This window comes from Ictalurus furcatus, chromosome 4 (assembly GCF_023375685.1).
Source record: "Ictalurus furcatus strain D&B chromosome 4, Billie_1.0, whole genome shotgun sequence".
NCBI classification, from domain to species: Eukaryota; Metazoa; Chordata; class Actinopteri; order Siluriformes; family Ictaluridae; genus Ictalurus; species Ictalurus furcatus.
In genome coordinates, this window is record NC_071258.1 from 5,670,204 (window position 1) to 5,917,500 (window position 247,297).

At 37.9% G+C, this 247,297-nt stretch overlaps 1 protein-coding gene across 5 annotated transcripts; it reads left to right on the forward strand.

Annotated features, from left to right (window-relative positions):
* The first annotated feature begins 58,748 nt into the window (after positions 1-58,748).
* Positions 58,749-240,673, forward strand: si:cabz01090165.1 (uncharacterized protein LOC100333421 homolog). Of its 5 annotated transcripts, none has more exons than XR_008385684.1 (5): positions 58,749-58,959; positions 147,607-147,762; positions 219,659-221,029; positions 228,205-228,878; positions 239,854-240,673. XR_008385684.1 is itself a non-coding variant. In XM_053622634.1 (4 exons), the coding sequence occupies exons 3-4, from the start codon at positions 219,669-219,671 to the stop codon at positions 228,755-228,757; spliced, it is 1,914 nt and encodes a 637-aa protein (XP_053478609.1). In that variant the 5' UTR covers positions 58,749-58,959; positions 147,607-147,762; positions 219,659-219,668; the 3' UTR covers positions 228,758-229,647. The 5 variants fall into 5 exon arrangements, 3 of the variants coding, with proteins under 3 accessions (XP_053478609.1, XP_053478611.1, XP_053478610.1); XR_008385685.1 differs by lacking the exon at positions 239,854-240,673 and adding an exon at positions 233,531-233,618; XM_053622634.1 differs by lacking the exon at positions 239,854-240,673 and having other exon boundaries at positions 228,205-229,647.
* Positions 240,674-247,297: the final 6,624 nt, after the last annotated feature.

Sequence of the window (247,297 nt, forward strand, 5' to 3'; positions counted from 1 at the left end):
AAGAATAGCATAAAACTTAGACACATGCATATATTTAACACTGCAGAAGTTTTGTTCTGTTAGACCTTTCAGATCTTCATCTGTCACTGCATAAAATATTGTAATCAATTACAATCAGATGAATCAGCCTCTTCTCTGTACCTGTCTGTGCCTTTACAGGGCACAGGCTCCCATCTCGAACAGTGCCCTGCAATTTCCATAATACTAAAAGGAATTATGTTTGACTGTGCCTTAAAAAATGCAATCAACGACGAAGGAACATTCTATTTTAACATCAGCGTGGATGTCTCTATTCCTCTGTCTCACTCCATCTCACCTTTGTGCTACTTCACACTCTTTATTCTCAAAATGTGTCCATTTCAGATTGCTTCATCCCTCCACATTCCGAGATACGAGCATGATTTCATAGTAGCGGACACGGGACAAATATGACCCCCATATGCTTCTTTGTAAAATGGATTCCAACAAGCTATTCCATGCCAAAGTTCTGTCTTTGTATAAAAATAATAGTGTGTCTTGTGTGTGCAGATCTTTATCTTCAGTATTTCTGCCAGCGGTCTGATTAGAGTCTCCGTTGGGCTCCGTATGACTGCTTTGATCATATATAATTCTATACACACGTGTGTGTTTGTGTCTGTGTCTGTGTGTGTGTGTGAGAGAGAGAGAGAGAGAGAGAGAGAGAGAGAGAGAGAGAGAGTGAGTGAGTGAGTGAGTGTGTGTGAGTGAGTGAGTGTTGTGGCTTCAAGGTGAGTCCATTTAGAGCTATTTTTGTTTGCAGACATCACAGCCCATTATAATAGTATTTGTTAGTATTCATACTACCGCAAAGCATCCTGGGACATAAATAATAACCTGAATGTCCGTATATTATGTCTGTGTGTGCAGCTCCCTTCTCCGAAGGGTGCCTAAACTTTTGTAACGAGAAAGAACATGACAAGAAAGTCACTGGTTACACACGGAGAACACACAGATATTTAAAAGCAACTCTAAGACAGCTGTAAAGTAATTATAAAATGCAATTGTGTGTAAACCTTTTAAGGTGTAATTTTATAACAGCACTAATAAGAGCATGGTGGCACATGCAGCTTTGAAACGTGTCACTGGACAAGACAGAATATGGGTATAACTTACCAAAGCAAGAGTGAATTATGACAAACACTGTCACAATATTGGCATCTTCCCTGCTTGTTCCCTCTTTGCATCACCGTTCCCATGGAGACAAACGATGTGTACTTGTCTGTTTTGTTTTCTGATCTAGTCCTGTCATTGGTGTGTTATCTGACTGTGTTCACCTGTTCTGTGTTTGGTTCTGATTAGCCTGTCTATTTATACCCTGTTGTGTCAATGCACTAGTGAAGTCTTACCCTCCACCTTACTTTCAGACTACAGTAGCTAGCAAAAAGTCTCTCATATAATTTATAGTTTGAGTGGCCAACAATCTCTGCTACTTCCTTCCAAGCTGTATTTTGCTTTGTAATGTTGCTATACACAATTAATGACAGAATAAGATAAAACCGCAGTTATATATTTTTCGTCCATTTTTGGTGGGGTGGGTGGGGGTTTGAAATAAGCCTTGTAAGACTACAAGTGTCACAGGATTGGTTAGAGGAATTGTTTGGATTTGTCACTTTTGTCACTTTACCATTCTATACATAATTTGATAATGGTAATGGTAACAATGATAAATGGATTTGACGCTATGGATATGATTATGGAGTTTACCATAATAAAGCACATAAAGTGTTTACAGACTAACATCCTACCTCTCACTGCATGCTACACACAAACCATGTAAACATAGGGCTCTGCATTTATTATCAGCTGAAAATGGTGTTTTCAGTCCACTGTATGCTGTAAATCTAAAATGAGCACGTGTCCTTTCTAATCCCATCCTCACACTTTCTTAGTATTTGTACTCAATATGTGACATACTTAAAAAAATTAAAAAAAAAAAAAAAACCAATCAGCGCACAACCTCACCCTGGAACATACAATTACACACATCATTCAAATCGTGACTATTTCTTTTTTTTTTTTTTACCTTGACCTTTACGTATGTCTTGGTGGTGCTGTAAATTCTATTTACTTTCCATTAGCATTACTGTTGCTCATGGAGCTGCTATAATTCAATAACCATGGTAAAAGCAATAAACAATCTTTTCTTTCGCTTTCTATCTATTTATCTCTCCACCAACTCCCTCCATTTCTCATTCTTCTCGATGGAACATAGTCAACAGGCCTACAGTTGTGAGGCAAGACAAACTTTCACAGAATGTTATATTTAAATAACAGCAGATAATATTATTCGGTGAATAATATCACTGGGATACTGAAGTGTTGTACGTAAGGACTGCTACTGAAATCTTAAAGACTATCCTATACAGTATTAAGGGTTTGGCTAAATGTGTGCCACAGTTGTGTGTTTAACTACGTGATTCGCAATTTGCTTTTGTGATTAAAATTGCAATCCTAATCTCGATTTTTACATTAAGATGTTCCTGAAGGCTTTATTTACTGAATTAGACATGTTAAATTAAGAAACTGGTTTTACTAAGAGTTATCAACATAAAGCATGTTTATTCCATAAACAAGTGTGGCAACATGACCCACACAAATGAATGACTGCAGCTACACAACTGCTACTTCTTAAAGTTGTATTTAAACTCCTCAGCATTTAGAGAGGATTCTCCATGCTGCATATCTCTCACTTGGCTCACCACACAGTGCTGTACGTCCTATTGGCTATAATGATTATCTAAAGTTGTAAGCCTGCAACAGCCTCATCCATCAAAACCTTATCACTGGCATGACAATATTAGAAACAGTATGATATAATTATTGCCACTGGCTCCTGCTGGAAAAGCTGAATACACACATTTGTTGTTGTTCTAGGAAATGGTAAGTGAAATCTGTTGAGTAGTGCCTACTAGAAAAAAAAAATCCTGCTCTGAATCAGTTTTTGACTAAAGGTCACACAGTGTTTGGATATATATACTGTATAAGGTCAGCATTTAAGGTGCTTTAATACCTGTTACACAAAGTTGCCTACAAGGCACCGATTCAACAAGAACAAATCATTTGGGAGGGTTTCAAGAATTCCTTGCTGAGAGAAATCCACAAAATGCAGCACTTGAACAATACCAAGCATGATTGGAAGTACATTTGGAATTGTGTGTTGTGGTCAGGTGAGATCAAAATCAAACATTTCTGGCTGGCTGCAAAAGCTAAACAAACATCCACTGGAATATATAGTGGTCATGATTGATATCATCATTAAAATCTACTGAGTGCCAGGATATTTAGGGCCAAAACCTGCCCACTTCTGGCAGAAGTTTAAGACTTGGTTGTTGATGGATCTTTCAACAAGACAATTACAGCATATCCATGTCAATGAAAAAAAATAATAAAAGAAGGTTGCGGAAATACAAAATCAACGGCAGGTTTTAACCCTATTAGAAACTTGTGCATTCACAGGCAAAAACCTGTCCACAATCTGTGCCTCCAACCTCATTACACCTTACAGGGAGTGCTAATATCAGCTAATAATATACACTAAATGGCCAAAAGTATGTGCACACCTGACATGACAGCCTCGTTGAACTTCCCATTCCAAAAATTAATTTGGTCCCCCTTTGGTGATTTCTGCTGATTCAGCCACAAGAGCATTACTGATGTTGGACAAGGAGTTCCAATTCCTCCCTTAGGTGTTCAGTAGGGTTGAAGTCAGGGCTTGGTGCAGGACACTTGAGTTCGTCCACACCAACTTTGGCAAACCATGTCTACATGGGGCTCACTTTGTATACACGGGTATTGTCATGGAATAGGTTTGGGCCCCTTAGTTCCAGAGAAGCGAAATTGTAATGCTACAGCATACAAAAACATTCTATACAATTGTATGCTTCCAACTTTGTGGCCACAGTTTGGGGAAGGCTCACATATGGCTATTATGGTCAGGTGTCCACAAAACTAATGAAAATAAGCAAATAAATTTTGTTTATTTTTATTAAATAAATCAATACACTAACCCTATAATGGGTAAGTTCAAAATATCACTCAAGCATATTATTAATTTTGTATTTATTATGGTTAAATTGTTGAAGGGTGCCAATAATTTCAGAGCTAACTGTAAGTTCTGGAATATGACAAGATTTTGAGACAGAGTCAGAAAAATATGGGAACTAGTAATCTGTTTAGTAAACTGAAAAAGAAAATGAATGAAACACTGTATATGTGCAGAGGCAACATAGGGAATAAAAAAAGCTATTCTCTCTCTCTCTCTCTCTCTCTCTCTCTCTAACACTCACTTTATAATCCTCCAATTGCATCATTACACATTTGGATTAGACCAGTGGTCTAGAACTAAATTCCCCAGGAAATGAGGTCTTCTGAACATGATGGCAGTACATTCTTGGAAAATAATAAAATTCTGTGACCCCTTATGACAACTTATTCCATTTCCTTAGTCTTTCATCCGTACTATGAACACCTGTTTAATGCTCACTCTTGTGTGTTTATTCTCCTCTTGCAAAATGAATTCATCTGGGCATTTGGGAAGAATTTAACCCACTTTCCAGATGGTGTGGATGGTATACGACAGGGAAGTCTCAATGTCCTCATGACATGGACTGTATTTCTAATGCATGTTAAATGAAAAGTCAGATTTCATCTCTCAATCTGGATGGAGTAATTTACAAAAGTGACTCGTATGATAACTGTAGAACTGTAATAATGCATTAATATATATATATATATATATATATCAGCATCTCCTTACAATTTAAGCAACATTAAATGGCACATGACATTGCAGCAGTAGTGCACATTGTTTAGATATGCTAGTAATGATTTACTTAAGTGTTCATACAGTCTTATTTCAATGGACATCGTCTCCATCAGACTACTTTTGAAAATTTCAGAATAACACCTGAGCTAGGTGATTGAATGATTGATTGATTGATTGATTGATTGACATGCAATTGTGTTATGACATTTATGTTAAATAGATATCAATAACTTTATAATTATGTTGTTGTAGTAATGCCATACGTTTCCCAGTTGGATGGTTATGAGTTCAAATGCCAGCACCACCAAGCTGTCACTGCTGGGTCCTTGAGCAAGGCCCTTGCTCAGTTGTATAAATGAGATAAATGTAAGTTGTTCTGGATGAGGGCATCTGCCAAATGCCATAAATGTAAATGTTAAGTTAGTAAGTACTTATAGGTGCAGTATTATTTTATTCCTTACTTGTGCAAATAACCCCAAAGATATCTAGAACATGATTTTTAAAAAAAAACAAAAAAAAACCCAATAAATTAAGCTGTTGCCTGAGGCAAAGTGTATTAAGTTGCTGAGAAAATCCGTTTGGAACCCTGACTTGTGGTCCAGAATGTTACCATACTGTAGATTCTGAGGGTGGAGCTTTGTGAAATTGGGTGGGAATCATTCAAATGTCAAACCCACCTAACTGGAAGAGACCTAATCTTACCAAATGCACCTTTAAGCATTAATTAAGAAACCGTGTTGTAAAGTGTTACCAAATAAACTAACGTGTTTTTGCTTTTAGTTATTTTAAAGGTTTGACTTTCCACTTGTTCTCAAAAAAAATTCTACAAACAAATATGAAATCCACGTTCGGACATGCGGAACAGATATTCATGGACTACCCGAAACTGTAATATCCCCCTGTGTCTCTGCAATGCATCTTTGATATCTGAAAGGAGAAACGAATAATTTAAGAGGACGTTCCTTTAGAGGAAATATTGTGAGGGAATAACCCTTGCTCTGCCTCAGCGTGTGTGTTTGATAGAAGATTATTGTGAAGTGGCCATGAACAAGACCTTCCTGAGTGCATAGCAGTATACTCTGTTTTAGCTTATGAAGGTAAGTCATTTTGTGATATTGTCTGGTTTTGTAGGCAGCCTCTACAGGAAGAGTTTCAGCAGGATGCTAGCTGTTGTGATCTGAATCTGGGCTTTTATTCCATCTTTATCTATGAGTCTGAATGCTGCTTTTGTATGGTTGTTCCACTGGATTATAAAACACTCACTGACATTGAAGCTCACGATTTCTTCTGAGGCCACGTATTCAAAAGTCATGCAGGTTGTCAATTTCCTTTTCAATATTGCTTCTATATACACTTTATTAGGAAAATCTGAACATACCTGCACATACAGTATCTCACAAAAGTGAGTACACCCCTCACATTTTTGTAAATATTTGATTATATCTTTTAATGTGACAACACTGAAGAAATAGCACTTTGCTACAATGTAGTGAGTGTACAGCTTGTATAACAGTGTAAATTTGCTGTCACCTAAAAATAACTCAACACACAGCCATTAATGTCTAAACCGCTGGCAACAAAAGTGAGTACACCCCTAAGTGAAAATGTCCAAATCAGCCAATAACGAATCTGAATTATGTGTGCACAGGCTCACATAAACTACACCATTGAAGGTTGGAAAATGACTTTATAGCTAGAATAAAACTATGTGTTTAAAAAAAAGCAAAAAAAAAAAAAAAAAAAAAAGCAGGACAGTGACATTAAAGGACATGGAGGCAAAAAACATCAGCAGGATTTTCCAGGTGCAGCAATTTAAATATTTATTTTAATCACCCCAAATTGATAACTGCATACATTGATCCTATTTTTATCAAATCTTTTTTATGAAAACAGATTGCAGTGTACAGAGTATACACCTTAACCAGAGAATAGTCTATAGAATAGCAGACTTGTACTTCCAGGTTCAATCTGTTCATGCTGAAATGTAGTGAAGTGGCGTTTTTTTTTTTCCACAGCTGGGCTCATTAAAGACCCAATGAAATAAAAATTTAAGTTTTGTGGGTTTTAGTATGCATTCAAAACTTACAGTCTCTCTCGCTACCACCAATACAGATCAGCACATTTAATGACATTCTGAACTTCTCGTGAGATTTTCTGTTCAATCAAATGCTCTATAGAATCTGAAGTGCCCTGCCCCCAACATTATACATGTTCATGGTACTAACTGTCAATTGAGGTAAGTTAAATGCTATTGGCATGGGGAGGGGCCACTCGTTATGTCCCACCCTGACTTCCTGTTTCAGTGGAAATTACATCAACACATCAAATAACGCTGCACTTTTCTGCATTTTAAGAAAGACAATAGTAAAATGAAAAGCTTCCATGTTTTCCTATTTTCATTTAAAAAATTAAATATACACAAACCAGCTTTTTTTTATTTCCTGGTATACTGTATGCTGGTCAGCACTTGGAAAATCACAAACACTGCTTGCCAACATCATCCAGAGGGCAACCAGGTCAAAAGTTTTGCTGTGTTTTATGTTTTTTTTTTCTCTCCCTGACATCCCTGAGCAGGGAAGGAAATCATTTGGAACAGCGGATGATAAAATTAGGATCTCTGCCAGTGATGAATCCAAGCAGAACTAATTCAAATTTGTTACATTTAACGTTGAGGGTGTTTTATGTGCATCATCAAATGCATGAGGAAATTGGCTAAATGAATGTCAGAGAATTCACACAATATGGCAGACAGATATGGCCACAGTAAATCCAATCTCTCTCTCTCTCTCACGCCATCTTTCTACAAGTGTAATGTTTTTATCTTCCTGCTAGGTATAAATTCCCCATGCACACTCATGTTCTCTCATGTGCTAATTAGCTAATGAAAAGTCTCATAGCTGATCTATATATGTACAGTATATTATCAGCCTTTATTATAATATAAAAATAATTATCTAGTAAAAGAAGTGAAGTTCCATTTTCTATTTTAATCATGTATATGTTGAATAAACATACAAATGGTTACAAATCACCAGTGCTAATTTAATTCCAGGGCATTAGATCAGGGCTTATGGTGTTTGATTACCAGTGTGCCAGTGAGGCAGGTTTGATGATAATATGGGAAATTAATTTTGTATCAGAGTGCTGAATCATGATTTCTGTCCAGTACTCTGTGCAGGGAACTTCACTGTGTAATTGTAAATCATTATGAAGTAATCCATGCAAATAATAAGGTTGTTTTTTGTTGTTGTTGTTTTTAATTGTTAAACTCTCTAGGACCCAATTGTAGGTTTAGAAGTCTCTCCATCTTGTAGCTAGATACCCGATTTTAATTTCTACGAGAGAGCTGTTGAATTCTCAAATCTGTTTGGTGAGAAAGTGTCGATTCATTTTCTATCACAGTAGCTCGGACCATAGTGTTGGCTGTAAATCAAATCACAGGTTTACATCATAAAGGGATTTTCCTGTTCATAGTCTCACAAAGATGAAAAACGCCTTAGTTGCTTTAGCAAACAATTCTGTTTGTTGTTTCCCATATTTGCTTAGATTTTGTGTTAAAAAGTCATAAAACAGTGAACGTTTCATATTGTAGATAGCCCACATTGACAATGATGCTTCTACTGACAAGTGACATTTTTGTTGCTGTAGGTCTACATAACTAGCTATGTCGTCTGGCTAGTTAACTGTAAACAAATATATAGATATACAGACCCCATAACATCCTTAATTTCAGAAGATCATCATGACTACCTTATTTTGAGGTGATAGCTTCTCTGTCACTTTCCAGTCAGTACTCTCTTGCTCGCTTGTGATTGGCTGATGCACCCATACCCAACCTGTCATGTATCAGAGAAGGAACTCTGAACTACAGTTCCCAGCAGCCACTGTATTTTAGTCAATGACCACCTGCATCTGAATCACGTTTCTGTTAATGAGCACTCATGTATATAACCACTGTTTGCACTGCATTCCTTCTCTTTACATTTGTCTCTGTAGCCGTGTTTTTGTTCTTTGGTCTATGTTTAGCCACAGTGTTTTGCCTCTATGTCATCGTGTCATTTTGTAGTTGTTTTGTTCTTTATTAAACTTTAAATTCTGCATTTGCATCCGTCTCAACCTCCAATCATGACACAACCAATCAGAATTGTTTCTCGTGTATGCAGTGAGTGAATTTTTCAGGCTTGTGTATGTAGTGAGGGAGCTTTGGTGGTCCAATCAGTGCAATTTCAAACACAAGAAAATTTCTCGGATTGATTTGTGTTGTTGCTCATGATTACCCATGCAGCTTCTACTACTGCTAATATTAAACAGTGTATTATAATAAATTGTAATAGACTGGTGACTTTTTCTATTCCTAGCCTTTTTAGATTTGATAGTTACATCCAAAAATGGCATTTTCCTCATCATAGAACCATTCCATGAGCAGATATGAATGTCAGATAATTGTTCATTTTACAGGCTGCTACACTCTCAAAGTATCAGAATGCTGATAAGGAAAGACATGCTCAGCTTCATCATGTAAATGTCATTGTTTTTTAATGAAAATATTACCATATAATTCAGAAAAAAACTGTCAGGCAAAAAGAGATATTATATCTTAAATTCAGTTGTAATCAAAATTATTCAACTCCCATTTCAAATCAGGTTTATTGTCAAAATGTAAAGACTTTCAGCTGTTTGTGATGAACAAATCAAACAAAAGCAACTGAAATAGTTAAACACAATGAATGTTTCAAGTGATTTCCCCAAATTCAACTGAAAATACAACTTATAATGACTTCTCCAGTCTCCAAATTATTCAACCCCTTCAAAGCAAGCATCTTTAGTACTTAGTAGAGCACCTTTTTGCTGTTATGACCTGCTGCAAACAAGATGCATAGCCATACACCAACTTCTGGCAGCATTCCTGAGGAATCTTAGCCCATTCCTCATGAGCAATGGCCTCCACTTCAGTAATATTCTTGGGTTTCTGTGCTGCAACCGCCTTCTTCAAATCCCACCAGAGGTTTTTCATGGGGTTCAAGTCAGGTGACTGTGATGGCCCTGTAGTTTCTTCTAGGAATTGTTCTGCAACCAAGCTTTGGTGGAATTTGAGGTATGCTTGGGATCATTGTCCTGTTGGTAGGTTCAATGGTGCCCAAGCTTCCTCACAGATGGTATGACGTTTTCTCCTAGGATTTCTTGATACATCAATGAATACATCTTGCCTTCCACACGCTGCAGGTTTCCAGTGCCAGAGGATGCAAAGCAGCCCCAGAGCATCACTGAGCCACCACCATTCTTGACTGTAGACAGAGTGTTCTTTCTTCATTCTTCTTCCTCCAGACATACGTGCTGAAAAGTTCCATTTTTTTTCATCGCTCCACAGAACAGAATCCCCAAACTTCTGTGGCTTATTTACAGATGTGGCCATTGAAAATGCACTTCAAAGGAAAAGGTATCCTATGATTTCATGCGGTATCACACAGAATCACATCCTTTTTGCAGGCATCAGAAATACATGAGGAGTAGGGAAGTCATGTTTCATTTGAATAAACATGGCTTGCTGGCCTGCAGATCTGTGAACCTCTCTCTCAGTTAGATTTTAAGAAAAAATATTATGTTTCTCATCAAAACTTATGATAAACCTAATTTAAACAAAACTACAAGAGTAAGCGGCTACAGCATATGCACTATAATAGAGGAGCAGGAATTTGCAGGGTTTAGTACGCTAGCAACTGGGGTTCGATCCTCAGCTCAGTTGAGTTCGTTTATTTAATGAGCTTTTTTTTTCCACGGTAGAAAGTTCCTCAAAGTAATGTTGAATGAATTCCACCTTCTCCTTTCTTGCCAATGGAAACTTTTGTTACTTAATATGTAAAGAGAACTCACTTCAGTACTCGCATGATGAGGCAGCTTTCTGTGTGCGCGTTTCAAGTGTGTGCACATAGAAAACCCCCTGGTCAGGCAGGGAGACATTCATTAATTACTTTTTATCTTAATTTTATGCTGACATCCCACCCTGCAAAAACTCATTTCAGGGAGGTAGCTCCCCCTCCCCTGAAACCCCATCTCACCCATATATATATATATATATATATATATATATATATATATATATATATATATATATAAAATATATTGCTGGCAGTATCAGTGCTAATAGCTAAATGTTAAATGTGACATTAAAACGTGTACTTAATATGTACTATATATATATATATATATATATATATATATATATATATATATATATATATATATATATATATATATATATATATAATATAATGTCGCTTTTAAATGTAAATGTTTGCTGATGGTTGTGTCAGAGTCCCGCTAATACACCTACTTCTGCTTCATGTACTGTTCCTACACAGCAAAAATTATACCCATGTGTAATTTACTGTTACATCAGAAATAATTTTCACAAACAGAAAGTCTGAACCATTTCACCCTTCTCTTAGCCTGAAATTGGGTGAACATGCATAACATGCTATTGGGCTCAATATGAAAACATGCTTGAAAGTTTGTGAATTTTCTATATTTCTGTATAAATATGACCTAAAACATCATCCGATTGTCACACAAGTCTTCAAAGTAAATAAAGAGAACCTAATTAAACAAATGAGACAAACTTTCTTGGCCATTCCAAAACATTCAATTTATCCTTCCTTAATCATTCTTTAGTAGAATGACTTGTGTGCTAAGGGTTGTTATCTTGCTGCATGACCCACATTCTATTGAGAGTCAGTTTACGGACAGCTCTCCTGACATTTTATTTTAGAATTCACTGGTATAATTCAGACTTCATTGTTTCTTCAGCGATGGCAAGCCATCCTGGCCCAGACGCAGCAAAAACAGGCCCAAACCATGATACTATCACCATCATGTTTCACAGATGGGATAAGGTTCTTATGCTGGAATGCTGTGTTTTCCTTTCTCCAAACATAATGCTTCTCATTTAAACCAAAAATTTCCATTTTGTTCTCATCTGTCCACAAAATGTTTTTACAATAGCCTTCTGGTTTGTCCATGTGATCTTTAGCAAACTGCAGACAGGCAGCAATGTTTTTTTTGGGATAGCATTGGCTTTCTCCATGCAATGCTGCCATGCACACCATTGTTGTTCAGTGTTCTCCTAATGTTGGACTCATGAACATTAACATTAGACAATTTTAGTTGCATAGAAGTTACCCTGGGTCCCTTTGTGACCTCGCTGATTATTACATGTCTTGCTCATGGAGTGATCTTTGTTGGTCGAGCAGTCCTAGGGAAGGTAATACTGGTATTGAATTTCCTCTATTTTTGCCTAATCTGTCTGACTGTGGAAGAGTCCAAACTCTTTAGAGATGGTTTTGAGAACTTTTCCAGCCTGATGAGCATCAATAACTCCTTACTTCATGCCACTTGACACATGATACACTTCCATAAACATGTGTTGTGAAGCTCAAACTTTGATAGATCCCCTTCATTAAATAAAACAGGGCGCTCACTCACACCCGATTGTCAACCCATTGATTGAAAATCTGACTCTAAATCCACTTTCAAATTAACTGCTAAACCTAGAGGTTCACATACTTTTGCCACTCAAATATATGTAATATTGGGTTGTTTTCTTTAATAAACGTGTTTTAGGTCACATTTATACAGATATATAGAAAATTCTAAAGGGTTCACAAACTTTCAAGCATCACGGTATATTATTGCACCTAAACGAATAGAAATGGATACAATATATTATTCATAACAATTAAAAAATGGGTGAGATTCAGATACATGGTTAGGGCTAAAAAAACAAAACAAAACAAAAAAAAAACAAAGGAATGTGTTTGTACATTAGTTTAAGGGGAATGTAGAGAGTTCTGAGAAATCCTGAACTAAAATTGTATGCATTCATCAACCTTAGCAGATATGTCAAGTGCTTTTTTGCTACAGGACTTCTACATACAGAATCATATATCACTTTGATCCCAAATTGAGACAGAGGCATTTTTGGACACCTTTGTGAACTGATGGCAGTTGAATTTGATGCTGTGTGAGTGAGGAGGCAGCTATGTTTCTCAGCGTGACTCACTCATGGGCGTGAGCACAGAGGGGTTGCCGCCTCAGGGCCGATGTCAGCACAGGAAAGCAGTAGAAAATCCCCTGGTGTTTCCTCAAACTCAGCACTGAAAGAGTATCTACTTCCCCAGGGAACTGACTGCTCACTCATCACTGTCAGATATCCTGTGTGTAGCTCACGGCATGAGCTTTCTTTTCTCCATTTAAGACCTATACTGGTGACAGCAGCTGGGATTATGTAATCTACTATCCCAACCTCAGGCGATTTCTAGGATGTTTTACAAGCAAAGTTTTTTTTTGAGATTGTATCTTAGTTTCAGTGTACTGGTCAGCTTAAAATATTTTGTTTATGACTTCATCCATCCATTTTCTTTACCATAAACAGGGTCACGGGGAGCCTGCAGTCTATCCCAGGGGACTCGGGGCATGAGGCAAGAGGCAGGGGACAACCCTTCGCAGAGCACAATCACACACCCATTCACAGATGCCAAGCTGCCTACAAGGCGTGTCCCAGAAGCATGGAGAGAACATGCAAACTCTGCACACACAAGGCGGATGTGGGAATTGAACCTCCAACCCCAAGGTGTGAGGCAATCATGCTAACCGCTAAGCCACTAACCACTGAGTCCCATTGATGATATATTTACAAATATAGATGTAAAGTAGAGATAATTGAAAAGATAATGAGTTCTAAATGGATACAAATAGGAAGCTTTATTTTTTTTCCCACTGGGTAGCCGTTGGGACTGGAATCCCCTCGAAACACAACAATGAATTTGTGTGAGAAGGAGGTTTTTACTTTCATACTCTCAGGTTTGGAGTTTAACATGATGTGAATACAAGGCATATCTGTCTGTCATCAGTGGTTTGCTACAGCAGCCTGACCTAAACACTGCCTTATTGAGCTTGCAAATAAATCCTTATTTGCCCCATATTTCTGTACAAACTGGCACAACATAATTCAACAAAAGAAATATGATTTTATTTATAGAGCTGCTACCCCATAAAGTAGATACAGACAACATGCTGTGCACTGGGCAGCATGTCTCTCCTGAGGTCTCCACAATATAACCATTTAGTTCATTTTAAAACTGTTAACTTGTAAGTTCCTAGTTTTTTGTTTGAAATGAACATTCTTTATTGCAATTAAAAGAAAATCTTCCTGGAAAATCATACAGGCATTATAATGAAATGCTGCTTAAAGGACACCATTTTGACTTGCAGAAGTACCACGTCCAGCTTTTCTGATCTTTCTGGAATGGCCGGCTTGTGTTTTCATCTATAATTATTCAGCTCGCTGATATAGGAAAGACATCATCGTTCTGTAAGATAGTTCCCAAGCTTACTCAGTCATATTATTGTGAACGCAAATAATGTGGCTGAGTTTGAGGAACTGTGGAAGTTTGGAACTGTGTCCGGTCTAGATCATGCCCACTTACAGTTTAAATCTGAATACAGATACAAATATTTTGAGTACTAAATATTTGTTTTTGTTACCTTAATATAAAGTAAATGTAAAAAATAAAAAAAAAATTGTAAACAAAGGCAGAGTGTCCATCACAACAAAATATGTGCATGTTTGAGATCCATCTATCCATTTTCCACACAGCTTATCCTACACAGGCTCGGAGTGGAGCCTGGAGCCTATCCCAGGAAACTTGGGGCACAAGTTTTTTTTTTTTTGTTTGTTTGTTTGTTTGTTTTTTAATATGCTATTTTATAACTATTTTCTAGATATGGCAACCCTAAACATGTCAATATTATTGAAATTCATTCGGATTGCTGTAATTGTTACTGTCTTGATTATTGTAGATACTTTTTGCATTTGAAAATAGTGTTAATGTTAATGCTGTAAAAAAAAAGAAAAAAAAAAAAAAAAGGCTACAGCTGTAACTCCGTCTGCTTAAACCTTTAAGCATTTGTACAATTTTATACAGTTTGGTTAATGTCAATTCTTACAGATTCACAACAGAAAGACTACTGTATGTTGGAGCCATGTAACCTGATCTACTGATCATCTTCATTCCATTATTAAATGTGATTAAGACAAATTGTCTAATTGCAGTCATCCCAAGATCATCAGAGTATTATGGTGATTATTAGCTTGATTAACTTGACTGATATATTCAGAAGTAATTAAAAGGAGAATTTTGTTGTTCGTGTAAAACATGATGTGTCACGCAGTGTTATCGATGTGGTACATTGGTATTAACTGCATTTTTGCACAGTAACTTTCAAATGGCAGACCAAAGCTAGTGCAGGAAGAAATCCACAGTTTATTAATTCCTCCTAGAGCGGATTAAGACATACTGATCTGCCAGTGCTAATTGTGTTGCTTGAAGTATAATTAATCCAAAAAGACAGTGTTAGCCCATGACAGCAGTACATGTCCTACATTTATTCTGCTTTTCAGATGATGCAAAAGAGGATAAAGTTACTCAAGCCCCATCTTGAGGGCCTTGAAGCCTGTAAATTCCCAACTCTGGTGGAGATTTTAAGGTGAACAGTTCAGGGTTCAGTCAGAGTTATCCTCTTCTAATTATTAGCACAGGGAGGCTAACCATGCACAAGTAATCTATGTCAAAATGTATACCCTAATACAAGCACAGTTACAGACATGTAGAAAACACGTACGATTTTAAATAGACAATTATAGTTCCTGAAATCAATCTCTTCCTAATGTATTTTATACATTGCAAGCACATTAGTTCCCTTCAATTCATTACTGCAGTAGAAAACTGAAAAGTAAACTTATTAATTATTACTTACATCCTGTTCATAAATTTGACCTCATTTGCTGCTTTCAAAGGAATGCTTTGTAAGACTTTTTTAAGAGTAGTAATGAATAGCCAGGAAATGCAACAGGCCATTAGACATCAGACCTCTTTGTTCATTTTACAAGACTTTGTGATGATAATTGACATGGTCCAGTCTTAAAAAGTTATTTGCATGGTTAGAATATTCCAATCTATTCTTCTATACTTAGGAAATAATTATTGCTATAATTAACTATCATCAAACAGCAGTCCGTGCAGTACAGAGCAGTGTTGAGGAAGTACTACTATTTTGGAATTGTAACTTGCTTTGGTCTTGCTACAGCTTGCTATAACTTTGGTCAATGTACATAACCTCTGGCTAATCCTGCATCCCCACGGTGACGACATCTCATTCAAATGTCCGCTCTATCAACTTTCAATGGTACTATAGGCGACTTCCATTGTGACCATGAGTAGCATGTAATCAGGGTTTGATTCCAGAGAGGGAGCTTGAGAAATGGCTACCATATCAAAGGAAGGCAGCTTACCCATACCTGGCACAGGGAGGTAGTAATGACAAATAATTATACAGGTCTCCTCCATGACCCTGTAATCAGAATGAGGTCTTAAGCCCATTTAAGACCCAGTGGAGGGTAAGTCTAGTGCCAGTAGGCCATGGAAATTCCAGCTACAATAGCATATATTAAAGTTGATACAGCCAGAGTGGGTCCACCATGAGGAGAGCCATAACCTGGCCCAGACCCTGCCTCGCCAAACCTCCTGGATGCTTTGGGCTGCAAGGTGGTGCAATGTGCAGTGTTGCCATCTCACAGTTCATAGATCCCTGGTTCACATTATCTTCCCAGGTTCATGTGGGTTTTCAATGTTTTCCTCCTACCTCCCAAAAACATGCCAGTAGATGGACTAGCTACAATGAATTTTCCATAGCTGTGAATGTGTGTGTGTGTGTATGCATGCATGGTGCCCTGCAATGGACAGGCATCCCATCCAGGGTGTATTCCCACCTCTTTCCCAGTATTCCTGGGAAAGGCTCCGGATCCACCGTGACCCTGACCGGTACCTGAAGAAGAAAAAGCTTATTTTTGTCCAACAACTCATGTGTTGGATATTCTCAGGTGTTCTTACTTAAACCCTATTATCCTACACAGGGTCACAAGGAGTCTGGAGCCTATCCTATGAGACTCAGGGCACAAGGTGGGGGACACCCTGGATGGGGTGCCAACATAATCGCACACAGACTCACACACACATTCACGCACTATGGACAAATTCGAGATGCCAATCAGCCTACAACACATGTCTTTGGACTGGTGGAGAAAACAAGAGTACCTGGAGGAAATTCCGCACATGTGAAACTACAGTACTACCTTCTGTTTACAGGTTATTTTTGCTCCCCAGCTTTTGTACACACAGGGAAGCTGTTTTATTTGTGCCACAAGCAATTAAATGGCTAAACAAAACTACTCACAAACTTAAGTAAGTACTCAGCATATTTATATCTCCCCCTGCAGTATTGCTTATTGACTAGGGAGGCCTACCTTGATGATTTATTTAATTGCACTGTAATTGAGGTTCTACCATGAGCAGAGATGAAATCAATGTTCATTTGGCTAATGAGTTATATGTTTGATATCTGTACTGTGACACCTAAAGTGATTTTTTTTTTTTCCAGAAAATGTTCTATTAGGACAGTACATTTTCTAATTAGCTGTGTATTTTTGGCTTTAAATGATCAAACTCAGGTACCTTGAGAATAAACAGTTATATTAAGATTTGTTATTTCATTTAACCTTAGTTCAATTAAACAGTTTTCTTTCCCCAAATGTAATTGATGAGTCACATGTTTGCTGTTTTAGAATTGCATCTTTGGTTTTCTACTAATGCTGCAAAGCTAATTTAGCTAACAAATAGCTAACAGGGCAGCTGTGGCTCAGTTGGTAGAGTGGGTTGCCCACGAATTGTAGGGTTGGCGGTTTGATTCCCAGCCCACATGATTCCGCACGCCGAAGTGTCCTTGGACAAGACACTGAACCCCAAGTTGCTCCCAATGGCAAGTTAGCGCCTTGCATGGCAGCTCTGCTACCACTGGTGTGTGAGTGTGTGTGTGAATGGGTGAAAGAGACACAGTGTAAAGCGCTTTGGATAAAAGCGCTATATAAGTGTACCATTTAAGTATGGGAAGCCCCTTTTTTCCGCCAAGTAAACTGCATGCCTAACATTAAATACCTCAGAGTGTGTCAAGTTGTTAGGTAAGCATAGTCACTTATGTGGTTTGTACATCATATGAAAATATGTGGATGATATGTGACGCTAGCTGTGATGTACTAGGCAGTTTGGTGACATTATTATTGTGAGTCACATAACTAAAAGAGTACTAGTAGCCACCTTGAAGCATGAATGTCTTTAATTTTCAGCAAATAGTAGTATCAGCCAAGGGCCAATGGGAGTGTAAGTCTTTTGTAATGTTTACATTAACTGCATGCCAATAATATAACTGAAACCAAAATTTTGAAAGTGGAAATGCATGTTAATAGTGATTTGAATAATAATTTGGTTTGATAAACGAGGCAGTGTTGCTGCCTTATTTGTCTGAATGGGTTTTGTCTGGGTTCTCTGGTTTTCTCCCAAAAACATGCTGTTGGTTAAATTGGCTGACCTTGGTGTGAATGAGTGTATGAATGTGTGTGTGTGTGTGTGTGTGTGTGTGTGTGTGTGTGTGTGTGTGTGTGTGTTTGCATTATGTCCTGCAGTGAACTAGCTGCCAGTCCAAGGTTTATTCCTGGGATAGACCAGGATAGAGCACTTACTGAACATCTATAAGTAAAAGAATGACATTTTACAACTAAAAATGCTATTACTCAACCAAATAATCTATTTTAGTGAGTGTGTAAACATGTAACATTTACATGATGAATGATGCACTTGGCTGCTTAAGCTTTGCTTTTATTATTATTATTATTATTATTATTATTATTATTATTATTATTATTATTATTTATCTATTATTACTTTTTTATTTATTTCTGTGTACTGCTTATATTGTGTACAGAGCTTTGAGAAGGTGTTTTTAAAGGCACTCTATAAAATCAAGTTTATTATTATTATTATTATTATTAATTTTATTATTGCTATCATGCCAGCTACATTAACCTCTAGGCTCCATTGCAAAACTAAAGAATCAAACTTCAGACACCAAACACATTTTTTGCAGAAGCACAATTTAGGTGAGAGGAGAACTGTGTGAAATCTCTCATTTTTTTTATTTACTGTTGTCAGTAATGACATAGTGTCTTGCATGAAGATGTGATGGATGCTGTTTCCATAGCTGAACTTGTTGGGTTTCTCATCTTCATTGATAGACCATTACATTTCTACTGTAGAAGTTTCTGGATGGTGAGACTTGTCCTAGTTTCTGAGAGCGTCCCATGGAACAATATCTTCTAAACTTCTTCAAAGTGTTTCAAAATAGAGAATGTGAAGATTTTCCACGAGCTAATTGTCAAAACACAAGGGAAATCCATAGAATGGTCAAACACTGTGCAGAAAAGTAATCAAGACAAATAAATAGCAATCAGGGGAATCATTGCTCAGTACTTATATTACTTAAATGAGTGGCAAAACTTTGCAATGAGTAACATGAAAAACATGTGCTTATGCAGTGAGCAATCCAGGAAATGAGCAAGTGACTAGAATTCTGGGGACACTGTGGGCAGGGTTACTGCCCTGCGCTGTTGTTGCACTAACAAATACAAATCGCTTACTCATTCTGTAATATTTGGAATATATTACCTCAAAGACTATCTAAGGTAAGACATACACTGAGATGCATTTATTTACGCTTACGGCATTTGGTATTATGACACCCTTATCCAGAGAGACTTATCTCATTTTATAAAACTGAGCAGTTGAAGGTTAAGGGCCTTGTTCAAGGGCCCAGCAATGGTAGCATGGTGGTGCTGGGGTTTGAACTCATGACCTTACAATCAGAAGTCCAATGTCTTAATTAAGCGCTATTCTTTTAGACACTAGTGTGTTAGAGTCATTTAAAGACAAATTGGCTCATACTCCCACACATGAAGCTTCAGAGACAGCTCAGACACTGGTGAATATGTTGTTATTAAAAATGAAATAATATATATCATAGTTATTGCAAAGCTTGAACAGGCTTCTTCAATAGGTAACTAAAATAGCATTTGAGGAGCTGATGTAATGATTAATTAATCACTAATTAGCTAGTAGTTCTAGATATGTAAGACTCAGATTTTATTACTTACCTTATGGTGTACTACCAAAGCATTAATTTATTAATACTTACTGAGTAATTATCCAGTATTCATTAGTATTCAGTAATATGGTAGTGACTTAGGTGTTAATATAGTGATACTCGGTCATTCGTGCTTGCAGTATTGTAAAGTGTTACCCAAAAGGCCTGCAGGATATGCAGAACAAAACAAATAAAAGAGGCTAAATGTGTAGAGAGACATGCTAATTTAAGGAGAAGGGAATATTCCCCCTGCATCCAACCACTTGATGTTGGTGTCTGATAACGCACCCTGATGAATCGTTCAATATAGGTCACAGACACAGCTGCATATGTTCCATAAATTTTCCTTTTTCTATTAGTCTGTCAAAGTTCATCTTGGCTTTATTCATAAGGGAAATCTCTCTTATTTTATTATAGACGAATAAAATCTTCTAAAGGCTCAAATGCATGTGATTATATAGAATGAAGGATTTTTTTTCTCTTTTTTTTGTTTTCAGCTAATACTCATGTATTTAATCTGATTTGGAATATACAGTAACTTTCATGAAGATGTATATAAAAAGCTACATTCTAAATTGTTCAGAATAGTAATGGAACTAGTAGTGAGGAATGGCAGAGTCCTCAGTGGTAATATCAACAGTCAAGGTTTTTCTTAATTAAAGACTCGCTGTGACCAAATTACAGACTTACTTTCCATTTTCTCCATCCATCAAATCAATTTTCCACCTGCTATTCCATTTACGATTGGATTTACAGATGTTTATAGGAACAAACATTTCATCTCCAAGGCACCCATGCAATCATCGTTGTGAGTCTTGGTGAATTGGATTCATTTTGCTTTGCTTTCTTTGTTCGTTGTACTTTGAGCTATTTTTTCTTGCTTCTCTGTATGATGTTCAAAAACCTCCAGTTGGTCCAACACTGCTCGACTCACCAAAAGAGCACAAACATATCATTACCTCCCAAAATGGAATTTCAAAATTCACTATTTATTTATTTATTTATTTTTAAAATGGCTTTTAGCCTCTGTTTTTATTTATTTATTCCATTCACTATGGGATAGTGTAAAGGGGTGGAAAATATTTGAGTTAATTGTACGTTGTTACTACTTAGTTTCACTTGGTATTATTCAAATTCAAGACTTGTACACGTATCTAATTACATTTCCAGGACAAAATGTACGTTTTACTCCTTGCATTTTTATTTACACTTTCAAAGTGCTCATTTCAAAGGACAAAGGTCTCTTATTCTCTCATCCAGTCAGTGGCTATATATCAATCAAAAAGGCTCAGTTTCACATCCAATCAAGGTCATTGTTGGAGAAAAAACCTATCACGAACCGTGTCTATTCGTCATCTGCAGTGGCCTTCTCATGTTAGTGCTATAGAAGATGGCATGTGCTATAGAAGACAGAGTACAGTATAGAAGATGGCATATGTGTTTGAAGATGGATAAGCTACTGGACTGCAGTGTGAACCCCTGGCCTCACCTCACTAAATGTTTCAATATGCTGGATTAAGGAAAGATTAATAGAATGAGGCATCTTGAGGTAAATTTTGATAATTTGCTAACATTAACTAGCTATATTTAACCTTACTAGCCTGTTTTCTTTGCTAATGCCAGGTTAGACTGGCATTGATTCCACTAGCTAACAAATGTTAGATAGACAACAAGTCAAATTCTTGCTAATTAACCAAATATTGGTTACTTACATGATTCTTTTAGTTCTGATTAGTTTGATTAGATAAAAAACAACATTCAGTACATAAAAAATAAAAATAAAAATTATCCAGCTCATAACTTATACAAAAATGTCCAGAAACTGTTTGGTCTCCAAAGCTTATAAATGAAACTATTAACAAAGATTTTTGCTTTTGGTCATTTATAATGTATTTGCATAGTGAATAATCTTGGCTTTGCTGTTTTCATATGGATATACAACTCATTAAGGGTTTTTCGGGAACTCTCTAAAGGGTTCTTTGCTGCCATCTCGAACAGGCAGATATGATTTTTATTCTGTGCAATTGCTTGGTGAAAGCTCTCACCACTGCTCATCTTTTTGGAACAGAAATGGGTTGGTCCTGTTCTCCTTTTGTCATAAGAAAATAAAATAAGCTGCTTTTATTCCTATCCAATATATCAGTCCTACATCACACCCTCTATGTTTGATCAAGGACAGCCATTTTCCAAACACTGCAAAAGAAATGCCAGCTCGATATCTGCTCATGCCGTTGATTTAAGCAAGACAGATCTGCATCCATCGCATTTGGTTGCATTTACTTAATTGATTTCTTTTGTGATCATATTTGGACAACTGAAATAACCCAACAGAAAGGAATTCGGAAGTTATTTTGGTATAGTCTCTCGTGTGTTTGTGATCCTCACCAGTCTTAACAAACCCTTTTAAGTTCTGTAATCCCACAGACACTGACACAGTTTGGAACTGAATTGAATCTTTTTGCATCATCTTTCACTAAGCTGAGGCTGGTCATGATGTTAGATGGGAGGAAAAAATCGAATCTATTATCTATCAATGGCTTGATTGCATCTATCAATGGCTCATTGATGGCATAATAAGAATGATGCAAACCTTGCACACATTGTTAAAGGCAGCTGCACTGATTTTTTTCTAATTTTTTGAAGTCCATAATGCCTGACCGGGTTCATTTCCTCAGAAATGGAAAGTGTATGTCTAGTCCTTCTACTTTTAGCTCCTCTTCTAAATGCATCTTTGGCGGGGGAGAGAGTAAATACTCCACCTCATTCACGTTGATCGTCAATATTTCACATGTGCCTTCACAGTCATTGCTGATTACATGTTACTGATGTGTCAGTGATGTGGGCTGAATGATATCAGCCCAAATGGAGATCAAATCTAGGGGGCATTTCACACTGTGTAATCACCTGACATGATTGTCACAAAAGGCTGCATGAATCTACAGTCTGGCCTAGAAAGAAATCAGGCCCAGCCTCACTTCTTTATACAATTCGATCTATTTCTCTCACACTGGTGGGTGCTGTTCTGCTTGGTTCCACTCAAGTCCAAAATAATCAGCCTTACGACGTTTAGTAATAGCGAATAGATGATGTAGATAGCAAAAATGTCTTCTAATATTGATATATGAGAAGGTAGGAGTCAATCTTCAGACCAAGACAGTCCAAGCTGCTTGAATGGCATCCAACAGCAGCAGGAATTGATGCCATATAAAGCAGGGAGGAAGTGTGAAAGGCTAAACTGCACAAGTCATTTGATAAGTGGTAAAGAGGGGCAGTGGTAGCACAGCGTTTAAGATGTTGGACTCTTGATTGGAAGTTCAAAAAGCCCTTGAGCAAGGCCCTTAACCCTCAACTGCTCAGTTGTATGTAACTTGCTCTGGATAAGTGCATCAGTCAAATGCCATAAATGTAAATGTAAAAGAAAAAGAAAAAAGTATATAAAAAAAAGAAAACAGGCCTCTTTCCTGAAACCATGAGCCATGCTATCTTTGTCAATTTATCCCCACTACAGTTGTAATTAGTATAAACATCCAATACATTATAAACTGCATGGCCAAAAGTATATTGACACCTGACCATCATGACCAGTTGTGCTTGTTAAACATCCCATTCCAGATTTAGTTCTCTCTTTGCTGTTATAATACCCTCCACTCTTCTGGGAAGGCTTTCCAGTAGAATTTAAAACGTGCCTGTGGGGATTTGCCAAGTAAGACACAAGAGCATTAGTGAGGTCAGGCACTGATGTCGGGCAAGGAGGCCTTGGGTGCAGTGGGCAATCAAGTTCATCCCAAAGGTGTTCAGTGAGGTTGAGGTCAGGGCTCTGTGCAGGCCACTTGAGTTCTTTCACACCAAACATCTCACACCATTTCTTCATTGTGATTTTTGGAATGTGTGCAAAGGTTGTAGTATAAATTTGTAAAGCAAGAAATGAACCATAAAATCTAAAATCACACTCTTCTTAACAGTTGACAAAGACCTGTAATTTTTACACTTTTAAATCACACCATTGCTCTCAAAATGGCTTGATTCTGCTATTAGTTTTAATAATTTGAAAAATATATTTTTCAGCATGATTCCAATAATTGAACTAAGACAGTTTGAGCTAAAGAGTGCAAATGGGTTAAACAGTGTTTAAAAGGTCAGGTATCTTCTGAGGACCCAATGTAGGTATGGCCTAATCTAGAAGGGTATATTCTATTTATGTATCAATTTTTTTATTTAAATATGAATCCTACCAATATGCCCATGGAAACCATAGAAAACACTAGAAAAAAAAATACTGGTAGAAATGCCAGTAATATCAGCATGGTCTGTGAATTCTGCCTTTGACAGCATCTGAATCTCAGCTACATCACTTGAGAGATGGCTGTTAGACTAGTTTTATGTTTTTGTTTGTTTGTTTGTTTCAACCAGTATTTCAAATGAATTTATTTATTTGTACGAAAAAAAAAAAATAGTTCCTTAATTTAATAGTTTTATAGTTTAATAATTATATGAAAATAAAAACCTCCCATTAGAGTGACTTTTTTGTTGCACTGTGCAGGATCCCAGTCCCAAATGTGCACCTCTAGTCTCAGGCAGATGCCATGTGAACTTTTCTGGTGAGCTTTCTTAAAAAAATAATAAAATTGTGCAGCTCCTATTTGTGTCCGTATTTGTATCTGTTTAGAACACATTATCTGTTCATTCTAAATAATGCATTTGTTATAATAAATTTTGGAGCTGTGAGAATGTTCCCTCCTCCTCCAAATATTACTGCAATTATTACGGGACCCAACAGCAGAGCAGGCGTGCTAATGATTCCATTCGGATGCTGAGCAGGACAGCAGTGTGCTGAGCTCCAAATGAGGACCACTCCATTTGGCTGAGCTCACTGTGTGAAGTCGTAACAGTGACTCACTTCTGTCTCTTAATAGCCGTTCTCTCTTTATGCTTCCACCTTCTGACATCCTTCTTGGAATGATGAAATCAGGTCTTCAAGTACATCTATACAAAGGACCGTATTCATCAATGATGATTTATGTTGGCAACTTAACTTCAAAGGTTATCTCAATATGTATGTAAGGAAAGCTCTGCTTATTCAGAGTCGCATTAAATAGGTGCTTTGAATTTCACATTAGAAGAAATTCTGACTGAAGAAATTATTTTGGAAAAAAAAAAAAACATGGCAATTCCCTTTGAGGTTGCCAGGTTTTTTTGTTATCTTTTTTTTTTTTTCAGGATGATAAGGCTCTCTGATAAAACAAACCTGGAATAAAGTTAAAAATAAATAAATCAAAGGATAGAAAATGCAAACCCATACACCCAACCACACACACACACACACACACACACACACACATATATATATATATGTATATATATATATATATATATATATATATATATATATATATATATATATATATATATATATCAATATGATGTGGCATAAAAGCACAAGAAAATAAAATACAGTTCAACAAAGCTTAATACAATTCAAATAAACATCTAATAGTAGCTTGATATATTTTGAGGCTGATTGTCATGAAAACACCTAGTCATAATAAATATGTCTATTTTAGATTACTGCAAATTTGTCTTAATTTAACACACACACACACACACACACACACACACATGCATATACAGACAGGTGCATCTCACAAAATGACAATATCGTGGAAAAGTTTTTTTTTCTTTCCATAATCTAATCGAAAAAGCGTAACTTTCATATATTATATTTTAATATTGAAGATTACGGCTCATGGAAATCAAAAATCCAGTATCTCAAAATATTACAATAAAGAATTTATAATGCAGAAATGTCGACCTGAGAAGAGGTCTAATCAGCTAATTTACTCAAAACACCTGCAAAGCCTTCCTGAGCCTTTAATCTCTCAGTCTGGTTCAGTACACACAACTACAATCATGGGGAAGATGAAAGTAAATTTTGCATTTCAATTGGAAATCAAGGTTCCAGAGTCTGGAGGAAGAGTGGAGAGGAACAGAATCCAAGTTGCTTGAAGTCCAGTGTGAAGTCCAGTGGTCCTGGGAAAACCCCTCACATGGTGAAATTTTGTCATTTTCTACTATATTTGAAACTCAAGATCTCCTGAACAATTTTTTTTTTCTTTTGGATGCATCTCAACCAGAAGAAAAATTCTAGCATTTTACAGATTACAGATTACCCCATAATGCAATAAGTAAGAAAATTGCATTTACAGTTTTCATTCTGACCGCAGAGCATCAAAGATATTTTGACAGATGGTATCTTATTTCAAACCAAATTCTGAACCCAATTATTATTTTTTTAATTTTGTTTTGCCAGAACTCACCCATAGCAACATCTGATGGGTTTTCCCAGACTGTCATACACTTGTCAATGGACTAATAAGAGTATGTGTTCAAGAAGACAGGAAGCAGGGACTGTTGGAAAACAAGAATTAGGAGTAAACAGTATGCCTTTGTGACAGAACTGTCCCCGAACACATGGCTTCTAAAGCCTGGAAACAACAGCAGTCACCTTATGCTAGTATAAAAATCCAATTATCTTCAATCATTATAATTCCAAAGCATTTTGCACTAGATCAGGTTGGCATATTGATTGTGATGAGCATAGCATCTGAGCATAGCATATTTCTTGTAAAGCCACTGTTCTCAGTATTTGTGGTCATATTCTAATAGAAGCTCATTAGAGATGTTTTTTACTGATCATTTACATTGATGGGTGTGGTCACGTTAGAAGCTGATCGTCTAAGAATGTGTATGGAAATGAACCCATGTGATCTTGTGTAAAATTTGTGAATGTGGGCGATTTGGTTCAGTCTGCTCAATGAGCTCTAATCTTGCCTCCGGTATCACAAGCGAAACTTTCAGCATTTGCAAGCATGCAAAACTGCTCTAGAAGGGCTAGTATGGTTTTATTAACAAGGTTGAGTATGGCTATTTGACTGAACTGGTAAATGACCAACCACAGACTTTTGAGAGAGGGTCCTTTTTTCTCAGTTTCTGCCATAGGTAGTTAGGGAAGTATCCTTGTATTTTCTTGGTTGTTTTCCTTTTAGGTAAGCTAGCTACCTAACAAAACAATCATTTTGTTCATTATTTTGGCTTTTGGCTCATCCTGAAGGTGCTTTGGTTCTTTGTATACTTGTATGTATAGAATTGTGTTACAATATACCACAACTTTTTAACACAAATCTGGTTGTGTTATTCCTGGCTTCCTAGTGTTAAAGGTCAATTTCATTTGAATCGTGAGCTGGTTACGCTTTGTGGTCTAACCTAGACTGGGCCGTAACATAATAAACATGGCCAGCACTATATGCAGTTAATTACAAGCTTTTTTATTTATTCATTTATTTATTTTTTTTTTACATCCTGTTGGCAAACCATTGGACCTGTGTCTTGTTGTGACCCCATTTATTATTAAGATTGTTTGAAGAGCAAATAACCTGAACATTTCTGGTGTGCATGTGCTTCTTGTTTGGTTGGTGGGATTAACCTGATATGAAATCTATCATCTTATCACACTGTGTAAATTTGCAAACTGTGCAAAGCAGGAAAATTTGTGTATTATTTCACTACCTGCATTTGTCTCATTTGGGAACTGTATGTGTGTCCAAACAGAAGTGCAGAAGTGACTTTAGAACTACACGCTGTGCAGAAGAGGAGGCTGACTGTGACATTCAGGTAATTGTACACTGAAAAGAACCTGAGGCAAAATGTGGAGTGTGGTGCAAAGATTTCATTTCAGCATGGGGCACTAAACTGTTTTTTATTCCTTCCAACAAATACATAATAATGTGACTTGGCAAGCAATGCACGTGAAAAATAGTTTCAGACTAATGTATTTTTGTTTTGTGAAAATTCTCTCATTTGAAAAATGCTGCCACTGTAGCTGTCAATGCTTTAGCCATGCTTGTCCCAAAAATTGCAGTGTTAAACAGCACCAAAGTTTGTAATTACTAGCAGCTTTGATAAATCTAAATAGATCATTCATTAGAGCAATATCAGCCCACTGTTTTGTATTTCTTCTGGGAAATGTTCCATTATATGACAGTCACAGTAACTACATATGCCCACACTGTCTCGAACTGTTCCATATTTTTTTGGACACCTTGAGAATAAATTACTTTGACACCCATAGCTATCCAAGGAACTATCATAACAAGTCCAGGACAAAGCTGTGGAAAAAAATTAATTAGGGATTGGTTATAAAAAAAAAAAATCTCATACCACTGAGCAAGCTGAAATTGATTATTTAAAAAATGGGAAAAGTTTTCAGTTTCAAGTTTTATTGTCATGTGCATAGAGTGCTGTAAGCATCTTTATACGATGAAATTCTTGTTCTAGAGTTGCACACTCCTATAAATACGCAGTGCAAATAAATGATAAATAAACTAATACATAAGATAACATGTACAAACAAATATTGAACACACAATACTGCAAGAAGATGCAAAATTATAAATGTACTCTAATAGTAAAAATAATAAAACATTCTGAATTGTATTCAGTCAAACAGTGACAGTATTGCACATACAAGGACATATCACAAATTTCAGCATATTAATGTATGAAATATTTGAAATGACTAATGATAGACTGGTGAATGAGAGATGTAATGTTGTTGATATGATATAATGAAGTGCAGTTTGGTAGTGGAGAGAGTTGGCATGAAGACAGTCAATATTCTCGGTTGTTAAGAATCCTAAAGGCCTGCGGGAAAAAGCTGTTTTGAGGCAAGTGCTGTTTGCTTGATGCTGCGGAAGTGTTTGCCAGAGGGGAGAGGAGAGAACAGATCATGAGCTGGTTGCAACGCATCCAAGCTGATGGACTGAGCCCTTGTCTGGCATCTGGTGGTGAAGATGTGCCGGAAGAAGTGATGGAAGCTCAGTACAGATGACTGAAGTCTCGCATAGTCGGTTTGCCAAACCACACCGTGACAAGAGTAGTGATGTTCATTCCAAAGCCTTTAAGTCTTCTCAGAAAGAACAGAAGTTTTTTGTGCTTTTCTGATGCTACTGCCAGTATTCAAGGACCAGGAAAGTGAGTTTGAGGGGATGTTTACATGGCAACCATGTACTAAAAATGGAAAAGGTTTTTCCTTTGCGTTTTTGAGAAGTTTCCCGTACAGATGACAACGTTGTCAAAACAATCCTGTTTACGTGGATCCATGAAAACAGCTAAAAAAGCTGTATTATGTTTTCAGTTGAAAATGTTGTTGTGCAAACAGCCCCTGAGAGCTTCACACTCAGGAATTAGAAGCTGTTAAGGATTTCCATGGTTGTGTAGGATCTCAGAAACAACCAGGCAGAGGAGATGGTAACAGGAAGAGATAAAAATGAGCCACATTCCACATAGACAGCCCTCGACCATTCAATCCATAAGTCAAAGACTGTCACAGGATGGGACCCAGCTAATGCAGCTAATGTGGTTTCAGATAAGTGCCATTTTAAAGTAATACTAACGGCCTTTGTTAGAGGGGCCATCTGGCCAGGAATTTGCAACAAAGCCATAATTCCACCCCATATGATTCCACAAGCAGATTAACTACAAGCCTTCTTAATACTAAGGTAAACAAAGCACCAACCAAATGGCCGACCAAAGCTGACTCATCATAACCTTTTGTTAACCTTCACGGAGTAGAACAGAGAGAAGAGGAAGAAGGAAGGGAACCCCTGATTGTGAAATTTAACAGGCCTCTTTTGTCTCCACACCAAACCACAGAACAGAGGACAGAGACAGTTCATTTCTGTTGCATGAAGACTGCTTTAATGTATCATGCTTTTATACATGGCTTATAAATCAAAATTTTAGTTATCATGCTGTAGTACGTCTGTATTCATGCCACATACCTCGCAAATTGTTTTGTATTATCTGTAAACTGGCATTGTCCATGTCTATAATCCTAAACTGTAATCATGATTTATTAAAGTATATATCTACTAGCAAGTTAACTTTTAGACTCTGTAAACCACATTACTCACATATGTAATCCAAAATGTTGCTATTAGGCTTTTATTATCTTGTATGTAGGCCAATATAGCTGGCAGGTTAGTCATTATATCCAAATATGTCATGTTTGGTATGTGTGTTAGTGGTAACATTTCCAGAATGCTAGCGAACTACAGATTTGAATAACTCACTATATAATTCCATTTATAAAGGTAAGGACCAAATTAACACCAAGTTAGAGTAAGCACGGATCCAAGAGGTATTATGCAAATCAGTTGGAGGGGAAGACTGAACTATCCACCAGTCATTTCGAAAAGACCACCTCTGGTTGGTCGGAACCCTTTGAGGGCTGTACTAGCCAGAAGGGGATAAAATCCAATGACACCAAAGACAGTTCTCAGATTCACTAAAGAACGATGACATCAAACAGAGGGACAGAGAGCCTCCAGAGCCAGAAAGTTCTCCCCAATCGACATCATTGGGGAGACCACATCTGTTCGAAGCCCCAGCCTGGAGCCACCGCCATCTCTTCAAACCTCCCGCCTACCAGACTACGTTCCATTCATCATTCCGATTGGTCTTCCGAGATGCCACTCAAACACCAACCAGACCACTGATGAATAACCATTGAAGGATTCCCCTTCAACACCATGATGTAATGAGGAAATCCCTTCATCCCTTCAACCATCCAAAAGCCAAGCGCAATACCCCAGAATCTAGCTAAACTGGTGCATGTAATAAGTTTAAAGCCTTTCTAAAAGAAGCGAAGGTAAATTTGATAAGTTGGTTTGTTCAGGTCATGGTCTCTGGTTTCCTCCCCGGTCCAAAGACTTGTGTTGTAGGTTGATTGGCATTTCCATATCGTCCATGGTGTAAGAATATGTGTGATTGTACCCTGGTATTGATTTGTTCCCTGCCTTGTGCTCAGAGCTCCCTGGGATAGACTCCAGGCTCCCCGTGACCCTGTGTAGGATAAGCAGTATGGAAAAATGGATGTATGAATCATTTTCATGTGAGAATAAGTGTCTGTTTTTTCCTGAAGGCCACAATGAGCTCTTTGGTCTTGGTGAGAGTCATGGTGCGATTCTTGTTTATGCACCAAACAGACTGATGAGTCCAATCATCAAATGCATTTTAAGTTTATTTGGCCACACAGTTGTGGTTAAACAGGGCTAAGACAGCATTCCTGTGGAATTTCCATTCTCAGAATCACTTTTGTCCAGTACTCAGTGGAATTGCACAAGCCTAAACTATTTAGCACCCTGACCAGTTTAGAAGGCAGAGCAGTGATTAATGTTGAGATATAGTTCATGAAGTGAGAGAAGATTTCAACCATTGCATCCTACAAAATATGTTACCAAAATAGACAACAAACCTAAGCATACTGCCAAAGCTACAATGAAGTGGTTCAAAACTAAGAAAGGTGTTAAAATGGCCCAGTCAAAGCCCAGACCTCAATCTGTTTGAGAATCTGTGGAATTGATGTTCCCCAATGGTCTCCATCCAATCTGACATAGGCTGAGTAATTTTGCCAAGAAAAATGGCCAAAAAATATCAGCATCTACTCTAGATGTGCAAAACAAAGAGACATATGCCAGATGACTTGCAGCTGTAATTGCAGCCAAAGGTGGTTCTACTTTCAAATGTTAGATATATTATGTAAATCAAATGCTAAAAATTCCAATTAAATGCACTTCAATTCCTGGTTTTAATGCTACAAAATGTGAAAGTTCAAGGCAAATACAACGCATTGTAACCTGCAATCTCCTGCTTCATGTGTGACAACAGACAGATGTCAGACCGACATAAATCCTTTCCTGTTCACACCACTCCATAGTTTACCAAGAAAAATGATTATGACTGACATTATTATGACTGTGGCCTCTTAAGATATATTCCCCCACTCAGAACAGGAACACAAAATAAAGCTGGCTATTACACCAGAACTTTAGCTTAAACATTCAGCTGACAATACATAACATTTATGCGCATGGATGAAAAGCCAGCGACCTTTTTATAATCGGCCATTTTGACTTCCTCGCCCCATAGTTCTTCTCTTATTATTCGGCACACTGGACACTGTAGCTGGGGTGGAAAAATGTCATGGTATTTATAGCGGCAGAAATGACTGACAGTGCCGAGTAGAACAGCCTTATATAGCTGTCATGGCTTTGCTGTATTTAAAGAATTTCTTGACATTTACAGCTGTGCTGTGGCCTCAAAGCAGAGAGGACACATCTTTCTTCATCTTCTCCATCCATTATATCTTTTTATTTTTCTTTCTGGTGTTTTCTAAAGATGTTCTTTCACTTGTGCACTTTTCTGTTTTCTCTATCGCTCTCTCTCTCTCTTCTCATTCCCTATCTCCTCATTCATAAGAAAATCCCTCCTTATATCATAATTCCCTGTTTCTCTCTCGCTCATTATCTTTCTTTTGCTCTCTTCTTCTACTTTCATGCTCTCTCTGGAATAGGTAAACTTCTCAATGACTTGGTGTTCAAAGAGCTGCATTAACGTACAGCAACACAGAGACAGTTAATGTGGTGAATCCGTTACGTGAGCTAAATTGAATGTGATGTGGGCCTTTATCAAGAGGAATAGGGCTTCCAGACGGGAAAGTGCTGCCATGACAGCAAGGACAGTCTTAAAAGTGGAGGTGTAATGAGAAATGTGAGTGTCCTGATATGCCTCAGTACACACTGCAAGTGCAATCACCAAACTTTATAGTGTATCACCAGGCTGGTGTGGATTTGTAGGGAAAAGAAAATATTCTCAGGGAAGCACAAAGTAGACAGGCAGCCAAAAAAGTTTTCATGAGGAAGAGAAAAACTCGAACTGTTTGAATTTAATAAGACAACAACCAGAATATATTCCTGGTGGTTAGATTAAAAAGAAAGAAGACATTGGAAATGGGAAAGAGCATTGAAGCACTTATGTTGTAGCTGTTCTACATAATGAGCTCTTTGCAGACAGCCATGTTCTATTCCCTTAAGGGCAAAGTAATGCTCAATAAATCAGATTTAAAAGTCTTACCTTTTAAATGTTTGGGGGATACCTTCACACATGTTCTAGCACATTCCCTCCTGCCCTCCAACCCAGGTTGCCCCATATATTTTATTTTGATTGAGGTAACTTAGCACTTTAGATTTGTGTTACTCTGATGTTCTGAGTTCGGTTCAGATGAGCTTTAAATTTCTCTCTCCCCCAACCTTACTTTGTGATTTAATACCACATAAATATGATTCCATACATCCTGCAGCTGAGATCATCTTACTCCCTGATGCAGCACTTCTGTCTGCTGAGTTTATGTATGGTGGCCTGGGAAAACCCTTCACATTTGAAATAAAACGTTATAGCATGTAGCAAAAAGGGGAAAATAGAGAAAAGTGCATTTAAAGACATTCCGACCACATTGCAGGGCCATCAGACACTTTGTCAGCTGTAATCTGATTACAAATTTAACTGGCTTATGTCATTCGTATGTCTGTTTCACTGACTATGTTTACTTGGACAGCAGTAATCTAATTATTGACCTTATTCTGAGTAAGACAATATTGTGATTTAGGTGTTTGCATGAGTCACTTTTAGAATATTCCTTTCATGTTCCCGTTTTACATGTTATAGAACATAGTTCGGTTAACGTCACACGTCATTATGTCACCGCGCCACGCTGTCCGACGTCCCTCCAGAATTTCACGTATCAACATACAGTTCGTCTTCGTTATGGAACCGCATACAGTTTTGGGTGTTTTTATTTTTAATTTTACGAACGCTTCAAGTGCGGTTAATTATCTGTCATGCTGTATGTGCAAATAGACGACTGCTTGAAGCCGTGGGCTGCGTCCCAAACCACGTACTTACCTACTATATAGTGGCTGAGATACATGTATTTTGCCTAATATATATGTATGTGTGTGTATATATATGTATATGTGTGTATTTCACCTACTATATAGCAGGTAAGTATACGGTTTCGGAAGCAGCCATGCTCTCTTGTTTGCCGTCAAACGGTTGAGCACTGCCGTGTGTGATTGTGTCCCGTCGCAAAATGCGGTGAAAACTCTCACATGACATTACTCGTGTGATTAAGGTGTGTACATGTCTGTAATACACCTCGATAATGCAACTAAAATAGGAATACTCCACACGTCTTAATTCCATTTGTGTTTACTTCAAGTATGACTTTAATCTGATTAGGGTAATTAAGAGATTGCTGTTTACATGGTAGTTTCTTAATCAGAGTATTGTCTTAATCGGGTTAATATCGGATTATTATTGTCCATATAAACGTACTGACTGTGGCATGTCTATCCAACAACTTGATCAAAGTGTGATGTTCACAAGGAAAGCACATTTATCTAATGTTTTCAAATTCTTTATTACGTGGGTTGTATTAATCAAAACTGGAATATATTTTAAACTGGATCTTTGCATGTTTCCAGGCAGACATAAAACTAGTTCTTACAATCTCTGTAGTGTTTGCACATACCTGACGATTGCCAAATATATATATATATATATATATATATAAAGATTATGCATCAAACCCTTCCCACGGGTCTTTGAGCAAATGTTTTTTGCCTTTTGGGTTCATTTAATTACTGTTCGTGCAATGTCAGACCAAATAAAAAACAAACCAATAGTTCCGATTTCACTACCATCCCTAGTTCTGGATGGGTTTGGCATCAACAGGATTCAAATTTACAGTTTCTCAATGATGGTGTGATTGTATAGATCATTAAGGATCCTTCATCACAATATTAATATTGACTGTACTTCAAGTTGTTTTTTTCATTATTTTTTTTTTTTACATTTATTTCTATATTGTACATTACAATGCACATGTACCCAAAAAAGGCTTATATTGTTCAAATCCAGCCAACAATGTGTTTGTGCATGCATGTAAACACAATTCTACTCTAAATCAATAAATATGGCACCACAGTATGAAGCCGAACAGACAGTTACAACATATGTATGGGGAGCTTGTGATTTAATGCAACAGAGGCAAAAATTAATATCTAATGTTTGATAAGTAGCTCACTCTATTGAATACCTAAAAATGTTATGTTAAATTAATTAAACAAGACAAAAAAAACATCATTATTCAAATCTGATTGATCTTACAGCTGCTATTATTATTATTATTAGTAGTAGTAGTAGTAGTAGTATTGCAACCTGACAAAGACTTTGATCTCAAAAAAATCCATAAGTATGAATTTAGCTACTTTGCCTTTGTGAGCTTTTGTTTTCATCTCCAACCAGCTGTGTGCCCAATCCCTTTCAGGATCAGTGGAAAATGTGGGGATACAGGGATCAGATGTCTTTGTTTAGACACAATGCCTTTGTCCAGCAACATTCAGCCTCCTCCCAGCCTACCAATTGAGACCCAGCAAATTGTGTAGTGATTAGAAGGAAAGATGTGGTCCATGGAAGAGACAGAGGCAGACGAGTGGGCAGTGTAGCGAGGGACGGGGTGGGACAGAGGAGTGTGGCTCTATCAGACCTGCACAGGCTCTTTGATGAGTCATATGGTGAATACATAAAAGACAAAACAGCAAAGCCAGACTGAGCACATGGCTATTATCATACACGAAGAGTGTTCTCAAGTAGCGGCCTGGAGACAATGGACATCATTGCTTCTAATGCGGTCCTCAGAGAGGAGAGACAAAGCTACATTTCTGCATGCATTTAAGAAACATAGTGTGGGCATACAAGTGTTTTAGTGGTTCTTTTCCAGTTTTCAAGCTCAAAAAAGGACACAAAAGCTTATGATTACACCCGAATAGAGCAGTGTGCATATATGTACATGTAGTTCTGCAATTTAGTGTTGCTGTCTTAATTAATTTGGTTAAAATGTTTTATTTGGTTTGAATGAAACAGTTAGCTAATGGAAAACACAACGTTTCTGTTATCCATACTCACTATATGGAAGAGCAACTGATCTTTACAAACCTAAAACACATGACTTAAAAATATCAATCATGAATGGTGGTGCTATCTGTCTTTCAATGAGTTTGTTCTCATGTGTGTGCAATAGTTATACGTCTAAGATGAGGCCCAGTACTAAAAGACTCAGCCATAATAGTAACACCAAGTTACTAATAGGTAGTATAAATTCTGAGCCCTCCCAAATATTGTCACTAGGAATCACTGACAAAGGCCATGCCTTAATTAGTGGGACTGAGTCCATATTGATTACTGGATAATAAATAGTGACATCAGTGCAACAATTGTAATTTGTAAGCCTTTGAATGTGTAAACGCCACCATTAACACAAAATCCACCATCAGCACCAAAACACTCATGGAAATAACCAGCCTGATGTTAAGGGCATCACTTCAAATGAAAAGCTTCCTCCATCTTGTGAACCTATCCACCCCTTCCACTTCCAATGTTACTGATATGATCCATGAAGAACACATTTATACTCATTTAAGGTTGATCTCTCAAGGGTCAGTATACTAGGTTCTCACTGAAACGTGATACAATCAACAATTACCACTCCAAGGAGCTCAAGGCTTCTCTAATCAGCAGAAGAGGTGCTGCTCCTTCTTGGTGAACTGTGGAATGTAATTACAGCTGAAGGCAACAGGAGTAAAAGACAACACAGCTGCCACGCTAACCTGCTAATGAATGACCATAATTGCCCCAGTGGCCCGTTGAAACAGGTGAGCGGCAACGCTTTGAGTAATGAGGTGAGGAAGACTTGGAGAAAGGAACATGGGCATGAAACATGTGCTGCTGGCCATCTCTATATGAACAAAGCCTCTGGGGAAGCTTTTTCTGTGAGTCCCTAACAACATAATTGGCAGCGCATTAGTGCTATTCATTAGTTTTGTTCTGTTAATGCAGGCATCAGAGACAAAAGATTGGCAACACTTGATGGAATCTGGTTTTGGTGAAGGCATGCATCAAGCATTACAGTGCAGCCTGCCTAGTTACCTTAATTGAGCCTGTCAACAGAACTGGTATGCTAAAAAGAAAAAAAAAATCTATAAAAATAGACCAATGACACAATCAAAAATTCCTCTGGTTGGCAACTTCCTTTCTCGAGAATTACCCCATACGCCATCAGCAGGCCGCTTTCACACTTCACCAAATGGTATGTCTTCCAAACAAATGTTGCATGATTTTTTTGTTGTTGTTGTTGATTTTTTTTTTTCACGGTAGTCAAATTTCCTGTCTTCACTCTCACGTCTTTGCAGCAGATCTCACCACAAATTCTGTTCAGAAGTGACAACATGTCATGTAAATTAATACAGAAATGATACAGCTTTGACAACAATCTGCTGCACTGATCATTTGCTGATCAGAAGACATGCATTGAGTTGAAGTGAACAAGACAGTTGCTGTAGCAAGTTCTAAATCATTTAATGGAGATTTCCAAATTATGCTGGCGTAATATCTTCTTCGACTGACAACTGTCTTGTTTCAGCCTTGTCCTTGGTTATTTAATGTCATTTAATAAGATGAATGATTCACTTTTTAAACTAGTAAACAGAGCATCTCTTCTCCAAAGATATTAGTGATGCATCATAGCTCACTTCTGGATAATGGCAATTGTACCTTTTACCTTTTTATGTTTTTAAAATAAAATATTCAACTTTATTACTTGTATTTTTGATCACTGTTTACAGAGTAAAAAAAAACAAAAAAAAAAAACAGTATGTGCAGAGAATTAAATACTTTAGTTTCCATACCCAATCAAATTAAAGCACTTTCCTGACAAAAGACTACACTTTAGGTTCCAAATGCTAGTAAGCTGCAGCAATGTCTTCAACGGATGAGCATCCCTGTCCCAATTCATCTTCAGTTTTAAATGCTTCAAAGGAAACATAATGATAATGATCAGCAAATGATTCAAGCCAAACTCCTGTGGAGATATCACCATTTCACAGCTCAACATCCAACCTTTGGAAACATGTACCGGTAAACAATTAGCTAGATGAGTGAAAGAGACTGGCAAATCTAGCAAATTCCATTTGGCTAAGTTAGCCAGCTGGCTAACATTACCTTTCTTAAAGAGTTGTTTGTGGAGGTAGTGTTCACTTCAGCATAGCTCACTTGGTTAGCTAACATAAGAACAGAATCGAAAATAGAACATATTCAGATTAGTTGAGTCAATTGCAGACCTACAAATTGCAAATTAACTACAACTTATTAACTCTTATGAGTCATTTTCATGATCACTACTTTTACATTTAATCAAATAAATAATTACTAAAGGAGCAGTATCTTTAAGTCAGTATGTTTTGTACTCTTTCCGCTGCTGTGGATTATATGCAATATTTGCAAATATATGATATATATATATATATTAGTGTGGAAACTGCAATCATCATATTCAGTGACACAATTTGTCATAGTGTGAGAGCTGTAAATGTTTGTACCAACACCAGTTCTCCCAGTTTGACTCTAATTAGTATATGTTTTTGGAGTCTTTGCTGTGCTGAGTCAGACGCTGTATATTGAGCTTGTTCGAAGAAAGAAAAAAAAAAACTATATACACTACAGCTTTCTGTTAACTCAATTCTGAGCTTGGGAAACACTCTACAAGCTCTAAATATTCTGGTTCTTATTAGCCTTAAAGATCATACTTTATACCCACACTCACATGTAGAGTAGGTGTTGTTTTAAAAAGTTACCTACACAGACTCCCAGGCTTGTGAAAGATGCTGTGATAAATGGCATTCAAAGGGGTCATTCAGAATAAGTGTTCATTCATGACAACTTTTCACAAAATGACAGGAACTTTGCCATCTGTTCTTTTTTTACAATACAATATGGATGACGAGGATCTCTACAAAACATTGCAGAACCTTAAAGTAAAACCAAATAAAGAAAAATGTCTGGAAGGTGGTAAAATATGCTGAAAGCAAGCCAATGTAGGCAGCGCAACTCTTGGCAAGACTAAATCATTATGTTTTTGTGCCAACTTTGAATAGGAAATAAATTTGTGCAAGGAGTTGTAAATGTTTACTTTTGAGATTGTTCAAAAGCTCTTTGGTTTAAATTAGGCACTTTAACCAGTGAAGATGAGGAAAGGAAAACAAGAAAACAATCTGTAAAAAGAATAGAGTCAAGTTAATGAGAAGGAAAAGAATTCTCCTGTGGTCAAAGAGTTCAGCTGATAACACAAAGCCTTTATTATACATTTCCTTACCCCATTATGAATCCCCCCTTTTTTTTTTTTAAATATACTACTCTGACAGACTGTTAAAACAGAAACAAAGCAGACATACAGCAGGAAAGCAGTGCTGCATAAAATAGTAATAGTTAATTAAAAGTAAAGAAAACATTTTGGGTCATAATGGAAGTTGGAAACTGAAGTTCTGCTTGTATTTAAAAACTATCTGATATTGTAAGTATCAAAAATAGACATTGTAAATAATGAAGACGCAAGGTGGTTTGCTACGCTTTCCACTAGCATGTGGCACTCTCATTGACGCGATCTGGGTTCGAGTCCTGGTCAGGGAACCAACCCCACTCTCAGTGCTGGTCCCAAGCCCAGAAAATGGGGAAAGTTACATCAAGAAGGGCATCTGGTGTAAAACTTGTGACGGAATCAATATGCAGTAAGGGTGCTTTGCTGTGGCAACCCTGAAACAGGAGCAGCTGAAAGGGGGGAAAAAATAACAACATAAAAACTTTTGTTTTTCAACTTTTTTTTTTTTTCTTCTGCAATTCATGTTACCAACAAGCTTGTATTGTATTAAATATTCATTATTCATTATATTGGTAATCCTGTCAGAGTCCATATCAGTCCATTGGCCGTGGAGGCTTCGTGGTTAGCATGTTTGCCTCACACCTCCAGGGTCGGGGGTTCGATTCTCACCGCGGCTCTGTGTGTGCAGAGTTTGCATGTTCTCCCCGTGCTGCGGGGGTTTCCTCTGGGTACTCTGGTTTCCTCCCCCAGTCCAAAGACATGCATGGTAGGCAGATTGGCATGTCCAAAGTGTCTGTAGTGTATGAATGGGTGTGTGCATGGAAGGAGCCTCCCCTGGCGCATCCTGGGCAATGTTCAGTATCATACTGCTGAGCGGCTAATCCTTCCACCATGATGGTTCCACTATGAAGTGGAACCTCAACATGAAAAGAAGAATAAGGGATTTCCTTTTTTTTTTTTTGGTCAAACAATTTGGGGTAAACAATTAGATCTACTACATAGTTACTAAATCACCCCATGTGTTGGGGCATTTAGTCATTCTTTTATTTGTCCTTCTATTTACTGCACAAGTCAACAGTTCTGGAAAGATCTTCAGAGTAAAATGTTATTTGCAACTTTAAAGGGTTTTCCTATGACATCAGGTTGAAAAACCCTTTTAGGTTCTAATAGGAGTGTAGTGGCAATTTAGTCTAGACATTTTGTCTACCTGCATGTTTTTTGGACAGTGGGCGGAAACCAGAGAACCTGGAGGAAACCCACATGAACATTATCGTCACAAAATAAACAACTTTACCTAATATTAGCGCTAAAATGTAGTGTCCATGCAGCATGACTTGTTCAAAACATACTAACACACTGTACATAACTAATGTATTTCACTGAGGATGGAGCTAGTTCATGAATGAGTGCAACAATGTGTTCCTGCTTGTTTGATTTTGCCTAAATTAAAATTCTTGTAAGAAACTAAGGGACCTTGTTGACCTTGTGCTTTGTAAATGTTAAAGTAAATAATGGTGTATGGGAGTAAAACTTGCCTTTGGCTTTTCAAAATCTCATGAAGTTAAAGGTGAAAAAGTTAGTAAAGTAGAAACATCATTAAACTATACTTAAGTATGGTAACATTCCTGCAGAGCATTCCAGTTGTCACTACACAAGTGCATCCTAGACAGTTTTTACATGAAAAAACATTTTGACAAACTATTGGACATATGGGAAATTGTGTTATTTTAACACTCATCTGAAAATGCATAGCCAGCATTAAGCTGCTGCTGTGTTAGCAGAGCTTGAATATTTACAGCGAGCATCTTTTTCTCTCTCTGTATGTGTGTGTGTGTGTGTGTGTGTGTGTGTGTGTGTGTATGTGTGAGAGAGAGAGACAATAATAATGAAGAAAGGCTTAAAACATTGTGAATCAAACTCGTCTCATTTGCATCTCCATGGGTCCTGCCATAAAATTACTCTACATATCCTTAACATCCACTTTATTAAGAACACCTGCATATCCATGCAGTTTTCCAATCAGCCAATCACACGGCAGCAGCGCAAAAGCATATAACCATGCAGATACAGGCCAAGAGCTTCTGTTAATGTTCACATCAAACACCAGAATGGGGAAAAGTGTGAGCTTGGTGAATTTGACCATGGCAGATGAGCCGGTAAGAGTATTTCAGAAATTAGTCATGGGATTTTCACACACAAGTGTCTAGAGGTTACACAGAATGGTGTGAAAACCAAAGAAAAAAAAATCCATTGAGCAGCAGTTGTGCAGGTGGCAATACAGTGTGGATGAAAAAGGTTGGACAGGAATTCGAACTGTAAGGAAGGCTGTGGTAAATCGAATAATCACTCTTTAAAAACATGGTGAGCAGAAAAGCTTCTCAGAATGTACAAACGGAGTGTAGGATTTATATGGAACTATCATTGTAACCAGCAGATGAACAAATTAGATTTTGGAATTGATCCAATCAGGATCAAGGTCACAACAAGGTCAAATGTAGAAAATAGCTTCCTTCCTGTTTAAAATATATTTTAAGTATATTTCAGACATACAAATTTGTAACAAACAGTACTAGACTTCTTGGTGGTAGAGACATCCCCATCTATGTTGTTGGCATTAAGATCTTCTTGTTATTTATTAATGAATGACATCCATTTATCCATTATCAAATTATCCTCCCTTTAAGAGTGTGCTCCTAATCTCAGCTCGTTACCTGTATAAAAGACACCTGGGAGCCAGAAATCTTTCTGATTGAGAGGGGGTCAAATACTTATTTCCCTCATTAAAATGCAAATCAATTTATAACATTTTTGACATGCGTTTTTCTGGATTTTTTTGTTGTTATTCTGTCTCTCACTGTTCAAATAAACCTACCATTAAAATTATAGACTGATCATTTCTTTGTCAGTGGGCAAACGTACAAAATCAGCAGGGGATCAAATACTTTTTTCCCTCACTGTATATATATATTCAAAATGAGGTGGCTGCTTAAAGATATCCTCTTTTGCAGAATCTGAGCACTGCCTTACTCATAGAAAAAAACACTCACGTTCACCATCAGTGTCTCACCTGTTGCCGAGTCTTGCCAACCTAATTAATGTGAGATTCAATTAAGAAGGGTTTGATCATGTGTGGCCAATCTGCCAGTCAGCATTGCTGTGCTTACCCGTGACTCCTGTGTCCCAATTTATTTTGAAGTCATCACGTCAAGATGGTTGATGACTGCAGAATACTCCAGCTGCAACCAGATTCTTGCTTAACTGAGACCCAAAACAGCTGTGACTGTCGACCGTAAGGTCTGTCAATGGAAACTTTTTGCCTTCTTTTCACTGTAGTATTTGTAGACACAAACATAACCAATTAAAATTCATAACCACATTTTAATAATGTGTTTTCAGCAGAAAAGCCAGGACATAATCCAGAGGAAATGTACTGGAATTTTCAATCAATCTTTACTGTTTTTCCCCATTCCATAAAGCGAGCTTAAGCAGTGCTTAATGGAAACTACAGCCTTAAACGACTTCACCAAATGGAAAGCTGATGACTCTGTAAGTAATCCCTAGAGACACAATAATGTAACTAAGGCGCATTTTCCAGGGCGCTGGGGAAATCGTAAAAAACAAGGGCAAATGCTTAGTGGAAATGATTAGTCTATCTGGTCAGCTTTGCAGGGTGGACTCATTTTTCCCAGTTCTGTAGTAATTTCAGCTAGTCCCCAAGGCTCAGCTAAAGGAAGGTGTAATTAACCCATCAAGGGGGAGCATTGTGGATCAATCACAGAGATAGATGTTTTAATGATTTCCTTGCACGAGCACGTCGAGACAAAGGTGGGTACGCTCTTATTAATGAACTCACACTCATATGAAAGAGTACCTTGAATCACGAAACAAGTGAAGGAGAATTAAAAATTTTTTTTTTTAACCGTTAATTGCGGCCTTCAACTAATGAGGTGCCATTTCAGAGCTATTTTTTAGTTTCCACGGTGGGAACTCAGAGTCAATGACGTGACACTTTCTTCTCCTGCACTTTTGAAATTACTAGTACAGAGAATCAACGTACAAAGAAAAGTGCTCAACTTTTGCAGCATGAGAAACTATCCATGAACATCCAAGTAGATGATGATGTGTAATATTCATTAAGCCCCCTGTGCTTCCCTAAAGTCTCCAACACTATCAAATTCTGCTCTAAACCTGAAATTGAATGTAATTGATTCACGGCACTCTGAAACTTGAATACAGCCCACAGGTACAATCGTTTTTTGGATTGGAATGTTCCAGTGGTCGGCATTTGCAAGAGCAGCTCTGCAGATGCCAGTGAAACATCTGCTGCAGTTTGCAGTAAAGCAACAACTAAAGGTGTTGAATTACACAAAGAGCAATTAAGCCACTGTGAAGAAATCAAAAGAGAGAGAGAAAAAAAAATTCAATAAACAATAACGGGCCATTGCTACTGATTGACTGTGTTGTTGTTTTTTTCTCCTTTAATCTTTCGTATTTGTGTTTAATATGTGGGATGGATAAACACATTCTTATTCAGACTATAATTAAAAAGTTTCCAGTATAATTGGTGATACATATAGAGCTTGTTTAATGACATTATCTTATCATGCATAACACTGGCCTGAAGCAAGCAGTTCTAATAATAAGTTAATTATACGAAACACATCAATGAAAGCAATTATTTAACAAAAGCAAGGCTCATTTTACATACTGTAGTGACCAGACTCAGTCACATCGTTCTTTAATAAAACAATGGTAATGTGCATTTATGCTAGTTTTTATTATGAATACCGATCTGCCAGATCACAATAACGCTATCTAACACACATGGACACACACAACCCATACGACTAAAGCCGTTTTTTAAACTGTACGACTACAGAGGTATTTTGAGGTGATTATTTCTCACAGTGTATGACATGATTTCAATAAAATCTTGGCTGAACTCCATAACAGACTGTGTTGCGATTACTGTAAATGTAATTTTGCTGTCCATTAACATGTTTTGTTTACGTTTTGCCATTGCTGCTAATGTATTTGTTAGTGGTAATGGTGAAATGAGTCCTGTCCTGTGGTTTGAATCATCCTATGCTGTCCTCTTATCGGTTGCTTTTAGATAAACATCATAGCAGCTATCACACGCTGAGCTTTTACACAAATGTTTGTGGCATTGCCAGAGTTTATTTTGATCAAATAATGAGTGGCTTAGTGGTTAACATGTTTGCTTTGCACCTCCCTGGTTGGGGGTTCAATTAGACCCAAAATGTGTTCTGAGAAACACAGAGTGATTGTATTAAGAAAACCTACTTGATATTTCAACACATTTAATAACACAATAACCCCAGATTTTAAAGCTAATACAATGCAGGTAATACTGAAAACAATGCCCCCCTCCATCATGATCAAAACTATATCAAAGCTCCTCTGATATGCAAATTGAGTTTAAAGGCCACGTGCCCCCACCATTACTTTAGCTCTGTTACAATATTGTATTTATTTTAATGCTAACGTGTTAGAGATATAGTGACTGGTGTAACTCTAACAGTTGTGGAATTAAATTTGGACCATGTTTGACAGCGTTGCAATTTTTGAGGACCAACGTGCTGAGAAAGAGAGAGCAAGGAAGATTTAGATAAGACGACAGAAGGATCATCCAGCTCTTCTTCTCATCCTTTCCTGTAATCCTCACAGTGCTCTCACTTTTTTATCTCCACTTAAGAAGCTCCCCTTGGCCAGGCCTGTCCAATCATCTCTGTGAATCCTCCCAGGTCAGGTCTTCTGCAAGGTTGGCATCAACCTTTTAATATGTTCTACTTGGATCAAATAAAAGTGGACTTGGAGTGGAAATGATTGCGGGCACACCAAAGTGGATTATTTCCCTATAACAACAAGTTCCGACATGTGTTATTCCATTCCAACCACAGAGATTTCCCAACGATTGTAATATTAATTTATTAATGAACAAAACATCACCTTTTTTAACAATTTATAGTTACATTTTACATTATGGAAAATCCCTAAGACAGGCTAGTTCCTATATTTTATGTAATTTAATAAAAGCCCATCTGAATGAGCTGTTTACTGGCTCTGTGTTTATATATATATATATATATATATATATATATATATATATATATATATATATATATATATAAAAGTGCTGTAGTGCCGTATTCTAGGCCGTGTTCTAAAATCAAGGCTGTGTCACCAGTCAAATACTATGGCTTTGAAAGTAGGAAGTGACATTTCAAAAGAGCAAAATACAGCACAGTGTGAGTTAAAGTTAAAGAGTTACAGCAGTCTTCATACAGCTATTCTATTGTACAGTGTGCCATCAATTCACGTTTAATCATAACATGTCAGGTGAAAATTAAAACAGCCAAGGACTTGAATAGCATTCATGAATACCGCTGTTAGGTTTATATGTGATGTTAGGAGAGTCGAGGAAACTTTAACCAGAGACATGCTGATGAGGATGCAAACATGGCAAGCTGTGAGGAGTCACCCCTAAACTCAGTAGTGAACAGAACAGCTCAGTACGATAGCATTAATCTGATGGGTGTGATTTCACGATTTGGGGACTATTTAGCCCTTCTAACTGTAAATTAAACTTTATTTTTTAGAATTTCAGAAATATTTTCTGTAACCAAACTCAGGCATCAATATCTCATCACGTCTTTGTTGGCAATGACTGCAATTCGATCTTAAAGTCCCCCTTGTAATGCGTAGCATTATTTGATGTGTTGATGAAATTTCCACAGAAACAGGAAGTCAGGGTAGGACATATCATGTGGCTCCTCCCCCTTTTTAAATATCCGATAGCGTTTAGCTTACCTCACAGCTAGGAAACCTACAACTGTTGTGGGCAGGACAATTAAGATTCTAGAGAGCATTTGATTAGATAAAACATCTGATGAGAAGCTGAAATGCAGAATGATGTCATCAAAATTATTGATCTGTACTGTACTGGTGACGGTACATTTTGAATGCATATTTCTTCTAAATGCGAGTTTTGTCATTGTTTTGGAACACACTAGCTTATAGATAACCTTAAGGCTAACATATTCATACTAAAAGCCACAAAACCTCAATTTTGATTTCATGGGTTAAATGATGATTAAATGAGCAACAGGGTTGAGATTTTTTTTATCATATAATTAGCAAATAGACAAAATATGCTTAACTAACATCCATCCTAGTGGCACATTGATATTAAAGCAATTAAAACTGATTTTAAATGACTTTCAGTCTTAAATTTGTCTAATGTGATTGTACTTTCAGTGACTGTGATACTCAATATTACATTATGATTGAAAATCAAATAACTCTTTTCACATGATCTTCAGGACATTTGGATAATGCCACTTCCTGGTTATACTGTATATTTCTTAACCAGGTTTGGGGAGTAACGGAATACATGTAACGGCGTTACGTATTCAGGATACAAAAAACTAGTAACTGTAATATGTTATGGTTACAACAAAAAACAAAGTAATCAGATTACAGTTTAAATAAAATAAATAAATAAAAAAAACAATGGGAATACTATCAGGATTATATTTTTTGTTTCATTTAAAATCAAAGAAATTAATCTTTTGACATAACACTATATAGACAGCTGCTTGATTATAGTTTTGGTTCTCTCTCGCCAGTCGTGACTCACATGAGTAAACTCCTGGTGCATGCGCAAATACATGTTGCACTAAGTTCATTTGGTAGAAATTAACACAAATTGTTCTGTAGAAATTCTAAATTTGAGAAAATGTCCAGGATTTGGCTTTAGTTTCATTATGATGCGCTTATGGTCTAATACTGCATCGTGTGTGTGCATATTTGCATTGCTTTAACCCCTCTCTGTAATTCCCACCTTCTTGCACACCAATTGGTCAATTATAAAAGTCTTGAAGCAACTATTGGCCAAAGTCCAGCCTCTCACCAATTAGCTTATTCTCAGCGAACGCGCAAAGGTGAAGCGTTGCTGTGTACTGCGTCAAACAGTTGCTTGACAATAGCAGCAAATAACAGCTGTTCTGAGTCGAAACAATGCCCATGGCCATATAAGGTCATTTCATGTTATCACATTGCTTCGTATTACATGGCCATTCAAATGTGTAAATGATGGCAGAAGGTAGACTTGTGGTATCTAATATTTTATCTTATTCCATGGACAAAATGCTAATCGTGTGTCTTTTTCAGTGTATTAAAATCTGCCTTCATAGTAACACTGTTTTAAATGCTCTTAAGACATGAAAAAAAAAAAAAAAAAGTGTCCTCTTTCTGGTAACCCAGAATATGGCAGCCCTAACTTTTGTGATGTAATGTTACCCGCATCAGGGACAGTGATCTTTTATTTATTTATTTATTTGTTTCTTTGTTTTCTTAAAACAAATCTAAATGTTGAGCAAGGTTTAAAGCTCTACAATAAATTCTAAATAAGTATTTTTGATCATATTGTTTTTCTCTTGACTTTATTTACATATGTGACCTTGAAGTAATCCAAAAATAATCAGATTACATTCCTTTCATATTGTGATACTTGGATTACGTTACTGATGACATTTTTTATGAAGTAATTTTTAATTGTAATGGAATACATTTTTTAAAGTAACCCTCCCAACCCTGGTCATAACCTGTAATAGAAGCATCATATTAAAGGATGTTTCAAGCATAAGATGTTGGTAAGATTTTTGAAGTATTTTAATGATTATATTTCAAAATGAAATGTATTTATAATGGGATAGGACAGGCAAAAAAGCTGCAAGTGCTTTAGATTCTAGAGGTTTTATTAAGGTTTTAAATTATTTATCCGAGACGTGTGTACAGTTTAGCTATGCTTAAAATATATTTTACCTGAAGGTTACGGTTCCTGAAAACATACTTTGTACATGCTTTAATATAAAAGCTGCCTCTGAGCTTTTATTAGACATAACCTCCGATACACATACAACGTTTGTTTTGAATGAACACTTACAAGGTTTATATGAAGCAGGACACAATTTAAAACTGTAAGATTGAAATCAATGCTGTAAGGGTCAGAGGTGAAGCTAGAAATCCAGATTAAATCTGATTAAATCTTACACCGGGTCTCTCACCCCAATAGTCATATAATTCAGAGCCTTCCACATCCCCCTTCCTTTCAAAGCACCCCAGTAAAAGTTAATTCAACACCATAGGTGATAAGCAGCCCTGGGGATTTAGTCGTGTATCGACCAGTTGAACCTTGAGCTCCCTACAAAAATCCATTTATCCGACAAACATTTTTACTTCAAAATACAGCCCTGCATTCAACATCCAATCTCAGGTGCATTAAACAAAGCCAATCCTACTCTTCCCACAGTGAGGCACGGAAAACACTCAGAGCAGCACCTGTTACCTGGCATGTTTGTTTGCCCTGTGCTTAGTGAGAGAGAGACAGAAAATACCATTAATATGATTAGGTTATATTTGAACACTGAAGCAGAGCGCAGTTGATTTAAGTTTACCTCACCTGCTTTGAGGATTCCCTGAAGGCAGAAAAGTGCTGACAGTTTTGGCAGGGAAATAGACCAATAAAGTCCAGCATAATGTGGGAAATTTATTGCGCAGAGCTGAGGCCCTTATATATGAGCTCGGATTTGGATGCTAGTTATATTAGCAGTGCTTTTGGTCAAAGCAGCTATTACAGGGCTATTTAATGCATGATCAAAGTGGTTATTAAGCAGAATAAAAGAGGACAGTTCATTGACCATTTCACAGTGAGGGTATTTTCAAACTCTGGCATGACCTGCTGTGCTTTTGGAGTGGCAGTGAATCCTGGTATTGAGGAAAGACAGAAGATATCATAGAATTGTTCACTGATTTATAAGAACCTGTGTGTTTTCAGGATAAGCACATGGAATGCTTTTATTCCATATTTAGCAGAGGACATACAGTATCTAATAATATAGCCTGTTATAGCCTGTTCATTCAGGCCCCATAGTGGCATAGATGCTGTCATCTACAATCTGACTACTGTGACAATATCAACAAAGAGCATGTCATCTTTCAAAGTAATAAACAGTCTTACTGCAAATATGAGCTTTTCCTGTCTCTCTTTTGTGGAGCACTAAATAACTGAACAGACCTTTCCCCTGAAGCCTTTTTTTTACGGCCTGCCAGAACTTCAAATGTCCAACCATCCACCCATCTTCTATACCGCTTATCCTTTTCAGGGTCACGGGGAACCTGGAACCTATCCCAGGGAGCATGGGGCACAAGGCGGGGTACACCCTGGACAGGGTGCCAATCCATCGCAGGGCACAATCACATACACACTCACACACACACCCATTCATACACTACGGACACTTTAGACATGCCAATCAGCCTACCATGCATGTCTTTGGACTGGGGAGGAAACCGGAGTACCCGGAGGAAACCCTGGAGGTGTGAGGCGAACGTGATAACCATTAAGCTACCGTGAGCCCAACTTCAGATGTTACGTGACCAAAATTTTTTTTTTTTAATATTTTTTTTTTGCAAAACAATTATTATTTTAAGATTTTTTCCCCCCCAAAATTAGTCAAACCAAAAAATTTTACCATCAAATTTGTTACCATGTTTTCCAACAAGGCAACAATAAGATACAGCTGATGAGTAGAAACAACAGTTATATCATAGTGTATTTCCATCCATCCATTTTCCATACTGCTAAACCAACACAGGGTCACAGGGGCTCCTGGAGCCTATCCCAGGGAATTCAATGGGCTTGAGGAGGTGCCAACCCATCATAGGACACAATCACACACACATTCACACACCACGGTCAAATTGGAAATGCCAACTCACCTACAATGCATGTCATTGGACTGGGAGAGGAAACTGGAGTACCCGGAGGAAACCCCCAAAGCATGTGGAGAACATTCAAGCTCCACACACACACTGGGTAGAGGCGGGATTCGAACCCCCAACCCCAGAGGTGTGAGGCAGTTGTGCCACCAAGCCACCATGCCCCTCAAAGTGTATTTATTTATTTATTTATTAAAATTGAACATTTTAATCTATTATCTATTGTGCAGCATGTCTGTCCTTTAATTTAAATGAGGAGTCAATTGTGTGCAGTGTGTAAATTATTTTGGTACAGTAAAGCTTAAACTGAATTAGTAAAAAGAAACCCGGCAAATTGCCCCATTATTACAGGGCAGCTGTGCTGTCTGAAATTTAAACAAATTTAGAATTTTGAACAAATTCAAACATTACAATGTAACCATTCATCATCGAATCTGTGTTATCATACCTTTTGAGATTTCTACTCTAATTGCACTCTAAATGCCTTTTGCACTCTCGGCTTGTGGGAATGCAGCTTGGCATTTCTAACCGCACTCACTGTGGAAGACCGCCTCCAGTACTGAGGCTTAATGCAGCAGTTAAATATGTATTTACAATAATGCTTCCGTAGGTGTGTCCTCCAGCCAGAGATGGACCAAGAGGAAAACTGGCACTTGCAACATCTGTAGCAGCACCTCCTCAGTCTTTGGCTGTCTCATTTAAAGTGAGTGCCAGGCTGTTGGCCCCATTAACTCCCTGCTCGTCTTCCCATCTGTCAATCCACAAAGTCACCTGGCACAAATATTCGGAATTCCAGCGACACCTGCACTCGTTCGGCTTGGAATCGGACTGACGCTAACCTCCATTTAACCTCTAGGAAAGCTCTTATCTCAGTACCCCACCTAGTCAAAACAAAGTATCCTTCTGCAGTCCAGTTTTGTTATTCCTCCCTCTGCGTGTTCATCCTGACGCTGCATTTTGTTTAAAGAGCATCAGCCATTATGTCCAGTTTTCAGTGCGCATATACTCTCTGAAGACTCAGATTCCTGTTCTTGAGCTTTTCTGCTGTTGTAGACCATTTCCCTCAAGGTTCAGCTGAATCGCATCTCAGAATTCACAACACATTGATAATGCTTATAAACAGTGGCTATCTGAGTTAGCATAACCTTCCTGTCAGCTCAAACCATTCCCCTCTCATCATCAACTCCTGCAGAACTGCAGCTAATTACACGTTTTTTGTTTGTTTGTTTGTTTTGTTTTTCACACAATTCTTTGTAAACTGTAGAGACTGTTACTTGTGAAAATGTGTCAGCAGTTTCTGAAATACTCAAAATATCCTGCCTGGCCATGGTCAAAGTCAAAGAGATTACTTTTTCCCCCTCATTCTGATGTGAACAATAATTGAAGCTATTGACCTTCTGTTGCTGCCACATTGTTGGCTGATTTGATAATTGCATGAATGTGCAGGTGTACATGTGTTTCTATTAAAGTATTTTTATTTTTATTTTAAATTAAAGCAAATTAACCTACTCTATAGCCACCAAAGTCCCTTGCTTATACAGCTGATAGAGGACTTTTCCTATATTTAATATCCTATTCCTCTGTAAACTTTCTGTACTACACTGCAGTTTTTATTATCTCAACATATCATATCATAACTAGTGAAGTTCATAATCAGCAAATACAAGGCATTTTGATTATTGCATTATTAGTAGTAGTATTTCATTTTATATGCTGCACAACAAACATTACTACTACTATTATTATTATTATTATTATTATTATTATTATTAATAATAATAATAATAATAATAATAATAATAATAATAATAATAATAATAATAATCTGTTAACATGCACCCATGGTATGAACTTATCAAAGTAACCATGGGTCAGACAAATGTATTGTTCTTTTAATTGCAGTGTATCAAAATGAATAATCTCCAAAATTCTACATAATTTAGCAAACAAATATTGAAAAATGCATTAGACTTGGTGCAGTACTTTCTCCATTGCTCTCCACCCGTGCTTCCTCTTTAGCATGCTGCGAAGAGAAAGATTAGCCAGCTGTATCTCTGTACGTTCTAATTAACCATCTTTATCTTTTTTGCATATTTACACTAAAACAGCATTTTTATTATATTAATAATGGCATAATTTAAGAAGGGATAGGGTTTGACATCAATAGGGCATGCATATAGTGTAGGTTTATGTACACTTGTTAGCATGCTGATGTGATGAGGAGAAAAACGGAACCCCCAACCATCTTGTTTTGTTTTTTTCCTTTCAACAACGCAGATAACCTTCTGTGCTTCTGTATTTGGACTGAATATTGGATTGCTGATGACATTTTGGGCCAGCGGGTTAGATGTCCTGCTGTTCTGACATGTTGAGATAGTGACTAAGTGAAGCTACAAAGTTTGCAGAGATAAAAAAAAAAAAAAATGTTTATAAATGCATAGAATGACTTTCCCTCTAGGAGTTCTTAGAAATATTCCAGTCCAGAAGTATCATATTTCAAAGAAGAAAATGGCAGTATTGTAAAAGGTGTGCTTGAACACACAAAATGTCCTGGGAATTGGTGATGCTAATAAAATAAAAGTGTGCTGCTTGAATTACGATATTCTAAATTGCGTGGTTAACCTTTTCCTTATCACACAGAGAAAAAGAGTCTTATTTTATTTGAACTTATTGGTCTAGCACATTGCTGCCCTCTTACATCAACATGAGTTTTAACAGCTTGTGAGAAAACCTTGATAGTATTTTTTCAATTTCAGACTCTAAATATAAGTTCCTGTTTGTTCTTAAATTTCCATGTAGTTTCTTGAACTCATCTTCTACTGTATGTTCAAATCTGAAGAATACATACCAAGAATGGTAAAAATACACAGAAACCTTTTTTTTTTTCTAACCAAAAAAAATTGGTTGGAGTCTTGAGAATGAGAATGAAATTTAAAAAAACGATAATTCTTTGAGACAACAAAGCCAAGCTAGACTAGATGATTCATTGCAGAAAGTTCTTTTATTTTAACCATGATCGGATATAGTCATAAAATATTCGTTCATAAGACAAAAAAAGTAGCGTGTCATGTGACTGAAAAGCCAGAAAGCACAAACACGTTTCTTCCATGCTGTGAAATGTACTGACTGTTACAGAGTGCTGACACCTGAGAGTCCTTCCATAAATGTACATAAAACATTTCTCCTAACAGAAAGTTTCACCACTTCAATGATTACACATTTCTTTATTTCTTAAACACAAAATCCATTTATTATTTGCGTTAGATTATGGAGGAGTAGTTTGCCATACAAGGTAACTATAGGAACAATAACATTAGAACTAGTGTGTTAATATTAAAGGAGTCATATCATGATTTTTTTTTTATGTTTTCCTTTTGTTTGCATGTGTAATGTATCTGTTTGTGCATGTAAAAGATCTGCACAAATATCAAAGTGGGGTAATTCCCACTTCCTGTGCTTCTGAATCAGAGCCTGTAAGTGTTTGATCATTTTATGAAGTATCTGCTATTGAATATTCAAATGCGGAGTTTTGTGCTGTGACCTCTGCTAACGTGCTAGCTAAAGTTTGCTAAGTTCCCTCAAATGTTTCTTTTTATGTTGGTGGTCTGACAGAGCTGTTGCTTGTAGCTGCTGTTGTGATTGCAGCTTGAAACGGTTTACATCAATCGAATCACAAGAATCCTGGCTTTCCATAGATACATGTACACACAGACGCTGGCTATATAGCATAGTTTTGCACTAACAACGGCAGGCCAGAGGAATTTACATCGTATCTGAAAGATAAGAGAGCTACAAAATAAAAACTTACCACTTATCACTGTCAAACGTTCTGCTCAAGTCGTGTTTGAAAAGTTGGTTCCGCTTGATCATGATTTTTGAACATTAAAGCATGTTAACATATTTTATTACACCCAATAAACAAAATAATTAACATTTAAAAACATTTTAAAAAATCATGATATGAGCCCTTGAACATATTATTTATGTTACAGCCAAAACTATCATCAGAGCTGTGCTGTAATAGAAGATTAATTAAAACCTCTGATTAATTGAAAGCTGCAAACAATAAAGAGAAGTAAACAGAACAACTCTTTTCCAATTCAAGAATGCTTTTCATTCATATGTTCTTACAGAATTACACTTACACTGTAACATGAGATGATCATTCTTGGCACTGAGAACCAAAACATTATGGTACTGTCAAGGGGTGGGATATATTTCGGCAGCAAGTCAGTTCTCAGAGTTGCTCTGTTGGACAAGTTGGACAAAAATTTACAAGTGTAAGGATCTAGGCGCCTTTGACCAGAGCTGAATTGAGATGGCTAGATGACTGGGTCAGAGCATCTCCAAAACAGTAGGTCTTGTGAGGTGTTCTCGGTATGCAGTGGTTAGAACCTACCAAAAGTGGTCCAAAGAAGGACAACCGGTGAACTGGTGACAGGATCATAGGTGCCCAAGACTCATTTACGCGTGTGGGGAGCTAGACCATCTGGTCTGATCCCACAGAACAGCTACTGTAGCACACATTGCTGAAAAAATTATTGTTGGCTATGAAATAAAGCTGTCAGTACACACAGTGCATCCCAGCTTGCTGCATGTGAGGTTGCATAGCTGCAAACAGGTCAAGGTGTCCATGGTGACCCCTGTTCACTGCTAAAAGTGCTTACAATGGGCACATCAGATCTGAACCGTAGAGCAATGGAAGATGGTTGCTTGGTCCGATGAATTGTTTTATTTATTTATTTTGTTACATCATGTGGATGACTGTGTGTGTGTGTGTGTGTGTGTGTGTGTGTGTGTGTGTGTGTGTGTGAAGCTTACCTGGAGGTGAGATGCACTATGGGAAGAAGGCAAGTTGGCAGAGGCAGTGTGATGCACTGGGCAATGTTCTGCTGGGAAATATTCGGTCCTGGCATTCATGTGAATGTTACTTTGACACGTACCACCTACCTAAACATTGTTGCAGACCAAACACACCTCTTCATGGCAACTGTGAATAAATTCCCTAATGGGAGTGGCCTCTTTCAGGAGGATACTGCGCCTTGCAACACTGCTAAAATTGTTCAGGAATGGTTTGAGGAACACAACAAATCGTTCAAGGTGTTGACTTGGCCTCCAAGTTTCCCAGATATCAATCCAGTAGAGCATCTGTGGGCTGCACTGCCAAATCAAATCCAATCCATGGAGGCCCCACCTTGCAGGACTTAAAGGATCTGCTGCTAACATGTTGGTGCCAGATACCACAGCAATCCTTCAGAGCTCTTATGGAGTCCTTGCCCCAAAGGGTCAGAGCTGTTTTAGGGGCACAATATTAGGCAGGTGGTTTTAATGCTATGGTTGATCGGTGTATGTTGTTATACATAGTGTGAGACTATTTTGGTCACTATCTGTAGCTCCTCAGCCTTAATCCTTACTTTCTATTAATGAGCCACTGTCTTCCAATGTCTTACATGATTTTCTGGTTATATCCAGCATTTATGTAGAATATTCAAATCAGGAAAAGATCAGGAAAATGAAAGCTTGTCACCTGTGTATAAAATGCCTGTGCATATCAGTGAACTCAGGCAAAGTGTAAATGTATCTTTCTGTTAGTAATGGGGTTCAGTGCAACACAAATCCCAGGAGAGCACATCTTTCACTTACTGTTCTGCTGTGTTAACAAAGGATTCCACATAAGAAACTTGGTTCCCTCCTGTGACTCCCTGGTGTATTTGTGAAAGTTCTACAGAATACTGCTGGTGAGAGGAGCATTCTAAATTATTTCTTTCCTGGATTGCTTTCTGCCAAAGAAAAAAAAAAAAATCAAGATAGACTGGCATGTTGAAGTGTCTAGGTCACCAGATATTAGATAGAAAGATTATTAATTTTATTATTGTTATTTTTGTTGTTGTTGTTGTTGTTGTTGTTGTTTTCTGTATAGACCCCTGCACTTTCCCCATTTCATATATGTATAGTAATACACTTAGTAACCCTTAGCAATAAATATAGATAGATACAGTAGACAGACAGACAGACAGACTAGCTAGCTAGCAGTCTGTCTACAGTCTATCTATAGCTAGCTAGCTACCTAGATAGATAGATAGACAGATAGATGTAAATGGGGAATCTTATTTTGAAACTGTATGTTGTACTTTTCTACACTCTAAAAAATGCTGGGTTATTTTTTTTCTACCCAAATGCTGGGTTGAGCCTTTTGGGTCATTTAATTGGGCTATTTTCTGAGTCGTGGGTAGTTTTTGGGTAGATTTGTGTAACCCAACCTCTGGCTTAGTGGCTGGGTCATTTTCACTGACAGTTGAATTAATGCACCCCTTCCCCACCCCGATGCATCAGCCCAGCTCCTTGGGTCAAATCAATTCAGCACGCACTGTTTGAATTCACCTCAGGTTGAGGTAGCGGTTTTAAATTATTGTCCAATCATGCTGCGGACTGCGGTACCGACGTCATCATCCAAATCTTAACTCGCATCAGAGTGAATGTTCATTGCAGAGTGAATGTTCATTGCTTTGACCTTTAGTTGTGACTGCAGAGTCAGAGTCCTGAGGCAAGGAAACCAAATGACCACAGGTAAGTTAGCATTCATCACTATTTAGTGTTAATGCTGATGAAAATGCCCATCTGAGTTTGTGATATTTAGGCAGGGAGCTCTTGAAAACGTACTTATTGGAAAACAGTAACTCAGCAAGTTATAATTAACTTTACCTATTGCGACGGCTTTAAAAGTGAATATCATGTACTGCTTCCTCAGTGTTGGCGTTACGCTACTAGCGTCACGTATTTATGTCGGCTGTGAAATCTGGACTGAGGTTATTCTATAAATCTCTGGGTCTGCATCTTATCTGAGGCTCCGAGTTATAGCTAGCTAGCTGGACGCCGTCACCAGTAGGGATGAGTAATGGTATCCTAGACACCCCTGAGGTAATAACATTACTTTAGCATACAGCTTGTGGTAAAGTTATATTCCCATCACCTTTTTGAAAGTTAACGATAACGTACCATTACAGCTATTCACCATGATGTAATATAGAGTGTGGGTTAATGTTAACTACATTTAGCAAGTGTTTTGGACAAGGCAAGCTGTAGTAATTAGCATTAGGAGGATGGGTTAGGTTAGGTTAGCATTAGGTTAGGGCCATGTTTCTTCATGTATTCGGTGAATGTTAATGCTGGTTAACAGGTGCACACAGTCAGGGGTTACCTTCACAAGGTTAACAGGACAAAAAGAGAGGTTGGGGGTTACAGTAGGTTGAAATGATTTCCCCGTTCTCTGTAATGTTGGTTGACTTAATTAGGTTGTGCAAAAAATTGGTAGTGAGGTGCTAAAGGCTGGAAAATAAATATTATCTAGTTAGCTAGATTTTCCTGGTGAGTCTACAGCACCATTTTGTTCATTAGGAGAGTGGAGGTCACATTTCCAAAATGACACAATTTGGGATTCTGTAACGCAATTTCTCAGTTAAAGCCCAAAGTCATTTATCCATATTTTGTAGCTAACAACTAACCAACACTCTTCTTGCTCTTTTATAGCTTTTCAAATGGAAGGGAGTGGGACTCCTGTCTTCCCAGATGGCAGGGTTAGGGTTAGTGTTAGATTTGTAAGATGCATCAACTCCAATTCTTACATCTGTTAAATGTTTTAATGATTTTAATAAATGTGACCTTTTAGCTATATGTAGTGATGTTTAATGCATGTGAATCAAAGGTGGTATCGGCTGTGCATTGTGATTCTGTCACATGATGCGTTGCGGTGACATCGTATGACGCTTCTTGGCCCAAATCTGTGGAAAATCTGCTGTAATTTTGCAAGCTCCTGTGAATACTGCAGAGTTAGCTTCATTTTGTGTTCATTTCTGCGATCGCAAAAATTGCTAAATACTGGAGGCACTGATAGATACCATGCTGTAGTGTCTCTCAGTGCCAAGAATGCAAACAATGGACTTGCTTATTGTGAAAAATGATCTTTCCATGTTACAATGTGAGTGCAAATGAATAAGAACATGTGAATAAATTTCCACTTGAAGGTGCCAACCTCCTCCCTGTCCACGAGTGGAAAGATGCTGTCCAGTGATGTCCAGAGGCTGTCCAGTGATGTCCAGAGGCTGTCCAGTGATGTCCAGAGGTGGAACTAAAAATTGTGCATAGTAACAGCAGGTCAGTAATTATATTCCTACAGAATGACATAGTTATTGACAATGTCATCTATAAGTTTAATGAAATGTCTCACTTGGGGATGAAAATCAGAATGCAGGTCACGTTTTAAATCAGGGATCTATTCAGTTCACGTACTATATTTGCACTAATTTAAATTCAAGAACACCACCTCTTTCAGCGCACATGCACCCCCTTTGTGCCCTCTGTCTTCCCCTCATCTATCTATCTATCTATCTATCTATCTGTCTATCTATCTAGTGCAGCTATTCCATATAAAACTCGCAGTAGGATCTCTCTCTCTCTCTCTCTCTCTCTCTCTCTCTCTCTCTCACACACACACACACACACACACACACACACACACACACACACACACACCGGCGTCGGGAGGAGAAGCGTGACCAACTCAGATTTTAGTGGCAGGACAGCTTCTTTCTAGCCAGCTCTACTCGCTTATCGTATCCTCCAGGTTTCGGACCAGATCTGATTCGGAGACTCTCGGATCCCATCTGTTCGTTTTCAGAAAAGAAAGAAAGAAAGAACAGAAAAGAAAAAAAAAAACACAAAACAAAACAATAACCTCCCGTCCACCTTGTATGCGTCTGTTCCTCGCCTCTATCCCGTCTCCGCCCTTCTCCCTTTGGCGTGCACGGATGCCTTTACAGCGGACTACATCGCTTAGGAGGCGTTATCCGTTCCCAGAGGTTTGATGAATGTAGATGTGGATATTTTGCCAAGGACATCGGGGCAGCGTTACACGAGCCGAGCGCGGGCGCAATGACTCGGAGCCCGTCTCCACTTCGGGAAAACACTCCTCGCTTTGGGCTTCTTCTATAAGCAGCTTGGGTTTTATGCGTGTCTGTATGTTTGCGGATGTGTGTATGTCTGAGTGTGTGTGTGTGTGTGTGGATGTAAGTGCTGGACTTGGTGCAAATAAATGAAAACCGGTGTTCCTCGAAGCTCATCTTTGGTGTGTTGGACGGAGTCGAAGTTAAGCGCAAGAGCTCCGAAACCAAGAGAAACGGTCAATAAGGTAAAATCCAAGACTTCCTTTACTCCTTCTTTTCTGTGAGACGCGGGTTATTTCACTTGATCAGTATCCATAGGAATGAGAGTGCATGTGGATTTTTTTTTTGGCGGCTTGTTGTATCCACATCTATATATAGAACCTAAATGAATACATCAAACACCTCATCCCATCTGTGATTTGCTGGTATTTATGTTCTATTTATGACCCCCTAGCCATGGTTAATGATATCTGATAACGACTGTACTACTGTTTTATCTAATATATTCCTGTTTCCTGTCCTCAGTCCTGTGTAGTATGTACTGTATACTAAGTTAATAGGCTTCAGCACCATGGACAGCGTCCTTTTCGACACAGTTAGATTTACCAACATGCTCCTTGAAGCACGATCCTGGACCTCCTAGGTTCTCATTCATGTATTCCCCCAGAGCATTAAGTAACACTGCTGATATTGGCAGTGCGCTAATACATTTTGGTGGTTGTGGGCATTTATAAGCGATACAAACAGAGACCCCTTTAGTGTTCAAATACACTGTGTGCATCTTTGCCAGCTTTGCTCAGTGCCATACTTCACTTGTAAAACAATTCTGCACCGACATGAAACATGGTTAGCAGAGATGACATTTGGAAGGTCATATCTGGCAGAAAAGTGACAGACTTTACACGTGTGATGTGTTGCAAAGGATCACCAATTAGTTCCACTGCCAGGAGCCTGACAGCTCTGTGACTGAGACACTCAGTGCTGCTGAGCTTCCCTGCCAAATATTGACTGATTCTACATAAAGATAAATCATCAGTTTATATTTGTTAGAGCACAGTATGAACTGCACCAAGCACCAATGATCTGGTCATTTCTTTGGTGTATGGTCTCGATTTTAAGTGAAGAGATGTATGTGCCACACCCAGTGGATTTTGCTCGTTGTCAGATGGCCGGTGTGTGATTATATGTCTCTGTATGTGGTGTCAGGCTTAAAGTAGAAAGTATTTTCAGGATTTTTGGTTGAAAAAAAAAAAAAAAAGATTTTGTGAAGACATTATCCTCTTTTTGGCACCCCAGGCAGTATTTGGCTTCATTCTCTCTCTACTTCTCACATGAAAGTGAGGGCCTCTCACTGCTCTGTCTCTCTCTTTCCCTCTCTCTCCCTCACTCTCTGTCTCATACACACACTCATGCACACACGCACACACACACACACACACACACACACACACACACACACACAGAGCATGTCATGTCCCTCAGCCTGGCTTGTCCCGTCTGTCAGCACACTGGGAATTTGAAAGCGAGAGTCTATTATAGAGAATATTGTGACCCTGAGGCACAACAGTCTTCAGAATTCTTTAGAGTTGCCTGTCTATGTAACCACACCAAGGCCTTGGATTGTTAAGAGTCAGTAATGTGGGTATATGCATCTCTATGCATTCACGTTTGGGCGATAGACAAACGGAAGATGGGAAAATGGTGTTAATCACACCATTTTCAAGATGTACAAGATAATGTATTGACGGAACCAGCTCTTATGAGAAATTTGTATGAATTTGTATGAAATCATAAAATAAAATTTGACAGCTAAGACCAGTTTGGATTTATACTCCTTAAAAAAAAAAGTCAAATCTGGAACCACTAAAATCATTTAGGGATCTAAGAACCATTAACTAGCATAAGGGTTCCCTTGAAGAAGCCTTTTGTAAAAATGTATCCTGCAATGCTCAGTGTTGATCAGGGGTTGAAGCTTCTAGTTGAAATGGTTCTAGTTGAGACCAATTGGAAGCTTTTGTCATTGGAATACATCTGGTGGATCAGATCAGTTCACAAATGCGATATGATTGAAAATAAAATAACAGACGGTTAAAGGTTTTGATCAAGTGACCAGTGGTTATAGAGATACCACCCACTTCCACATGCCATGCAGTAATGAATAAAGCTACCACCTTCATCATTATGTTTCATCATTATGTTTATCACACTCTAACACTATTCTAGGAAGCTGATTAAGTTTTGTTTGTTAGATTTCCCTGCATGGGGAAGAAATGTTCAAAATATGCTGCTGTTTTTTTTTTTTCTTTAGTTTCTTAAATTTAAAAGAAAAATTCTTCACCAATTCACCCTGTTTCAATTCCTGAAGGGTTTGCTTACACAGGAATACATTTGAAGTAATACTCTTCAAACAGAATTATGCAAGTCAGGTTTCAGATTGTTTAATGTTCTAAGAAAAGAATCCTTTACCACTTAAAAGGCTTTTAAAAAACACAATAAATGAAATAATAATTAACAACAACAACAACAACAACAACAACAACAACAATAATAATAATAATAATAATAATAATAATAATAATTATTATTATTATTATTATTATTATTATTATTATTGTTGTTATTATTATTATTATTGTTATGCATACATAAAATAGAGTTAAGTAATGCACTTTTAAAACACTATGTTTACACTTTTTTAACTATTAATTTTAAAATGCAAGAGGTGATCTGGTCAACCTGTGGTCAGTCCTGCCAATATGTGTCCAGTGACATCTCTTCTACTGGAAATTTGAGCTTAACCACTTATTATCTGTACATATACTGCAATGTTTCAAATACTTTTGGTGCACCCGTATTCCCAAGAGTGTTAAAAATAATTGATCCCTTTTTGAAACATTATATTTTACTAACAAATTAGCAGTATTAAGGACATATTGTAATCATAATGTTTACAGCCATCACTGCTAATGCTAACCTGACAAGATATATATATATATATATATATATATATATATATATATATATATATATATATATATATGCAATCTTCATAGCTAACAATTAAAAATTTATTTTGTTTTTTATTTAGTACTGCCCTGAATAAACTATTTCACCTAACAGATGTTTACATATAGTCCGCAAGACACAATAATATCTGTTTACATATGCTTGATTATTAATATTGTGTGTCGTTACCTGGATGATTAATGACTGTTTTTATGTTCTGTGATAGTTGTTCATGAGTCTTTTGTTTGTCCTGAACAGTTAAACTGCCCATTGTTCTTCAGAAAAATCCTCCAGGTCCTGCACATTCTTTGCTTTTCCAGCATCTTCTTCATATTTGAGCCCTATCCAACAGTGGCTATATGATGTTAAGATCCAACTTTTCACACTGAAGACAGCTGAAGGACTCGTACACAACTATTAAAAAAGGTGCAAATGTTCACTGATGCTCAAGAAGGCAACACGATACATTAAGAGCCAGGGGGGTGTAAACTTTTGAACAGGATGATTGCTGTAAATTGTTATTATTTTGTCCTCTGGAAAACGCTTAAATAAGGCCAATACTAAATGAAAAAAAAAATCTTTAAACAAAATAATAACAATCATAATAACAAGCATCAGTGAATGTTTGCATCTTTTGTAATAGTCGTGTTCGAGTCCCTCAGTCGTCCTCAGTGTGAAAAGACGGATCTCTACATCATACACTGTTGGAAAAGGGTCAGATATTCAGAAAATGCTGGAAAAGCAAAGAATGTGCAGGACCTGGAGGATTTTTCTGAAGAACAGTGAGCAGTTTAACTGCTCAGGACAGACAAGGGACTCATGAACAACTCTCACAAAACATAAACACTGATCATCACTGATCATCCAGGTAGCAACACACAGTATTATGAATCAAGGGTATGTACACATTTGACCTAGTTCATGTGTGTAAATGAATTTATTATTGTGTCTTGTGGACTATATGTAAATATCTGTTATTTTATTCTGTTATGCTTATTCAGGGCAGTACTAATTAAAAACAAAATGTCATTTTAATGATCCCTCGTATTATTATTATTATTATTATTATTATTATTATTATTATTATTTAAATATTAACATTTGCAGATTCTGCAAGGGGTATGTGAATTTATGAGCACAACTATATGTGCTACATGGATACCAGAGAATTTCCCATTTTGACACTGGACCTGAAGTACTGCTCTTGGTAAGAATGTATCATTAAACAATGACTGGTTTAAAAAGAACTGGTTTAAGAATCAGCAGCTGTGATGCACTACATGTCCACTTGGGTATTTTTTTGTGCCTACATGCCTCCACACAGCCTCTTTATGCTCACCATTGGTAGACATTTCTGTGTCAGTTATTCAGATTTGGTTATAACAAATCAAAGTCTTTCTCTTCATGAAGTCCTGGCCTGATGGGTAAATCACACCTGGATTCTGTTCATTGTCACTGAGATTGTCTCAGTCACTAACTCAGAGTTTACAAATTACTACACAGTACTTGTGAAAATAAGAACCAAAAGGCTCAACTCAGCATTTGGAGAGAAAAAAATAACCCAAATAAACATTAGTCTTAAAAAAAAAAGTTAAACAGAGCACCTTATTGCCTTTGCCTCTAGTAGAAAGGCATTTAAGAACCATTTACTATCCAGACACCCCTTGTCCTTTTTTTCTATACATGTATGTCCTTTAATATTTCATTTTATGAATTTTATTAATAAATTCATGTTAGTTCTTTTTTTCTTTCTCAGATTCCTGTTCTTGGCTGACAGGAGTAAAACCCAATGTGGCCTTATGCCCTTGTAACCCATATATCTAAAATTTTGACGCGATTCATCTTCAAAGACCTACCTCTTCTGTGAACACTTAATTGACCCCTAACTAGTTCCCATTAAAATACTAATACATGAAATTAATTCATAAATAAATACATAACAAAATCTGTACTTACACCTGCTCTTACACCTCTATTCTGTTCAAAAACACCTCTATTCTGTGCATCTTGTGTGGTAGTACTTAAATTGTTCTCTGCTTGATATATCGCTATGCTTGAATTTGCTCATTTGTAAGTCAGTTTTGATAAAAGCATCTGCTAAATGAATTAAAGTAACTGTAAATGTAAATCATGTGCTTCCTGATGTGCTTTTCAGCTTACTGTGTTTAAAAAGAGTGGTTCTTGGAGTTACTGTAGCCTTCCTGTTAGCTCGAACCAATCTGCCCATTGTGCTCTGACTTCACTCACCAACAAGGTGTTTCAGTCTGCAGAACTGCCACTTAGTGTTTTTTCCCCCCAGCATCATATGGTGCAAACTCTACAGACTGTTGCGTGTGAAGATCCCAGGAAATGATCAGTTTCTGAAATACTCAGACCAGCCTGTCTGCCGTGGTCATGGTTCTAATGTTTGTTGTAAACATTGACTGAAGGTCTTCACGTGTATATGCATCATTTTATGCATTGTAGCACTGCCACATGATTGAATAGTTGCATGAATGTAGTCGGTTATTGTATAGAACATAAGAATAAGGCTTGCATGTAGTACAATTTTGGGGACACTGGTATATTAAACTCATGCATGTCTCACAACACAACATTTAAAAGGGTAAAGACATGCCCTAAACTTTCTAGACTACGTATTCACATTCCTAATATCTTCATTTTCTCCTCTTTAGGGCTCCATTTAACTCACCTTCTTTCCACGCCTCCTGCTCAGTGCACCTGCCTATTGCCTAATGCTCTCCGCTGTAGACTCTCCCTTCTCTCTGCTCTTTCTTCACTCCTTCCCCGTCGTTCTTGTTCTTATTTACAGCTTTCCTCTCATTTCCCTTTGCGCTCTGATCTCCAAACAATCAACTATGTAAACGCGAGTCCTCACTACGGCAGCTCTTCATGCTGGGCCTGATTTGGCACATGCAGAATTTAAATGGCTAGTGGCTAATGGCCATGGTTGAACTCACACTGATCCTAATGGCAGAGGGTCAAAGGCATGGTGCCGTTAAGAGTGGCAGGCTCTGAAAAACTCTTTAGCTAAAAGCAGGCCAATTATCTCAACTGCTGTTGTGTGAATGGTAAGGAGGATTGTTTGTTGGCAAGGCATTATAAAAGGCCTACATCAAATATGAGACATAACTGCAGCTTTGTAAGCAATTGTGTGTTTAATACCATCATGTTTTGGCTGTGTTTTCAAGCACTTCTAGGAAAGAAAGAAAAAAGTGCAGATAAATATATGGTTTACTTAAATGACTGTGAGGTTGATGAATATGTAATGCAAATGTTGATTTATATAGAAATTAGGGATAAACGCAAAGGTTGCATGCTATGTATAAGAATTGTTTTACAAAATGGTGGGAATCAATGTGAGTACTTGCTCTGGAAGGATTTTGTACAGGATGTGGTATGATATGCCTTCTTGTGATGTGATTTGGCATTTATAACCTTACATGTAGACCAGCAGTGATGCACCAAAGTGGCCAGAACAGAAGGGCTGATGATTTGCAGTGACAGGAGATGACACAACCATAGGCGATTCAAAGTGGGCAAGGCAGACGATGCAGAAACTGAAACATTATGCAAATCAGAAGCAAAGCGATATGGCAAGTACCAGTAGGAGCTAGGCACAGTGGTACAGTTCATTTTTTACACCAAATGTGAAATATTATCTGCAAGCTATTTTTGCTTGTGGTGCAGCAGGTAGCTTCACTGGCTGCAAGGTTCTCAGTTCAATCCTGAGCTTAGGTTCCTCTCAGTGCATGTTTTTCCAATGTTCCTGTTGGTTTCCTTTATGTTCTCTGGTTTCCTCTCCCCTCCAAAAATATGCTGGTAGGTGGATTGGCTCACTAAATTGCCTCTAGGTGTGAATGTATGTGTGCATGGTGCCTGTAATGAACTGCGATTCCCTTTAGAGTGTATTCCCACCTATTACCCAGTGTTCCTGGGACTGGCTCCAGATCCAATGCAACCCTGGCCAGAATAAAGAGTTTCCTGAAGATGAATTTTTGTTTGCTGCAGCTCCTAAATCAGCCGTGCTAGCAATGGGATTGAAGTGTTTGATTTGCCCAAGCACAACGGCAGCAGTGATTTCATTGTAAATAGACTGCGGGAATCTAGCTAGCTGTGTAGTTTACATTTAAAGCTCGATGAATGCAGTTTGCAGCATTTTGCATGGGTTTTACTTCATTGTTTGTCCAACTCCCAAATGTCTCCTTAAGTACATGCACTACATAGGATATGGTGTAATGACTAGGCTAATGAATAGCCTATGTAGTGAAACGTATCCACAACAGGGGGACCCTTTAAAGTCTAAGTAGCTTAGAGTAAATAGAATAATACATAATAATATACAAAATAATACAAGTCTATTAATTAAGGAAGTACTAAGGGTTAAATTGCTCACATACACCAGGGATGAAAGCAATAAATCAACAAGATATAGATGTAGAGGATGAATTATTAAAACAGTCATATCCAGAGCTGTTTACTGTACACTATTAAATGATTATTATAATAGATGTTATTCCTATAGTGCTTTTATACATCCCAAAGACATAGAGAAAGTGTAGGTTAATAGCCAGCAGAAAAACAGCAAATATTATAGCAAGGTTATAATAATAATAATAATAATAATAATAATAATAATAATAATTTCATAGATTTATATAGCACTTTTCTAGGCACTCAAAGCACTTTACATTGTGTGGGGAAAAAATCTCCTCAACCACCTCCAGTGTGTAGCATCCACGTGGATGATACGACGGAAGCCACAGTGCCCCAGAACGCCCAACACACACCAGCTACTGGTGGAGAGGAGAGGAGAGGAGAGGAGAGCATGTAGCCAATTCAGGAATGGAGATTATTAGGGGGCAATGATAGAGAAGGGTCAATGGGGGAATTTCAGGATTTTTGATGACCACAGAGAGTAAGGATCTCGGTTTAACGTCTCATCCGAAAGATGGTGCTGTTTTTATATTATAGTGTCCCCGTCACTATACTGGGGCATTAGGCCCCCCACAAAGACTACAAGGTGAGCGCCCCCTGCTGGCCTCCCAAATACCACTTGGGAAAGGTAGTTAAAATGCCTGAGAAATACATACAGTGGTACTTGAAAGTTTGTGAATTAGATTTTTTTTCTATATGTTCTGTAGATTTTCAAGTTCTAAAAGTAGATAAAGATAACTGAATTAAACAATTTAGGAAAAAAAAAATATTATATGTCGTCATTTATTTATTGAGGAAAATGATCCAATATTACATATCTGTGAATGGCAAAAGTATTTGAATCTTTGCTTTCAGTATCTGGTGTGACCCCCTTGTGCAGCAGTAACTAAAACTAAACATTTCTGGTAACTGGTGATCAGTCCTGCACATCGGCTTGGAGGAATTTTAGCCCGTTCTTCTGTACAGAACAGTTTTAACTCTGGGATGTTGGTGGGTTTCCTCACATGAACTGCTTGCTTCAGGTCCTTCCACAACGTTTCTATTGGATTAAGGTTAGGACATTGACTTGAGATTCTTTAAATAAAACTGGGCATGCACTCACACCTTATTGTCATTCCAATGATTGAAAACCCCTGACTCTGATATCACCTTCAAATTAACTGCTAACTGATATGTAATATTGGATAATTTTCCTCAATACATAAAGTATAATATTAACCAAGTATAATATTTTTCTCCCATTTGTTTAATTGGGTTCTCATCATCTACTTTGAGGACTTGTATGAGTTTTAGGTCATATTTATGCAGAAATATAGAAAATGCTAAGGCTGCACAAACTTTCAAGCACCACTGTAGGTGTTTTGAAGATGGCAAGATGTAAATAAGGCAGTTGGAGATGGTAAGCTGGCAAAGGAAGGCATTTCCAGAGTTGAGTAGAGAGGAAGGAAGTGTGCAAGTGAGTAATCCATTTATAGAAGATCTGAGGGATTATTAATGAATCATGTATCATGTACTGATTAAATCAACATGCCTTTAATCTTGTAATTTATTACAATTCACATGGCTCAATTTGCATGAAAAATAACAAAGCTCAGAGTTAATATAAGGTTTAAATTTTGGCACCCACATCAGAATAGTTGTTGCCCTCAAAAGATGGATTATACTGGAATTTTGTGGAATCAAGCACAACAGAACCAATACTGAGCATTAGAAAAATGCACAGAATGGTATGAATAAGCAAGGCTGGGTTTGACTTCCTTCTAGCCCCGATTGTTGATTCATGCAGCCTATAAGTGACAGTCTTGTATGGTGAAACACCCGTTAGATTTGATCTACATTTGGACTGATATTTTTCAGCCTGTTTTGTTGACACATATATAGCACATCATCAGTAGTGATTTAGAATATGTGAACAAAGAGGATTGTTTATTCCAACATCTTTTTCCCCCAAAAAACCTTTGTAGGAGAAATGAATCATAGAAAGCTTGAGCATTCATTGTCCAATCAAAGTGCAATTTAAAAAAAAAAAAAATAAATAATAATAAAAAAAAAACAGATGACAGAATTATCAGATGTTTAGTTTGAATTAAATGGTTACAGCTTTTCTGTTTAAAGTGTTTGGTACTCAGAGGAAACATGGCATGAATCCAGCTGGGCTTTATTGCCTTGAACCATTAAAAAAATAAATTTGCTTTTAAATGTGCAATCTGCTTTTAAATGTGTGTAATATTTTGCCCCACATTTTTCTTATTATGCTGTAGATGAGAGCTTGTGACACAATGCATTGCTCAACCCTAATAGTTTTCTGGTCAAAATATTGATAGATATTAGATTTCAGCCTCCCATCTAATATCATGATGAGCTGTCACTGTTAACATTTCTTACCAAATGAGCCCTGATCGTACTTCTTGGCCATGTAACTCAATTAAATTTAATCTACTGGAAAGGTACAAGACACCCCTGGGAGAATTCTTGATACTGTAATTCACTATTTGCAAACTTTCCTCTTTGTGGTGAATGTAAATGTTGACTTTTATAAAATCATTAAATACACTAGCAATACCTCTGTCTCAAAGTAAAAAAGTTCTGTAGATATGAGAATTTTGCGACTCAGGGAGGCAATTTAATCAAGTTTTCACACTTGACTTCACAGTAGCGATTGTATATTTGTGAAAAAGTTTAACTTCAACAGAAGCGATGAACTTCTAAAAACAAACAAACAAACAAACAAACAAAAAGAAAAACAAAGTGAAGTCTTATTATTGAGTGTAGACTGGATTTTTGCTTAAGAGAGATGTTTTAGGTGTTCAGGAGAGTAGCTGAGTCTACTATGGCTCGGTGACAGACAGGTCTATTTGGAGAGACAGTGCATCAATCCCCTCGTGCCACTCTGTAGTCCATCATGGTGACATCTGGTATCTGCTTGGAGGTAGTCATGCATAAATACGTGCTGTCGTTTCACATTTGCAGTTTTTCCGTGTCTGGGATTCTTTATCTCTGTTTGGCGGGTATCACAAGGTCCAATAACTTGATGCAAATTTACAAATCCATTTTCATCAAGCCAAATGTTTATTGAATGGTCACTGTTCCATTTCACAGACACCACTTTCTGAAATCAACAGAATGCAATCACCTACTGCGTCTTCGCTTCTAAGCCAACTCTGATACGAGTTTAGGAATATGGAGTGATGTTAGTTGATTCGTTTGATGTTTCCATAAACGGCAGATTGTTTTTGATTGGGTTTCTGAGTTCGCGTTGGCTTGGTTATTACTGAGACCTAGTATACTGGTTAATAACTTAATAGATGAAGTAGCGTAGCCAAGTAGTTTAATATTGTTCAATAATAAACAGTGGAAATGATTGTAAACCTGTAGTCTATCATCATACATAAGTAATTGTGTGTGTGTAGTTGGGCTTAGCGGTTAGCATGTTTGCAATGCACCTCCGAGTTGGGGGTTCAAATCACACCTCTGTCCTCCCTGTGCTTTCTAGGGGTTTGCTCTGGGTACTCCTGTTTCCTCCACCAGTCCAAAGTCATGTGGTGTAGGCTGATTGGCATTTCCAAATTATCTGTAGTGTGTGAATGTGTGTGCAGTTGTGCCCTTTTCTCTCCCTTTAAGTTAATAATACTGAAAAATGCCAACCTGCAAACTGCCAACATTGTAAAAAAGCACTGACATTGGAGACTCCTTCCATAAATTCTAAATAAACCTCCTCTAAATAGAAAGCTTCACCTTATCAACTATTCTATACATTCTTTCTTTGTTAAATAATGCTTTTTAATCTGTTATTATTAGGATTAGAAAGGTTCCTGCAAACGAATTGTTACTATAGAAACTACAGTATAATGTATTCATATTAATGAGTACATGAATATAAACCTGCGATTTGAATTACAGCCAGCACTACTGTCAGATCTACTGTAAAGAAAATTAATCAACACCTTTTAACCAATCGATTTTATGAATTCGGTGCTGTGCTATTAAACTCAATGAAATTCTCATCCGCTTTGTTGACTTCACTTCCTGCCTCAGCATGTCTGATGCCTAGAATCACTCACTGCTAAACACAATTTTTTTTTGTTTCTCCTGCCCTTCAACTATGACCTACACACTGCAGGAAACCTGTGCTAGTGGACCTTCTGCCAAAGAGCACTGTCAATCCCTCTCCCACCATCACTTTGTCATTTTTCACATCCTTCTGTCATTTCTCTCGCCCACTCATGTCCCCTTATTTTTGTCTCTGGAGTGTTGGCAGATCCTCTCTCACACATGACTCAAATACCACTCGTATTACTACTCGATGAGCATTGAACATGCTCATGTTTCTGTACAATAGGTAAAAAATAAAATTTATATGAGCAAGATGCACACACTGACAACGCGATTGTGAGTGAAACAATTAGTTCCGTGACAGTTACTAGAAAAAAGATAATACGTTGATGAACAGCACATCTTCATTTATGTTTTTTTACATCATCATTCACTAAAGCGTAATATTTTTTTTTTTTATCTCATTTGATCTGAAATAGAGGCTGAAGTGGAAGAAAATAAGGCACAATATATTCACTTATACAAATGTATAATTACCTGCCATGATTTAACATTAACAATGGTTTTATAGATGCTTTTATACTGTACTTCCTTTTTGGTTGAGAAAGACAACATGAATTTGCTTCTTGGTTTGCAACAGTTATTTTCACATATGGCCTAAGAGTTAAGGTCTAATGTCCAACGTTCGCCTCACACCTCCAGGGTTGGGGGTTCAATTCCCACCATGGCCCTGTGTGTGCGGAGTTTGCATGTTCTCCGTGTGCTGCAGGGGTTTCCTCAGGTACTCCGGTTTCCTCCCCCAGTCCAAAGACATGCACGGTAGGCTGATTGGCATGTTCAAAGTGTCCGTAGTGTATGAATGGGTGTATGAATGTGTATGTGATTGTGCCCTGCGATGGATTGGCACCCTGTACAGGGTGTACCCCGCCTTGTGCCCGATGCTTCCTGGGATAGGCTCCAGGTTTCCCCGTGACCCTGAAAAGGATAAGCGGTATAGAAGATGGATGGATGGACAAAACATTCACTTCTTTCAAATGGTAACACATGCACAAACTTAACACTCTATCCACCCATCCATTTTCTGTAACGCTTATCGCTTAACGCACAGGGTCGTGGGAGAGCCTGGAGCCTATGCCAGTGAACTCGTGGCACAAGGTGGGGGACACCCTGGACGGGGTGGCAACCCACTGCGGGGCACAATCACACACACATTCACACACAAAAGACAATTTGGAAATGCCAATCAGCCTACAAAACATGTCTTTTGATTGAGGGGAGGAAACCGGAGTACTCAGAAAAAAAGACACCAGGTCTCTCTGATGGAGTCTGAACCTTACTGTGGTAGATCAAGTATCAAGTATGTATTTGCCCACACAGTATTTGTGAATATAAATAATACTTTTTAGCTGTTTATAGTTACTGTAGAATATACATAGTTATTGTAGAATGTACATGAGACAAGTTTTCCTGTTATCACTTATGCTACAGTAGCTATACACAGCTATTCTGTCGCCAGCCTCTCTTTTTTTCTCTGTCTTGAAGATAATAATATTCATTTTTTACAAATGTAGCTTGTCAGATAACTGAAAAACCTCAAAGTACAAAGTCCTCTGTCCTAAAGCCTTTCCCAGCAACAGAAGACTTAAAGGAACAGCTTTACCTTAAAGCGCTGACACTGACTGAAGTCTTCTTTCATAAATGTTAAATGTCCTTTTACAGAAAACTTCACCAGAGCAGCATCTACATAGTTTTCGTTGTTAAATCACATTTTTAATCCACTTACACTATATGTCCAAAGGTTTGTGGACACCTAACCATCACACTCATATGTGGGCCTTTCCCAAAACTGTTCCCCAAAACTAGTCCAAACTAGTCCTGTTCCAGCATCTCCTTGTACACAAAGTGAGATCCATAAAGACATGGCTCCTGTGGCTGAATGGAGAAATCCCCAGAGCTACACTCCTAAATCTAATGGAAAGCTTTCTCAGAAGAGTGGAGATTATTCTAACAGCAAAGGGGGGCTGTGTGATGGTCAGGTGTCCACAAACTTTTGGCCATATTGTGCATCTTTATGCATTTAATTATGTGGAGAGTCAAGCATACAAGTCCCTGTGAATAAATTGTGATTACAGAAACAATAATATAATAGAACAAGCACTTAACTCTAAACATGTGAGTTGAATTAGAAAAAAATTATCAACACCTTCTGACCAATCAGATTAGACAATTCAGCAGTGCTCTGGTATAATTGACAGTCATTCATTTATAAAGTTGTGTCTAAATGTTCAAAAGCATAAGATAATGCATGTGAATTTTTACTTATAGATCAGCTTGGAGATGCTTACTGTGTCATGAATATTTATTTATTTATTTATTTATTTATTTATTTGCCCTTGCCTGTTATTGGTAAATGTGTGATGTGTGTTAGAAAAGATCTACAACATCTCTAATCTATGCTACAGAATGTACATCAGTGCAAATAAGCTCTATCATTCATAGATTAAAATAGCATTGTTTATCCCAATTAATTAATTGCTAATTGTTAAATCTGTGCAATATGGCAGGAAGATGGTTTTCTGGTGCAGGTTAAAAGGTTAATAATGCTGAACAACCTGGTCATGTTCCAGTCACCACCTGTCCCGAGGTCAAATACCCACAATGCTCTGCAGCTTCAAAATGGCCACATGGTTGTATTGCCTTTTTTTCATATTGCCACCATTTTGTTGAGTCACAACCTGGCCAGACAGCCTGTTCAAGAAAATCATTAGCACAAAGAAAATAGATAAAAGCTTATAAGAATGATCCAGTTATAGGCTGCAATTTGGGAACATTCACTGTGTCAGTGGCATTTTCTATTCTTTTTTACAATAATCCGTACATACTAAACAATTTTAATGCATTTTGAACAGCTTGTGATGCATGTAATAGCAACTGTAATTATATTACACTCTCTCAGATTGTGACTACTGCATATTTACAAGTTTTAACATTGTGCATTAAGCTGGATTGGCTTATGTAGCCATTTCTCTGTGGTTTAATGCAGTTAAAGCCGGACATTTTTATCAGTAATGAGCGCTCTGGCCTAAGTGGATTGTTCTTTTTAATCCTAATGTCACCACTGCGCTACAAGGTTGACTTCACAAACCGGATTGACTCAGCTGATCTCTGAAAATCCTGCGGAACTACACAGCCGTCTTCAGCATGTTAGCTGGAGCTGACATTAATATAGTATAATATTAATGCACATTACCTAAGACAAGGATAGTGAAGAGAAACATTTCACAGACCTCTGCACACTTGAACACACCCTTTAATAAGCTTTCCTGACCAGTGTGATCATTACTGCTGTAAGGCACAGATCCAAGTTTTCGCTGCACTACGAAGACCCGGATAATGTTCTGGATGAGGTGGGTTAGAATATGGAATATCAATAAAAGGGAAAATTCAAAACTGTGAAGAACAATGGGTCTTTCGTGCAGGAGCTGTACAGATTACACAGGTGGCTTCAACATTTGCTGATGCATAGTTTAAAAAAAAAAAATCAGAGCAGTAAAAATTTCCAAGGAGTAAATCCGCTGATTTGCTTTATTGCAATGTGGCAGCAGAAGCTAATGGCATTCTCTATTGTCTAGCAACTTCTACACAGCAACATTACTAGTGTCGAATTTATATCTGCTCTGAGAAGTGTTAAATTAATGGTTGAATGTCCTTTCACCATGAAATAATGCAGTACTGAAACAATTCTTAGTGCTGAATTAACACATACTGTGCTTAATTATCTCTTACCATGTACAAATAACATTAAAATCGTACAGTGCTGAATTACTTTTACTGTGATATAGCACCTTCTGTGTTGAATTAATGCTTACAGTAAATCAGTGGGATGTCCAGGTCTTTTAAACATTTGGGGCCATATTCAGAGTTGGCGATTTAAGTTTATAATTGAGAAGCAAGCATTAAAATAAAAATCTAAACAAAGTCTACATATATTGCATGAATAGTCCTAGTTGTAAGTATCACATTAATTACTGCAAATATGGTTTAATTTGACAATATGAATTACATTCTCATTGTTTGGTAGCTTATAAATTTAACTTGATCAAGCACATCCTGTTTTTTTTTTTTTTTAATTGAAAAACTTTATTTTTTTTTAAATATTGCGTGTTAAGAGTGAATTGTGCATGCAGCTTGGATTTAATACCATTTCATGGTCAAGCTAATATTGTGCAAGCTTAAGTCCAAGGTCACAAAATGGCAGCTCCACATCATGCCAGCCATGTGGCCATGACTCTGCGGAAAATGTACACCTACAGTGCTGGATTATGTTGAATAAATACTATATCTACAGCAGTGATTTACCTATTGATCTGGTGTGTTCAATTAACACCAAGTGTTGCATTAACAGAGGCAACAACATCTCCAGTTTAGTGGTAGCTTTTACGATTTTTGAGCACTCGCAAGAGCCATATGGGAGACACAATAAAACTACGATTTCCTGCATTATCAGCTAAAGTTGGGAAATTAAAATACTCCCAGCCAATAAACCCATTCACTGAAAGAGAATGGATGTTGGAGGTGAAAGACATGGTTACGTTTGCTCTATGCAATTTATGTTAACATACAGTAGATGGCCATTTAGGTCAGTATTGAACATGAAGTCAGGACAGTGGCATCTTTGGTTGGTTAAAAAAACAATGAATGAGGCAGTAATTAAGTATTGTAGCGGTCGCACTGAACTTTTGTCTTGCTATTGTCTTCTTGTTCCTTGGCAAACATTTTGGGGGAAAAGTAGCTTGTGAGCATTTTGCATTTCTTTATCAAAAGGCAGGTCCTTTAATAATAAATATGCAGACTGGATGTGTCATCATAGCTTTCTATGTAATTGAGCTTTTTTAGTCAATAGAATTTTTTAATCATTTATAAAATGAAGTTAACACAAAGCCAGCCCATCCAAGAGCATACATCTATTTCTTTTCTCTGCTTGCCAGAATTTATTTGTGAGCACCGTTGGCATGTCTGCTTTAATTCTTAATCTAAAACTTGTTGTACCTGCTGTAATCTAAAACTGTTGTTCCTGCTGTAACTTTTACTGTTGAATTAACACCTACAGCGTTTTTACATTTTCACTCATTTCAATGTCCAGATTAACACAAATGAAAACTCTAAGAAATACTAAATTAAACTTTGTGTATTGGATTAATGCTGTCCGGACAAAGGAGGTTCTCTCTCTTTTTTTTTTTCCTCTCCCACTTTTCACCATAAATTCGTCCTTTCATCGCTCTTCATTCGTTTGTTAGTTCCACAGTACTCGCTGCCAGGCAGCTTGAGATAGCTCCAAATTTTATAACCCTCTGATTCATGCTCCAACACTAAATCAAGTGGAAGCCTGGACTTCCAAAAAAAAAAAAAAACAAAAAAAAAAAAACCAAAAACAAGATGCCCCAGTTATTTGAGCCTTCATAAAAGTTCTGCTGCTTTTATCATCATTAAAAAGAGTAGCCCAAACTTTATCCCATATCCTTTCCATATAAAATTGGTTTTAATCTAGTAGCTTCATAATACAGTTATTAAACCTCTAATGCACCATGTAGGAAATTATTATTGGTTTCATTATCTTCCATATCAATTTACACATTCGGCTAATAACTGTGAATAACCCTCCGAATGCCTGCCCAGCTTAATATGCACAGAGTAATTATGAATGACTTTTTGCTAGTCCCCAGGTCTAATGAAAAGTTGCACTCTAAATGGACTAAAGGCTTAATTTTGCATTCTTTCTATTAGGGCTGAAGAGAGTTATTTTACACGTCACCGGGAACACTGGGCAGTGAACAGAGCCAGGTAGCCCTTGTGTTTGTGCCAGGGAAAGAGAGAGAGAGAGATCTGTGTTGTGGGCCAGTGTCTCATTGCTCTCTGTAATTCAGCTCTTGATGTATTCCCTGTGAAAGGGCCCTCATGAATTTTTCATCCAGGATGCAGTGGTGCATGCTGGGGGTTGATGTCAGTGCGAGTGCTGATGTGACTCGGCTAAGCAAGCTTTATATGTTAATCACTGCGATTGATCGACACACTGAATCACGGTCACTAAAATTTCAGAAAACTGCAGACTTGAGACTCTTTCTGTATGCTTTCTCCAATTGTACATTCGATCTAAGTGTTAACATGCTGCTGATTTCCTACTGCACGATCATAAATATTGCATATAATTGGCTTCATGCCAGATCTCAGGACTCTCACTTGCACAGTCATCAGTCTCTCTTCAAATCCTTTCTATTCTTTATCGCTTCAAACACATTTAGAGGCATAAAGACACACATACACTCACTCACTCTCTCACATCCTTCATCAATCAGGTGTATGATGATAGGCACTGAGCTGTTAGCATGGTGAGCCCGGAGAGATTGAAGGCATGCTTGTGTCACTGCAATGATTAGATCACTATGGGGGTTTGACACAATCACCCTTACACTTGGCAAATACAAACACAGCCTTGAGCCTTTTGTGACAGGGAAACCATCACACAATAAGCACAACAAATTATACAATTTTACACCACAGCACTGTTGAATTCTTGTGTCTGATTGGTCAAAAGGTTAATTTTCTATAACAGTAGCTCTGTCAGCTGCAAAAATGTTCTATCATGTTAATATTTATATAGTAACAACTAAAACAGGGACTTCTGTGGTGGATGATAAACATATACAGATTTTAATGTGTGCAATTGTTGATATGGTAAAGTTTTCTGAGGGTTTATGTTTTAAATTACTTTTTGTAAGGAGTCTCTATTGTCACTGCTTTATAACAGTCAGGGGTAAACCTGTTCCTTTAAGATTTCTGACATGGGACCATCTGTAGTTGTTTGTAGTTGTTGGATAATAGGGGAGAGCTGATTGGTGGGTGGGAATTGGAAGGTGACCAAATTGGGGAGAAATTGAGGAAGACTGTTCCAATGGCTTTACAAATGATGATTATTATGGCACTTTGTGTAATGAAAAATGAGGCAAAGGCAATTTCATGTAAGGGTGTACACTTGTGTAGGGGCTATTCCACAAATTATGGTTCCTGTGTCTTGAGTCAACACCCAGACATTATCATCAAAGGCAAATCAATATTTGGTCCTATCCCAGGACTACAGGGTGTGAGGCAGGGACACGCCCTGGATGTGAGGATGCCAGCCGATTGCATGGCACCATGCAGACAAAATTCACACCTAGAGGTAATTTAGAGTGGCAATTCTACCTACAAGCATTTGTTGTGAGGTGAAACCAAAGAATCCAGATGAAACCCACACAGACAGGGGAAAGAACATGGGAAATGCCACACAGGCAGTAGCCAGAGCTATGAGGTGGAAAAACTATTGGCTGTGCCACTGTGCCGTCATGCTTTAGACATATTTCCAGTAAATACACACACACACACACACATATATATATATATATATATATATATATATATATATATATATATATATATATATTACTGTGCAAAAGTTTTAGGCACCCTATTTTTTTTTGTACAAACTTTGTTATAGATTTTTTTATTTTATGACTTCTACATTATCAAGTCAGTACAAAAGATATTTTAGATTCCCAAACATTAGTTTTCTAGCACAAAACTAAATGTTACAGGAAAATGTTTGTATGTCATTAAAGAAAGCAGCATTTTACTTAAGAGACCACTTTTCAGATAAAAAAAAAAAAAAAAATGAAGGCTGTGGCTGGTTCTGCAAGATGCTCAATAAAACTTACCAGTTAGTTTCTTTATAAAACTGCACAAATTGTACTGGAGACTAATACTTTTTTTTTTTTTTGGTCAGACCACATATTGACTTAGTTTCATTTACTGCTGTTTACGGTATTTTTTTTTTTAATGTAACATTTAATTTCATTACTTTGAAGGCATCTTTTCTCTACAGCATTTCTTTGCATGTGCCTAAAACACAGTATTCCTGTTTTGATATACAGTTGCACAGTACTGTATATCAAAACTGAAATAGTCTACAGAGGCATATGTGTAATAACAACAGTTACATTTACAGCTAGCATCAGTATTCTAGTCAGCTTTCTTCATAAAACACCTCAGCAATCAATGTGATGAGGGTTTGAATCACTAATGGCACAGGTTGTTTGTGTGTTAAGGATTAGGAAAGGGAATTAAATGAGTTTACACAGGGGAACAGATGTTCCTCTGAAGGCTATTTGACATTTTTTTTACTATCTGTATTTAGTTTCCTTTATATTAACCACATAATACAAGCTACTTTACCAACTTTACCAATCAGCAATGTTTTATAAAACAATCATATAACCAAAATTGGTGTAATCCTCACCAGCATGAACCAGCATGGCAGAATGATTTTTTTTTAAAGTACAACATCTGGAAACCAGTCAGGTTTACATTGCCCTTCTTGCTATTCACCGCTAAATATTCACTGCTAAATATTCATAGGAAACTATGAAACTGGGCAAATCTGATTATCTGTCTAAATGACATCAGTCAAAGTTTATGTGTTTGAATTGATCTTCTCCGAAAAGGAATTTCGCAGTGACTGCCCCATAAATGGTGATGTACCTTTCCCTCAGATAATACCTCTTTAATTTAACACACCTTTGTTCTGTGATTTTAAATACGATAAAAAGGAAGGCGTGCTAAAATACTTTTTGCTTCAATTCAGACAAGAGATCTGACAAACACGAAATCTCATCCACTACAGCCATAAACCTTTTTGAAAAGAACTGACCATTCTCCATTTGATCCAGACTTCTGAGGATTTGTGCATCCTCACGCCTCTCTCCATTTAGCTGAGGTCTCCTCTGTCCATTTTTCAACACGTGGAAATCAATTTCAATGTTCCCTGAGATGAACAACAATGAGTCCTCCTTGTCACATTTCACCCAGCTTTTCTCTTTCACGTTATAGGCAAGAGATAGGGGACCTCAAATTAGACAGCGAGAGAAACAAAGATTTTGTAAGTGGAAATCTTTCACCAGGGATTCAATGCGTGTTTTAGAGACTATTTTTATTCATTTATTATTCATTCATTCATCTTCAGTGAGCACTTTATTCTGGTCTGGACCCCCTGGATCCACTGTGTGTGTGTGTGTATATATATATATATATATATATATATATATATATATATATATATATATATATATATATATATATATATATATATATATGTACACACACACACACACACACACACACATACACCAGTACTGTGAATGCATGTGTATTTCATTAATATTTAAACAAACATCAGTTAACTGTTAACTTCCTCTGGTACTTTGTTCAAATTAGGGTTACTTATGATTCATTAATGCTGATGTTCATGATTTGTTAATGGTAGCTAATGCAGTAAATAAAGTTATTTAAAGGAACCTTAACATAAAGTGCCACCCAAATAGCATTCCAAGTAACAATTACTCATTTATTTATTTATTTATTTATTTATTTATTTGTCTACCATTATATGGTCAGTAGGCATTTATGTGTATAATGATGATGTCACAGGCCTTTATTCAGGGTTTTTCTCGAGGCATTTGTGAAGATCCTTTACTAGCATGTCATATACTGTACCTCACACAAACCGTATAAACAGCTATTTAAATGGTACATGTGCAAATAAGGACCAGAGTTAAACCTGTTAATTGTAAAATTTATGAGATTTTTTTTTATTATTATTAGATTTTTTTAAGAACCTTAGGAAAATTCAAAAGTAATGACTGTAAAGAAGCACTGTTAGATTTAATACATTTGGGACATTTGTTAAAAAAAAAAAAAAAAAAAAAAAAAAAGAAAACACTTTGATTTTCTTGAACAGTAACTTACTATCTTTTTTTCAGTGAGATGTGCTTTATGTTCCTGCTCCTGGAGAATTGTGGGAAGGAGCTATTCTTCTTTATTTATTTATACATTATTGATTTGCTCAAAACTTTTCCCTGAAACACTTTCCTTACTTTAATGCCTATGCAATATGCATGTGTGCGTGTTTGAACTGAGAAAGTTCATTACACTAAAGCCGGCACTGTTAAAATTCTCCTGTAGTTCACAAAATGAAAATTAACTGCAGGCTTTATGATCACACCTGACTCTGCAGCATATACAGACCCAAGGGCCTCAGAATATTGTGTTATTAGTATATTAGTATTATAAGATTGTGTCTGGGTGAAAAGCAGATTTTTGTGGCTTAAAGGTGTTAAAAGTGGTTTAAACCTGATGTCGGGTATACAAAATCTTATCATGCTGTGGCTAATTCACCAATTTTAACAGATAAGTGAAAAGAGAGCAGTAAGGTCTTAAGGTACAGTATACCTCATTGAACTTAGATTAAAATTAGACTTTGTAGCAATGTTTAAAAAACATATATGACAAGATCATTGAACTTGATATGTTTTATATTTTCATATAATGAAAATGTTTTAATGATTTAAAATAACATCAATAGGTTTAATTTTTTTTCTAAAACAAAATGGAGGCTGCGACCTCCAAGTGGAACAAGGGTCTAGTGTTTCACCCAAGTTCCTTTATCAGTGATTTTAGTACATCTCTGAGGTATTCATCCATCCATCTTCTATACCACTTATCCTTCCTTCAGGGTCACGGGGAAACCTGGAGCCTATCCCGGGGAGCATCGAGCACAAGGCGGGGTACACCCTGGACAGGGTGCCTCTCTGAGGTATTAATAGTACATTATGCAAGCTTAAATTTATTAAATATTCTTTAGCTAGATCTCTAAGGGGACCCTTGAAGATTTTATCTTGAACTCTACGACTGAGTGCGGAATCTGAAAGGATTCCAAAGAACTCTTTACCCCCACTTCAAAGGCTCTTTTTTTTTTAATCTCATTTACAGTCCTCTTTGAAAGTATTGGAACAGCAAGGCCAATTCTATTGTTTTAGCTATACATGGAAGACATTTGGGTTTGAAATCAAAAATAATATGAGATGACAGATCAGAATTTCAGCTTTCTTTTCCTTATATTTACTTAGAGCATGGTACCTTTTGTTTGAACCCACCCATTTTTTTCAAGTGATCAAATATATTGGAACATGTAACTGATAGGTGTCACTGATAGGTGTCTGCCACCAAAGATGCCAGGTTTTAAGAGCCAGCTGAAGAACGCATAGGAATTTGATTCAAATGGACTAAACACTGCATATCTGAGAAAAATAAAGTTTCCATCTAGCCTTTGCTATGGGTTCTTCAGCTGGTCTCCTTGAAAAAGTAGAACTTATCTAGAAACCTAAGAAGTCTTAACGACCCCCCCCCAAAAAAAAAACACTATGAAGAAACTTTATTAAGAGTCAAATTCAAGTAAGCACAGGTAAATCGGCCACCTGTTATTCCAGGAACAATATTGGTTGGCTGTAACAGAATCTTCTAGTATTGTGTTTGTATTCCATTTATTGACCTAGGTCAATGGTCACCAACCCGGTTCCTGGACATCTACCTTCCTGCAGGTTTCATCTTCATCCAAAGTCTAACACACCTGTTTTAGTTGATCAAGAACTTCTTAAGGCAATGATTAGATGGTCAGGTGGGCACGATTATGGTTGGAGCTATATGATCTATTGTTTTAAAATTTGACCAGCAAACATTCAGGGATGAAGGTTATGTACTAAAATATGTATAAGGTCACAATATTATTGCTGGTATGTTTTTTTCCAACATACCAGATTTGAATTATTTACATTATGTACAATCCTTCTATTGTATTGTGCTACACTGAGTGAGATTGTTCATTGCAAACATACTGTAGACTATCTCAGTCTGCTGATGATGCATTGTTCATGCTCAAGTTTTGAAATTTGTTTCTTTCTGATGCTAAATGAGCCATTCACTCCGATTATTGAGACACTCAGTGATAGTGCAGCCTGAGAGACTTTTTCGTCCTCATTTCTTTTTTTGACATTTCAAAACAATACAAGTGCTGTCAGACAGACAGACACACACACACACACACACACACACACACGTCACACTCATCAATGTCAGAGAGATTGCAGAAACCGTCAGAGCTTGAACACAGTAAACGCTCCGAGCTGATTTGAATGCATTTGGAAATAACGGAGGCCTGATGTGAGAGATTATGAGAACTCAAACACAAATGATGGCTTCTGCAAACTGATCTAAGCTACTTGTGCATGGTACCTGAAGTGTGAATGTCTGTTCTAATAATAGCTTCATACCAATCAGATACAGCTCTCTCTCTCTCTCTTTGGTGATAGTATGGTCATTACTTCATTACTGCAGATAGATTTTCTGCCCATCTAAAGTTCCCTTTCAAAGGGAACTCACCGTTGCTTGAGCTTCACGTGGAGGGAAGCGCCCTCGCACGTGACCTGCATCTGAAGCTTGTGTAACATCGTGTCTATTTATAGGCCTACTGTGATCAGGTGGCGTGGCAATTAAGCACATCATGTGATAGAAAATGGCACCCCTGACCCAGGCCATCAGCCTCATTATCTTGAGTGAGCATGTCAGTCGTTTGTGTGAACATTTGCAAAAGATTCTTCACTTCCTCTCTAACTTTTCAAAAAGAAAGAAAAACTCTTTACTTTTCTTTTCCTTTAAAAAAGAAAAAGAGAAAAGTATGAGTGAGAGAGAATTCAGGAAGTGTGTCATGACTTGCTCCTGTTTCATCCCGGGGGTGGGGGGGACACACTCTCTGTGTGAAGTGTCTGGAGGTGGAGCATCCCTCGAGAGGTCTGACAATCAGGCAGCTCCGATCTTGGCTCACTCTCTTCTTGGCCGAAGGGAGTTCGGTTTCAGAGCCTCGCAGAAGGTCCTGGTGATCTCGTATAGATCTGGAAGAGGGGCTGGAGATATAGCACTGCTCTATCTCTTGTTCTGTTTTCCAGGTCTGGCTCTCTGCCGGATTTTGGAACTCACATAGTGACTCCTCCTTCCATTACGGAAAGCCAAAACACCCTCTCTGACTCTGAGGAGCCAGAAGGGTGTGCCATTGCACCAAAAACAGAGAGCAGCTCTCAAGCATATAAAGAGCTGCTTGATGTAATTACTATGGCAGTTGAAAAACTTAATCTAGATTGGCCTGGGGAAAAGGAAATGGCTCCTAGTAGGCTAGTCAAGCACTTTCTCCTCAATGAATATAACTCTCCCTCACACCACAGAAAACTCCCCTTTTTTCCAGAAGTGCATGATGAAACATCGTGCTTCTTGGGAAAACTATACACTAGCCGTATTTATAACCCCGCGATGTCGGATTATTTGGCCATTGTGGGGAATGAACAGCATGGCTATTTATCTATGCCAAAGGTGGAGGAGGAGCTTGCAAGCTACTTCTCTCCACTGATGGCAGGTAATTTAGGAGGGTCCAGCTTTGCCATCCAAGCCATGTAAGGCCATGTAGCGGGTCTTGCTTGCGGGTCATTGCACCGTGGAGATCCAGGGGGACCGGGGTGCTAATAGGCCTGATCTGAGAAGTATCATAAAGGTCAACCAGAGAAAGAAGGAGCGGGCCTGATGGGCCACAGAGAGACCTATCAGGGGACATGAGGTTGTTAGGGCAGTTAGCCCCCTGTATTACTGTAGGCCCTCCCCTAGCCAAGGCCATCCCAAGTTTTCAGTCTTCTCTGGTCAGAGAGCTGTCACAGGGCAATGAAAATCTACATGGCAACTACTGCCAAATGTGTCTCCATGGGTTCTGTTCATCATAGAAAAGGGTTACTGGTCCAATTCAGACCTTGTCCCCCCCGGTGCAGAGGTGTGCTCACCACAGTAGTCAGCAAAGAGCAGAGCCTGATGTTAGAGCAGGAAGTAAGATCCCTCTTGGACAGAGGGGCCATAGAACATGTACCGCATTCCCTGAAGAAGGGAGGTTATTACAGCCATTATTTCCTGGTCTGCAAAAAAGACGGGAGTATGAAACCAATTTTAGATATACAGGTTCAAGATGCTGACGCTCAAATTTATCGTTACACATATTTAGTTCGAGGACTGGTTTGTGACAATAGATCTAAAAGACATATATATCCACATAGAAATATCGCCCAGTCACAGGAAGCTCCTGAAGTTCACGTTTGGAGGCAACATGTACCAATATCAGGTTCTTCCCTTCACAGCTAGATTTATCTCCTCACACCTTCACAAAGTGCATGGTTGCTGCTCTGGCTCCATGTACTTAAGTACATGGATGACTGGTTAATTCTAGTATGATCCAGGGAACTAGTGATTCAACACTGAGATGTTGTTCTCGCCCACATGAGGAGTTTGGGGCTCAAGTCGAACCTCAAGAAAAGTATGCTTTCTCCTGTGCAGCGGTCAACTTTTCTAGGGGTAATATGGGATTCTACTACAATGAGGGTAGTTCTATCCCCAACACGCATTGGGTCAGTCCTATCAACATTAAGCAAGATAAAGCTTGGTCTGGGCATCCCCTCCAGTCTCTACAAGAGACTCTGGTGGCTGAAAAGTCAGGGGTTTCAACCGAGGACAAAAACCCTGGGAGTAATCAGTGGCATAAGACGATGCCTATGTGCTCTGAGAATTTTCTATTTTCTGTGATAATGAGTATCTCATTATCACAAGACAGTAATGACAGACACCTCCCTCATGGACTGGGGCATGGTCTTAGATGGTTGTCCAACTCATGGTCTCTGGAGTGGCCTTCATCTGGAGTGGCATATAAATTGCCTAGAAATGCGAGCCATATTTCTAGCACTGAAATTCTTTCTTCTTCAATTTAGAGGTCACCATCTGTTAGTTGTGACGGACAATACAGCAGTGGGCTCAAATATCAACCACCAGGGAGGGTTATGTTCAAGCTCCCTGTTCAGGCAGGCGCAACTAATTCTCCTCTGGGCAGAAGGAAAGTTTTTGTCAGTGAGAGCAATGTACAATCCAGGCAACCGGAATGTGGGGGTAAACAACCTCTCAAGGCAGGGGCTGAGGCCCGGGGATTGGAGGCTCCATCCACAAGTGGTAGAGTCCATATGGTGGAGGTTCGGCCAAGCAGAAGCGGATCTCTTCACCTCCAAGGAGACAACACACTGCCTGCTGTGGTTTGCCCTCACTCCTCCCGCACCATTGGTGCTAGACGCCATGGTGCACATGTGGCCGAAGTCACGTCTGTATGCTTTTCCCCAGATTGCTCTGCTCCCACAAGTTCTAGCGAGAGTTCGCCAAGACCGTCTACATCTGCTGCTAGTAGCACCTTATTGGCCAGCTCAAATATGGTTCTCAGAGATAATATCCCTGCTAGATGACACTCCTTGGGAGATTCCCCTTCACAAGGATCTACTGTCTCAAGCCGGAGGGCTGATTTATCACCCTCGGCCAGAACTGATGGTCTGGCCCCTGAGGGGCACAAGCTCATAGATTCTGGTCTCTCAACTGGGGTTGTAGAGACCATGCTGAATGCTAGAGCACCATCCATAAGGAAATTGTATGCGCTCAAGTGGTGACTTTTGTCTCATAGTGTGAGGAACATCAGCTAGACCCAGTAAACTGCACAATAGCTACAGTCCTGGAGTTCTTACAAGGCCGTTTCTAAGCAGGGTTGGCGCCTTCTCCAATCAGGGTCTGTGTGGCTGCCATTTTGGCCAGCCATGCACCTATTGATGGAGCCTCTGTGGGGCACCATCCTCTAACATCAAGGTTTATGCATGGTATCAGGTGGCTGAGGTTCATCTGCAGACCACACATACCTTCCTGGGACCTTTCTGTGGTCCTGGAAGGTCTGTCAGGTGCCCCATTTGAGCCCTTAGAGTCAGCCTCAGACAAGCTTCTGACTCTAAAGGTAGTTCTTCTGTTGGCCCCGATATCTCTCAAGCGAGTAGGAGGTCTACAAGCTCTCTCTGTTGCCCCTTCTTACCTTGATTGTGCCCCCGGCTTAGCCAAGGCCTTCCTATAGCCTAGGCTGGTTTATATTCCTAAAGTGCCTATGTCTGCTGCCCAGCCGGTAATGATGCAGGCCTTCTGCCCTCCTCCGCGACCAAGAGAAATTACACCTACTGTGTCCAGTAAGGGCTCTCTGTACTTGTGTCCCCTTTTCCGGCCAATGGAATAAGTTGGTGTAGTTTCTGGTCTGCTTTGGCGGCAACAGTAGCGGTGATGCTGTGTCAAAGCAGCACATCTCTCATTGGATAGTGGAAGCAATCTCTATCGCTTATGAGGTGTGTGGTCTCGCTACACCTCTGGGCATAAAGGCTCATTCCATTAGGGGGTCACCTTCTCGAAGGTTTTGTCTGCACACATACATTCAATGTTACAGCCTGGCTATACACTCCATCCCGGGCTCGAGTGTCTTGCAGTGACCCTGGGGCTCAGATCTTTTGAACATCTTTTGCCATTCCCTCAGTATGACAGAGTGGGTATTTTCATTCCCACAGCATGAAGCTCATGCAATGCTGAGTTCCCTTAGAAAGGGAACGTCTGGGTTATTCACGTAACCCCCCATGTAATGCTGTTCCCTGAGAAGGGAATGAGACATTACGTAGCTTTGTCATACTGGGGTGTGCCTGTGAATTGCTTCTTCGCTTCAGATAATAGATGCTGATAGCGTGGTTCACAGGTGTCATTTTATATCACGCGACACACTTACTTGCCACGTCACCTGATCACGGCGGGCATATAAATAGGCATGATGTTTCAAGCGTGAGGGCATTTTTCCACAGGGTGAAGCACACGCAATGTCTCATTCCCTTCTCAGGGAACAGGGTTACATACCCATGCATTTTTTTTCACCCAAGTCATTCTTCTCACAGCTCACAAGGCCTGATGATGCTCTGTGTGCCTCTGACAACAGTCTGGAGGACTCCAGCTCAGAGAGGTAGATATAATTTAAGACATCCTGACATCTGAGATGTGGCTGAGATAAAATCAGCACGGCATTAATCTGATTCTCTATCAGATGAAGATTTGCTCTGGGGTAGCAAAGAGCACTCATGTCTCCAGCAATGCATTTTCCATGTTTCTGTGCATGTTAGTGGAAGTCAAGTCTCTACTAAATGGAAAGATACAACTAGTGCTACTCTGGACCTTTCTTTTGCTGTAAAACATGCTTGCTCTGAGCTGGCTCATGACTGGCATGGAAGCTGGAAAATGCTAAATCAATCAAATATATCAACAAAGCAAAAAACATCACAGAACAGAAAATCGAACTAGCACACAGGAATGTTGGAATTCAAACAGCAAGCGAACAAGCAAGCATAAATAAAGCTAGTAAGCACGCAAACAAACAAACAAACAAATAAAAATACAATTAAAGCAAATGTTACTAAAATAAAAAACACAACAAATGAAATTTTGAAATATTAAAGAAATATTAAATGCAAGAACGAATAAATAAATAAGTAAATAAAGAACTTATAATAGCAAATAAAACAAACAAATAAATAAATACATAAATAAATAAGCAAGCAAGCAGTGGTTAAAAATAAAATAAAACAAATAAACAAACAAAACAAACAAACAAACAAAAAAAAACACAACCAAATCAAAATAGCCCAGAGGACTTTTTGCAATATATATATATAAAAAAATAATAAACAATCTACAGTATCAATAAAATAAAATCAAAGAAACAAAAAATAAAATGTGAAACTACATTAACAGTAGATATACAGATAGATAGATAGATAGATAGATAGATAGATAGATAGATAGATAGATAGATAACAACAAAAAACAGAGCAAATAAAAAAAATAAAAACAACAACATCCATAAAAGCACATCAATAACAGAAAAGACAAAAACACAACACCAAGTCTGGAAACATAACCGTATCAAAAAGACAACAGGAATTTCAATACACAGCAAAAATGCAACAGCAATTTCCCAAAACACAACAAACCCAAAACACAAGTGCATATTAACAACGCAGCAGTAAATCTGAAACCACAGCCACAGTATGAGTAGTCAAATCAGACAAGGCAGTTAGTGAATGAACCTCGGAAACATGTCACTGATTAGCTACAGCCGTGCATCAGTCTGAGCGAGTGTGGAAAACACAAATACACAAATAGCATTCTGTTAATGATGGCAATCGATTCAGCACTTCTCATTAAGGTGTGGTATATATTGTGTGGTCTTGTTCTTTTGTAAACTCGAAAAATACAAAGTAAACAAAACCATCAATAAATAATTCATCGCATTTCTGTGCAATCGATTTTGCCCAGTCAAAGTGTGTATCAGCACACACACACTAACATAGCCATGTTCTCTCTTGATCAGCGCAGTATGAAAAACATGGTTAGTTGTTGTTTGTTATTGAAAATTTCTCTCACCTATTTTATTCTGAATATTTCATACTTGGGGAAAGGTGCGTGAGTGCTTGTTTTTGGAGGCCGCTCACAATATATGAAAATGTGCATAATGTGTACATACTGTAGCTTTAAGAAATGTTTTCTTGGTTTGAGGGCAGACAAATATTTCTAGAAGAGTCTGTGAGCAATTGGGGGGGGGGGGGGCATATTCTTGAATATGAATTTCTTTTCTGTATTAATTTTTCATTTGGATGAGACTTATTTATTTTTGGCACACAAGGGCTTTGTATCAGACATGTGATGAAAGAGTATGGCATTATGACCAGTGTTTCTCAGAAAGTGTAATTTTCTCAACAAGTGTCAAGACAAATAACATGTTCACAGTGGTGCTTGAAAGTTTGTGAACCCTTTAGAATTTTTCTACATTTCTGCATAAATATGACCTAAATAAGATTTTCACACAAATCCTAAAAGTAGATAAAGAGATTCCAATTAAACAAAAATATTATACTTGGTCATCTAATTATTGAGGAAAATGATCTAAAGTAGAGTTGGGAAATCACTGTGGTATAACAGGAATAAAACACTTCAGGCTGCTGTTGTAGGAAAATCAGCGATAGTTAATGACAGTTTTCCTATAACAGCACACCCTGTCAGGTTCTATTCCTTACATTTGACATTTAACACTGTGCATTAGGTAAAATTAGTCTTTGGTTCAGGATTAGGTCACTAACAATTAAGTGGGTTTGACATTTGAATGATTCCCAGCCATGTTAATGATGCTCCACCCCAGGATCTTAAGTGGCCAGTATAGTGTCTATAAAATGACTGACACACATCCAAACACAAACAAGCATTCCAGGCCCGAAGCCAATTATTCAAAAGTTTTATTCAGCAACTAAATAGATTGTTGCTATGGCCATTTCTTAACATATTGCTTTTTTAATCATCTTCCAGGTTATTTGTACAAGTAAGGAGTTAAAAATAAATCGACTACTGCACCTTACATTAATCATACAGGTCCACCACTAACCAGGAGCTTCCTCAGTCTTCTCCCGAAGTGTCTGAGAAAATCCATTCTCCCTGAAATGTCAACAATTTCAATCACAGCAGAAGACCTATGAAACCTAATGTGTCCTTTTCCTCTAGTGTGAGTTGTTTAAAGTAAAGCCTACTCCGTGTTCTTTGTCTCTTTGAACATAGCCGAGGCGCAAGAATCCCAATACTGTGGATCAATACTGAAGGATACACTCTAAACCTCATCACGTGCAAGAAGGGTTTCTTAGGTAGTCTTAAGCAATGACCTTGAGAGAATATTGAGGTTTTGCAGAAGCCGATGTTTGCACAACATTGCCTGTTTATTACCTTGTGTGGCTTTAAAATGGTGAAAGACATTTCATATTGAAGGTTGACATTCTTAGTGGAATGTAGCAGAAAGCACATACACATATTCTCTGTCAGAAATAAGGGTTTCATTGTTAGTGTTCTGTTCATCAGTAGATCAAATAGCGTAGGGTTTTGGTTGATGTCTTTATAAAAAATTTACAATTAAAGGTCTATCAACATTGGTAACCGCACCTGCAAATGGCAGCTTGAATTTGACTTGAATTTGGCTCACGTTTCGTTAATACTTTTCTCTGACAGCATCATTAATCAAGTTGACTGAAGGCGACATTTCTCTAATCAAACCGTACCAATGCCCCTCAGTGCCCTCTGAGAGTTTCAGCTCAGGATGTACAGTGCATTTAAGTAGGCCAACGTTTCCACCTGCAAAGCCAGATTCCTCCAAAACAGCTGGCTGAAAATAACAGTAAGGGACATGCGATAGCAAAGCATACGCAGAGCAAGAAGCCCTGTGTTTCTGCAATACTTTTCTAGCAAGCAAGCAAAACATTTGCATTAAGGTTTCCTTAACTAACATACATACGTTTTCCATAATGCTTATCCTACACTGGAGCCAGGGAACTCAGGGCAGGGTGCCAACCCATTGCAGGGCACAATCGCACACACATTCACACACTATGGATAATTTGGAAATACCAGTCAGCCTACAATGCATGTCTTTGGACTGGAGGAGGAAACCGGAGTATCCAGAAGAATATCCAAGCTCCGAACACACAGGGCAAAGGTGGGATTCGAATCCCCAGCCCCGGAGGTGCAAGGCAAACATGCTAACCGCTATGTCACCATGTTCCTTAACTAACATTATATACAGCAGTATATAAAGGATAACATGACAGACTGTGCTGTTATATGAAAAAACACAGACATCCAGGACTCATTCCATAAATCATACATAAACTTCTCTGAACAGAAAGCTTCACCAAATTACACCATATTTTCTTTGTTAAACAACATATTTTATAATCTATTTGTTGTTAGCCTTTGATTACAGTGGAGTATTTGCCATACAAGTCCCTGTGTATAAGCTGCTACTATAGAAAAATGACATGTTATTACTAGTGCATTAATATAAACCTGCTTATATTACAGCCAGAACTACTGTCAGATTTGTGCTGTTATAGAAAAATAATGCACCTTCTGATGAGACTTCAACCATGCTGTGGTATGAAAGAATATTAACATATGATAAACTAACGAAAGTCTTCAGTTAGCATTACAATGTGCTTGGTAGCAAGTTAGCACTGTGTATACTGTATGTAAATTAAAACTGTTATTTCTGAGCTAACTGAGTCTGCATTACTAATTCCAGTTTCACTGCTATGTCTCCTATTGCTAGGTTAGTGTTGCTTGTAGGATTTCTTTACTCATTTCACCTATACTTATGTGGGATTTTGCATATTAAAGCGCTACTGTGTCCAATGTTAGCACTACAACACTCATTTGTCATAGTGCCATATGCTTTGTGACCATTGTGACAGATGAATGCAAATGTAACGGGGAACTTTTATAAGCTACTCATGTTGGGTGACAGTCAAAAGGTCCCAAGTTTGCTGTTGGTAGTCAACCAGGAAATCAACAAACAGGAATGATGCTCTTGGAAACCACCCTACTGCCCGAAACAAAAGGAGGTAGAAATCACCAACACCTACCCGTAGCTGGAAGTTATAAGCTCTCTAGCTAAACTGGTTAATGATACCAACTCCACGAAAGGGAATAAACGACATGTTTAAAAAATTAAGTTTGTATAAAAATACATTTTCCTTTGACTCTTTTATACTCACAAGAGATTACTCTCTCTCAACACTGAGGGGAATGCCAGCTCCTGTCTTTCAATCTATTGTCTGAAGTTGTGTGCCTGAAGTATCCAATATACCCATGTTAGTATATGATGTATATTCCAATCTGACTCGTCTGATACAGCACTGAATGCGAATTCCTATTATAGGATTATCAGGGTGACTCCCAGCATCTCAAGAACACTGTTATACAGTATTTTATATCCTCTGACCTACACTTTGGCTCCCAATTGGTGCAACAGAAAAGCATTTGCTGTCTCACTGGGAGATCACAAGTTCAAATCCTGACTAAGTCACAGCCATCCATGGTTGGGAGCCTAGGGAGCAACATTGGCCATGTTTTCAGGGTGGGAAACATGGCATACCCTCTCATCCCTGTCAATCACAGTGACACTAGCTAATCATGGGTAAGCTCATGTATGTAGCCGTTGTGTGATAGGGGAGAACTCGCTGGTGGTAGGGTATTGGCATGTGAATTGACATTTCCCAAATTATGGGGAAAATTGTACTTTTATTAAAGCTTAATGTAAAGTGCTACCAATAATGATATATTATGGCATATAACGATATGCTAGTGCAGGAAACATGATACACCGTGGACACTCTATATGCTACAACACTGAAAAAATCAATGGAAGCAACGTCTGCAATACTGAAAGGATCAATAATTTGTCAACGGTTTGTATTAACAACGCAGTAATGTAAATGCAGAAAAGAATGCTTGCGCAGCTTTTATAAGTGTGTAGCTCGTTCTGCGAAGCAATCCATAATTGAATGCGTGGCAAAAAGCACCATGCAGTTTAGGAAAAAGGGACTGTAAGACACTCACTCACACACACACACACACACACAGAGCAGTGTTACATTTACATCTATTAAAATGACATGCCATTTTATTTAAAGGGACTCAGAATTGAGGCTTAATCTTTTCCAAGCGCAAAGCTAAGCAGTGTGAGGGTTAAGAGTCTTGCTCTGGGATTTGAACTCACCAGCTTTCAGACACTACTCAGTGTTGTATTAATGTTTTTCTTTGTTCTCGAACATCACCAAGTTAGACCTGGTATTCCTCTCAAATGCTAATGAATTCAACCTTTGGGAGAATTTGCATTTTTACTGTTTTGGAAATCTATGTAATGTGTGTGTGTGGCTGTGTCTCTGTGTGTGTGTGTGCATGTTTTTATACCTTGGTGGGAACACAAGGATAGGAATATCGACAGTTTTAACATCTGAAACATTTGCCTGATCCCCACAGGCATGAGACAATCTACTTTGTCTTTCAAAACTGTTCTTAAAAACTTTTTTTTTTTTTTTTTTTTTTTAAATGAATACATACATAAATAAAATATCTAAACTCTTAACCTTCAACTGCTTGGTTCAATTTCTACTTGGTTCAATTTCAACTGCTTGGTTCAATTTCTACAATTTCAAACTACTCGCTTCAATTTCTCAACTATAAGTGGCTTTGAATAAAAGCACTGACCAAATGAGCAATATGTAAATAAAAATGAGCTGCATTAACAATTACGTCAGTGGAGGGTAGTTCAGATTTGCTCTAAATTTCTCTAAACTCTATCTAGAAACTTCCAAAGGATTCAAAGTACTCTTTGATTATCCCTGTAGGACCGCTTAACTGTGTTACTCAACTGCAAAAAGATCACTACAAAATACTCAATATAGTTCAGTTTATCTAATATTTGAGTCATATTTGTCTAATCTATTCGTGTCTAATATTTACACTATGTTATTAAACCTATTTCAAGACATTTTACTCATTCCTTTAAAATATTTTGTTATACTGGCAGATTATTTTTGCTTCGTTCATTCATTCATTACCTCATTCATTCAACCTTTTTATCCTGTACAGGGTCATTCTGAATCTAGAGCCATACTACCCACTGCACCACCATACCACTATTTTGCCTTTTTTTTTCCATACGCAAACAAATAAATGCTAGAAATATACAAAATCTGGCACATGAGCAAGATCGTTTCAAACTTGATATGAGAGAAATCTTAATCTTAATCATTTTAAATGTGTTTTATTTGTAAGCTCACAGTAAGTAATGTTTTTGAATATAATTAATTATGATATTTGTACTTGCTAAGTGTCACTAATGCTTTGCGAGTCAGGGTGGAACACAGACAGACAGGAGGCTGATGTGGGGGAGAAAGTGCTCTTTAATTCTTAGTCACGGTGGTAGGAGTGGTGTGGGGAGAAGTTGTAGCCTTCCTGGCAATGGCAGCAGTGTCGGGGTGGTGCTCAGGGGCGCAGTAGAGGTGTGTGGGTGCCTTTGGGTAGCGCGAGGAGGCTGGTTTTCTTCGTCGTCGTCAGCTTCTGGGGCAGACTGAGAGAGAGACGAGATCAGTCACACACATAAGAGCAAACACACTCACCTTCCCGCGTCCGCAATGTCCTTTTATACTCTATCGGGGTCTCCTAACTGGCGAGGAGCTGCTGCCGCAATTATCTCCTGCCAACCGTGTGTGCATTGGCAGCCCCGCCCCGTAGCCATGTGCGCTCTGTTTGTTTACAACCTGTGTGCCCCTTCAGCGCGTTGCCAGCAGTCGTGTGAGGCGTGTCATGTCTCCGAGGTGCACGTGCTGCCATCCTGTAATCACACCAAAACCAATTTCCACAGTGTATATGTAGAATCTTACAACAGAGCACTTAGTCTTCAGACAATGCTCCAAGGTTAACTGTTAACCATCAGAAGAAGACCAGAAGAGCCCCTTTCTTTTTAAGTGCAGTGAAAAAATCCTGTAGACACACATACACTAAACCAGTAAAATATATTACACAAGTAGTGGCATTTTTATGCTCCTCTTCTCAACACATATATAACATTTTTAGATCCATACATAAATGGAAATGGTGCTTGTCCTCCTTCTTAGGATTGTGCAATTGTCCATTATTTGACTGTGATAATGTCATTTTTATTGTGTAACTAGTATACATCCTGTACTTTGAATTAGTATCACATGAAATCCCCACTACTATGGTGTGAAAAGGAACGATATACAAGGCCTAGTGGCAGCTCATTAAAAGCAGTCTGACTAAAACTGCAGAACTTGGCTGAGATTTTTAATACCTCCAGCAGCTTTAATGCAGTGACAGTCTAAATAGAATGATGAGAGAGAGAGAGAGAGAGAGAGAGAGAGAGAGAGAGAGAGAGAGAGAGATGGACTCAATAAAATGCAGTAGTGTCAGATATTTGCACAAGTTGCTGAGTTCTACTTTCAGAAGTGAGTAATGCTCAGGAGATTAATCAAAATGAAAAGTTTCTTTAATTCGCTCTGTAATTTTCTTTAGCTCTACCCTCAGTGCTCATGAAAGTACAGATTAGAATCAAGACAATCAAAATAGAGTTCTAAAGTTTAATAAACTTTTTTTTTTTTAAAGTGACAGAAGAAACCCTGGTAGATATAAGACCATAAAACAATTTAAGATCTTCCATTTTCTAATGAGCTTAGTAATAGCTAATGACTCGATATGTTTATTTACATTCCTGACTTCAGTGTTACAAGTATTCCTACATGTATTATGTGTTAACACATAATTAATGAACAATACAACCCCTGACCAAATACCAATGCTAGTTACTACCCACTACAGCTAACTTGCAATAGCTTCCATGCTGCAATGACATAATGCCACTCTGTGAATGATATTATCATCAACCAGTAATAGTTTGACAGAATGATAGGATGATGGTCTATTTGCACGACCTCACAAGCCTAACAGACACTGCTGAAATTGTGCAGGAGTTATAATAAGCCCAATACGCCTGTATACAAGCATATATACAGCAGTTGTGCCCATATAGAGATTTCATAGCGCTCAAAAAGAGCTTAGGAGACCAGTTCCAAACTTTAACTCTAGTTATGCTGATTGGTCATAATATCGTAACTGATTTTGTTGCTGTCCCGTAAATCTAAAGTGTGAAAATGTATTGTAGATTTAACAAACATTTGGTATGTAAACTCAATGCACTGCTGCTGATCAGCTGAGGCTAGAACAGTTTTCTACAATATGGATTATGTAGACCAAAGATCAATGTTCCCTGCTATAACTACATCATCTCGTCGTTAAACAAATCAAGATGAAAATAAAGACACTTTATTGCTCACTCTTCTGAAAAAAACATTTTTTTCTAAAAGATCAAGAGAAGAAACTTTCTTCAAGTTACATCTAAGAGATATACATAGCTTGCTAGATGTATTTTCCTACCTAGAACATTACCAGTTAATAATACTAGTTATAATGCAGTGCTGTTGAATTCTTGAATATGGTTGTTCAGAGTTTTCTATAACAGCAGTTCTGACAATATTCTCAGGTGTAAATCATAGGTTTATATTAACATGCACGTTGTAATCCCTTGTTGTTTCAATAGTAACAACTCATTCACAGGGACTTGTATGACGGACACACTACATAATGGAATAATACTAATAATAAACAGATGTAAAAACGTGTTCTTATTTAACAAAAATTTGTATAATCACTGATCTGGTGAAGCTTCATCATGGATTATGTTCACCCCATTCCTTTGGGTTCTACGGTTTCTTCCTACCTTAAAAAATATATATATAATAAATAAACAATAGGTGGATTAGCTAACATACTGTATATTATGTATGTGTATTTATGAATGTGTGTGTGCATGGTGCTCTGTGATTTACATTTACATGTATTAATTTGGCAGATGCTTTTATCCAAAGCGACTTACAAATGAGAAAATACAAGCAAAATGTGATGGGCTGGTGACCCATGCATGGTGGGTTTCAGCCTCATTCACGGGACAGGCTCTGGAACCACCACAATCCTGACCAAAATAAAGCCATTACTAAAGAGGAATGAATTTCATGGGGTATTTAAATTGTAATTGAATGATAATATGTGGTACCAGTTTCATAACAGAACAATATACCCAAAGAAAGATATATTTTCTTATTTCTCCTCACCCTGAACTGGTGGATTCTTGTTTGGCAACTCCATTTCTCCTCTAACACTCCATTTTATCATGGCAAGCTTGAACAGAGCGAGCAAGCTCAAAGGTCAAAGCTTGATTAATTAAATCAAAATAATAACAAGAAAAACAGCAAGCAATTGAGTCAAACATCATTAATCAAACAGCCATAATGCTTGTCCAAATTTTGAGGAGTTCTAAGTTCCTCAAATTAATTTTGCACAAATTACATCTCTGTAGTCATGTCCCAAACACAGTCAATAATATTCTAGCTGTAACCCAGGAAGAAACAAATAATGGTAAAACACAAACATGGAAATAAATATGCATATCCATCCTTCCATTTTCTGTACCTTAGCTTACACAGGGTCACAGGGAGCCTGGAGCCTATCCCAGGGGACTCGATGCACAAGGTGCGGGACACCCTGGATGGGGTGCCAACCTATCACAAGGCACAATCACACACACACACATTCATACACTACGGACAATTTGGAAATGCAAATCAGCCTACAACACATGTCTTTGGACTTGGCGGAGGAAACCAGAGTTTCATATATATTTCTGCATCTCCAGGGTTGGGGGTTTGAATCCCACTTCTGCCCTGTGTACGCAGTTGCATGTTCTCCCCGTGCTTTGGGGGTTTCCTTCAGTCAAAAGTTTAGAAACACACGTTCTTGGAGCTATGGGAATTATACTGTGATAAAAAATCCAAAATAAATCAAAATAATTTCATATTTTAGCATCTTCAAAGTAGACACGCTTTTTGCCTTGGATTTTCAGAAATGTATTCTTGGCATTTTCTCAACCGATTTCTTGAGGAATCTCCCTGAGATGCTTTATAAACAGTATTAAAGGCGTTCCCACCTACACTGGACACTTAACGGCTGCTTTCCAGAATATCTCGTTCCAAGACAGCGATTTAAAAAAATATATTTTTTATAAATAAAATTTTAGTTTTCTAATGACAGAAATTAATATGTTGGCACGATTACATTTTTGCCTACAACTTCATTTGTCTACGATTTCAAACATTTAATCATACACATTCAGATCAAAAGGTTTTTAAGATCGGGGGAAACTTTTTTTTTTTTTTTTTTTTTTACCAGAAGTGTATGTACATATAGTCTCTCCTGAAAGCCATGCCAAATAACTGCATACAATGAAGCTGCAGTGTTCAGCGATCTCCATTACAAACACATAGAAAGCTTTACCACTGACGGAGAGCAAAGCCGAAGTGCTCCTGCAGTGATGGCGGTAGGGATGTCAAAACCTGCTGGTTTTGTTAGTGCAAAACAATCTTTTTCACCCCGGTCTCCATCCAGCTGAGTGTTGTGTTTTTAAAGATGATGTTTTCATGTGACTACACCCCACACAGAGCCTGATCCATTCCATTCAGAATAATGCAGAGTATTTCTCCACTGGCAAAATGGACATTCTATATAGTTGCACTAATATACATCCTGAAGAGGATTAATAAATAGAATTGGGAAGGAACCAAAAGAGGGAGGGTGTTTTATATAGACCTTTCACAAATTGCTTAATGTCTGTTGTGGAATCTGTTAAATAAGCCCACATTTGAATTTTTAAAGTTTAAAGTGCTATTTTTCTGCATTTTTTTTTTGCCAAAAATCGATGCATCTCTATTAAATAGAGTTCACTGATGTTAAATACTGTATATAGTTGTCTAAAAAAATAGCTAAATCAAACACATACTAGTAGATTTTATTTTATATTAATGAACTCAAACAAAACATTCTCTTCTTACCTTGACAGAAAGTTGGGCTGCAACTTTCATGCAGGAAAATCAAGTGAGATGAGAGCACCAACCAAAACATTACTCAAGTGTGATTAGGAGAGGAGGCAGGCTTCCAGGGAATCAGTTAATTTTGGAGAGTTCCAACACCTACTCAACTTTTAATCATTCCAGATTTATATGTTGATTGGCTTGTCCTGTTGGCTCTCTGCTATTTCTTTATGGAAGGGCTACATAACAGCATACACCAATGTTAAAGTGAAGTGCTCCTATGGAAAATGCGTGAAGGTTGGCATGTCTGTGAAACTCTCTAAATAAAAATAAATAAAAAAAAACTCTTTGAGTGAAGTATCAGTATTCCGCTTTGCATTGTAAATCTACCCCACACGTCTTCTGGTCTCTAAGGTGCAACCTACACCAGTAATTATCTTCCCACTAATTAATAATTACCATACATATCCCTGTGCTGATGAGTAGCCTTCTACAATGTGCAGACACAAACCTGCAATTCTGCAGTGTACGTGCCTCTCAGGTGAACTGGCTTTCAACCTTTATGCAACATTGATTTAAATAAACAGAAATCGAGGCAATCAAAGATCACTGAAGTATTAAATACTAAACCAAGTAATGGGGGGACTGAAATGTACCAGACCTGTGCTGAAATCAGTTTGTCAGTTCTGATGGATGCTCATATTCTTGTCTAGGTTATACTATAGGGAAGATGAAATTGTAATTTATTTTGGTGTATAATTACCAGGCTTGGCACTGGCTTTTGCCCTGTTTCTAATTTTCATCACTGTTACCCATTCCATTTGTGTGATAATGCATGATTCAGAATTTACGAAGGGTCATTTCTCTTTCCGTGTTGCAGATCGAGGGGCCAGATAAAGCCTCAGAATCCCATTCTTCGTTCTCTGCATACCCCTCCTTCATGCCATTTCAGCTCCCTGCCTTGGTTATTGCCTGCGCCCATCATCTCAAATACCTCCACTCTACAATGTAGGAATGAGACTGCTCAGGCGAGCGCTGCTCGCTTTGTGAAGAATTAGGAACCATTAGGCTGTGGCTCAGATGTGGTGGGGATTAAAAAGGCGTTGCGCCACACATGAGGCATTGAGCCATAAATTGCAGCAATTCAGACGAAGAGTAGGGGTGCCTAGGCTTTGTTGCTAAACCAGTGACAGGCCAGACTATTGCTCACTTGACAAATATTTCTGTGGGGAAATGGTATTTGACAATTGGAAAGTCTTCAGGATTGCGGGATGCTTTCAGCTGTAATGGGAGTTAATGAGATTGGCCAAGGCTATATGTGCATCGGGCAAAGACCAGCACTTGTGCTGTTTTACTTCTACACTTCGCTTAAGAATCCCCTTTGTCCCTGAGTGTCTACAGTGTCACAGATAAGCATGACAACTATAATGACGACGTGATGGCAATGAAAGCAGGCAGCTCACACATGCTTAATTAATGGAAAGAAAGAAGAGATAATTAGGCACATTGAGTGTGAAGGATTGGGCAAGGAGATTTCCATTCACCGGAGAAGTCTAAGCAGCTCAGGTGTTTATTTGCAGGTTATTAATCTTTTCCTTTATGCTCATATTTAGGGTGAAACATGAAAGTGTTTTTCAAAGTTAGAATGATTAGTTGTTGCTAAGTTGAAAGATTGGAATTGTGAGGATTTAATTATATTACGCATCAGTTTTATGGGCTATTGTGCTTGTTCTGTTCTGCTCTGCTTGAGTCGTAAATAAGTAAAACGAGGTTGTTTCCGATGGTGTGTATTTTCAGCTTCATTTTTTAAGCTTCATTTGCTCTTATCATTATTGAAATCTACAAGCATATGGGATTTTCCTCTGACTCATTATTGTATCTGATGAATAAGGCATGTATCATGTAGCATTACAAAAAATAATGGTGCAATGGAATTCCATATTGAGTTGTTTGGGTTTCCCAATAGTATTTCTACATTCCTACTGACGGAACTGTAACAACCAAGATTTTTCTACCAATATTACTAAAATTAATGCTCTTACTGATTTTTGACAAATCTTCTAGTTAGTATTAAGAATTCTAGTTATGTTAATTAATTAATTTATTTATTTATTTATTTATTCTTGAGTAACTGGTTTATCCTGGTCAGTGTCTTGGGTCAGTCCCGGGAACACTGAGAGTAAGGCAGGAATACCATGCACACACATATTCACACAGTTGTTTTCACCAAAGGGCAATTTACTAGCTAATCCACCTACTGGCATGTTTTTAGAAGGTGGGAGGTATGAGGAAACTGGATAACCTTGAGAAAACCCACACACTACTGTGCTGCCCAGACATGCTAATGTTACAATAAAAGAAGTACTGAAGCCATGTTGGATCATGCACCATTTGGAACTGTGCTTCCTGTCAAGAACCATTATAGATAAGCACTACCCGTCTTTCTTAAGTCTCTCAGTCTATTATATATATTTTAAACTACTGCTTTCAGACACCGTTTTTTTCCGATTAGACATGATCTCAGTACTCTTCAGAGCTGTTTCCATATGAGTGCCTCCCACTCTTTCACTGTCCGTATGCATCATCCCTGCAGAGCTTTGTCCTTCACCTACTGAAACTGCTTATCCACGAAGGGCCTGCGAGTCTTCCGATGGCTGTTATTTAAGGAATTAATGAGCTAAATATCTCTAGTGACCTTTTCACGTGGACAACCAGTGTATACGAATGCATAAAAATTCATCATTCTAGGCATTGCATATAGACTTTAGGGTGTGGTGCAGATTTTCTCTTCCAATTAGAAGTAAAATTCACTGCTTTTTTAGGTGAACTGTGCATCTTTTAAAGCTGATTAGATTTCAGTGCTGGTAGTATTTAAATCTGCTTTCAGGGAGTATATTGGGTGGTCCTTATTTTAGAACTTCAGAACTCTCCTGGTATGATGAACAGGCCTGCGGCTTTACTGAGATTATTTCGTTAGACTCCAGGATCAATTTTCCAACTGAAAGAATGACTCTGTGCAGATTTTGATATTTGTGGAGCTTGGTGCAGACTTCAGAAGGGAAACAAGCCTTGAAAGCTTTTATTTCAAGCTCTGGATGCCTCATGAACAAACCAAACAAATGTTTCCCATCAGGTTTGCTTACTGTTGAGCGACTGGTGTTTGCTGTTGTTATTTTACTATTTAGAACTTTTCGTTTTTCATTTTGTTCTCGCACTTTGTTAACAGATGGGTGGATATGTACCTTTGCTTCATTATGGCATGAAGGACTATATTTGGTGTGTAATAAACTCCCCAGAATCCTATTAACACAAGGACATTATTTACTGCAAGCAATCAAGGTGATAACTTTGAGGCGGACTGTAGTGTTTTATGTTCCCTGTTACTAAAGGACTCCATTACTTTTTTATTACTGACAATTTATGAACATCCCATAATGTTCCAGAATTGAGTTAATAATATGTCTCTCAATCAATAATAATAGTACTTGTTGTCCAGTGGCGTCAGAACAAGTACTCAGATTTAAAAAAACAACAACAACAACAAAAAAAACGCTTGGAATTCATTTCTTAATGGTGATTAGTGGCACTGCCAATTTATGTGTCTTAATGGAAGCTTTAAGATGAAAAGTGCTTCAGTATCTGTTTATTACATGCAAATGTCCGGAACCATCCTTAATTACTAAAAGCTTCAGGCGCGTCAGACGCCAATCATTTTACATTACACTTATACATTGTATTCATTTGGCAGATGCTTTATTCAGCGTGACTTACAAGTGAGATGGGATATGATCACAATTCATAGATATGCAGTTGAGAGCAGCTGAAATCTTAAACTCCCAGGACCCATCTGCAGGTCAAGTTGCATTCACCCCTCTTGTAGCTACATTCTTTTCCTATTATTTTCACTCTAGTTAGTGAATAAAAAGCAGATCATTTAAAGGGCATTAAAGGAATATATAAGTGCGACGTCAAATTGACACGTCCCACACATCCAAGACATTCGTTGTCTAAAATGTGGAATGGTATAACCAAATATCTAGTACAATACAAACTTCTGAGGAAAAGTCTAAGCAATGACATGGAAGGAATTTAACCCTACCTCTTTGGTACTTAATGAAGCCAAGATAACAGTCCTGATAACAATAGTCATCCACATAATGTTCAGCATTCAGCTTCTCATTACTGTTTTATTATTTTTTATTGAGTACACCAAATCCTGTAACACAGCAAGTCTGAGTAGCATTACTGAAGAACTCCAGATATAATTTAACTGTTGGCGTAAGTGGAAAAAGGTTTTTGGACAGTGTGGTGATGCAGTGGGTAGCATTGCCGCCTCACAGATCCAGCCTGTGTATTGCATGCTGTCCCATTGTCTGCATCTGTTTCTTCTGAGTTCTATGGATTCTTTCCACCTCCCAGAAACATGCCAGGTGGATTGGCTATGCTGAAATTGCAGATAGGTGTGAATGTGAAAGTGAACGTGTGTGTGCATGGTGTCCTGTAATGAACTAGCATACCATCCAAGGTGTATTCCTTACGGCCTGTGTTCCCAGGATATGTTCTGGATCTACTGCAACAATAACAAGGATAAAACAGTTACGGACGATGAATGAATGAACAAATGAATGAATGTTTGAATAGAAACATTTGAAAAGTTGTCCTTTTGCACAACTATTTATTTAAGGGTCTTGTTTACTGGCCCAAAGGTAGCTCTCTGGAGTTCCTGGGATTTCTGTACACAATATTTTACTCACTACTTCAGAATTTTAACTGCTGTACCACCAATGCCCATTTATCAATCTAATTCACTGTTTAATTGCCTGAAGACAAAATTCAGTACCTTGCATCAGTGATGAAATGGTGGCACTACAGAGCAAGTCTGCATTTTAACCAGACTACCAAATAGCCGTATTTGTCCTCAGCGAGCTTTGCTTAGCATCAGATGGCAAGACTATTTGACTGTAATCAATTTACGACCCTGCCTCAGAGTAGCCTCCAGCAGAGAGGCCAAGGGAGTGTTGCTGTTTAAGACTTGATGCCGCAGGATGCCTGCTGCCAGCTCAATTATGTATCATCCAATTAAAATCTGGGGCTCCTTAGCACCCTGCCAGGCTCATAGCACGTCTTTACACGGCCTGGTTGTTGTAAGGCTTGACACTGGGACAATCATTTTGAGAATTCTTTACATCAGATGGTGTGACAGTGCTTTTCCATTCACCCTTTATCAACAATTATCTGGTCAGGACTGTTATAACAACACTGTTTATCACTTTCCACCTGCTTGTTTCGTAAAGGTCATTGTTGACTCCATTTGAATGTATGGGGCATGGCTTGATGATCTTCTTAATGCTTTAACTAAATAAAAGAAAGAAATAAATGCATTGTCTCTGGGGAAGACAGTAAAGTGGACAGGATGGCATGTTTCATTTTGCTGCAGTGTGCTCTTTGAGAGAGAGCGTTCCCAGTGGTGACATCCTTATTGGTTTCATCCTTATTGGGAAGCAACATTATATCTTTTTTCTCCTTCTTTCCAATTTCGTCTTGTTCTACTTTCAAATCAGTGCTCGTACGTTTCCAGTGCTCATAGCAGACGTAGCAAAGTACGATCAACATATGGATTGTATTCATTTGATCTTCTAGTTAGTATTTGATATAGTTAGTTTGTCACAGACAGCTTTATTGATCATGTATATTCTACTGCTGCAAGTTCCCCCAGCCTCACCATTTAGTAGTCTTCAATGACTGAGCATATGTTAATTGATAAATTAGTTTAATATAAGGATGGACTTTGAATGCATTAAATTCTTCATGTTAGGATAAATTCAGATGCTTGTGCATGGCTGTGGAAGCACATCCACACTGGGGCATCCTTACCCCCTTAATGAGTAATTCTGTTTGTTTGGTTGGTTGGACAATCATTTTGTAGTGGGATAGAAAACGTTAAAACCTCTGAGGCTTGTTGAATAAATGGGTTGCTATTAGACTATTGATATCCTCGCTGGCTCTTTTAATCAAATGACTTTGACATTGATGGGAGCAGTAAAGGCAGAGCTTTTAGAAGAGAAATCACCTTGCACACATCAATATGATACTGGGGTGAATGTTAATTGTTTATTCTCATCCCGATAAAAGTGTCCTTAATCTTGATAAAGTGTCTCAGCCTTTTCTTTTGTTGCAAAGCTGGAATCCTGAGCAAAACTGCACATTCTCCATTTAATGATTTTACTGAATCTTTATTTGTCACATATACACTACAGCACAGTGAAATTCTTTTTTTCCTCACATATCCCAGCATTTTAGGAGGTTGGGGTCAGAGTGCAGGGTCAGCCATGATACGGCACCCCTGGAGCAGAGAGGGTTAAGGGCCTTGCTCAAGGGTCCAACACTACCTTCCGATCAGTAGCCCAACCTCTTAACCACTGAGCTACCACTGCCCAAAAAATGCACAATCATCAGGTTATTCTGTTTGAAAGCATACCTATTGTAATGCTGGAATTTACAACACAAGAGAATGCAGACAGACTTTTCAACTAGAGAAGCAAAAAAAGAATAAAAATTTCACTCAATCACTAAACACAAGAGTCCATTTATTTTATTCGGTGCTGATCGCCAAGCATCATAGCACATAGCCGGTAACTCACAGTAATGGGGCATTTAATGTCAGCTTTTTATTCTCTCCTTCAGCAACTCTTTTTCCTGCAAAGTAATGATCATGCAGGCAGCGAATCCAGGCTGGTAAAGGATAGAAACTACTGCCGGAATAGATGGACTGCTTGGCAGGTTGACCAAGACCAGACAAATGGCAGTTCAGCAATTTGGTGAGCAAGGGAGAAAAGACAGGGCTTGCTAAATGTAGAGATGCTCATAATTCACTCTGCCTGCTTCTCTAGTCCCTCATGTAGAGAAGGATGAGGCCATGAGTGTGGATGTAGAAATTTTGGTGGTATAACATTATGCATTATCTGCAACCATCAAGACAACTGAAACATTGAGGCCTTCTGTGCCTGTTGTATCTCCAACCACACTGACATGCCTGTAAGGGGATATGTCATAACACAACACTCCTCAAATCATGATCCCTCATTCGTTTGCACTGAATGATGTAAAACATGTCTAGTGTTTAGATAGTTTGCTTAGGGTGATAAAATCAACTGTTTAAAAGGATTTGGCTGAGACTTTTGAATAATTTTGTGTTACATAACAATTCACAAATGTTAAACTTTCACCCAAAAGACAAGAAAACAAGTAGCACATCTGATCTGTTTGCCTCTGACTTGTATCATATGACTGCACTTATATCTGCTTCTCTACCTAATAGCCTTTTTTTTTGTGGCAGCACAACTTGTCCAACTGAATTTAGTAACAGTCTGTTCTTAATAGTATAGATAGACTATTAATAAATGTTATCTTTAAACCTTATTTTAAGATCAAGCCTCTCACTTAACCGACCAATAACTTGACTCATCCTTGTATGACTTACTCATGCTTCATTGGAAACTCAACACAAATACCCACAGTGAAGCATGGTGGTGGCAGCATCATATTGTGCATTATGCATTTCATTTGCATGTACTGAGAAAATTGGTCAGAGTTTCGGGAAGTCAAATACAAGGCAATCTTAGAAGAAATCCTGTTCTAGACTGCAAGAGACTTGAGACTGGGGTGAAGGTTCATCTTCTAAATGGAACAAAAACCCTAAGCATACTGCCAAAGACACACTAGAGTGGTTCAACAACAAGACCTTTTGTTTTTTTTTTAGTTTTTTTTTTTTTTTTAAATTTGTTACAATGGCTCAGTCAAAACCCAGACCTCAATCCAATTGAGAATTTGTGGCGAGACTTGAAAATTGCTGTTCACTTGTCTCCATCGGGATCCAGATGTGCAAAGCTCATAGAGACATATCCCAGAAAACTGTAATTGCAGCCAAAGGTGGCTCTACTAAGTATTTACCCAAGGGAAAAATACTGTGAATACTTATACAACCAACAAATGTCTACTTTTTTGTTTTAGTTACTCTTTGTGTCACAAAAAAAGAATGTACCGTACCTTTAAATGTTAGTGAGTGAATACTTATGCAAGGCAAAGTGTAACTTTTAATCTGTTTCAAACTTGCCTTTTTTTAGTCACATATTTTCAACATTCATTGACAGAAGTTTCCAACTGCCCTTTGAGTTCTCTTATAGGAGTCTTGAGTCAACATGTTTTCTATTCATTGCTTAGTACATGGAAATGTATCAACACTTATGTATACATTATAAGGCTGGACAATAGTGTTGAAGTTGGAAAAGATGCAGTATTCCTTTAACATGACCCTCATTCCTATTTCTGATCGTGATTATTATTTATGAAATCACAGCATGTGCATTTGTCTTTGGGATTAAGGGAATGCTGACAAGCAGACACAGGTTGTTTGAAGCTCATGCTGAAATGTAATAATCTCTCCTGCATCATTCAATGGCCCAATTCACTGTCAGATTAAGGCTAAACCAGTGACATTAGGCTGTTTCTTCATATCAGTTATTCTTCATATTAGTACAAGAGATCTGATATCTCAACTCTTATTTAGAGGGCTTTCTTTCTTTCCATGTTTTTATTATGTTCAACGTTGGTTCGGCATGGTAGAATGGTATAATGATTCCTCTTACATGGTAGAATGTAACTATCCCACATACCACTAAACAGGTTATTGTAGAGTCAGCTAAGAAGAGAGCTACTGTAAAGAGAAATTTTCTAAAATGCCTGTCTGAAGAAAAAAAAAAAAGCCTTAAATTTATCGTATGGTGATAGAGTGGAGGTTTATTATTTAATAAGTCTCTTTGGACCATGTTCCCATAATGCTGCCTCAGAAACATAATGTGAGTAATGCCATTATAAGCACTTTGGGTTATTTTCAGCCAAGCTGAAACTGTCTTACATTTAACTTTTGCATAGTATAGACTAAGAAAACTAAGACATATTGCATGTGGTGTTTTTCGACATTTGTTTGCTTATTTAGTTTAATACTAGAGCTATGTGGCTAAAGTTGCTAACAAGTTAGGGGAGCCCATTGTGTTGTTGGAAGTGTATGTCTAGACTGTCACCTCCCACCAAAAACAATACTTGGCTCAGCAATTATATTTGTGCATAGCAGTTCAATAAAAGAACAGAATAAATCTTGTACAAGTCCATACAGTTTAAGTTCTTTTGAAATACTAATGGCCACTTTTGTGTGATCAACTGTTTTTTTTTGTTTTGTTTTTTTAAAAAAAGCTATTTGACAGATATAATGTGATGTTCAACTGATTTGCTTGCCTTTATAGATATCGTACAATCATTTTAGCTCCATAGAGTTATTATTGCACCTTGTGGTCAAAAATGAGTACCGCAACAAGTACTAATAGAGAATCACTGGGGAAGTAATCACGCTGCCCCATGCTTGCTCTAAGAACAGTTTCAATACAGCAAGCAGGACAATTAATAACAGGGTTTCCAGGGGCTACTTAATATTCAGCAGTCTCTAGATCTTGCAAACCTTGCTGTATATTAAGTAATCCGAAATAAACCGAATGCATTCTGAAAAAAAGGCAAAGTGTAAGTGTAGATGGTCTGTTTATGATATACAGAACCATTTCTGTTGTAATATACAGTATATTGCAAACTGTCTATTACAAGGTTACTCTAAAAATTCACCAGGCAGTAGCCAATGCATAAGTCAAATATGATAGCCTCTTGACTCGAGTTTGTCTATGTTGATATTAATGTCATTCTGCCCCACAACATTGAAATCTATGGTCATGAATCACTACTATATATATATATATATATATATATATATATATATATATATATATATATATTACATAGAGGCATTTTGGATCATATATATATATATATATATATATATATATATATATATATATATATATATATATATATATATATATATATGATCCAAAATGCCTCTATGTAAAATATAAGATGGCTGCTGTGACTGTTTTAGCTATTTGATGTTTTATTGTGTGTGTCATAAAGTGTTAGAAGCCACTTGTTCTTAGACTGACACAGTTTGATGATTTATACATGCGCTTTGTACAATATTATGTAGGTAGCTATAAACTCCCATTATTCATTGTAAATATTATATATATTTTTGGCTAAGCTTTTTCTTTAACTACTGAGCTACTGAGAACTGCCCCAGGTCATTGTTTAGTTTTACTAGGTCTAAAGCATTGGACTTTGTTTGAGACAGTTAAATCAGTAAGAAATAAAGATATACAAGGACAACATGTCTTTGCATTGTTCATTGCATGTAGAATAGCAAAAATGTGTTGTCTGTTTCAGTGGTGGTTGTCTCTAGGGCATCTTTTTGATGGGTGCATCAGCCCAGCCCAGCACATTTCTCGCTTCTCTTTCTTTATTGAGTCTCTGCTCTATCCCCCTAATACATCTCCCTTCCTCCCTCAGTCTCTCTCGTCACTCCCTCCTCCTCCTCTTGTTTGTCAGGAGATCCATTTATAGATCTTCCTCGCACCTCTTCACAGTTATCCACCATGCATGAGGGAGAAGTCTCAGTACTCTCCTGTTAGACACCATCGTTTTCCATCAAAGCATGAATAATCTGAAACAATTGCCTCACCAAGGTACACTCCAGGCTTGAAATTGTCTCTCAATTGTTTTAGAGAACAAAGCTGCGAATGTGAACAAAAAGCCAAACAAAAGCTCTTCATGTACTTCACAGACAACACTGTATTCTCTGCCAAAAGTTTAATGGGTAGTTGACACATATGCAGATGAGGAATTCGGTGCCGTGAGCACTTTAAACAAATTTCACCTTTTCTTTTTTTTTTTTGCTTTTTGTGGAATAAGAATGTTCATAAACATTTAGCTTAGACAGTGCACTTCCTTGTCTGAATAAATGTTGGGAATTGTGTATTGTCTTTGCCTTTGGCTTGAAATTTGTTTTGTCAACTGTGAATCCTTGCTTCTGATTTAATGTTCTATTATTATTATTATTATTATTATTATTATTATTATTATGTTGTTTTGTTAATGTATTTATTAACTTATTTATTTATTTTCATTTCACCACAATATATCAAACGTTTAAGAAACCAGCAGAAGCTGGTGGAATTTCTTCTACACAACTTGTACTAAAAATGAGTCATTTTCAGGGATTGCCCAAAACAAGCCAGACAGATGGCAAGTTTAAATCTAAGAAACAATCTATAAACAAGTGCACATATACTGTAGCGCCATTTTACCACCGTATTCACTTTCAATACTATTACAGTTACAGGAGTTCAGCAGTTCTTCATGCAATAATGTAGTGATTAATAACTTATGGTGCACTATAGGTGCTTATTCAGCAGTATACAGTGTACAATGTGATGAAACCAAAGACGGGAACTGATCATCTATACAGTGTTATCCCATTATGTAACATCTCATTCCATTCCATGCACCATGATTGAGGACAAGTCGACGGAAGGCCTGCCAAAGAGTAGGATTAACTCATCTTGTCTTGTGGTTTATTCAGTTTCTATTGTGTGACAATAGGGGTGAGTCAAAGGACACATCATGCTTATCAACTGATATGATTTTGTGTGTTTAATTAAACTTAATGAAATTATGTATTGACTTTTTGATTGCAAGCTGTGGGGCACTAATTAGATCCGAATCACCAAGAATTAGTTAAACCTTTGAAGACATCCTGTTTCACATGCTCTTCTCTTAAAGATAACAATCTATGCTTAGCTACTTTAATCAGGCTTGAAGCAAATGCTGGCGATAGTTAAGGGGATACTCATACTTAGTTAGGCCATATTAGGCTTTATAATAATGAGACAAAAATTCAAATGAGCATTGTCCCTGTGCCCCTTGTACTAGGGATCTACACTGATCAGCCATAACATTAAAACTATTGACAGTTGAGGGGGTATAACTGTTTAGTGCAACAAATATCTGTACCTGTATTCAAATTAACCCCCGAAGTGGGCATGGTCTAAATGAAAAGGTTTTTATTATTATTATTATTATTATTATTATTATTATTTACATTAACCCTATTGCAATACCCTCCAAAAACACAGGAAAACACTAAAAACCCCAAAGGTAGAAACGTCAGCATGATCTATAAATTCTTGCTCTGACAGTTCCTCAACCCCAGCTACATCACTCGAGTTTATAATTAGTCCTAATTAGATATGATTTTTCTTCATATCCCATTTGCACAGTTATGATATTTATTTGTAAATACCCACAATATTTATCATATAATACAAATTTAGTTGGTTCTATTTGCTAATATATATATATATATATATATATATATATATATATATATATATATAAAAGTAAACCACTATGACCCAGACCAGGCAGCTACTAAGGATAATTATGTGAACACTGTAAATGTATTGCACCGTGTCCGTTTGTCTTTGTCCTGCGAGCTTCATACTGTACCTGACCACTTGCTCACACCCACATGAAAGTGAAAACTTCCATCATCACCAGCTGAATATCTTTTGAAACAATGGAGTTTGTCCATCTAGTACAGACTTGTAGAGTCAAAGCTAAGGAGCATTCAAGATATTCAGATGGCTTGTGGTAGCCCAACAACTTACTAAAATTATTGGTTATTTTTTTCCCTTTAATTTGTCACCTGTCTCTATCAGATCCTTTATTTTCATAAGGATTTTGATGCTACTCAAGAATTTCCCACCTAACTGTGTGCCTAACGATTAGTTTGAAGCAGAATGCAAGAACATAACAAACATGTCACAGTATATTTAGACCCCTAAAATAGACTGTATTAGATTTAATGTCTTTTCGTTATAATAAGGCTATTTTTTCTTCCAGGAAAATGAATCAATACTCTCTCACAGATACTCTCTGTGAGGTCCTGTGTTTCAAGTCTCATGCACAAAATGCTTTTTTTGTTAAACCACTATCCTGAGGTAAATTACCAAATAATGATTGACTCTTCAAATCATAACAACACCACATGTACCAATCAAGATGGATGCTATCAAGCTGTGAAGAAGGTATTTTAGGAATCAGGAGAAATTCCAGTAATCTAGGAAATTAAATGAAGCCTATTTTAGGGAAAAAAAAGTCATTAAGCAGGCAACACCAAAATGTTAAGCTCAAACAAGAGTATGACTCACATCTTGGTTTTATTGTACTGAGACCTACTTGTTTGCCAGTTTCTTGTAGTCCAGTGCTCCAGAGTGGTCTGGAATGCACCCTTTTCTTCCACCCAACATGCACCATTCTCAGCTAAGCAAATGATGCATTTGTTCTTCAGCAGCTTCATCTGCAACAAGCAAACAGAGATGCTTAATTATGAAACAGCCAGTATTGAATAATTTGTTCACCTGCACCGCAATTTGCAATCAAGAAACTAAGATCTCGCACGAAGATGATGAGGTAATTAGATAGATAGATAGATAGATAGATAGATAGATAGATGAATATTGTACACATCATTTATGTGAAGTCGTAAGAAATGTTGCGATGATTAGATATTTCAGTGGATCTAAATGAAATCAAAGTGAATCGAAATCCAGCCACAGTGTCCTCATTTTGCTTTCATTTATATGAATGTTTCATGAGATCAGGTTTTCCCAAGCTTTGATTTCTTCTCCCAAGGAATCTTCTACTTATTTCATGTACGTATGTTTTAGAGCCTTTTCTTCTTTTGATGGAAGGCCTAAATCTCTCTTTGATCTTTATAAATAAACTTGGCTTGAATTACTGAATGTAATCTCTTCCATGGTATTTTGTATCTGTTTAGTACAGAAACTGTCCTTTTACCAAAAACTACTTCACAGAAGAGAGGAAATGGGGAAAATAGAGGTGCCCTTGTTCAAATCCTTGCGTTTTTCATTAGATCATTAGTCAGATAAATTACATTTTCAGTCTACCCCCCTTACTTCATTTTCAGTGCTTCTTCTTTTTTCTCCTCTTCTTCTCTAAGAATACATTAAGGCTTTATGACTGCTAAGAGTCTATGTTGCACACCGTGGCATTCATGTACATTTTCTCTGTATAATTATACCTGACCTGATTCAACTAAACGTAACGTCGTCTGAATATGCCATAAGTTTTCATTCCAAAAATATATAGAAAATGTGGGAAATAGTGATGATCCTGATCAAATAAATGTTTTCTTTTTTTGTAATTGATTGATTGTTTAATTGATTTTCCAACCAACCAAATTGTTTTTATTTACACCTTTCAGGATTTATATATATATATATATATATATATATATATATATATATATATATATATATGTGTGTGTGTGTGTGTGTGTGTGTGTGTATGTATGTGTGTGTGTGTGTGTGTGTGTGTGTGCTACTAAAATCCTGTTCTTGAATGCACTACTGCACAGAAGCTGGCGGTTCCTTTGCTCATTCAAATCTGCAAATCTTTTATGAGGTCAGGTTTATCTAACCCAGCATTTAACTGCCATTCCTCTTCTCTTTACTTCCTTAATCTATATTTTCAGGAGTTTTAAAGGAACGTGGTTGCTATGTGCCTATAAAGATCATTAGCACATGCTTTCAGCTTTGGATAATAAATTAACTTGGCCTGACCAGACAAAATGTAATTATGAATTTTTATGACATTTTCAGGATATTTCTGTCTACTACTAAAAACATGCCCATTTCTTGTGGAAATAGAAACATCGGATAGCAAGTAGAGGAAATTTGTGTTGCACTTCGGTGAATAATCATAGGTTCTAAAAACGTGACTAATGCTGTGGTGATTAACAAATCAATTATCAATTGCTAAAAAAAAAAAAAAAAAGACAGGGAGCATATCTGTTGCACCATAATAGCTAAATAATAAAGGATGCTTGCAGATGTACAGCACATATAAAATTTTGTTTTGTTATTGATGTCTGCGATGAAATGGCATTCCATCTGGGGTGCAATCCCACCTCACACTTATATATATTATATAATAATAATAATAATAATAATAATAATAATAATAATAATAATAATTATTATTATTATTATTATTATTATTATTATTATTATTATGTTGGTGTATCAATACCTATGACGTGTTTCTGTCACACATGACCAGTACATTAATTTTATTTATAAAAGTACAACAAAATCTAAGAAATGCAAAGAAAGACATAAATTACCGTTCAATTGCTAACTTTAGAGTGAGTTCCACTGTCCTCACACACTCCATATGGAATGCAATGCTGATTAAGTGGGATAACTCACCTTCTTTTTCATTTTTTTCTCTTTTTCTTCAATATCAAAAGAGATGGACAACCTGTTGTTTTGTTTTGCAGTTTCCGCTGCCAGAACAGTTTTCTTTTTTTTCCTCAAACCTTGCACAAACACACCCGATTCAGCTAATTGCAGTGCAGATGAGCATCTGCTTAATAAAATTAGCTATGTTGGATTAGAGTTAGATCCAATATGTGCAGGTTGATGGCTCTCCAATTGAAGGGATTTTGCAAGCCTAATTTAAAGGATGAAATATTGTTAGCGGGACTTTAATGCTACTTAAACAGGCTAAAGGACTTTATAAGACCCTCACTTCACTTATGTCTGTCTTGGCTCAGCTTAAATTGGTATAAATAATTCCACCTCTAAAGTTCAGCTCTTCCAAACATCTAAGTTTCTTGCGCAATCAATGTTGAACTCTTGGCCTTTTTTTGCCGAAAGGAAAAACAAAACCTTTACATTAACCGCACTCTCTGACACTGACAACGTTGTGTAATGTTAGCCATTACATAGATACATACAGTTAATCACAGTGTATGTGATTGAATGGATTTGTGGTAATAGTAATGGGATAATCATTTTAAGTTGTATCCATCTTTCTGAAAAATATCTAAATTGTGATCTTAAAAGCATGTTTTGTACTTGCTTGGAAAATGTGATATTCTTGGCCGTCATTTTTTGCTGCACTCACTGCATGCATAAAAGTACTGGTACCACTTGTCCTTTCTGTATTTTTTCATTAAAAAAAGCCATAAAACAATTATTATGTACTAATGTAATAAACACTAACATTTACTACTAACTGGCATTTATTTATTTGTTTGTTTGATTGATTGTCAGTTTGTTACTTATTGTCAGGTAGTTATTCTTTTGAAGTACTCAATATGTTTTTACTATTCTTCTGGTACTACTACTACTACTACTACTACTTGTACTACTAGTACTACTACTACTACCACTACTACTACGAATACTACTACTACTACCACTACTACCACCACTACTACTACTACCACTACTACCACTACCACTACTACCACAACTACTACTACAACTACTACTACCACTACTACTACTACTACTACCACTACTACTACTACTACTACTACTAATACCACTACTACTACTACTTCCACTACTACTACTACTAATACCACTACTACCACTACTACCACTACTAATACCACTACTACTACTACTTCCACCACTACTACTACTACTACCACTACTACCACTACTACCACTACCACTACTACTACTACTAATACCACTACTACTACTACTACTACTACTACTACTACTACCACTACCACTACTACCACTACTACTACTATTACTAATACCACTACTACCACTACTACTACTACCACTACTACCACTACTAATACTACTACTACTACTACTACTACCACTACCACTACTACCACTACTACTACTACTACTACTACTACTACTTCCACTACTACTACTACTAATACCACTACTACTACTACTACTACTACTACCACTACTACTACTACTACTACTAATACCACTACTACCACTACTACTACTACCACCACTACTACTACTACTACTACCACTACTACTACTACTACCACTACTGCCACTACTACTACTACTACTAATAATAATAATAATAATAATAATAATTATTATTATTATTATTATTATTATTATTATTATTATTATAAAAATAAATGAATTCAACCATATTTTCCATATTGTTTTATTTTATAGCAAAGGTTCAATACGTCCATACCTATTGAAAATATAAGCTCACATTAAAGCATTATCCATTTTTTTCTCAAAAATGTGTCAGTGTTCCTTTGCTTCACTCAAACCAAAGAAATTGTAAGACATAATCTTGCATTTTGTGCCTTGTACTCGGTCGCACACACACGCACGTCTTTTTAGCTTATTTATTTATTTTGCCACATACTGTATGTAAATCACACAACAGTGCAGTAATATAAAGAAACGCTACTGTAATATCCTTACCTTGATTATTTTAGCTACTGTATTAATGGATGTTATTGACTGTCTCAAAACAAGCAAGGAATATTATATTAGTCACAGAAGATATATGCACAAGATGTGCAGTGCATGATTTTGGAGAAAACACACCATGTTGTCGCTAATTGGAAGATTTTTATCCAGTGTCACTAGTGTCATGTGGAGCGTAGTCAAGCTGTAGTTTTGTTGTGTGTTTTTTTCAGCATTTTTAAAATAAGATTAGAGGGAGCAATTACAGACATAGCTGAACAAATATTAACTCAACTCTCTGGCATGCCTTTTTTTTCACTCATATAATCATACAGCAAAGGTCTCACTCAGCAATGTACTGTACATCTTTCTGGAGATTTGCCTGTCATAGCACAATGATTGTGTTCCCTGGCATGCTATTTTATGCCTCTGCCAACGCATTCTGAATAATAATTCAGGGCAGTAAATTAATGAACTGATCATTGTAATGCAGGTAAAATTATGCATTCTTTCTCATTTTAAATAGCCCTGGTCTGTGGGAATCCATAAAGCCTGTTGGAATATATCACATACTACAGGTTGGGAGGCTATTAATTTTTACTTGTCGAGAAGTAATTCAAAAAAGTAGTCAACTAGTTATTTTTTAAATGGTTAAAGCAAAAAACTAATAGCAAAGAAGGCATTAAAAACACATCGATTAACAGCCATACACAGTACTACAGATTACATTTCCAGCTTCCGTGCGGTTTTAATACTACATTGTTAATGGCAAAATTAAATAATTCAGTGCAGAAAATGTGCAATATAATAAATCTGTCTGTCACATTACTCTTATGGATGTATCAGTTCTTAAACTGCTCTCTTCTGAATGATCTGGCAGCAGAGTGATTGAATTTAGAGCTGAGAGGGCGCAGCATGGAAGATCATGTCCATCAGCAGAGCTCTCCTTATGCTTAATTCACTGATCAGCCTTCCTTGGACAGAAGACGCTGTCTACAGCATATCATCTGGATTTTTCCAGGCTGATAATGGCCACAGTAGGTTTTGAAAAGGATTGGCTTTTGTGAGCTAGTATGTGTTACTTCCCTCCCCTGTCATTCAGAACAACATTAGTCAATCATGGGCATCTGTGAGCTCATGTACAGTATGTGGAAGAGGGTAAACAGCAGTATGTGTTATGTTGCAGGAGTAGCTCACCAAAAGATGCATTTAGCTGGCTTCATGTGGCTTAACCCTCCCTGTTTATTAACCATTGTACGATACGGGCGAGCTGGTTTTTAGATTTGTAGATGACAAATTGGGGGAAACCAAAAACAACAAAAGCAAAAAAAAACAACAACAACAAAAAACAGATTATTATTTGGCTTTGACCTTTGTAATACCTTAAAGGTCATTTCTTCAGAACCAGCAGGAGATTCTGAGGACTTTGATCGAGTATCTTTCATTTCTCTTGCTTTCACACACCATTATTTTCCCTACAACTCACATTTTATGGTTTTCATTCTGAGCTGAAAACCTCAAAATTGAATCATGGATGAATAGGAAATTTGGAGGTTTGCGTTAGTTCTTTTTTTAATAAGGATCCATTTATTTCTGTAAGTGTATTTCATTTATGTTTCAAACATAGACCTTAATGCTACATTAAAAGGAATTTGTGCTAGCTGCCATCATTCTGTGCCACTTATAACACCAACAGTCTTCATAACCACATAGGTGCTGTAACACAGTAACACAATCATGACAATAAGTTAATTGTCAGAACAGATAATACATATATGTTGATTACTGTAACCTATCACGACAATAACTGACTTCGCCATTATAGTGTGCTTGAGAAAGACAAGCAAAATACTCCCCCAATACTACTTTAAAATAATGACTTTGGGAATGAAACCAGTGCAAAAATAGACTATATTTGCATGCGTTATTTTCCCCAACCCTCAGTGGTGCTGATCTTAACACTAGGGTGCTGAGGTGAGAAGGGAATTTTAGGGAACATAATGGAATTGATCTCATATAGTGAATCACCAGGGAGAAAATGCAAGATAGCTATATGATATTAACATAGAGGTAATGGTTTCTCTATTGAGGATTCAGGGTGAGTTGCATGAAAAGACACCAAGCTATAAAGTTTAAGTGCAAAAAAAAAAAAAAATCAATGTTGGACATTAAGGAGACTCAGTAATGCCTTCAAAAGCCTGATCAAATAGTCTGATCATATACTGCTGTTATATTCCTAACCCTATATACGGTATCTTGGCTTGAATTACTCTATACTGCAGATCTAGACTTTGTTTTCTTCTTCTAAATCCTACTAAAAATTCTGTTCTGGTTAACATAGTTACATCCACTTCAGAATTACCGGAGTAATAACAACAGCCCTGCTTGGTCACAAGCAATAAGGTTAGGTTATACCCAATGCAAAGAGCTCAGTGCGTTCCACACTCTATGGCATTTAAACATTAATGAGAAATAGTGTATTCACCCATAGTTAGGGCAGCGTAAAAGATATTTACAGATGTGAATATTGCATTTGGCATACATTACTTTAAGTACAGCACTTTCTGCAGAAGAGATAAATGAGATCAGTGGAGTTTGAAGATCTACTGGTTTAATGATATTCTATCATTTGTAAACAAAACTACTTACTGATTAGACCATGTCATCAAATCAGTCAGTGGAATAATAAAACCTCTGGAGATGCACTGTGTAAAAAGACAGGAATTTTTACCCAGTAATCCAGAGTTCATTTAAATGTGCACATACAGTGCCCTCCAATAGTATTGGCACCCTTGGAAAACATGAGCAAAGAAGGCTGTGAAAAATTGTCGTTATTGTTTAACCTTTTGATCTTTTTATTAATAAAAGTCACAAAAAAAAAAAATACTCTACTCTCATGGATATCAAACAACTGCAAATACAACACAGGTTTATTATTTTACATGATTTAGTGCACCTGGGTGACTAGAAACAGGAAATTGTTCACCCATGACTTCCTGTTTCACAGGGGTATAAATGTCAGGTAACATTTCGGTCAAATTCCCTTAGTCATTCATAACAATGGGTAAGGAATATAAGGAATATAGCTGTGTTTTGCCTTCACATCACATTATTTCTGATTATGTGTTGAGGTGAAGTTTTTTTTTAAACCTTTTCCCGCCCACTACTGAAGGAATTCTTACCAGTCCTGTCTGTTCTTGCAGTTATTTTTTGTTGTACTTTAAAGCAAAATCGATTCAGTTGAAAGCAGAATATTCCAGCTACCAGAGTCCAACCCAGACTTGTTTTTGGACGCTACTGATGCAGGAGTTGATCATTTGAGTCCAACATATGGTTCATTATCAGCCTGGAAAAACCTCCTAGAGGCTGCTGTCGACATAACATCCCATCCAAGGAAGGCCACTCACTGAGCTATAAAGCTGTTGATGGACATGAGCTTCCTCAGTGCAACTCGCAGTTCCAGAATTAATGATTTCAGATGAAAGATGTACATCCATTAGCAGGGCATCCACATGAGTGAATTTTAAGAATTAGTACATCTTTCAATAGTGCAATATGATCATATGATTTATTTTGCACATTTACTGCTCCGATGACTAATGATGACAAATTGACTACTTTTTGAATTGCTGGTTGACTAATAGGGCTAATTGCTGGTTTGCCTCGCACATGGGGATTCCTGTCTCCGCCCTTTGTGCTTGGAGTTTGTATGCTCTCCACGTACTTCGTTTGTTTCCTCTGGTTACTCCTGTTTCCTCCCCCTGTCTAAAGGCATGCATGGTAGGTTGATTGGCATCTCTGAATTGTCTGTAGTGTGTGTGAATGGGTGTGTGAGTGTGTGTGTGCGATTGTGCCCGGTGTTGGCACCCTGTCCAGGGTGTCGACCCTGTGAAGGATAACAGGTTTAGAAATTGGATTGATGGATGGATAGTTGTCTAATAAAATGTAATTGTACCTACCATCCATACCCATTTACATGAAGCTTTATAGTCCAGAATCTACAGTGGACAGCACACTTCATCCATGTTTCATCTCACTCTACATAGCCAATAATGACAAAACTGGCTATAAACACATGAAAAACTGGCATGCCAAATGACCTATTGTTTCTCCAGCAGCTTTCTTCATAATCAAAAAGAAGCTCTCAGATTTGCTTAATTAATTTATTTTTTTTTGTGGGGGGGGGGGATATCATAATGCCTTTTTGCTGCTAATCTCATTTTCCCCTGCAACACTATATCTGGCCACTTAACTCTGCCATGAGTCGGCCATGTTTTTCTGAGCAGTAAAGGTGTTGGTTGTGTAAAGGGTCATTCAGGGCATGTCTATGAGAGATTGACTGACAGAAGGAGTCCAGCATACACCTTTTGCTTGGCATGCTTTCATTGTTCCAACAATTTAAAATGTGATGGTGGCACACCGGGTATTGTTCCTGCCTCACAGCTCCAGAATATCTCAGCTTGGGTTCCTGACTGTGGGGAGATTTGCCATGTCAATGTAGGTTTCTTCCAGGTTCTCCAGTTTCCTCACACCTCCCAAATACACGCTGGTAGTCGAACTGGGTATGCTAAAATTGTCCGTAGGTGTGAATGAGTGTGTGTGGATGTGTGTGCCCTACAATGTACTGTAGTGGCATCTCATTCAGGTGTATTCTCACCTCAGAAATCAGCATTCCCAGGAGAGGTTCTGGATCCGCCATGACCCTGACAATGATAAAACAATAAATGAAAAACAAAAAAAAGTTTCAATTTGGAGAATATAGTGCATTACTTTTGCTTAAAATCGAAACCTTTTAGTTTACTGTTTTCAGAGGTATATGAGCACAGATGGATATTTTATCTCTATAAGGTAATGAGAAAAGTTGCACTTTCGCTATACTACCACTTTATAAGAAACCACAGTTCTATTTCTCCAACTGAAGCAGTACGATATTAAAAAGCATAATGAGAAACTGTAGATTTGTGTGTTGAGTTACAGCAGTGAAGGTAATAGCAGACAGAAACCTGGTCATTTCCCAAAAACAAGATGGTAAGACTCAGATACTGTCATTGGAACTTTGCAGAATGTATTTATCCCTGAGCTGATGCAGCTCGCTTTGGGAAGAATGTGTCAGCTGAATGATATACCGTAATAATAAAGAAAAATCTAGCTGATTGCCTGCAGGAAGAGATTTGTGTCTGCTGTGCCTAATGGAAGACAGGTAACGGCCATTTTGTTTTATTACAACCACATTGCTTTGCTGTGTGTGGCCCATAACATTAGTAGGGGGAAGCTAAAACAGCAGACTGGCATCTCATGAGTCATCTACACCTGACTGTGTTGTTATTTTGCTAAACCCAATGCATTTCCAGAAGCTACTGAAAAGCAGCGATATGTTATGAAATTAATTGCACTTGATGGAATTCACGAGTGTTATGCACGCATTGGGTGGCTATAAAATATGCAGGCGCTTAGGAAGGCAATTTTAAAGCATGCTCTACAGTAGTTCCTGGCATATACTGTAATTATACCTGCTGACTTTAATGCAAATTGTGTAGCAGTTGGTTTTGTGCAAATATCTACTCATTTATGTGTGTAGTTATAAATCAGCAGTATTCTGCATAGGAGGATGTGGTGAGGTGTATTCACATCGCAATATGCTGTGGTCCCCAGAGATATCTGGCTGGCTCTGGCTGCCTCCACATTGCTGTTTTTAGAGTCACTCCAATTTACAGCTTTTACACTGGCCAAGAGAAAGCTGCACACGCACAAACACTCACCACAGTCTTGCTCTGTTTGACCTTACTTTTTTTGTGTAGCTGCCATCCCTTGCTGAATATTTTATCAAGATTAATCTCAAATTTGGTGCCTCAGATTGCCTGAAATCAATCTTATTATTGATAACTGCTCAGTGTCAATTAAATCATGCATTATTAATGCTCAGATTACACAGTGGGTTATAAATTCTGGTAGGATAGCCTGTCTAATACAAAATGTGTCACTGGATACTGGAAAATCGAGCCTGTGACAATGTGTCAACCCTTTCTGTATGCCTGCACAATTTGGTAGACTTGTATCTTTGTTTAAAATGTGATAATCCTGTGTTTTTGTGCAATAAACAGACTAGTGGGGACCTTCTATAGCATACAAGCAACTGGAGAAAGTTGGCATGATGTGCACAATGTATGTCAAAACAATATAACATGCTAACTGGAATGTCACCACAGATTACTTTTCGATTAGTTACTTTACGTTCTTTCTATATTCTTCTATTTTTTTCTGGCTTAGACTATTAAATATAAATTTTCTTGAACATAATGATTTGTATGTAGATTGGTTGGCTAGGGGTGAAACTAGTAAATTAGTTCTGATGCAACCAGTTGCCATCTAAAGTCACATAATTAGTTAATTGTAGTCAACCTGTGTGCGATTATAGCGTAAAATGAATTTAATAGAAATTCACTCTTATTGGAAGGCCTCAAAGTCTGAGATAAAGTTCCAGAGAAGTTTCAATCAAGAGACTCAGCACCCATGTGGAAAAATGGTCTGTGGTCTGATGAGACGAAAATGTAACATTATGCCTTGACACAAATCAGTAAATTTCATGTAAACTCAATACTGCTCATCATACTTTGAACACAAATCCCACAGTGAAGCATGGTGGTGGTATTATCATATAATCATCATCATCATCATCATCATCATCATCATAAAATTGCCCTTGGAATTTTCTCTGATTAAATGAGGAAAAGTTCAATAGACGTTACTACTTATGTACATCTGGTAACACAGAGTGGCCTACAAACATGTCTGCAGAGGACTACAACACCGAGCCATCACAAACTATTACGTTCACCTTCATTCAGTGTGCAGCCTTTTGATTATATGCTACAGTGTTTATGGTTGCAACCAAGTTTCTGGTTCATGTCCTTGTCTCTTGCCCACATATTGTTTGTTTGTACATCACCCAACTTCTGCATGTTTATTGACCTTGACATTTTAGATTGATTTGCCTTTGAAAAAATAAAGAAAATTACCTATTCAAGATATTCAACATTTGCTTCCTTTGTTTTAAATATTTCCAAGTTCTAAAACCATTGGTTTATTTCTAATTTTAAAATGTTTCATTTATTGTATTATTATTTTTTTTTTTTAATAAAAGAAACTCCCAGATTTTCAATGTGGTCTCAGACTTTTGGACCACACTGTATGACAATGTTTCTCCTAAAATTCCTGAGGAGAAACAGAATGAAAAAAAAATAAATAAAAAGGGATGTAGTTTTTTTTTGTTTTGTTTTTTTCTGAGATTGAAGCAGTCAGAACAGAGAGGCCACTCTTGGCATCTGCAGCATTTGAACAGTCTAACCACAATGCAATTACGGCACCATCTGGGAAGTTGTAAAAACACATTGTTGTTTTACAGTAAACACAAAAAATATAATAAAAATAACATGAGTAAAACTGAATTCTCCAAATACAGCTTGAATTGTTAAAAAATGTATTCCAAATAAATCGGTATTGGTCTAATGGATTAAAATTTACTCACATAAAACATTAATTATTTAATGTGGATAATAATCATACTCAAATATCTTTGTACCCATATCTACGTATACAGTTCAAATAAAAATACTTAGCAGCTAATTGTCTCAATTTGGATTTAAAGGTGGATGCAAATGCAGAACCTCAGTGAAACATTTAATAAAATATCCATCAAAGCACAACCCAAGACGTACATGGCTCAAAGATGAGCATAACATGATACATGGAGACAGAACAAAGCACTGGTGAACGTGACTATATATACACACACCAATGCTAATGAGCTAAACATGAAACGGGTGAATGAGACATGCGACATGGTGCAGTGGCTGATGGGAAATGTAGTTTCTAGTCCTTTTCCGATATTACACGACACTAATGCACACCTCTTAAAGTATACTTATAAATACTAGCATATATAAAGTGCACTAAGGTATTGTTCTACTAGTTCTTAGACTAGTATATTAAAATACACTCGTGTAATTCTCTTCCAATAGACATGACGGTGTATAAAATATACTCCAAATGTACATTAGTACGCTTGTAGTAACTTGACACATAATTATCTTGGAAGATCTGAGAACAGTGTGTGACTCTGTATGTAAAATTACCTGGGTCTTTTTTCTCAGGAGCAAAATCTGAAAGGCAGGAGACTTACGCAGACGTCTCGCTTGTCTTTCAATGTGGTCTCATTGCTGTCTGGGAGAAACTATGGAGATAATAAGATATCTCTTTTTCTAATTAAGTTTTTTTTTTTGTTTTTTGTTTTTTTTACTATGGGTTTGTTGGTAGCCAGTTTTAAAATAGTTACATAACTTTACCTCTGATAGAGATTTGTGCAAAACAGAAAAATATTTCAGTTCAGTTTATAGGAAAACTATGTGTATAGTAAAAATAAAAACCAAATTTCAAAATGTCAAGATGTGAAGGGTTTTCTCAGGCCACCACACAAAGAAAAGGATACTCATCTCTGTAATGGTGATGTGATAACTGTTACAGACTTAGATGAGCAATCTACATAGTGCTTTGGCATACCTCATGGGCTGAAATAGATATATAAAGGCCTATTTTAGATAATAACCTGCCAAAAGTCACTGCTGCATGCTGATGCTTTTCTTTCACGTCTGTCAAATTTGAACTGTAATCATGCAATTTATTCTCATTCAAGTGACATTTTGAAGAGAGTTGAACTTTTACTCTACTTTGCTGCCTTATTTGCTCTGCACAAGTTCTTTTTTACATTGACAACTATTATACCAGTGCTGATAGTTCATGGATTGCATAAGTTTAGCCGTTCAGATTAAACACGAATTAAAGGCTTGAGGGGAAAAACTGGAGGTGTAGCTATTTTATGACAGCTCCTAATGTTTATTCATACGTGGTTAATGTAACACAAAAATCAGCGCAACTAATTATATATGTGTCAAATAACTATTTTGCACAGTAATTGCTCTGTAATGGTGTTCATAAAAGGTCAACGAAGACATCATTAGGATTCTTCTAAAGTTAACCGCCCCACACATCAAATGAACCCTTCCCTTAGTTTAATCACGTTTAGTGGCTACCAGATGCTGTGGTGAGAACCGGTATTAACCATCCATCCATCCATCCATCTTCTATACCGCTTACTCCTTTTCAGGGTCACAGGGAAACCTGGAGCCTATCCCAGGGAGCATCGGGCACAAGGCAGCATATACCCTGGACAGGGTGCCAATCCATCGCAGGGCACACAAACACATACACACATTCACACACCCATTCATACACTACGGACACTTTGGACATGCCAATCAGCCTACCATGCATGTCTTTGGACTGGGGGAGGAAACCGGAGTACCTGGAGGAAACCCCCGCAGCACAGGGAGAACATGCAAACTCCGCACACACAGGGCCACGGTGAGAATCGAACCCCCGACCCTGGAGGTGTGATGTGAACGTGCTAACCATTAAGCCACCGTGCGTCCTGGTATTAACCAATCAGGTTTAAAAAAATAAATAAATAAATCAGAGGTGACAAGAAGAGAAAAAGAAAGGTAGATCTGGTTTAATGAGGTACTATACAAGTTTTACCTACTATCATAAAGATATCTTATTCACTACACATTTTCATTATCAATATGGCAAGATGGCTGATGGTTGGGGGGTACAGTGGCTTAGTGGTTTGCATGTTTTCCTTGCACCTCTGGGCTTGGGGGTTCGAATCCCATTTCCCGCAGAGTTTACATGTTGTTCCCTTGCTTTGGGGGTTTCCTCCAGGTATTCTGGTTTCCTCCTGCAGTACAACGACAGGCTGATTGGCATGTCCAAATTGTCTGTAGTGTGTGAATGTGTGTGAGATTTTGAATGTGTGCATTGCACTGGGTTGGCCTTGTGCCCCAAATCTCCTGGGATAGGCTCCAGTCTCCCCTGCAACCCTGTGGAGGATATGCGGTATGGAAAATGAATGGATGGATGCACTGTAAAACCGGATAAGTTCATTGAACTAAAAAAAATTGAGGAAACTAATTACCTCAAAATTTTTAAGTTGATAAAACAATTTCTTTAAGCCAAATACACTTAAATATAACAAGTTATTTTTTGTTATATTTAAGTGTATTTGGCTTAAAGAAATTGATTTATCAACTTAAAAATTTTGAGGTAATTAGTTAGCTCAAATTTTTTGAGTTAAATGAACTTATCCGGTTTTACAGTGTGGTTGATGGTAGATCATGCCTTCAATAATTGAATGGCAAATTCTGAATAACACTGCCACCTGAGTTACATTGTTAATCGTAAGGATGGTGATGTATCATGGCTTATCTGGCACTCTGACTCCAACTTCCTAAGAAGCTGGGATATGTGAAGAGAAGCATTTTGCCGTACTGTAATGTATATGTGACAAAGGATTTCTTATTTTGCCTATTCCCCAATCACAATCACCCCCTCCATTTTAAAGATGTTAGATATGATATGATTTTTACTGAAATGATTTCCAGCCATGTTGACATATGCTGTATTAATGTTGCTTCAATGATACCTTCCCACACAATGGCTGGCCGGAGTGTTCTGTTCCAAATACATTGCATTTGGCCGCTAGATTAAATACTCATACACTGGAGACACTTCTGAATTGATTTAACAGTGTTTTGCTGATAATGCACTAAATAATATATTATTAAAAGTGTGTTTATGGGATAAAAGTCTTAAACAGATTTGCTATGGAATGTTTTCATGCCTCGTGTCCCTGACTTAAAGGATATTTGTACTACTCTAAAATGATGGCAGACACCTGGACTGGGGTTTTGGCTATTTTCCTAATAGCAGGTGTTGAAGGTAATTCTCGCAGTGGTAGTGTGTGCTAACTTTAGCAGTGACACATCGGTAAACACCACAGCAATACCTAAAAATAATACCAGCTGAAATTAGGAATTTAGCTTTAAAGCAGTGTTACCAACTTATGGGAAAGTAGCTATTGCATGCTCAACAAAAAAAGAAAAATCACTAGATGACATCATGGGCTACTTTGCATATACATTGAATCATCATTATCATTTGCCTATCAACATGAACATTACACAAAGGCAGGTTTTCTGAAGACTCTTAATTGATTTATTATATGAAGAAGAAGTATTTGCTTATGGCACCACAAACTATGAATAGATTTACAAAATAAGTACCATAATTAAGGAATACAGACAAAATTAGTAAGAAGTCAGGAAATAAATGGTTATGTTGAAAATATTTTAACATGAAGGACAAAAAAGAATGTAGGTGATTATTGATTGGTTGTAGGGAATATCATGCAATGAAGAGATGATGCAAAGTATTGCATTAGCCTTTAAACTAGCAAGGAGCTAGGAGTAAATAAATTAGCCAAGTTAGCAACAAATCATTTAGCCGTTATCGAGTAATTCTTTTAATCACTTGAAACAGTTTTAATCAAAGACAGAAAATTCAGTTAACTTGCTTTGTGCCTACATAAAATCACCTCAGTTTGAGATGTAAGAACACATTTTTTTGTTTTTTTGTTTTTTTTGTTTTTTTCTTTCAGTTAAGTGCTCAGCAAATGTTTGTAATAGTGCTTGAGGTAGGCAAGAACACACTTAAAAATCAAACATGTGGTTCAGCTAATGTTATTTATACACCAGCAATTATGCTAACAAGCAAAATCTGTCAGATACCTACAATGCTAGTTAGTTAATTAGTTAGTTAAATCCCTATACCACAGTACCACTGAATTCTTGATTCTAATTGGTCAGAAGTGTTTCTAATAGAAGATCTGACAATAATGATGGCTGTATTACACTTCTTTGATGTGCTCTTTCTAATGCATTATTGTTTCTATAGTAGAAACTTACACAGGAGGACACTCATGTGCATCCATTTTAAAAACATGTTTATTTGGCATTTTTGGAAGGAGTCTCCAGTGTCAGTCTGAGGTAATCTTTTTTATTCATCATGTTTTATGAATGAATTAATTTTAGTGTAATGGCATACTGTAAATCCTTACCAAGGTCATGTCACTATAACGTCACTGTAACTGTTGGGATGGGGGGGGGGACTATTTTCAATTAAATCCTTCATACTTTCACATCATATGAAATGGTTAAGAATCTACAAAGAGTGATTAGGATAATGTTGTTGTATGCATGTAACAGCAAAGATGCTAACAAAACTAATTCTCTCAGTTAACTGTAATACCGGCTTGGGAAAGATCAAATTGGCATGTTTTATTTTAACATTAAAACATATATGCTTTGCAAGCATATGGTTGTGGTGTTGCTTGAAGCTACCATGGCTTAGGAAATAATTATTTTTAGTAAGTGATATGTAAAAATTTAGGTTCCACAGGTATAGCTAGTGTTTTACAGAGGCTATACTGCATTCTGTTTTCTGTTATGCCATTTTGAACTGTACATTAAAAAAAAAAAAAAAAAAAAACTTTTCAAATAATGGTAGGTTGAGTGGCAAACTGGGAATAGTGAAGCAGAGTGGGGAAAAAAATAGCTAAAAAAAATATAAAATGCCTCCAGCATCAGAAGCACCCAGCCCCCATCTTTCTTCACCTGGCATTGTCATGATTGTCTGATGAGAGGCCTTTCTGCATGTGTGTGTGTGTGTGTGTGTGTGTGTGTGTGTGTGTGTGTGTGTGTGTGCGCGCATGCGTGTGTCTGGATTTGAGAGTCATAATTCAAAACAATCCAGCTGAGATGAAAGCTGGTATAGAGGGATCCTCAGGGGGCGAGAGGCGCCTGAAGCAAAGGTCTCCTCTCAGGGTGTGAGGACATTCTTAGGCTGATTGCTGGCAGAGGATTCTGGGTGAGGGTCAGTTTCTCCTCTTATCAGTCTGTGGCAGTTGTGGTGAGAATGTCTTTGCTAGTGACTTTATCATTTCACAATATCTGTAATGTAGTGAGGACTCTCACATTTTCATACACTATGCAATTTGCAGCATATCAAGTACCCTTGCTTGCAATCTGATTGCTCTTCAGATTCAAGATGATTTGTTTGATAATGCATCGCTGGTTTGTGGCTTGAAGATCCTCTGATCATTGTGTAAAATTGTTAAGAAAGATCTCGCAATTGTAGACTACAATGGATTATATATCATATTTTATATATTACAACTAAATAAATTAATTAATATAAAACAATGTAGTGTACACTTAAAAAAACTAAACTAGGAGCAAAAATACGGACAAAATGAAAGTGACATTTTATACACAAAAGAGAAAAATATAGATAAATCTCTTAAAAACATAATAGCACACGTTATCGTATACCCAGATGGCATCCACACATATTTGCTGACAAAAAAAGCTTAATTTATAAAAGGGACAGCATACACAGTGCACGTTATTTTATACACAGAGGACAAAAAAGGACAGCTAAATCCCTTAAAGTTATAGACCATATAGACAGTGGCTTAGTTGTTAGCATGTTTGTCTCTGACCTCCAGGGTTGGAGGTCTCCACTGTGTGCACAGAGTTTGCATGTTCTCCCCGTGCTACGGGGGTTTCCTCCAGATTCTCTGGTTTCCTCCCCAGTCCAAAGAAATGCACTGTAGGCTGATTGTCATTTCCAAATTGTCCATAGTGTGTGTGTGTGTATGTGTGTGTGATTGTGAGGACTGATGAGTTGGCACCCCATCCAGGGTGTACCCTGCGTTCTGCCCTGAATTCCCTGGGATAGGCTCCAGGCTCCTCCACGACCCTGTGTAGGATAAGAGGTAAGGAAATGGATTGATGGATGGATAAAGCACAAATACAACTAAAAGCTTTTAACGCATAGTATGCATAGTACACATAGAGGTCAAGAAAAATAAATAATTAAAGTCTATAGTGTATCCTCAGATTCCTGTTATTGGTGGATAGGAGTGGAACCAGATGTGGTCGTCTAGTGTTGTAGTCCATACACCACCAGAGTCATGCATTCTGGGATCCTTTTTTGCTCACCATGGTTATAAAGAGTGGTTATTTGATAACATAGCCTTCCTGTTAGCTAAAACCAATGTACCCCTTCTTTTCTGACTTATCTCATTAACAAGATGATTCCACCTACAGTATTGACAATTACTGGATTTGATTTTTGTTTGTTTTTGTTTATCGCATCATTCTGTGTAAACTCGAAACCAGTCCATCTGCCACTGAGATCACATAACAGTGTTTACCCTTCTGATTGTTCTGATCAGTTTGATGTGAACTGAAGCTCTTCACATGTACCTGCGTAATTTTATGCAATGGTCTGCCACCACATGATTGACTGACAGATAATTGCATGAATGGGAAGATGTACAGGTGTCCATAAAGCACATACTGTATAATTTTGTACATGAACAGAAATTCAGAGCACTATTTTTTATAGGCTGATAAAAAAAAAGATACAGTCCTTAGAGGTGTAGCCTATTCACATGCACAATATACACAGTGTTTGTTATTTTATACAACGTCAACTAGAAAGATAGCTATTATTTAAATAACACAGTACACATTGTTTTTTTGTTTGTTTGTATGTTTGTTTTTAATACAGAAAGATACTGTTAATACAGAAAAATACTGTTTCTTAAAGGGACTGTCTATAAAGTACAAATTTTGTTTCTTTTTTTATTGAGCTTAATTTAAATGGGATAGTGCACATTTGACTTGTTTTGTATGTGGATGAGATCTACATTTCTTAAAGTAATTGTTCATATTTCATTTCAGCAGAACTAAGGCAGAAAGTAAAAATATATATATATTTTGTATAGGGAAATTAATAAAAGATACAGACACATTTTTTAAAGGGGTGGTTTGTTCAGTGCACATAGTTTATATTTTATACAAGGACCACTGAAGAGACAGCTATATTTAAATGGATACTAGTCTACAATATTTTGTCAATCGAGGGGGGAAAAAACAGCTATATTTCTTAAAGGGATTCTTTTATATGGATGACAAAAGAGGTTAACATCTAAAATTGATAGTAGACATTAGTTTACACAGGGAAGTCGAACAGACAGATACAGTAAATCTATGACATTTTTAAAAGACAGATATATTTCTTAAAGTGGTAGTCTATGTAGTGCATATAGTTTACACTGTTTTATATGAGGACAACTAAAAAGGACAACCTTGAAGGAACAGTCCACAAAGATCATGTAGTACACATTATTATTTGCAAATTGATGCCCAGCAATAGTTTATACAGGAACTGAAATACATCCAACAGCTTAAACTACAAAAAAAAGCTAATCTATCTTTCAGGTGTTTTGTGCACGCCTAATTTAAACGGTGTGTTTACCACTGGAAATAGACATGTTGTGATAGAAAGGAGAGGTGCAGTTTTTCCTCTGTGAAAAGAAAGCTGTATATAAACCTGAGGCAACAATTGGAGACCTTCGAAACAAGAATCACATCTCTAGCGAACAAAAGTCTTGAGTAAAACATTGTGTTTGTGATAAAACTGAGGGTATTACATCTCCTATGAGTAAAGTAAAATAACAACAACAACAAAAAAGCATCCATCATCAGAGGAAATGGAACATTGGGATGTATTGCGTAGCGAAATGAGAATTTGCTTATTGTGAAATGATCTGGAGATGATTATATACGTTATACAGTGTTGGGAGGGTTACTTAAAAATGCATTCCATTCCAGTTACAAATGACTTCATAAAAAATGGAATCAGTAATATAATCCAAGTATAACAATATGAAAGTAATGTTATCTGGATTACTCCAAGACCACATATGTAAATAAAGTCAAGAGAAAAGCAATATGATCTAAAATACTTTTATTTAGAGCTTATTTTAGAGCTTAAAACATGTTCAATGTTTGGATTTGTTTTAATAAAAAGAAATAAAAGATCATTGTCCCTGATGTGGGTAACATTACATCACAAAAACTAGGGTGACCATATTCTGGTTTTCCAAAAAGAAGACAAGATATTTTTTTTTTTTTTTTAAGCATTCAAAACAGTGTTACTATGAATGCAGATTTTAATACACCCTGCCGATGTTTTAATTTTTTTTCCTACATTCTTTTGAATGTCCACGGAATAAAATAAAATATCAGATGCCACAAGTGTACCTTCTGCCATCATTCACACATTTGAATGATCACGTAATATGAAGCAATGTGATAACATGGAATTAAAAATGACCTTATATGGCCATGGACATTGTTTCGACTCAGAACAGCTGTTATTTGCTGCTACTGTCAAGCAACTGTTTGACGCCGTACACAACAACGCTTCACCTTCACATGGTCGCTGAGAATAAGCTAATGGTTGAGAGGGAGGAATTTGGCCAGTAGTTGACGCAAGACTTTTATAATTGACTAATTGGTGTGTGAGAAGGCAGGTATTACAGAGAGGGGTTAAAGCAATGCAAGTATGCACACACATGATACAGTATTAGACCATAAGCACATCATAATGAAACTAAAGCCGAATCCAAGTCATTTTCTCAAATTTAGAAAAAGAGGACATGTCCAGGAAAAAGAGGACGTATTGTCACCCTAACAAAAGTATTTCAGAGAACAATTTGTGTTAATTTCTACAAAATGTATTTGCGCATGCACCAGGAGGTTATTCATGTGAGCCCTGACTGGCAAGAGAGAACCAGACCTATAATCAATCAACTGTCTATATTGTGTTATGTCAAAAGGTTAATTTCTTTGCTTTTAAATGAAAAAATAATCCTGATAGTATTCCCATGTTTTACCAAATGTATCTGTAATCTGATTACTTTGTTTTTTGACGTAACTGTAACGGATTACAGTTTAAATTTTTTTGTATCCTGAATATGTAACGCCGTTACATGTACTCTGTTACTCCCCAAGCCTGACTTTATATCATATGTGTTCTGGGCTTGTTTGTCTTCTAGATCTTCATTAGAAAGCTTAATATCTTAACCACAACTTTGCTTGCCAAATAAAATAAAAATGTTCTGTTGGCACCAACTTTCAGAACAATTTATCCATGGTTTTAAAGGAAGCAGAGAAAACTATGCCTCTATGAATATGTACAGTTAGTCTCTATCTCGATCTCTCTCTCTCTCTCTCTCTCTCTCTCTCTCTGTCTCTCCCTCTTAATGAGATAGGAGAAATGAAACCTCAGTCTGCTAAGTAACGGCGCCATTTGAAATCATTATCAGCTCGACTCTCCTACTTCTATTGGACTAGAATGTATCCGTCAGACCTGAGGCCCATTGAAATATAATCATCCCTAACAGGCCATCACTGATAAAAAACTCTTTTCATCTTTACTCCTCTGGTGGAAAACGCTCAGATGGGGCTCAGCAACTCTGCTCTATTAAGACGAGACAATTAACTAAAGACGTTTTGACCCTAATTCCATTAACAGCTCTTCTTCTTTTGCAGCACGGTAATATTTCTTTGTGATATTTGCCGAATGCAGCCCATGTCTAGCCAGACTGAATACATCCTGGAGCTCTCTTGCGGGAAGTGGGCAGATGTACTCGAACGAGCGTTCTGCGTAGGAGTGGAGTTTAATTGGACAAGCTACTCTCCATTGAGCCACTGTACTAAATGTGACTTTGAGTACTACTGACAGAGTGAGAGAGACAAAGACAGGGAGACAGAGAGAAAGAGGCAGACTGTTAAGAGTTTGAAGTTAAAACAGTAACAGACTTCCCAATCATAAGAGAAACTGTTTGGGCTATATAGGTTTGTTGATTTCAGCTGGTTCAGTGCAATATGCCTTTTTTTTATTTAATACAATAAGATGAAATATTGACACTTCATTTCATAAGATTTTCTGTGTGTCTTAGATTAAAGAATAATAAATCACATTCTATTATGAAATTCTTTGTTCACTTGAATGGGGAAGGCTCTCACACTTATAACCACTTCTGCAACTTACATTTTTATAAGATAAAGATTTGTTTGTTTGTTTACTTGTTTTTGCATTTATCATATATATATATATATATATATATATATATATATATATATATATATATATATATATATATATATATATAACTTTATATATAAAACAAGCACATTGGGGATTTTTATATTTTATATATAGTCTGATATTTTATACATGCAGGAAAAAATACATAAAAATTTCTTAAAGCAATAATCGCCATGGCAGCAGATAAAACAGTAACATTTTACAAAAGGGATACCACAACTAATATACCTACAGTCATAACGTTAAAACCACCTGCCTAATATTGCGAAGGTCCCCCTTGTGCCACCAAAACAGTTCTGACCCGTCGAGGCATAGACTCCACAAGACCTCTGAAGGTGTGCTGTGGTATCTGGCACCAATACTTAGCAGCAGATACTTTGAGTCCTGTAAGTTGTGAGGTGGGGCCTCCATGGGGCCTCCCACGGATGGTCGATCGTATTGAGATCTGGGCAATTTGGAGGCCAAGTCAACTCCTTGTACTTTCTTTGAAATTTCTCAAACCATTCATGAAATATTTTTGCAGTGTGGCAGGGTGTATTATCCTGCTGAAAGAGGCTACTGCCATTAGTGAATAATGTTGCCATGAAGGGGTGTACTTGCAACAGTGTTTAGGTAGGTGGTACGTTACAAAGTAACATGAATGCCAGGACTCAAGGTTTCCCAGCAGAGCATTGCCCAGAGCACCACACTGTCTCCGTCAGCTTTCCTTCTTACCATAGTGCATCATGGTGCCATCTCTTCCCCAGAAAAGCAACACACACGCACCCTGCTGTCTACATGATGTAAAAGAAAATGTGATTCATCAGACCAGGCCACCTTCTTCCATTGCTCCATGGTCCAGTTCTGATGCCCACATGTTTATTGTTGTCACTTTCAGGAGTGGACAAGGGTCAGCATGGCCACTCTGACCGGTTCGCAGCTTCACACCCCCGTACGCAGCAAGCTGCAATGCACTGTGTTCTGACACCTTTCTATCATAGCCAGCATTAACTGTTTCAACAAATTGTGCTACTTATGTGGGATTGGACCAGACGGGCTAGCCTTCACACCCCATGTGCATCCTTGGGTGCCCATGACCAGTTGTCCTTCCTTGGACACCTTTTGGTAGGTACTAACCGCAGCATACTGGAACACCCCACATGACCTGCAATTTTGGAGATGCTCTGACCCAGTTGTGTAGCCACCACAAAGTGGCTCACATTCTTATGCTTGCCCATTTTTCCTGCTTCCCACACATCAACTTTGAGAACTGACTGTTCACTTGCTGCCTAATATATCCCACCCCTTGACATGTAACGACATTGTAACGAGATAATCAATGTTATTCACCTCCCCTGTCACTGGTTTAAATGTCTTAAAGGGATTGTCAAAGATACTACACATTATTTTATACATGGAGGACAAAAGAATGCTACATGGTTTATGTAACAGAAGCATTTTTGAGAATTTGCATTGTTCATATTGAGCTGTAAACAAAATATACATTATATTTAATGCCATAAAAGGATGCATGATTTTTATTTTATAACATCTTAATCTGCATGTTTTAGATGTACTCCTATGCCTGTTTTCCATAAAAGACCATTTAGTGTATTTTTTTCTTCTTCTGTTTTCCACTCAAATAGGAAAAGACCTTGAAATTGTAAGCATTTCTGAATGACAAGTCCGAATGCCTGTGTTTTTCACTCATCATAAATGAAATGAGTTAGGCGAACAAAAATGTTAAAATCATGTAGCAATGATGTGCATGACAACATAATGTGAAAATGAGTCCGTCTCTTATCAGGAGCAGAAGTGTGCGCTGATGTGCGTCACTGGGAGGTGTTCTCCTTCCTGTCTTCTCACTTTATGATGGATTAATTGGACTGTAAACACTCACTTCAGATACTTTCCCAGTATAAGAAGATAGCAGACGCCATGTGCATGCCCACACACACACACACACATACATAGCCCAGTGCTAAAAATAGTATGTATCGACAAGCCTCATTTCAACCAAGAGCTGCTGCATTGTCTTGTGCCACAACAGACCTGATGGCAAGAGAGTCAAGCTACGCTCCTCATTTTCTTGCTGTCCCTTATTAAACCTTCTCACCTTCTCTACCTATCCCAGCTTCCTACCTCGCTGTGTGCCGGGGCCACTCAGAAAACAATGTCATCAGATAAAGCACTGGTGTGTGGAGTAAAGAGCTCTCTAGACTCGGTGGTCTGTACACACACCACGCCTGTGTGCTTTTGTAAAGGACACCTAGGCTAATTGGCTGCAGTCAGGGTGATCACAAGGCCTGATTAAAAATGTGACTCCAGGCACTACACCTGGCTCATGCACCAGGCCTTGCTTACATCACATCGTCCCTTACACGCTCAGCTGCCTCGTCTTGCCTCAGCAACAAAGAGATTTGTATTTTCCAGAATGTTGCCTGCACATTAAAGGGTTGGCTGAGTTACCTGACCAATATGAATTCATAAAATGGCTTTGAGAGCACTTTCTATTCAGTGCAACAGGGTAGGATGCTCGTGATACAGACAACCTGAAATCACACCTAACCTTTTACTTTACTTTGTGAATTCAATGATTCTGCTCATCCTATGCACAGATCATTTGCTAAACTCTTCCTGTCTTTTAAAGATAAATATATATTGATATAAGATTTCAATATTTGGCACCTACTGTACATCAGATTATTTGCTGTACACAAATATGTTTAAGCAGAATATTTTGTACTTTTGTGGGACTAACAGCACCACCAATGGTTGTGAGAAAAATACACAGAATGGTATAAAGAATCAAGGCTGGCGCTGATTTCTTTCTAGCCCAGACTGTAGATTCAGTGACAGTACTGTAGTGTCTTACAGGTGATTATACGGAGTGAAACAAACCCTAGATTATGTCCATAACACATGATTAAGGAGGCACATAGACTAAACACACCTTGTCTAATCAAAGTATATCCATACTTTCATCCATTTTCTGTACCGTTACTGTTTCTGTTATGTTACACAGGATCATGGGGGTGCCTGGAGTCTGTTCCAGAGAACTCGGGGAACAAGGCAGGGGACAACCTAGATGGGGGGCCAATCCATCACAAGGCACAATTGCACACACACTCATACAAACACTACAATACATGTCTTTGGACTAGGGGAGGAAAAATGAGTAAGAAATCAAGAAATCAGACCCTACCTCACCGAACAGGCTACACAGCTACTAGTCCAGGCTCTTGTCATCTCAAAACTGGACTACTGCAACGCACTACTCTCGGGACTCCCAGCCAGCTCTATCAAACCCCTTCAGATGATTCAGAATGCAGCAGCAGTCTCGTCTTCAACCAGCCCAAAAGAACCCATGTCACACTCCTCTTCAGCTCCCTCCACTGGCTTCCTGTAGCCCCCCGTATCAAATTCAAGGCCTTGATGCTCACGTACAAGACCTTGTCTGGAACAGCACTCCCCTACCTCAACACTCACCTGAAGGCTTACGTTCCCTCACTCAATCTGCGATCGAATATTAGGTTAGCGACCGAATATTAGTAATGCCTGCTCAGCATGGCTGAAGGTCCCTTTCCAGGACCTTCAAACTAACCGTCCCTCAGTGATGGAATGATCTTACAACCTCAGTCCGGATCTTACAACCTCAATCCAAAATCTGTCCCTATTTTCAAAAAAACAGCTAAAGACCTGCCTCTTCCATGAGCACTTAACTAACCCCTAAAATGCCAACCCCACATTATTTTTAAAAAAACAACAACAAAAAAACCTTTACTCTGGCTCTTACAACTCTACTCTGCGCACTTTTCTTCTCTAGAATTCAATAATAAATATTGCATGGTAGCACTACTTGTATTGTTCTCCGCTTGATACATCGCTTTGCTTGTATTTCCTCATTTGTAAGTCGCTTTGGATAAAAACGTGTGCTAAATGAATAAATGTCAATGTAAGTGAGTACCCGGTGGAAACCTCCAAAGCGCGGGACGCTCTATACACACAGGGTGAAGGCAAGATTCGAACCCCCAAACCTGGAGTTGTGAGGCAAACATGCTAACCACTAAGTCACTGTGCCCCCCAATCAAAGTACAAATTATACAAAAGGACATATGACAGAACTGTAAGTTTAGTGTTTGTCTATTTAACATGTTTAGTATTTGCAGGAAACACAACATGCACCCAGTAGAACATTATGGACTTGAAACACTAAAGAAATTTGAAATCATGAATGAAGCTGTCTATATGCTGTTGAGCATATGTACAAGTTTGCCTCACATAATTCTTGGAATGTTGTGATGTAATACATAACCCAACTGCAATAGTTTCATTGTCAAGCTATTAATAAATATTATAGTTTTTCCTTATATGACTATCCATATTATTATGTATTTGTTTATGAGGGAAAGTGCATGTAGGGTACGTTTAAAGCTTTATTCTAAAATCCAAATCAAGGCCCAACTATTGCCCAATTATGTACTTTAAATCATTTTTAATGGTACACTACACTATATGGCCAAAAGTTGGTCCCCCATTCCAAAGCTGGTCCTCCCTTTACTACTATAAGAGCGTCCACTCTTCCGGGAAAGCTTTCCACTAGATTTTGCAGTGTGGCTATGGGAAATTGTACTCCTTCAGCCTCAAGGGAATAACGGAGGTCAGACACTGATATCGGGCAAGAAGGCTTGATGAACAGTCTGCAGTCCAATTCTTCCCAAAGGTGTTGAGTGGATTTGAGGTCAGGGTTCGGTGCAGGTAATTGTACAACCCCAGTTCCAAAAAAGTTGGGACGCTGTGTAAAATGTAAATAAAAACAGAATGCAATGATTTGCAAATCTCATAAACCCATACGTTATTCACAATAGAACATAGAAAACATGTAAAATGTTTAAACTCAGAAAATGTACCATTTTAAGTAAAAAGGTCATTTTGAATTTCTTGGCCGCACCACGTCTTAAAACAGTTGGGACGAGGAAAACAAAAATGCTGTAAAAGTAAGTGTTACTAAAAAGAAACAGCTGGAGGAACATATTGTAAATAATAGTGTATATTCATAACCTCAGGTAAAATATACAAGTGAAAAGACCCAAAGGTTGAAGGTACCCCAGGGATAAGGAAAGGTACAATTTAGTACATTTGCTTTCTTCGAGTAAATAATATCATGTCGTATTTCACCTACCTCAGCTATCAGTAGTGCTATCGTTTAGTAATCCAATTCTAGCATTAGCTTCTATTTTTCTATCTGAATATCCTGTCTCATTTGGAAATACATTATATTGCAGAACGCATTATCATTTCCATTTTATTATGTCTTGAATATTTAGCATTAATTCACCACTACACTAAATTATTTACCTTCACACTGTACATCATATTGTCCCAAATGTATTTTGTAACCTAAATTTTGTAGTGCTCTAAACCATAAACAGAATTGTGTGTTATGGGTATTATGTCCTCCCCAGGGTACATTATTAGGATACTACCTTATTTGGATTTCATGAGCACACTGGATATCCTCCATTATGCTCTTAAACAGGGCTACAAAATGGTAAAATGTCCAAAATAGTGCACTATATAATGGGCAGTGTGCAATTTTGCAAATAGCTTTCATTCTTCTTTTTTTTTCTATTTTGGCTCCTGTCTGAATCCTTATAGGATTATTCCTAAGTGTTTTCACTTGGGCCTAGTTTTCCTCTTATTTCCTGAATGTATTTATGCTCTGCTTACTTTGTTACACTGTACAAAGTCTTGATATTGCTCTAGAATGCAGTTTCAGTGTTTTCTCCTGCTGGTTTGCATCTGTTATCTACTTGCAACCTATTTTCCCATTTCTACCATTTGGATATCTACAGTTGTCAATATTATGAGTCATTTACTGTGTTTATTATGCTTTTATCTGAGAGCAAACAAGCAATATCCCAAAGCTTTCCCTCTCTTACTTCTTTATCTGGCCCACATACCACTGTGAAATGACAGAAAAATCCAGATCTGAATCTGGCTGTCAGAAAACAGTCACAACTCAACCTTGATGAGACCATATCCCACAAGGCTAGAATCTAGGTGACATTTGGTCTAGAAATTGAAATGTAATACAGGCATTGGTTGCATTTGGACCATTTTTACATCTCTATGGATATGTGGGTCCCCCCATGTGGGATATTTTTAGCCCATCACACTTTTCTTTTGCCATAACTAACCCCTATGTGTCTAAACTGAACCCTTTTAGCCATGAATTCTCTGCTATTTGTCAGTAAATTTATCCTATGCCATGCATCTAATATGGGCCAATTTCACATGTGGCACTGGAACAGATATATATATATATATATATATATATATATATATATATATATATATATATATATATATATATATATATATATATATATATATATCTGATATATGGTAACACAATTGGATCAGAAGTCCCATGACTTTCACATCAATTCACCTCAATGATCATAATCATTTTGGTAGCATTTGATCTAAAAAAAAAAAAACAAAAAAAAACACAAAACAAAAAGAAAGGTGAGAATTGTGTCACAAGCCTGATTCTCCTCTCTTCCCCCCCATGATACCACAGAAAGTCAAAAAAATCTTGGCACCCTCCTGCCTCTTCGCCTTCATAATGATTACTTCAAATTAACATCACAAACACTGTTACTGCTAGTGTTACCTCTATTTTGTTTGTTTAGTTCTGAATGGTTGTATCATGTTGAATCAGATTAGCGTTAGATCACAGCCAATCTAAAAAGATGCAATAATGTAGGGATGTAACCCAATGCTACTATCTGCATCTGTTTAGTGCTCCAAATATTCACATGTGCATTTGTATTTGTATTGAAAGCTGAAATGGGTGTGGCCTAAACCAGAGAGTTTTTATAGTTGATTCTATTCTCTCAAAAGCAAACAAAGTAATCTAAACCACTGCAACCCTGACCAGGCAGTTAATATGGATGAATCAATGATCGCTGTCAATGTTAATGAACATGGCCTTTTGTTATCCTGCAAGTTTCATATCTGACTGCTTTAAGATTGTGGAAGAAAAATAGTGCCCTTCCTTTATTTTTATGTTTAGAACACATTATCTGTTTATTCTGAATTTAAAAAAATCCTGTTCATATTCTGACACTTCCCTGCAATAATGTGAACAAATCTATTTTTTTTTTTTTAAATTTTAAATAAATGATTTGAACAGTAAATCACTATTACAAGACTGTGATTACCTAATCAGTTAGAAAAAACAAACAAACAAACATAAAAACAGGCTTCTGTCACGCTGGACTACAGAACCCACAAGCCAGTGCACATCACATGCTCACTACACACACCATGCCACATGACCACGAGCATCACGTGAATCACGTTGTTGTCTAATTAGCACAGGTGTTTAAGTCACGTATTGTATAGCGCTCCTTGGCTGTGTCGCATACTGTGACAGTACCTACTGCTCGGCTGTATGTACAGTATGTACTGATCAGTATAAATGGTAAGCATGAATACAATCCAGATGTACTACGCAGCACAGATTCTGACAGCTCTTCCACATCAGTCCTTTTGCATTATAGAATAATGCAGTATCCACAGTGTCCAGTGGTTCCATACTGCAGAATTAAGGTGGAAGCAGTAGGTCTACTGCATGCTGCTTTTCACCTGCTCTGTAGTAGGGTAGTAGGGATATTCGGACACAGTTCTTGTCTGTCTTTGTGTCCTTGTGTCATTCTCACATTCAGTGTTTGCCTCACTGTTTCTCATTCATGTTTCATGGTCTTTGTGCTTCTTTTATCTCACCGCAAATAAACATTTTATTGCACTTGCATCCGCATCCCATCTACAGTTCCTGACAGCTTGCTCTTTGACTGACTCTTTGAGCTGGCGATTCATGTTAACTGACTCCTGACACTTAACATAAAAATGATGAGAATTTTACCTTTGTTGAAATGAAGAGAATGTCTAGAAAGAATGTCTAGATAAAACGATCTGTCATTATTATGTGATCGTTTTCTACTGAAAGGGGTTTGGGTGATATTCTGAACCTTTCAAATAATCTCATTTTGTATTAAGTTATTCCATTTATACTAAATGGAGTTTAAACAATTGTGCTTTTGTCATATACTAAATTATAACCCTCTCTCTTGTCGTGTCTGCATATACATGAGGAAGATCCCACTCTCCATTTATGAGTGAATGAGAGGATTTGAAAGGTGTGCAGGCCATTTCAGAAATGCTCTGTCCTCAGTTGGAGGAATGATTGCTACTCATGCTGGCCTCTGGGCCTCACCTGCTCATCAGCTTTATAATTCTGATAAAATTGCTTTGTGGACAGAAAGGGCTCAAAATGGATGGCCGTATACTTTTGGCTACAAAGCCTGAAATAGGGATTAGATGTGTTTTGTGCTCCTGTCTCTCCGTTCTCTCGCTGCTCAGCTGGTCTTTTTGATAGCTTTTAAAAGGGGACATTGGGGGCATGACTTGTTTCAGCTGTCGGAGGAACACATACTGTTTTTTTTGTCTTCCCTCTCTCATCTGTCTCAGGGTTGCTTTCTTTATCTGTCTGCTTTCGTCGCTTTGCATATTTGTCTCTTTTTGAGGTCCTGCTGTAACTTTGTTTTATTTCCTGGATCTCTGTCTTACTTTGGCCCGCTTTGTCTTTTGTCCATCTGTCTCTCTCTCTCTTTCTCTCTCTCTCTCTCTCTCTCTCTCTCTCTCTCTCACACTCTCTTTTTTGTTTCTTTACCTCTTTATCAAAGTCAGATCAGTAGGAGAGATGACGGATGAGGATACATGTGCCATGTTCAAGGACATGCTAGTTCTCAGGTTCAGACGGATCACGCTATTTTATCCTCTCTTCGTCATTCGAGCCCATATTTTACATTTCTTTCTTGTATCTTTTCACATATCTTTTCACATATACTTGCTCACATAATTTAGTTACGAAAGAGCCTCGGGTTGGTTACATCTCCCACCACTTAGATCCAACAAAGCTCTGCAGTGTCTCAGATGGACTGGCTGAAAGCCTGCCCTGGGTATAAGGGTACTTAAGCCTTGAGACACTGTTTCATCTTTTTTTTTTTTTTTCTAGGAAAGCTCTTGAAATAAAGGGGGAAAAATCCCACTGCAATCAATAAAAGCTCAGATGTATAAGATAATATGCACAGGCAGGAAGAAAGACAGAATGTCTTGAGGCAAAATATGATTTTTCCAGCAATTTTTTAAATAGATGTTTTCACTCCCTTGCTTCACATGTGCTTTGCAACATAAGGGTGGCATTTGAGTGACTGGTGAAAAATGCATGTCATGGAGCTTGTTCTTCTTTTGCAGGTGATGATTACTGGACTAGAGTCTGGGCTGGTCCGATTTATCCCGATTTCTTTTCTTTGTCGCTGCAGTTTGCAAGGAACAAATTGATTTGTGCATTGTTATTGATCCTTTTTTTTATTCCAAGAAGAACCATTTTCAGTCTTCTCTCACTGTCTTTCTTTTCTAGTTTCTCAGTTCGAAGCTGCAGTATCTGGGGTTAAGTAGGTTTGTGAGCGCACCTTTATTAGCAAGTCATCCTTGACTCATTGCTAATTCCCTTGCTACTTCACCAAGTATGGCTTTTCATGTCAATCAAACAGGAAAATGAGCCATAATGAGTGTCTCAACCACACTGTGGCTCCAGTACTCTTTGTACTAGCCTTACAGTGACCTCGTTAGCAACAATGAGACAGTTATAAATAAACTCGACTTTACAAATGATAATGCATTGCATATATGATTTTTTTTTTTATTTATCTGGAATTGTATTCCAGTGCTTATTAATTATAGTCCTACAAGGCAACAGGACTATTGCACTTATTCTGTTTTTCTTACTCTAGAAAAACTTTTACACTGGAGTGCAGCAGAGCAGAAAAAGACATTTTTTGGTGTATAGCTTTGAGAGGACTGTGACTGCAACTCACTTCTTTATTTGATATATTTACTTGAAGTGTTGAAACATCTTGCTTCTGTTTTTCATTGCAACAGTAAAAGCAAACGTGATAAATCCAATCTGGTCCAGACGTCTGTGTTTACTGCAGCAAATACAATAAATGATCAAATACCATTACTTGTGGAAAGACTAAAACATCTGTGTTGATTTTTATTTTTACGTAAGCGAGGTTTCAGCATCTGTCAGTAAAAGTTTGTGTTTAAATGCAGCAGGGACTATAACCCATAACCCCTAGAGGACCATATTATCATCATAATATCTAGTTATTTAGTAAGCAATACAACACGACAGGGTGTGTTGTTATATATGCTGTAAATAATCAACAACAAGATTGAAGTTCATTAACAATGTCAAAGTTATATATATATATATATATATATATATATATATATATATATATATATATATATATATATGAATATTTTCCAATAACAATGTATCCCCAATTGTTTAATTCCTCTTATACCACAGCAATTAGCCATTGATTATTTTTAATTATTATTATTATAGTTTTTCTCAGTCACTTTGGTACATGTAATTTCTCATTCTTCTGAACTAATTGCCAATGCTTTGGTACATTCATGCAATTGATTATGCACAACTGTCAGCTGTTTCCTACATTATCAATTGCTCTTATGTCATGTTGATCAGAACATCAAAATATATTATACTGGTTCTCTGTTGAATAGTCTTACCCCCCCAACATCTATGCATTTGTTCATTGCATAAGTCATTACATGCAAAATGTTTGAACTAGTTATCATAATATGTCAAGTATATTTTCATACCATAGCAAAAATGTTCATATGGATTGTGGTCCAAAGCCATCTTCATGGTTTTAAGTGGTACCGTCCATAGTAATCACAATGATCTTCAGGCTATCCATGTGAGGCCATCCTCAGCAGAAGCGAGTGATTTCAAGTTTAGTGTTATTCATTTATTCCAAGGACTGGCATCTCATCAAGGGTGTGTTCCTGTTTGTGTCCGACATTCTGACCAGGATAAAGCAGTTACTGAAAATTTTATTCCATATTAATTGTGTACAATTAATATGGGTACTTTTTTCTTTCTTTCTTTCTTTCTTTCTTTCTTTTTTTTTGAAGTGGTTAATATCAAATTATGCCATTAATAAAATCTGCTTGGTAGTAGATTAAGATTTTGGGGATTTTGTGCCTACCACAGATCTCAAACTGTAATACAAAGACAGCCTAAAAGACGAAAGATCTAAAGAGCTACTGTAGGTAAAAGATACAATGAATACAAATAAACAAGGACAATGTGGTTGTATTTCACTTCATTTTATCCAAATTAAGTAATTAGAAAAGGTACTAAGGCGTTATATAGGACTTATACTAAGTCTAAAGCCTAAATAAATAAATAAATAAATAAATAAAGTCACAGGTCACATGATAGTTCATAATTTGAACATAGGGAGCAATACATCGGTTGTTAAATCATTATTGCATTGTCTACATGGTGCACTTGCTGTATATAGGGAATAGGAAGGTAAAGACAAAGTTTCTGAAAACTAGATCATTGCATATGAGCTCAGTTGAACAACTTTTTCCATTTTCTGTTGCTCCTGGTCACATGATGCTTTTGAAGACACTTTTTGCTCTTGCACATATTAGCAAGCCTATCCTTCTGTCTGTTTCTATATGACAGCTGATAACCATGAAGAAATTCAGAAACAGGCTGAATCACCACAATAAGACTAGGCAGTGTGATTGTTTTGAATAGTAGTGATCACTGATGCTGAAAGTGCCTCATCTTGTCTTTCCTTATGTGTGAATCTTTCGGTCGCCTGGGTTGCCAGATTGATCTGATTTAGACAGGGTTCTCGCTTTTATCGGAGTGGAAAGATTTTATGTGGAAAGCTCTCTCAGCATCACGCCTGAGAAGATAAGAATCGAGAGAGAGAGAGAGAGAGAGAGAGAGAGAGAGAGAGAGAGAGAGAGAGAGGGAGAGTGTGTGTGTGTGTGTGTGTGTGTATTTGTTTGTTCATGCAGTCATGCAAACAGAACTTCTTTTTTATTCCTTGTGTGTTGGCTCACAGCTCACTGGCTGTGTCTCATGAAACAGTGACATTTTCTCAGATGTGATTCATTTGCACTCTCAAAATAAGGAGAGGAGAAAAGAGAAGGGAAAAGTGGGATAAAAGGTGAGTCACATGCTCTATAAATCACAAATCAGTTAGCAGCATTATCCATGGCCTTAGTGCATGTATGTGCACGTACATGAGGGTGCCTTTGAGTGTGTGTGTGTGTGTGTGTGTGTGTGTGTGTGTGAGAGAGAGAGAGAGAGAGAGAGAGAGAGAGAAGGTAAATAACGGTAAAACTGGGAGAGGCAGCCTGGGAATTATTTTAAATATATATATATATATATATATATATATATATATATATATATATATATATATATATATATATATATTAGTTTATTATTATACATTTATATGTAATCTATTATATATTAAATCAAATGCAAATTAAGAAAAGGAAAAAAAAGCACAATGGGGTGGTGTGATGTTGCCCAATAGTTGATTATTTTCCTGTAACAGCACATCCCAAAGTGCTTTATTCCCATTATACTGCAGCGATTTCAAACTAATTTTACTTCATAACCATTTATAATCATTTAATGTTGTGGAACATCCAGAATACGGGTTATTTCCTGTTATCATTTAGATTATAGCAGCTATAAACGTCGTTCTCTCACCAGCCACTCTTTGTTTCTCTCTCCTGGAGTGAATAAGATGAAAAACACAGCCGTTTCTGAGAAACCAGAAACACAAAGTCCACTGTCCTGAAGACTTTGCCATGATGGAAAACGTTGTTCCAAAGCACTGACCCTGGAGACTCCTTCCAGTAATGTTAAATAAATGTATCCTAGAAGAAAGCTTAAATGATTTTAGTTTTCTTAATTACTTAACTTCTTAATTCACGCCTTCAGGATAGAGAATCAACAGCGCTGTTTTATAAATGATTATATAGTAAGTGTTTTTAGACAGTCTGTGTGTTGACGTCTTTTAGTGGAACTGGAATGGCATCTTTAAATGCATTTTTTCCTCCTTTTTACCATTTGGGCTAAATTCAGGAACTTTTCATGTGGTTGGGATGTGTGAAAAGGAAAACGTATCTCAGTCAACGAAAGCATGTCGTTTTCATAAATATATGTTAGATGAAATCAGCATGTCAGGTGTTATGACTATTTGATGCAGGCGAAAACTCTTTTCAGTTTCTTTTCATACTCAAATTCATCAGTCATACGTGAAATACACTTGCGCCAACTTGCAACGTCACAGCTCCCTGCTGAAAAAAATAAATAAAAAATCTCACCATAAACATGTTTGAGTGGGTTTCTCCATTTCCCGTTCAAATTGTAATGGAGATAAAATGAGCTCTAGCAGGAAATGAGCTTTCGATTGTGTGCGGCTTCCATATGCGAGGAGAGTTCCGTCTTCCTCAGTGCTTAAAGTGCTAAAAACGCAATTTGCATCAAGTTCAAATGCATCATAACACTCCAGCATTGCTGATTTGTCAGTGTGAGACTCCTACTGTAATGAGAGCTTCTTTCAGAGCAAGTCGTTCATTTCAGCTTCAATGTTTCAAAAGAAGTCTGATGGTTTCGGTATACAAAAAAAAAGAGGTTATTGATCCCACTATGCTCCATTCAGGTGCACATTTTTATCTGTTAGACATGTACTTACTGTATGTAAGTACAAATTTATTCAAGTGCCTTCCTTTTAATGCATATTGGAAGTCTTTTGTCGGTTTCCCAGGTTGGGTGACGGCAGATTTGCAACTGTTTCACAGTTTGCCTTTAAACGCATCATATATAGGTATATATTAGGCACACCCTAGTGAATGGTGCATGCTTTCCTTTTTCTCCGGTATGGCTATCATTCATCGCACACCCTGCTGATAAATAAAAAACAATCCACATTTTTCTGCTTCGATTCCTTGCGGCGCTGAAAAGTGGAGCGCACTTCCCTTAGTCAGTGTTTTTAGCTTGATTAGAATCAATTGCTCTCCGGTGGGTAAATAAACATGAGGTACCCCCATTCAAATGTCTGAACAATCACTTTATCTTAATATGCATTTTATTCTACCTCTGCATTGATCTATCTCACTCTCTCGCACTCTCTCGCAGGTTGGTGTATGAATGATTGAGTGCGAGCAGATGACTGAGGTGCTGAGGGATCAGGAGCACTAGAGTGGAGGCAGCCCCAGCTGTCCTGTGTGGAAGAAAGAGGGAGGACTGAAAGAAAAGGTGCAGCAGGGCCGTCTGCCCCCCTGCATCGCACAGGTGCGTCTGATTTCAGGTGTCATCTTGTGGGCTTGCACTGCTGGCATGTGAGTCACTGAATGAGCTCTGTCTTTTTAACTTTCTAGACAATGCAGACTTAACATTTTTAATTTGTTCTGTGTGTGGTAGAGTCACCTGTTTGGACTTTTCCACATGTAGTACCATGGGATTTTATTATCGCACGTGATGTTTTTCACAATTTGTTTAATTTCATGTTAAGTTTTCTATATGTATGTCATTAGTTTTTATTTTTCACATGTAGGATATTTGGTTTTATTTGTCAGATATAATCTAAAACACATTAACATGATGTCACATGCATTTACTTAAACTGTCCAATGTCAAGGCATAGTATGATGAAATGCACATTCACATGTGTTTTTTTTTTTTTTTTTTTTTTAATTGTGGTCACATATAGTATTAGGCACATAATGATAATGATTCTTTACTGATCACATATACTTTACAGCACAGTGAATTTTTTTTCTTCGCATACCCCAGCATGTTAGGAAATACAGCACCCCTGGAGCAGAGAGGGTTAAGAGCCTTGCTCAAGGGCCCAACAGTGGCAATTTGGCAGTGCTGGGATTTGATCTCATGACCTTCCAAGAGAAGTCCAACATCTTAACCACTAAGCTACCACTGTCGTTAAACAATACATGCAAGCCAATGAAAATAAAGACACTGGATCTACTTGACTGAATTAAACATAAATCCCAAACTAAAATGGGCCAAAAATTACTCAACATTTATTGGGTTATGGGGCACTCAGGGTTCTATGCATTGCTTCATGCGTAGTGGGGTGGGGATTGGGGCCTTGCTTTGGTTCCTGAACATCTGTCCCTAAATACAATGAATTAGTGAACTGCACCACAGACATGTATGAACTGTTAATGAATATCTAAATCCCTTAGCAAGAAAATATCAATATTTCACACTTTTCTGATGTTGTGAAATGGCAGAATCAGATTAGTTCTGCTCTCAGAGGAGGCTTTGTTATCTAAGTATTCAGCTTTACAGGAAAGATGACATCTCTGTCAATATTTGTGGCACCTTTTTCCATTCTACGTACAATTACTGGCAGTAGCCCATCTGTTTCAATGCACAGTTTGTCAACCTCTACACCATCAATCAAAAGAAATGCACCACTATACGACCACAAGTGACCAGATGTTGCTTACCATTCAGTGATTCTCAGCATAGCACCGACAATAACATGATATTGTCATGATGATGTGTGTGACACTTTGACAAATGTATCAGGCAGGGCAGAATTGTTGGGTATCTAATCAAATGACAGACAAATGTAGTGCCAAGGTAGATAAATATTCAAATTTACACTCCAGCCTATGCACACTATAATTATTATTAGTATAATATGCTCGCATAAGAATGATTGCATAGATAAGTGAGCTATAGTCTCTAACTCCACACATCCAAGGATGCTGTGTCTATTAAAGCAGCCAGTAAGTGTAGACTGCTCTTAAAACTCCCTTGCTGATTTTACCAAGAGATGGCAGAAACGTAATGATTAAAAAGCAGTTTTGTCTGAATATGATGCTTATTTTCCTCCTTGTTTTTTTTTTTTTTTTTTTTAATCACTGTCTGCTTCTGCATTTTTTCTGAAAAAAACTCACTGCATTTTCATCCATTATAACATTATCGTTGCACTGCAGGCAAAACTCCTACTTGGGATTGCTTCTCAAAGAGAGTAGGAGTTTGCGTGAGTGTGAGACAGTGACACAGTGGGGAGCCTTGTGACCTTTTGATACCTCTCCATTTCTTTAGCGGCTCCCATCGATCCAGCAGTCATGGAGGGAAGTGAAAACTAAGGCACCTGGGGAGGCAGTGTCCCTAGGCTTGTACACATATCATGGACCACCATTCTTCCTCATGGAAGTGAGAATGGAAGTGCAAAAGTGCCTCTGTGCAGAGTTCCTGTGAGGAACTGCTCTTTTTTGAATCATAGTTTATCTTAGAGAGCAAGTTAGATGGCACTTACAACAGGAAAAACAGACAAAGAAATTGAAGTATATATATATATATACTTCAATTTCTTTGTCTGTTTTTCCCCTTGTAATCAGAATGTATACATATACCGATCAATATTAAAACCACTGACAGGTGAAGTGAATTGATTATATCATTACAACGACACCTGTCAAGGGGTGGGATATATTAGGCAGCGAGTTAACAGTCAGATGCAAAAATTGTTGAAACATGTCCGATCCATGCAGGCCCCAACTCACAACTTACAGGACTTAAAGGATCTGCTCCTAACGTGTTGGTGCCAGATACAACAGCACACCTTCAGTGGTCTTGTGGAGTCCATGCCTCAATGGGTCAGAGCTGCTTTGGTGGCACAAAGGGGAACCTGAACGATCAGTAATTCTGCCATAGCCATCCATGGCTTGGATTTGAAGAGAACATAATTCTCCCTGTGCTCTAGATGTAACGCACAACCTTCCAATCTCCACTGCTGATCAGAATAATGCTAGCCAGTCTTGGTGTTAGCTCTTATACACAGAATTGGGCAGTTAGTTAGGCCTTTCCTCTCAGTTTATTCGGTTGTGCTGTGAGCAGGAGAATAGGCAATTGCTCAAAAAGAGCAATTTGGTTTCCCAAATTGGTAGCTGTCATGCAATAGCAGATACTCAAATAGTAGTGGGTATTGTATATAAATAGCTTATAGGAGAAAACTGGGTAATAAGTAAAGAATAAAACATGACAGGGAATGCTGTTATAGGAAAATAATCAATGATGGGGTGGGTTGATGTGGCCCAACTGCATGTCACAAATTGTTTTACTCATCTTTCTCTATTCCCCAGCAATTTTTGTCAATTCTAACAATGTTTATTATATAGCATTAACTCTGTTTCATTTAAACATTTACAGTTGCATTTAATGTTGTGTTAGGTCCAATTAATTCCTGTTATCTATAGTTGTTCCCTCACCAGCATCACTTTTTTTTATTTCTGCATAAGATAATGAGACTAAATGCGCCTTGGTGTGCAAGATGTTACTAAGGAAACAATAACATATTAGAATGAGCACATTAATATAAACCTGTGATTTGAATTACAGATGGCACTGCAGTCAGACCTGCTGTTACAGAAAATTAATCCACACCTTGTACCCAATCAGAAGAAAAAAGTCTACAGCGGTGTGGTATAAATCTGTTAACAGAGGTGGACTCTACAGCTAGTGCAAGTTTGATTCTCCTGTAGGTAAAACTGGCATCTCATGGAGAAGGAAGGATGACAGTATGTTATAAGCCAAATATGTACTGGTTCCATGCCAAAGTGGTGCAGCTTGGCACTACATAAATTTTAAAGGGTAAAGCGGGACGTTTCTTACACATTTTAGAAGATGTATGATCACTTTAGACTTGGTGACTTGTGGTGTAATTTTAAAGTGCAATCGACAGGAAGATACACTATATGGCCAAACGTTTGTAGACACCTGACCATCACATCCACATGTGGGCCTTTATTTAGAAGCACAAACCTGTCAAGAATGTCTTGCAATTTCCCTGTACTGGAACTTATGGGCCCAAACCTGTTCTAGCATGAGAATGCCCCTGTGTACAAAGTGAGCTCTATGAAGAGATGATTTGACAAGTTTGGAGTAGAAGAACTTGAGTGGTCTTGACAGAGCAGAACACCTTTCTGATGAACTGGAACACCACAGGCCTTCTCGCCCAACATCAGTACCTGACCTCACTAATGATCGTGTGGCTAAATGAGCACAAATCCTCACAGCCAACCACCAAAATCTAGTAGAAAGCCTTCCCAGATGAGTGGAGGTTATTATAACAGCTAATAAGGAGACTAAATCTGGACTAGGACGTTCAAAAAGCACATGTTATGGTCAGGTGTCCACAAATCTTTGGCATTGTAGTGTATATCATATTGACTATTGGCTGCTGTTTGGGATGGAGCCTTGACATGGCTAATGTTGTAGTAAGAACTCTAGTCATGAGTTTAAGTCTTTGGCATTATTGAATTGGAAGTGTTGGAAAATGGGTGGAAAAAAAAGATTATATCTAGCAGTTTTAGCTATTAAAGATTTTGAATTTATTAATTCGGTAGATGCTTTCAGCCAAAGTGAATTAAACATGATTAAAAAAAAACTGAGCAGTTAAAAGTGAATGATTTTGAGAGTAAATTGCCTCAATGGCATTTTGTGCTCACAACCTTTCAGCTACTGCAACTGAATCAGAAATGCTGAGCTGCTGTTGCTCTGTGACTCTTTACCAATCATCATTAAATGGGTAGAGCAAGCATCGTATCATCACTGCTGAAAAACCTGAAAACCTAAATTAACACCAAATTAAAAATGCAAGTGCGTGGTAAGCATTTTGAACGGAGCGAGTTTTCATACCATAACGACTGGGTTATGACATCTCGGCTGATTTCCAATGCAAAATAATGCAGTTGCTGGGAGACAAATAAGTTGTGTGCATGCATCTTTGTGTGTGTGCATGCGCTTATATGCTTGTTTGTGTTTGCCGATCTGGAGAAGCTGCTGCACAGTTTGACAGCACGTCTGCAGACTGTTTATCGGCTTGTCCTTGCTTGGTCTTGCATGTTTTTGTGCCAGAGCTATCTGACTAACCCATATATGAATCTTTGGGCATTTTTTAAAGCTCCCTATTAGCTATTCCCCTCAGATCCGAGTTGTTCCCTAAAGCTGGATGCGCTCTAATAAACTTGCCGGGACTTGTCTGTCATGCTGTAGAATTTGCAGTGTTCAGCGCATCATACGGTCACCGAGCCACTTATCTGCACATAATACAGACGAGAGAATTCATCCTGAACGGAACACACGAGTCGATACAACAATTGCAGAATGATTATCATGTCAGTTTGAAAAACAGGCTGTTAAATATATTCGCTGACTAATTTATACATTTTAATCAGTGTCACACTTCTTGGATACATTATTCCTATTAGTCAGAAAACTGTGATGATTTAATGGTGGGAACATGTATATTAGATCCTACAGTATGCTCTCAGGATGAAGGTTCTGAACTGTACTATTTCTTGTCACTGCAAAAGTAAATCTGGTTACTCTTTGTATGTGTGCACCTTTCATTTGGGACAATGAATGTTATTAGACCTTATGGGAGCATAAGAATGTACCCTTGCGGACACCACCCCAGTGCAAAGAGAGGGTATTGGCTGATTCGTGAATTCCAGTAAATGGAGCAGATCTGTGAAAAACATAGTAAATTGTACACATTTTTGCCCTCATTAGACACTAATATGGTGCTTTTATGGGGCAAGTAGGAGTTCATAAAGTGTATATCCTCTATGCTGACCAGGTGATGACAGGTGACACCCAGAAGTGTCAGAACTGCCAACTGTGCCCTGACTATATGCTGCTCTCGGGTCCCAGTTCTCAGTTCTGTTGTTAACATTACTTGCAGTGAGGCACCGGATTACATTTTTTTCAGCAAGAGCATGTAAAATGCTTAAAAAGGGATTCTATCCGAAATTCTGTTGCTTATATCTATTTCATTATGATCTTTCCGTTTTTTTTTTTTCTTTCTAATTCTCTTTCTCGTCACCCTGTTGTGCTCTGGGTTATCATAGAGTTCCTTGTTCTCTCATTCAGTATCATCTTCCCTTTTCTTTTCATTCTCTTATGCTTTTTATAATATCCTCATCTTCTGATCCTTCACCTCCTACTCTTGTTCTCTCATACACACCTTCTCTCTCTATGGTAATAGCCTGGCCTTGTCCCTGCTTATTTGCATACATTATTCCCTTCATTCCCCCTCTCTTTTTTTTTCCTTTATTCATGTGGAAGCAAAAGCTGGGGATGGAGCCAGAGCCTCAGTCACAGGGAGCCAGGATAAAGCAGTGAATCAGCTCTGAGTGCTGCATTTCCAAAGAAACTCTCCTGTTCAGCCGTGGATCATTTTCATCTCCGTGGGCACAGCCACTAATGGTCAGAGGTCAGCTGTATAACTCACAGTACCAGTCTGGCCACAGCCATGCCATGTGGTGTGTGACTCTGGGCTTCCCTGAGAATGCGATTAGCTACATTTGCATCTGGAGGAAAGGACACAGGGTCCCTAAGTCCCCACTGTCACAGAAAATTACCAAGTCTTTGAGCATATGTAGCTTGTCAGGCCAGAGTCAGGCCCTTTGGAACAGTTTTAGCAAGCTTTTTTGGAGTGTTACAGCAAAAATCGTGAGCTGTTTGCAAATTGCACATTTTACCCATTGGAACAATGCTAATAAAACTTTTTTTTTCTTTCCAAAATGGAGCCATGTCATGCACATGGCTCATTTTCTGTAATAAAGATCTTCTTTAAACTTCTAAAAAACCGTGTTCAGGTACTTTGACCTGACAAGCTGAAGTCCCTATCACATTCGTGCCATATCTTCTTTACACTCGCACCTACCGCCACGTGGACATGAAGGGCTCTTAGGAGCCTATTTCCATAATTATTGTTTATATTGCTATCAATGGAGCTGTAGTCATGGCTTAAACACAGCCGCTTCCTAGCTTTCAGTATAAATGTGTAAAGCATGAGGGGGAGGTGTAAAAATATAGGATGGCTTGCTCTTGCAGTTTTCTTCCTGCTTCAAAAGCTACTCTTATTTCTTTTAATGTGTCAGTATGATAGAACAGAAGGGAGTTTCATCACAAAACATAAATGAATGAGTCCACACATAATGAATTGGTAATGCAGTTTGATTAAAGATGGAGTCATTCGAAGACTACTTGCCAATCACATATTAAAATATGAAGGCAACATGAAGATATTACAATAAATAATAGAGAGGAGTTACAAATGTCTTTCACTGTTTCATATTATCTGTTCGAGTCCCACCTCTGCCCTGTGTGTGCGGAGTTTACGTGTTCTTCCCATGTTTCAGGGGTTTCCTCTGGGTACTCCGGTTTCCTTCCCTCAGTCCAAAGATATTGCAGGCTGATTGACATTTACAAATTATCTGTAATGTGTGAATGGGTGTGTGATTGTACTCGGCAATAGATTGGCACCCTGCCCAGGGTGTCCCTCACCTTGTGCCCTGAGATCCCCGGGATAGGCTCCAGGCTCCCCGCGACCCTGTGTAGGATACAGAAAATGGGTGGATGGTTGGATGAATAGATTTCTGTCTAGAATATTTAGTGTTATTTGCATATTAGATACAGCAAATATGCTATAGATGTCCCATTTCATCCAAGCACCCACCACTAAGGAACACAGCATGTTCCAAGTAGATGTTAATAGGGAATGCAAAGGAAGGAAATGGTTTGTGTATTCTCAAAACTGGGATTTATAAAGTGCAAAATGATTGATATATTCTTAAATACCAGACTAACTATGCAGACTAGATGTGCCAACATTATATTACATAATGTGTATCGTACCTACTTTTTCATGTTCCACCCCCCGTCTCCTTCTCGTTATCGGTTGTATTCTGCCATCCTTCGGTGTCCAGTGGTGTGAGTGTGAGACCGCTAGACTAACAAAATTGGACAACAGTCACTTACAGGAATCCCGCTGGGTGCAATCAGAGCTCATTACTGCTGAGGGAACAGGTGGGGCATACAGACTTTTCACCTTACACTCAGGTTGCAAGAGGACCACAGCGCGCCAAGCCGAATGGTGGGAACTGTTGCTATTATTCACTGTTCTGGATTAACACCTCTGGGTTTCACGCAGTTTGTGAGTCAGGACTCTACTAGGTTTGACATTTATGGAAGATAATCCAGTAGAGGATAGATGTTGCCGATTGTGGGCCTTGTGTGTTAACGTGTGTGTCTGGTGTGATAGGTGGAAGCTAAAAGAAATGGTATGAACACACACATGTACAGTACAGTACAGTTAGTGCCTCCGGGATTTGTATTGATAGGAAACGTGCTAGATAGTGAGTGAAGGATGATAGTGTGTGTACAAGTATAAGGTATGCTCAGAATAAGGTAGAAAGGTAAGCAGGCTTGTTTGAACAAAGTAAGGTCAAGATTTTTGCATTGCCGGCTATAGATAGCGTAGAAGGAGCACAGCATGAGAGTGTGTTTACAAGTAAGGTTGGAATTAAGGGAATCGGTGTGTCTGGAAACTGAGAAAGCTAAAAAATCTGTCAAGGATCCAATACTAAGCTTTGGTTTATGTACAGTTTTAGCAGTGATCCTATCTTGGAAGTCAAAGACAGGAGGGTGAGAGTAAGGTTTGCTTGAAAGGTTTGACCCTGGAGCAGTTCCAGATCTCTGTAATGCCCTTAGCCTCGGTAGAGCTGACTTTTATGCCTGTCTGATGAACCTGGAGATAAGGTGTTGCCTGAGGTTTCTTATTGGTTGCCAGCCATGTAGGATTTTATTAGTTTCTCATTTTCACCAGGTTGGATGGGGCACCATCTACAGCCTCAGTGCTGGTGGCTCATGCATGGCATCTCTCCGAGTTACTGAACTGTGTTACTGTAACGGTGCTGTCCCAAGTTACCTCGTCACCACGGTGATTTTAACATGAGGATGCTGATTTTGAGAGCTTGGTTTATTGCATATTTTCATTCTTCTGTAACTGTAGACTTTTTTTTTTTAGTGACCCATGTTTTTACAATCATTTCAAAATTGAATAGTATACAACTGGCTATGTATGTTTCAAATCCATCAAGAATACATGCATACTGTCTCAAAGCAACAAGAGAGTATGACGATTTTTGATCACCAGGTCTCACGTTGTCTCCGAAAAATCCGTTGAGGCATCGGCTGTGTCACCTGATCCACAGCAAACACACGGCTTCCAGCAGTTACATTCATCTCTCACTCTCAAGCAGGGCATACTGGATTTCAGTCATTAGATTTGCTCAGTCTTTGATTTCACTTTGAGAGTTGTTCTTTTCCTTTGTTCAAAGTGGTGTTATTAAAGAAGCTGTATTTATACACTCATTTTTCCTAATTCCATTCTCTTTCTCTCTCTCTACATCTCCTTTCGCTTAATAGAAAAGATGTTAAAACTTCAGCGAACATACTGAAAGCTTTTCATCTCCTTCTATGAAAGGAGTGTGTATATGTGTGTACAGGGGTCTTGCATGTGGGAGTGTGATGCCATTACAAAGTAGCCATTTTATAATAAATTTGGAATGTTCTGCTCACTTTAAGATGGATACTGTTACGCTGTTATTTTAGATAATCTCGCATTCACACCATGAATGTTTTATATGTCAAGCAGAGGTTAATAAGAACAGTCTGCACTTTTCATATTTCTCACGAAAATTCAATCTGAGCATAATCACCACGTATGTAACATGTTACACTTGAGCACAGCTTCAACATAATAGCTGGTGGAGGACTCTGCTGCATTCTGAGAGACAAAAGGAGAAAGATGGCTGTGGGCTCACAGACGCCTCAGCCATCTGTCCCCCACGTCCCTGCTGGTTGTCCATGCTCTGTCTCGAGTGGATCCTGTGAGATTCCCCTGCCTCACTATTGCGCCATCTGATAGGATGATGCGGTGATGTCATGGAAACTTGCACACACGTTTCATAAGTCACCAGTATGACTAAAATCACAGATGAGGAGGAGTAGAAGGGTCTCACCATGATCATCTACAACCATTCCATATCCAACCAATCCATCTTATTTAACATTCCTCTTTTTGAGGCTAAAATGTTTTAGTTTGGGGTGGGAAATCTAAAAAAGGAATAGGTATAAGTCTTTTAGTAGACTTGCATGTGCTGTTATAGAAAAATAATCAAGAACATGGTGGTGTGATGCAAGAATGAGGGTCATTACCACCCCAAAGTGGATTGTTTTCCTATAACAGTCTTGAAGTGTTTTATTTCTCTCATACTATACTGATTTGACATTTTATTATTAAAGTCCCATGAAATCAAAATGTAATTTTCATGACTTTTAATATGAATATGTTAGCCTTGAAGCTATATATAAGCTGGTGTGTTCCAAAACAATGAGAAAATTCACATTTAGAAGATATATGCATTCAAAATATACAGTCTCTCTCTACCACCAATATAGATCAACAATGACTACGTTTACATGGACAGCAGTAATCTAATTATTGACCTTACTCTGATTAAGATAATAATGTGATTAAGGTATTTACATGAGTCGCTTTTAGAATACTCCTGTCATGTTCCCGTTTTACATGTTCTAGAACATAATTAGATTAACAGCCCGCGTCATTGCGTCACCGCGCCACGCCGTCCGACGTCCCTCCAGAATTTCACGTATTAACATACAGTTCGTCTTTGTTATGGTACCGTATACAGTTTTGGGTGTTTTTATTGAATTTCTTTACGAATGCTTTAAGTGCAGTTAATTATTTGCCATGCTGTACGTGCTAATAGACAACTGCTTGAAGCCGTGGGCTGCGTCCCAAACCGCATACTTACCGTCTATATAGTAGCCGAGATACATGTATTTTTCCCCACTACAGGCCTATAGTAGGCAAGTATGCGGTTTGGGACGCAGCCGAACTCTCTTGCTCGCCGTAAAACGTAAAACTGCCGTGTGTGATCGTGTCCTGTCGCAAAATGTGGTGAAAACCCTCACACGACGTTCATAATGTGATTAAAGTGTTTACATGTCTGTAATACATGTCCATAATGTGACTAAAACAGGAGTACTCCACATGTCTTAATTCGATTAGTGTTTACTTTGAGTATGACCTTAACTAGATTAAGGTAAGTAAAAATTGCTGTTTACATGGTAGTTTCTTAATCAAAGCATGGTCTTAATCGGGTTAAGAGTGGATTATTGTTGTCCATGTAAACGCAGCTAGTTTTGATGACATCATTCTACACTTAAGCTTCTCAACATATTTTCTGTCCAATCAAATGCTCTCTAGAATCTGAAGTGTCCCGCCTCCAACAATTGTAAATTTCCTGGCTGTGAGGTAAGCTAATCACTATTGGTTATTTAAAAAATAACTGACTTCCAGTTTCAGTGGAAATTACATCAACACATCAAATAATGCTATGCATTTCAAGGCACTTCACAGGGACTTTAAGTAAAGAACGGCACATCATACTTTTTTTTTTTTTAGCAGTATTTTGTTATGTTTAATGTAGCAGCTATAAACAGTCATTCCTTCACTTTCTCTTGAAGTTAATAAGACAAAAAACTCAGCTGTGTCATGTTACTGAGAAACCCGGAAAACCTAAAAAATCCTGACTTTCCCGTGGCAGAAAATATACTGATGATTACAATGCGCTGACATTGGAGAGTCCTTACATACATAAACAAATGTCTCCTTAACTTCACCACTGCAGTGCTTAGACAGTACGATTTTCTTTTGTTAATTAACATGTTTTAACCTGTTCATTATTAGTCTTAAATTATGTGGTGTATCCACCATACAAGTCACTGAGAATTAGCTGTTACTATAGAACAAATCAATCAACTATAGAACTATTAAATAAACCCTTTCTGACCAATCAGATTCAAGAATTCTGTAGCAAAATATAAGAAACTCCAGTTTTTCATTAGCAATAGCAGTCGCTTTGTAATGATAAAAATACCAATATCGGGCATCTCCCGGAAGAGGATATGTTTGCTTTTGGGTCTGGTTCCTCATTAGGGATCTACTGTAGCTCTACATCCAGATTTCTGTAAAGCTGCTTTGTGACAATGTCTACTGTTAAAGGACTATTTACGTGAAATGTAATTGAGTTTATTTGAATTTTGAGTGAAAAATTGCTGCCGTTTCTCTACAGCGTGCTCACCATATGATGATAATCATTTATATAGCCATACAGACGCAGTGACCAGCTGTTCAGTTTGGCTGAAAAATTATTTACATACATAATTTCAGAGTAATGCTGATAGGTTCATTTGGGTGCAGCCCAATAAGTTATTCCATACTTGCCAGCTGCATTATCAAAGTTAAATGTTTACATGAAGAGGTGCTTACAAGGCAGCCTGAAAGGACGTTATATCTGGTCTGCTCCACTCTTTCCAAAATATTTGAATGTATCAGTCTTGAGCTGTGGTTTTTGAACATCTCATACAGCGTTATTTGTGATTTGGACAAAACACGACAGCGTGAAGACTCCGAAGCTCTAGAAGTAAAGGAAATTGCAGTCCTCTTCCTCATGGTGTCAGCACTGAGCACATTTCTTACTATGGGATAACTTGTGTCTTCCATCCTCCTGTTATCTCAGATGTTCTTGCTGGAATGAACACACACACACACACACACACACAACTAGTTGATGCAAGTAAATAGCTTCTCTTCTCCTAACTATTTTTCTTCTATTTGTCTTCCTCAATCCTCACTCAGTGTCTCTTTGTCGCATACAGATTGTCCTCATTTTCTGTCATCATCTCTGTTTCATTCCTACCCCTCCTACTCTCTTCCCTCTCTCCCACTATCACTCTTTCTTCCTCTATCTCAGTCTCTCTCTGTCCCTTTCCTCCCTTTCTGTCACTGCCATTTTCTTTTATGGTGATCCTCTGAGGGCATTTCTACTCCTATCTGCCACTTTCTCTTGTATAATGGAAAGTGTGTGTGTGTGTGTGTGTGTGTGTGTACGTGCATGTGTGTGTATTTGTGCAAGTCTGCCTCAGCCGAAGGGCCCATCTGTTTAAACACTGCAGCAATCCAAGCAGGATCACTTCCACAATCCTCTCTGCTGCATGCTGTTTGTTCATCCGTGATGCCCCGTGGCTCCAGCGCTGCCTACAGTCCTAACTCAGAGCACTGCAAACTACTCGCCTTTAGCACCGAACCCGCAGTCCTAATTGCAGCCAATTTGAAGGTCAGCCTCTTGTTTTTCTGCCTTCAGTTGGGAGCCCCTGCGTGTTATAGTTTAAACTTCTACAGCCCAATGTGGTCAACAGGAATGATGAACTGTACTCCACTTCTTCTCATCCAATACCTGGTATTTCACAGCTTGAGGTCTAATAATAATTCCTGTGTCTGTAAACCTGCAGTTTTCTTTTTCACAGGCATCTAAAGGCTTTCTATTTTTGTGCATATATTTCCTGCTGCCAGATAAAATATTTCCAAGGATGAAAAACCACCATCCAAAGCACATTTCCAGTTATACTATACCAATTTGTTTAGATGTAGATATAGATAGTTAGATAGATAGATAGATAGACAGACAGACAGACAGACAATGCAGTGCCAGGAAGAAGTACCACATAAGCTGCAATAAATATAATAAAATGTAATCAGAGAAATTAAGTAAAAAAAAAAGTACAATTAATTAAACAAAATGCATTTATTATAGTCATAACGATAAGTAATCATTACTGATAGTAATAGTGGAATTGATCATATTTTTGACCGCAGTGACCAGTTTTTTGAAGTATCAGGGATAAACAGTAACTTTTGACAGCGTGCCACCTCTCCTTGACCTAAACTGTGACCTCGCTATAGAGACCTGGGTAGTGACAGCCATTTATAAATCTGTGCTCTGCTGTTGCGGATGTTGGATTCCATGACCTACAGAACTAAGTGATATTTTTCATGATTACACAGTGAAGGTTTTGACCTTAAAGAATTCACAAAGCAAACACTGATACTGCATTGATGGAACTTATCTAAAAATATTCTTGAAACATACAGTATATACATAGCTACATACTCTACAACTACTAATAATAATACATACATACATACATACATACATACATACAATAATAACATTAGAAGCACTGATGAAGTGAAGGTGAATAACATTCATTATCTCATTACAATGGAACATGCCAAGGGATATATTAGGCACCAAGTGAACAATCAATTCTCGAAGTTGATGTGTTGGAAAGCGTAAGGATCTGAACAACTTTGCCAAGGGCCAAATTGGGATGGATAGATGACTGGGTTAGAGAATCTCCAAAAAAGCAGGACTTGTGGGCTATATGCAGTGGTCCAAGGAAGGAGAACCGGTGACAGGGTCATGGGCACCCAAGACTCACTGATGCACGTGGGGAGCAACGGCTAACCCGCCTGGTCCGATCCCACAGAAGAGTTAAAGTAGCACAGATTGCTGAAAAAGTCAATGGTGGCTATGATAGAAAGGAGTCAGAACACACAGTGCATCACAGCTTGCTGTGTATGGGGCTGCGTAGTAGCAGATCGGTCAGAGTGCCCATGCTAACCCCTGTCCAATGCCAAAAGTGCCTACAATGGGCACGTGAGCATCAGAACTGGACCACGGAGCAATGGAAGAAGGTGGCCTGGTCTGATGAATCATATTTTCTTTTACATCATGTAGACAGCTGGGTACATTGCTTAACTGGGGAAGAGATGGCACTAGAATGCACTATAAGCAGAAGGCAAGCCAGCAGAGGCAGTGTGATGCTCTGGGCAATGTTCTGCTGGGAGACCTTGGGTCCTGGTATTCATGTAGATGTTACTTTGACACGTACCACCTACCTAAACAGTCAGTGCGTTTACATGGACAACAATAATTCACTATTAACCCGATTAAGACAATACTGTGATTAAGAAACTACCATGTAAATAGCAATTTTTAATTACCTTAATCTGATTATGGTCATATTCGAAGTAAACACTAATCGAATTAAGACATGTGGAGTATTCCTGGTTTAGTCACATTATCAATGTGTATTACAGACATGTACACACCTTAATCACAATAATAACATCGTGTGAGAGTTTTCACCACATTTTGCGACAGGACACGATCACACACGGCAGAGCCCAACATTTTACGGCGAGCAAGAGAGTTCGGCTGCGTCCCAAACCGCATACTTGCCTACTATAGGCCTGTAGTGGGGAAAAATACATGTATCTTGGCTACTATATAGACGGTAAGTACGCAGTTTGGGATGCAGCTCACGGCTTCAAGCAGTCGTCTATTAGCACGTACAGCATGACAAATAATTAACTGCGCTTAAAGCTTTCGTAAAAAAATAAATAAATAAATAAAAAGTGTATACGGTACCATAACGAAGACGAACTGTATGTTAATACAGTTAATTCTGGAGGGATGTCGGATGGCGTGGCGCGGTGACGTAATGACGTGTGCCGTTAATCTAATTATGTTCTATAACATGTAAAACGGGAACATGAAAGGAGTATTCTAAAAGTGACTCATGTAAACACCTTAATCACATTATTCTCTCACTCAGAGTAAGGTCAATAATTAGATTACTGCTGTCCATGTAAACGTAGTCATTGTTGCAGACTAAGTACACCCCTCCATGGCAACTGTATTCCCTAATGTCAGTGACCTCTTTCAGCAGGATAATGGACCCTGCCACATTGCAAAAATTGTTCAGGAATGGTTTGAGGAACATGGCAAGGTTCAATGTGTTGATTTGGCCTCCAAATTCTCCAGATAACACAGCACACCTTCACAGGTCAAGTCCATGCCTCGATGGGTCAGAGCTGTTTTGGACGCACAAGGGGGACCTACACAATAATAGGCAAGGTGGCGTTAATGTTTGATTATTTAAAACTTTTAATATTTTTCAAATACATTTTAAATGGCTTTACAGAACAAAAAGAGCCTTTAAAATGAAGACAGTTCAGATAAATTGTTTTCATAGAGTGCTTTTATCAGACATTGTTACAAAGCAGCTTTACACAAATCCATGCAACCACTTTTAGTCACAGCAGCAGTTGTGAAGTCACGGGGAAATCAAGCTGAGATGATTCACTGAATTAGGAAGGTGAACTGGATGAACAAAGGTGTCAGAGCAAGAGAAACCTGGCAGTGTACCAGGATGTTGCATTATCAGAATATTGAACTAGCACCACGTCAGGCAACACATATAACTCAACAGACAGAAATAACAGATTGTTGAGTATGATGGGAGTGTACAACACCAAACACAGGGTGTATATGGTAATCATAGCGCAAGCAGGGACTCGGAATGTCTAGATGTGACAGCTTAAATAAAAAAGAAGTGCAAGGATGGAGTTCAAGCATGTATGCGCCCTGTTACATCAGGGATCTGTTAAAGAAACAAGGATTTACTATTTAGTCTGATGAGGTGAGGAAAATCTGGATTTATTTTATTTGTAATTCAAGGTTTAGAGGAAGTGCCCTGCCGATTCACATGGTGAAGCTTTTCTTTAAAATGGGAGGTTAAGTAGAGTTAAGCCCAACCACATGTATTGAATCAATGTCATAAATGTTGTGCTTTTGTACTGAATATCTTCTTATAGAGTGCCGCACTCCTGTATCATCATACTTCCCTCTAAGAGACAGTTATAGTCCTAAAAATAACCTTTACTCTCATATTTCTTATACACATTGTGTTCAGTACCTTTGTTTTTAACTCTATCTCTAGAATTAGCCAACATTGGAGCAAATAATATATTTACTTAACTTCATTAAGTGGTCAGTGTCACAGTGGATCTGGATCCTATCCCAGGAACACTGGTTACAAGGCTAGAGTATTTACACCGGTTGGGACACCAGTCCATTTCAGAGCATCAAGTACACACCACACAAATTCATAACTAGGGGTGATTTAGCATAGTCAATCAACCTAGCTCAATATTTTTGGGAGACGGGAGGAAACTGGTGAACCTGAAGGAAACTCAAGTGAACATGGGGAGAACATGTGGAACTCCACTTTACAGACAGTGTGCTGAGTTTAGGATTGAACCCTAAAGGACCCTGGAGCTGTTAGAGAGCAATGCCATCTACTGTGCCACCATGTAACACCTTTATATAGAAGCCAACATTTTGAAAAACTCAATATCCCATATTAAAAAAAAAAATTAAAAAGTTTTTGCAAAGCACTAAAGTATAAACATTAATTATCCATTTGATTTGAAAAAAAAAAAAAATATATATATATATATATATATATATATATATATATATATATATATATGTTGTAACAAAGTTGTAAAGACAACTAATGTTTGTTAGCCCTAAAATGTTCTGCTGGAGGAAATCGAGTAATTACATAAATTGTGGAAATGACAGAGCAAATATTTTGCTGCTGTTGTGCATTACCTTTTTCCTATACTGGCTGCTAAGCCGGAGCTGATGCACAAGATTACAGGATACATGTCTCCCTTCAAAAATCAGCCAGATGGAGGGATCTCAGGGTTGCATTCTATTCAAACACTCAATTCGGCCTTCCTGTCGCTCCAAATAGAGACTGAGTAGGCAGCTTTTGTTAGGTTTCAGATGCAGCATCTATGTCCATGGCCCCTTAATCTGCACATTCACTGAAAGAACCTGCTAGTGTATGCGACTAAACAAGCAGCCTAGATTTGAAGATTGAAGGAATTTTCATCCCTATTAGTCCTTTTGTCGAGTTTGAATCAGAACAAAAAATATTGCTTTTTCATTTCCTGTGTGGTTTGGTCTCACATTGCACATCATTTACAGACCAAAAGCAAATACACAGAATTTGCACTCCAAGGTGAGCTGGTTTCAGTCCAGTTCCAAGAGAATTCTATCGTGGTTCAATTGGGAGTGAGAAAATGAATTGAACCTGAATCAACCCGACTGCATGAAGTGAACCAAACATGATGTCTATTTTGGGTTGTGGGCAGCTTTTCTTTTTCTTTTTTCGTAGAGGCTGTAGCATTTCAGAAATGTGATGTGTTCTGGAGATTTAGACTTAAGAGAAAGCAAAATCTGAATGTTATATGCAAAATTGTATTAAACTAGTGATTTATTTAATAATTTATTTAGTCCTGGCATCTTGGTTTCTTTCATTCATTCATTGGCAAATGTTTATGTAACTTTTAATATCTTAATATTTCTGACCAATAAATAAGCAAATCCCAGGAATGCTAGAGAGCCACTGTTGGGTCCAAAGAACAAATCCCTTCAACAGAATGGTTAGATTGAATTGAAGGAACCTTCCTTACAAGTAACTTAAAAGTATCTGCCAAAAGATTAAATGTACTGTAGATGTAAATAATATGCATTAAATGAATAATATTAACTTAATGGAAAGAAATTACATCAGAGCAAGAAAATGTTAAAGGGGAAAGTAAACTAAATAACGTGCTGAAATGTCAGTTTAGATTTTAGAAGATCTCTTTGACTCTTAGTAATCTATGAGTTTAGTTGAAAAGATGGTAGTCTAAGTATAGATGATGCCTCATGGCTGGGGGACAGTCTCAATTCAACTGCATTTGTTAATTATTTGAACTGTACTGAAATGGGAAACCTCTAATTATTGTAGGAAAACCTAATGCTGTGTAGATCCCCTTTATGCCACCAACACATCTCTGACCTGTCAAGGCATTGGACCCCACAAGACAGGTGTGCTGTGGTATCTGGCACCAAGACGTTAGCAGCAGATCCTTTATGTCCTGTAAGTTGCGAGGTGGGGCCTCCATGGATCAGACTTGTCTGTCCAGCACATCGCACAGATGCTCGATCAGATTGCGATTTGGGGAAATTGGAGGCCAGGTCAATACCTTGAACACTTCTTAAATGTTGTCGTGTTTCTCAAACCATTCCTGAACTATTTTCGAGGTGTGGCAGGGCATAATATCCTGCTGAAAGGGGCCAATGCCATTAGGGAATACCATTGTTATGAAGGATTGTATGTGGTCTGCAACAATGTTTAGGTAGGTGTTATGTGTCAAAGTAACATCCACATTAATGCCAGGACCCAATGTTTCCCAGCAGAACACTGCCCATAGCATCACACTCCCTGTTCCCGGTTCATCAATTGTCTTTTCTTGGACCACTTTTGGTTGGTATTAACCACTGCATATCGGGAACACATCGTTTTGGCGATGATCTGACCCAGTTGTCTAGCCATCACAATTTGGCCCTTGTCAAAGTCGCTCACATCCTGACACTTGCCAATTTTTCTTGCTTCCAACACATCGTCCTTGAGAACTGCGATAGTATATCCCATCCCTTGATAGGTGCCATTGTAATGACATAATCAACGTTTTTCACTTCACCTGTAAAAGTTTTTAATGTTATGCCTGATTTTTTTAGTTGTGTGTGTGTCTGTGTGTGTGTGTGTGTGTGTGTCCTCTACTCATTAAATACAGCATAATCTTCCTGTTCTCTTTACTTCTGCTAGCAATGGATGGACTGACCCAGGCTAGATTTCTTTTAAAATACCAAAGATATCTTATTGTCATTTCTGTTATTATGAATTTAATCAGTATTTATGGAAACAGGCCCATAAAACCCCTCCTCACACTAATGGTAGGTGGTCTGCACAGATGCGAGTGTAAATAAGTGATGAAGGGAATATCATAGCAACCTTTTTATTTCATTTCTTATTTTAATTTTAATTTAATTTTAATTTTATTTTATTTCTTTCTTTGCTACTCCCAGGTCAATATGACCTGCATGTGATCGCTCTAATATAAATGTACTTTTACTAACTACACTAATGACTCATGTTAATTAGATTAACTGAGTTAACTAAGAAGTTCTGCATTGATACATACTGTAATTTTATTATTTCTCCACTTAATAATAAAATGCTCGACTCAATTTAAAACGAGTCATTTCAAGCTGAATAGAACAAAAGGGTTTAGGGAATAGTTAAGAGAAAAAATCAAATCAAGTTTCCCAATCAAATGGAATCAATTTACGTTTTCCACTTGTCCCAAATGTAGTTTTTTTTTTTGTTTTTTTTTTTTGTTTTTTTAACTTATGTAATTGGTTGGTTGTTTTGATTTATTTACTTTTTATTTTACTCCATATTAGGTCATTTGCCAATTCTCACCCACTAGCTAGCTATGAAGGCCAGCATGTATGTCCTCAAAGATATGCAAAGCTGGCCATCACACTGTCTAAACTTTTCCAACTGCAGTTCATACTAAGTCACAGGGCAGCTGAACACACTCACCCTCTTCCATGTAAATGAGCTCACAGATGGTCACAATTGTCCTGGTACTGGTCTGATTGGCAGGGGAGAGAATAATTTCTCTTTTGGACTCCTGGCTATGAATTGCTCTAGCATAGTTGGAATTCGAACTCATGATCCCCTGATGATTTAATGAACACTATATTGTGAGCAATCCAAGGATCATAGTCATAGTTCAAAGAAAGGCTAAATGCATATGCAGGCAATCTAAAAAAAAAAAAAAAAAAGGCTAATACATAATTTTAAAAAATAGCACGGGCACTTAGTAGACAAGAAGCAACACTCAGAAGGCAAGACTTCGCAGGGTCAAAGAGAAAAAACAAGGAATAAATAACCAGTAATAAGTAATCAAGGTGGAACACGGAACAGGTGAGCACAATAGGGTAATAAATCAGTGATAAGTCATGGATGGTGACATGACTGAAACCAAAACAAAGGCACATGGCAAAGTAAACACAAGCACATGGAGAAGAGAAAGCAGTGCACACTGTGCCCAGTGGGGGAATTTACAACTCATATTATTGTAAATTATTCAGTAAACTACAATAAAACTAATAGGATTAGTTTAGTGCTTATATGCACAGAGGATCCATGAACACAAACATATTAGACTTAGACTTAGACTTCCTTTACTAATCCCCAAAGGGAAATTAAGGTATAACAGCAGCAAAAACAAAAAACAAAAACAAAAACAAAACAAAACAAAAAAATAGACAATACAGTCAATCAATAAACACAATAATCGGAATATTATCAATTACAAAATACAGTGCAATTACCTAATTAGCACAATAACTCATACCATCAAACAATGCCACTCAATCCCTTAATCCAAGCAAACCATTCCAATATATTATTACAGTAATTACTTTACTAATTACTAATAGACATTACAGTAAATAACTAAAATATAATAAAAATATCCGTTCATGTCTCTACAGAAGTACAAATACACATATACGCTTGATATGCATACCCATATACATCCCTATGCATATACATACATACACAAATATATACATATATATGCACACCTAAATACAAACATACACACATCTATCCATATAAATGCATGTACATATACATATCCACACTGTTCATATATTTCAAATAAGGGTGCGGTTGTACAGCCTAATGGCTGCAAGAATAAAAGACCTAAAATATCTCTCCTTCTTACACCGAGGAAGAATCAACCTCCTGGTAAATGTACTCTCCTGTGCACCAACGATACTATTTAAAGGGTGAGCAGTTTCACACAAAATGACAGAGTTTGGCCAGCATTCTCCTCTCCATCACCACCTCCACTGGGTCAAGACTAGTCCCCAAAACAGAGCTGGCTTTCTTTATCAGTTTATTCAGTTTGTTTACATCACTGATCCTGGTTCCACTTCCCCAGCACACAACAGCATACAAAAGTACTGCCACCATAAAAGAATCATAAAAGTAATGGAGCATTTCCCCCTGAACTCCAAAAGATCTCAGCCTCCTCAAAAATATAGAAATGGCTCTGGTCTTTTTTGTATATCATCTCATTCTTAGTGGCCCAGTTCAATTTATAGTCCAAGTGCACTCCCAAATTATTATAGGAGGTGACTATGTGAATCTCTTCACCATTAATTCTGATGTGAGACACTGCATGTTTAGAGCTCCTAAAATCAATCACCATCTTCTTAGTTTTGTTTGTGTTAAGCTGGAGACGGTTCCGCTTACACCAACCCACACAGCTTTTCACCAGGCTCCTATACTCCTGTTCCTTCTGAAAATTTCTGGAGATGGCATGCCCCAGTATCATACTTAATGTCAGAGGTTTAAAAAGGAAAGGTGCCTAAACAGTCCCCTGTGGCACACCCACGTTACTGACTGTCAGGTCGGATCTCCAGTTTTGTAGGTGCACATACTGTGGTCTCTCTGTCAGGTAGTCCATGATCCATGTTACAATAGAGGCATCAACATGAGCTGATATTAACTATCGGGGTAAACCTGGCTGGATGGAATTAAAAGCATTTGAGAAATCAAAGAACATACATCTCACAGTGCTCCCAGCCTTCTCCAGGACGTGAATAAGCCTTATGTAAGAGATAAATTATGGCGTCTTCTACTCCCACATGAGACCGATATGCAAGCTGCAAAGGATATATCATATTTCCAACCATAAATCTAAGGTAAGGAAGAACTATCCTCTCTAGTGTCTTCACCAGATGTGGCGTCAGTGCTACTGGTCTAAAGTCATTCAGTTCGTTACAGATCCCATTTTTAGGCACTGGCACCACACAAGATGTCTTCCAGAGAACAGGTATCTCCCCCATATTCAAGCTCACATTAAACATCCATGCCACAACTTCACTTAACTGTTCCGTACATACTTTCAAGACCCTTGGGCTAAGTCCATCAGGGCTGACTGCTTTTCCCTCATGAATCCTATTAAGTTCTTTCTCTACCTGGTCAGATGTAATATACAGGCCACCAGGAGAGTGGGGACTAGGTGGAACGATGAAGCAAGATGGAGTTGTAGAAGATATGCCTGGTGAGGGAGAAGAAGAAGAAGAGAGTTGCATGTCAGGCACCAATCCCTGGCTGAACCGATTAAAGAACATAGTCAGCACATTAGCTCTGTCCAAACTCTGTTCTAATTGTTGAGTACTTGACACCTAATATCCAGAAATCTTCCTCATTCTACTCCACACATCTCTCGTGTTGTTGTTCTGCAGCTTGTCCTCTAATTTCCACCTGTATGCCTCCTTACCCTCCTTCACTTTCACCTTCAGCTCCGTCTGCACTTTTCTAAGAGCCTCCTTATCACCCGTTCTAAAGATTTGCTCCTTCTCATTACGTAGTACCTTAAGTTGACTGGTGACCCACGGTTTGTTATTTGGAAAACAGCATTACCGTCTTTGTTGGTATTACACTGTCCACACAGATGTTTATACACACAATGCCACAATTAGTGAGCTCATTAATATAATCACCGTTCACCGTTCGAGTATTCCCTGGGTATATAGAATGGTCGCAGGCCTTCCATTAGCAGTTCAATGTCCATTGTACAGAGTTGTTTTTTGACAGTGATGTGTCCTAGATTACACCATTTATTGTTCACATACATCACCAACCCCCCTCCTTTCCTCTTACCGCTTTCTTTAGGTTTCTGATCTGTCCGCACCATCTGAAAGCCCTCGATGTTCACGTTCGAGTCTGGGATAAGACCATGCCGCCATGTCTCCATGAAACACACGATACTGCATTCGTGATACTCCCGCTGACTCTTCATGAGCATCGTCAGTTCCTCCATCTTGTTTGCAATACATCTTACATTGCCAGTAGTAACGGAAGGCAAAGTGGGTTTAAACTGTCTTTGTCGCTCTTCCCTGCTCTGCGGCCTCTTTCTTTAGCACACCAGGAATTTCCACTCTTTGTCCAAACACCGCAGAAGATTTCCGTGACCGCAACTGCTCTCTAGTATAAACAAGTCGGTAGATACATGGCGATTCATTGTCCATTAACTCAATCCACATAATATTTGACATAGTATCCATTCTTCTTCTCCTAAAAATATATAAAAACGCCTAAAACAAAACAAAAACATAAAAGCTAGACATAAAGCAAACAGAGTTGCCGCATACACACAGCGCCCTCTATCTCTGCCCATTCAAATATGGGCATATATGCAGACAAACATGTATAGTATATGAAAGTGATGTAGCAACATTTAATGAGGAATACTAAACAATTGAATGCCTTCAGAGCCTATGTCCTTAATGCTTTTTCGGGAGCTCATTAAATAGTTCAAAGCTGCACCCTAGTGATCTCTCTGAAGACTTAATCACTGTGCAGCTAGTTGAATCCAGGCACAGTGCCGAGTCATGGAAGAGACTATAGCAACTATATTTCCTGATGTATTTAGCTGTCGTGCTGCTGCAGTTTTCACCCAACTTCAAGAAGAGAGAATAGATCCACATGATATATAACCTGTCAGTAGTGTGCAGATTCCAGTTTATTCATCTTCGACCAAGTGTCACACCATGAGCAGAGAGATTGTCTCTTCTAGCGGCTCTATTGACCAATGATTGTGTTGAACAGACAAAGAGAGAACATGATTGATGCCCAAAGTGGCCTTCTTGAAGTGTATACTGACAACGGTGTGTCTTCGCTTTGTTGTTTTCCTGCAGCCTGCTTCAAAGGAAGTAAACACCACCAGACGCTGATGTGATACAAACAAAAATGGAAGGTTGTATAGGATTAAGGGGCCTTCCAGTGATCCTGTTTAGTCTCCATTAGCCCCGCTATCGGCACATGCTCTTTTTGAGGTGCTGGGAGAAGAGGGAGTTGCTATTATGCTGGTGCTATTAGGGAGGTAATGATGACTCTACTCGTGCCGCTGCAGGGTGTGCACTGCACCAGATGATGCGTTTGCGTTGCATAAATAATGAGACTCGGCAATCAGGAGCGCAGATAGCGCTGCCACAACTCTGTTTGCAGATCGCACCACATTTGACATGATAAACATATTTGAGTGTTGTGTGAGTTCTCATTTCTGCTCTTATAATCGGACAGCACTGTAAAATGTTTCGCCAACTTTAACAGCTTGCAGGGCGATCCATCCATGTTTACCAGGAAAATATGAGGACAGGAGTTTTTATGCGCAATTGTTGGAGTGCAGTGTCTTCATTTATGATCGAATCTCATAGGTGTTAGCTTTGTTTTATTGGGCATGAAGGTATAACTTGGCGAGGCCAGTAGTTCAGCACATTTTTAGCCCGTCGTAATTTTCTATCAAGGTCCGAGATTGCGGAAGGACACACTTACACTTATGAAATGCACTTCTATTGGTGTAATTACATCAGATTAATGGAGAAAGTTCTGAAGGACAACAGTGCTGACTTTCTATAAGAGGACAAAGAAAACACCTAGTAGTTCATGATGCACGGGTGCATTCACCATAGCAAATGAAAAAAAATTCAGGTTTATTGCACTGAAATGAAAGGTCAACAGAATAATAACTTTGCAGTAGTGTTTGGATTGTCATGCGTTTGATGACTAAGGATTTTAGTCTGTGTGATCTACATTCTTGGCCATTAACCTCTAAACCCTGTTGTTTTAATGCTGTTTTGGAGTTATTATAAACGATTATCCTTTTCAGAGTTTATCCAAAAGTCATCCAGCAATTAATGTAAATGTCAATGCAAATTAGTAACTTTTTGCACAGATTAAAGCTAAGTGCACAGACTTTTTGCACAGATTAAAACTAACATTTGAAATACCATGTCAAACAATACCACGTCAAAAAGCACTGCGCATTTTTTTTTTCTAATGGTGTGAAGATGTGGGGGAATTATCCACTAAAATAATAATGATAATAACAGACCATTGTGTTTTATGTAAGCATAAATGTAATAAAATGGCATGCCATTAAAGCATTTTGTCCTGCATCGTTCGTTATTTGAGTTGTCCACATACGTACATGAGCTCTCCTTTGTTTTTTTAGTAGAATATGGAAGGATAAAAACACAACAGGGTGAGCTGTTACAGGAAAACAATAAACACCATGGTGGTGATATGCAACCTGATGTATAGTGGAATTATTGCTGATTATTTTCCAATAACAGTACATTCTGAAGTGGTTTATTCCTCAAATTCCTCAATCTCGCCTCCACCCTGTGCACGCAAAGTTTGTGTGTTCTCCCTGAAGCACAGGTGTTTCCCCCAGGTACTCTGGCTTTCTTCCCCAGTCCAAAGACATGCATTGTAGGCTGATTGGCATTTCCAAATTGTCTTTAGTGTGTGTGTGTGTGTGTGTGTGTGTGTGCGATTGTGCACTGTGATGGATAGGCACCCCATCCAGGGTGTCACCCATCTTGTGCCCTGAGTTCCCTGAGATAGGTTCCAGGCTCCCCGGTGACCCTGTGTAGGATAAGTGGTATGGAAAATGGATGCATGATTGAATGGATGGATGGATGGACATGTCTTACATTTAATCCATGTATAGTTATGTTTGTGGAATATCTGCGAAACAAGTTCCTGTTATATAAACAGCTATAAACAGTCATTCTCACACTCTTTTTAACTCTCTTTCTTGAAGTTAATAAGACAAAATAAATATGTCGGATCACTGAGAAACCACCTGGCTTCAAGACTTTAAAGTTACAGCTTTACCTCTGACTGTTAGAAAGCCCAGACCCTTCCAAAAATGCTAATGGATCTCCTCACAGAAAATCTTTAAATTGTGTTCATGGGGAGCATCTACCATGCCCTGTGCTAGTCCCTGTGCAAGACGATACTATTAGAACAATAACATACAGTATTAGAATAAGCACATTAATATAAACCTGTAACCTGTCTTGTAGCCAGAACTACAATCAGAGCTGCTGTTACCGACACATAATCAACAACAATCAGGATAAGCATACAGCAGCTAGGACCATCCTGAGCTGAGATATTGAGGTTTCCGTAAACAGCTGTAAAACCAGAATTTGTTGTGTGCCCTGACACAAAGATGGCCGTCGTAGTTAAAACAAATAAAAATAAATAAATAAATAAATAAATAAATAAATAACTGGTGAACCCCATAGAGAATCTCTGAGAGACACCAGACCCAACAATACAGACGAGTTGAAGGCCGCAATCAAAGCAACCCGGGCTTCCATAACACCTCAGCAGTGCCTCAGGCTGATTGCCTCCATGCCACGCAGTAATGTGTATGATGCGTTGATGCAGTAATTAGTGCAAAAGGAGCCCTGACAAATACTCAGTGCATAAATTAACATACTTTTCAGAAGGTCGATATTTCTGTATTATAAATTCTTTATTTTAATATTTTGAGACACTGGATTTTTTTTATTTCCATGAGCTATAATCATCAAGATGAAAAAAAAATAAATAAAAATAAAAAATGCTTGAAATATTTCAGCGATCAGTGTCGTGTGTGCAACAGCATAACCATCTCTCCGTTATATTTACTTTGTTATTTAGTAGAATTAAGCTCAACCGCTTTCATAAATTGTTGTTGTGAGCATGGGCTGGAATTGAATCAGTCAGTCTGTTACTATGATTTCCATGATTAGTGTCTCGAGCACACCTGAGCACCGGCACTTAGCACTTGTTTCCACCCTAGTGTTTAGCCTTAGTTCTCTGTTCCTCCTACAACTGTCTTGCACTTGTTTCTAGTGGAAGCGTGGACCCTGTTTACATGAGTATTTTAACCACTTGCTTTTGTATAATGTGTCTCCAGTTGTTCAATTTCTGTTCTTGTGTATAATATGCAAATTAGCTCATAACATTTGCAGAGGTGCCAACACTACTAACAACAACAACAACAAAATCCTTATTAGGCTCAGAGAGAGAATGAAAAAATAAAAGTTTTTTTTTTTTTTTTTTTTTTTTTACTTATTATTGACATGAATGGAAAATATCAACAAATCAAACAACTTGTTTGCCCAAATATGAACATACTTATTTCAAAAATAAAATTAAGATAGGTAACATGCTGAAAGAAAATATTGAATGACACTTTAGTAAAATCCACCCTGCAGTCTTATTATTAATTATGACCTGTCTATTGATATAGTAATGCAAAATACTATTTTTTCCTTTGTTGTATACAGTTAAATTAATTGAATTTGGCCCACTCAGATCCAACCAAACATTGTTGATATCAGGTAGACTAACTGATGCTATGGTAAACCGCTACGATAGCGTTTACCATTTACCATAGCCCCAAACTGCTGCACTCTATTTTTTCAAGACACCTTTTTTATTATTATTTATTTATTTTTATTATTATTATTATTATTATTATATATATATATATATATTTTGTATTTTACATTTAATCAAGTCCATATTAAGCATATCAATCATCAAGTCAGGATTAATTAGTTTACCCTTAGTATTTTCGATCTACGTTCAGTAGTTTGCTGAACTGTGTCTGCTAACATTAGCTAGAATTAGCACTTTATAGGTTAGGTAGTATTAGCTCTCTATTTGGATAGCTCTGAATGTACTATCTCTCAGTATTTTGCTAGATCTTTTTAGATGTCTTTTTAGATAATAGTAAAAAACCTTTTTTTAATAATGAAAAACATTTTGCTTTTGTAATTTTCAAGCCAGATTTTGTAGCTATCTAACTCGTCAATTCAGTCAACAAACTTTATAACATAGGGTATGTAGTTGTTGCTTCTCTTTCTTGTTTAAGAATGTTTAAGAAGACAAAAATTGCAATGCCAACCCATTGCAGGGCGCAGTCGCACACACGTTCACACAATACAGACTGTTTGGAATTGCCAGTCAAATTACAATGCATGGCTTTGGACTGGGAGAGGAAACCGAAGTATCCGCAGGAAAGCCCCAAAGCATGGGGAGAACATGAAAACGCCATGTATACAGCATGGAGGTGGGATTTGAACCCCCAACCCTGGAGGTGTAAGGCAAAAATGCTAACCACTAAGCCACCGTACCCCTCTAACAAACAAAATAATTATTATGAGTTTAGAAACACTTCTAACTTCACAGATGGCACTTGTAATTGTGTCTAGGGTACATTTACAGCTGTGTTTATGCAGATAATCTTTATCCTGTATAATCCTGGTATAATCCTCTCACTAAGCAAAACAACCAGGTATAAATATGGACATCGACTTGTGCCACTTCTTTTCTGTAAGCTTTCTATGCTTAGATTGGCCTCATTTACAGTATATGCAAGTCACTCTGAATAACCCTATGTTCACACTAACAAGTGTCAAGACAACAGTTGATCATTCATCTTCTATGCATGTGCTTGGCACATGGCTACAATTTCGGCAGCAATGGCAGGTTAAAAAAAAAGCAATAATGTGACAATTCAGGTATGACACAGTAAAGCGACAAATCTAAACAAGTGACTTGAATGAATCCTCTGACCAATCCTATGTCGTGCAATTAATTCCACTTTAATGCTTAAAGCACAGAAAATGACCACGGTTTCATCTTATCCTGTCATATAAGACTAATTAATACACCTTAGATGGAAGTATCAAAGATTGTTGGTGCCTCTGATGAGTGTACATAGGTCATATATATTTGACTTGCTCTTTTTTTGCTAACCAAGCTATTATGAAGGAGTACATTATTTGATCTGTATCTACCTAGTTATCTTTTTAGAAGCTACATATATAACCTGTACAGTTTGTTGGGTTTTTTTTTTTTTCATTGGAATGTAAAACAAAAAAAACTGTGCATGTCCACAAGCGATAACAGCAGCAGTTGTGACACGCCCAAAAGTGTAAAAACCCAAAACCCAGAAAAGAGATTTGTATGAAGCAGGCTAGTGCAGGCTAGATGCTACTGTATCAAGGCTGATGTTCCAGAGAATGCTGCTGCTTATTAGAACCACATTCATTTTATTTTTAAATATGCTTATGATGAACATATTAAGAGGACATAAATTGCTGAAGGGAAGGTCATGTCGTGAGGGAGTGAGACTGTGAGTGTGTGAGAGAGATATGGATGTTATTTGTCAGGTCTGAAACAGGGAATTGAGGGATCTTCCTGGCTTACGGCTGGCTCTTCTGCCTGCCCCTCCCTAAAGAGTGTGAAGAGGGCCGAGCTCCAGCTCCGACCATCTGCTCCTCTAGCACTGTGCCAAAGAGGCAACACATCCTAACCCACCTCATCACAGATATGTGTGTGTGTGTGTGTGTGTGTGTGTATATATATATATATATATATATATATATATATATATATATATATATATATATATATATATATAGTAGTGTTTGAGTAATGGATGCACATAAGTTTAAAAAAAAATCCTGTATTCATTTCTTTGTTGTCTTTTTTGTGGACGTGTGTATATGTGGGTGAACAATGTAAATGTTATGTATGTTCAGTATGACCAGGTTCAATTATTGTAACAGATTAATGCAAGAAAGCCATTATGCACCTGTGTTTGTGCATGCATGCATGAAATTTCTTGCCCGAACAGTTGGTCCTGTATCACTCTGCATATGTTAAAGAAAAATATGCTACTTGTTTTGTGGATCTGGTGATCCCTAACATAAGCAACATATTTAATGCAATTTATTTAATGTTTGCCTTATTGCTTCATAAGTAAAAATCATGTAGGCTGAAACTGATAGCTTATTAGCCACACGGCCGTTGTGTCACCATGCTTGTATACCGTACGTGTTCCACATAAAACCGAAGACAAATTCATTATTCAAAATGAATAATGTACAATATTTAACAAGTGGTACGTGTACGTTGCGTTCATTCGTTTTTAGTTTCAAAACTGAAAAACAAAATACAAATAACGACGCGTTCATTCATTTTTTTTGTTTTAATATTGAAAATTTAATTACTAGTTAGCTAGGCTTAAAACCCATTTTTGCTCAAAAATGCAAAATATTTAAAATATCCCTCATTTATACTTTCTTGCCATCTTATTTTTTGAGTTTGAGTTTTCTCCATTTTGTGCCATTACAGACATTGAAAACATTACAGACCAATTTTTAATAATATTACACAAGTCAGTATGTCACATGTCTACTGCCTGTAGCCATTAAACAAAACCCAAACCCGAATTAAAATGAATGAATGGAAATAAATATAAAACGTGTATAAAACAGAAAGTGAACCGAGGCTGCTAGTGTGTGTAGTACAGCTTTATCATATACTGTAAGGTGTGCATGAGGAGAGCAGAATGAACTGCAGCTTGAAGACCTGCTGAGCTGCAAGATAAAGAGATGAAAACCGTCTAATTGAAATTTGATTTGTAATTTAAAATGATATTTATTGACTTTGCCTCAGGGAAAGCCACATGGGTCTTTATATATTGCCTTTTTCTCTATTTATAATAGACACAAATCCTTATTTTCACAGTAGGTTGAGACAGTAAGGTGTATTCAGTTTTAAGAACCTCTGAAGTGATATATAAAGATTTTAATAAGCTTCCAGGAGTAGTACAGCAATATTTGTATCATTGGATTCTGAGAGGATAGATATGATATAGGTGGGCTTCATAGATGGTGCTTAGCTAAGATGCATGTGGTGATTCAGGATAAGGGAAGCATGCACATATATAGTCCCCTCCAAAAGTAGCCTATTAGAACAGCAGGTCCAATACAAAACAAAACATGTAACGTTCTAAGTTGTTTAACACATCTAGATGTAAAAAGATGCAAATTCTGATCTATTGTATCATATTCATTTTTTGCTCTCAAACACAAATGTCTTCAACTTATAGTGAAATAATAGAATTGGCCTTGCTGTTCCAATACTTTCAGAGGGGATTGTGTGTGTATGTATAGATAAAAGTATGAACCCAAGTATATGAAAAGGATTCCGTAATAGAATGAAATGCAATCGCACCACTGAAAAAATCCCTAAAAAGAAATACATAAATGTTATGGCCTTGTATTAGTGACATGCAGAAAATATTCCAGACTGAAAAGCACAACCTTCATTCTTCTTATTCCACTTTATCTCTTCAAAAAAAAAAAAAAAAATCAACAGTTTTTTTTTTTTTTTTTAAAGATTAAAAACTGACTTTGCATCAGAAGTGAATGTAATTCCCAATTGCACTGCATTACACTTGCATACTGTAAGTATGTTGCAGTCATGCCAGACTGAAATGCAATGGCTGTCCAATCACAGCTCAAGCTGTATTCGGAGAAGGGGAGTAGGGCCTGAAAGCATCGTTTTCCAGGAGGCATTGCTGTACATATGAAGGAATGGCATTTATAGGCTTATTGTCATCGAGCATTTAGAGAATGAATACTAAACCATGATTAAAAGTATTAATATGAATACAAATATGGACAGTTTTGCTTAGAACAATCCTCTGCTCATTGATTTTCTTAACCTTGATTGATTACCTTTCACTCTGAATCAAAATCTTCTTCATACAAGTAAGTCCTAACCACCACTTTGTGGATCAGCATGTCATTTTCTTACCAAGTGCATATGTGTATATGTATCAGCCCTAATCTCATATTCATGCTTAAAGTCAGGCAAATATGTGTGCATATACAGCATGTGTCCCTTGGTTTTAGTGTGTATATATATATGTAATGTTTGAGTGTGTGTGTGTGTGTGTGTGACCACAGAGTAGCTGCAAGTTCCTTTCTGGCTTTACATTTTACCAGACACAAAGCAAACAAACTGAAAAACAACAGCGGCAATCCCAGCAGCCAGTGGCAGCATGCCGAGCCGGCAGAAGATAGTGTTCTCCCCGTTCAGGATGAATAGAGAGAGGAAGAGAATATGACAGGAGGAGAAATGGATAGGTAAAGTCTGACATGAGAAGATGGAGGAAAGAATATGAGGGAAGAAAATGTACCCTTTAACAAGGACACACATAATCATTCATGCGAAGCACGACTCTTACAGAGCACCCTGCTGGGGTTTTTTGCTGGTTCTCATCTCTAAAACAAGGCTGAAGTACGCAGGTCTGGGCACAATATTAGGGTCGTGGTGACACTTAGATGAAAAACGTTAGCATACACGTGTTTGTCAGATCCTGCTGGTGCAGTTAATACCATCCATCTGTTTCCCATACTACCTATCCTACATAGGGTCGTGGAGGAGCCTGGAGCCTATCCTAGGGAAATCGGGGCAAAAGGTTTGGGACACCCTGGACGGGGTGCAAACCCATCGCAGGGCACAATCGCACACACGTTCACACACTATGGACAATTTGGAAAAGCCAGTCAGTCTATAATACATGTCGTTGAACTGGGGGTGGAAACCAGAGTACCCGGAGGAAGGCAAAGGTACTGAGAAAGTGTGCCACCTAATCTTCTTCAACCTGCTAAAAGTGAATATGTGAACTGATGTTTTTTTTTTTCTTTTCTTTTTTTTTTGTCACATTGAAGTAGAAGCCTTTATTTGTCACATATACATTACAGCACAGTTTTAGGCAAATTTTGAAATTGAAAAATCATTCAAATATTGCACAAAAGGTTTTTACACTTTGCTGAGGTGAAAAAGTTACCTAATTTATTAAGATTAAATGTTCAATGTAATTCATAAGATGTCATGCAAATTGCCTCCCACCTAAAAACAAACAAACAAACAACAAAAAATAACATATAAGGGGCCTGTAATAATGGCCCATAGCTCCTCAAACATCACTTTTAGCATTCAGCATTCCAAACTTTTTCCATAAAAATAGATTTGCGTAATTTGCTCCCAGAACTATTATTTGGACCATTTGTGTTCCTAGTGGTTAGCAGGATGACATCAGAGTGAAAAAGTAATTTCAGCCCCAATTAAACAGGCCATTGCTTGCCCCATGTTGCACCTCCAGATTTAAAGTAGTTGATAGAAACAGATTAATTCTCATTTCATTTTTGTTTTTTCTTATTGGCATTTGGTAAATTTGCTTAAACTATGTTATGTCAATGTCAATGGACACCCGGCTTGAGTGAATCAGTACTTTACAAGCCATGTCCATGAAGTGCCTTACTATATATATATATATATATATATATATATATATATATATATATATATATATATATATATATTTATATATATATATATATTCAGGGATAATAAAAAGCAAATATGTATATCAATTTGCTAAGGACAATGCTGTCTTCTCACTTATATGTAATACACTTAAGTATGAACACTTAGTTCACAACATTATACTGGCTTTGGTTGTAGACTAGCATGAGAGAGATGCTAATCACTGGCACTGGCACTGTCAGCTCACTGTTGTATACGATGCCACATAATTTGTTATTTGTTAAAAGCGAGAAAAATAATACTTGTGAGCATGATAATTATTATTATTTCTGTATCTCTGTATCACTGTATCTCAAAGGAACAGCCAAAAATGTTCGTAATAAATATAATCAGGAATTATGTGTTTGTTGTCCAAATTTTGCTCACAAGAAAGGATTAGCATCTAAATCATCAGATATTTTCCTCTAAATACAGTACATATAGATAAAAAAAAAACGCAAGCTTAATATATTGGTTAATTTCAGCAGAGACATTTATGGAAACTTGTGTGTAAGGGTTTATTAAAGAATAAGACATGGTTAAAACGAATAGAAAGACATAACCAAACAGCACTAGAACAAAGTTAGACTGGTCACAAGTTCTAATGTGAAGCTAAACACTAAGGAATAGCAAAACTCCAAAGTAAATGAACAAAACACAATTACCTATTAAGCCAGGGGTCAGGTGACAAATCCACACAGGTTATCAATGAGACGGTGTGATCGGATCGCTTATTCTGGCACACGTGAGGATCCGTGTGCAGCATTCTGAGTGAGTTGTAAATTATTAATAAATCTCTCGAGTAAGCCGGATAGGAGAGCTCTGCGAAAAGCTACTCGAGTTGACACAAAAGCATGTATAGGTTTCTGATTGTCAGCAGCAAAGAGAATGTCACCGACCTTAAAGATATTACAGCAGCAATGAGAGAAGACACTGATATTGATCAGTGATTGCTAGAGTGATCAGAGGAAGTAAAAGAGCACTGGCTAGAGTGTGTTATGATGTGCATGTGTGTGCGATGCAGCAGGGGTTGTGATTCAGCAGCTCTCCTGCTGGCAGTGCTGACAGTCAATGCTGTTTCCTCTCCCAGTTTTATCTCTCTATCTCTGATTGATTTGGACCCGTCAATGCTCTCAGGTCTTGGCTCCAGTCGGCTCCTGATTGAGATTCGCTGCTATAGGGAGGAGACGATTGGATGAGACGGCTGAAAACACACACCGCAAGAGCAGTTACGAAGAAAATGAGGAGGGAAATGCATGGCACAGCAGATGTGTAACTAGAGAGAAATCAGATAGAGAGCCTAGGCTTGATTTTGTCCGACGTTTGGGAAAAAGCGTTGCTCCATGACGTAGAACTCTCAGAACAGAAGGTGGAGATATGGGTGAAGGCACAGGCAAGGATTGAACTAAAGCTTGGAGAGCACTTAAGGGAGATGAATCTGGGTACAAAAATTGCTTCAAGGTGGAGAGGTGGGCTGACACACACACATACACACACACACACACACACTTGTAATGGCAGTTCATGAATTTATTTTGTTTGGAGAGGGCATTCACTGAGCTCAGGAGTGCACTGAGGACAATCTAGAGATGAACCATAGGGGTTATGGTTCATTTAAATCCCCCTCTCTCATACACACACACACACACACACACACACACACACACACACAGTTATTCCTGACACCATGCTCATCCTAGTGCTCTCACACTGGTCCTGTTTCTATTCTTGGTATATGAAGCTCTGTCACATGCATATTATCTACACATAGACAGAAGCAGAGCTGAGAGCTAATATAATTACTAGCATTAGAAAGAGGGGCGAGACTTGAGTCACCACCCAAACACTGCAGAAAGATGTGCATGTGCATGTGTGGGTGTGTGGTAGGAGTGTAACAGTGTAACACAATCTATATGTGTACCTGTATCTGTTTAATGTTCAAAATACATGTATCTGTATTCAGAGTTTTTGCCTAAAATGTACCTTATCTAAACTGGATATTTTATTTTATTTTTTTAATGAGCGCTACCACTGAAATACAGAAATTCCACAGACGTTCTAGCCCTGGAATGTCCAGTTCCAGTTATCCCCTTCAATTCGATCTCCCCACTATTGCCCCCCTTTTTACTTCCCCTTTCATATATTTTACCCCGCTTTCCCACTTCTGTAAACCCGACTCTCCCATGGGCCCAGGGAAAGAACGGCTAATAAAAGAGCACACTCAAACACACTCAGCCATCTCAAGCAAACGCCATCAAAAGGCGTTGAAAAGTCACTCATCAGGGGAGCTGCCCTTGGTCATCGGATACATGCAGGCACAGAATAAACAGGAAATGAGTTTAGCACTACACCACAGAACAACATCGACTGTAAAGAGCAGTTTAGAATTTGATGGGCAATGCTAGATGAAGACTGGTAGACATGTGATTGTGTGTGGCTTTATCTATGACCCAGGCTTTATATAGGTATTACTTGATTTAATCATTATTATTTATTCCAACTTGATGTATTTAGCTCTTGTAAGTTATCACTGCTAATAACAGTAAAGCATGTAAAAACATTATTATTATTATTATTATTATTATTATTATTATTATTATTATTATTATCAATAATACATTACAGGATATTGATATAAAAGTTCAAATCCCAGGTCGGTGAGCCACTGTTAGCGCTTGAGTAACACCCATAACCCTCAACTGCTTCAATTATAAGCATTTGCCACAAGAAATACATTACAATGTAATTATTTATTTTTTACTTGTAGCCCACATAAACAAGCAGTGAAATTCTACTGAAATTTAACTTTTTCTTTTTATTATTTCTCAATTTTTTTAACCATTTGAACTTGCTAGGGTGGCATGGTGGCTTACTGGTTAGCACATTTGCTACACACCTCCTGGTTCAAATCCCGCCTCTGACCTGTGTGCTTGTTCTCCCCGTGCTTCTGGGGTTTCCTCCGGGTACACCGGTTTCCTTCCCAAGTCCAAACACATGCGTTGTAGGCTGATTGGCATCTCTAAATTGTCATGTGTAGTTTGTAAAATTGTGCCCTGTGAGGGGCTGGCACTCCATCCAGGGTGCCCCATTTTCCTTGTGCCCCGGGTTCCCTGGGATAGGCTCCAGGCTCCCCGTGACCCTGTGTAGCATAAGCGGTATCGAAAATGGATGGATTTGAATTTACTAAAAAAGAACAACAAGAAAAAAGAAACAAAAAAGAACTAAAAACCCATTCATTCATAACTCATTCACAGTGTAAGCCAAAAGGCACTTGTTGAATTCTATAAATAAATATTTAATATAAGTGTGTATATATATATAATCCAAGTTCACAAGTACAGTCAATACCCTCTAACAACAAAGGTCTTAAGTTGAGACCCATGTGACGGAAAGTCTTTCCAAAGCTGTTCTTAAGGTGTATATTTTATCAGGAGTAAGGCAGTAAAATTACTGTAGTTCCAGTTGCTTATCCTTTCCCACAGGTTTAAGAAATAATAAAGGCACTCTAATAAAAAAAAAAAAAAATCAAATGTTCATTGATGGAGTGCATCAAATGCACTTCGACTTTCCTTATAATTTTCTTTTATTTATTTTTGAGTTCTTTTTGTTCTATAGTGCAATATGTTGAAATTCTTGTCTGTGGTAATTACACATATGCTACAGATGTGATAAATATTGATTACCATAATCTGTATTTATCATGTCTGAACTGGACAAAAGCCTCAGTTTAGATTTTTTTGTTGTTGTTGTTGAGTTTCTCATTTTCTGATATAGAAGTAAGCCTGAAAAGCTGTCAAGGGATAGATAACATACAAGTCATGAATGAAAACTCTAACTCTTACAAGGTGGACAGTAAAATATACACTACTTAAAAACCAGAGCAAACACTTGCCATTCATGAAGCACTTATAATAACAGTGTAGCACATGATATCTGCTCTGAAGTGGTCCAATGGTGGTCTCATTTCCTTGACAGACAGGGTTAATTGAACCTGACAAATTGTTAAAAGCATCAAATGGTCAATGTTTATACATACAGTATAAAAAGATGCTAGGTATAGCTAATAAGGTGGCCATTGATTATGTATATTAAATCATAGCCAGTTTATTGGTTACACTGATCTGCTAACCAATAAACTGGTAATTCTGTGTAGTTTTCAGGCGACTCAGAAGGGTTGTTCCAGGAACTACAGAAAGCTTTATTGATTTCTTGCTTCCCAAAACGGCTTGGTTTCAGTACACAGCAGGAACAGTGAATGTATAGCAAAGTCACAATGAAAACAGTACACTCTAGTACGGGGTCATCAACTGGCAGATTGTGGTCCAGACGGCAACCCAGAAAAGTATTTTAGTGGGATTTAAACAAAATCAGTCACACACACACACCTCTGTGTCAGAGTTCATAGTGGTAGTCAAAAGTAATAATGTAAATCCCACTGTATAACCACTTCAAACTGTCTTTATAGCCATTTATAGCCATTCATCCATGTTAGTTGCTTATTCCGATCATGTAAGCAAGAAAATTTATGTAACTGGATCTTTTCAAATGTAGTTGATGAAAAGGGTTAGAGATGAGACCAATGAATTATGGATTTCCACAAGACAATAAAAAAAATCTTAATGTAAAGCATTCATTTTTTCATTCTGCTTTCAAAATCATATCAAAAATGCATGTCTTTGATGTAAAGCATGATTTCTGATTTGCCACTGCAGGTTCCCCACATTGTTGCAGCTTCACGAATTGGCTGCGAATGAGCTAACGCGAGAGAGATGGACAGATTGACAGATGGAGAGGGAGGAAAGGTGCAAATTAGAATAAGAGTGGAGGAATAGAAAACTAGAGAGAGATACCCTTATTACCCTTCCTACAGGGTGCCTGCCATCGCCTTCGCAACAGGACACCTCAACACACTAATTACAAGCCAAGCTCAAACAGGCACATCACAACAGCGACACACGTTTTTGTTTGCACTCTCTCACACTCTCATACTCATAAGCCCTCATCATGCTGAATAACTGAGTCTATGACCCAGTAAATCCACATATTCACGTGGGAGCTCACACTCCTTGTGCCTCTACAGCACTGTGAGACTAATATAGATATAGAAGCCATGCGGCAAAAGCTGCACAATGCTGTGATTTCTGGTTCCCTTTTTCAGGATCCTCTATAGATTTCTCCTGAATACCAACCACACACATGTCTCAATTACAGTCACCACCACAGTCTCAAAGCCTTAGATCCAGACGCAAAGATGGCCATCAGGGAACAGTGACATATTATACACAAAGCCAATGTGTAGCAAATCATGTAGCCACTATCTGGAGTGTTAGCCGGATAACCCAGAAAACATAAGAGAAGTTTAACCGTTGAAGAAAGAACATATAAATGTAGCCGCACTCATGACAGGGAAATGTACACCTTCTCATTATTAATATATGTTTGCTATATGCATCCCTTAATTGTGATGATTAAGACGCTGGACTTGCATGAGGGTAAACTTTTTTAAAGACCTTTATGGTCTTTATTTTCTTACCGTAGAAGTCTGAGAAATCATTGCCGCTAAGATCTTTAATTTAGATTAAGACTGTTAAATAAGGGCAATTATTACACAAGTAGTTATTAGTTATTAGTGGTTATCATGTTTGCCTCCCACCTCTTTGGTTGGGGGTTCGATTCTTGCCTCCACCCTTTATGTGTGGACCTTGCATGTTCTCCCCATGCTTGGCAGGTTTCCTCCCCTGTCCAAAGACATGAATTGTAGGCTGATTGGCATCTCTGAATTGTCAATAGTGTGTGAATGTGCTTGTGATTGTGCCCTGTGATGGGTTGGCACTCCATCCAGGGTGTCCCCTGCCTTGTGCCCCGAGTTCCTTGGGATAGGCTCCAGGCTCCCTGCTACCCTGTGTAGGATACGCGGTACAGAAAATGGATGGATGGATGTGGTGTTCAGGAAATTAGCTAGTTCAGGAAAAAAAAAAAACAAAAAAAAAACGTCCATAACCTACGAGCAAATGTAAATTTATACAAACTTGAGCTTGAGGAAGCTCGTAAATGTGAACCTATGATCGATTGATTGGTAATTAATTATTTATTTATTTCAATTGCACACACAGACTTAATGAAAATGTTTGTAAAGCAATCCAAAAGAAATCCACGATTTAAGATCAAATACGAGTAGTGCAGGAGGAGCTCTTTCAGTGTTTAGACCTCATTTTGGCTTTTTCAGCTCTCTGTAAGCTTTGCCTTTTATATAGTTTGGTGACTGTCTCTAAATAGAGATCGGATGTGCCATTAACATGCTTCATAATTGACGGCTGTTTGGCATTCTTCGACATCTCCATGTGAGTACAAAATAAAAAATAGCACTGTTTCTAAAACTTTTATAAATCTGGCAGGAATTTTTTGAGGTCTATTGTTCTTAGTGTTTTATCAAGTTTGATAAGTAAACTGTTATGGATGTGACAAGGGCTGGTGGTAGTTATTAGCAGATGCCATCCATGCTATTCTAAAGACCTCCAGTTTATTCAGAATCCCTGTCAGGATATTTGCTTGAGGATGCACAATTGTTCACTGTACCAAAGGACAGACGGATGTCCTAATTATTGTTTTTCTCACACAAGATGGTGGTAAACGTCAAAGGTAGAACTTAGAGATGTATTTAACCCCTCAATCATTTGGAATCAAGCTGGAATCTATAGCACTGTGTGCTGCATAAATCATTTAGGTCTGCTGAACCTCAGTGGTGTAAGTACACATTTCATTTGCAGTCTCTGGTGTCATTCAAAATAGATAAGACAGTAATCAGACATAGCTCAGTTCAGGGGAAATGTACATAAATCTAGTGAATGAAATAAATCTAGTTTGTGCTTAAACACATTCTGAGTCACACCAGTAGTATGCGGAATGGACACAAATACTATCCAAAACAGGTCATCTTCATTCTCCATATGATTCTACTGACAAAAGCGTCAGTGGACAAAAAGAGATTAGATAAGAATTTTTAAGGCAGTGTATAGTCCAGTAGGACTTTATATTGTAGCAAGTCTGAATCAACTATATTTTATGGAAGTTAGAAAGAATAGTGATATTTAGAACCAAGAGTTCAATAGACTTAAACTGGTTCCATGTTTCTGCTGTAATAAATAGTAGTAAAACTTCCACCTCATACATTTCTGTAATGGGTTATGCTTATTCAGGTGGGGTGCACTCCTTTAAAATACCTTATAACACAGAGCTGTTGAATTCTCAAATCTGACTGGTTAAAAGGTGCTGATTAATTTGCTCATTAGCATGGTGGCTAGGGGTTAACACGTTTGCCTCACACGGCTGGAGTTGGGAGTTTGAATCCCACCTCTGCCCTGTGTGAGTGGAGTATGTATATTTTCCATGAGCTTCAGGGGTTTCGTCTAAATCAATTTCTTTAAGCCAAATACACTTAAATATAACAAAAATTTAACTAACACTTGTTATATTTAAGTGCATTTGGCTTAAAGAAATTGATTTATCTACTTAAAAATGTTGAGGTAATTAGTTTCTTCAGATTTTTTGAGTTAAATGAACTTATCCGGTTTTACAGTGTAACATGACAAGCCGAGATTTGGGGTAAGAGATATTAAGCTTAGTAAATCCAGCTGTAAGTAAACTATAATATTTGTAGATTTTGACAGATTTTCTAGATATAGTATATGAGATTTTCTAGGTTAACACTACAATATCGTCTCGAGTTAGAGGACAAAGTATCACCTCAGCTTGTTACTCTAGTTTAAATGGGACATTGATTCTCTAGGATCATGTAACCATAACAACAAAACTATTATCTGTGTGACTAACTGTAACCATAACAACAAAACTATCTGCACATTCATGATCCTGAATGTGGATCCTTGTGCTTGTGATCAACAATACAGGCCACTCTGACTCCAGTTCTACCCATCTTAGCAAGAGAAGAAGAAAAAAAACATCCATTTATCCATTTATGTTCCCTGCTGGTCAGTTTGATAGACAGAGATTCAGAACAGAAGAGCCTCGAAAATTAGGACGCACCCCATCTCTCTAAAATATAGGCTTCAAGGATTCAAAGTAAAAAGTCTGATAAACGACTCTACGCCACTGTTTCTTCAGACTGTCTGTTCTGTGAGCAACAGAATTAAATGCATCAGTGAATAACAGAATTTATCAATAGAATTAATCAACTGCATCTTATACAGCAGGCAATACACCAGGAAAACAATGAACTTCCCATATAACTAAATCCGGTTAAACTATGCGTTTAAACTTGAGCGGACTTGGATTCATTACTTATCACACCGTATGAGATCCCCCCAAATTTTTGGATTCATTCTATAACAGACTGTGTGGTAACATGTTCTCCATGTCAGATAACACAATGAAGATTCTCTGACAATAGATTATGTCATCAATTAGTATGATCCAGGCCTATGCATAAAATGGAGTTATATGAACTGAAACATTATTCAAGTGAGCTTGACAAAATAAGCATATTTTTCTTTCCATTAACAAGAATTTGCTGTTTACATTTTGCCATTGCCGCTACCTGCTAATATTACTATGTAGCTGTCATGTGACTTGCATCACCCTATGCCATGCTACCATTGGTGGCTTTTAGACACGCAATGTAGCAGTGGTCACAATGTAAGATTTTAATCAAAAATTTCTGCCATTGCCAGAACTTTATCAGCTGTCATGTCACAGCAAACCAGCAACTCCATTTCCCATAATACACCTCAGCCTACAAACATGGCCAGCACAAACTACACTCCCAAGCCAACACACAGGCATGTTCACGTTCTCCGTAATACTAATCAGACACACCTGTTACCAATCACACACACCACCCTTTAAAAGAGACGCTTCCATACAGACTTTTTGAAGTATGTGTGCAGTTGTCTTTTGTCTCCATCCTCGAGCTGTACCAAGCTGGTCTCTGTTGTTGATTCTCTGCTTTTGATTCTGTTTTGCCCTCGACTCTGATTATCTGTATAACCTGTTCCAGTCTGTTTGCACGATCGCCTGACCCTTGCCTGTCTTCATTTTTGATCTTTGCTCTATGTTTTGGATTGTTGTTTACTCATTAAAGCTGCCATACCTACATTTGCTTTCATCTCAGCCTCCATTAAATGACATCAGCTCTATTCGGTTGCAATGGCACTAAATTGTCTGCTGGTGAGCACTCAATGCATTTTAAGACCGCCAATTTCAACTGATGACAAAAAATCGAGTGAGTGAATTTTGTCTGAGATGGCAGAATTGGGACAAAGATGGCCCCAAAATGGACACAATAGAGCGAACAACAATGAACACCAAACTCCTGCTTGTGTGTGAGTAACCTACAACTAAATCTCCTGATGCTCAGTCTCACAGTCAACATCATTATCATCATCAGCAAATTATTCCCTTCACAAAAGTCAGGTAAAGATGGATGGGGTGATCCTCTAAAGGCACACCTTCTAGACGTTCTGTTAGATACCCCATTAATCCAAACACCATTATCTGTGACTGAAAGATCCCTTATATCACCCACAGCTGAAGCAGGGGTTACATTAATACCTCTAGTTCTACATGGGGTTATGGCATCATCCCACCCAGCAAAAACTTGTTGAAAAAACAACTTTGCCAGACTTCTCATCAACATTGAGATTTGGTTGAAAAGTGAAAGGTGAAAAAACATCTAAGCATCAAAAAGTCTAAATTTGACTGCAAAGTGAAAGTCTTTTTCAGGCTGTTTCTACAACTTGAATTCAACCTAATTCCAACTATGAATACATGATCATGTATATTATATTATATCATCATATTATATTCATAATTACTCTCAAAATAAGACAATTGACAAAAAGTACCATTAAAACATTTATTGATATGTCAGATACAGTGCATCCACAAGACTGTCCAGCGGCATGTTACTGTACAGTGTGTACAATAATAAAAATAAAAAAATTCAGAATTTTCTCTGCACACGTATGGAGTAGTAAAAGCCAGATAATGTCAACAGGCTTAAACACTACTCTGCCACAGATCTGTGAGGAAATACAGTCCTTGGAAACAAAACTGAATTTGACAATTAAAGATGTTTAAAGTATCACCAGGTTCGAGCCCTGTTCTTCAGCTTACTTTGCAACTGATTAGCTCAAATAAACTTCAGTCAAACGGGCGTTTCTGTGTCTCCATCACTCTTGGTTTGGATCTAACATATGTACTTCCGCCTGCCTTTTTTCACTACCCCCACCCTTCTCTCCTCCATGCCCACCTGCAACTAATCTGACTCTGACATTCTGTACTGCTATCACCTGAAATTCCTATCCTGCCATTGTGTGTGTGTGTGTGTGTGTGTGTGTGCTGTGAAACAGCAGGAAAAATACAGTCTTATAAACATTTTGCCTGTATTAGCGCTATATGTGGTCCACAACAGATGTACATCTTAGGATAAATTTGGACCAAATCAGAGAGACTAAACAAAGCCCAATTTTCAATGACTATTTTTGGGCTAAATATAGGCCATGATGAATAAACAATGTCCATGGATGTCTGGTGCTTGGTGCGATTTGTCTCTTTCCATGCTTTAAAACCATTTGAAATCATTTAAATAATTCTCAATGATATCCAAAGTTTTCGGCTGTAGTCTGTATTTATAGGTAAGCCTTTTACTAACTTAAATTCCTCCATTTCTAACACCACAAGTGTACTTGCACATTGTGCACACTCACAATTATCCAGGATAACACCTTCACTTAAGGAACTCTTAGGGTTTAATACTAACAGCCTTCTACATGTAATAGAGTCAACAGATTCCTCTTGCTTTGCCATTAGTAAAATGTAATTAGTAGGTTCCAGTTACTGCAGCGAATTAACTACCTTCCACAATTAACATAATTCATGCTGTAAAATGCCAGAAAAACAAGTCCAGAGAAAGTAAAGCACATAATAATTCAACTCTGAGTTAAGATAAAACTTTCCATGAATATAAAACTACCAAAAACATCCCATTAGTGATGCACCACAAATTGTGTTCTTATGACCCAAATTCTCAATTAGTTAAACTCAAAGCACAGGGAAAACATGCTGAGAACATACAGTGAAGACACAGAAAAGCTAAAAATAAATAAATAAATAAATAAAAGAAACAAGGCCAGCTAAGACAAATAATCCCACTGTTTTGCTGAACTTAAATGTAATCCTTATAAAAATCCTTCAGTTAGCTAAAGCTAAAGCTAGCCCCAAGGCTAGGTAACTATATAAGCTAAATTAAATAAGTTGATTGAAACATGATGCTATATCATGCCTATAAAAGCCAAAAAAAGTGGAAAGAAACACATACAAAGGACTAAAAACAGTTTAATGGTTCCACTTAGAGCTGAAAAACAGTTGTCCCATGCTAAACTAGTAAATTGTATGAACAATAATGCTAAAACCACACATTATACAAGCTAAGAAATTGTGAAAAACACAAATTCTTCATCATTATTAATTAAAATCTTCCCAGAAGATAATACATGCATTATAATGAAATGCTGCTTAAAGTAGTGGTTCTCAAACTGGGGGCCGTGGCCCCCTTGGTGGCCGCCAGATGGCGCCAGGGGGGCCGCATAGAAATTCTAGGACATTATTATTTTTTTAAATTAATTTTACCTGTATGTAAGTTGGGACTGTCAGCCTTTGAACTATGATGTACATAAAAATGAGAAATATTAATTAATTAAATCAATTATACACAGCACACTAAGACACACACCAAACGGAGACAACCATTGATTAACTGGTGTACTGTTAGCCACGTGCTGATAAAACCTAAGACTAGTTCAAATGGATAAGTTTTTAGACAGAGGACATAGTCTTTTAGCTGAGAACGTTAATAAAGAAGAGCCTAGCGTGAAAAAAACGAAATTGCGAAAATGTAACGACTCTAAGGGGCCACAAAGGTATATTCCATATTCTTATATATTCCACAAGACACAAAATTTTACATATGTTTGATTCTTAATTCTTGTTACCAACAACTGTTTTTATGTTTTGTGATGATTCATCTTTTCACACTGAGGATGACTGAGGGACTCGTACACAACTATTACAAAAGGTGCAAACATTCATTGATGCTCAAGAAGGCAACACGATACATTAAGAGCCAGGGTGGTGTAAACATTTGAACAGGATGATCTGTGTAAATTGTTAGTATTTTGTTTAAAGACCTTATTTTTTCATTTATTACTGCCCTTCCGAAGCTACATAAGATAATTACATGTTATGTCTTTTGTTATGTCAAGATCACGAGAAAACAAATTTTTTATAATGTGGAGATCACAAAAAAACAAGAAAGAAAATAATAATAATGCATCACATCTTAGGGCTTCCATACCATCTTAACTTAACCAGCTAAGTAATCAACAGCAATGACAACAACAACAACAAAAGATAACAAACTACCCTACTTTATGTGTCCTTAAATGTGTACTAAAAGTTGTGGATGTCGACATTGTTTTTATTTGAATGGGTTAGAATCATACATGTATCCATTGTCGTGTGAATCTTATGCCCATAAACATTGATAAACATGGCCATAAATGTTTCATAGTTATGTTTTTATCACTAGTAGAACGCATGCTCTGTAGCTGCAACATGATGATGTTATTCCCATGAAGCTGATATGCATGCGCCAACAAGTGTTGACACTAATTATAAGTATCGAACTTGGTTTTTGATGGCTATGAATTGTGATTAATACAGTAGCTTCTTGCTGTAGTAAAAATAGCTCAGCTAATGCCAAGGTACTAAAAATATAAAGCTAGTAATGTAGCTACTTATAACTAACTACTTCCCAACAATGCTGTTAATGTTATGTTGGCTGCCAGGAGACCGGAAAACTAGTATGCTTTCTTCTTTAGCATAATTTGTTCATCATTTTACCTCCAGGCTCCACCTCCTAGAATTTGAGGATGCAATAGTATTGGAACGCTGGAGGATATTTTGATGATAATATACTTATACTAATTATCATTGTTATTTAAATATAACATTAGACTGTTGTTTAAAAATATGGTACAATTTGGACATTTGGTAGCTTAACAATGTTGTCTGAGGCAATCTGAAGTAGAAAGATTTTGGCAATGATTTTCAGTGAGATAGATTTCTGTCGCCTTGTTGAGTGCAAATTGCATGTTTAAAGAAACAAACACGGAGCATTTAAACAAGTCTCGTCTGATGGACTACATTTTGCAGTGAGCTGAAAATTGGTTAAATCTGCCCTTTGTGCTGAACTTGTTTAAGACATTTATATGACTTTCTTCTAGCATCCACTTCTGCCTGTTACTTTGACCTATGCTAAAAAGACACAAAGAAAATGTCTCTTGTTCCTGTCATTAGTAACAAAGTGAGGGCTGTGTTAAACCTGTCACCTTTAATATTTTAAAGCAGAAGCCTTTGTCTACATTATATTCTTGCATTCACTTGCTCATCCTCCCGTACTCCTACTATAAAGTCATTCACATTAATGACGCCTTGATGATTCATATAATTAAAGGGTTGGAGTAGAAAAGGACAAAAGCTAAAAAAAAAAAATTAAAAAAAGGCAATGCCTTCTTACAGCTCAGAGAGATACGAGCTGCTCTCTGTGCTAATACCAGGAAATAATGAAAGCATGATTTTTGTTTGTTTCATGTTAGTGCTTTTTCTTTCCTGCTTTGTTTCTCCATATCTATCCTTTCTCTCATTCACGTTTTCTTTTCTCTGATCTCCCCAGATGTAGTCTAGTGTCAAGTCAGGCAGTGCATACCGACTCTAATTAGGTGTGAACAAGAACACACCTTTTTAATTACATTCTGCATCTTCATCACTTTTATTCCATTAGGTGATCTCGGAAATTGATTTGATCAGGGTAATGAAGCACTTGAAACACTTTCAGCCCAGTAAATACCATAACTCAGGAGGTAAAAACAGCATGGGTAATTTAACAGTTTGCATACTTTATGAGAAATGAACAAATGGGCCTAAACTTTAATATGATCAGTAATGGCAAGGTATATATAACCAGATTCTCAACAAGTTCCAGTTATCATGAGTTTCCCAGAGTTTCATGATGGAACTGTGGAGAGCCTAATACTGAGTGGTTTAGCAATCTGTGTACGAAGGTTATCTGATTTGATTTCTTTAAATACATTTTTTGACTGGTTCGAAGCACATTTGTGTGGTGGTCTAAAAAACATTGTATGTCACTGTAGATGAATTCTGGATAATATAAAAAATAAAAGATGAATAATCAGGTTTTGACCACAGTTTAGTTTTTTCTGCCAATAACATACTTCTCTATGCTACTGTCAGTCATCTCTACTCTAAGGAACATACATTATATTATACCAAAATAACATGGAAATGTTTTTAATGTGATTATTTTCTAACCTTGCTTTGGCTATAACTGCAAAGATCATGTTGGACAAAAGAAGCCAGTTTAATTTAACTATCTACTACGAGACAGACACTGAAGTGGATGATGATGATGATGATGATGATAATCAAAGTGAGAACTCATTTCTCATTGTAAATGAATCCTTCTTTAAGATTTGGCAGTAATGTTGTTTTCCATAAGTAGATTAGCTTATAAATATAGAGGCAAGGCAAGTGGGGCATCTTTCAGTGGAACTGGAATGAAACCTTTAAATCCAATTTTCTCCCATTTCACCTTTGGGGTAACTAGACTAAAATCCTAGTACTTTGCTGATGATTGAAATTCATGCTAATAAGACAGGAATTTCAGTTCAGGAAAGTTTCCAGAAGAATACAGTTGAGGTCATAAGTTTACATACGCCCTGAATCTGCAAATTGTTGATTAAAAAAAAAAGAAGAAGGATCAAACAAAATGCATTATTTTATTATTAGTACCACCCTGAATAAGCTATTTCACATAACAGATGTTTACATATAGTGCACAAGACACAATAATTAGTGAATTTACACAAATGAACCTGTTAAAATTATGATATGATTGATTCTTAATTCTTGTTACCTGGATGATCAACGACTGTTTTTATGTTTTGTGATGATGTTGAAATGGGCGCACAGTGGTTTACTGGTAGGCTGACTGGCATGTCCAAAGTGTCTGTAGTGTATGAATGGGTGTGTGAATGTGTATGTAAGTGTGCCCTGGGATGGATTGGAACCCCGTCCCATTTGTTGGATGATGTTGAGATCAATCTTTTCACAGTGAGAACAACTGAGGGACTGAGATGTGTACAAAAGATGCAAACATTCACTGATTCTCAAGAAGGCAACACAATATATTAAGACTCAGGGGGAGGTAAACTTTTGAACAGGATGATCAGTGTAACTTGTTAGTATTTTGTTTAAAGACCCTTTTTTCCATTTAGTACTGCCCTTCAGAAGCGACATAAGATATTTACATGTTTCTCAGAAGACAAAGTAATAACAGTTGACACTGATAATCCTGTTCAAAAGTTTACACCCCTTTGGCTCTTAATGTATCGTGTTCCCTTCTTGAGCATCAGTGAATATTTGTACCTTTTGTAATAGTTGTGTTCGAATCCCTCAGTTGTCCTCGGTGTGAAATGATCGATCTCACAATATTACAAAACCGCTGTTGGAAAGGGGTCAAATATGCAGAAAATCCTGGAAAAGCAAAGAATGTGCAGGACCTGGAGAATTTTTTTGAATAACAGTGGGCAGTTTAACTGCTCAGGGACTCATGAACAACTATCACAAAATATTAAAACAGTAGTTGAAAATCCAGGTAACAACACACAGTATTAAGAACCAAGCGTATGTAAACGTTTGAACTGGTTCATTTGTGTAAATTCAGTTATTATTGTGTCTTGTGGACTATACGTAAACATCTGTTATGTGAAATAGCATATTCAGGGTGGTAATAAATAAAAAAAAACAAAATGCAATATTTATGATCCCTTATCTTCTCTTATAAATAAAAACTCTTATTTTAATTATTTTATTATTTATTCATATTTTGCAGATCTCAACCGTATGTACACTATATGACCAAAAGTTTGTGAACATATGACCCATATGTGTTTGTAGAACATCCCATTCCAGATTTGGTCCCCTTTTGCTGTTATAATAACCTCCACTCTTCTGGAAAGGCTTTCTACTAGATGTTAGAGTGTAGCTTTGGGGATTTGTGATCATTCAGCCACAAGAGCATTCATGAGGTCGGGCCTTGAGATCCCCACCTTATGCCTAGTGTTCCAGGGATAGGCTCTAATCAAAGATAAATGATTCCTGACATAATGCTAAATAGCATTCATTTGTCTCAATCTCATTTGATTGCTTGTACTTTTTCTTCTTCTTTACTTTGTAATATTTACACTATACTGGTATTTATATGACAATTTTTATTATACCTGTTTATCTCTATTATTTATCTCTCATCCAGTTAGCATGTACACTGCTGTATATTGATTTCCCACTGTTATGCATTTGTGCACACCCTGATTTATTGTCTCCAAGTGTCATAATGTTATGGATCACTGACACTGCTTTTTGTCAAACCATTAACAGGTTATACAATTAGTCTCTGGTCTTTAGAAAATGTTGGCTTCTTCAGCCATTTCCCATTATCAATATGTCTACAAACCTAAGCCACATATCACAGGTTTGGTTCGAGATACTGGTTTGAATTTTAATAAGTGATATATTTCCAGCCTTGGGATGGCAAAAGAGAAAATGAGATGTAAAAAGTAAAAGACACCTCTTTCCTTGCTAGAACGATATCAGCAATGTGCCCCTAAGCAAAGAATAGGATGACTATTCATGCTGTACAATATGAGATCTGATGCAGTATGTACAATACACATTCTCCCTACAGTAAATATATCAGCCTCAATCTCTTTGTAAAATAGTTTACTATATTACAAAGGAAATAGGATCTGAGTGTGACTTTCCTAGGAGATTTCTTTTCTTCAACATTAGAATTCCTTCCTAACCTGGCAAGGGAGTTTGAATATAGTAAAAGGCCTTGGCTTATGTTATATGATATGTGATATTACATCCCTCTGGCTCTCTTCAATAAGAAATGTGTTTGAGGGTTGCATTTTTACACAGAATTCTGTATGACACATGTGTAATAATGCAGATAAACTTCAAGCAAGTGCATTATTGCTTCAATATGCAATGTGCTAGATACATCCAGTAAACATAGCAGACAGCCACTAAGGCTCACTAGCTACATTTACATGTATCCAAATTATCTTTTAATAATCCAAGTGTTATTATTGTGCGTTGTAGACTATATGTAAACATCTGTTATGTGAAATAGATTATTCAAGGCAGTACTAAATAAAAAACAAAATGCAATGTTTATGATCCCTCTTATTTTTTTATTTTTTTTAAAATTATTAACAGTTTGCAGATTCTGCAAGGCATATGTAAACCGATGACCTCAACCATATATACACTATATGGCCAAAATTTGTGAACATCTGACCCATATGTGCTTGTAGAACATCCCATTCCAGATGTGGTCCCCTTTTGCTGTTATAATAACCTCCACTCTTCTGGGAAGGCTAGATACATCCATTAAATACATCACCAGCTCACTACCTACATTTACATGCATCCAAATTATCTGTTAATAATCCACTTGTCCAATTGTTCGCTCAATCACAATAAAATATGTGCATGTATCCACTTCAGATGGAATAGAATAAACTGATTGAGGCCACCCTATTGTTTGGTAATCCTTTTAATAATCTATTCAATACAAGAATAACAGCTATGTAAAAAATTGTGATTACCTGAATACGTTCACTATGGTCCTGTAATAAAACACAGTTCATGTTACAGATTTTAATCCAGTTGATAAGGTTGGATGGAGTGATGGGATGGGCATCAAACTAATATTTTGAGGTAGATGCAGGAAACAAACTGATAACAGTAAAGTTTAATAGCCTTTTTGCCTGAAATTCAGTGAAGATGCAGCACATGTACTTGGTTAAAAAAAAAGCAGGAACAACTGATAAAAAACCTATATGATGTTATTTGGAAACGATGGCTTTTAATGTTAATAACTTTCGAAGATGAGTAGCAGCATACTAATGGACCATGTATGTAGTCTGTGTTGTTTTCAACAACCAGAGCATTCTTACTCCTGAATGTCAGACAAATATGAAATGCTGAGCAACAGTGCTGTGTCAAAAACTAGTCTTCTCACTGTCCATTAAATAATCACACTTGGATGCAGTGCTGCCAGCTCTTATTAAAATTTGGAGCACAACTACTTATCAAAAGCAGCACAAAAAGACATGAAACTAGCCCAAAGAATTCATGCATTTGAAAGGGAGATGCAGTTTTCTCAGTCTTTCGTTGGAAACAAGGTCACCATGGTGTGCACGCATATCTGATTAGCAGTATTTGCAATACACCTATTTATCATCGCCTGGTATGGCCATTATCCTCTCCATAAAACCTTTTCCCTCTCCCAAACATTGCAATTTGTCATGCAACAGAAATGGTTTGGTACATCATAGCTATACTGTTTGCACATCCATGTCCAGAATCTGCATTCAGAATGAATCTTTGCATGTAAGTAGGCAGATGCTGAAAAACTTTATATTCCTAGCTAAGAGATCAGCATCAGCATCAAAACCACTTTCTTCTTGAAAGGTCGGCCCTCTCCACCCCTCCTGCTATTGGTCATATCAAAATGAACTCATTCTTGCAACTTCACAAGCATTCACCTGATCTACAGGTTCACACGGCACACTCTGATAGCTGCTCCTTCAGCTGTAAGGTGTAAATCTGGCATGGTGGAAATTTCCGGCACACCTCCGTGACCTGTTGGGGCTGCTGGAAGAAAGAGATGACCAGACAGTTGATGGAGTGTCTGCAGGTACTCGTTCTGACTGTGAAGTGGAGTGGCTAGATGGAGTTAGATAGATCTTTACACAGCACAGCTTGTTATGGTCTGAACTACCATAATAGAAAGTGGGTTTATCTTTTATAGATCTGGCCAATGAGGGGCTTAAAATTGCTACAGAGAAAGGATTATTCTGTAGAGTGTGCAGACCTGAAAAGAATTCAGTATCACAAAAATGATGTAACATGGCATAATGTTGCAACCGGTAATACTTTTTTTATATTGTAGGATGCTGTAAGATACTACTCATTAGTTTTATTTATTTATTTATTTTAAGGTTTTCATTATTTATGACAGTATACAAGACAATATTTAGGAAAGTTGTATGTTTTTAATACTGCATTGTTTAAGGTATCTATTGTACAATGTTAAATAGTACAGTATGTTTGATAGTAGTGGTAGTCATGATGTTGGTGGTTAATATATGGTTGTCACATCTGGATCCACACCCAGTTCAGGAGCCACCACAAATCCATAACCCAATCCAGTCCAGACAACAGTTTGCTCTCACCTGCCTATTAACTCACATGTACTCTACTAGCCGTCATTTACTTCCGTGTATTTATTCACCACTTGTGTTTGGGAGCTTTTGTGTTTCCAGAGCATATTTCTGAACACTGGTTCCACCGTTTGTTATATTTTCAGATTTAAGTTTCATTTGATTTTTGGCATGGAAGAACAAGTATTTTTGGTCACTGAAAACAAAACTTCGCCCTTTCAAAAATACCATTAAAGTTGGAGAATCAACAGTCCACACATATGGATTTTTATGTTTGTCTTTTTTTTTTTTTTTTTTTCTTCCATATTAGAGCCACCTACTGTAAGCAAGCAGTTTTAAGTTTTGGAATTTCACTAGTTTTGTTGACCACTAGGCTAGTCTTTGGGCTAATTCTAATTGGTTATTGGATGGGTTTTTATCATGCAGACTTGGCAACCTTGGTCAGGAGACAGGCCTTCTAAAAAAAAAAAAAAGAAAAAAAAAAAAGATATCTTTAGCTATGCTAACAAATGCCAGTCAGTGACTCATTTAAATACTCATTTTGAATTAGTGTTTGTTGCTTTGACTCCCCCACTCCACCATAGTTGACTTGAAATGAAACTATGACTACAAAGTTAAAGACTGGCGCTTTAGGGTATGTATGTCTATTTCAAGTGTACATGAATTATGGCTGCATTTATACAGACATATAGTGCCAAAAGGAACTAAAAAGAAAAAAGCAGCAAATGCCACAAAACTCAGTGAATCGTGCTTCACATTGCAGTAGGACACTGACCTGAGGCATCCTGTTAAAGCAACCAGCAATGAGTCACTGACCTGAACTGCACTGAATACTAACGTACTGAAGACAGAACTGAGACAAATCAGAAAGCCACTGAAGCAAACAAACTAAAAAGTGCTGTATAAAATGCCTGGCACACTATCACCAAAAGCAACAATACTCTGCATCTGACAGTGTCTGTGGACCACAGACTCATCAATTACAAAGGATTTGAAACAATTAAAAAGCCTGACAAGTTTATTTGATATTATGCTCATTCATCTAAATGAGGGACTATGCCTAAAATAAGTTCCTACCCACTGAACAGCAGATGTGCTGTGCTCACTAACCAATACTGTGTCATTGCCTAATTTTATATATATATATATATGTATGTGTATATATATATATGTATGTATATATATATATATATATATATATATATATATATATATATATATATATATATATAAAATTGCTGTTTGTACTGTTGTGTACTGGAAGCTCCTGTCAGCAAGACAAATTCCTTGTATGTGTAAGCATACTTGGCAATAAAGCTGATTCTGATTGTGGGCTGTATCTCTAAAACTGTTCTAAAGGCCTAATGAGCTGTCCAGGAACTGCTGTCCCATTAGTCTGCAAGTGAGAAACAGCTGACCTTGACCCAGAGTTGGGTGGCCTTGATAGTAAAGGGAGAATGATTTCTCATTGCCTTTCTACTGCATCTTTTTTAACTCTCCCTGCTATATAACCAAGTATGTGGAGAAAATGGGAGGCAACTATATTGTTTTTTTGTGAATGGCTGTTGATACAATACAAAATAAGGTGGTCACAATGTACCTACTATGTTTTTAACAGTGGGATGAAACTGGAGAACTCAGAGGAAATCCATGCCATTGCCTTGCCCATTATGCATTATTATTTAAGAAACTCATTTTGTACGTACTTGACACTGATATAAATATGTATGATATATTACAAGCAAGATATCAGAATCTCTAAAAAAATCTTAGCTCTCTTCCCGCCCCCCCCAAAAAAAAAAATGCCATCAAAACCTAACAAATTAAACTACCGTACTGTTTCCCAATAAAAGAACAAGTTTTTTCTATACCTTCTGGTCAAGCTTTTTCCTTCCTAACACTTAAAGTAAAATGTGTGTGTTCCTGTGAATATCCCAACAGCTGTACCAAGGCTTGTCATGCTGTCCACTTAAATTGCAAGAGCTGGACTGTACAGCCACAATCTGTTTATTTTGTAAACATGATCAATGTTGAGTGATTTGTTGTTTCCTATTAGTTGACACATGGTTGGATTAGAATTCATTAGAATTCAAACAGTAAATATTTTAAACAGATAAATAAGAATAATTTAACACTATGCCAGGCTTTCGTACCTGTTGTCCATTAAGACAATGGGCACATTTCCATCAAAGGAGTGTTTTCAGTAACTCTGGAACTTTTTATTGAAAATCAAGAACTTCTGCCTTTAGTTTAAAAGTCGTTTGAGGTGAAGTTTGCTGTACTAAATGATGCTGATTGGTCAAACGAATTTGGATGGCTTAGCTGGCTTTTTTTTTTTTTATCTAATAATCAATTACTTCTGCTTGTTTTGTATCAGATGCATGAGCAACTAAGGGTAACATTTCCCTAATGCTCTTTTTATTTAAACAAATTGCTAGTCAAAAATATTGTGGCAGTACCAAAGCATGAAACTGAGCATCTTGTGCATGTGTAAAGAAAAAAAAAAAAACAACTATGTTACATTCATGTTACATAACAAAGCAAACATTATAAAGAATATAGTAACTTCACACTTAATCTCCTCCATTTTAGCAATGTTGCTGTATTTTTGCTGTATTAGTGCTGAAACACGGTGCTCACTGCATAACTTGCATCACTTATTTTAGTAACAGCTGACAGAAATGCATATATTTTTCATACTGTGCATCAGGGTTGTCACATCTTGTGGAACTGGGGTGCTTTTGACTTACTGCCATGGGTTATTTATTTATTTACTTATTTATTTAGAATCCTTTTACTATGGATTTGGGATTGGAGTAATAAATGCATACTTTATGTTGTTACTTTATGTTATAGACGTGAGATGTTGTCATGTGTGGAACGAGTAAACAGATGCAAATGCACGTAGAGAAGTTTATTGAGGTCATGGCAGACAAATCCAAAATGTAAGCAATAATCAGATCCTGAAAATAGGCAATGGTTGGGCAATCAACAAACAGAATATCAGAGGTGAGACAACATCAAAAAACACTAAGCAAAATTCGGTCAAGAACAGAACCAAGAGATAAACAGGCTTGGTACCATCACAAACAAAAGGAATAGCACATATACTTCACAAAGAGTGATTGACATGAAAGTCCTTTTATACCGTGGCTGTGACTGTGCTGTGAATTCGATGCAGGTGTGCGTGATTGAAGTTGAGCGTGAATGTGTCAGTGTATGAGTGTTCTGGGAGTTGAAGTCCACGACGGCCATGTTTGTAGGCAGCGGTTCAGGCTGGAGTTCATGGTGTGAGTACACCCAATAGATGTGGATCTGATTGAGATGTAGTGAATAGTGAACAGGTGAAACTTGTTTCAGTAGTTTCAGTAGAAACAAGGTATTGTAACTATTGTACATGGAAAATAAGAAGAAAGTAAACTACATTTACTGTATACGGTGCCCTCCACTAATATTGGCACCTTTGGGAAATATGAGCAAATAAGGCTGTGAAAAATTGCCTTTATTGTTTAACCTTTTAATATTTTGTTCAAACAAGTCACAAAAATACTCTGCTCTCATGGATATCAAGTAATTGCAAACACAACACAGGTTTATACACTACCCGTCAAAAGTTTGTAGACACTTGACTGAAATGTTTCTCAGGATCTTAAAAATCTTTTGATCTGAAGGTGTATGATTAAAGGTTTGAAATCTGTGTTGTAGACAAAAATATAATTGTGCCAACATTTTACAAAAAATATATTTTTAAATGGATGACTTGGAGCGAATATTCTGAAAAGCAGCCAATAAGTGTCCAAGATAGGTAGCAAAATAGGGTGTCTACTTTGAAGATGCTAAAATACTAAATTATTTTGGATTTTTTTTTCACAACATTATTCCCATAGTTCCATTTGTGTTACTCCAGAGTTTTGTTGACTTTATTATTATTCTAAAATGTGTGTGTGTGGTTAGAATCAGTTAGAACCTGATTCAACTAAGGTCATGATTTTGGCAAACATAGTCATGATTTTGGAGTGTAACACACAGTTTGGACAGGATCTGAGATCCTGAGATTTGGAATTGGACTCAATTATTGACCACTGGGATGCTTTGGTCAGCCAGAACTGGCAACTTTGCTGTGTAGTGCAGTGGAAATGCAAATGTGTAACCCTTTATATTATCAAAAGCTTCTGTAAACTGAATTGAGACACACATATTGTTCATGAATGATTTGATGGATACTAAATTGGTCTTGTGAACGCATCCTTATACAGTACCACTGAAAACCATTATAGAGTGTATTATGCTGAAACTGTAAGGGGAAATGCAAAGCCAATGCAACATAGGTGAAAACTGATTTGTGTTTTAATGCTTCACTGTGGAAAAGCTGTCGTGAAATACTGTGTATGTAGGACTTCATAAATATCCCCAGCCTCCTGAGAGTCATGATTTCTCTTTGTGTTGTCTTTCTTGTTGTACAAGTGTGCGTGTGTGTGTGTGTGTGTCTGAGTTTGTATAAGGTGAGAAAGTGTATCTTTGAGACAGAGTGAGTGTGTGGGTGCAGCGCTGGTTTGTTGTGAGCATGTGGGTGGAGGGGTAATGCACTCTGAAATGCTTTGAGGGCTGCGTGTGTATTGTATGTATGTGTGGATTCTGACTCAACTGAAAGTAGTAGCACTTGATGTTATGTTGCTGGACAGCAAAAACCTTCACTTATTGCCAATTGCTGTACTCTAGCAGTTCTGTGGTCTATACTGGAATCTGTATTCCTCATTACAAGCCTTTACTCCTTGCTTTCTGAAGCTGAGAGTCAGAGCGGTGTGCTGTGCACTCTTCCTTGCTGAACGGAGGCCAGTTATTATCAGCGGAAACACTGCTCCTTCTGTGTTACGGGGCGTGAAAGAGGGAGACGAAAGCAGAGGCATTTGTTTGATGTCTGCCAGGAAAAAAGAAACCCCTGTCCAACATGGCTGCTAACACGCTTCCGCTTCAGCTGGCATGCCATGATGACTAGAGGCTAATGCTAACCGAGCATTAGCATTCTGGTCTACACTGAGCGAGAGGTCTGAGGACAGAACTCACGCATTCTTTCATGTTCTCAATCTATCTTCATTTGCCTCTTTTCTAAACAATATTGCTTACTCATGCTGCTCGGATTTTAGATCAAAGCTTCCTTATTCATTCGCTAATTTAACACACATTTTAATAAGTCCCACTCTCTCGCTCTCTCCCACTCTCGCTCTCTGGCTCACGCTTTCTTTTTCGCTCTTTCTTACTCCCACTTCCCACTTCCTGCTCTCCTCTCAAGGAGTGATGGGCTCAGATAATACAGCCTTCGCAGAAGAAAGAAAGCTAGACAAAAAAAAAAAGAACAGAACAGTCATGTAACCCAGCCAAGCAGACTATTAAGTTGCACATGGCCAGGTTGAATAGTGTAAAGATAGCTTGGATAAATTGGTGCAACAATTTTATAAAGATACCTCTAAATCCCACACAGAGAGAGACACACACGGACACTTGTAAATGACATATGTGTTTGGCATATGTCACATATGTTTTCATGCCACTTGAAAATGAATGTTATGTCAATCCTCACAGTGTTGCAAGGATGCTGGGTGCGAATAAAGTTAGCCTCACATTTTCACAGAAGAGCTGTTCAATTCCGCAGACACAGCATGAGACACGGCTCCTGGATGAGCTTCACCCCTCGGCTTCCTCTGTGCTCATCTTGTACCTGGCAAACACTCACACTTATGTCCCAGAGAGCATGTTAGCTCCGCATGTGTACCCATCCTGAAAGGATTACAATTGAAATCCCCCAATTCACTTCTACTTGACATCCTATTATATATATATATATATATATATATATATATATATATATATATATATATATATACTGCAGTTATTTATCCATTTCTCATGGCTCATATGATTGGGATTAAGTAATCCGTATCACACACCTTGACACCCTTTTCTAGCCATTGCACCCCTAGCCATTGCAGGAAGAGATTGAAGGTTCCAGGATTGAGCATGTAGGAAAGAACTCTGTAATTTCAGAAACTCATTGCCAGTGGTATATATATATATATACTAACCAGACATAACATTAAAATCACCTTCCTAATATTGTGTAGGTTCCCCTTGTGCCGCCAAAACAGCTCTGACCCATTGAGGCATGGACTCCACAAAACCTCTGAAGGTGTGTTGTGGTATCTGGCACCAAGCAGGTTTGGCCTCCATGGATTGGACTTGTTTGTCTAGCAGATCTCCTGGATGCTTGATCAGACTGAGATCTGGGGAATTTGGAGGTCAAGTCAAAAATTTGAATTCTTGTCATGTTCTTCAAACCATTCCTGAACAATTTTTTGTTATGCTGAAAGAGGCCTCCGGCATTAGGGAATACAGTTGCCATGAAGGGATATACTTGGTCTGCAACAATGTTTAGGTAGGTGGTATGTGTCAAAGTAACAGCCACATGAATGCCAGGACACAAGGGTTCCCAGTAGAACATTGCCCAGAGCATCACACTGCCTCCGTTGGCTTGGCTTCTTCCTGTAGAGCATCCTGGTGCCATCTCTTTCCCAAGAAAGTGATGCACATGCACACGACCATCCACATGATGTAAAAGAAAACATGATTCATCAGACCAAGCCACCTCCTTCCATTGCTCCCTGGTCCAGCTCTGATGCTCACAGCCATCACAGTTTGGCCCTTGTCAAAGTCGCTCGGATTCTCACGCTTGCCCATTTTTTTAGTAGATTTGCACCTTAGTTGTCTAATTTTCAGAAAGTGAAGGCATAATACAAGCGTGGGTACTCGGTGTGATATTTATTTAGGGCAATCCATGCATCATTTTCAAAGTCTATGGGTCAAAGTACAGTCAGGCAGCAACAAACTAGGAAAATCCATAATCTCATAAAAAAGGGAAATGCTAAGTCAAAACTATGAAACAAAGGGAAACAGGACTCAGGCTTCATGCATGATAAGACTGCAACAAAATGTAGAAACAGCTGGGTATAAATAGAAAAATGAAAGAATTGAAAGCTAACAGCAAACAGGTGAACACAATTAATAACAGACCAATCACAGGGCAGGGGTAGAGACAGGACCAAAACCAAAACAAAGGCAAAACAAACAAAGTACTTGGAGAATGATCGGCAAGCAAAACTGCACAGAGAGGGGGACTTTGTGATGATTTGGTTCTATTTTTCAAAGTAAAAACAGATTTAGTAATTATTTGAACTACTGTGAAACTAATCAGGATAAACCAGTTACTGATGAATGAATGAAAGCAGTAAATGTCACGCAGTGCCAGTCAGGGTCAAGCTAAAAACCTTGTTAGAGATGACTTAGTATGAGTTAGGACAACAACAAAAAAAATTTAATAGTCAAGATTTTTTTATTGGTGCTCATTTAAGTGCCTGGTGAATAGGTAAGTTTTCTGTTATTTCTTTAGAGACAGCCAGTGAGTCATCTGTTTGGACAGCCAGGGGAAATTCACTCTACCACTTTGGTACAAGTACAGAGAAGAGTCTTGATGCATGTTTTTTTTCTCTTGTATTTTAAAGAAAATTCGTGCTAGAGGCCTACATGTACACTGCATCCCACACCAGAAATGTAATACTATAGATCTTACTATATTTATAAAGTAAGATAGTTTAAATTGTTCCTACCACCCTCCTGGGGTACAGTCCATCCATCCATCCATCCATCCATCTTCTATCCTTTTCAGGGTCACGGGGAAACCTGGAGCCTATCCCAGGGAGCATCGGGCACAAGGCGGGGTACACCCTGGACAGGGTTGGGATACAATCATTAAACATATAGGAATGTACCTAAACTCCTCCAAAAACTATTTCCTTGTGATTGATAATGCCAATCACATATCCTTTCTTGCCTCAGACCAACTGTAGATGGCATATTTATTTCATATTTCTTTCCACACCTTAAATTTGGAAGCTGTTGAGCTGTCTTCAGAGGACAGATACTTTCACTATTTTCAGTGGTGAGATTTGTCTGTGTGCTTACCCATTTCTTTATCCAGGAAGCTGGACTTGACTTTCATGTCCTGGTCTTTTAGTTCTGCATTATGATGTGTCCTCAGTTTGTTGAAATTTCTGTTTAGCATTTAGAAGAGGTGGACATCAAATATACTTTAGGTAAGGTGGCCTCACTTCTTGCTTCAATGTGTATATTCATCTCCTGGCTGAAAAAAAAAAAAATGAATTTACCATTCTTCGGTTTCCTTGGAGACTTCCCAGGCTCACTATGAAACTCCAGCATGCCTCTAATAGGAAGATTTCTCCAGCTGTCATTTGTGACGCCTCGTGTTCTCCAAGTGTATTCCATATTAGCTCAAATGTGCATACCAATGTGTATACCAGTTTTCTTCACAAATTTGCTACCAATCCCTGTAGTTCACTCTGCCATTTTCAGCAAATTACATTTTGTGAAATTAATATTAGAATGTTTATATAGCTGGATCTAAATGAACACTGTAGATGTTGAAGTAACAAAGTAAATAATAAGTCAACATTGATGGTGTTAATTCAACATTGGGGTAATTTGCTGTGTAGTTCTCATATTCCATAGACTTGTTTTTCTGAGTTCAGTGTCAATGATCCTTGCTTATACAAAGAGTAGGTCAAAGTTGAGAGCCTTTACCATGTATTTGGAAATGGTGCACCACTTGGGAGCCTGAATTATCTATACAGTTTAATCCATATTATCTATATCTATATATAGATAGTAGATTACTTATATATAACTATATGCAGTCATGTGAAAAAATAAGTATACCACATAGAAATTAATGCCTTTTTTTTTACCATATTTGGATGAGCAAACATTTGAGCATCTTTGAAAGAGTGCCTATTAATAAAGTTGATGTACTTGAACAAAACCACAATGACAATAGGAATTTTTGACCACTCTGTTGCTATATACAATATTGCATGCAATATTCTTTCAGTTGCAAGATGTTTGAGGGTTTTCTTGCATGTCCTGACCGTTTCAAATCCCCCCACAACATTTCAATGGGATTCAAATTTAGGCTTTGACTAGGCCATTCCTTAACCCTCCATGTCTTCTTTTTCTTTTTGAGCCACTCCTTGGGGTTTATGATCATTATGCTGTTGAAAGTTCCACTTTTGGTTCAACTTCAACTTTCAGATACATGGCCTCTCAGTTATCTTCAAGCACTCTTTGATATGATGCAGAATTCATAGTTGAATCAATGAATGCAAGCTGTCCAGTCCGTGAGGCAGCAAAGCAACCCCAAACCATAACATTTCCACCACCGTGCTTCACAGTTGGTATGAGGTGCTTCTCCTCAAAAGCTGTCTTTGGTCTGCACCGAACATGTCTGCTGTTACTGTGGCCAAGCCGCTCTATCTTTGATTCGTCTGTCCAGAGTACATTATTCCAAAGGCCTGGTCTTTGCCTATATGCTCATTGGCAAACTGTAGTCTTTCAAATGTTTTTTCCTGGCACGCCTCCCATGCATGTCAAATTTGTGCAATCTCTTTCTGACTGTAGAAGCATGCACTTTGACACCAACAGTTGCAAACTTGCTAGCAGATCCTGTGATGAAATTTTTGGAGACTTCTTTTTGCATCAGACAGTCTGCTCTTTGGCTGAATTTGCTAGGACGGCCAGTCCTGGACAAATTGGCAGTCATTTGAAATCGGTGCCATTTGTAAATTATTTTCCTTACAGTGGAATGGTGCATTTCAAATAATTTGGAGATCTTTTTAAATTCCTTGCCAGACTAATAGGTATCCACAACCTTTTTTTCTGAAGGCCTTACAGAACTCTTTAGATCTTGGCATGATAACACCACACACCTCAGTAACAAAGGGAACACCAGACACTAGATATGAGAGGGGTATAAATAAGACAGGTTCCATCTGCACTCCCTAAGCAGGTTCTAATCACTGGCACCCAATCGTGAAAACCTGGATTTGAAGGTGTGGTAAATATAGGGCTATACTTACTTTTTCCATGTGACTGATTTGTTTTTTGTTCATTTAAATTGTGAAAATAACTAGAAAATGTAAATTTTATGTCATTTGATCGAGTGTATCACCTTTTATTAATAGTCACTGTCTAAAACAGGATCAAATGTTTGCTTGTCCAATTATGTCCATGTCATATCATGGCAAACCAGCTACTCCATTTCCCATAATGCACCACAAACTGCAAACATGGCCGATGATTACAACTCCCAATGGAACACACAGACACGTCACTTTCTCCTGAGGACTAATCACACGCATCTGTTCTCAATCACACTACACTACTTAACAGACTCTCACACACACAACCACTGCGAAGTATTATGTGAGTGTTTTCTGTGTACCAAGCCTGTGGTCATAGTTTCATGGCTCATAGTTTTGATCCTGCTCTTGGCCTTGTTCTTTGATTCCAGTTTAGCCTTGTTTATGCTTATTTGCAGATCGCCTGACCTTTTGCCTGTTTTTGACCACGTTATGGATGATTTGGATGTGTGTGCCTCTTCTCCCTTGTCTAATAAAGCTCTTATCTGTGCTTGCATCGGTCCTAACCTCCATAACGTGACAGTATTATTTATTCACATGAATGTGTGTGTGTGTGTGTATGTATGTGTATGTGTGTATATATATATATATAATATAATATAATATAATATAATATAATAAGCAGTCAGCCTAGCATGCATGTCTTTGGACTGGGGGAGGAAACCGGAGTACGCAGATCAGGAGTACACACAAGGCCATGGCGAGAATCGAACCCTGGCGGTATGAGGCAAATGTGCTACCCAGTAAGCCACTGTGCATCCTTATTTTAAAGATAATTTAGTAAAATCCAAATAACCTTTACAGATCTTTATTGGCAAGGGTTTAAACAATGCTTTTCATGCTTGTTCAATGAACCACAAACAATTATTGCACATGTACCTGTGGAACAGTCCTTAAGACACTAACAGTTTACAGGCAGTAGGAAATTAAGGTCACAGTTACAATAACTTAGGACACTAAAGAGGCCTTTCTACTGACTCTGAAAACACCAGAAGAAAAATGCCTAGTGTGCCTGCTCACCTGCGTGAACATGCCATAGGCCTGCTGCAGGGAGGCATGAGGACTGCAGATGTGGCCAGAGCAATAAGCTGCAAGTAATCATTGGATTCATAAAAAGGTCCATAGATCCCATCTAGGGCATGATCGCTTATTTGTTAGTACATTTGTCTTGCACCTCCAGAGTTGGGGGTTCGAATCCCACCTGCGCCCTGTGTGCACAAAGTTCTCCCCTTGCTTCAGGGATTTCCTCCATGGACTGGGTGAGGAAACCAGAGTACAAAGACATGCATTCTGGCTGATTGACATTTCCAAATTCTCTGTAGTGTATGAATGTGTGTGTGATTGTGCCCTGCGATGGGTTGGCACCCCATCCAGGGTGTCCCCACCTTGTGTCACAAGTTCAGTGGGATGGGCTCCAGGCTCCCCGCGACCCTGTGTAAGATACGCTGTACAGAAAATGGATGGATGGATGGATCCCATCTATATGGGTTATTAAAGGTTCTTGTTTGAAGTTGTTAGTCATAAGTAAACAAGATAATCTTAAACAACAGGCTATGGAAAAAAGGTTTGTAGTTGGTCATTTGCACTCAGACAAATGGCCACTTTCTGTGAAAGTCTTGGTCATATTTATGGAGGAAATATACCAGACTTTCCAGAGAAGTTAGAGCTCTGGCTTGCGAGACTAGTTGCTACCTACTCATATGATCATCCTGATCAAATTTATAGGAATGAGCGCGAGAGTGATTCTGTTGGATTATATACAAATGAAATTCTTAGAAAAATTAGAACTCCTTGCCCCTTAGCTATTCATCTTCTACTATTCCTAACAGTTGGATTTTGGCTCATAAAACTAAGTTTGCAGTCATGAATTAATGTCTGTAGGCAAATAAGAAGAGTTTCAATTAGCTATTCTCTATAAAAGTGATTCTTTATTTTGAACTGACAATTCAACACAAATTTGGCACATTTGGCCTTTTACTGTTTATACATTATTTTTTTATCCGTCAATACAGTGTACCGCTATACAATATAATAACTGTACTATGTATCACTGATTATCATTTCTGCAACTTCTTTTGAATGTGCATATAAATGAAACAGTCTGTGTACAGGCATGTGAGTTGTTCATAAGCGTGTCTCTTGCAGAAGCTTACCCGGCCAAAGGTCTGCTCTATTAAAGACAGCAACGAGGAGGATCATGGCGTAATTACTAGCACTAACACCATTTACTCTTTTGCTGCACTGGACAGATTATCGTTACTGTTGTTGCCTGCTCTGATGCCTCAGCATCATTACTGTCATCTCATGCACTTTACAGTCACACTACTGGGGAGCTCAATGTGAGCTGAAAAGGGCCAGATAGAGCAGGCTTGGTTGTTTAATATAATTGGGATGATGCACAGCCCCTGGAAGCCATAGTAGCTATGACTGCAAGTGGAGTGTTGATGGATCTGTCAAGTGCATCTGCAAAGAGTGTGCATAGGAGGACCACAGCTCTCCTGTCACACTCTCATACTCTGCTTGTGCCCTGTTTTACCTAAAATGAGGAGGAATGAGAGCTTGCATGATTGAGAAGTAGTGCTTTAGGACAAAAATGCAATCTGGCAATTCCTGGTTTTTATGCAAATGTGAACAAATTTGGTCCATGTAACAAAAAAGAGAGACTATTTGGGTGTTAGATGTGTGTGTGAAAGACAAAAATTAGATGTAGGTGTGGATGTGTGCGAAAGGGAGCTGAGAAATTCCGGTATAAAATGATTGTTATTCACAGAAGGTGCTCTGTGAATATTCATAGAGGCGTAAATATGCAAATGTGAACTGCAGGAGGAGTAGACTTTTCAGAGCACTGTATATATTTTAGAGATTCTCATCCAGAAATAACAAACATGCAGCCCCTCTGTACACCCAAATCACCCTCTGTGCCACAAACTAGCTTTATTATGGTAATTGAGCCGGATTATAATATTCGTAGGCAGAGCAATTACGGTACAAAAGTGTATAATCAATGTGTAACCAACTAAGAGACGTACGAAGGGCATTCGGCTTCATTTTTTAAAGGATACCAGTTAATTACTAGTTAAAAAACACATAATCGTAGTGGACAATAATGACTGGACATTTTTTCCTTTCTAAAAAGTGTTAATAACATCCATGTGGTCACAGCGAGATGGCTTTTTGAGTGATTGTTTCCAGTATGCTGGCTTGTGTTCAGGTGATAGAAGACACTCGTATTGACTGGTATAAACACAGATCTCTATGGTAAACCAGCTGCAATGTGCCATGCAGGCTCTCTTCCTCTCACCTCTGATCAGTCTGGTAATGCATGCAGGTGCTGCCTGCCTCTGGCTAATGCACAGTAAAGAATAATTGCCAGACAAGCACCTATTCGACCCGTCCTTTCTATTAAAACCTGAACAACCTGCAATTATTCAGCACTCAAGCGGTCAAAACTATATTCTGCCCTGCCCCCCTTCCACTTGTCCGCCATTAAATGATACTTATCAGATGTCGATATGCGCCATGTTTCTGGTTAGCTTGTGAGAGTTGTGGCTTTTTTTTATTAGTAAGTAGATGTATAAATGGTGCCACTTTGGCACCCATCCTGGTTGAAATGCCATATTTGGGTCATGGGTGAAGTGCTCTCTGTGCTTTGTTTGGACACTTTTGCTTGACTTCAGCATGCTAGCACAGGGGAGTGACTGAAACTCACACCTTATGCCTGGGTGTAATCTTTGGGGCTTCTGATTTAGTACTTGGCTATGCAGAGGAAGTGCAGAACATGCCATGTGCAAATACCACATCTCAGCTTCCTCTGTTCATACCGCCTCAATCAGGGCTATGCAGAAATGCAAATAGGCAAACTAGATATCATAATACAGCAGTTTTTAGAGCTCAGATTGAGATTACAAGCTAATCAGCTCAAGGAAATGTTTCCTACTGTACTACACAATGTAGTACAAATACAAATGCATGCACACACACAAGCAGTAATATTCTTTCCTGATCTTAAAGGTTTCCAAGAAGAGCAATTAGGCCATGTTTACTACTGAGGTGATTAAAATAGCTTTTCATAACAGACAGAACTCCACTGGTGTTAACAGGCTTATAGCTGCCTGGCAGAATAATAAAAATAGGACAAATTCTATTCTAGTTCTTATTTAGGTTGCTATTTAGAGTGTAGAGTATGTGCTGAATTAGTTTACAGTCTCTGGATCACATTCTAGGTACATAAAAGTGAAAGTGCAACACTCAATGAGTGAAGCTCTACTATGAAGTATATATGGTTTTCCATTTGTCTTGGTCTAATCACGTTTTGTCTGGGGTTTTTATATATTTCATTATTACACGTAGAGTAGTATCACCCAGAATTTTCGAGAGATGGACAATGACTAGGAAACAACGTAAGGAATGAAACTTAGCATGTGGTAACATTTTACCAGAAACACTGTAATTAAAATGAAGGCAGCTTTGAGATTCTACTCGAAGCTGTTGATCTCCTCAGACTCTGACATTAGTCGTTTCTAGTGTACATGTCGCCGTAATGGATATACACTACATAGCCAAAAGTATGTTGACACCTGAACAATCACACCCATATGGGAAGGCTTTCCAATAGATTTTAGAGCATGGCCTGGGTGAAGTCAGCATTTCAGTTCATCCCAAAGGTGTTCAGTGGAGATGAGGTCAGGGCTTTGTGCAGGTCACTCGAGTTCTTCCACACCAACCTCGACAATCCTGTCTTCGTGGACCTCACTTTGTGCACAGGGGCATCATCATGCTGGAACATGTTTGGGCCCCTAAGTTCCAGTGAAGGGAAATCTTATGCTACAGTATACAAAGACATTGTAGACAATTGTGTGCTTCCAAAAGTTTGGGGAAGAACCACATATGGGTGTGATGGTGAGGTGACCGAAGAAGCCTATATTAAGGGTTATAGATTTTGGCCTTTTGGCCAATATGCTATAAATCTATAACCCTTAATATAGGCTTCTTCGGTTTGTCCCTCTGGTGAAACCCTAGATTCAATGTACAACCCTAAAATAGGTTGTTTCCTTGTCAGAGTTTGAAGTAGAGCACATTTAGAAAGTTAAGCAATCTTAATTGTTGAAAGTTTCTACGAGGAGATATTTAATTTTGGAGCGAGCCTCCAGTGTCAACATTTTTTAACAGTTAAGTGCCATAACTATAAGTGGATAAAAAGTATGATGTGTTATTATTTATTTATTTATTTATTTATTTATTTATTTATTTATTTATTTAAATGCTAACATTGGTAAATTCCTGTAGTGTAGGAGAAATAAAACATTTCGTGACATGCTGTTACAGGAAAATAATCACCTTCAGGATGGAATGGCCCTTTTTGATCACATCACACATTACTGATTATTTTCCTTTAACAGCACACTCTATTGTGGTTTTTTTTTTTTTTTCCTTACTAAGCTTGCTGTCTTATACTCCTGCAGTAACTACATTTAACTTTGGAAGAAGCCTGCCATTTTATTAACCACACTTGTTTAAAAGGTGGCAATCCAACTGTCAAGTCAAAACCCAGTAATTTCCATAACTCTGAAAAGCTGTGAATATATTATCAACGTCTGTCAATTCACTTGCAGTGATTGAAGGAAGTGATTCTATCACATTTCACCAATGGCCCAATCTAACAGTATTTCTCTGAGGTGTCTTACATTACTTTAAAAAAACAAGCTTTCTTAAACCCCTAGCTGAGCTCAAACCATTCAGCATAGATGTGGTGTCTGAAACTACTTTCTAGTTTGTTAAAAATAGGACATATGTAGTTTTGTCCGAATTACAACTTGCTTTTAACCTCTTAAACTCCCAAGTGATGGTCCTCATTCTCATAACTACACACCTTTCCTATTATTTTCACTGTAGTTTCTGAATAATTCATAACAGTCACTGCATAATATGCATTAAAATGAATATCTGAATAATAAGCTTGGTTCCAAAGGATTTTAAAGAATCCATGGCTTAATGTGTCAGGTTAAATAAATATAATATACTGGTTTCTTAAAAAAATAAACTGAATTATTTGATCCAGAATATCCACAAGTATCCATAAGCAGACCTTGTTATTCAAAACATAGCCATGATGCCACTCCATTAACATTTCACGTGGAAAAGCGTACAACGCCCTAGTTTCACATGTGCATGTCTTCCATTCTATAGTCCATCCTCAAGAGCCCATGTCTACAATACAGCCTGGATGTGGTTGATGTTTATGTATATGGCTATATTAAGTATTTATATAGTTGGTGATGCTTTGTACACGCTAAGGCTTTTTGGTTTCAAACATCCTTAGAGTCACCTGTACCTGCACATCTTTGAAACATTAATGCATGCAGCCATTATAGATGGGAGTGATTGCTTCTATAGTGAAAGAGTACAGAGGTAAATGTACTAAAAGTGACCCCTTGCTTTTCTGTTACATGTCATAATTCAATTATGTCCCTCTCTCCAGCTCAGATACATCATTTTATGTTTAGTTTCTTATATGTAAGGAATCAGTGGGGGTTAGCACATTTGCTTCGCACCTCCAGGGGTAGAGTTTCAAATCCTGGCTCCACCCTGTGTGTGTAGAGTTTTCCCGTGCTTCGGGGGTTTCCTCAGGGTACTCCGGTTTCCTCCCCCAGTCCAAAGACATGCATTGTAGTTTTCCCATTTCCAACTTGCTTCCAAATGGACATTTCAAATTGCGTGTGATTGTGCCTTGCAATGGGTTGGCACCCCATCCAGGGTGTCCCACGTCTTGTGCCACGAGTTCCCTGGGATAGGCTCCAGGCCCCCCAACGACCCTGTATAGGATAAGCGGTATGGAAAATGGATATATGGATGGATGTAAGGAATCACACAAGCAAGTGTAAATATCTTGAATACAGTCAAATTGATCTAGTATTTCCTATTATAAGATTACAATAAACCAAATATAAAGTATTTAAACCTATTTCTAGACATTTTCAAACTTGAAATAGTTTTATTGTCTAGAAAAGGGTCTTATCTTTGGCTTATGGAAATCTTGTACTAGGAAATAATAGATAAATTTGACTATATTCACGATAAATTTACCTGATAAGTTGTCATTTTTTGCTGTGAGCCAATGATTACACTTAAAATAAATCATTTTAAATAAATTCATTAATAAATAACTCCATGCTTTTAACGGTTTATACTTACAGCTTTAACATATCCATGATTGAACATTTTTGCTTGTTAAATGACAACATATTCTTAATCTATTTATTACTAGCTTTAGTTTATGTATTGTGTCCAGCATGCTAGTCCCTGGGAATGAGTTGTCACTATAGAAATGATAACATTAATATAATCCTGTAACTTGAATTACAATCCGTACAGCTGTCAGAGCTTCTATTAATCAGACTTGAGAATTCAACAGCATTGTGTTATAATCAGTTTTACGACAAAGCAATCCTTTGTACTAAAAATGAACATAGCAGGTGAGTACACATGATGCATAGTTTAGTTTAGTATCTTATCCGGACATACTGTGTTTGAGTCACCAATGCACACTGGGATGGAAGATGGCAGGTGCGGAAACCTGGCAGAGGAAATGGAGAAGTGTTATGCCACTCTTGCTGGAAGAGGAGGAGCGCTGAGTTCCTCTTGTGTATTGATATGTAAGGCACATCCTTTTGCTCCATCACATTCCAGACAACGTTCAACAAATATGTGCTTATATAAGGCTGATGCAATGCTCTTCGGAGTAGAACGAGAGGGAAAAGAGAACGCTATAAAGATAGACCTTTCCTTAGTTAGTTTTGTGGATAATGGCTGTTTCTCAGAGGTGGCCATGACTTTGTGCGTAATGGAGAGTGGGGGCTTAAGCTCGCCTGGATGCACCACCATCTCCTTTCACTCAAACACTCACGTTCCACCTCCTATTCCTTTCCCTGCCATTTCAACATTTCTACACACAAAGCCCAAAGCTCGACGTTTCCCCCTGCTGACTGAGATGTGTAAAATAGCTCACTCGTTTCCTCCTCCTCTGCAGATGGCATGTCCCTTTCATCTCTCCATGCATGGCTTCCTGATATTGGTTCAAGCCGTGTACTGGCGGTGAAAATAATTACATTTATGTGCTTTTATGCAAAAGTTATTAATGTGGAAGTATATCCACAAACAATAAAGGGCCACAAATCAGATATTCATTAGCATTGGCGGCGAGTGTTAGCGCAAAATAATTACTCGTATTCACACAGCTGGTGCAACGGTCTCACTGTATCATACATACATTTGAGGGAAACAGGAGTGGGTGTCATATATTCTGACTATGACGTGGTGGAGGGCAATTAAGTTTAGCATGCTGGCAGCTCTGGATCAATCTCCCTATAACACACACACACACACACACACACTCCTCTCTTTTACTCTCTCTGCTCTGCAGTTCCTGCATGCATAAATTACAGTAGGGAGTGGCAGTGTGTTTTTTTGTAACACTAGAATGCATTAAGTGATTCCAAGCATGACATACATTACTTATTCTTATCCTGTGTATCAACACTGGGGAGTGAATGCATTATCTTTAAATCCCGCACTCATCTGATTTTGCTCGTGGTAGTTTGTAATTGTGTAATCCAATGGTCCAAGTATCTGTGAGACTGAATAATTAGACTGCTTATGTATGCTTTATAATAGCTGCAAATTAGAAAGTAATTAAAAAAGACATTTTAGCAGTTTTATATGGCAAAAAAAAAAACATTTAAATGAATGCATTGTGATCATAAATTTAATTATATTTAGCATTTTAAATGGAGCATCCCATATGCAAATGTCATTGTGTCATTCTTTAATTGTGTGTGTGTGTGTGTGTGTGTGAGGGAAGAGCACAAAGTTAAGTTGATTTTGATATTGTGATAGACTTTGAGTCTATAGATGATCTACTGAGCATCAACAACCATAAACCATTGACAAATTGCTTCGAATTAGTTAATACACTGGTTGATGGTCATTTCATATGTTGTTGGCAGTCAGTAGATGTATTTTTGACCGTCTGTTGAGTGTCTACATTGTACTATCTGAATAAAATAGTGTTTTGGCTCAGAATTTGGGTCTCTACTCTTCCCTCGGGTGTATGTATGTGTGTGAGAGAGGCAACAAGAGAAATCTAGAGTGTGTACACCACATGCATGCTAAAACCTCTTTCTCTGTGTTGGACCTCTTCTGATTTTGCAGGAGTGCAGCCATGGAGCGAGTGCTCTTGTGCCTGTCTCTGTTGGTGCTGCCCATTGCAACTATGCTGTGCCCAAAGCGTTGCACCTGTCAGAATCTCCTACCTTCCTACACGGTCCTGTGTGCCAAGACTGGCCTGCTCTTTGTGCCACCCAACATCGACCGGCAGACAGCCGAGCTTCGGCTCATGGACAACTTCATCACCACACTCCGGCACCGCGACTTCGCCAATATGAGTAGCCTCATCCATCTGACTCTGTCTCGCAACACCATCAGCCTCATCCTGCCCTATGCCTTTGCCGACCTGCAGGAGCTCCACGCGCTGCACCTTGATGCCAACCGGCTCACCGCGCTGGACGACACACATCTGCAAGGTCTGGTCAACCTGCGCCACCTAATCCTTGCCAATAACCAGCTGCAACATATTTCCCACGGAGCCTTCCAAGACTTCCTAGAGACTCTCGAGGATCTGGATCTGTCCTATAACAATCTGATAAACGTCCCATGGGACACCATAGCTCTCCTTGTTAGCGTCAATACACTTAGCTTGGATCACAACCTCATCGAGTTTGTGCCTGAGGGCATTTTTTCCAACCTGCACAAGCTAGCAAGGCTGGATATGACCTCCAACAAGCTGAAGAAGATTCCCCCGGACCCGCTGTTTCTGCGCATACCAGTTTATGCAAAAACAAAGGGCTCACCACTAACTGCACTGGTGCTAAGCTTTGGTGGAAACCCACTGCACTGCAACTGTGAGTTGGTGTGGCTGAGGCGACTGACACGGGAGGACGACCTTGAGACATGCGCCTCTCCCAAAGAACTAGCTGGGAAGTACTTTTGGACCATCCGTGAGGAGGAGTTTGTGTGCGAGCCACCCATGATCACACGCCACACTTCTAAGATGTTTGTAATGGAAGGTCAAGAGGTGAGCTTGAGGTGCAGGTCTGTGGGAGATCCTGAACCTACAACACACTGGGTGAGTCCAGATGGCAAGCTGATTGCAAACACCTCTAGAACAACTGCCTATGAGAACGGCTCTCTGGACATCCTTACAGCCACTGTGAAAGATTCGGGTGTGTTTACCTGTATAGCGTCCAATGCGGCTGGAGAGGCCACGGCCCCTGTAGAACTTGTGGTGAACCCCTCACCACATTACGACCCTAAACTCGAACCAGAACCAGGACCCTCAGATATGCCCACCTCCATCAAGTCAAACAGCAGTGGGGGGCAGACACGAGTGGAACAACGGGTTAGTGTGACCGAGATAACAGCCACATCAGTAACCATCCGCTGGCCTTCACAAAGCCATATCCCTGGGGTTCGCATGTACCAGATCCAATACAACAGCTCCACGGACGAGATCCTCATTTACAGGTGAGTGTGACTTGCTTTTCTGATTTATGATTTATAACAGATGGTAATATTTTTTGGAATAGGATCTCTACAGGGGATCACTGTGCGACATTTACTGCATCTGTCAGAGTTCACAGAATCCACAGATCTTCACTGTCTTACTCATGATCAGCTAAAGCTTAGGTTTCAGTTAAGTGTCATACTGAGAAATAGAATATTCCTATGGCTTGTTTGTTATATTTTTGAAGCAAATGTCAGATGAAAGATGTACTTTTCTTTGCAGTTTATCTACTTGTCGTGTGTATGGGGAAAGAAGTAGAACAAGAGGAAGAATTGTTATTATTGTGCTTTAAACTTATTGCAAATTGCATAAATTTCGCCGTAATGAAACAGTTAAAATTATTTCATTTTTGAATAAATAAAAATAAATTATGTATTTTTACTTATTAAATCAGCATGGCTTGTATTTTTGCCAGTTTATTAGCCAGTAAACAATTTCACTAGCCAAAATATTGTCATTACAAATGTATTGTTAATTAATTTATTAATTTATATCTCATGCATGATGTTGGAATAAAATTTCTGAGCTTTAACATTAGCAGGGTCAATATACGTATCTAAATGACTTGCAACTTTTCTGCCACTTTTGATTGAAGCTTCTGGGGTTACACTCTTAGAAGAAAATAGAAATCGGAGGGGTGTGTGTGTGTGTGTGTGTGTGTGTGTGTGCATAAACCACTCAAAGGCACATTTCTACACATGGAAAATGATTTATCAAGTTACCCTTCGAGAGAATCCCTGCATTCTTATTGGCATACAACCATACTAAACAGCATCCGAGATTAGAATTAGTGTGTCTCAAAATGTAGTATGTTAAAACGAGTATCCCAAAAGGTACCCGGATGGTCTACTATGTCAGGTAAATTTTTGAATTGTGGATCTGTGGACACTTTTTCAGTTAATATTGCCCACAATTCCTTGCATTATGGAGGAGGAGTTTTGTGAATGTTGGCCGAATTCAAGGATGCCTTTTAGAGAGTTGTAAATGAAATGGGGAAAAAGAAATCAAAGGAATGATAAATTAAAGTATATAGTATCAATTATATAAGGAATAATGAATGAAGAAAAGCTGAAATGCAGCACGGAGTTTGTTTACGGTAACGGTGTTCTCCTTTCTACTCACAAAAAGAGTTCATACTTTTAGTACATAATAAATTTAATGGTTACTGGGTTGATAAACAGATAATGTATGCTACAAACACTGTATACAGCAGGACATGCATTAAGCCAATAAATGTGGTCTAATGGTTCACCATATTGGTAAATTTTCATTTGGATGGTGCATTTAGCTTTTTATTCCTTTCCAGTATACCATCATAGCTCATCAAACTGTTATGACCTATCTTCAGAAATAGCTTAAAGTTTATATTCTTCTATTCGATTAATAAATTGATTCTCCATTTAGCCTGCGGGGAAATAGGCCTATTGTTGGCTTTCTGCTGCATTTTTTCCCCCTATTTAGTTTAGACAGAACCATCAGAATCAATGCAAATGACCTTAAATGAAGGCAGACTGCATGGCGACACAACAATATGATGAAAGAGTATTTGCAAATGAGTGATCCAGCAGATATGTTTCTATATAAGAATGAAAGGATCGTTTCCAGTGGAACTATGAGATCTGGTTTTGTATGAGGACAATCATGAAGCATGATGAGTCTCGTCATTTGCATACAGATGAAAGGAAGAACACATTAAAAGCAACTATGGTCTGATAAAGATTGCACAAGGGAAAAAAAATGACCTCAAAACCAAGGCAAAACCACAGTGTTTTTCCAGTCTTTCTTCTTTAAAGCCAAACTTTCCCCATCACTCTTTTGCACAGCTCATTATTCTTAAACCACACACGGAGGAAGGAAATAAAAACACAAGCTGTAAATTAACTGTTTATCCTCACCAGTTACAACCAGCCATGATTTACACTGGCTTCAATAACTTGTGTGCTTTGCTTTCTCAGTTACTGAGGGGGAAAAAAACAACAGTTTAATCTGTCTTTCATAGCATTGAGGTCTATTTCCAGATGTTTTTAATTCAAAATTTATTTGCTGTGTAAAGCGTCAACAATAATTTTCCTTTTTTTTTTTTTTTTTTTTTTTTCATTCAGTGATTCCTCACTGAAAGCATCTGTAAGGGAATAATTAATTTCTGCCATGTCTCCATGGACAGATTAAGAACATAAAAAAGATGCACACCAAAAGTGATTTGTTGTTACTTATGCAAAAAAGAAAGGGAGTCATTTGTTTTTTGATGATAGCAAAATAAAAGTGTTGTTCAGAATCAATTAAATGATGAATATGTTAATACCGGGCTCCATCCTGATAGATGCTGAGAGAATAACTGAGGAGGAGAATAACTGAAGTTGATATGGTGGTCAAGATAAAGAAATGAAAAAAGGCACTGGTGACGAATAAGCTTGGATTTATAAAGTGTGACCTGTTGGAAAAGTAGAAAGTTAAAGTAAGAATGCAGATAAAGACTTGGGATGTTGGAAGTCAGAGTTTGAAAAGCTGGTGAGTCTGATAGAAGGAAGGGAGGAGAAGATTGGTGAGATTAGAGTGGATAAAGTAAGAACAGGCGGCAAAGTATAATACAGCTGCCTATAATCCGTAGAATCTTTTTTCCATACTGAAGACTGGAAGAAAGATTCTGAGTGATAGTTCCAGGAGGTGTTTGAAGGCAGAGGCAAATGTCAGGGATCCTGTGGGTACATGAGCCATATGATAGAGTTGTGTGTTGGTGGAGGGTTTGAGCTGTCTGGGTTAAAGAGAAATGGTGCTGGCTGAAGTGTGATGATTAGGTGGGCTTGCCAGAAAATGCTACGATCAGTTGTCAACTGTCAACATTTAAAAGCCTCCCACCATTAATTTTTCTCCATCTCCTTTCCCTGTGTGCTGCGAACAGGTAATTAAATGGCACGACTTCCAGCACATTATGATAGAACGCCACATTTCTGACATATACCAAAAGTAGCTGACTCTGTCTGACCCCCCTACCCTCCCAACCCCCTCTTGATGCATTTGGTGACAGATCAGTGTCAGGCTGAACACCTTGGTATCTGGAAAGGAAGGAAGAATAACTTATATGTCCATCAAATGCTGTGCTAAAGCTTCTGCAGCCGTCACACAGAAGGCTTAGTGTGTCACCTCATTAGAGTGTGACCTTGGGAGAACAAGACAGTTTGAAGAATCTGGGTATATTTAAATTCTGTTCAGTCAAAAATGCACACCTGCAAACCCCAAAGAGGTATAATGTGTAGTCCTGCCAAAGTGGCTGGGGAATGTGGGAACGTAATAAGGCAGTAAACAGTAAAAATCCTCACACAGCACATTTTCAATTACAAATTGCTTGTATAATGTCCCTCATGGAAATCATGAAATGTTTCCACATGGCTGAAATGGTCATTGTTGATCTGCTGCTGAGACAGTTTGAATGTGTTTTTGCACTGGCTGTTCAAACAAATAAACTGTTAAACCACTGTCTAATTAGCAATAGTGTTGGATTGGAAATTTTGCTGTATAGGCCTGTTTTAAACTTTTTTCCTCTCAAAGTTTTTGGCTTTTTTTGTTCTTTAAAAACTGAAAAGTGAAAGTGCTTTCAGTTGTACTTGTATATGTACTTGTCTGATGTTCGCTAAGCTGAAGATACAATGGTCATTTTTATTTCACATTAATGAACTCTGTTTAATTTGACAGAATGCAAGGGCGTCTAGTCAGAACATCTTTCAAGTCGGAAAATCATGGCAAGATGAGAGCGCTGGCTGAAAGATTACTAATGAGTTGAGGGAAGGTGGGCGGGGCTTTCAGTACTGGAGAATTCAAACCACCTACTCAACTGTCAGTCATTCCAGATTCATATGTTAATTGGCTAATCTTCTGTTTTGGGGGGGGGGGGTGTTAAGCCTGCTCTTTTGGTGTATCTTTAGTGATAACTGGTACCAGCGTATTGTGCATCGATGCGTAAATCCAGCACCATCAGCACTATTTCCGCTACTGTACCTACTGTACTGTACACAAACAAATTTTATTTGATATGCAGAATATATGTCGAGTGCATGTTCATCTTTGCCTGGGAGCAAAATGATTGCTCTGACTTGTAGACTGAGACAAGAAAAAAATTTATCCAGTCTTTGATGCTGCTAAAAAAAATGACCACATATTTATTTACCACATATGTAGTCTTTGAGTAAAGTGATGATATTTCCACTTCCTTTTTATTGGCTGTATGTGACTGTTAAGAGCAACAGTCTGAATGCATCTCCATTACATCAACTGTTGTAGTGGGCACTTTAAATGATGATGCGTGTCAAATGTGACTGAAATATGCGATACGCAACCTCGCCTGCTCCAACCATTAAGCAGGAGTACTTTCTGTATGTGTGATTACCTTCACTGTCAAGTCAAGCCCACACACACACACACACACACACACACACACACACACACACACACACACACACACACAGGGCAAGCAGGTCTTCATCGTATCAGCCCAGTACACCAGGTTGTGTGGCTGTGCTTCTGATAAATAGAAATGAAGCATTGGTGGTAAAGGCTAGACAGAAACTGTCCCTCTCTCTGAATAATGCATGACTCAGACAGCCCGAGACTAACCTGCTCACAGAGCTCACATTCTATTTACATGCAGACACAGTGCACAGAAGTGTGCTATAATGTGGAGGTCAAAATTAATTTGAGCAAAAGTTGTAGGGTCAGTTGTTCACCTGTGACGGCCGGGTGTTAACCTTAATCGTCCTCTGCACATCCAAATATCTTCTGTAAAAATTGTTCCAATTTATTTTAAAGTGCATTCACTCTAGTGAGTGATGAACAGTCTGGCAACCATTCATTCATCTTCACTAAGCACTGGTCAGAGTCACTGTGAACCCAGAACCTATCCGAGGGCTATTGGACGTCAGGCAGAAATACATCCTGGATGGGATGTCAGTCCATCGCAATGCACTAGGCACACTTATTCACGCCTAGGAGACAATTCAGAGTAGGAGGGAAGTACCTAGAGGTAATCCACAGAGCCACAATGAGAACATGCAAAACTCAACACAAACAGTAACCCGAGCTCAGGATCGACCTGGGAACCCTGGATCCTTTCACACTGCCAGGGATTTCTGAATTGATTCTAGCTTCATTGCTTCACTGATAGCACCGAGCTCATGCGATAGCCATCTACAAATGCAAATCTTTTTTTTGGTCCATAATTTATTTACATGTATTTCCCAGTACTTAATTACTGTTCGTATATGGTGAAGTTCTCACATTCTAACAAACATAAATAAAAATATCTGCTAAAGAGAAAGGGACATCTCTGTGGTGCCTTCTTGTCTTTAAATGGCAACTAAAACAAATAAGCACTAACATCCAGTCAATCATGGCAGTTTCCCAAAAGGATCACAAAGTGAAAATCTTCAGTGGGAGAGACAGTGTTCAGTGTGATGCTCGCTCTACCGTTTAACAATGATTTTGTGTACTGCTTTGGAGGGAATACTAAAAGGAATGGCTGTATTTGTTTACATTTCAAATTTCAAAAAGGTAGCTTGAGCTAACCTGCTAAATTCCATGAACATTTATTGTTAGCTAGTTTGTTTAATTGTACAGTTCAACACTAGATACTAGTGCACTAAGCGAACCCACAACAAAAGAGAGGTTTATCCAAGTGTGTAGTTTTTAAGCTATAAATCTCAACAATTTTCCCCCCTATCTCAACTGTCTAATGAGAACGAAAGATCGATAACATTTCAAATATCACGAATTCCCCCTTTCTGCTGATTGCGAATTTTACGTTTGGTTTACGGTGCCATTTAAATTGGTTTTGTTCTGATTCTGGTCCTCTCTCCACCCCTGTCCTGTCATTGTTCTGTTCCCTAATTGTGTCCTCCATTCAGCCCTTAGGTAGTTTATAGTCTATTTCTACCCTGTTGTTCCTTTGTCTTGTTGCAAAGTCTACCCTGTATCCCAATTGGCATACTATCCATACTAAATAGTATCCGAGATTAGAATTTAAAAATGTCTCAGATTGTAGTATGTTGAAATGAGTATGTCAAACGTGCCCGTATGGTTTTTTTTTTCCTGGGAAGTGGGGATCAATGGATACTTTTTTCAGCTAATATTGCCTACAACTCGTTGCGAGTAGGAGGAGGAGTTTTGTGACTGTTTGCTTTGCCGAATTCAAGAATGCGTTTTAGAAAGGTGTAAATGAAATGTGGAAAAATAAATCAAGAAAATTATCAATTAAATTCGATAGTATAAATTATATAAGCAATAATGGAAAAGGCTGAAATGCACAAAAAGAGTACATACAAAAAGAGTACATACTTTTAGTACATAGTATAAGTATGCCAACTGAGAAGCAGGGCTAGTTTCTTTGTGTCCTTGCCATTGATTCTTGTACAGCTTCCTGGCTTTCACCCTCACTCATGTTTTCATTGTTGATTTATGAACTATCCTTGTTTACTCCTGTCTGCCTGTGATTTGAACCCCATTATAGATTATGCCAATGATTTATGGATTTTCCCCAAATACACAACACATGACTGATTATGTAATTACTGATGTGTATAAATAATACAATGTCCTAGGATACCCCAGTAGGAGCTTCTTTTAAAATAAGTGAATAGTGCATTAACGAGACAAAGTATGAGTAAAATCAGTGCGTTGTCACTTACCTGTATAAGCACAGGAAGAAATATAACTTTAGTTGCCTACAGTCTCATCATTGATGTCTATTATTATCGTTATTTATGTTCAAGTGCCAGCTGTGCTATTAGGGAAACAGCAGTGTTCTTATTTTCTCTTTCACGCTGCAGTGTAGCCAATTAGGCATCGACTGGCCAAAACAACACCATGCTTTGATATGTTTTTCTCTAACTCATCTCTGCGTTCATTTAGGAAGCATGATCAATACTGCCAACGCTACAGAGAGTCCAATAAAATGTGGCAAATGTAATTCAATTGAATTGATTGCTCTGTTTAACTATTTTTTTTTTTTTTTTATCTTTGCACAGAAATACATCTCAGCTTTACATTTAGCTTTCTATAATCAATAGCATACTGTAGTTTTGTGCTTTGGTCTTGTTCTTAAGTCCTAACTCAACCCACCCCCCTCCCCAAAATTTCTTTCTCTCAGGATGATTCCAGCCTCATACAAGCTGTTTCAGTTGAGTGACCTGGCCTCTGCACGGGACTACGATCTCTGTGTCTTGGCCGTTTATGATGATGGAGTCACTGCCCTCACAGCTACACGCCTCGTCGGCTGCGTGTCATTCAGCACTGAGCGTGAGTACCACCACTGCCGCTCGCTCCATGACCAATTCCTGGGTGGCACCATGATCATCGTCATTGGAGGCATCATCGTGGCCTCTGTGCTCGTCTTCATCTTCATCCTGCTAATGAAGTACAAGCTTCACAGCCAGCACTACAAGCAAAAGGCAGAGCATGTCAGCAACGTGTGTTCACAGACCAACGGCGGCCAGCAAGGAGCGGCGTCTAACCCTCCACCACCCCGCTCGTCCTCTTCCTCCGCTTCGGCAAGTAAACCATCCATCCTTCTCAGTCAGGAGAGGCCAGAGAGTTATGGTGCTCAGGAGGGAGGCTATGGGGCACTCAAAGGCACCACAGTGGTGGACTTAAATCCAGAATATGGCAAGTCATTCAAAGAAGAAGACTCAGTATCGCAATAACACAGGGTCAAATCCCACCCCTTCACCCTCTCCTCCTCCTTCCCATCTTCTGTTGTTTTTTTGTTTTTTTTTTCTGGTGCTGGGGTGTCTCTGCCTTACAGAGGATTTCCTCATGTCCAAGGTAAGATGTGTTTCTGTGATTTGTTTGCTAAGCAGTAGCATCAGAGCAAAATAAAAGTTTAGGATTTTATTTTTATTTCTTTAGTAGTAGATCAAGGATGTGTCAAATATTGGCCTGCCATGAGTTATAACCAGCCCACGAGGTCAAATAATCAATACACATTACTTACCATGTTTGTTTGTTTTTTGGGGGGTTGGGGGGTCTATACTTTATATGTCTCCTCATTCTTGCTTCTAGATCGTGAATGAACCAATCTGAATCGCCCGACATTCTTCCAGGGAGCTAACATTAAATGCGGCATTCAACAAAGAATGGGCTGCAAAACACTTTCTTTAAGGTTTACCAAAAATGCAATACCAGTCAGCAGGCATACTAACTATGCTAGCAAACAGTCATGAAAGGAACGGTCTAATAAAGCATCCGAACAAGCTGCTAGATTACTGTCTCTGGGGGGGGGGGGGGGGGATTCCACCCTTCTACTATCCCTGAGGCAATCCAACACAAAGCAAGCTACTTGCGTCCATATAAATGACTAAACACAGCAAGATGTTAAGTTTTTGAAGAAGTGAATGATGAAAACCGCAGATTTTCTTTGAAGACATCGAGAGCAAATTTGTATTGATAAGTTTATCACGCAGTTACCGGTTTTGCTGAGGTAATCGAAGAACAGTTGGCTTCCGAGCTGAACAAGACAGTTGGGAACTACCAGGGCTGTTAAATTGTATTGGCTGAAAGTACTGATGCTTGAAAAAAAAAAAAAAAAAGAAGTGATCAGCTGCCAATATCATTAATCATGAGGCCTTCTGGGCGAGTGTGCTTCTCTCGGTGGGAACATTTAACTGATAAGTGTGAAGTGCATTTTAAATTTACATAAGGCAGCGTTTATCTGTAATAGCGATAGACATGACCTGTTATACCATTTCAAATTTACATATGGGCCACGAGCTTGAGATTTCAAATGCTATAGCAAGTTGCTTCTGATTGATCGATTTCCTGCCATATTTTACACTTCAACATGAGCAGCATAGCAAAGAAGGAGAGTTTCTCTCTTTTTAATTTGCTCTTCAAATGGAGACACATGCTTGAGTAGACACATGAATATTTTTTCTCACTTGTAAAGGTAATGAGTCCTCAATCAATATTTGTAATAATTACTGTTCGTTATTAATAATACAATACAAAAAAGAAAAGAAAAGAAGTTTTCTAGGCACCTGCATGTACTGGCATATTATGTCCCTTTGTTATGATTATGCCTGCTGGAGAATAGCAAGCATATTCTTTGCAAAGGGTTAGCAATGCAAGTAAGTATCTGCATGAAGCGGGGGGGGGGGGGGGGGGGGGGGGGTGTATGTGAATAAGCTTTACATCGCAGCATTACAGCTCCACAAAGGAAATGATGAAAATCCCTCCATTTGAGCTGCTGCTGCTGCCTCGGCCCCCGCCTACATGTCTAAGTGCTTGTGGGAATAAGCAATCATGATAAAAATCACAAATCTCTCACAGCACATAAACGCATACAGAGAGCTAGGGATGCTGGCGAAGAATAAGTTTCCCACTTGGCTTGCCACTCGTCCACCTGCTGGCTTCTCTCCTCCTTTCTGGGAAACCAATTACCAGTGCCCTGACCACCCTAGAGACATTAGTTTTTTATTTTAGTTGTAGCTCTGTTGCAGCTAAGAGACCATTCTCCTCCACATCTACACTGCTTGAGCTTGAATGGAGCTCTGAGTTTGACTGGAAGGCTGGGTTGCTTTTGCTTTTTTTGGGGTTGAGAAAGGATAATGGCTGTTAGTTGAGTCTTTTGACCTTCCACATTACCGCTTTCTGAAGGAGCCAGGTCCATTTAGCATTGGTGCGTAGCCCAGGAGGGCCCTCTCAGGGAATTGGCTTCCACAGAAGTGCATCTGTGGAGGGCATGAAGTGGACTTAAGATGGTGAAATAGGTGGTTCAGTTATGAAACCATGCCTTTTACTGACAGAAATGAATTCTAGCATGACTGACAGGTAAAGGATGTCAGGTTCAGTCAGGGTCATGATCTGAGGGAAGGAGAAATTTCAAAAACTGTGCCTGGCTGCTGAAAATCAATGAACGACAGTCATATTCGCGGAGTGATTTATTATGTGGACAGAGTTAAAGAGAGTTTTGAGTTTCTTTTGCATTTCACAGGGTTAGCAGGTTCAGAGGTTTAAATACGTGTCCTTTTAGGAATTTGCTTTGCAGTTTAAGATTTAAGAAAGATGACCATCATCAAATAATACTGCCTTCTGTATGTATTTTCACTGTGTAGCTGCCATAAATTAATAACTTGAATGCAATGGGGAAAATGGATGAATGGATCACTGTGTTCTCCAGCACACCTGGAAGGGATTTTCATTTCTATCTCAGACTGAAAAAGAGAAGGTAGATAGAGAGGGCATTGCAAAAGAGCTGCAGGATGATGGGGAAAAAGTCATGAAGGAAGAAAATCATATGATGCAGGAGATAAGGAGGCATTATGATATGGAGGGGAGAATGTGACGATAAAGGGTGAGAGAGGTCGTACAGGCAGAGCAGAAGGGGTAAAGCCATCGAGTTGAGGAGATATGGAGACAAATGGACTAATATTTAAGGTGAAGTCCCACTGTGAGAAAGATGTGGAATGGGGGGGTAATTACTATTGTTTGTGTGCCGTCTAAAGTGGGCCACAATCTCCTCACTGTCTCCCTACCAACAGCACTTCCCACCCAGAATCCCTCCTGACTGCAGCAGCACTAAAAATAGCTAACTGAAGAGGGCTTAGTGCTGGCTTGCTGTTGCCTGCAGATAGCTACCAGCATGAAAACCCTTTCTCTGCTCTTGCATTGTTAACTCAGCACTTTGAAATGTATGAATGGCTTTCCCCGTAGTAAGTACTGATTGATAATAAGGGTTGAAGCTAATGAAGGTGGTTTAGGGGAAGCATACCGTTTATCATAGGCTTGTTTAGTGGCTGCTTCGTCAGCTATTCCTGCCTGGAAAAGTTGTGTGTAATTGAACTAAAGTTGTGTGTAGCTGAGCTAAAGATTCCTGCCTGATTTAGAAGTTTCAGTAAGGCTGATTCATGTGCGTATGTTGATAAATGCTAGTCACACAAAATTATTTAACATGACCAATGAGAGTGTCTCCTAAGAGTGCTGTGCACTAAATCTTCCAGTAATGCAGCTCAGCCACTGCAGCGTGTCTGCTATAACAGACCTGCCCTAACTCCTCCACTTCTCATATGGAAGCATTTCTTTTGTCATAACTCACTTACTATTCTGATTAGACTTAATTTGTAGAGTTCTTCTGGATTGTTTTCTTTCCGTTGATGAATATGAAACAGCTGCGTTTTCATTCGATTTGTGTGCATGATCAGGGGCGTAACCTGGCCCGGGCATTCGGGGCTGTTGTTCTGAAGATTTTTTCTTCAGCCCCGAATAATTCTCCACTTAGAGCCGTTTGTAACTTTGTAACTGAAAGTCAGTAAAAGAAAATGGCAGTGTTGTAATATTGTATCTTCAGTGAATGGAGTTTTGTATTTTATCTTAAGTGAATGGAGGCAAGACCAATCAGACAGGGTTTCCAGGAAAATATGTGGAAATACTTGTTTCTTATTGGCTGACGGGTCTCAATTCTGTTCAATGCTAGCTCACACAGTCAGTCAGTGTGAGGGGGAAAATGGATATACATAGATTTTTTTTTTTACCAGTAAATGGGTTGAAACTGAAACACTTACATCCTCTCATGCTGAGCCGGGAATACAAGGTCTGTAATTTGCATGGCACTGTAGCAGCTAAACCCATACAATAACAGCTTAGTTGTGCCTCCCCTCGGCCAGTGACACTAAACTAGCCTAGTCCCGTGTTAGATACCAAAAAGTTTTAAATTTTATCAGTCTGGTAGTCTTGCAAAAGCAAGTTTTATGATAAATCTAACTTTTTGTCTGATCATACATTGACAGCTAAGTTACCACAGATTCCATAAAACAAAACTGTAGGCTACTAGCTGAGCTGATAACAGCCTATTTAGAAGTATGTTTATAAAAGTTTTTTGATTGAGAAGAATCTGGGCTCAGCCCCGAATGATTAACAATCCAGTTAACGTCCCTTGTGCGTGATTGAAATAAATAAGTGATATTAGTGAGTCTCCTTTTAAAACATTTACACAAACTCTGCTCTTCTAGGACATGAATGTTTTTTTTTTTCCCAAACTCACTGGATTTTCACAGAAATACTGCTTGTGAAAATGCTCCACCGAATGATTTCCAGCTTGATAAATGAGGCCCAAGGTTTTTAGCATGCTGAATTTACCTTCCATATGCTGCTCATTCGCAGATCTGTTGAGTCATGCATATTTATGAAAGGCTTCAGCAGAACTCTGGGACGAACTGCAGGGATGAAAGTGGACAGTCAACTGTTGTTGTAAATATTGAATTATATTTTTGACTCGATGGCATGTTAGATGTCATGTTAGAAAGACGCATCTGAAGGATGTGATGTAAATGCTAAATAATAAACGATGAGGTAAATTTTCTAGATATATTTAAATTTTAGTTGAGATTTTGTTTTGAGTTGTCTTACCACAAACTGTGCAATGATTCATGTTGTTTTCAGGAGACAGCTGTCTCTAACACCTTTATTTCTTGTCCTCCTAGGCAAACTCAGTCTAGAGGGAAAATTAAATTGCCTGGGATTGGAACCAATAAGAGGAGGAGAGGTGGGTGGAAGCCAGTAACTGTTTTCAGTCCCTTATGCAAGCTTCAAACAATGGATATTAATGAGCCTGTTTGGAGCATATGGGCAAAATGTTGTCCTACACCAAGGCCATCACTCTTAGAGAAAATAATATGAAAATATGACCATCACTATTGGACAAGTGAACGCATCACTAATGGAATCTGTTGCTACTCTTTCACAAACCTGTGGAAACTAAATGGACACCATGATTCATTCATACTATTCAGTCACCATAGGATGTCCAGGCTGCAGCAAATGCAGAGTCAAAGGAATGTTCTGAAATATTTCACATTTCTGAATGGAATGTGAAATGTTTCCATTTGATGCGTAACGCTCTGTGGAAATCCAATATTCACACAGGCCATTGAAGTACAGGCATGCTGATAGAAAGTATCCATTTTGGTGTACTTTTGGGGCACTTTATGATATTCCACTCTTCTACTCTCTCTCAATCACTCTGACTTTTCTCCCTTTTAAAGGGAACTGGACATTGGACATTTATTCAACTGGTAATCAGGCATGGTTGTACATGTGCATCGGAGATTCTTTAAAACAAAAAAAAAAACAAAAAAAGACATCACCAGAGTTTTCTTAGTCACCATGCACTGATGCATTTATATTTCACATATATCAAAGAGTAAAACAACATTTTAAGAGCCCAGACACTGACTTTCATAGACATTTAAGATCACATCCAATACAAAAACAGGCCTCTTCGAAAGGTTGCCTGATGAAATAAATACTGTTTCTTTTTTTTTTTTTCCCTCCTCCAATTAACTGTGTATGTATTTGTATGTGAGGTAAACCTTCAGCCATCTCTGATTTGAATTACACGTGAAAATAATAGTCCTCGGATGGAATTTTATGCTTTCATAGATACTACATGTGGATTTATAAAGAAATAAAGTATTTTTCTTCTAAATGTGTGAAATTTTTTTTCCCCTGTCTGTCTTCATATATAATAAAAGTTTATTCTTATATTTCTGACAAATGATCGGGTGGAAAAAGAAATTACACGCAAGTCAAAGTATAGATCATTTAACAAACTTTTAAATGTACTCCATTATTAAAAAGTAAAACGTACACGATGAAATTATGTTCGTCATATTTTTGTTTTTTGTCTTTTATGTGAAGAGCACTTTTTATTGCTTGTTTAAAACCTTTTGTTTTACAATTTAAAGCGACTTTACCATTTTGCCTAAAAGACATCAGTTAAGCTCTTTAAATTCAAATTTGCTGGTCATATGCATGACTAAACCCTATGTAGTTTAATAATGAATGAATTTGAAGTGAAATATTCTGTAAGTACCAAATACTCACCATTACCTAGAATTTGACTTGCTATCTAGGCAATTTATGTTAGCTACTGAAATTGCTAATATCTGGTTAGACTAGCATAGAAGAAAACATGCTAACTTAGTTAAATATATGCAGTTAATGTTAACAAATTAGTGAAACTTACCTGAACAGGCTTTTTCCAAGTAAGTGGAGTTCATGCGTTGTAGGGATTATTAAAATGAGATACCTCTTTATACTGTATATACACAAGTCTTAGTCCAGTGTATTGAAACATTTTACTGAGGTATGACCAAGGGATTCATCCTCAAGTTTCACACTGCAGTTTGGTGGTTTATCCACCTTCAGATGCACACAGGTAGCTATATCGCTAAATCCAGTACATTGTGTAGTATGTGTAGCCACAACAGATGATGAAATGGCATGATTCTTGATAGTTTATTCTTCATTGATGAACTTGATTGGATGCTAAATTGAAACCATTAGATTGATTATATATATATATATTGTACAGTCATTGGCTGGATGAGAGAAGACAAGACCTTTTTAAGTTGTATTGAATATTTGAATAAAAACGTAAGGAGTAAAAAGTACGTACGTTTTTTTTTTCTTTCTGTTCAAACGTAAATAAGTAAAAGTACGAATATTCAGTTTTAATAGCACTCAAGTAAAGTATAAATGTAAGTGTCCACCCCAAATACAACTCGTGTATTTTTTTTAAACTTTCTTTTTCTTGTACTGCGGTTAGCTCATTTTTACCAATATTCATACACAATTGCATATTTTTCATGCCTCATTTAGATCAGAAATAATTGTGTATTGCTTTAGGTCATATTAGGCTTTGAAGACACTATGTCTCAGACAACCAGGCGCAAAAATCCTCCTTAATAATCCATTTAATCCCTGAAAATGGCCTCGTCCCATTAGAAACATTTTAAAGGGTGTTTTACTCTTTAGAGCACCCTGTGAATATTATTTAAAGGCTTTTACAGACCATAAATAATTTATGGCTGAAGGGAGTGAAATGTTATATGGGTGGATTAAAGGGGCAATGAGGCAATGATTGGTTTCACCACATGATGTCACTACTCACCCTGTCTGTGTCACTCCACTGCCCCACTGCTGCGCTGCACTTTTTTTTTTTTTCTTTTCAGGATGTTGCTAGAATGTGAAATGATCTATTAATGCATTTCATTAATTCATTTTTAGGCAAAACTAACAGATGGTGGTTTAACTCTTGGTCTCTTGAAGGATTTAAGTAGAGAATATGAAAATGCATGCTGGGATTTCATTTCCAAATGTATTCTGCTTAAAGCTGTTAGAATGCAACATAGAGCCCTTATTTCACTGTTTCTGTTTCGTTACGTAGCCTGCTACTACAGCTAACATAAAGGTAGGGAAAGCCAGCATCAGTTAAGGATTGTTATGCCCAAGGGAAAAAGTTGTCCTTGACCCAGGAGGTGTGAGGAGATATCAGAGACTCTGTATACACCTGGCTGTGTTATGCATCTTATGTCTGTTTTGTTTGACAAGAGTTACATTACATTTCATTTATCTTCATAAACTAGTGATGGTAAGATCAGATCATTTTACTGACTAGGATGTTTGAATCTCATTCAGCAAAATGAATGAAACTGTATTCAAGTCATTTCGTTCATTTTGTTCATTTGAGCAGAATGAAATTAAATTGTTACATTTTCAATCGACACAGACTCCCCCAACAAACTTTGATCATATTCCAAATAAGGAAAAAATGATAATGCAGCCAATGACAAATTATGAGAAACAGAAACGAATATTTCACCACTCAGTTGGGCCTTCTGGTCACGTGACAAAAGAATGAACAACTCAGACTGATGCATGCTATGTACAGGAAACAGAAATGATTAGTTCACCTCCCGAGTCTTCTGTTCTGAGTCGTTCGATCTTTTGTCACACATCACCCGCTTAGGCTATATACAGGAAACAGAAATGATTCAATGGAGAAGAGTAGGTAAACTAATCATTTCTATTTCCTGTACAGAGCCTATGAGGTTTTCATGTTACAAATGAATGAAAGGATGTTGCGCACAAAATGAACAAATCACTCTCTGAGACAACTCGTTATTCCAGAGTCATATAAGAAATTCAAACAAAATGAATGAATCGTTCATGAATGACCCATCACTATCATGTTCTGCTTTATTTTGGTCAGGGTTCCGGTGGATCCCAGGAACACTGGGCGTGAAGTGGAAATACATCCTAGATGGGATGCCAGTCCATCGTAGGACACCTTGCAAACACATGTCCTCGCAGTCACAACATTGGACCAGCAGCTTCTTGTTGTTCCAGTTGTAGTAATGGAAAATGTGTTTGCTGCATTAAAAATCATGGTGTATTTGATATCTGGAAAGCATAGGTTGCAGACATAAGGTTTTGGGAGCAGATGCATTTCTGAGAGATCACTGCATTTAGATTACATCAGCCTACACTCCTGTACAGGCAGGCCTCCTGTGGTGGTTTGATTTCTATCTGCTTAAATCAGTGCTTTTACAGCTGCATTAATACAGTATGTGGACATATATCCCTATCCGGATATAACCTTTATACTCAACGACTGGATGTAAACAGTGCCAGGGGTGCAATCCATCTGTCATCCTCATCAGACTCATAGTTCCCTGATTGTATATTTATCCTAGCTCATCATTTAGGAAGCATTTTAATAGGAAGTCCTCACTGACAGCTAATTCAGTCTCTTAAATGTGAAATACTCCATGTTTACTGTGACTGTCTCACAGATTGGCAGTCTTTAGCGATCTGAGAACTAAATAAGCAAGTTCACGATATCCTATCCAGCTCAAGTCCTGCACAGGCCTCTGTATCAGAATACATTAACACGCTAATCTGATTCCGGCGTGTTATGCCATCGAATCGCAGATGGTCAAACACTCAATTTGGCACAATTCAGACACAGATTTGTTGTGTCAGCTCAGCTGTGTGCTCACGTCAAACTTTTTTTTGCTTTCTACCCAGCCTTCCCGTAGATTTTATGTGCCAAGACTGAGAAATGTGTGCCTGGAAAAAAAAAAGTGCATATTTTATGTTCTGAGTTCTGATATGATGATGACCCTCTTCATCGGTTTTGCATTCATTAATTCAGTTGCACTACAAGAGTCGTAAAACGAGCTATAATTGCCACAGCTGCTGTATTGTCCCTCATTAAGAGGAGAGGGAGTGAGGACCGCGCACAGCTTCCGGCAACGTTCTGATCAAATCCTGTTAAAAGCTTACACTGAAATCAAATCCGTCTGTCCTAAGCAGAGTACTGAAGCTGATAGAAATGTTTGATACCTTGGTGTTGATTGAGTTTCTTTGTCTGTGATTCAAAAATTGTTTCATTTTGGATTTAATTACAAAGCAGAAATGAAGATCACATGATGCGGTTGATGGAATTGAATTACTGCAATAATACACAACACAAACACACATGCAGAGCACTTCGTGCTGTTTTTCATGTGAATATTTCAATCTTTCAAACACCACTAGTGAAAGTGATTTCTAATCAGCATAAAGAGGTACATATTAGCATTTCAGCATAGTCTGTGCATCCCAAATACTGTTCATATGGGACTTATGTAATATCTCTGGATGTGAGTGATGACCCACTTAGCTCTCTCTCACATGGATTCTCACCCTGTCCTGTTTTTACTTTACCAGAAACCTTCCGTATGGCTGGTTGAATATGTCCACGTGAATAAACAGGAAAATAATCAAATCCAGAGTGGTAACAGTCATTGTACTTCGCCTTGGGCTGCATTACATCACCCTGTCATTAATTATTTTCCTATAACAGCTTTGGGTTTAAACGGTCCAACCTGGCCTTGATGTACTCAGCTAGTTTTATGGCTTGGCTTGCAAATTTTGTTTACAAATGTGTTTTCATGGATGTTACTCTTTTTTTGTGTGTGTCTGTCCATATGAGTGTTTAGCTAGCTACCTATCAAATCATAAATTACACATACCACAACATTCCACAAATATATATATATATATTTATATATATATATTTGTGGAATATATATATATATATATATATATATATATATATATATATATATATATATATATATATATATTCATTTTGACATTGTTTTTGCAAACAAAGTCTCATATTAAGTGATTTAAAATAATTTTGATGTTTCCATACTACGGTTTCCTCCCCCAGTCCAAAGACATGCATTGTAGGCTGATTGGCATCTCTAAATCATAGTGTGTGAATGGGTGTGCGATTGTGCTCTGCCATGCTTTGGCACCCTGTCCAGGGAATCCCTCGCCTTGTACCCTGAGTTCCCTGTGATATGCTCCAGACTTCCCGTGACCCTGTGTAGCATAAGTGGTACAGAAAATGGATGGATGGATGGATGGATGGATGGGTGGTTGGGTGGTTGGATGGATAGATTTTTCCATGACTACCTCACATAACCTCTGCCATGCCAGAACAAAACCCTGGTTGGGAAACCTGTGTATCAATTTTATGTATCAACATGTGATACATAACCCTGTAGATCAACATGTGAAACTCCACGTAGACAGTAATCCAAGCTCAGGACTGAACTGACTCTGTATAAAAGCAGCTAAATTTGAGAAGAAATCCTTGATATGTTCATTGTTAAGACAAATGGACAAAATGCTCTAGCATGTTCCACCTAATGTAAATTAGTTCCTTGGTTCCTTGGTTGAGTACAGCATGTCTTGTTAGTCTTTGCCTTTATTGCTTTTCAGAACTATATGAAGTTCACTTTCCATCCTTTTGCTTGAGCATTGGGGCCTCTCACAGAGCTAATGGCTTTGGCAGCCACATACACTTCTTCAGTGAAGGAGCATGTGTTCAGCCATCATTTGTATTGCCTTTGGCCTGCGTAATCACTCCATCATGCAATCTCTCCTGATGCTGTTTCCTTTGCAGGCAGTGCCTTGTTTGGCTCATGCCCTAGAACCATGTTTCAATTACATGTAAGTGCTACTTTACCTTATTGCTTATTAATTGTTTCCTCTGATTAATCCAAACATTGTATTAATTGACAGTACGCCTTCCTCCTTACGTGAATGAGCATTAGATGATGTGTTCATCTTTTTCATTTTTTGTTTCCCCTCTGAGTGCATCTGGAGTGTGTTAGAGCTCTTCTTCCATCAGCAAATGCCAGCATCATGGCCTCCTCAGCACCAGAACCTACAGCTGTCGACATCACACATGTTTGGAGCCAATATGGCCTTCAGGTCAGGTGCCAACTTTTCATTTTCTGTCAGCACTTCTCTGGCACACAGTTTGACAGCAGTGTTCTAAATATGATATTTTGACTCTGAATGAATGCATGACGGTAGTCCTGTGCAGTGACATGATGCTGATGTGGAACTGCAAGTAATAATTATAACTAGACCAGGCAAACATACTTTGTATCAAACTATAGCCTGCCAATAGGACATTGGAGACGTTGTTCATATCACCACAGCAACAAGTGATGCGTCAGTTTGAAAATTGCTGGCCAATACCAACATCAGCCACTCATTTCAAATATACTGTATATATAGACTGATATTGTTGTTGATAGTTTAGTGGTTCTAGTTTTGTCAAATTTGTCTACACTTACATGTGTTTACACCACACCCACACAATGCTAATAATTTGTTTTTCATGACAATTCATCAGATGTGTCCAACTCAAGGTGCATATCGTACCATTCTACCCTACAGCCACCTTAATATACATACTCTACCATAGTATTTAACAAAATCCCTAACTAAAATAGGTTTTCAACCTAGACTTAAAGATTGAGACTGAGATTGTGTCTGAGTCCCAAACACTAATTTGAATATCTACTATAGCTATTGCACCGTTAGGTCAAAGCAGATGTTTTAGATCATAATAGACCAAAACTTCACTCAGGTACTGTGGACTGAGACCATTCAGTGCTTTATAGATCATTAGTAGTTTTGGAATTTTACTGGTTGTTCATGTAGTGTGAATAAAATAGAGGCATTATGGTCACACAAGGACTCTCGCTGCTGCATTCTGGATTAACTGGAGCTTGTTTATGCATGTTCTGGAACATCCAGACAGCAAGGTGTTAAGAATAGTGCGATTTGCTCTATTTGCATAAATAGTGGCCTGTATTTTGCACTTTTAGGTAGAAATAGTCCAAATTGCATATTCATTAATGCAAACATTTAAATCAGGGTCCAAGTGTACAATTATCCCCTGGGGCGTCTGAGCATGTTTAAACAATATGGGCCCATCTATCAATTATTGAAAAAAAAAGCCTCTTCATAAGCTTGGGTGATGCTTTGCATATGCAGCTAATCCATGTAGTAGTGTGTAAGAAAAGACATAATGAACTGAAAGAAAAAAAATAATCACCAAGAACACCAGGTTTTGAACTCTGCAAGCAACTCTTGATCTTGTTGGTCACTAAGCTTAATGAAAAGCATTCCAATACTGGCAGGTCTAGCAAGATAAGGTGAGAGAATCTTGTGGTACATAATTCCACTGTATTCATTTACTTTGTTCACTAAAGGTGCATTGTGCCCATGTGTTTCCTTTCTAATTTGTGAGTGCTTGCTTTAATCTAAAGCTTTTCTAAATTCTTGTCCCCTTTTGGCAAGCCTAAGGGCCTCGGGATTGGCAGTTGGTTGAAATAATGAGAGAGATGACTGGGCAGGGGAGAGATGCTGACTCACTCTTCACCTCAAAAGATTCTGCTTTACTTGACTACAATAGTCACCCACTGTAGGTTAATGCTAAATTACCACATAAGAATCCAATGTAGTCCTGGCCTAATGAGACCCCTATGCACACTTGTCTAGTTTCATGTTTTCTCACTGTGTGCCTCGCATTTTTAGCTACACTAGGTATGCCTAGCACAGTTTGATAAAATAATAATTACTAGATTTTAGTACTTTTACCTGGACAGCACACTATACAGTGCTGTGAGAAAGTATTTGAAGTATCCTGATTTCTTCTGTTTTTGTGTATATCTCATACTAATTTAAACAAAATCTAATATAAAACAAAGGCAGCCTGAGTAAACACAAAATATCGTTTTTAAATGATAATGCTATTTATTAAAGCAAAAAAAAAATAGTTATCCAATACCAGCTGGGCCTGTGTGAAAATGTATTTACCCCTGTTGTTACTAATTCCCCAAATCTATGAAACTGTATTCATAATGTGGTTCAGCTGGACTAGACACAACCAGACCTGGTTACTTCAAACCCTGTTCAATCAAATCAACACTTAAATAGAACTTTTTCAACAGCATAAAGTTGGTTAAAAGGTCTTACCCAGTAACACACTATGCCAAAGTTGAAAGAAATTCCAGAAATGATGAGGAAAAAGGTGATTGAGATTCTTCAGTCTGGGAAGGGTTACAAAGCTATTTCAAAGGCTCTGGGACTCCAAATAACCACAGTGAGAGCCGTTATCTCCAAATGGAAAAACTTGGCACAGTAGTGAACCTTCCCAGAAGGTCGACCTTCCAAGATTCTTTCCAAGAACACAGCGACGACTCATCCAGCAAGTTACAAAGTAGTCAAGGACAACATCAAAGGAACTACAGGCCTCTCTTGCATCAATAAAAGTCACTGTTCATGACTCCACTACCAGAAAGACACTGGGGGAAAATGGCATCCATGGAAGTGTGGTGAAATGAAAACCACCCAGAAGAACATTAAGGCTTGTCTGAATTTTGCCAAAACACACCTTGATGATCCTCAAACCTTTTGAGAGAATGTTCTGTTTGATGACTCAAAAGTGAAACTGTTTGGAAATCAGGGGTCCCGTTACATCTGGCATAAACCAAACACAGCATTCCGCAAAAAGAACATCATACCTACAGTCAAGCATGGTGGTGGAAGTGTAATGGTGTGGGGATGCTTTGCTGCTTCAGGGCCTGGGCAACTTGCAATAATTGAGGGAAACATGAATTCTGCTCTCTACCAGAAAATCCTAAAGGAGAATATCCGGTCTTCAGTTCGTAAATTGAAACTCAAGTACAACTGGATTATGCAGCAAGACAATGATTCAAAGCATAGGAGTAAATCCTAGTCCTAGAAGTAAGTGAAAGACTGATCTCCAGTTATTGGAAGCATTTGGTTGCAGTTATTGCTGCTAAAGGTGTTAAGTTTAAGTTTAAGCCCAACCAGATTTTAAGTTTAACGGCGCAATTCGTTTTTCACATTGGTGATAGGTGTTGGATAACGTTTTTTTTTTTACTTACTCAGGTTGCCTTTGTTTTATGTTGTGTTTTGTTTGAAGATCTAAAACTATTTCGTATGAGATATACACAAAAACAGAGGAAATAAGGATGGGGGCAAATTCTTTTTCATAGCATTGTAGCAATGACTATAGTATTTGTATTTGTTACTTATTTTTATGAATCCCCATATTATTTGTATGTTTCCCATTGTTACACGTTCTCTAGTGTTATGAGCACTGCAGTCATGTACTTTTGTTTTGGTTTTGGTCCTGTCTTCATCTGTGTTCTTTGATTGGTTGATTACCCTAATGTATTCACCTGTACTGTGCCTCACCTTGCTTAGTTTGGTTATTTCTGCCTGCTTGTTTTGGTTCTGCAAGGCAAAGCCTGTTCATGCTTTTTGAAAGGACTTTTGACTAAAGCTATTATTTTAAACACTGTGATTAGTACAGTTAAACTGATAAATGTGAATTGCGCATGCATTTTGGGAGGATATCAGACAACAGAAGTAGTGGTGGTGGTATTGAGAATTTAAATATTTAATGTATGGTCTACCATCAATCTCATCATTATCTCACCACATTAACGATATTAATAGGCATTAATGTTAGGTGTGTATGTTAGGTATACTGTACCTAACATACCTACCATACTGAAAATGATATAATAATTTGCTCGTAATTGGGGAAATTGCATATTATAAAACCACATCCATCTTTTTTTTCTACTCCTGAAGATCACTTCCAATACTTTATCAGCTGCGATCTCGATATCCCTATGTGTAGAGTGTTGAAACTGCCTAGTAGGTTTTAGATAGAAATGGGAAATCTATTTCTAGCTCAATCAAGTATTTGTACTATTTTTGGTAACATGACCATTAATTTCTACCTGGTTACAATATGGCTTACTTGGTAATTGGTAAAACTTGGTAAAAATGAATAAATAAATAAATGGGATCACACATTTTTTAGAGTACCCTATTTTACTGTACTGGTTGGAGAAAATAATATTTGAGCAAATCAAATGGATTATGCAGCAAATCAATGGACTCTGGGCCCTCAATGACTGGACTTGTCAAAAACCTTTACTAATTCACAGGCTGAATCTTTATTTACTGAGCACCATAAAGTTGCATGTCTAGTTCAGAATGGCCAAATTGCAAATACACATTTGTTTATATGGTATATGTTTTTTATCCAAAGCCATTCACCATTAAGCTAAAGCATTTTACTTTTACAGTATTTGGCAGAAACCCTTATCCAGAGCGACTTACAATTATCTCATTTTTACAACTGAGCAGTTGAGGTTTAAGGGTCTTGCTCAGGGGCCCATCAGTGGCAGCTCGGTGGTGCTGAGATTTTGAACTCTGGACCATCCAATTAGAAGTCCAATGTCTTAACCAGTGAGCTACCACTTCCTCAACTAAAGGTTGAGGACCCCCCAGGTGGTAGCTGTCACTGTTCTACATCTGTATGCTATAAAGTCAAACCATTTAAGTGTACTGAAATTATTGTGAATAAGAGTCCTGGGATGACCACAAGACTGTGTTAATGATTTCTGTAGAAGTTTTTAGAAGGTAAACTTTAGAGTATCCATGTGGGACCATCTACAACAGCTTAAGATGAGTCACAAGTGCAGAAAGCCCCAAGCAGAGGCAGAGCTGGATGAATCAGACAGGTCCAGAGGGTGAAAGGATTTTGAACTCAACCCTTGGATCAGTAATCCAGCGTTTTATCTGTCCAGAGCCTTATCTTCAACTGAGTATAGAAGCCCTCTGCATAAACCTGAGTCCAAAGTTTTGTGCATTGAATATCTCAGATTTGATCTGTCTAGTTCAACCACAGGTCCATCTCATTATGCCTATGTTTTCTGCCCTCTGTAGGAACACCTCTTGATGGATGACAGCTAAGCCAGAAATGCTATCATTATTTCCTGCAATCATTGTTTGAATTTCACTGACAGTAAAAGAAACTTAAAGAATGCATTAGAATTCATGAAAGTGCATTGTTTCCGTTCTCATGTACACTCAAGAGATGTCAATATTTTTAAATACATATAGAAAGACATTGTTAAGCTTTCCAGAAACTTTTTTTTTTTTTTTTTTTTCAGCAAGGCAAAAAAGGGTTGGTCTAGGATGGCAATGTTTTCCCTACACTCTACATTTTCCCATCCATTAGAAAGCAGAGAAGAAGTGTATACAAACAGAAGCCTGTTTGGTATTCTGAATGTATTCATGCCAAAAGGAAAGAGCAGCCTCTAGTTATTAAGCATGAATAATCAGTGTGTTCACAGAATAGTCTTAAAAGCAGACATACAAGTATATCACATACGTTCAGATGAATGACTAAATAAAAAAGAATTCCTAAATTGCTATAATGTTTATTAATAACAAATCATCTTGAAATCATGTGTATGTGCATCAACTATCACTAGAGACATCATTAAAGATCCATATATGGTGGGAAAAGCAATATTAATGGCTGGTTAAGTGATCAGTCATGATAATTTTTGTTCAAATGGTCATTATTATGAAAGTGTGCTATCTGCTTAATGCACCATCGGCTATGTCGTCTTTCAGAGCAAGTACAGGTATGTTTGCTTTCTTTGTTTCTTTACCTAGTTTGTCATTAGTAATTTATTTCATTTGCAATTCTGGACAGCATGTTGTTACTTCACAGCTCCAGGGTCCAGGGTTTGAGGAGTTTTGATGTTCTCCCTGTGTCTGTATGGGTTTCCTCTAGGTAATCCAGGTCCCTCCCAAATCATGCCTGTAGGTTTACTGCCTACTCTAAATTCCCCTATGTCAGAGAGAGAGAGAGAGAGAGACAGAGAGAGAGAGATGCCCTGCAAAAAATTGGCTTCCTGTCCAGGGTGTATTTCTGCCTTGTGCCCTCTAGCATACATCAATTATAATATTTGCTATGATATTCTGATTCTTCAAGTTTTTTACACCTACATAATTAATATAAAATGAATGAATTAATTGAGTCATTCCCTTACTTGCACTGACTGAAAGTTCCCAACCAGTGTATGTGCATCAGCTTCTCAGTTTGCGTAAGAATATTTGTAAGCATGTTTCAGGTTTAAATCCAGATTTAAGTCAGAATTAAATGAAATCAAACTGTATTTTTTCCTTGTTTCTGGGGCAAGCCTACATCTTTTGTGCATCTTTAACATGTTGTGCATCTTTTAGCTGGAAATGGTGCATGTGTATCTTTTTAGAGTAATGTTTTACAGGTACAAAAGTGGTCGGGGGCACAATGTTTTAGTGGTTAGCATTTTTGCTTCACACCTCCATGGTTGGGGGTTCGAATCCCACTTCCACCCTGTGTGTGTGGAGCTTGCTCTCCCTGTGCTACAGCAGCATCCTCCAGGCACTCCAGCTTCCTCTCCTAGTTGAAAGACGTGCTGTGATTAGCATTTCACTGGACCAGGATCAAGCTGAATATAAATGATGAAAGAATTAGTTCTTTTTAAAGGAACACTATATTCGAGGTAAAAGATACATACTGTACAAAAGATGGTAAGAACCATTCTGAGAGTGCATGGAATCAAGTACATGAACATGACTATGGAGCTTATGTGTGTAAGCTTATGTCTGAGGAAACAAATCAATAGATAGAAGCTTCCTTTTAAATGAAAATTCCTACACTATTCCTTCTGACACTTTGGTAAATATTGATATTGACCTAATGATTTATCCTGCTCTTTACATCCACACTGAGAACCTTTCTTTGGTTTGGTTTAAGCTGGTTTAGGCTAGTTTCTTTTCAACAGTTTAGGTTTAAATGGGTTTCGTTTCATTCGATTAGATATTTTGTTGGACGTAGTTTGATGTTTTTGTCTAGTTTGATATCATTCAGCCTCTCATTCTTATTTTCTTGTGTGTTGCTTAGAAGTAGTGTGAGTAAAATGCCATATTGTCCTCTGTCCCCCATCTGTTCCTTCCCAGAAGTCTGTAGGGTGCTGATACCAGGTGACCTGCTTAAACACTCAGAGGAACAGCGGCTTGCAGTGGCTCATCAGTATAATCCTGCAGGCGCAGCCTGACAACAAGCCTGTGGCAAACAACTGCATGTGCATGCTTCTATGCTTGTGTGTGTGTGTGTAGGAATGTCAATATGTCTGTCTATCTGTGTGTGTGTGTGTGTGTGTGTG

What these genes read in the sequence shown, in the direction of transcription:
- si:cabz01090165.1 (XM_053622634.1), top strand. Translation starts at nt 219,669, where the DNA reads ATGGAGCGAGTGCTCTTGTGCCTGTCTCTGTTGGTGCTGCCCATTGCA. An exon ending in GACGAGATCCTCATTTACAG is followed by an intron (nt 221,030 to 228,204) that starts GTGAGTGTGACT and finishes TCTTTCTCTCAG; the next exon opens with GATGATTCCAGCCTCATACA.